General features: G+C 46.8%; 3 protein-coding genes and 1 non-coding gene across 7 annotated transcripts; all 4 read right to left on the bottom strand.

The window, feature by feature from the left end:
• Positions 1 to 13,816: 13,816 nt before the first annotated feature.
• On the bottom strand, positions 13,817 to 86,628 carry LOC142565189 (uncharacterized). 3 transcript variants are annotated; one of them, XM_075676241.1, is made up of 15 exons: positions 86,519 to 86,628; positions 86,332 to 86,433; positions 83,561 to 83,659; positions 78,912 to 79,016; positions 73,248 to 74,225; positions 59,505 to 60,523; positions 57,913 to 58,075; positions 55,472 to 55,669; positions 52,275 to 52,398; positions 48,131 to 48,222; positions 25,475 to 25,665; positions 18,404 to 18,487; positions 17,039 to 17,096; positions 16,814 to 16,929; positions 13,817 to 14,381 (listed from the first exon to the last, which is right to left on the bottom strand). In XM_075676241.1, the coding sequence occupies exons 1-15, from the start codon at positions 86,594 to 86,596 to the stop codon at positions 14,243 to 14,245; spliced, it is 3,546 nt and encodes a 1,181-aa protein (XP_075532356.1). In that variant the 5' UTR covers positions 86,597 to 86,628; the 3' UTR covers positions 13,817 to 14,242. The 3 variants fall into 3 exon arrangements, with proteins under 3 accessions (XP_075532356.1, XP_075532357.1, XP_075532358.1); XM_075676242.1 differs by lacking the exon at positions 18,404 to 18,487; XM_075676243.1 differs by lacking the exons at positions 16,814 to 16,929; positions 17,039 to 17,096; positions 18,404 to 18,487.
• Positions 86,629 to 88,525: 1,897 nt separating this feature from the next.
• Positions 88,526 to 94,919, bottom strand: LOC142568304 (uncharacterized). Its single transcript, XM_075678332.1, has 3 exons — positions 94,686 to 94,919; positions 89,565 to 89,663; positions 88,526 to 88,672 (listed from the first exon to the last, which is right to left on the bottom strand). The coding sequence occupies exons 1-3, from the start codon at positions 94,851 to 94,853 to the stop codon at positions 88,526 to 88,528; spliced, it is 414 nt and encodes a 137-aa protein (XP_075534447.1). The 5' UTR covers positions 94,854 to 94,919.
• A 15,374-nt stretch (positions 94,920 to 110,293) lies between these two features.
• jp (junctophilin) lies at positions 110,294 to 217,402 on the bottom strand. 2 transcript variants are annotated; one of them, XM_075676244.1, is made up of 7 exons: positions 216,842 to 217,400; positions 152,404 to 152,702; positions 145,990 to 146,160; positions 141,816 to 142,150; positions 139,768 to 139,886; positions 117,192 to 118,123; positions 110,294 to 115,533 (listed from the first exon to the last, which is right to left on the bottom strand). In XM_075676244.1, exons 1-7 carry the CDS (start codon positions 217,218 to 217,220, stop codon positions 115,447 to 115,449), a joined length of 2,322 nt encoding a protein of 773 aa, XP_075532359.1. In that variant the 5' UTR covers positions 217,221 to 217,400; the 3' UTR covers positions 110,294 to 115,446. The 2 variants fall into 2 exon arrangements, with proteins under 2 accessions (XP_075532359.1, XP_075532360.1); XM_075676245.1 differs by lacking the exon at positions 145,990 to 146,160 and having other exon boundaries at positions 216,842 to 217,402.
• Positions 201,484 to 201,557, bottom strand: TRNAT-CGU (transfer RNA threonine (anticodon CGU)). The gene has a single exon. It is a non-coding gene; the product is annotated as a tRNA-Thr (tRNA).
• Positions 217,403 to 243,327: the final 25,925 nt, after the last annotated feature.

Here is a 243,327-nt window from a genome sequence, read left to right on the forward strand (position 1 = left end):
CAGACTGGGCGGCTTCGTCGGCGAGGTCAGTACCAGCAATGCCGGTACGTCCAGGTAGCCACTGGAATATAATTTCATGCCCTTTAGCGATAGCTTAATGGTGGTATATTCTTATTTCATATGCCAGCTACTCATGAGTCTTGTGATGTAGGGCAAAATGCAGACTCTGAAGTGCTGTCTTAGAGTGGCAAACTGAAGTGCTGTCTTAGAGTGGCAAAAGATGACCCATTTCCGAGGTGTATCCTGCAGGAGGTATTTTACAGCAGCACGCAGGGCAGCAAGCTCCGCCGCCGTTGTTGTCATGTGTGACAGTTTGAATTTTATTGTAGTTTTCGTAGCCGGAATGACAACGGTACCTGAAAACTGGTAGATGAAACCGAACCATCTGTATAGATGTGTATTCGGTCCCCGTATGTCTCATTCATTAATAGCAGCGTCGTCTGTTTCTGTGCTATTTTCGGGTGATTGGCCTCCTTTACACCCGGAATACTTAAGCGCATCTGAGGCTCTTGAAGACAGCACAACGGGAATGAAGGCTTTGCTGCTGGTGTGTATCCTGATGGAAGACAATCTTTATGGGTGATGATAACTTCAGAAAACGTGGCACGAGGTCTCTGCGATGGCAAGAACGCCAAGTGATGATCGGGGACGCGGGAAAGATGACGGATATGCGTCCTGAGACTATCCACAGCAGCGTATGTTTGGATGGGATGATCTTTGTCGAGCCCGATCGTTGCAGCTGTTGACGCACAGCGAGGAAGTCCTAAATACTTTCACAATGCTTGACCCTGTAAGCTCTCCAATAAGCGAATATCTGACTTGCACGTAAAAAGGTTGTAGCGTAGATACCGTAAGAATAGAGCTCTGTACAACTGAATCATGGAGCGTACAGATGTGCCCCATGTTTTCCCGCACATGAATCTCAGTACCTGGGCAATCGACAACAGTTTTTTTTCTTCAGGTACGTGCAGTGAGGGCTCCAGGAAAGATTTCTATCGGTTATTGCACCCAAGAATCTATGGGTCTTTCCGTAGGTGATAGGGTGTCCATTAATGGAGACTGGGTATGGTGTCATAGGTTTACGTGTGAATGCAACCAATTCCCATTTCTCAGTCAATACAGTCAAGCTTTGTGTTTGAAGGTACGCTGATATCAATGTTGCTGCCCGTTGCAATCGCGCGCGCACCTGAAGGCGAGTAACCACAGAAGTCCAAAGGCAAATCTCATCTGCGTATATCGAGAGGCAGATTGTTTGACGTAAAACTTCAGCAAGTCCAATTGGTGTCACAATGAACAACGTGGGACTCAATACTCCTACCTAAGGCACGCCGCAGTGCGTGTAATGTTCAGCTGTGGCGCCATCTTCTGTTTTCACAAAATAAAAAAAAACGAACAGCGAGTTATGCAGACGGATAACCAACATAGCATGCGGCCACCTGTTCCAATAATCTCCAGGGGGTTGATGATGGCATAATGTGCTACGTTGTCATATGTGCCTTCCACGTCGAGAAAGAGCGCAACTGATATGCGCTTACAGCTTTTCTCATGTTGCACAAACCTTGTGAGGTCAATGACTATCAATTAAGGAATGGCCCCAACGAAAGTCTGCCATGGTAGCGTCTTCATAAACATCCCGTCTTTTGAGCTGTTCAATTCCCTTCAAGACATGCACCAAACAGCCCAGTCTTGGACTAACTACCAGCCATTCTCGTTAGCTCGTCCTATTTAAATACAACGGACTCAATCTCACAAGAGCCACCAGTGCTAGACTCAGTAAGAATACAATGGTGCCATGATTTCTCCTTCAAAGCGACGAAAAGCTTTACATTTCGTATTCTCATTCATTTGGCTTAATTGACAAGCCGTAAAAGGTCTTCATCCGCACCATCATTGTGTTGTTTTACCTTTAGACGTAGCATGATATTTTACTCTAATTTTATTTGTTTTTATTTCCTGCCGTATTCCTCCTCTGGCTGTTTTGTCCCCGAATCCTCAAGGCACGCAGAGTAGCACATGGTTCTGTGTGCACGCCAGCAGAATTTTCATATTTCCTTCAAAAACCTGTATCTCTACTATAGTGGCTAGGTGCTCAACCTGTGCCAGTTGCTGCTGGAAAGGGTCCACGCATGAACTATATAGCAGTGCAGAAAATGCGAATGTTAGGACACATGCCTTCACAACACCAACACGCGGCGCATGATCTGCGGCCTTGAACAGGTGCTTCTCACGCGCTGCGACGATTCACAAGAATCACTGGTGGCGACCGCGTATGCCTTCGAGAGGCAGGTGCACCCTTTGCTCCACCAACTACCTGCGCCCAACCATACTAGCTGCTTCTAACACGTCACAGCAAACCTCTTGCTTGCTGTTTCAGAGATTGCCTCCCGATCGAGCAAGCGAGATGGTGCAGTGAGGCCACAGTTATGAGAAGATTACGAGCGAGTGCGGACGGGACTGGGACTGATGTCACAGCGCTCTCGTAGCTGTTTGTTGTAACTGCATGCACACATGACGACAACAAGCTGTACAGTGCGCTCTAGTACAGTACAACACACCGTGTGCGGTGTGTGCTATGGGACCCGGAGCAAATTTAGCGTGTTAACTGTTCAGGGCCTTACGATTACGCAACCACCAAATACTATACTTTGTGGGCGGTGCCTCACAGGCGGCACTGCACGCGCGTTTGACTAACGACGCGCAGCGACGCGAAGAGCAGACGTTCTCGGCATTTGCCGAGAGCGCGGCTGCCGCTGTTGCTGTAGGCACACAGGCGCGATGGCACCCGGGAGAGTGGAAAGGGAAGAGGGGAGGGGAAATGACATTCTCCAGGAATCGTTTCTGCGCCGCAGACGTGAAGTATGGACCAGGACCGGAGCGCACTCTTTGGCAAGGGCAAACAAAAAAGCCCAAGTCCGGCAGCTTCCGGCGCCGAGAATGACATGGCAGGTTGTTTGTCCAGTAACATTCCTTTCATTATTGTGTCGGTGGTGGATTCTCGCCCCGCCGCCGCTGTTTGCGGCAAATACGGAGCGAAAATGGCACGAAGGAAACGCGGTCCTTCATCTCAAGTGTCTCAAAAAGGAGTGCGGCCGTTTTGTTTGCGGGGAAAAACAATCACCAGGAGGCAACGGGAGGCCGCCGCATGGCAGATCGGAAGCAGATAAGGTCCGCCCATGACGCGCGCCGCGTGAGACCGGGTCCATTCCAATTACCCTCGCGGTAAGACAATGCACGCGCCTCGCCGAGCAGGGCCCTCGCTGTGAAGCACACGGCGACTTCGTTCGACTTTTCCGGCGTCGCCCGCGTGATTCGGAACGACCACGGCAAACCAGCACACATGGATGAAGCCAGGCTCTGCTTTTATTTTTTTCCATTTCCCATCCGCCCACTGAAAAGCCTCGCACGTGAGGCATATTCCACATAAGCCTCCACGTGCGTTATTCTATTTGCTTTGTTTCCTTTTTTTTTTCGTCAGGACTTCCTGCCACGGCGCGAGCTGAAGGAGTGAATGCCTAACTATCCAATGCACGTATAACTGATAGGAACTGATATGATGAGATAGATATATAAACAATAAACTGATAGGAACGCTTCATGGCGATTCTTCGAATCAAAATTTCACAACAGACTAAAACCTCAACCACTGAGATTTCTTTTTTTATGTCATTGCGCTAAGAAAAATGCGAGTGCTACACCAGAACCGATGATTGCTGGTACGATGTTGTGTAAATAGAAAGTAAAACCGATTAAACATTTTATCACATGTCGAGTCATGCAGCCTTATCCAATTACTCAAATCAGATGCCACTATGGGCCAGTGTAAGCATCATGTATACGACTACTCACTGGATGGCGTTCGCATTAGGAGAGTGCCGCGTGTAAACATAATCACATTCCTGCGCAGTTGCGGATTTGCTGCTTGGTGGTCACCCCAAGAATGCGAGAAACTTGCAGCCACGCAACAAGTTTTTAATAAGGTGCCAATAAATGCTATACGTAGTTCTCACTGCCTTTCAGCGATAAAGAAAATCTTGCCGTAAAAACAAAACAAAAATAAAACGAGCACTTTAATCATTATTGTCGTAGTCATCGTTATTCTTGTTGCTCTCTTAACACAGTTGTGCAGTCAAGTTAGGTAACCACGAAACTAGCCCCTTATATCTTATTTCTGCGTCGCTCGTGCTTCAGTTTGATTTACTGTCGTTCTTGTCGCCGCCGTCGTGGATGCAGTTCATCACATTATATTGTCGACTTGCGTTTTTCTGAGCTTCTCTGAAAAGTGACACAATATTTGTTTTCCGTTTCGTTTCGTTTTTCATAAAGGAAATTATTTGGGCAATGCGTTTCACGGAGTATGAGAAACACTGCGAGTTATGTTCCGCGGAGTTGAGATAGAATCCGGGTGTTCTTTCCGTAAACCCGTCCGACATGCTTGTTATCCGTGTCCCTGTTCATACTTTGCCTGATATAAAACAAAATACAGGTCATATTCGCCTCTCGTAAAAACAATTGCACAGTTAACAATTGAAGAAAAGGCAGCCTTTGAAAGTCCTTTGGTCTGCTAAAGATGAAACGGCGGCTGGTTGTTGGAATGTTGAATATTTACACAGCAAGGAGCAAAACTGGCAACTTCAAAAGGAATTTCTCCTCCCCCAAGTTGTGACAACCCTGCAATAAATGTTCACTATGTTGCCTACATCGTCGTTTAGTCATACATTTTTCGTCAGTCAGAAAGTGTTAAACTTTTGTTGCTACCTGGTGCGACGTCCGTTTTTTTTTTTTTTTTTTTTTTTTTTTTACGGTAGTATTTGTTATGACGGTCGATTCCTTCGATAGCGACATACGTCAGCGCACGGATTTCACAGGTTTGGGAAAAACTACAATCCATCATACAATGTGCTCGGAAACGCTGACTGGTTTATTATGTTCACTTATGAGCCTGTAAAATGTCTTCAGCAACGCGGCTTCCTCCACCCAGCTCTGTTACCAGTTACACGTGCGAGACTAGGTGCCACGAGGTTCAATAAGTTATCATGCGAGACGCGCGCGCGGTCACCGTCCAGTGCAAACAGGTAGTACTGGCGACAGCGCGTTTCAAAGCAAAATTACCCTCTATTCCCTCCTCCGGTTACTGGCGGCTCATCGACACCGTCGACTCCATTAAGGCAAAGGCGTTGCAGGAGCAGCCGAAACCTCCGGCTGATTAGGCAAGCGTGCGAATATAGTGGCTTCACCTTTCAACGCGACAGTGTGGCCGGCTAATTTTCGGTCGCCAGGCAGAGCGGTGTATCACGCTTTCCTCCGCTATATCACCGCGAGGAGGGTCGCGAGTATCCGGGAAGCGCGCGGTGTCGCGCGAGGGTGCGATGACAGCCGCGACGGCGCGGCTCCTGCAGCAGCGGGAGAAAGCGGCGGCGCCCAATTAGGCGGCGGCTTCGCGATTCGCGGGCGCCCTGCTCGGAGCAGCACGACGCACCGGCGGCGCCCTAATGCAACGGTTAGCAGCCGACCCCGGGCGGCCCCCGCTCCCTACGGATACAATTTGCGGCAGCGGCCGGGCCGGACCAAGAGCCTCTCATTTTCACGGCAGTTAAAGACGCCTCGTGGCCGCTTGTTGGCAGCTTGTTCCTGCTGTGATCCCCAGCGGCGTCGCCTGTAATCACTCGCTTCCTGCGTCGTTCGTCAACAGCGCTGCGGCATCGAACTAATTGGAAAATTAGAACGCGGTGCGACGGGAGGGCGGGGAGACGCAGCTGAATGCGCAACGCGGCGCTGCCCTTCGCGCCTCGGCGCTACCGCGAGGATCCGGCTCCAAGTCGTGCTCGGCCGCCCAGGAGCCGTGGGTGCGAACTCACCTTCCCTCTCTGCCTCGCCGGTGAGGAGGAGGTGGCGGCATGGCGGCCGCTGCAACGCCTGCGACAGCGCGCGTGTGCGCCCATATGCGCTCCCCTCGCGAGGTGGCCAGGAAATGCGGCGTCACGAAACCATTCGGTGAACCGAACATTGTTTAGCAGGCCTGTTAACTTTCAACTTGCCAGTAACGGCTCCGGAATAAGAGAAAAAAAGTACACACTCAAGTATATTCGTGGTAAACATATTGCCGCTATTACGGAGAATGCGTGCGGCCCACCAAGTGTGGAGATCGCAGGCGGCACGCGGACGGGCTTGTAGATGACGAAGTAGCGTATACGTTTTACAAGACGCTTAGCTGCACTCTTCTGCGGCTCTCCGTGAGGCCGTCAGTCTTTAATGGTGCGACTTCTTTTACCCTCAGGCGCATTTGAACATGTATATGTAATCAACGAAATAAGCGACCGGGGTACGTAATTGCTGCTGGCAAACCAGCCGGATGAAAGCGGACGCGAGGACTGGAGAAGCCAGAGGGCATGTGACCCAAGGATTACAAGAATGGACTGTTTTTAGCGAAAAACCATACGTGTTTCACTTAGTGATATTTAAGTGACGGCGTTTAACATTCCAAAACAACAAATGAGAAACGCTATGGTTAGTAAACGTCTACGCATAAATTTTGACCGCACGTGGTCCTTTAATGCGCGCACACTCAGCGCTCGATACACGAGCGCTCTTGCATTCCGTTCGGGTATGCATATTTATCTGCGTCGCTTATACTGCCATGACGCGAAGTAACATGACGAAGAACAAGTTACTATCTGCCTAGGAGGAATGGCCAAGTCTCCTTGGCGTGTTCCTCTCACCGTGCATGTTTACATGACGCTGCGCGACATCCATTTTATTGAAGTATACACCCCACGGAAGTGATCTTGCGCGCGACGGGCCAAGCCACGCGACGAAGATTGCTGTCGCACCCACTCGTCGCCTACAAGTCGAAATCCTCGCGAGCGACGACTTTGAGCGACGTCTCTCCGGTGTTGCCGGTATCAGGGCAGCAAATACACACCGAAACTTGCGTGACGCATGGTCTAATACTATAGGGTTTTTTTATTGTCTTTTGTTTCTTTTTTTTTTTTGTACAGATCAGCATAAAATATTTCTGAAAGTCTTACAGTAGATTTCCTTATCCTAGCACGTATCAAAATTTAGTCATTTGCTCGTTCCATGCGACAACCGGTAGTACTTGACTGATCTACGTCCTGTTCCGGCTTCGCGCCATTGGCTTGTCGCTCATAGCACTTCCGGGCGACGAGCGACGAATTCTAGATTTCCAGAACCAAGCGATCGCGCGACAAGAACGAGCGATCTGCTCGCGCGATGGCCCACTTCGTCGCTCGAAGGCGTCGCTCGCCGCTGTCACGCACAATATCGCTCGCATGGGTGTTTGGGCTGAACCTCGTAGAGAGCGCGTTATTCGCAGTGCATTGTTTACGCAGAGGCGGTTCTAACACGTGTCCGCAGGGGCCGTGAGCTATGTAGACACCGGCTGAGTTCGTAGCACCTAGGAGAAATTTGCGCGCAGCATGATTTTATTGCTCGCACGCGGGGGCTGCCTGCTTTGAAAGGAAGGTTACCGTGTAGTGGAACAGCGAGAAGTATACAGGGTTCTGACAGATATGTGCTAATGCACGCATAGGTATTACATGCGCAGTTAAATGTCTTTTTAGAGCGCAGCTGCGCCCGTTCCTCCGTCGAGCGTCGGCGTCCTACCTCGCAACCGAGCGAACGAGCACCGCGAAAGATGCACAGCGCAGCAGGGGATGAAAAAGTGGCGAAAAGAACAGAGAGAGCGCGAGGAGATGGCGCCAGAGTAGCGCGCGTCGTCTCTATGGGAACAAAGCGCTGCATGAGAGGAGGTTGTCTGTGGTAGTCGCTGCGAATAGGGCCCACGCGTCACCCTCGCTCTTCCTCACGCAATCTCCTGATAAGCGAAGTAGTCGCGCCACACTTCGCTCCGTTCACAACGTGCCGCACGAGACGGATTGTCCGCGCCAGCCAATATATCGCGAAATGAAAACACGTGTAGAACTGTGCGTTCAAATTTCGCATTACGAAGTATCGTAATTGAAGAATTCCTAACTAACCGCTCTCAGTCAGTCTATCTTAACGGTCATCTGTCTACATCTCTCCCGGTTACTTCAGGCGTCCCACAAGGTTCTGTCCTCGGTCCCCTCCTATTCTTAATATATATTAACGACTTGCCCATGCATGTTTCCTGTAGTATTCGAATTTTCGCAGATGATTGTGTTATTTACCGCACCATTAATAACTGTCACGATCAATACACTCTTCAGACATAGCTTAACAACGTACTAAATTGGTGTAATAACTGGCTAATGTCCCTCAATCCTAGTAAATGTAAACTCATGTCCTTCACTCGTCGTCACAATCCATATCTCTCATTATTTAATTTCTAACACACAGATTGAGCAAGTACAATCATATAAATATCTAGGAGTCACCCTCTCTTCTAATCTATCATGGCAGGTTCATGTCGGTAACAACATTTCAGCATCAAACAAAACACTCGGTTTTCTAAAACGTCACCTTCGTCTTGCCCCATCACATGTTAAATTGCTCGCGTATAAATCACTTATAAGACCCAAATTAGAATATGCATCCCCCATCTGGAGCCCACATCAAGCATATCTAATCACCGCATTGGAGGCTGTGCAGAATCGTGCTGCCCGACTCATTCATTCCTCATACTGATATGACGTCAGTGTTTCATCCTTGAAAGCTACATCCCGACTCTCACCCTCTCTTTTCGTCGTCGCATTGCTAGCCTCACCCTTTATCACAAATTCTTTTATTCTCCTTTCAATCAAGCACCGTATATCGCCGCCGCATCACGCATATCTCACCGCACCAGTCATCCCCTTCAAGTTGCCCGCCCACTATCACGTACTACTACGTTTTCAGCTTCGTTATTTCTTCGAGCATCCACGGACTGGAACGGCCTACCCCATGACATCGTCGCCATCGCTTCAACACCTGCTTTTCAAGAACGCGTAACAGTTCTCCTTCAATGTTAAATCACCATCGCTGTTTGTTTTCCTCACTACAAATGTAATCCCACCCCTTATGTAACACCCCCGAAATGGGGGCCTTTGGGGAATAAATCTGAACTGACGGTGATTTTTTTTTTTCACTTTTCTTTCAAGGCAGGAGGTACGTACCTTTACTGGTCAGTGGCTGCATTCTCCTTTTAACTGATAGATGTTAGTGAGCCCGGAAATTACGCAATGAATAGAACACGTATTACCTGGCATGACAGTTGCGTGTAATTGAATGCATCGCGAGCACGCATTATGCAGAATTTACTACCCAGAAATGCGATAGCACGGCACGGGCGACCATGTTGCCAAGGGCAAGCATGTGCAAGGCGAGCGAAGTGGCAGGATTACTGCGCGTAAGTTTACCGCTTCTTGAAAACGACAGCGCCTCACACACAGGATGAAGAGAGAAGGCACATGCACAAGGCGCTGAATATCCGTGTACCTCCCCTTTTCGTCTTGTGCGTTTCAGGCGCTCTCGTTTTCAAAATGCGGTATCAATTAGCCCGTCACTAAGTGGACTCTGCTACAGAGATTACCACGACTGGCGAGATGTCAAGAAGTTCGTGATTTTTCAGATGATTACTGGAGATGGTTTCGCTGTGTCTGTCGCTGCAAATTGGTGGTAAAGACGTTGAGTGCCATGCCCATTCTTACGAAGCAATTACACGGCAAGTACGAGAGTGCCAAAGTGCGCTTCTGATGTGCGTTGTCAGAAGCGATCGTTTCAAGAGGTAATCACTCATTCAATCTTACGACCATCGTTCAGGATTCGTAACCCAGTTTACCCATGCCGCCGTCCTACCAACGAGTGCTTATTTCCGTTAGCACTGTGTTCGAGCTCAGAGCTAATGGATCCTTTGCCGCCACCTTTCTCAACTGCCTTTTTTTAACACCTCAGCTGCGGTGCTGGGATATAATAAATCGACATACTAAGGAATATAATATTTTTGTCGTAACACACGACGCCCTTGTTCGATCCCTTCATCCCTTTGTGTATTTAAACATTTAATTGCATGAAAAAAAGTGGATCCCCACTTGCACTATTGTCAGAAGAGACGCCCGAGCAAGCGGCCGCCTTATTGCAGCCCCTGTTGCGGAGATACTTGCTACGTGCCTGCGGTAGCCGCTTGAAGTACTATGCACCTAATGACCTTGAGAAAGCGGCACTCAAAGTCTTATCCCTAAACATGGCCTCCAAGGCCGGGAGCAGTGCGCACGTTTTGAGCAAAACAGTGAGCGCGATCTCGGAGGCATTGTCTTAAGCTTCCAATCATTTGCACGCATAAACAATACTCGGGCGCTTAATGTGGAGCAAAATATAGGACTGAAACGTGTTCTGCATAAAATGACGATATTACGGAGCTCATTATAATACTTGTAGCGCCATCGCGGGCTCAGTGAAGAAGGTCGAAATAATATTCAGCAAAATACAAACGCTCGAGGCGTGGTCTTCTTATATTTAGTCTGCATGACCGCATGGCGAAGGTTTCAGGTTTCCAACGTACTGTGCGCTATTCAAGTATCGGCAAATTTTAACGCAGTGGTGGTCTAGCAAACCGAACCGATAGCAAGGGCATAAAAGAGGCAGCGATTCTTGAAATGGCATATATTTACTCCCTTTATTCAATGTGACTGTACTTTCGCTGGAAATAAACCACTACAGTTCAACAGCCAGACAGCTCGGTGAATGCAGAAACAAGATATAATAACGAGAGGGTTTTTCGTTTTCATCAGTACTGCAGTAAATATAGTCATTTTATGACACGTCCAGTACGTGCACATTTTATCTATAGAAGACACATTAAACATCTCGAATGTTACTTACTGCGGGCTTCTTCAAAGACCCGTTAGGCATTTTCTAGAAGCACTACAGAAGTGCACCTTTGCGAAGCTGTAAAGACCAATGCTACCTATCAAGTAAATTACGTTGCAACGAAACATATAGAACAGATATAAATTTTATGGTGGCTGGCACACACACGTATACGGTCATATAAGGAAATATTAGGGCTAATACGTTGTCTATTTTATCAACCGACATCGTGAATTGGTATTGGGGAGGTATGTAGCTCCAGAGGTATGGGGAGGTATGTAGCACGTGGTGAATGAGGCAGCAAAGAAATAATGTGTACGAGTGGTCTGCGTAGTGTACGAAGCCGAGCGGCGTCATCGAATTTTCTCGAACAAAATGTTACACCTTCCGTTACTATTTCACATTTACTCGGACGTTTGCTGCATGCATACAAGGAACAAATATTAGATGAGAACATGATGTGTGGTCCTTTTGGGTCCATCGTGGCAGATAAAGCCAATCAAATTTATCTTTAATTCGTTAAGTGACACCGGCGGAGAGCAGTCATGAATGCCTAGCTTATCTCTGATATCACTCCTATCACATCTCAAATGTGCCGCCCGCGGTATTCACGCCACCTGTGAGCGCTGAACTCTGTTAATGCGATATTGCCGATACGCCATAAACTTTACACATACTGAGAAAATGGATGATTGTCGACGGAAAAAACGTTTGCTCGTGCTGAATTTTGACGACACTCCTTTGACTTAGGCGCACATACACGTCAGATATACGATTTAGTCACGAGACTAACCCACCATGGTAATTTAGTGGATTTATGGCGTTCTCCTGCTGAGAACGAGATTCCGGGTTCCATTCCCGGTCGGAGCGGCCGCATTCCAATGGGACAGCGTGAAAAATGAAAACAGTTGTGTACCGCGCTTTGGATACATTTCAATGTGGTCCGGATGGTCGAAACTCATCCTGGGCATTCCGCAATACGGCATCTCTCAGAACCCCTGTGCTGCTTTGAGACGTGAAGCCGCCGTCGGTCAATAAATACTTTAGGATTGCTATCAGTTCCGTGTAGACAACGTTCAACAACATTCGACTGTACCTTCAAACTCTGCAGAACTTCAAACAATAAATAAACTTCACTACGCGACGCTTAAAGCTAAAGTTCAATGCGAACAACCGCAGAAGCGATGCTTTCGCAGCTCTGCCAGTATGCAGAAAGAATGGTTTCATTGAGTCAGCTCACTCGTCAATTGCAACAGAAATCAGGTGCACCCGGAATAAACGCGTCAACACCAGATTCAAGGGGCTGAGGCACTAAAATAGCAATAAACTGGAAACCTTCGCCGTGGGAGCACGGGGAGTTCGAAGCTCGTCGCATAACTTATCGACAGAGCGGGTCGAGCCGTAAACGACCATCTATCTTCGAACGTAAAGTTTACCCGCCACAGCGTCATTGGAAACACTGAGCCGTGATTCGCGAAAAGGGGGAATGCAAGAGGCGACATCAGCGCAGTTCTGTAGCGGCACGCGCTCCAACACAACGCGAGCCCAGCACTTGCGAAGTCCCGCTGTTCACGTTCGCCGAGACCCAGTCACGTTTAATCAGCAGAAGGACGTCCAGCCTGTCACGTCACCAGGCGCCGGCCCTGCGAGTGGCAGGCAGCTCACGCTCGTAGCTGAAGCTCCGGCCGGCGGGCGAGCGGCCGAGGCAGCAGCCCCACCGCTGTGCCGCGCGAGTGCGCGTGACTGCACGCGAGGGTGCCACGCCGCTCCATGGCTTTTCTCGCAAAGACGACTACCCCTCCGACAGCTCAATTCCACCTTTTGAGGCACGCGAACAGGGAGAGAAACGCCTCTGGCATCGCTACGCTTTGTGCCCACTCAGCCAAGGGGACTTTACAGGATCGAGCAAAAGGCAACACCTTAAAGGACACCGTATATATGGACAGCCGTTTAAGCTGGCCAGAAGCGAACGGCGGCTACAATGCTGAGGGCAACAGTGCTCTCTCGTTCACAGCGTACAGTCCTTCATGCTCGCGCTTTCGGCTTCATGTCGCTTCCTCACACGGATGCTTCTGGTGAATCTCACAAAGATCGCGAAAGTCTAAGGCCCGTTTCCGTGACCTTCAAGAAGTGTATTCGCAGTGGGATGTGAATGTGTGCAACCCGTATATACCTCCCGAATACCTGGGCGATTGTCATACACTAGCCCTACTGGTTCGCACGCGGTAATGTTTTTTCTTTTTTTTTTCTAGATTCAAGCGCCCTAACATAGGTAAAGAAAGATAATGCGTTTATGACAGCCCAGTGGCCCAGATGGGTGTAGGATTATGTAGCGACCACAGACAGTAGGTTGTACGCGGCAGGAAGGCGAGGCTTGTTCGCGTGCGTTGGCACGCGTTGGCTACGTTTTCCTCCAACAAATTACGTACAACACACACACAGACAAGAGCGCCAGAAAAGAGCGAGACTGTTTCCGAGAAAAGATGGACGTTTCCTCCGCGCCGAGAATGCACCGCTCGGCGCGGAGGAGTTGCGCACACTGAGCAAACAGAAAGAGCCGAGCGGGGCGCGTTCTGATGCGCCAACGCAGCGGCGGCACGCGTGGTCGAACATGTCTCGTAAAATTCTGTTTGACAATGTGCCGGGCCTCCCCGGCGGCCATCCATCGCGCGTCGCGCCCGAGAGAAAAAAGAGAGAAAGCTCGTCGCTTACACAGAGCGATCCCGAGAACATGACGTCCGTAAATAGAGCTCCAAAAGGGACCATTGGCCGCTCTTGATGCATGCTCGCGCTGCCGACAAGAAAAGGCCGGGTCGTGTTCCTCAGCCCGCGGCGCCTGTCAGTGTGGGTTCGCGCACAATGGCCGGGGGTGTGAGCCCGCGGGAGTGTCCCGCCCGGGCCCCCATTCTGGCCGCCGAGAAGGAGCGGCGCCGCACAAAGGCAGACCCCGCTGATCACGTCTCTCCCTTGTCGCCGTTTATTATGGCGGCGGCCGCAGCCGGCGCCCGGCCGATAATCACCGAATCGGAAGGGGGCGACAATCTCGCGCGGCCACAGCGGCGGCCAACTTTATTCGCGGCGCAAATTAACTGCATCGCTCTTTTCGGCGCGCCGCCCGCGGCCGGCAAGCCGCGCGGCACGCTCCTTCGAGACGCGGCGCGAGACGCTCGGCCAATCAGACCATCTGGCCACCACCGTCGCAGGAAACGTTCTTCCTGGCGTCGCGCACATTAGCGCGCACAGTCTCTGCGCAACGGTCCAGACGGGTCCGGTCCGCAGACAACGTGGTGATCCGGCGGGTGTCGTGGCAGGCGCGTGATTTTCTACACTCGGAAGCCGCCGCGCGAGAACGTGCGTAGGTCCGAGGCGCGCCGCGTGAAGGGATTTGATGCGGCAGGCAATTGGAGCACGGCGATTTCGGTCGCTGTCTGCCTAATGGGTGCAACGGCACCTTCCATCAGAAGAAGGCCTCGATGGTGGGGCTGTAGCGCCAGTGGATCCGCCGCACCACAGTGTGCACGGCCATCAGCAGGCCCGGAAAGTTTTCGGCGAAGAACTTCTCGGGTTGCTTCATCGCTCGCTGGGCCTCTGAAGACCTGCGCGCAGGTTTTCGCACGAGCCGAGCGTTTAATCATCATTGTCATAATCATAATAATTCAACGACAGGATATGCGAACGAAAGGAGAACATCACGCCTTTTTTACAAGCAATGGCAGTAGTTGGAAGTACGCTTTGGGAGCACTCGAACTAATTTCTTGCTTGTTATACAATAAAGGCCATATCTACTACCAACACTGCGAGAGGTGCACGTTTCTGTTATACACTACTGCAATTCACAATTCAAGCAGTGCATATTTTAGTATCTTAACAAGAACAAGCATGTTAAAGCAGCGATAACGTGCATGCAAATAAAGCTAATACACGCGGAAAAATAAAACCTAACGTACGAAACAAAAGAGGTAGTCAGCCTGACAGGTTACCAAGTGAATGCATTGCATCTTAATGCAAACCGTTTCTAACCAGGTAATCTCAGTTCCCTTTCCCAGTTCAGCTAATCTAAGTTTGACACACTATCAACCGGTATATCTGCCTCGACAAGCGAGTTTAATGCTAATCGCAACGGGTGGATTAGCATTTAACGACCATGGGAACTTGGTTACTACCCTCGAACGTGTGTGGAATAACTCTATTCACTAATTTCCAGTTGCAACAAAAGCGCCAGTATAGCTTCAACGAAGACCAGTGTTTCCTGTACTTACCTTGCGTCACGTCGTATAATATCCCGTTTGAATCTGTTTCACAAATAATGCTAAAGATTTTACATTTCACGACGAATGAACTCTTGGGCTTCAATATTTGTCGCATCGCGTTGACCGCAGTCATAACGTAAAGCTAGTGCGGCATTCAGTCATACTCAGTTATATCATCGATCATTTTTGCCTCGTGTATCCATAGATTAGAACCGCATACTCAAAGTCATCGTAACTATTTACGGCAATAAACAATTTAGTCGCACATTAACTGGTATTGTATAACTATAGGTGATATTTAATAAGACCTTACACACTGCACTAGTATTTCGTTTTATTTACAAAAATAATCATTGCTAACGTTGTTTAGCTGGGAGATTTGTTTCTTCTTTCTTTTTTTCAAGCAAGGATACCCAGCAGTTGTATTAAAAAAATATCAAAAATCCGTTCTCAGAGCGAGTACTGTCCTATACGGCATGTAGTAAGGCTACGGTGAATGATATACTCGAGGAAAGATGACAGTTGATACAATGTGAGGGCAAAGTTTTTGAGAGTCTTTATAATATCGCGTGTCTACGAAATCAGTTAACTATTTAGAACACCTTGAACTTAGCCAATCAATGCCCGGCTGTGTGCCCATTTGGTAGACCGAATACTATACGAATAATTCTGTGGCGTGACAAAGGACCTGTAGGTTTTTCGCTTTTAGGAGAGGGGACATTAGTTTCATGTTCATCCCACAGCGTGTTCTATGACAAGTGCGCTTATAATGACTTGAATGATGGTGCAGCTTCAGTTTGTCCGGATCTGCAGGATAAAGCAAACTGAATGTCCCTTTTCTTATTTTGGAGGCGTATATGCACTGCCTCGGAGTCTGCAATGTGAGCGGATGACTGATTCGCGTCAAACCGAAGAATTAAGTTTTCGGACCTGTTCTCTCTTCTTTTAGTTATTTATAATTACCGTATTTAATAATATTAGAAATTATTACACGCCTCGTATCAGGCATTGGGTCAGAAGGACGTCACAGTAAAAAATAAATACGAACACAGCACGAAAAAAAAAAAAGAAAACCTGTAATGGATAGTCCTGTTCCGTCTTCTCAGGTGTGTTTCTAGAAGAGACGGAAATCGCCTGCTTGAAAAACCGCTATGCTCAAGCAGCTAACTAAAGAGATTCACAAATAGCCTTTTAATTATTTGCTTCAGAGCTCATGTTGCAACTGCGAATTAGTGCAATCATTTTTCCTTAGCAAAAATTCTAATAGCGCTTTTCGGGATATCCGTTCTTATGATGTGCTGCAAAATACAATGGCCTTCCATTTTCCAGGAGCGTCCTTCTAGCAGTTCAATGGAACGACGATGCATTTTTTAGCAGATTTTAGGTATGGGTATTCCGAAAGTGGTCCTGGTATTAGTGTTTTTAGTAAGCACATTTGACTGCACTAATGCTCAGCATTGCTCTCACAAATGCAACATGTGTCATAAAGCTAATTAAACAATAATTAGTGAATCTTAATTTAGCTACCTCGACATTGTGATTTGTCGTGTGCCTATTCATGTAAGCCACATGAACAGGCCAAATTGCGTTACATGCTCCATGCGATTAAAATAATCATAATAATAGTTTCTTCGAACTAAGAAAGACATTCGCTATATTCCTGTTGGTGAATAAGGTCAAGCTCAATAAAGGCAATGCGACAGAATAGTGAAGAAAAAGAAGCCAAGAAAGAAAAAGCTAATAAAAAAATCGCGAAGAATGACGCTTGATATTCTTACATGACATCGTACTCCAGTGTACAGCGCTTGATGAGCTTGAGAAGGCCGAGTGTGTCTTTAGGAATATCACCGTTAGGGAAAGCGTCATTGATGACATCTTGAGGAATTCGCCAAGACTAGGGACAAGAAGGAAAGAAAAGCAAAACAAAAGGAAGTAAATGAATGTGTCTTGACGTACGCACCACTGCTCACCAAAGGGCGGAGGCACCCAGTTATTGCGCTCACCCAGTTATTGAAAGAGCTGCAAGCCAAGTTGAACTGCCGAAGTATGCCTTCTGTGGTCCTGTTGAAGAGAACCACGTTGAACAGTGAATCGAACTTTAGCGAACCATGTGCTTTCTCAAGCGCAAGCTAGTACATGCACGAGGTCAGGTAAATACGCCAGCCATTTCCTTTGGTACCACTGTGAAAACACGTTTCATTACATTCATGTAGACGTTGTCACTCCAAGGTTGTGGTTCTTTTTAAGAAAGAGTCGTTCCTTATGTTGTCCTTAAGAAGGGCAAGAAGTGTCGACCCTTCCTATATTCGTCACCAGCGTCATTATTTGTTAAACATTAGCGTAAGTCAAATCGCCCATTAATAATGGCTGCGTCTTAATTGGCTGTCTGTACAGCCAAAGCGTGCCTCTCTAACTGCAATGCCTTGCCTCAACATGAGTGCTCGAGAAACTCTGCCAACGCCACGGAAGCGTTAACCCTTTCTTGAGGAGGGCAGATAGTTGGACTAGTTGGTTGAAATGCAGGCTGAAAAAGTTTGCGCGGAGACATGAGGACAAGCCGAGAAAAAACAAGGACGAGCGCCAACTCACAGATGAAGTTTATTCCAAACACATGCACGAATAAATAGGAAAACCGAAACAGAATAAAACAAGGCTACCATCTCGAACATCACGTGTTAACCCGTATACCCGATTTAGTTGGCCAAGAACCGAAACTCTGTACCAGAGAAGTGTGCATTTATTAGTGCATGTGTTTGGAATAAACTTCAGTTGTGAGTTAGCGCTCGTCCTTGTTTTTCTCGGCTTGTTCTCGTGTCTCCGCGCAAACGTTTCAGTTAGCTTTCTTGAGGACTGGAGACGTGAGACGCGTCAATGTGTTAGAAGTGGAACAGTTTCATAGATAGCCGTTCATACAAATGAAAAACATGAAATCTCGCGATACAACGATTGTATCAGTCGTGGGACGGGCTATCACAAGGAATCGTTCTCTCACCATTGGCCACGGTCTGTGCATACCAGGAACATTTTATTTTTTGTGTTTAACAAGAACGATGCACTTCTCTTGAAAATATTGGACAGTGACATTGTTTTAGAAACGAAGATAACGCTTAGAAACCAATGCCCGTAAGCATATAGGCAGAAACTAGCAGAGGCGCCGTTTAAGTAATGAACCTCTTGTGGAAGTTTATATCGTTTCATTCACCACTCATGCATTTCGAGAGCTGTTTTTAAGCGTGCTGTGTCAGCTAACCCATTGTATATTCTGTCGATAATTTGCTTCTTTATCTGATCCATGTTGCCGTTATAAGACTAAATATAGTCTCAATAACCATTGCGATGGCCGCGATACATAGAATCAGCAGAATTACCATTCTTGCTTCCGGAGCTCCATTTCAACTGCCACTGCTGACAGAAAAAAGATGCGCTTCCGTGGTCCCCAAAATACTGGATGCCTGGAGAAAGTGACAGACAACTATCTAATATACCATGCAGAACAGACTCACAAAACACGTTCAGTAAAGCAAACCAAAACAAAAAGCAAACATCGTTCAGATGCCTTGAGCAGTCAAGGAGGGAAGCGATCACATGCGTCCCCTTTTGCTGCCGCAAATGTTCGAGTAGGACAGGCCACCATAAATTGCAAGAATAAAACAGCGGCGATTCACTATTTCGGCGCGCGAAGGATACAAAGACGAATCACAGTACTTGCGTGTACTTTATACAGTTTACAGAAGCTATATACAAAGGAAAAGAGCAGGGTAAATTGAGCGCAGTAGCTCGGCCGTGTAGAATTATCTTGTAGATTACAGCTATACAGGAGGTGGATAAGTAAGCGTGGCGCTACTGCGCGTTTCCGTGTGCTTTGCAACAGATATATAGCTGTTCCGTTCCACGTCAGAGCGCGGACCCTTTCGCCTCGAAGATGTCTCCGGTTGCGCACTTGGCAGAAAAGGCAGAAACACGAGTTGCGCCAGCTTCCGCGCGCTGGCCTTTTTTTTGAAAAAGGCGTGTTCTACGTAGGCACACCGGCCGAAGCCCCATGTTGCACTCCTGTACCTTTATCGCTGTTCACGTGTCCTGAATGAGCACTAAATCTGCTTATGAGGCACGCCGTAGTGAGGAACTGCGGATTAAATCTGGCCAACTGGAGTTCTTTCGCGTGTACCTCAATCAAAGTAACGAGCATATTCGTTGTACTCAAACACCCCTCCTCCAAAGCTGAATTTCACCGTTATCTTGGAATTCGCATCACCAGCAAACTCACCTGGTCCGAGCACATCACGAAGATTGCAGCTGATGCATCGAAATCACTTGGGTTCATCAGACGGCACCTCAGCTTCTCCCCTCCCTCTATTCGCAGTCTAGCTTACAAAACTTTTGTCCGAACCAAACTAAGATTTGGCTCCCCAATTTGGAATCCACATCAGGCTTACCTAATCGATAGCCTAGAAGTTATTGAAAACCGTGCAGTTCGATATATTTCATCCGACTACGACACCCACTCCAGTGTTACCAATATAAAATTATCGCTTGACATGGAGCATCTGATGCATAGACGAAAAATCACCCGTTTGTCATTATTTAATAAGCTATACTTATGCTTTCCTTCGCTTCGGGACTCTCTTCTGCTTCCACTTCTCCGAACATCATGCCGTCTCTTCAACTCCATGAGCATTCTACGTCTGCACGGCTCCTCTAACGCATTTAACAAGTCATTCCTGCCTCTTGCAATAGAAGAATGGAATTCATTACCATACCATATTGTAATAGAACGCGATCCATATAAGTTCCGGCAGTTGCTGACTTCCTATTTGAAAACATGATGTGAGAAGTCTTGCCTGCTTTTGTTTGCCTCTGTTTACTTTACTGTTACTGTTCTTATACTTGTTCATGCTTGTTTAAAGGCTTTTTTGTACTTTTTCTTCTGTATATATCCTGCTGATCACTGATTGTGACAATGTTTGACAGTGACCTACGTTGTTGTGTTCGATGTTCCACCCCCCCCCCCCTTATGTAATGCCCCTTCCAGGGGTCTTTAAGGACCACTAAATGATAATGAATGTTGAGTGTTTTTGCATATAGCCCCTACCGAAATGTGGCCGCCGCGGCCAGGATGAACCCGCGATCTCGATCTGAGCAGCGCCATGCGCGACACATGCGCATAGTGAAAGCTAACGTGCGCATTTTGCGGGCGGAAAGATGTAGTTGTTTGGGGCCACGAGTCATTTCCATCGCTCATGGAATACGATAGCGCAAACAAGGAAGGCACCCTTATGTGTTCTTCTCTGATCAATATCGCTTGCCCTTGTTTTGTCGTCGTGAGCATGCTTGCAAAATTCTACACTTATGATGCACGTATCATGACCCTTTATTTAGGGGCATGTAAAATTTTCCCGTCCTGTGGAAATACTTGCTGTTGCGTATGGGCTATAGCCGAGTTCTCTGAGCGCATTTTATTACATGTACAATAATCGAACATTAGGTTTCAATGCTCTTGTTTTATTGACACAAATACAGCCAGTATATATCTTTACCTTAAAACATGAAATTCCCTAACTTGTACCGTCGGTACTTCTCGCGCCCTAAAGACAGGCATTGAAGAAAGAAATGTGTCTATTCTTGGCGAATGCCGCATGTTATGAGCCTGAAGTTAGCGAAATTAATAATATGCGACTGAGAAGCCAAAGCGATTCCTCTGGGCTTGATTTCAATAACTTGCCCACCGCGTTATCTTTCTGCCTATAATAATCTTGAATCCGCCGTAGAAAGTAATAAACATGCGTTCCAGGGCCCCTTTTTGTTGAAGCCTATCTGAAACGACTTTTGAAGATCGCGATCATTCAAGGCTCATCCGAGGCATCATACACTGCTAGGACTGTTGACCCACCGCGGTGGCTCTACGGCTATATGGCGTTGCGCAGCTAAGCACAAGGTCCCGGCCGCGGTGACCGCATTGCGATCGGGGCTAAATGCAAAAACACTCGTGTACTTAGATTTAGGGCTACGTTAAAGAAGCCTACGTGGTCAAAATTCCGGAGCACGCCACTTCCTTCGCCCCTCACAACCAACTGTGTAGTTTCGGGACGTTAAACCCCCTTAATTTTATTCCGAGAATTATGACCGTGCTCTATCGTCTTACTAAGTGTTTGAAGATCATTGTACTACTCCACGTCTTAGCTTAATTCAAGAGCTTTTCAGTTATCTTAGGAAGGCACGAACCACTAAACTTTTCGTCTCACTCGTCATGTAGGTAAGCATTCATTATACTGCGTCCTCTGCCATGCGGTGGCGGTCAGGACGGAAATTGCACAAGCCTGACAGACCACCCGCGGAGCCGCAACATGGAACACTTGAATCGAAATTTCCGTTGCAAAGGTTACCGTCACGTGAACAAGAACGCAACAAGGACGCAACAAGGACCGCTGTTCACCCGTTGCCATTCGATGTACGCAAAAATTGAGCAACGCATCGCGCCTAGCTTTACAACGTGCTTCTTTCCTCCGATCGCTCCCTCTGGCACTTGCAATGTGCTCTCTGTCCTTGCTTCAATCACTAGCGGTTAGCACTGAACATGCGCTCTCCCCGCCCCCCTCACCGCCCCCTCTTATTGACTCCCAGCTTCGGCGCTTTCATATAACGGAAGACCAGAGGTTAATGGGCGTCCACGTATGTCTAACGGGTTGTCTTGCATATTTGCACTTCCCTGTCGCAAGCATGCAGTCCCAGAGACGTTCTGTCGAAGTTGCAACAGTGACGGCGCGCGTATAGTTACGGCGGACGCGCGTACAACACTACAGGAGGCGTCGCCTGACATCCTGTTTCATACGAATGTCAAAGCAGCCAGATGTTTGTCTTGCTCGAGTTCGTTTGGAACTGTTATGAAGTGCCAACGGGAGGAAACTGACTCTAGGAAACTTGGAACGTCGATTGCCTCTTGATAGCGTAGCGTGCGGGGATGAGGCGATGGGCCCTCGTTCTTATAATCTCGCGAAGAATGCACTCATCAGAGTGACGTCAAGCGGAAATGCATTGAATGTCTGGACATATCTTCGCTCCGTGAGAAGGCACGCAGCGCAACGTTGTGTCTCTGGCGCTGCTATATTTACACGGAAAGCTCGCGAGTCTAATCTATACAACCTGCGCTAAACACGGGCTAAGACGTCGTCCCGCTGTAACAGTTGTACCAGGTGCACAGCGCAAAATGTTGCGCCTTTCACGCGAACGCGGAAGCGAAAAAATATGCTCTCAACTTTGTTCGGTTGAAAGGAGGCTGCTGCCTGGTCGAAATATTGTATAGAGTGACGCGTAGGCTCTGTGCATGAACTACCTTAGAAATTCAACACGGCGGCCTGCAGGTCCAGAACACTGCGTGTATAGCGCATATACCGAGAATGCCGTTTCACTGGTGGAGGTGCTTTCGGCCTTTATAGTTTTAGTGGTAATGTTCTAGTTTGTTTGTTTGTTTTCTGGTACTTAGGTAAAACACAGAAAATTAAGTCATGGTGCTACAGCACATGTCTACGGCATTACGCTGAAGCGTTGGCCATTTTAGTCTTCCGTAGTCTCTTATAAGATGCATCTTCAGGTCAACCGCAACGTGCAACAAACCGCACTCAAGCGAAGCAGTTTTCAAGTATATTGTTTTTGCTCTGCAGGGACGTAAGTTGTAAGACAGGTAAAAAGTGGGGAGAAGGTGTATGGGCCTTTGCTTGAATAATATCACGTGAAAATGGCCGAAAACTATTCTGTATTGAAAGCGTAAATCTCTGACAAGTAATAAAACTCCATCCTGTTCTCCTCCTTTGAGCTGATATTTTGAGCCAACGACTTTGAACGTAAGCGGTGTGTTGCGTAGTCAGGCACCGTGTTCGAAAATCCCAGAATAAATCCCTGAATTAATTCTGGGGTTGTAGGTGCCAAAAGTAGGATTCTATTATAAGGCAAGTCATAGTGGGGAACTCCGGATTAATTTTGACCATCAGGGGATATTTAACGTGCCCCCAACGCGCGGGACACTGGCGTTCTTGCATTTCGCCCCCATCGAAATGCGGCCTCCCCGGCCGGGATTTGATACCGCGACCTAGCGCTTAGCAGCGCAAGACCATAGCCGCTAAGCCACCGGGGCGGGTGACTAAATATCCATAATGCCCCTTCAGGTGTGAATTATGATGTACTGCCAATAAATGTGTCAAATTTACACAACTTTATTCCAAGGCACACGACACTCCATTGAAAGAAAGACAAGATGGTAGGATGTTGTTCTGTGCATATTTTAGTGAGTGATCATGATTACATAGTGATTAAATATCTATTTATTGGGCCGTTCTTCCCCTTCTGTTTTGAATGAAAAGAATCGAGTCACTGGCCCGAAGTATGTTTTCGGCCAATTTAATCATTTCGCCTTTGCTTCCGAAACGCTGCACATCGAACTTCCCTTCAAACACGCTTGCGCCTTCAGCAGAGTGGTCTTCTGTAGCAATACGCAGCACATTACAGTTGAATGGAGATCAATTGATTATGAATTGAGTTGACTTCCCCCGAAGCACAATATTTGCTGTTTCTTCTTTGCCACCACAGTACATAACTGTCCAGAACAAATTACGTGCACTAATGTGTACACCGTGCCTGAAGGATATATGAATGCTTTAACGTAGAGCAATTCGCTGACGCGATGCACTAACCCCGAGGGACAAGCTACACATTCGCCGGAGCAGGCATCACAGTACCGGAATGTCTCGCGTTCCTCAGTGTCATTTCAATCGAGCCATCGCCCAGTATAGCACGCCGTCTCAGCATGACAACACAGGTTGTACAGCAAATATCCGGACTGGTTTAATTTCTGGAGAACTATGAAAGATAAAGTAATATTACTCGCTCTATATTTTGACCTATAGCTAGCTCCCTGACGCTGCAGGAAAGTTTTCTCATCTGTATCCCAGCAAATAACCATTTTGGCCAGTTCCTAGATATTTATGCATCTGCTTGAATTGTTACGCCATCTGTACAGAAGTATTTTCTTAGCACCGCCTTGCAGTCTCCAAAGGTGAAAATCACGTGAAGCGAAGGCAGGAGCACAGAGTGTGTCTGGCCGCACTAGGTGTATCAGTAGGGTGGCTGTCGTGATTCGTCGATAACTGGACAGTTGTGACCTGCAGCGAGAGTGTTCCAACACCTAAACCTCTCCCATGGCTACGTCCGTGGCATTAACCGCCGTTTTGGACATTGCGTTTATACGTGTTGAGGGATAAAAGTTTCTTGTGAATGTCCTCGTGTACTCGGAAAGATATTGGTGTGAGGCATTTACTGTTTATCACTGTTTACTTTTTAATATTTTCTTCCTTTTTCCGATGTACCCTCGTACAAAACCAGCTTATCGCTCCACAGCACCTCTAACGACGGCGCACCATAGAATAAGCTTCAAAACCTTGATATAAACTTCAACTTCATGACATTGATATTAACGGGAATCGTAATCTAAATATTCGCGACCTTTCCTAAAGTGACCGTACCTTTCAAACACTGACCAGCGTACTACGGGCTGTCCTCCGAAAGGTGCAGGTCTAACGACAATAAATCTTTAAAAAAAACTGGGCATAGTCCTGAACAGAAATTTCATCATCATTTGCTATTCCCTCATTAAGTCGGCTGATCCGATACCATCTTACACAGAAAGTCAACGACAAAAATTAGGGGAACCGAGGGACTTGACTTTTTCAAAGCCCTATAAAGTTATCAAAAATTGAACAGTCATGCCGTGCACGACACTTCCTCTCTCAGCAAATCATACGTGCACAACATGAACAACAGATTTTACAGGCAAGGCGAGACGCTGACAGACAGACAACACAATGAAAGTACATGAAAAGGTCACTACTTTTTTTAATTAACTGATAAACTATACAGCGAAGACAAGGGTGCGTTAGTCTTCATATTTGTAATAAAGAGGAAAAAAGGAAAGTAAAGAAAAAAAATTTGAAGGCGACTTGTTACCGGTAGGGTGCGGCTCCGTCCCGGCGGCAAGCTGCCTCCTTTTTCTCTATCAGTGCGGCTCGAACCCAGAGCAGTTCAAAGTCCAGGGTGATGAGAAAAACTAAACCTCAACCTGCACGCAGGCTGCAGTGGGACACGAGACCAGCAAGAGCTTTGGTAACACACTCGGTAGCCAAGATCTCGAAAATGGGCGTAGGCATATTTTCACGGGCTCTTCCCGCTCCATCGAGCACACTCTCGCATGAACTCGGGAGCGCGGACCACCTTCCGCGCGACCGTCTACTCGGTAATCAGGGACGGCCCAAGCTGAGACAAGTGCACGTGTTTTCCCCTCAGAATGTCGGCTCGTTACTCTGAAAACTAAGGCTGACCAAGGGCGCATTCCCTGAAGCGTGGGCGCCGTTGCTGAGGTAAAGAGCGGGAGAGAAACGAACTACGTTCGCGTTTACCTTATGGCGCTGCTGGCCGACAGACGGTACTCTGGCTCGAGCGCGAGCAGGTGATGGGCAAGGTCGTCCAGTTCCGTGTTCACGGGCCTAACGAGCACTCGTCCCCGGGCGATGTTGGCCTGGCAGTCGTCGTCGCACTTGCCGAAAGGGTGGGCGCCGGTCAGCATAAAGTAGATCAGCATTCCTGCGACCTTCGTATCACGCGACGCGTGCCAAGCAGGGAGAAGGCAGAAAGAAGTAAGCAGACCATGGTTGGGTAAGAAATAATAAGTTCATACAGAAACACTCGCACTACGTCAAAGTTATAGCTGTTTACATGTAATAAAGTGTGTTGATAGTCAGCATACGTCCTGTGTTCTTTCGCTTGTTCCTATCAGAAGTGATTCTGTTGAAGATGGAAGTTATAGCTACCGGACTGCTTGCGCACTTGAATTGCTGGTTCACAGAAATTAGTAACCTCACAAGCGCTATGGAAGAGGGCGCCGCCCGGAAATGGTGTTTTTCGCTCGTGCTATCTTCAAGCTTCACTGGCGCATCTGTGTCACAAGTGTAGGTCTACGGGCATTTAGATAAGGTTATCGCAACATACAGGAGCCTGAAACCGTTACTATTCTTTTCATTTCTTTTCGAAAGTTGTTCAGTATTTTTCTATGTACCTATGTAACGGTTTCAATTTCAATGTCATGTACCATCGTCAGAAGCCCTGAAGCACTCATTGTTCAGGATAATACCAAGGGCTCGTATAGTTTATTTCCCTGGCAGTTCCTTGTGCGGATGTGTCGCAAACGCACGCGCTCTTATGCTGTTCGCACCTGTACATCACCTCTATCGTTCCAACGAGACGCCGCATGAGGATTTCCCCACTAACATCATTGTGTTTACACGAAAGAGCACTAGTGAGATACAGGGTATGAGATTTCGCTTTCAAGGGCACGTTGCCAGAGAACAATGTCGGCGCTTTCTCAGGGGGGAGCGAGCACTACTCGACAACTTCGATAGCCGCGTGTGTTGGTCCTCGTGTATACACGCGGCAGTTCTTTTCGGACTGGTGATCTTGTGACACAGCTTCACCGATTAAATAAGTAGTGTTTTCTCGGCGTTATCTGTGAGTGAAGGGCTTGTGATCGCGGTGATAATGACATTAGCGCACATATAGTGTATGTGTACGGGCTCGTATTTGATTACGGTCACGGCAACATGTCTGCGCACGTAACCACGTAGGCGCATTGTTACACCCGATATCTTTGTGGCGCTACGCACTTGGCACAGAACCAGATATCTGTTCGGTTACTTAACAAACAGGAAATAGTCAATCGAGGGCGTCCAAAGCAACAACAAAGGCTGCGTGTTCATGTGCCGTGGCTGGAATTACACGACGGGTTTGTGCGTGCATACGCACGTCGAAAGATGGAGAGAAAAAAAAAGGCTGTTCTGAGGAGGGGCAAGTAACTGCGCGAAAGACTCCGACTTTCTCTCTGACGATGATACAGCCAAACAACTTGCAGTGTCATCGCAAAAAGTTGGCTTTTCAAGGACAACACGCTTTTCAAACGCCACGTTTCGAGAGATGCTTCGCATTGCGCTGCACTGACCAACGTGATCGCAAGATCTCAGTGCGAGCGTAAAAAATGCGGGTCGAGTAATACTTGCAACAAATATGCGTGTACTAGGACATGTGTCATGCGAAACTGGAGAAGCGAGTGGATGCGCCGTCAATGCCAGCAACCGGCGTCACTCACGGCTCTGGAATGGCGCGCCTGGCATTCCGCGGGCTCAACCGGTGCGGCGCCTGCCCTACAAGCACCGAGCCGTTTCTGCTTCTGCAGCTGCAGAATCGCCTTTCAAGTCCACGCTCGTCTGGCGTTCAGCGAAATGATGGGTATGTGTGTGCTCACGGAATGCCCACATGCAAGCATCCATCCCGCCGCGTGGGGTTCACATTGCTCTCGAAGCGCCTCTGCGAAGGGACCGCCTTGTAGGGAATACACCTGACGTCAGCAGTTCTAGACTTCCGAGTAGATAAGTATTTGCCAGAGCACACTAAACATCTGAAAGTCGACGAAGCTCGACTGTCGTGCAAACTATCGTGCAACGCGACAGCAGTTGGAGCGCAATAGCTGCGCCCATTGTGAACGATGACTTGGGCAGTCCCTCTGCAGCCCAAGCGATTTGCTCTTAACAGGCATTGTAACCGAGCTTCAGGCGTTGGACGTGCTTGCGCTTTCATCTTTCTCTACTATGGTCGATGCGTGCCCTGGTAGACGCTAGAGGACAAGTGAAAGCTAAGCCACCTTCCCTACAGCTTTCACCCTCGTCCTCTGCGCGGAGGCTGATACCTCATTGCCGGGCTTTCAGAAATGTTCTACGGGTCTCAAAAACAGTGGCACTTTTTGGCTGGTTTTCAATACAGGGTTTTCACTTCACAAACCACAGTATCTGACCTGGCTCACTGTGAACCCCAGCGCGCTGAAGCTCCAAAGGGCCTGCGACGCATCACTTTTCTCCCTCTGTGGGCATCCTTATGTGGCCAGCATTGCAGCGACTTCCAACTGTTACTTTACTACCACACAGACCGGCTTGCCGAGTGTTTGCGTTCGACCACGTTAGTGTGTATCGTTACAGTGTCCGGCGTAGCATTCGACACGGCCGTCTCAGTCAGCACCTGTCTTCAGTGGTATAGCGTCAGTCTCTGATTTCTTTGTGCGATATAGCACTCAAAAACATCTCACAGCGCAGTCTCCAGAGACGTGCCTTCTGGCAATGGAGATATCGCGCATACATCGCAGACTAGTGCAAAACAGGTGGATGGGCACATGGTGGTTTGGCTTCCGTAGCCTGCTTCATTGCAACTTTTGTTCTAATTTCTATAGCGACGGCTAACGCAGATAGGGCAGTGCACAGATGAAGTTCCTCACAGGCACTTTTCCGGGGTAGTAGCTGGAGGGCAGTGGCTGAAGCCATGTACTACGTATGCGACCGATTTATGGCTTATCTTCGAGATTCCTGCTCCAAGTCCCATCGAAGTACAGGTTTTCGTATCACGAGCGAGGAAGAGAGGAAATTAAATTATGTGGTTTTACTTGCCAAAAGCACTTTCTTATTATGAGGCACGCCGTAGCGAGGGACTCCGGAAATTCCGACCACCTGAGGTTCTTTAACGTGCACCTAAATCTAAGTGCACGGGTGTTTCCGCATTTCGCCCCCATCGAAATGCGGCCGCCGTGGCCGGGATTCGATCCCGCGACCTCGTGCTCAGCAGCCCAACACCATAGCCACTAAGCAAACACGGCGGGTAAGGAGGAAGAGAGGAAGCCCACACGCTTATGACTCTCACTGCTTGACGCGGACGTGTTTCTCGGACTGCCAGACCTGTGATGTATAAGAAATATTGCAGGCATTATCGATATTGCTACGCCTGAAGTTTACCAATGCCAGACCGAAAGAATCTGCTGACCCGACCCAATTTAGAGTCACTAGGGTAACCACTAGAACGTAATGAAGAACAAATTAAGGAAGGTTTGGGGGCCATCAGGAGATTTCACATGTTAACATGCCTACAACAGTGCGTAAAGCGATGTGCCACACCTACGAAAAAGCTTCAAGTACAGATACAAAACAGCCTTTGATTCGAACAGCACCGGTTCGCGAGGATACAATTTACCGAACGCCACTGCACCGGTCCCTGTCCTCACTACCAGCGTGGTTTTTCTTCTTTTGTATCGCACATACGTTATTTTAGTAATCTAGGCACAATTAATTGAATATCGCTTCTGGAGCTTTGAAACGTTGCTAGATACATTAGCATGTTAACCACCATGTGCTCTTCTGACTGTACTGTCGGCGAGCTCCACGAATCGAGAGGATGGCTCTGGCGTTGTCGTGATGTTCAAGGTAGTATCACGTCACGTGAGCTCACTGTATCCCTCGTAGGAGGGAGCAGGAAACAAATTTGTCACGAAACACTGATGTTTCATTTTTTGCATCGCGTCGTTAATTACGGCTGATTTATCTACTTAGATGACTACATTAGAAGGAAAACACAGTGACTGCGAGAGATGGAAATTGAAGACTGTGAGCAAAACGACACAAAATGGAGAAACAAGAACATTTGAAGGGCAAATTTGTTTATGCAAACAACTTCAGCATGGTGGTTTACTGTGTTCTTTGTGGTTTTCTTTTTGCTTCAGTTTTGTTGCGAAAATTGAAGCTGTTGTTCCTAGATAAGCCACAACAGGGCATCCTATATACACACTATACAACGGGCCGCGATATGCTACATTCTACGCAGTAGTGCCGCTTCCGCGAGACGTCACCACGGTATGTCTTCGAGGGCAATACCATTTAGTTTATTTCTCGTTAACCGTTTTCCACTAGCCTATGACATGTCACCATTCGACCTCTTGAGGTGGAATGCTTGAAGACGTGGACATTACATGCATGAGAAATTCGAATGTTCACAGAGCTAATCAGCAAAACTTCACTAATTTCACGTTAAGGTAGATGTTGGGTGTGCGCTGTTAAGCAAGGCAATAGCGAAGCCATTTCTGCTCAGTAGAAATCCTGTCAGAATAAATGGAGATAATGATTACGTTATACCGACACGGCAAAAAGTCAGAAAATCGAGTGCAACTATAGTTTCATAACACAGTTTCAATATACCTGTCCCCCAAATGTGCTGCGATATAAAATGGCGCCCGAATTCACAGTTTCCCCGAAAGCGTGCCTCGAGCTTGCACCTCCGGATGAAACTTAACTTGAACGCCAACGGATGTTTTAGCAAATTTTGGTTGCGGATCTTTTGAAACAGTTTTTACCGTCCGAATTTCTTCTACGTGAAAATAACATCATTGTTATCTGTTCCTTTGCTGATTATTTTTATCTAAGCACTGCTGTTTGTCAGTGCAATGAATGTTACCTTCAAGTAGTCCACCTGAAGGAAGCGGAACAGCGAATGTGACTCGGGTGAAGTGCATATTGCGAGTCGCCTAATCAATTAGAATTCATATCGAGAACTCATTTTGCCTGTGTCCAGTGCCTCCTCATTCATAACTCCATCCTTTTAATGCAGCTCTTACATTTATATTCCGTCGTCGCCCTGCTTCTTTGGAGAATCCTAATTCTTTCGCCTTTGCCTCTCATTTTACTATAGTCCTTGTGCCCTGTTTTATTATATAATTTATAATTGGCTGCTAAGTTACGCTTGTGAACTCTTCTGATTGTACATAACATGCACACTTTCGAATCCCTTTTCTATGTTATTGGCCGGTCGCTCTGAGGTTGTCATTGGGCTAAGTCCCACTGCAAGGTGCGGCATTTCTGTTCTAGTTCGGCTGTAACAACCTGGCGAGCATGCGGCGCAGATTCCTATCTTGTTTTGATACGGTATTTCTTCATCCCTGCCTTTATTTTCACTGGTTTGACAATTCGCAGTTCACTTCCCCCCATCTCCCCACTACCACACCCTCATTTTTCTTCGCTACCCTTCAGTGACAAGCAATATGTGACTCGGCTTCACCAAATGTGTGGTCTGCCTCTTACTAGATGCTTTATCTCCATGATAAGCACCTCACAAATTTTGCGTATGTAGAACAATCGCCCGTTTATGTGGCCATATGTGATTCCTTTCGTTCCGTGCTCCATTTTGACGTACGAACTGCAGCATATTAACCGTACAGTGTGCTTTGCCTTACTGCTTATGCACGTTGCTTTTCAGTCTCTCGATCTCCAGCCTTTCTCCACCTATATCGGATGTCATGCTAATATATACAGGGTGTCCCAGCTAACTTTAGCCAGAATTTAAAAATATGCATATGCCACGTAGTTGGACAGAACAAAGGTAATGTTGTTTGCCGTCGCTTGGAGATACCCAAACTATTCTCTTTCATTCTGCCTAATTAGATCATTAGTCTTAATTATTTATCAACTTCTCAAATATGATAATTAAATGAAAAGTGTCAATGAGAAAATTGTAGAGAGACATGAAAAACTCCTAATACAGCTTTCTGTTGCTCAATACGTGCTACATAAAAGTTTTCCCGAGCGTGAAAGCCCGCAAATCACGCAAAGTGTCTGCGAGCTTATGGACAGTTAGGCTAGTTGGATCCGACGCATGCTTTAAATCAGTGCGGACGACGATGGCAACGCTAAAGGAAAGGCACACGACGAGCTCTGTCTAATAAACACAGTTTCTAATTTGTATTACTTTGTTTTCAGCGAAGCCGAATGAACGACCCTACACTAAAAAAAAAAAAAAAAAAAAAAAAACTCAATCTTACACCAGGTGCTCGCAAATGCGAAAATCGTAGTCACAGATACCGCCGTTCCAAAAACTTACGAAGGAAAACCTGCGCTACGCAAGCGTTTTGCGCATGCGGCTGCATGGCTTCTCGTTTTCCGAACGACGGCGATGGATCGAACTGCTTGCGCCATCTGTTCGTCGGGTCGTGAACAGGAACCCGGGGGCTGCTTGCGTGCTACGAACTTGGCAGTGCGAATATTTGCAGTTTTTGTGTGAAAATAATGCGGACCCACAAGAATCGAAATTTAGGCGACGAGTTTCAGCCGTCTTCCTTTCATCTATGAAACAAACAAACGCCTCCAGGAACATTCTTAGCTTAAAAATTGATAGAAAGGTAGCTTGACTGCATACAAGCGAAGCAGTACAGAAAAGGACGCTGAAGAATTTGACGCCGTAGATATCGTTATGAATGGGGCTTTAATACAGGCGACACAAATACAAGAACAAAGGTCTATTGCGATGTTTCTAACATTATTATTATTATTATTATTATTATTATTATTATTATTATTTTATTATTATTATTATTATTATTATTATTATTATTATAAACCGCCATAGTTTAGAATGTGTACCTTTTATTCCTGTTTCTCGCAATATATATATGTGCATATATGTTATACCCGTGGAGGTTATATAAATATATAACCTCCTTGGTTATGCCGTATCTCACCTGCGCCAGTACGAAGACCACCAGATTGTTCCGCGGCAATTTAATAAAATTGATTGATTGATTGATTGATTGATTGATTGATTGATTGATTGATTGATTGATTGATTGATTGATTGATTGATTGACCATTCGTGAAATTATATATCGAGTCCAGCAAACGTTTCTAATCCGTTATATAATCACCGCTTTGCTAACACGGACTTGGACCTTGTTTTAGTACTGTTGGATTATTTACATTGACGTTACTTCGCTGCCGACGTAATTGCGCTGACCTTCTGTTTCTTTTCCAACTCCTTCACGGCATCTTCACCTGCCTTGAACTCCTCAGTTGTACCATGCTTCGTACTCCGCGCAAGATCACCAGAGAACATAGACCTTACCGTGTTTCTGCCTCTCATCACCAACACTCATCCGTACACAGAATACGGAGTCTTTATAACGCTTATTTTCATCATCTCCGTATGTTTACAACTCGTTGTGATTTTTTTCCGAGTTTTGCGTTGTTTCATAGCTTCACACATTGTTCAACTGCCTTTTCTCCTCCTTTTTCTTTTTATTGCGATCGCAATTATGTGGACACACTAGGCGCATTTCTGCCGTCGCCGTGATGTTCCGTATAAAGTGGAAGGGCGATAGCACCGTCGCGGCGCGCTCTACGCTGTATGTGTGAGTGAGAGCGTGCGAGGGGCTCCAATGATCGCGGCTCAATCTCACCCGCGCGAAAGGGAGAGCGGGGACAAAGCGCGCCGTCTTTCGCCGCGCGCGAGGCCCCCAACGTTGCGAGGCCCCCTGGGCGAGGGGAAGGAGGGGGGCGGCGTTCTACTCCGGCTGCAACTACGTATGTGGCAGTTGCGTGCGGTCGCGCGGCCGTATCTCGAGAGCGATCTGCGCTGGGGCAGAGTATACCTGCTTCGACGGCTCGTAGCTTCGTACGTGCTGTTTGTTCTCGGCGCTGAGATTGAGTTGTAGCGATACACAGCACGAAGATCACTTCGTTCGCTGCTGCTGCCGCGCTTGATAGATAGATAGATAGATAGATAGATAGATAGATAGATAGATAGATAGATAGATAGATAGATAGATAGATAGATAGATAGATAGATAGATACTGTCAAAATCGCAAATGTTCGTTAAGAAATGCTTCGCATCCATTACTAGTGAAAGCCCACTTGTGCAGTCGTATTATCTAATTTCAGGTATAAAGTCGATCGAAATAACCATATGAAAATACATCGTTCCTATGGGGCGTTGACCGGGAAAAGAAAAATACGACGACGCATAAGCACTTGTCAATGCGAACGCATTAATGTCTATTGGAATGGCGCTGAGTAACCCTTTGAGTTCTGCGATGCGAGAAATGTACCGTAACGGCAGGTGCAACCCGAGCCAGCGAGCAGCACGCGATGCCAAAGCCGCATGCCATCGATGCGGCGATGCTCTCTCCCGTCACGCAACACCTGGCTACAGCCGTTCTTGTTGCACGACAACGCTAAGTCCAGGATAACCTGGCCAAATACCCCATTCCTGATCTACCCAAGGCCCCATATTCACCTGAGCTATCGACGTGTGATTTCTTTTTGCTTTTCCCTGTCAAACTGCCACTGAAAGGGATGCGCCACGGAGATACGGCAGCAACTCAAACAGCTGTGACTAATGAGGTGAAGTACATCCCGGATAAAGATATCTCTGCTTTCTTTCTTGACGTCCAGCAACGGTGCCAGCGGTGCGTAGATGAGTCATTAATTTGTAGAGCCCTTGAAAGAGAGACGAGATGTTCCAGCACCGGAGCGTAAACTCAATTGATCTTTTATTTATTCGGTTCACAGCCAACTAAGATCCTGCCCCGCCTGCGGCATCGCCTGACCTCGTCGTCTTCCTAGGGCGATCGCGTCGATATCGCTGGCGCTACACGTTTATAAATAGAATGATTTTTTGAAGAGTTGAAGTTATTAAACTTTTCCAAGAAAAGTTGCATCATGACGTCACGACGCATCCACCTCCTGCTTACCAAAACTGAAATTGATTTGCATAATCTAGTATTGTGGTAAATTAGGGTGCTATGAAAATTTTTTATAGGGTCCAGAGGGCTTGGACCATCCTTTAACGCAACAAAATATACACAAAAAAAGAAAAAGAAAATTACAAGAAAATTTGACGACGACAATTGTTAGCAGATGAGTGTGAAAGTAAAGTTAAAGAAAACAACAAGGACAGATTCCGTGATTCGGGATTCCCCCCAAATCACTGCTTTCTTAGCAAACATTGGTGTGGTTCGTGAGAAGTATCCATAGTTCTTAAGAACACATTTATAATAACTACCTGTGTTAACCCGCAAAATATACCGTTATTGCTCCTCTTGAAACTTGCATAATAACACGTGAAAAAAAAAATTCAACAAGTCTTGCGTATCGCGTTCCGCTCTGTGTGGTCTTCCTACCACGCGTCTCCGTACGTAGCACATTTGGTGACGCGGTTGGATGAGACGCTTTTAAGAACTTGCAGTCAGGCCTTTCCTGCGCGCGAGTCGTTCAAACAAACGTGGGAGGCGATGCCTAAGGAGCGTTCTTCTCCTTGGAACTAGGATGATCTGATGACGCCATGAACGACCTTGAAAACAACGCCGTTGACCCCCAAAGTCCGCATACGTCACACTCTGAAGTCAGAACGACGATTCCCCAACGCTGACTGCATGCTTGTCCTGTCACGATTACTGGCGCAGCTACAGTTTTGTCCCACGTGGCGTGACAAGACAGAGGGAAGCACATCTACGTCTTACGTTTACGACCACCCGCGAACCGCGTACACGGGACTTGGGTGAGCGTTTGTGAGAGGAGTTGCATTGGACCCTGCATTTCAGACGGCCGTGTCGGAAGACTGGTAATTGACCCGGTTCAAGTTCGATTCCCGGCCAATGAGTGCGCGGACAACCAAACTAAAGGGGCTGCTGATCTTTTAGCTAAAAGAGCTGAAACACTAGTTGTTGTCAGGTTGTCCAAAATTATCAAAGCTTCCAGAGATGCTAATAAGCTGCTATAACTGAGTAAGCAAGCGACAGTTGAGCGTATAAGCTGGCCAGTAGTGAAATTCTGTATCATGGCTGCATCTCGCGACTAGCATGGAAAGTACCGGAATTTGGTCCTCCTATAGCGTAAGATCTTTCCTCTTAGCGTAAGAGGAAATATTTTTATTTAAGATCGTGCAGTGGAGCTTTAACGCCTATAAGAAATGTACGCCACACGTATTCTCCTTCCTCCGCGGTTGTTTCAACCTGCTCTTTTCATTTTTCCTTCCAATTTCAGCCCCATTAACTGCACTGAAACCGAAATAATATATGAACATTCCGTAAACAATCAATGCGGCAGTACCGCTCAAAGGAAAAAAAAAAGAGAAGAATCAGACATAATTCTGCGCACTTCTGAGAACTGCTGTTGATGATGTACAGTATGGTCAACTCTTAGAGGGAACACGCGAGCGCGTGGCCGGCGGCGCGGGTGGCGCTCACTGGCGGCAAGATTTGCAAACGCGGCGGCGCCTGCGTACGGAGTCGTAAAGGCGGCGCGTGCGCCACTTCGACTGCTATACTTCTGCGCCCCTGCACTAGGCAAGCGCTGGAGAGCGCTTCCTTTTTTTTTTTTTGCGCGATGCGATTTGTCTAGCTGCCCCTCTGCCTGCTGCTCGGCGGGTAATCGGCATGCAGGAAAAAAGAAATGGTTTTGTTTGTTGCTGCAGTCTAACGCCGGTTTTAGCCAGACTCGGGTTCTTGCTCGTTGAAGCAACGTCCGTAGAAGCTCCATAGTTCAGATATTTGCGATCTCAGTTGGACATACAGATTTATGTATTTTTTGCTGTTGCAACATGCAACACGTGCGCACAATGAAATAAGTTGTGCGAAACTGTGGAATTCTGCGAAATAGATAACGAAGCCTCTCACTTCCGCAACCTTGTGGCAATGCTCACGGATAAGCTAGTCATATGTTTTTCGCATACTGCTCTCAGCAACTGGCCACTTTTGTTAAAAGACAAGGTAATGGAAGCACGATGCAGCTAGCCATACCAAGCTTGCCCTTCCAACCACAAAATGTCAGCCTATTCAAGAAGCGGGAGGCAGAGCTGGTATCAGTTGCTTCACACAAACAAAAAAAAAACGGAAGGGTTAGCGCTAGAGGTGTGCAGTGACACGACGGCGCTCCATTCAAATAGGATGAACGATGTCTTTTTTAAGTCAGTCCAGCTTCGTTTGAGATTTTATGTTTTGTTGTTTAATTTTTTTGCCTGTCTTAAGCATAGAATCATGTCAAGCAGGGGAGCAATGAAGCAACACAATACCAGCAAAAGCAGCCCTGCTCTCCACGCGTCTTCGCATGCGTGTCAGCACAAGTCAGCGCAACGTGGGATTCCGAAACTTCTCCACAAGTGCAATATGGCGCAACGAGAATAAACAGCGGCCTCGGAACGTCGGAATCACTGCTTGAGGGTCGTGGACACTGTAGTTGCTGGTAGGATCGGCAATATGTCTGAAAGCAGCGTCAACGCGAGAAATGCAACTTGTAGCAAGTGTAAGGATTGGGGCTCAATCCCATCGCTCGTAGTCAGTTGTCAAGTTTGGAGTGGGGCATGAATTAGATGGTAGCTGGCCCATGCCGTCGTCCAACTTATCCACGCTGAGGACGTTGTTGAAGGGAAGGACTGCTTCTCATCGAGAACGAGGAATATGGGTTTATTTACAGTATCTACACAAGGAAGTTGCAGTTCATCAGTCTAGCATGACTGCGAGAGAGGGTGCACTGAGCAGCCGCACAACAGCGGTTTATAAATACTCGGTCCTCCCTCGATCCCAAGGTGAGGGAAACGTTCGACGAGGCACCGTAGGCGGGAGGGCGTACACACACATATTTCCGCACAGGTTCACGGTCCCCAACCGAGGTCAGATGATCTTCGCAGAACTCGGTGCTTACGTCAATAAAGGCGCATTTTATTCCCCGAGTTGAGCCCCGCAGCGCGACCGCCGGTTGCCCAGTGTCTTGCGTCTTGAGCGGCGCGTGGGAAGGGGCCTCGAACTACGTTCCCTCGGGGACTCCCTCGTTCACAGCAGACCAGGTTGGCGGTGGCGGGTTCAGGCACAAAGCCTGCTTCGTCGCACTCATCTTGGCTCCAGCGACGGAGAGTCGAGGACGCGCGTGTTGTTCTCCACACGCAGTCGACTTAGTGACGCCGTGGCCAGAGGTTTGCGGTGGGGTTCCAAGAAACGTTGACGCCCGCTGTCGCAATAGGCTAGCAAAACTTGCACATCAGCGGGCCGTTCTTAACACAAGATAGAAATTTCTGGTTCAGACGTGTTTAAGATGCCCATTGGAAGTTTCCGCATTATTCCGGTGGTTGCATTCGAAGAAATTTTTCTTCATTTCTAGACGTAAAAAAATATTTTAACATATCTATTGCACGGTGCTGCTGCTTTGTAGCATTCATACTCAGCAGCCCATATGGCATTAAAAAACGAGAGGAATGTTTTTTTGTGTTTCATAGTGTAGGAGACTAATCATTTCATACATGATACGGTCGACACCTGGTGCCGAGCTGTTGCCACAATTGACAAATGCCTGAAGTCCAGCTATACTAAACAGACGATTGTATGCCTCATTTCGCGGACATTTGCGTTCGAGGTGCTGTCGCTCTGCACGTTCTTTGAACCTCAGGGGAGTTTCCGTGTAGTTCGATGTGCTTGAGATTTGTTCAAAGTGTTCGCCAAGAAAATCTGCTTTATCTTCCAGGCTGTCATCTTGTGTATTTACCATGGGCAGAGGGCGTGACTGCCAGCCTTTAATTTATTTACCCTGTTCCACACTTTTTTTTATCCACCTAAGAATTTATATTAGATGTATGTATACTTTACGCAACTGTCTCTTCTTGTACGGTGACGTGTTCTTCGGCCTCGTGACTTAATTTGTTTAAAACTGATGAGATTTTCGGATGTTGGATAATTACTAAGCAATCCCCAAGCTCTGTTTTGATTTTTGCGTGCGCTCTGACATTCGTCGTTCTACCAGGGGATGCGACATTGGTTATCTAGTCCGTCAGTTTGCTTAATACATTTTGTAGAAGAGTCAATAATGAAACTTGTTAAAGATATCGCAGCATCGTCTATACTAAAATCCGCATTGTCTTCTCGGCTTAGGTATGTAATCCCTCGATATACTTCACGAGGGTTGCAATGTGGGCTTGTTATAGTTCCCAGTTGGCTGAGTCGACTTTCCATCTTGGAAAATGCGCACAGTAAACATCCGGTTTTGTTTGATTCAGAACTATCGGGAAGTGGTTACTTCCATAGGGATTCCTAATAACTTTACACTCGAGGTGTTGCATAAGTGCACTCGACACTATGCTTCAGTCTATAGAGGAGTATGTTTGTGTGTAACACAGTAGTACGTTGGTTCATTCTTATTGAAGAAATATGCACCTGAAGAAAAACATTTTTATTAGGCGCCCTAGCGCATCGCAACGAGAGCCGCCCCATAGGAGGCTATGAGCGTTTACATAACCAACGATTATATATGTCTCAGGAAGTTCATTGTTGAATTTCTAAAATTCAGTTTTATAAGGTTGATAACTAGGAGGGATGTGTATAGAACAGATGGTGATTACCTTACTGAAAAGCACCGCTCGGACGGCAACTGCCTCCAGGGGCGTTCGAATTTAAACTGCTGACAGGCTACACCCTTGTCAACTATAATAGCCACACCGCCAGACGAGGCGATAGTGTGGTCGCGGTCTTTGTGGAAAATTGCATAATTTCTGAGGAAGTTTGTGATGATTCCAGCTATGTCTCTTGAACACACAGCACCTTTGGAGTAAATTTGCGAAGAAGTAATTTACCGTCATCAAGGTTGTGGATAGGTACCCTGACGTTCTACTGAAATATTTGTGTATCCATATTAGGAAAGGTAATTATGCTGCGTGTTTGGGTTACTCAAAAGACTAGCGCAAATAACAGGGACACAGACAGAGAAGACGACAGGACGAGCGCCTGTCGTCTTCTCTGTCTGTGTCCCTGTTATTTGCGCTAGTCTTGATTAATGATGACACGCCAACTAGCCCAGCTTTCTGCCTTGATAGTGTTTTGGTTGCCGTGGCTTAGCATACAGGGCCCTTACCGGGTCCCGTAACGTGGGTTTTGTCTTTCCTGCCGCGGTCCTGAGGCTCACCGCGGTCCTGAGGCTCTGGCGGCGCCATCGGACTAGGAATAATGTCCACTGCCTCTTGCAAGGCTCTGGACGCTCGCTCTTGGGTGCAGTGTTTGCCGTGAGGGCGTCGCCTCGACAGACAAGACTTTGGGGCCCAACAACCCGGAGGTCCTTCAGGGACGGCGAAGCAGCGCTGGCTGCTGTCGCCAAGGGGCTCGTGGCACATGCCGCGGCCATTCTCTTTGTCTGAAGGGCAGATGCGGGAGTCTGCTGCGGCGTTGCCCCCTTACGCGCCGCATTATAGCATACCGTGCGATATGAACGAATGAAACACATTTCCACGCTTCTTGAAACGAGATTTTCTCTAACTTTCAGTGCAACTGTATCTTTCTTTTTTTCTGCGTAGGACATCATCGGCAATATGTGGCCTGACCACCGTCGCAGTTCGCACAGTGGAGCGTGCCAGTGCAGTTTTCGGGAGCGTGTTCTTGTTCACCCCATTTTGCACAAGTGATCCGGCCTCGGCAGCTTTGCCAGCCGTGGGCAAATCTTTGACATTTGAAATATATACGTGGATTTGGGATCTACTGTCTTCCTCAGGTAAGACAATACATGCCGTAAGAGCGTTACACGCCCCTGCGGGGCCGCAGTAAGCGATGTCTCTGGCTACGTAGAGTTGTTTCTTCGAGGGATACATTCTGGATCCGAAAAGTGCTTTTACAAAAGCCCTTGGCGAGTTTTTTTTTTTTCAGGATATGGTCTGAAGCTCCCGTTCATGTGAGATTATTGGCCACTGACTTCTGCTATGTGGCTGCTGGTGTTGGTGTGCTTGACCTACGCTTGCAATTTAGGCAAGTTTGAACTGACTACGCAATGTAATTATTTAATGAGAAGCTGTGCTCGATATAAACATACCTTGTTTCTATAACAGTCTTTGAAAGATACCAAAGTCCTTGCGGCGTATCTTAAACACGAGAGAATCCGCGAGCACTCTAATGCTGTCAGCAGTCCATCGACTATGCGTAAAACTTTAAGCGACTGCAGACCTTTCAAGCAGCACATTGCATTAAAGGGACAAAAAAAAGGAACACTAAATCAGTTTAGAATTAATTACCTTGTCGGAAAAGGCTTGATTAAAAGCTAAGAAAATAAATTCCAAAGCTTGCTTTTTTGGTTTTCTTGCGGAAGTCGCAGCTCCGGTACGTTTGTGTTACGTCACGGGAGTCTAGATACTTTCACGCATTTCGCCCATTTCTGTAGGGAGAAGGGTCTCAAAACTAAGTTGAGCCTTTTTTTCCTCTAAAATCCACTATGATCTTTTTGAATGCACAAGATGTTAATTAGTCCAGAGCAGATGCTGTCCAAAAACCAAGACGTCACAGGCAGCTAGTGCGGAAGCTTACAAGATGGCATCATCAGCACTTCATCTTTCGTTTTTAAGCCTTTACTGGTTCACAACAAACCGCGTGTGGGACGACTGACGTTTTCAGTGTCCTGTACGTGTAACTCAGAAATACATCTAACCCAAGAACACTGAGAAAAATGTTTGATGTATGTCAGGGGCGTACCAAGGGGGGGGGGGAGGGTCTTACGGGGCTTCAGCCCCCACCCCCCGAAATTTTTTCTTGCTGTCTTGCACCGCCGACCAAAACAACCCTGGCGCCGGAAATCATTCTGGATTTTGTCCAGAATATCTTTTTTACGCTCGAAAAAACATTTTGGCACGAACATTGCGAACTCGGGCTGGATTTCGCGGCAACTCCCATGCACCTGGAGTCCCATAACGCAAGAAGCGCCATCCAAGCACAAAGTTTCATGGGCGTTTTGATGGCGAGCGGTCTGAATCTGAGGAGCGCTTGGATTTCAATTGCGAAACTTTATGGGTATAACATTCTCATAAACATTTGATACCAGAAGGGCACTGAATTTTCTAAAATCGCACATGGGGCCACACAACGAGACAAGCCCAATCAACACACTATCATACAAGTGGGCAAAGCACGCAGCGAAGTCCTATGAGACGAAGCGTTGTGACGGTTCATTTGCGCCGTCATGTAGCAGAAAAGAATATCAACACGTTTTTCATCTGCGCCAAAGCATCGATGTCAAGGCTGTAAAGCCAGCCAAGGTAACTACTTTCTTATTTATTTTTCTACTTTGACAATTTTATCCGCGAGGACACATTAAGCTTCTTCAATTTTCTTGCTCTCGCTACCAGCAGGCTACCAGAGCCAGCTAGAACGCATGCGTTTTTTCTCTTGTTGCCCCGACCATCGTGCGGCGCACTTTGGTGCGCGTTCGTTTTTCTCGGGCCGATTGGACTTTGGCCTGCCAGAGTTTTGGACACTTTCTGGCTAGCAGACGAGAAAAATAAACAATGGTCGCTCACCGCCATCACTGTGGGGACTCTATGGATTGCAAAGCATCCGCTTGAGAACATCAGCTTCACTTTGATGTTATTGCAACCTCTCCGGAACGTCTTTTATCTCGCCGGTGTAGGGTACCGAGCAGTATATGCGTATGGCTCTCTGTGGACCAAGCGTCTCACGTTTTCTTCAATATTCCTTGGGTAACCACATTAGGTGCCCAAAGTAGGCATTCGATTGTGGTCAACATACTTTCCTTCGGGTTTTTTTTTTTCATTTCGGTGCCCCCGCCCCACAGAAGAAAGAAAGACATTGTTGCGGAGCGCGAATTGTTGCATGGCGAAAGTTCGATTTTCTTACTTCTTTTTCGGAAAGTAATGTGCCACGGGACCCTAATACTCTTATTATATTACTGCGATAGCAATTATATAGACACTTCAGGCGCATTCCTGCCGTGGCCGTCACCGTCATGTTCTGTGTAAACTCCAAGAGCTGAAATCGAAAGTGTTACGGCAGCCCGTTTGGCCGGAAAAATACGTGTTGAATAAACGCGAAAAGGCTGCATGATTTCAAGGGCTGAACGACTACTAACATAAGTAAGAATATCGGAGTGCAAGGTTAAGGTCCCTATGCTGGAAAATGATACCTTCTATGCCCGTCACCGACCAGAGTTCCTGTGCCTGCCGAATTTGCTTCAATTCCGCTACAAGCTAACTTTCAAGCAAGCGTGAGAACACGAAATAATGACGTCATGCACCATGCCAAGCTGGAAAGGCTGCGACCATCCTCAAACGGCCCGTCGGGAAATTTACCAAGAGAGGCTGTACACAATCTTTCTTCCCATAAACCTGACAAAGCGGAACTCTGTTCTGAGCCTTGGTCTAACCTTCAGCACAGGGCCCACACGAGATACGAAGTAGCTGATTTGTGCTGTTGAAAAGGCTCTAAGCCAAGTCGACTACAGTAGACGCGACGCAGCTCGCACGCGTGTTGTAACGTGCCTTCAAGGCTCCATACCCTTCTTCAAACTCCGCGCTGTCGCTAGAGGAACATGAGGCTATCGACCGGCTTCGAAGCAATCCTGACATCGTCATTCTTCCGGCTGACAAAGGAAACGCAGCTGTTTTGCCTGATAGTGGTGATTACATAAAAAGAAATGGTGGCACTGGTTAGTGACGCCAATACCTATAGTAACCTGACGCGTGATCCAACAGTAAAACTGCAAAGGGACTTCCAGAAGCTTTTAGCTCACGACTTCCATTTGGCCCCATCCCAGCATAAGTCACTCTATTACCGGCTACTTTGTTACAACGGATAAGCTCCTGCACTTCATGGCCTACCAAAGATACACAAGCAAGGCGTTCTTATGCGGCCCATTGTCAAATACACTCGCTCACCTCTGCACTAGCTTTCCGGTTTCTGACACCGGATCATGCCGCCACTCATTGGAAAAAGCGGCACTCAAGTACGCAATTTAGGCGACTTTATTGAACAGGTACGGCATGTTGTTCCTGCTCATGATGACGTCATGGTCTCATTTCAAGTTAAGTCACTATTCACAAGCCTTCCAGTAGAACTGGTTGTAAAGGTTTGCACCGCTGCCCTCGAAGCTGGCGGGTCGCTGCCCGATAGGTCTCCGATTGATGTTTCAGACCTGCCCCGTCTCTTTAAGTTCTTTTTGTCGAATATATACTTCCTCTTACAACATAATTTTTACCTGCAAACGCATGCTACGGCTATGGGTGCATCTATATCAGTTTCTGCTGCGAATCTGGTCATGGAGGACGTCGGGCGTTTGCTTCTTTTACCCCTACTCCAAAGGTTTTCTTGGGATATGTAGATGATCAATTGCTTCTGCATAATTCACAAGGATACTCTCGCTGGCTTTACTTCTTGTCTTAACAGTGTGGAACAGGCGATTCAGTTTACTGTGGAGCAAGAAGTATACGGTGTTAGGGTTGGCGTCTGACACGGCGTGGCGACAGGTCATTCTCCCTACCCCCTGAGCCGGAGCCCACGGGCGACCTCATCCCCTTCACCTTCTCTCATGGTCGTGGCATCGTGTGTGCTTACCTCATACCCTGCACCTACTCTTTGCTGGACCCCACGGCGCCGGAGAGGTCATTCACCCGACCTTCTCCCCGGATTCGTCGAAAAGAGGATCGACTTCTCCCTCCCGTGCTCGGTATTGCAGGAGGAGGGGCCCTCTCTCCGTGCCTGTCACGTGTCATCGGCGGAAGCAAGATCCCGCCCACACTTGTAGAGAGCCTATTTAAGGGGCTCCGAAATGTACTTTGAGACTTCATACTTGAGACTTCATACTTCATGCTTTTCTTATTTTCTTTCAACTACCTTTGAATAAACCGTGCAAGTTTCGCACTAGCAAATCGTCTCGCCCCTGCTTGGTCGCCATGATCTACCGGATGCCTGCAGCCCGCCGACAACGCCATGCTACCCAATAAGTAATGTCGGTCGAGCTTCGATAGGCAGGCGCCGCTACTTCTCGGCAGCAGTACGGTACGCTACCATGGAGTACGCAACAACGGTTGTCTACCATTTCTTGATGTTATTATCAAGCGCGGTGACTCTGGCCTTTCTTTCAACGTCTACAGGAAGCCCACACACACAGGCCGGAACCTGAATTTCAAGTCGGTACATCCGCTTTCACACAGAATGTCTGTTTCTGCTACTCTGTTCCAGCGAGCAAAAACCGTTTGTACAAGACAGGAGAGCTGCACGCGTGATATTGGGAGCATCTGTCAAGACTTAAGAACCTGTGTCTACCCTCCGTCCCTTTCGTCCACGGTAAGGAAAGGAGTGTCACTCCCAGAAAGACAGCGTTCTACGTAGTCTCCGAAGAAATGAACTGCCATTCCATATGTCCTTGGCACAAATGAGACCATCGCTAGTATCATGCGCAGGTATTACGTCAAAATTGCACATGTACCAACCCGCAAACTAAGAAAAGTTTTAGTAAACGTAAAAAATATATTTACACGGGGAAATTCCCTCGGTGTAGCCTACGCCATAACGTGCGAGAACTGTGATTACCAGAATATCGGCCAGATAGGTGACTTCAAGAAACATGTGAAACAGCATGGGTATGACGTCAAGAAACGGCACGTGGCCTCGACTGCCCTTGCTGAACATATGGAATATACAGGCCACAATATTTACTGGGCAAGTGCACGTGTCCTGGCCAAGGCAAAGAAGCTCACGTCACGCCTGCATCGAGAATGCTTGCGCATACGGACCCCGACGCACACGCTGAATAGGCATGACGGGACACTTCCGACGGTGTACACTCGCTGCTTGCGTCACGTACTGAAACGTACTTAAATACGTTGTATATCTGTTATCGGTTTCATTGTGGACAAGGCTCCCGCATGGGGAGCCGAAACATCATTAAATCTTCAGTTGTTTTGGTCGGTGCATCTTTTGGCACTTATTGATAAAACTTCAAGGGCGATAACGTCATCACCACGCGCCGCAAGCTGTACGTGCGAGCGAAAGCGTAGGGGAGAGGTGAGACAGGTGAGCCGTCGATGGTGAATCAGTCTTGTGTGCGCAAGGGAGAAAAGCGGGGAAGAAGTGCGCCGCCTTTCGTCGCGGTCGTGCGCAATGCATCGAGGAGAATAGAGGAAGGGGGGGGGGGGGCTCAGGATTCTGTGATCTGTGATTGTGCAACATGCTTATTTCCCTTGTTTGATGCATTATATACAGTGGCTTTTGTTTAGATACGTAGATTTATCGGACACTGATGCGTATATATAGATATCTCGTTGCGAGCTTTTGTGTATGCATGCAATGAACTTTGTTTCTAGTTACACTTTGTTGCCCTTTATCAAGCTGTATGTTCGCATTTCTAATGTATATTTTGCAGAACTCATGCTTTTTATATATGCTCTCTGTTGAGACTAATTTTGGTGCAATTACTCACAATACGCGACCCGGGACAGCTGCTCCTGCGCAATACATTGGAACGAAGGACAGCGCCATTGAGATTTTTCCCTGGCCGTTGCATAGGTAGAAAAATGTAAAGGAGGTTCTTGCATTAGAAAATTTAATTGAAGTATTTGTCCTCAACCTGTTCATTTTATGGCTTCACATTTTTCCTGTGAGTAGCATGCACACCTTTGCTGGTTTTGAATTAATATATTCCAAATCTCTTGTGATATTTTCTTTTAAATAGACAAAAAAGGTGGAAGTACTGATATCAGTTATTTCTAGCACAATTTTTTGGGACATACGAATATATTCTTTTATGAAAAAGTACATATTTTACATGTCTTGACAGTACGTAGCGCTCAAGAATCAGTTTGCAGCATCTTTGGCAATGGCACTGCAGTTATCGTTGATGTATTTGACCCCTCGACAAATTCTATAAGGAGCAGGCTGAGCTGAAATGACTTGTGACTGCATGACATGGCTAGGCTTTGGTAAAAGAAAGTATGGTACGACATCGGCGATATTTCATTAATTCGTTCAATTAGAGCTGGGTGCACTCGGCGGTGGTGGCGACGGCGAAATACATGAGCAACGAATGTCGCGGGAACGAAACCGTCCCCATATAGGGCGAGGTGCGTCGCGGTGGTGTGATCCTTTTCATTGGAAAAAGTGTGACGTGTACGAGCACCGAGGTTACAAGCTATTAGGTAGAGTTTGCACATCACTGGGAAGGAAACTTCACCAATGTTTGACGGACTTTACCACTTTTAGATATCCTAACAGCTTCGCTTATCTTTGATCAATGATACTGATGAAAGATTTTTATCTTCCGGAATTCAGTCACTATACTATGTCACAACAAAATTAGTTATTTATTCAGAGTTGTATAATGAACATTCACTCAATAAGGACCTGCGGAACAGCTGGTTCGGCGTCCGCGTATGTCTGCTTACCGCGTGCTCAGCGCATTCTCCCACGCGCAGGCACATCGATAAAAAAACCATTGTGCTAGTGTAAATATATCTTTATTATTTAAAATATTATTACTTAGCAAGCAGTAACTTATCACGCACAGCTTATTCACTTGCGGATGTTTCGAAAAAAATAACTCCCACCTGTTCATGTGTGGACGCGTTTCTTTGGCGACGGCAACCAACGAATGGCAACCGGTAAACATCTAACTGCTGAAATGAAGCTGTTTCCAGTGGGCATGCTCGCTCTCTGTACTTGTCATAACGGGGAGTACGGCGACATCTAACTCATAAAGAACGCCGTGTGAGCCCCTGTTAGGTGAACTTCTCTGTACCACGATTATTGCGAGGTGGCATAATATAAAGGCTAGCTATACAATTATGAAAATGGGTATGTCGACAGTGCTGCTTTAAGTATGCCTTTCGCCTGGTTTGCAGAATTTAAAGCATGCACTAGCAGCAAGGGATTTTCTACATACATCAGTATATATCTTAGAGATATTACAATAGACAACTAGCAACGATAAAGTAACAGTGAAAAATACGCTAAACCAGGCGCTATCATTTCTATTCAAACATACGGTGCAACGCCAAATTTATATTAAACGAAAACCACATTATTGGGCTGATATTTTTCTTACAGCTTCTTACACTTCAAGTTGTCACATCGCTCAGCCCCACGCTGCCATTCGCACTCTTCTGGCTAAGGCACACCTGTGAGCAAAAGTACACGGACCAGCGATCGCGCGATAAAACTCAATTTCTCCTCTAACTGAGAATGCAACTTGAAATTAAAGAGTGCAGTCCAAACTTGGCATTGCGAATTTTCTAGTACATTCGTCATCTTCTGTTTATGCGAGTTAATTACGAAGAAATTCTGTATTTTCGGCGGCACTGTGGTCCGTGATAGTTCTGATCACGGGTGTATATGGTTGTGTCCATTTGGTAGAGCGAACGCCTTCATTAGGTGGCTGTCCGGGGTTCAACTCTCGGACCCAGAATAATCTTTTTTTTTATCTACAATTTTTTGCCTCTCCGAGAAACCGAGTGAACTTCCTTTCCAGCTTCCTGGCTTAATATAGGCCGAAGTCAAATTTTTATTTACATTATATATAGTTAATTGTTCGAACCTAAGTTAAAGTAACATACTCCGAGAATCTGCCGTTATAACGACACAGGTTACCAACACTGAGCAAACCAAAAATAAAAGAAAAGCTCGTACTTGCATATCCGAAGCTGTCGAGAAGATCTGAGCTGCAAGCTCCTTTGTCATGGCTATAATGAGTTCTCTTGGACGCCAGCTGAGGTCTGTAACTGAAGCAATATATGAAATTAATGTTTTGTGCTACTCGTACAAAGCACGAGCGCAGCATGCACGATAATTTGTCTCGATTAGGGTTTGTAATGAGTCTTCTGAGTCACGTGTTAAGCATGTTCTTTCCATGCGAACCAAACGTGAAGCAATGAATGGCTTGTTTCTGCTGCTCGAGTTATAAATTATAGCTGAAGTAGTTTAACACGAGATTTAGATGCATGCACCGGAACGCCCTGCGAAATCCCAATAGTCACTTCTTTGCGTAATTATACATCTATCAGCGTATAGTACTTCCCAGGGGCGTCTGTCAATATAGCCAGTGTCGGCGGGACGGCCACTAAGCATTGTTTTTCTTTTCTTTTTCTTTTTATTAGCGAAGCTTTCCTTGCGAACCCTTCTGGACTTTCCTGACCGTGGCTGCTGGATGCTGCTGTGTTGCCGAATAGCCCACAATTAAAAAACAAAGATTGAATTGCGTGCCCGACAGTGGGATGGAATCTCTGGCCCCTAGCACAACCTCCCGATGCTGTAACCATTAGGCAACAATCGCACGTACACCCCTCAACGCCAACTAGCTGTTTGAGATGATCGTCGCGTGTATCTCATTGCATAGCACGGGTTTGCGGGAGCCCATGCGTGCGCCTCAGTTTCCTTCACTCCAAAGACGAAGTAACGAACTGGACAAATTTGCAGCATTTGATTAACGGCTTCATAAAAGATTCGTTTTACATAGATTTCAAGATGTGCGTTGGATCTGCATAATTTTTCAAGTTCCTTGCGCAATCGTTTCACGTGGTTTGAAAGCACCATTGTACGCTCGTACAGGCTAACATAAGTGACACGGATCAATGCAGCGTGGACCCCCGTAAACATACGACTGTGGCTCGGCCAACTAATACTGGTTTTGTTTTGTTGACCGCATGCCTCTTTTCCTCTAATGAGTAGAATTTGGTTGACGCGATTCTGCATAATACGTTTTTCGAAATAATGCGATTTTTTATGCGAAATCGTCAAACGGCCCATTAAGCGAGAAAGTCGGCGTCCGTCGTATTTAGCAGCAAAACGGCACTTAAACTCGCATTGCCATTGGCTGCGACGCCACGTCACAAGCCCCTCGACGGAGTTCCCATTCGCTCCCATTTACATAGACTGAGCAGAGCGGGCGAAAGGGTACGCCTGCTGCCGCGCTAGCACGCCAGGTGTTGCGTGAGGGGAGAGGGCATCGCCGCCGCGCCACGTTACCCTTGCTCTCGGCACGAGCGCTCCTCGACGGAGCAGAGCCAACGCCTCCTGGCAACAGGCATGTGCACTCTGATTGATGACGTCATGCTACTTGGACCGAAATTTCCACTGTCAAGCCCGGCACGATGAAAGTGGTGACGTCGAAGTCACCACGGCTTACTCAGAAGTATCCCCATCATATTCTATGGTAGACGGGCAGGGAGAGGCTTTCTGCAGTTGATCTCACCCTCACTGCTCTCTGCGCATGCGCCGCGTTGTATTATAAGGCGCTGTTAACCTATTTGAGGGGTCTAAGAAACTGTAGAGCTTGTCTCCGGCATGGTGTAGTGGTTAGGATACCTGGCTCTCACCCAGGAGGCCTGGTGCCGTAAAGATTTTTTTCTGCGCTTATTTCTATTGCTTTATTATTATCATTATTATCATCATTATCATTATTATCATTAGTACGCATCGACGGGGTGCCAGGTCAGGTCAGGCAGACGGCGCGCGAAACACTGTCTCACCCCTCCCTTTCGCAGCAGACCTCGCGCCTCCGTCGCTATAGCAACGCGGTGCATGCGCGGAGAGCAGTGGGGAAGGGGGAGGGGGGTGAGATCAAATGCAAAAAAAAAAAAACAAGAAACTCTCCCCAGTCGGGCAAGGCAGCATAACGTTAAAGTGCTGCTTGCTGGGCCAGTTAGTTCATGCTGGCACTTGGGAAAGCCAGCGAAAAAATTGAGACGCAAACACGACAGAAAGACGAGAACCACAACCTGGGTTTGCGTCTCCATTTTTTGCTGGCTTTCTCAGGTGTCAGCATAACGTCATGGACTGAAGTGCACAGGTCTTGTGATATCTAGGAGGCGTTGGCAGAGCGGGCTAAAGGGAACACCTGCTGCCGAGTGTTGCGTGAAGGGAGAGGGCATCGCCGCATCGATGGCATGCGGCTTTGGCACCACAGGCTGCTCGCTGGCTCGGGTTGCACGTGCCGTTACGGTACATTTCTCGCATCGCAAAACTCAAAGGGTCACTCAGCGCCATTCAAATAGACATTAATGCGTTCGCATTCATAAGTGCTTATGCGTCATCGGATTTTTATTTTCCCGGTCATCGTCCCATAGGAACGATGTATTTTCATATGGTTATTTCGATCGACTTTATACCTGAAATTAGATAACACGACTGCACAAGTGGGCTTTTACTAGTAATGGATGCGAAGCATGTCTTAACGAACATTTGCGACTTTGACAGTATCTATCTATCTATCTATCTATCTATCTATCTATCTATCTATCTATCTATCTATCTATCTATCTATCTATCTATCTATCTATCTATCTATCTATCTATCTATCTATCTATCTATCTATCTATCTATCTATCTATCTATCTATCTATCTATCTATCTATCTATCTATCTATCTATCTATCTATCTATCTATCTATCTATCTATCTATCTATCTATCTATCTATCTATCTATCTATCTATCTATCTATCTATCTATCTATCTATCTATCTATCTATCTATCTATCTATCTATCTATCTATCTATCTATCTATCTATCTATCTATCTATCTATCTATCTATCTACCTACCTACCTACCTACCTACCTATCTACCTACCTACCTATCACGCATGTCATGAATGTCATGAAATACGTGTCATGTAGGTCATGAAACAACCGCCTACGTCTTGATGCTCTCGCGTTCGTTTCGCTAACTTGGTAGGTTCCGCGCACAGTGCTTCACATAACATCGATTCCCACAGGGCGTGGCATCTGCCGGATTTTTCTAAAACTGATAGCTTTATATTCCAGTGGACTAACTTAAACAACATTCCAACTAATGTTTTAAGCCCCAGACACAGTGCATGAAAAACGCACGCGGCGCGCCGGCGTTGAAACTGAACAGTGCGGCCACACCTACTGGCGGCGCGCCGCTGCTCAGTTGAGTAAGGAAACAGCGGACTCTTTTTTTCAACTTCCAGAAGAACTTCTTTGCTCACATTAAAAAGAGGAAAGTTCAGCGTGAAGTGACGAGCTATTTCAACACTGTCGAATAAAATCCGTTGGCTGTGGTTTGTGTGGCATCGAGGGATGCTGATCCGCATAACGTGTTTTGCGGAGCAGTATCACTAGACGCCACACGAACCTTTGCTATTTTGTCATCAAGTACGCTTATTTTCATACATTTAGGAGCTTGCTCTGGATAATACGATTTTCGGATGGTACATTTTATTTTCCGGTTTGCGTGAAAATTGTTTCGACGAGATTTCACTGTATTTTTTGGCTTGCTTTACACACATGAAAAATAATTTTTTTGTTCTATGTTTAGGGCGCTGCTCTTAAAACAGTCTTAGGGTATAAACCAACACGTAGACAGCGATGTAAGCAGTGGTAACGCAAATAAGTAGCTGTGTCGGCGAGGAATGTTGTGCGATCGCCATAAAAGGGCGCTCTTCGCAATTTGATGCCTTGAGAGTTGATGGCAAAAAAAAAAAAAAGCAGGAGCCTGAGCAGATAGCTCTTCATACGACTAATGAGGATGAATGCGTATACGAGCTTCATTCCGTCGGCATAACATTGCTTGCGGTAGCTCGACACATTGCTCAAAAGCACTGCCAAGCAGCATAAACAAAATATGAAGTAGCAGCCTGAGCAGATAGCTCTTCTTACGACTAATGAGGACGAATGCGTATACGAGCTTCATTCCGTCGGCATAACATTGCTTGCGGTAGCTTGACACATTGCTCAAAAGCACTGCCAAGCAGCATAAACAAAATATGAAGTAGCAGAAAAGATGAAAAAGGAAAAGCTTGTTCACATACTTTTCCTCGGCGACCCGTACAGACTGGAACTGACGACACCGAGGGGAATGCTTGGCAACACTCCAGGGGGCGCTAGGTCTGAGAGCAGCAAGGTTCCTTTAGGTGAAACTAGAATATTTGAGGGCTGCAAAAATTGCGAGAGTAAGTGTCAAACTTACATCGAAAACATGTCAAGAATGCTGAATTTCACGAGAAGTTCAACTATGAAGAACAAAAAAAAGCATGGCTTCGTAAAATTAAATAAGCATTTTTTCGAATATATTTCAATGCTTTTGAATGGATAGTACCAAATTCTTACACAGGGTTCTGCTGCAAGTATATAACAAAAATGCCATGCTAAATTTTTTTTTCTACATTGTTAAAAAATTAAATTATGGACTTTTAGGTGCCAAAACCACCATGTAACGCCGTATAGTAGGAGACACCGGAATAATTTTAACCTCCTGGGGCTCTTTAACGTGCGCCTAGTTCTAAGTACATGAGCGTGTTTTCAAAATTCAGCCGCCGCGGCCTGCATTCATCCTGCGACCTCGAGCTCAGCAGCGGTATGCCATAACCACCGGGCTACTACGGTGGGTAGCTTTACAAGGTCCTACCATTCTTGAAATGCGCGTGCTTCTTTAAGTGATGGCCAAGCTGCTTCTTGATTTATCTCGCTCCAAATTGCGGGAGGCACAGTAACCAAATAAAGTGTTTCCCATATGCGACTATAAATAAAAACAAGCAGCTGAAGTCCTTGAGAGACGAGGACAAGGAAAGGGATGCACACGTAGCCCTCCCTTCCCCTTGTCTTCTTCGGCTTAGCGCTTCAGTTGCGTATTACGTCATCGGTCCAGCATTTCTTTAAACGCTACTGGGCATCGCTTGATGGAACAGTTCATGTTCAGAACTTTATCATACATCATTAAGAGCATCCGCTAGTGTAAACAACGATGACGTCTTTACTAGCTGACGCAAGAACTGAGGCCGGAACCAGAGGAGAGGCCAATTACTGTTGAATACCAGGGTATACCATCAAGCCTCCTAGCTATTATTGTCTTTCCAAAAATAAAAATAATAAAATACATTCTCGTGATTTCATGCTATTTCCCGCAATGATGGCGTGCAGGAGTAAAAAAGGAGGCTTAGTTAGCTCCAACGTTACATAATCCTCGCTATGGTGTTACGAAAATATGGCAGCATTCATTTATATGGTAACCTGCTACGGCGCCTTCGGAATGCAGCGCCACCACGAATTCGTCACGATCGTAACAAATAGTTCGACAGTAACTTACCGAATGAAAAGAGTGTTTAAACCCTTCGTTCTTATCGGGAACGGTCATACTATCGTCGATCGATTTTACTAACGCCCGTTTCTCGTCTGGATACGCAGTCATTCAATACATTCGTGCATGTGGCCATTCGACATGTTCAGTGGAGCCCCCAAAGAAAAAAAAATTAAATTATGGGGTTTTGCCTGCCAAAACCACTTTCTGATTATGAGGCACGCCGTAGTGGAGGTCTCCGGAAATTTCTACCACCTGAGGTTCTTTAACGTGCACCTAAATCTAAGTACACGGGTGTTTTTGCATTTCGCCCCCATCGAAATGCGGCCGCCGTGGCCAGGATTCGATCCCGCGACCTTGTGCTTAGCAGCCCAACACCATAGCCACTGAGCAACCACGGCGGGTAAGAAAAAAAATAATTCTGAGAAGCCTGCGCGACACTTAGCAGCTATACATTACAGACAGCGAACCACTATTATGCCGCTGGTTGCAGTGATGAAACCTCTGCGAATAAGCATTCAAGTGTCCGTCCTGAGTGGTGGTGATGATGACGGGCTCGTTCACACTGAGATGGCGTCGAGGCTACAATGCGGTGAGGGAAAGCGCCGCACTTCTCGTATCACCTAAGGGACTTCAACCTGACCTACCGGATCTAAGAGAGGTACGTGCGAAATGAAAGGCCGTTTAGGGATTTTTGCAGGCCATTTTCATCTCGAGTGGTGGCTTGGGTTTTGGAGGCATGGCGACGGCGGGTAATTGTGGTTGCCGGGTAAGTAGATAGCACATACAAGTGTCTGCACCAGTTGGTCACTTTGACGGTAAAGCCAGACAGCTACGCTGTCCGCCTGAGTCAATTTCCTCTCCCACCCCTGTAGCAACGCACGCAACCCTTAAACTGAGTCATCGCGGAAAGTCAAATCTAACCATCACCGGCATTCTTCTGCGCATGTCAACTAGGACAAGACGGCTAGTTTGTGGTTACTCTCCACAGAGACAATCCGGTGGTATTAAGTGCTGCGATATAAGCCTCGCTAAAAGCTAACGACGTATAAAGAAAACGGTTCTCTGAATAAAAAGGTGCGCACCTGTTGTAGGCAATCCTGCAGGAGTTCGGAAAGTATATGACGAGCAGCTCGTTGTTTCGGGAACAATCGTAACAATGTAACGCGGAGAAAAGTCCGTAATGCGCGGGACAAGGAGAATGGCAGCTGACCAAGAGAGTTTTCTGTTACGGACATTCAGCGCGGCGGACAAGGTTGGCGCGAGACGCGGCGTTAAGAGCCGTTAGCTGCGGACTAGCGTATGCGCTGTCACGGTTGGCGTCTGACACCACGTGGCGACAGGTCATTCACCCTACCCCCTGAGCCGGAGCCCACAGGCGACCTCATCCCCTTCCCCTCCTCTCATGGTCGTGGCATCGTGTGTGCTTACCTCATACCCTGCACCTACTCTTTGCCGGACCCCACGGCGCCGGAGAGGTCATTCACCCGACCTTCTCCCCGGATTCGTCGAAAAGAGGATCGACTTCTCCTTCCCGTGCTCGGTATTGCAGGAGGAGGGGCCCCCTCTCCGTGCCTGTCACGTGTCATCGGCGGAAGCAAGATCCCGCCCACACTTGTAGAGAGCCTATTTAAGGGGCTCCGAAATGTACTTTGAGAGACTTCATACTTGAGACTTTATACTTCATGCTTTTCTTATTTTCTTTCAACTACCTTTGAATAAACAGTGCAAGTTTCGCACTAGCAAATCGTCTCGCCCCTGCTTGGTCGCCATGATCTACCGGATGCCTGCAGCCCGCCGACAACGCCATGCTACCCAATAAGTAATGTCGGTCGAGCTTCGATAGGCAGGCGCCGCTACTTCTCGGCAGCAGTACGGTACGCTACCCTGGAGTGCGCAACAGCGCATAAGCGCAGCACTCGCGACGCTCACCTTGAGACGACCGTGCACGATGGGCTCCTTTCTAGTATGGAGGAAGGCGAGGGCATCCAGCAGTTGCCCCATGGCTGTCCTGCCCCACTTCACCAGGGGGAACTTGTGCTCGCGAAGCATTGCCATGTACTGTTCCAAGTTTCTGTCCTGCGGGTGCCACAGCACGTAGACAAGCGCTGAAGAGCTCTTCCATGTTACCTGAAAAGAGCCGGCCACGGGTCAAGTTTGAAAGCGGTGCAATAGACGCTTGCGCGCGCAATCCGAACACGAGCAACATAAACATCATCAACAGAAAAAAAGAAAGCCTTGGAAAGAAATCGTAATAGGGGAGTTAGGTTTTATTTCCTTAAACCCCTATGTTAGGGCTATTACGTAAGCGACAGAGTTGCGCGTTTGTTTTATGTAGTAGAAATTCTGTTAGCCTTTGCCGGAACATCGATGGCCAACAGATAGATGCAACTCAGTTCGGTTTCAATAATAATGATCTATCCAACAGCAGGGGGAAAATGCTTGTTATGGGGCGCATAAGATTGACCTAGTATGTGCCCATTTGTATTTCCGCGTCGAGGGCAAACCCATTTTCGGGGAACTTTTTTTGGAAGCGCATACCTGCGTTGCAACGAGACTAAAGCCTAGTGTTCTATAGAGCGTAAACGCTCCCGCGCGCATAGGCGTCTGTGCGTGTGTGTGCACCAGTGCGGCGCCTTTTCTTCTTCCGACTCAAGCAACGTCTGACTCGCGTCAACATCAAGACGGCCGCGCCAGGCCGCGAGCACGGACATGTGACCGTTCCCGTTCTACAGTGCCCATTGCCAGCGACACTGAGCCTTCGCCAATTCGCTATTGGTTGCGAGCTGCTTGTCGAACTGATCACACTGTATCTAGCAATGTAATTAAGCATGTTGTTCGTTACATCGCCTCGTCTCTGCCTCGGCCTTCTGCGCTGATCGACCTGATCAAGATCAAGGCCGCTGCGATTCCAGAGCCCCTCTGCAACAGCGGGCACCATGCGTTTAAAGCGAATAGCTTTCCTTGGCGCTCTCGCACATTTCCGTGGTGATCGGTGGTGGTCGGCCTTCCATCGTAGATAAAATGGCGCCGGTGCAGAGGGCGCGTGTTCTCGCGCAACCGAGTTTCGGGGCAGCGTTGACTCCTATTACAGTTCTTTGAGGCGCACTTGTTGCCGCAATAGAGCTTTGGGGCGTCTGAAGGTTTAGTTGCTGTGGTGGAGTGTTCAGGAAGGACAGCCCTCCTCTTCTAACACTGTCCCATGCTACTGTGGAGGGTTCTGGCGGCGGAAAAGGAGCATGGCAGTCGCCTTCCACACCGGCGCTCGCACCCCTGGGGACATGACACATATGACGAGGCAGCTTACATGTACAGCTCCCTATACTACCGCTTCATATCGTTTGGTTAATGGCGCTGTCTTTACGCAATTGCACAATCAAACAACAAAAGCTACCTAAATATCATCACTGCAATCACTATACGCCTCCAAGCTAACCATTCCTTTAAACATTGAATAGCTTCCTAGACGCGTTTAGCTATTCGCTCACATTGACAATCATCGTCTATAGTTTCTGCGCAATTCTTTCCTAATTTATTTTTGATATCATAATGTGACACGTATATTTGCCGCTTGAGCTGGTAACCAATAGTACTGAAGGACATAAGAAATATCTGAAAGAAATCCGGCAGGATGCATCTCACGATGACTGTCGATGTTAATGAGATTAGCGTTCAAGCAATGTAGCGACACACCATATTTCCATCGCCGAAACACGTCATGCATTGGCCGTGCGTTGCAGCTGGGCTTCTCCCTCGGGATTCCCTCTGGACACGCTACGCTACTAGCGGTGCGCGCGCGATGTACCTCTGACTTAGTAGTCCCCGTCCTTTTGCGCGGCCTGCGAGATTGCAGTAAGGTGTAAAACTAGGCGAGTTGGTTGATGTTCACTATAACTTACAAAACATTGTTCCTGGCAGGAGCGCCATCATTATAACGGCAGCGCAAATGGGACGGCGACACACAGAAGAGAAGCACACAGGAAAATCACTGAAAGCTACGAAATTGCACTGGTGGCCCGCCAGTGCGTGCTAGCGTTGAGAATTATTCCCTTGCTACCCGCGGACATTCATGGCGCAGAGCTAAAGCGTCCGGCTTCTGTGCTAGAGGAACCGTGTGACGCGGGTCCGAATCCGCGCAGTTCCGAATAAATTTTAAATCATTTCTTTTTTGCATTGAAGAACGGCGTAAAGATGCAAGAACAGACAGACAGATTGGATGAAGTAGGCTACGGATGCTAATCGTAATTAGAAGTGGTTTGCAATTCAAGGTCTAACTGAATGTCTGTGCCTTTCTGGCAACAGAAAAATCATATGCCGCAGAAGGTGCGCCTGAAGAATAACATAATAGGAAGAGTGCACCTGCCTGTACGTACGTGGGATTCATTGATATTTCCATGGTACAGATCGAGTCTTCTGAAGTTGCGGACGCGGCCGAGGGCGCTCACGTAGTCCTCTGAGCGAAACTTTATCTTCTTCAGGAGCACCTCTCTTCCGTTCTTGGCGATGCCTAGATGTACGGATGTACGTTCATTGGTTCTGTGGGAAGAAGCAGTGAACAGTAATCACCATGGCTAGCCGGCCGACCAACCAGATAACTGCCGGAGCAACAGGCTAATACATTATTCACGATTAACTTTGTGACCACCCCTTGGGTTGAATGCACGTCAATCACACATGCAAAGAGAGCTCTCATGACATTCTGCGTCTGCTCGACTCGCCGGCAGCGCTCAAGCAACCATGCATATTTGTAAGAGAAAATGAGAGTGACCGCATGTATTACTGCCTGGAAGCCTGCTCAGATATTGTAATAACGGTAATAGAGAGCTTAGAGCGCTATAACCTGGAATTTTTGTTTTGTATACGACCTATCGTATAGTGTCAAAAGCCTTCAGCTGCACTATTAATTTTTTGGCAACAAGAATGTTTGTCTAGAGCGAAATGCAATTGTCTAATGCTTTAAGGTGTTATGACCTAATAAAAATGTAACTTTGAAAAGGTAGCCATAAACCATGTTAAAAACTGCTTTCCCGCACTACAGCTCTCAAATCACCATAACAGACAGTTTTAGAATAGCGTTTGTCGCCTTACGTACGTTAAACGTAAGCATCTTTGCGGGACGTTATGGTGCGCATCCTTTCAAGTCTTTTAGTTTACCGTACGAAAACGCAAACGTATGGATGGATGGATGGATGGATGGATGGATATTATGAGCGTCCCCTTTGGAACGGGGCGGTGGGTTGCGCCACCAAGCTCTTGCTATTATACTGCCTGATATCCTACCTAGGTTAAACAAGAAAAAAAAAACACTATGAACTCTCACAACTAAATTTTCTGATCCCTTATATATTGCGAACTTTCTTTTGTACGTCTCCGTTTTTTGTCGTTTCCCTACTTTTCTTCCACCAATCCTCCAATCGCCTCTTACTTAAAGACGTAAAGAAGACGTCTGGGCGCCGTCTGGTGCCTCGTGCCAAACGATACATTAGACGATACATTAGCGACCATCGTGCTGAAAGCGGACGCGTCGGGTTAGGCCTACAGGCGCCAGAATCGTAGAACAATCTCAGAAAATGGACGCGCTATAGGGTCATAATTAACCTTTCAGGTGAGTATATAGAGAAAGCGAAAGCTAATTTTAATAGTTACTGGCGAGCAACGCGAGTGAGAGCGTCGCCATCACGAGCATTCACGCTGAAGCGGGAGCCGTGCCGCCATGTTCGACAATGCTATTTTTTAGCGTTCGTAAACATTACGAACGTTAAACTCGCAAAATAACGTACGTTATTATAGCGCACGTAAACCACAGAAACCCAATAACTTTAGGAGCATGCGCAGTGAGTACAATTCTATTTCTTTACGTACGTAATGCGCGTGCGTTTGGTTGCAAACACTATTCTAAAACTGATAAGTCGTCGGGGCCGTTGGCTCTTGTGTAAGGGCTCGCAGTTAAACGACGGCGTCTCACCTTGCCCCCGCGAGGAAGTTGTTTTTCTCCTCGCTGTAGAAGAACCCGTTGACGGCGACCAGCGAGCTGAGCGGTGAGTTGGCCACCTCAGAGAAAGCTTTCCTCCACCGCTGGCTCTCTGACAGCCAGATGGAGCCCAGGTTTGCCTGATCGTCGTACGCAATTTCCCTCGTGGCGACGAAAGCGAAGCTGCCAGACCACGCTCCGTCCGCTTTCAAGCACTCCTGGTTCTCGGTCTCTTCGCCCGACTTCGGTTCTTTGCTGTCCTTCTTGGTGTACAAATCCACAGCGTCGCTGTCGACAGTGAAAAGGGGTTGCATCTCGATGCGCGGGTCTAAGCTGGCGTTGGCTTTGTAAACTGGTTTTTGCAATAGTGAATTAATGGCTCTCAGCATTGTTTCAACGAGAGTCATAGCGGCCAATGCGATGTCCGGACAGTCATTTGAGGGCGTCATTTGTCGGGACCGCATTATTTCGCAAAAAAGGTGCTCTTGTAAATTGTGCAACCTCTGGCAGGCCAGCTTACGTTTTGTCTGACCGGGTGCAAAAACAGGGCGCTTCGGCTCGTCCAGCTCGGGGAGCGTTTCGCGGTTTTCTCCCGCAATCAGCGTGGCGCGCACCTCCTCCTTGGGAGTCGCATCATCGTTACTGGGTGGTTTTTCACAGCGTAATGCGGAATTTGTTTCCGCCTCCATCGGCACTGGCCGAATCTCAGCAGCTTGCGAGGCACGACACAGTTCGCAGGTTTCCTCAGCGACGGACTTGCCAAAGCTGTTGGGCTCGAGATACGCAAGCTTGTGCTTGGCTGCTGCCTTTGCTTTGGGGCTGTTCAGCGCGGGGTCACTTTGCACGCGGCGGAGGGATGGGCTTTCACCGCCAGGAACCGTTACGCAGGGTTGAGACGAACAGCTGTCTTCGAATGACATTGGTGCGCCGCATAAAGAGCCATGCTCACGCTTTTTTCGAGGGCTTCGCATCCCATCGCCAGTGAACTTGAATCTAGGCTGCAACGCTTCATCCTAGAAAGAAACAAAATAGCGGACGACTAAACAGCTACGAACTCTGTCCTCTAAAGCCGGATTCACATGACGGTCTGGATTACGGGAAAGAGCATAACGTTGTTGAGTTGCAGCAATTACGCCGCTAGCAGCTCGTCTGCAGCGTCCTTGTGTTCGGTGGAGTTCGACGGCACTAAGCAACGTCATACTCGTCCGTGGAGTTAACCCTAACTTCCAAAATTGTTCTGAAATCTACAAATTAAAGTAGCTCAACGATGATGTACTTTAGTTCTCACTAAAATCCTGCAGAAAATAAAATAAAATAAAAAATGACGAAATCAATATTATGTTTGTGGCTCCGGAGACTGAACAGGTTAGATTGATTGTGTGAGTGTCTGTAGGCATGAGGAGTAGTGAAGTAATCTCACTGGAAGAAATCCTAAGACCAGCACCACTTTTGAAATATGCGGCCTTAAAATGTCCTAGGAAATACATCGGCGTTTCCAGTGAACCGTTTACCAAGAGCGTGCCTCTAACAGTTCAGGACGTTCTTAACTGAAACGCCGAGGCATACTTAGAAGATTTTGGTAAAGGATATCTCGAAAGGGGGTGCAAGTCTTAGAATTCATGCTAAGCAGACACGAGTTTTCTATACTCTTCAGCTTCAATTTCGCAATAACAACATGTACACTAAAGTTAATTTTCAATAAATTAATTGGCACATTTCATCTAGCGAAATTACTAACATTTTCATGCTGGTAATGTCCGCCAAGCCATGTAGCCTATCTGCAAAAACATCAAGGACTTATATATGAACGAACGAAGAAAAACCTACATAGACATCCACCAAGAAAATAGAAAAGCTGAGGATCAAGTGGAAGCGTAACGTTTGTCGTTACAATGAAACAAAGCACTTTGGGGACACAATAAATAGGAGGTGGTGCGAGATAAGTTTGAAAAGGATCACTTGTGCCACCGGAAGCGTTTGCAAACGCCGCTCTCTATTTAAAGTCAGAGATCCTATACGTGCTTGCAAGTTAACCAGCTAACGAGAGATTCGTTTCAATCTCAAATTTTATATAGCTATTCCTCGTTGGTTTGCGTGGAGTCACGCATTCGCTGCTGCCGCGACCGTCCACTCGAATAGACAAATAATAAATTACTCTTTGGAAAAGAACCACGACAAAATACGGCACCAGTGTTGAATGCGTTGAAGATTTTTTCTGAAGATTGATGGTGCTCGGAAGCTGCGCGGACCTCACGGTAAATTGTACGGCCGTCGGCAAAGAAACTTATCTTGATGAATGTCACATGGCAAGTCGTTGGTGACAATTAAAATAATAACGAGCCTTAAACATTCCCCTGCAGGCCCTCGGAGTCCACGTGACTTAATGTAGACAAATGGTCACCCACGACAGTGATTTTCTTGAGGAATGCTTGCAAGGTTTTTACAGCGAAGCTGTCTACGGCTCGGATCTGGCGGATCGCGTCCGCGCGTATAGACGAATAACTTTAAGCATGAACTGCTTTTAGCTTCCGTTGTCGGCAAGCTTTAAATGACGTTGAGCCAAAAGCCAGTGCCGTTATCCTGGCACTCAAAAGAAAACATCCGGACAAGTTGCGAGAACAAAACGAGAACAACGGGGGCAATCAGTCAAGACTGCATTACATATGCTAGTTTCTTTCCAAACAAGTTACAAAAATATTGATTCCGAATTCTTCCAAATGTTCGTTCAGAATATCGCTCACGCTGTAACTTCTGGTACGCTGAAGTTTCATTTGTCATTTCCAATAGCGAGGTTCAAAAGGCAGATACAAAGCACTATACACTTGATTGCCATCTTTTGGCGCTGAGACAGAGTTGCCTGTGCTCTTTTCAACGACAGCTGCCCGTGAGGTCAGCAGCGCGCCCAGTGCGCCGGCAGCGCCGGTAACGTCCTAGCCGATAGCGTCCGACGCACCGCGAATAGCCGTTTGACCGAAACGATGCTTGCAATGGGGTTCTTGTCTGTGACAGGAAAACTATTGCGTCCATATGGACCAGTGCACAGTAGGGCGTGGTGTGGTGTGATGTGGTGGCTAGTATCAAGATTGTGGCTCGCATCATCTCCAACCAATCTGCTTTGCCGGTGGCTATTTCATGCTTACATCTACTCTCAATTACGGGAGAGCAAGCACTTTCTTTTTATACGTGGGCTGATTCCGAAGACAGTGCAATACGCAATAGCGCGCCGACCCGCGGCGGAGGTGAAGCCGGCATTAAGCACTCCTCGTACGTAGCCCGATCCCGAAGATGGTGCAATACCGGGCCGACCCGCGGCTGAGATGAAGCAGGCGTTAAGCACTCCCCATACGTAGCCCGATCTTGAAGATGGGGCAATACCGGGCTGACCGGCGGCGTAGGTGAAGCAGGCGTTAAGCACTCCCCATACGTGCGCCGATCCCGAAGATAGGGCAATACTGGGCCGACCCACGGCGCAGATGAAGCAGGCGTTAAGCACTCCCCATACGCAGCCCGATCCCGAAGATAGTGCAATACCGGGCCGACCCGCGGCTGAGATGAAGCAGGAGTTAAGCACTCCCCATACGTAGCCCGATCCCGAAGACAGTGCAATACCGGGCCGACCCGCAGCGGAGGTGAAGCAGGAGAGATGGAGACTTGTTTGGAAAGAGGAAAAATTGGGATGAAGTGCAGCGCAGTAACTGTCTCTCCGGGGAGGACACCAACCGCGCTGCACAAGGGGGAATGGGAGTTAAAAAGGTTGGTGGCAGGCGTTAAGCACTCTCGATACGTGCGCCGATCCAAAAGATGGTGCAATACCGGGCCAATCCGCGGCGGAGATGCAGTTCGCCATTAAGGGGCCCACATACACAGCTTCGCTGGTCATCCTTCCCAAAGTGGAAGGGCACTGAGATTTTTTTTATTCCACGACGTTGTTAAGAAATTTAAGTGTAGAGATGATAAGTCAGCTATTAGGTGTCAATGGGCAACATCAACGCATTGAGGAAATAATAGGATCAGTTGGAATGCCGCCGTCCACATTCTGAAGTAATTTGTGGGTGAATTGATTTATCCCGTTCGCGTAAGAACCTTTCCTAAACCCGTGCTCATTTGCTGCTCATCCTTGCAAATGACTCTTAGCGTATCTAAATATAAGTTATATTTAACTGAAAACAAACCAATTCTTTATTTACGTATACTCTCTCAAAATTGCTCCTGTAATAGAGGAATGCTCTATATCGAGGCATTTATTTGTCACTGCATATATTGTGGACTTATTATATCGAATAAAATATTGGCCTGGGAATTGCGCATTCCATCGGGCTGTCTGCAACGAAACTTTGAGATCCACCCGCTACACGGGAGCTTGCGTGCTTAACATTTGTCCGTTTTAAACTCGAATTTGCAGCTTGTATACGCAGTCACTTACCCTGGCCAATCCACTCCTAGACCCCGAACTTATTCAAAACCGTTCGGCACACTCTAAAAATGTTTACACTCTTAAGGGTGTTTTCTTGTCGCACTGGTAACACCCGTAAGGGTAATTCACACGGGCGAATGGCAGTGGTCGCACGACCAAGTTGGTCGCAAAGCGACCAGTCACAAATATTCGCAAATAGTCGCTTTTCTCAAAAATACGACTATTATGGGCCAGTCGCTCGCTGCTCGTTATTTCAGTCGCGCGACCATGATCGCAAAAGCTGCTAAACCAATTAGCGGCACGCCGAAGGTTATGTCAGCATGTGTTCTCATCCGGCATCCTCCTGCGTCGCACCAAATACAAAGTCCGCGCCACCATGGCCGACTGCACGAATGTAATTGGTGTCTTGCCTCGTGATGCTCGGGCACAGCAGTTCCAGCAACGTGCCGAATGTACGCGGTAGGATTCGCAGGAAGTTAAACAGCAGCAAACGAAAGCACAAAAATTATGCGCCGATACCGACACCCCAACGCGAACTAGAAACTACAACTCACTCTCGACATTACTCCTCGTCATGTGCCCGGAGTTCGGGCAGGAGGCGATTTGCGTGGCCAGACACTTATCGCGAACGGCGGCATGGGCGCACCCACTAGCGTCGCTTTTCCATCGGAGGCTTCCGCGTTGCCACAGCTGACACCACGCACGGCACATCAGCACAATGACGACCGTCTTCCTCTTCGCTCTAATCAAAATCCATGGCTGCTGCCTGAACGCGGAACCAGCGAAGCGCGCGGAACCAGCGAAGCGCGCGGGAACTGCGTAGATCCCTAGCGTTCTCGCTGAGAACGATAATATTCGGGATTGCGACTTGCAGGTCGCACTCGCCCGGGCTTGCCGGCGTGAGCATTGGTCGCCTTCAGCCGCTTTTTGCTCGTCGGTCGCAAATGGTGACGCGACCTCCTCAAATCACCGGTGTGATTAAGCCTTTACGGTTAGGGCCTTACAAAAATTTATAGAGGCCGACAACGAAGCTCTAACTAGACCTGCGATGACAAAAGAGGTAGTTGAAAACTATGTAATCATTCTGACAGCCTTGGGCGCACAGAAATATCCGATAAGAGAATTTCACAGAGAGAGGTATGAAACTCTGCTGTCGGATATTTCTGTGCGCCCAAGGCTGTCAGAATGATTTCATTGTTCTCGACTACGTCTCCTGTCATCGCACGTCTAGTTAGAGCTCCGTTGTTGTCGTCTATAGACCGTTTTATCAGCGAGGAGGAGAGTAGACTCGAACCAGCACGCCGCGCCGCTCTTCTCGCACTGGTATGTGCTGATTCCTTCTTCTCCCAGCGGCATCTTGGAAAGGTAGCGGTTCAAATGCGAATTAGTGCGATCCTAACGTGCTTTGTAAGAGACTTCTGCGATGTCAGATGACAGACTCAAGGTCGACGGGCTACCACTCTGCTGTATTGGGCTGCAAAAATAACTTTCGGAAGCAAGCGTGAAGGGCATCTTCAGCCGCGGCGACTTCATGGACACCTACGCTGCGATAGCAGAGAAGCGTCCGCTTTGCATTGCCAGCATGAACAGAAAGGACTTGATGCCATCGCGTGCATTGTTGGAAGGTTTTGTTCCTAGTGAGCGCTCGGCCGGCGACCAACTCGGAACTCGGTACCCATAGGCGCCGACTACGGGGGGGGGGGGGGGGGGAGGGTTGGAGGGCGGGGCTCCGAGGCCCGAGCCCCCTCCGGAGTTTTCCGGGGGGGGAGTGCGCCCCCCCAAGCCTACCACCCCACCTAACGCGTCATTTCCAGAGTTTTGTCACCCACATCATTTGAGGTTTTTGACTTGTCTCGACCTTCTCACTTAAAATTTTACTGTGGCTAGTAGCTTACTGCATCATTGTTGGTGCGGACGTGCGCGAATTTCAATTCATACTTTATTTCTGCAAATCCTCGCAATAGGAGCACAAGCGCATTAGAAGTACCAGCTGCGGCTGCCTCATCCGTATTTTCTCACTTCAACATTGCTTTAAGTTTCCGCACTAAACACCCTGCACATAAACAATACATTTAACTATATACACAGCAGAAAGTTTATTATATTTTTAAAGAGAAGGAAGTAGGCCAATTAACAATTATTTCTAAAGGTATGCATAGTTTATACCTAGAAAATGAATATGCATGTTGCTGTATGTTCACCTCGCTTCAAAATGCTCTGCGTGCTTTTTTTACCCTGAAAAAGAAAAAAAAACATCTAGAATTTTGTAGCTCCTTCGGCAATCTTTTATCAACAGCATGTGAAATGCACGTGGCTCATATGTCTCAATATCGCTTCTCTTTCCAATAAGCAATGCTAACGGCTCATTAAAAAACACTTCTAATAATTTACACCACTTAGTAGGGATGGAAACATCGTCATTTTCATGTAGAGGTCATAAATATATACAGGGTGTCCCAATTAACTATCCTGCACCAAGATTTTTAAAAAAAGCAATACGTTACTCGAAGAAAATCTAGCGCATATTGTTTCCAGTACAGTGGAGTAGCTGCCAGTAATTTTTTTTCGTTAAAGAGATTTAATTAGGTAATTGTAATTCTCTAACTGGACACATACTATCATAATTATCAAAGTGTCAATGAGGCATTTGTAGACACAGCCAAGGGACATCTGATTGTCGTATTTTTCAGTGACGTACTAATTGAGTACTAATTTTTTCCGACTGATAAATAGACCCTGCGAAATATGGTGAATACCAGGTGACTGCGCTCCCACCCGCATCATAAGATTACGCCCTCGAACAGGCTCCTTTTGAGTTAGCCAGAACGAATTGAAGGAAATAAAGAAAAAGAGTCACCACCCAAGCATTCCATAGAGATGGTTAACTAGCGAGGCTGAAACGTGCGTCCTCGTTGTTTATCACTGGATTAATCTCGACGGTTCATTAAACGACGGCTTGGTAGGCTGGCGGATCCTCGGTACGCAGCTGCATCTTGCGCTCGCCCCCACGAGCCTTTTATTGTGCCCGGGCTGCAGCATCGGAACGGCGTAGACGAGCTCGTTCCCGGTTCTGCTCGCGGCGTTGCTGATCGAAAGCTGCCTGCTCCTCAGGAGTACGTATGACGCGCCGCCTACCTGTGTCGGAGCTGGTGAGAAACTGCTGCGCGCCCACTTGGCTGCGACGCAGAGCAACGACGTCACTACTGCCGCAGCCAATCGCGCACCTCTCTTTCGCTTTTTTTTTCATGCATTCGCATGGGGTTGCGCCGGTGAACTTTTCGGCGTACAGGCGACAAACGGACGGACAGACGCATGCATCGGCTAGCCATATACAGCTTCGCTGTAAAACATCGTGATCGAGCTACTGCCTTATCTGCCGCGCGTCGGCCGAAGTAACACGTCGCGTTTGGTGTTAGTTGTAAACAAGCTGTGATAGCTGTTGTCTTAGCGTAGATAAAGTGCACGGATGGTTGTTGCTTTTTTTTGCCACAAAGCCTATCAGCACAAAAGCGAATTGACAGCATGCGGCGCTCGGTAACGATGTTATCGCCTTTGGACTTTATACGAAACACGAGGGCGACGGTGACGGCAGGAAGGCGCTTGGAGTATCCATATAATTGAAATAATATAATAAGAGTATCCGGCAGCTGAAGCGTCCCGTGGCCCATTACTTTCCGCAAAGGAAGAAGTAACAAAATTGAACTTTCACCATGCAACAATTCGCTGCGCCGCAACAATGTATTTTTTTTTCCTTTTGTGGAGCGGGGGCAAAACCCAAGGAAGATATGTTGGCCACAATTGAATGCCTACATTGCGTACCTAATGTGGCTACCGAAGGAATATCGAAAAAAACGTGAGACGCTTGGTCCACAGAGAACCATACGCATATTGCTCGGTATCCTACACCGGCGAGCCAAGACTTTCCGGCGAGGTTGCCCTCAAGCGAACGCGGTGCAATCCGTTGAGTCCCCACAGTGATGGCGGCGAGCGACCATTGTTTCTTTTTGTCGTTTGCTAGCCAGAAAGCGTCTAGAACACTGCCAGGCGAAAATCAACTCGGCCAGAGCAAACCTAACACGCACCGAAGTGCGCCGCGCGGCGGTCAGGGCAACACGAGAAAAACGTATGCGCTCTGGCTGGCTCTGGCAGCCCGCGGGTAGGGCAGCAAGACCAAAAAAATTGAAGACTCTCAATGTGTCCTCGCGAATAAAAGTCAAAGTAGGAAAAATAAATAAGAACGTAGTTACCTTGGCTGGCTTTAGTGTCTTAACATGGGTGCTTTGGCGTAGGTAAAAAAAAAATTGATATTTTTTATGTGACATGACGACACAAATGAACCACCACAATGATTCGTCTCATCGGACCTCGCTGCGTGCTTTGTCAACTTGTCTAATAGTGTGTTGATTTGGCTTGTCCCGTTGTATGTTTCAATGCAAGACATTAGAAAAGTCGATGCACCTTTGGCGTCAAATGTTTATAACAGCATTAGACCCACAAAGTTCCGCAATTGAAAATCTAAAGCACTACTTTGGAAATGTCAATGCACCTTTCACATCAAAAGTTGATGAGATTTATACCCATTAAGTTTCGGAATCGATATCCATGCGCTCCGTAGATTCCGCGGCCTCCGCGAGATGCCGCGCGCGGTGAGCCCGTTTGTCATCACAACGCCATTGAAACTTTGTGGTCGGATGGGGCTGCTTGTGTTATGTGACTCCCGGTGCATGGTCGTTGCCACGAAACCCAGCCCGAGTTTGCAATTTTCGCGGTGAAATGTCTGTCTTTTCCAGCATGGAAAAGACATTCTAGACAAAATGCAGAATGACTTCCGGCGCCGGGGGTTGCTTTGGTCGGCTGTGCATTGACAGCACGAAAAAATTTCGGGGGGGGGGGGGGCGCTGAAGCCCCATAAGCCCCCCCCCCCTCCTGGCTACGCCCCTGGTCCTGCTGTCACGTTTTCCACTTACGTGGTATCAGCAACATGGGGCGCCAGCACACAGTAGCAGCCGAGCACGAAACTGGCTGGATACGATTTTTCATGCGCCATAGATTGGAAGGCACGGGCCTGTATATTAGGTCACCTGACCTCTTTCCACTCGATTTCTTTCTTTGATGTTATGTGAAAGATCGTACTTACATGATTGATACGGACGTCAGATTAGCTCAAGACAAGGATAACGGATGTCTGCCGCAGAATTCGAGCGTCGGTCATCAAGAAAGCCGCTGAATATGTGATAAAGTGGACTAATGCAGTACTGCGTAGCTGCAGGAGACCTATTCGAACACGTCCTCGAGGCAGCAGCTGGTCTTCAACGGCGCTTACGAATTCATAGATAAGGGCACACTGAAATCTGATGTTTTTTTTGTTTTGTTTTTTGTGCAGGCCAAATGGCTCATTTAGAAGTGGTTGTTTACTTTCTTGAACGCACCGGTTTTGCCTCTTCTCAACACGTGGGTCGCTTCCCTGTGCTTATTTCGCTTTTATTTTAAGGCATGAACCTGTTTTTGCAACACGTATACATTCTCATGAAAGCTAGAACCGTCACTTTAATTTGGCTTTGGTCCGAAGCAAGCTTCTGGCGCGAAATATAGTGCGGGCGTACTCTGTCGATGCGGCGCGAGCAAAGCCGGTCTTTTGAAACATGCTATGCATATTACATTGCTTTCCGCGTTTCGTGCATGGCCAGAGTGGGGATTCGGCCACGTTATCAAGGGGCTTTTGTTATTCATTTTTATCAGTCAGCCTTGAAAGACGGATAATAAGTGTAACGTAGGGAGGAAGGAATAGCTGCAAAGCCGCGAAACCTGCTCTTGGCGCTCCTTCTATACCATTATCAAGGTGATGCGCTCTCTCTTCGAGTTCGCCACAGGCAATGCGGTTGCTTTAAATCAGCTTATTTGAGGGTGCTGCTTTATGATGCGGGTGGGAACACAGTCACGTGGTATTTTTCATATTTCGTAAGGTTTGTTTGCTAGTCGGAAAAAATTGCACGCAATTAGTACGTCGCTGAAAACACAGCGGTTAGATGTCATTTGGAGGTACCTTGGTGTGCCGACAAATTACCTATTGACACTTTGATAGTTAGGACAGTACTTTTCGAATTAGATAAATAATTGCAATTGTCGAAATAAATTTCAGGAACGAAAGAATTACTGGCGGCTACTACACTGTACTGGAAACAATATGCACTAGGCTTTCTTCGAGTAACGCAACTGCTCTTTTTTTAAGCCTTGGTGCGTGATAGTTGGGGCACCCTGTATAATAAACTCAGTAACTTAAATGAGGCCAAGGCGGATTCATTCGAAATGAGAATCAACAGCAGTCATGCGCAGGAGCGCATATTCTTAGACTCACAGAAAAAGAAAAAAATGACAGAGAGAGGCTGCAGTTTCGTCGGAAAGGCGAAGCAGTATTGTGATACCGAGAGACGCCAGATTCTTGGTGGTGGGAGAGGACTCAGGCTGTGAAATTGAACTGTCTCCTCTATGAGGTCTTGTAATTTCCCATTTAAGGCCGTCACTTCAGTGAACTATTCTTCGAGGTCACACGAAGTTTCAAGTGCGAGAATATATATGTATATATATAGGTGTGGGGGGGGGGGGTTGAATAGATAAATGGTCGAGCCCCCCTCCCCCGGAAAAATGAAAACTTTCCGCCTGTGTCGGTACCAATGATCAAATTGGGATATGGCAGAAAGGTGCGTATTCGAGTCGGTCATCTATTGCGAATGGATGAAGTTAACTATTTCTTCGTGCACGAATATTAAATTTATTCTGTTCAAAGGTGTTCTAAGATTATCACGCTTGGCAACCGATGTTCTGGCGAAGTTGACCCAGGACGTATTATGAAAACAGTGCGCGCTGACTAAGAAATGAAAGTGTGTTCTTTTCCATTCTGTAACGAAAGCCATGCCTACATTGTGCCGGCCGGTCCTAGTTCACATGGGCCCTCCCGTGCTTCCGAATCTCCCCGGCTAGTTGTCGACAACGCTCATCGCGCGCTGTTTTACTGCAGAAAATGAAGTTGATGTTGCAAAGAGTAGTTGTTCGTCTTTCAGCTCTCTCGAGTATAGGCGAGGTGCCCTTGCACGCACAGGCACCATTCGACACTATTCGAACGCTCCATCTTTCAACGCGTCGCGTGCGTCTGGTTGATCGTGGCATATTCGTGGCCACTATCATAAGCTCATTTTAAACAGCCCTTTCGATGGAGTTATTTTAGAGTTAACGATGTTGTAAAGCTTGATGCCCGGGTGCCAAATAAACAATGTTTAGAAAATCGTACCGCGAAATTTTTAGGAGAACGAAAGCTAGCAAACCGTGTTTCCTGGAAGTTATACCTGGATTGGGATGTACGCTGGTGCGACACACCGCATAAAACGTGGAGATACCTTCGATTGTTGTCGCCTGATCGAGTGATACCTTCATAGAGTTCAAAGTTAGACATACAATAATAACACGCTACATGTATGCGTTACGTATCGACAATGTTCAGACTTGACTCGCCTCCTATTTCGACCGTGGGCAGAGCTGTGGGAGCGCCTTTGGGCACGTCGCCGTTCGATATTGCGGCTATATCGAAGCTGAAAGCTTAGTGACGACACGCTAACAAGTTTTCCAATCCAAGCAATTTGTTGACGCCTCTCGGAAAAGCGCGAAAACTTGCCACTCGTCTTCAACAGCACGTTAGCCGTGCACCCTCCAGCGCGATCCCAGATACCAGCATGGCGATAGACGGAGACGATAGCCGGAGCTGTGATCACAAAATGGCGGCGCCTTCAATAAAACGGTCTATAAATTTTTGTAAGGCCCTAACGGTAAGCACGTTATCAGTGCCGCAAGAAAACACCCTTTTGATGTAGCTGTAAAAATATTTACACCCTTAAGGGTGTTTTACAGTGTACGCTTCATCATCTGTGATTACAGGCAGATCTCGTTTGATATGAAATCAGCCTTATCGCTTCGATACAGCTCAAGGGTAACGCAAGATTATATTGCCTTCTTTCTTTGCTTAACAAAATATATTACGACTATCGCATTACAGTTCTTTTGTGATTTCAAATTATGGATTGTTTCATGCCAAAACCACGGCTTGATTATGAGGCACGCCGTAGTGGCGGACTCCGGAAATTTGGACCACCTGAAGTTCTTTAACATACACGTAAATCTAAGCACACGGGTGCTTTCGCCCCCATCGAAGTACGGGATTCGATCCCGCGACCTAGTGCTTAGCAGCCGAACACCATAGCCGCTAAACAACCGCGGCGGGTTTCACTTATTTCAATTATACTGCAGTCCTATAGTCGCGAACAACCTTCTGTGCCTATGAAGGGTAAGCTACGGGCGCGTGGCTGCTGCATATGTGTTGGCGCTCCAAGTAGTACGGCAGCGTTTGACAGTGGTTTTGGTTGCTCGGAACAGACGCTGTATCAACGCAGCTTCCACGTGCGACGGTTTCGCGTTTGCCCAGACGCGGAAGGGAAAAAGCCGCAAAATAAGTAACCTTTAACACGCAGTGATGTGTTCCGTCTTATTTAACTGTTGCTAATAAGCTGCTTATGTTTCCTCTTCCCCAGCTTAAACTAACGTCGATTAAAACGCGGAACTCTCCAGAAGCGCTCTCACTTGTGCGCACTTTGCTTCTGTAGGTTTCCCTTCATAGCCACAGAAACTTGTCCGCGAGTATAGGACCGAGCAGTTTGGCGTACAACAAGATACAAGAGAACATAATGCAAAACAAAATTCAAAGACATGTGGAAAAAAGAGAAATATACACTCCAGTTTGTTCGTTCGCATAGTTCTCATCTTCACAATCATTTAAGTTTTCTGCGTCTGTTCAGCGAAGCAGAAGCAGCCCTTATGGCTCGGCATTGCCTCGAACCATAAGACATTGGAATGGTCTCCAAGAAAACGTATTTAGGGGCGCGATCACGAAGCTTTCAAGCAGAAATCACACTTTATGTTTATGTATTTGAATATTTATATTGGTTTGTTTACGTTAAAAATTACTGCGTTACGAATCTACCGTGCCACTTTCAGTTTTGTTGGCATTGTATTGCAGTGTGTTTTGTTAGCTTACGTTATTATTGGAAATTAGCCATTGCCTGCTGCTCACTTTTCTTATTTACATCGAAAAAAAATTCTGCATAACTAGTATATGATGTATTTTGTTAGGTATACTGTGGAGGATTCAGGATCGAAAATTCCCCATTACATGTTCCGGCTTTTCCCAGTTCCCCTGCATAACAGCCTCACCCAAATTTCCCATTGGAACAGCGGAGGTACGTGAATGAATGGTTTATACGCAGGAAACGATGACCTACCAGGTGCAGTGGAGGTTCCTCCTTAGGAAGATTGGTTTTCAGAGCGTTGGCGTAGCCTTGCAGCGGGAGGGCTGCCGGGATCACTGTAGGAGCCCTAGACATCACCTCCAAGACGTTGACAGGCTTCATGACGGGGGGTTTCTCCTCCTCCTTTTGCACGTTTAGCGGAACCCTGCGCACTTTCTTAGCCACGCGAGAGTCCTCGGTAAAGGTCACCTGCAGTAGAGCTTGGACGGCGCGTGGTCGCGCTGCCTTCTTGCTGAGCGCCTTGTGGTTTTGCTTCCTCAGGGACTGCGGCGGACTCTTGCGCTTGACGGCGGCGCCTTGCAGCAACGCGAACGGCGCGCTCAAGTCGCTCGCTGGATCAGTGCCCACGGCCCCGCCACCGTCGCATTCCAGTGGCGTGCCGCGAACCTCCAGGTGGAGGCGACTGAACGCCTCGCTGAAGCGCTCCCACATGACGTTGGTCTTGACGCATTCGCCTTCGACCCAGTACGCCAGGACGTCCCTCTTGGCGCGGAACTCGTGGAAGGGCCTCACCAGCTCGTCCAGGTGTTCGCGCACCCAGCAGAGCCCCTCTTCGAGTTCCGCCGCGGGCAGCACCGGCAGCAGCGCCGAGCAGCGGCACTGGAAGTCGCATGACTCCGCGTCGTGGCCGAGAACGTCGCGCGCGAACTCGAGACCGCCAGAGCGCACGAAGGCCTCCGCCATGTCGGCGTGGACGTACTTGCTGTAGTCCGCCTTGTCGTGCATCAGGCACGCGCACAGGTGGAACAGGGGCCCCACGACGGAAGGGTCGCTGCGACTGCGCCGCCCGCACGAGACGAGGGAAGTGAAGACATCGTTTGTGAGCAGCAGCTCCGTGCCGCCTTCCAGGTGGCGCCGAATGAACAGCAGCACCTTGAACAGCGTGTCCCGATAGAAACAGCGGTGGTCGCGCGACGATGCACTCGGGGACTGGAGCAGGGCGATCCTCCTCTGAAAGGCGTACGGTTCGCCAAAGTCGGCTGTATCGTGCTGCTGACGTGTACCACGGGCGATTTCATTATTTGATGCTTTAGAATTCGTAACCCGTCTAATGTATAAGCAGAGGTCTGACACAAGGACAATGGACAAAGTAAAGAGACAGGGCGCAACTAGCAACTCTCACCTCCTACAGACAAGCAAAAAGCAATCGTAGGATACGCTTCAAGATGCCTTGCCGGTAGTTTCCGCCGTTCAGAAGATTGAGAACGCGACATCTTAATATTTGTAGGGCAAATTGATGGATAAAAGTCTAATTTCCAAAACGAATCTGTATTGCGCGTGTTCTATAGCTGGAAGGCGCCTTAATCATTAGTATATTTATGTAAAAAAGAAAACATTACCTTTATCATAAGTACCTTGAACAAAGCGCTCGCTGAAGTAGTAATCGTACAAACATAGCCACACTTGTCTGCTGTAGCCGAGTGCCCGCTCTTGAACTGCGCCTGCGACGCCTAGCGGTAGCTCCTGGCCACCAGATCTGTCGGCCGTAGCTACACCGTGCGCATGCGTGCTTCGAGCACTCGGCGTACTTGCAGCAGGCGCGTGTGTTGCATGTCGTGATCGACCGGCAGAGAAAATGCGCTGTGCAGATTACAGAGGAATGGGAGCGCCTGCGACAGCTTTCCAATTATGCAGATTCTTTCCAAAACTCTTGTTTCTGAAAACACTGCAGTCGTAAAGGAGCCGGGACGCGGTTCGATTTATTTACTTAGCTTTAGCATTTTTAACTGGGCATCAATTTGCAATTTAACATTGCCACAAGTTTCCCGCCGCAGATAAAGCTTCTCGATGCAAGCGACCGTCCCAGCGGTTTGCCTTGACTTTTATCCTTTCATTGATTATTTCATTCATCGTCGCAGCCATAAATACTCGCCCTTACTCCTACATTTGCAAACAGAAACAGCTTTAAACTTAGTTTTTTTTTTCGAGGAGCATTGAAGATTGGGATTCGCTTTTTGCCACTGCTGTCGCTTCGAGGGATTTTCATGCAGGAATAGAATATTTGTCTTGTTTTTAAAGGGTTCGTTGCTCGAAATTTTTATATTGCTATTTGTTTCATTTGTTGTCTTTATGTACATTTTGCTCTTCTGTCATTTGCTTCATTATTTGCTACTGCAGCCCCTCCTACTTGGGCCAACTCATTGACCCGCAGTATTTCAAAATAACAACATAAGTATGTCACATTCCAATTTGACTATTTTTATAACATGGGCTATGTCAGTCAGCAAGGAGTTGGACGATACTTAACTACATTAACAGCAGTATCTTCTTTACAAACGTTACTTCCAACTTGGCCGAAATATGAGCCGAAATATGGCCGCACTATATATGATACTCAGCGGCGCTGTTGTTAAGCGCATCTACCACGTTTAGCAGTGAATGCGAACGTATCTGCACAGCGCATTTCACGTCCGTTTCCCTGTCGCCCCCATGAGTGCGCACAGCGTAGCGCGACAAATACGCTTTGTCACAACTCACATTCGACTCGAGCACATACGGTAAACAAAGCACCCAGCCGCACCCGGCTGCTTGCGAGCGACACAACACGCAGCCCTGCGCCTCGACAAGGTTGCCGGCGTGTGCGCATGCGTGTTCTGGGCCGACAGATCTCGAATCGAGCAGCCGCCACAAGGCATCGCAGGCGCCGGGCGCATTCTAGAGACGGTGCTCGGCGGCCGTATCTCTTCGCGCATTTTAATTTAAGCAACTTAAGTCTCGCTAACACAGATTAAGACACCTAGTCGAACGGGGAATGTGTAAGAAGTTGAATGGCTCTATTTTGCAGCTGGCTATAGCCGGCTGCAAAATAGAAGTTATAAGTTCTCGATTATTACGTTATGATTATGTGCCACAATTGGGCATGCAGCAGTTCCCATATGAAATGAATTAGGTATTGCACAAAATTAACACTATTTCTTTTATAAGTAGCCTATATGTGACAAATCAGTATATTAAAACGAACGCTCCCAATCATTTAAAGTACTTCACAATTTCAATTTCGGTAATGACCAAACAATTTGAGGCTTCACATGAAATCACTATTGCTTTTCATTTAGTTTCATTTATTACTAGCCCATTCCATGACTTTAAAGGGACACTAAACAGATAAATCGGTAGACCTGTATTTTTGAACTGCCCCTTTACAATACCAGAAAGGCCACTCTTGCCATGAGAAGAGGCTGGGCACAAGAGGAATGATGCAAAAACGAGACTAGTGGCGACGCCGCGTTGCAGTTCCCGCAACAGCTCGCTATGACGTCACATATTCTGAGAGCGTCCTGCTCAGGCCCGCTTAAATTTTTCATCAGCAAGGAAGGACTACACTGCATTCTAAAAATGAGAAAAATACTGCACTTGGCACGTTTCGAGAAATCCTACTGTACGAGACAATGGCTCAAATACGAAAAAAACAAAGGAAAATGTCTTGAAATCCGTGACGTCACATTGACTGACCGGCGCTGGTGTTACGGCTCGAAATTCAAATATTAGAAGTTTGGCCTTCATTTTCTGTTCGGGTATATTGTCCTCTTACAACGAAATCAGAGAAAATGGAAGTTATGAAATAATACTTTATCATCTTAACTGATTTAGTGTTTCAGTTTAGTGGGCGCCCTTAACACTAGTACTTACAGTACGCAGAACATTGGGCCCTCATAAGCTCCTTACACTTATGTGATGAAATTATTGGGCTAATGAAATTCGCACAATATGCAAATTTCGTGTGTGAGTCAATGTGAACGTTGCCGTTTGGATGCAGGGTAAAGAAAATTCGCGAAAGTGTTCTTAAAGGTGTGAAATTGAACAGAGATGAAGTTGAAGGCTATGAAAGATGGATTATGTACAACATATTTTATAAGTCACTGTTGCGGTACCTCTAAGAAACGGCCCTGCATGCCTATATTTAGCTCCATTATGACGTTATGCTGCATGACAACCCAGGCGAAAAGAAATTGTGGAAACCTTAGTGTGACCCTGGTATATTCTGAGTCGATAGAGCCAACGTTTCACGAGTAGCCGTTTGTGCTCACGTCTTAGGTATGGTGGGAGATATGGGATTAAATTACTTCTAGAAGCAGACGGTGTACACCATGGTATTGTCAATTCACCAAGTGCTCTATTTAAGTCATCAACCGCCTTTGTGAAACCAGTGAATGTACCAAGAACATGTTTAATTTCCATGCTCCTATGAACTCCTGATGAAGGATACCTAGATTGGTACTTGCGAAAAACCACACTGAGCTTCAGTTATTGCCTTAACTTAGTCAAATAATGAAGCAAAGTGCTTTTGAATAAGCACTGCAAATCTTCGGAAAAGCTGAAGTGAATATAGGACGGTAATTGGTAATGCTGTTTTTGTCCGCCTTTTTGTGTATCACATGTATCACAGTTACTTTTGCTTTTTCAATTGACGTTGGATATATTTTCTAGGGAGAGGATGGCCTATACCTTGCTATGAATGTTGCCAACTTTACGATGCACTCGTCATATCACAGCAACGATTGTCGAATGTACCTATGACTTCTTATACTGACATGTGAGTGAAAAAAAAAAGAATGACTGGATTACGCTGAAAACTGGAATCGTTTAGAGGCATTCCACGTGTTGTGAAATCAGATTATTGTAATCCAAAATAGTTTTTATGATGTTTTTTCGTATGCAATATACTTTTTCTCTGCTTTCGTCTGATCTAAATGCACTGCTGCAAAGTACACTTGTTGTGATCTTACGAATAGACGAAACAACACTTCATAAAAATATGCAATAGTTTTTTTTTAAAGAAAGAGGCTTTCCTCCGGATAAAGTGTAACGTATGTAACCACAGGCCTGCGTCTGTTTTATAGTAACTCAAGGATACCGAAGCCATTCGCTGGTTTACAAAAAACAAATGAGCTTTCGAACGTTTTCTACCTGTGAATAGTGCCTCATATATGTGATTTAACGGTATCATTGCGGCATCTGTGCATGTCAACACAAAAAGAACACGACGCGCTCCTATTAACTTACACAGAAGAGTACAGCTAGATATTGAAAATAATGCTCGTTATGGACCAGCAGGACATTTAGGATTGCCGCATCAGATGGAAAGTTGCGGAAGGTCTCGCCTCCATTCCCAAAGCCCTTTCTGCCTGTGTACAAGATCCGCCATTTAATGGGCCAAGGTTGCTGTACGCAGCTCTATGTCACAGCCAAGTTTCAGTTTGACTAAGACAGATTTCGAGAGACCAAGATATCTGTTTAGTATAAGCTTTAATTTCACCAAATTTATTGCTGACCTTGCAAAAAGTTTTACTCAATCAAAAGATTATGATCGCTTTAAGGCTTTCGCCTAACTGCGCCATTGCGATGCCGAAAGGTGTGCTATGACGAACTGAAAAATGCGTGCGCAACTATTTTGTGCGAGAAAACATGAATCATCTCCGAGAGGCACTGTGTCTTCTGGACACGCTATGGTTCAGAGAAGAACAGAAATAAACGCGATATTGCAAGCCTGAAGAAACTTCTAACTGTTCTGCTAAATTTCTTCCTGACTTTGCTAGCTAACCTAATGAGCTAGTTTTGCTAGCTAGAACAAAATTCCAAGTAGTTTCATTCAACACAAATATAGACTATCATCATGAATACATGTTTTTGTCTTACCGATACATACTGCGCCTTTTCAGCTGCATTCATCTTGCTGAAGAGCACATTTGCGGTTGCATCATGCCGCCGGCAAATTGCTAAGCATGCCGCCGTCGCACCACACTGTGAAGAGTTAACAGGAAGTGAGTGTCAAGTGGTTATTTGGATACTTCAGGCATCAGTTGCATTTATAAATATGTCGGTATTGCAGCCCAGAAAAATATCTGACTCTACTCAGCAGTGTGCTGAGCAACATTCTCGGCTGCCATGAAGAGGCAACCAAGAAAATATGAAATAAACCAGTATCTCTGAACTGGGAACTTAACCTTGAAAAACTCCCTATACTTATATGACAGTGTCGAAAACATTTGACGACTAAGGAATCAACCATGTATAGTTTCTTGGTGTCATTTGAGACCGAACAACGCGAGCGTAAAATAGGAAAGAGATGGAACCAAATGTTATCAACACCAATTGTTAAGACAGCTGTCGTGTGCAAAAGATCATGCTTACTCTTTATGTGCGAGAAACGTAAGGACTTTTTCTTGTTAGTGAAAGTCATTGCTACTGTTTTCAAAAGTTATTTTTCATTTGTCATGTGCGACAGCCTTCAAAACATTGTCACCTTGTGGTGACGGTGAAGAACAGGAAATACCGCCAAAAGTGCGAGTTAGGAATCCAGATCTGTATTGGAGGAGCTTGTGCCCAGAAGGACAAAAATGCTCATATGACAACGACAGTGGCGAGCATGGTCATAGCTCACCGAATCGGGCGGAGTTCGTCCCGTAGTTGTAAATGCCTAAGCCTAAATTCCAGATTAATCATTGGTGCTCGCGTGTTCATTCGAAAATGTAGTACAAAGCTATTCGCGACCCGAGCGCAGTCTGACCAGACACGCTTTGTTCGTTATAAAGCTCGCAAAAATTGAGATATTTTGAGTACAAGTAGTCGCCTTGTCGATCATACACTCAAAATGAACACCACCAAGAAAATAAAACAACGATGCCTGACAATATAGAGAAACATTCTTAGCACCAACTGGGTGATGCGTTTAAGTAATAATACAGTAGTGTCCACTGCCATTAAATTCTGGGATTTTACTTGCCAAAACTACTATATGGTTGAGGCACACCGTCGTGGGGGACTCTGGATTAATTTGAACCCCTTGTGTTCTTTAACGTGCACAGAATGCATGGTACGCATGTATTCATCCATCTATGTTGAAAAAAACTTTGGTATTCATATTAATTTTGTGTACCGTTACACCTAGTTATGCGGCCTCTTATTTCTTATTCCGAAGAGCTTTCTTAAAAAAATCGCCCGTGGCTGATAGTGTAATTAATAGTGATGATAGTGGTGATAATGACATCACTTGCACAACAAATATTAACGTGTAATACACTAAAGAAGTCGCAGTTTCACCCGAAAGGTGTAGCATCGATTGCGATAGCAATTTAGTCGACAGCTATGCGAAGCAAGGATAGTAGTTTTATCTGCAGTATAAACTTTGAAACATTCGCTCACTAACTGAATTAATAAGCGTGGTGTCAGCGCTCACAAGCAAGCATGAACAAATCGCACTCGATGAGCGCGGACACTCGCTGTCAAAACACTTGTGTGAGCAAGCGGGGCAGCAGCACCGAGCGAAGTGGCCTTCGTGGGGTCCATCACTTCAACACAAGAGCGGTGAGAACGCAGCGTGCACAAAGGTATGAGCCGTCTGCAGATGCATTTCAATATAGGGCACACGCGACCGCGCGTGGCTACGAGTGGCCATGCAAGGTACGGGCTTGTTGGCGGAGTCGAAGACCTCCCCCCCTCCTCCCCCTTCCTCCCGTGCTGCCTCCCCGCTTTCCTCCATATATTACGTGCGAGATAGAGCCATGCGCGATCGTCAGTTTCCCTTGAGCCCCCTCGCGAAGTGCGCAGTTGCTGCCGAAGAGCAAGCAGGCCCCTCCCCACTCTCCCTCCCATCCCCCTGGCGGCTTTTCGCGCTACGGAAGACTTCGCGTTTTCTGCCCGCTTCAATCCTTCGCGTGCTTTCATTCTCACATACAGCATAAGATGCACGGCGACGGTGTTATCGCCATTGGACTTTATATAGAACATCACGGCGACGGCAGCGGCGAAAATGCGCCTGGAGTGTTCATATAATTGCTATCGCAATAATAATAAAGTTATGCAGTTTATCCTCTTACTCAAGCGCTTTAGGACACGTTGCAACTTCGGAAGTGAAGCCGGGCAGCAATGAAGTCAGTCCCATTTAGCAGTGATTAAGCAAAATAATTTACCTGAAAGTACATAGCTCGCTGGCCTAACCTCTGCATTCTGAAACCTCGACTCGAAGCTCTTTGACTTCGCCGACTGCAGCGCGACGCCATCTCTCGACTGAAGAAGACATTGGGCTTCAAAAATGCTCCGATTGGTGCATACCCAACACTTCCTATATACTTCGCAAGTCCGGCGCCCAAAATTCTCACGTAACAACCCGCCGGCCGACAGCGCAGCTCCAGCGGCAACGAACTCACTCGGCTTTCAACGCGGTCACTTCGCTTGGCGGTTCGTTGCTGCCGCTGAAAACGCGGTGTCTTCCTTGTGTGTTGTGCTGCGCTTGTGCTGCGTCTGCAGCGATTACCGTGGACAATTGTTCGCATTGTCACGCCTGATGGTACGCACGATGGCGAACAAGTGTTGTGTGCTGCTATGCACCGGAAATTTCGATACTGGGAGAAAGGTTTCTTTTCCCAAAGATGAGGACACGCTAACGAAGTGGTTGCGTGCCATTCCCCGAAAGGATTTCACATCAACTGCATATACTAAGGTAAAATTTTTATCTCAGTCGTATTCATGCAGCTATTTTTCCTCAGCACGCATTTTTCTTTCTTGGTGAATGTAATTCGGCTTCGTGAATTTAGCAAACGATACAAAGCGTTGCGAACTTATCGTATTGGTGACGTCGCTATTTTTAGTATCGCTGTTTTTTCTGTATGCAAGCGAATGTTTTTCTGAAACGCAGAATCTTATCTGCGCAGGTATCGTGTAGCAGTTAGCCAGTTTGCTGGCAAACTGCGCGGCGAACATAATTTCAAGCATCCTTTGCAAGCAAAGGAATGAACTTGCACGTATTTCATAAGAGAGCGCAAAAAAAAAAAGGGAAAGCTCGTATCTTTACTGAGGGCTGAATATTGGCAATTCACTGTCTTGCAAGGTTAAATTGCATCTTTCATGCATTTTGGTTGTTGAAAAAGAGTCACTGCGAATTTGATGTACTTACTGCTTTTTTCTGACTTGTTTGCTTGCGTTATCTGTATTTTGTGCTCCTGACGGCAACTAAAAGCTGTGCCTATTGTATGCAGTCGAGTGCCCTCATATTTTAACTGTATATAAAATGTTTCTTTTCTTCTCAGCTCCCGGAATTGATGCACTCTATGTGAACACTACTATGTCGAGGTATAGTGTCTAAAATTGAACGCATTTGAATATTACTCTGACAAATTGATAACTGGACATGGTGCGTTAAATAATCACTATGCATCTAATTTATATTGCGCATACTTGTGAATGTTTTGGATTAGTTCAGATATTCACTCTCTGTCTGAACAGCCTTGTATGTATGACTTAAACAATGAAGTAATTTGAATTGAATCTGGTATAGAGGAACATTGCATTTCAGGGCACTCATTTTTTGGTGCTTGATTTGCAAATTGTGCCATTGTGAATACTCTTGTTGTACTATGTTGATTATATTGTTAAACCATTGTGAGTAATCAAAATTAACGCTACGCAGTGCGGTTGTGATATGAGTGTACATTAACGAATGGGTTGATTGTTCCGATAGTTAACAATGGCATTGTTAAAAAATACCTCAGAGAACGCCGCCCGGTTTCAGTCAAGTAGCGCACGACGTCTTAATGCTGCAAACAGCCTCTCCAGCTTTCATAATTAAATATCCCAGCCCACTCAGGTATACCCTCCGTGCAAGCGTGAATTGTTTTTTTATCTAATGCTAGTGCAGAACACAACTGAGAGACTGAATTGCTTGTAAAGAGAAAAAAAGAATATGAGACTGGATGGTATCACGCATTCAACGCATGAGTCGCAACGCACCGCGCTCGAGCAGGAGCGAGCCGGCCATCGCGGCGTGACGTAGCCGACGTCATATCACGTGACTCACAGACCTGAAAACCTGCCTAGGAGGTGTTGGCTTACCACGACGAGAAGCTGATTGTGACTGATCAATATATTGAAAAACCACACAGTGACCGACTCTAAGTAAACAGTTTCAAAAATAACCTAATAGAAATAAACAAGAAAGGGAACCGGGAGGCTCGATTTTTGTTAGTCGCAACCATATAAAGCTAGTAGACTACGTAGCCGATGAGAGCATGGCGGAAATTAACTGTAGTTTTTAATGAAATGTACAAATAAGGGGGAATATGAAAAAAGACGAAAACACAACTCGCCACCTGTTGGAGCCGAACCAATAATAATTAAGCCTCTTTTAAAAATTACTTTCATACGTGTAAAATATTTAAAGTTCTCTCTCGTGTTTTTTTTCTTTTCATACATATCTGCCGTCTGTGAATGATTATTAGCTATTACCCACGGACTTGCATACTTATAAATGGACAAAGAAAACGGCAAGTACCCCTGCCACTATTGTTTACCTGGTCCTCGGCAAAGACATGCGCCCCAGCTTGAAGCAAGCGACCGACGACGTCAGTTTGCCCTTCAGCGGCGGCGCACATCATAGGCGTCCTCCCATCCTGCATGTAAACATAATCTGCTGGTGAAACAACGGCCGCGGTAATTGGGACTTAGATTTCAGAGATTTTATAGATCGAGCGGTGGCGCCATCTGACAACGCATAGTGCCTAACATCTTATTTCAATATTATCTTCAAAAAATAAATGAATTAATACGACAGCTCCAGTTTAACTAATGTATTCTGGATGACGGAGTGGTCCCTTTAAGCCTCTATTTTCATACGAATTCTGACTCCGGCTAATAGTCCATGGTACTAAAACATCATCATACCTTAATGAAGTGCTGATCTGCGTAAGCTCAAAGTACCAATCCATAGTACCTATCAGCGCAAAATATTACACGGGGTAAAAATGACTAGAACGTAGACAGAGCGCTGTCTTCCAACTGTTTTTGAGCTTGCTGGTTAATGACCTGAGCAGAAAAACAGCGTGAAAGCCAGTACACGAAGAAGGCGCTAATCCGCACTTTCTTTGCGTCATTTCTCTTTGTGCTGTTTTTTTTTATTTGTCTAGGTTGCCCCCGACATAATGTGGGAATTAATTTACACGTAAGCATGCAGCCCGCTTCATGTAGATATTGCAACAGCGACTTATGAGATGTATTGTCCATAACCCATCGTTCTTCTTCAAGTTGTTCTGTTCATAGGACCAGCTGCCATTTATTTACCTTTTCGGCGGCTGTCTGCCGTTGATTGATTGATTGATTGATTGATTGATTGATTGATTGATTGATTGATTGATTGATTGATTGATTGATTGATTGATTGATTGATTGATTGATTGATTGATTGATTGATTGATTGATTGACCTTTGTGTTGGGGTCATGACACATGTCAGCTTACCGTAAAGGGAGGTACTATCAGCATAAATTCAAACGCGAACAGAAAGAGAGTGATCAGAATACACTATAGCATGCATAATGACATGGAGTGCGATGCGCAGTCACTGCGTAGCGGTTTCCTAAGCATGTTGCAGTCCCAAATGTACGTTTTAAAACCTGAAATAACCGAGTGCTAAAAATGCGGGCGAAGCTAGAAATGCAACAACGCACTCTTTTTTGTTTTCAGTTTGTTCGCATTTAAATACATGCTGATAGTACATGTCTCGTGCTTTTCCTTCACGCCCTAACATATGTTCTCTCAGCTTTGTTCACCAATGTTTTAACCTAACCGCCTCTTACCTATTTACACATTTTGCATGTAATCTCCCTGTGGCTTCCTTTAAATCACCATGCCTCCCGGATCATTGTGCCTGCGTCGTCTATTTGAAGCTGAAAGGTATTACACGTGCATTAAAACACCCTCAATCGCTTCCCTGGCTTGCATAAAGCAGGGAAAAGTACCGCCTTTATTGTGAGACTTTTGCCTGTAGCATCTTGTCCTCAAGCATCCAGCACAAGCCTCAAAAAAGTAAAGCGCTCCAACTGCCTAAAACTACTCTTCGTGCTGAAACTTAATGATTAATAATGCTTTACGGCACAATGGCATCTAGGCCAGACTGCCATGGACTTTTCATGCTGAAACTTGTTTAGCACGATAAAGAGCTCACTTATGTGAAAAATACCATGGTTTTATAATACTGAAATACTAGTACACCTTTCATGCGTGTGCTTGTTGCAAATGCCTTTGTTTCAGCATGATGCGTGGTTACATGTGCAAACCAATAAAAACTGGTCCCTGGGTAGCGGCATTTTCGGCTATATACTTGCGTGATACGGTTACATAGTGTACGGTAGTAAGACGCTAGTCTGTAGCGGCGATCGTGTCATGATCGACACGTCTCGAAGCACACGCTTTTGTTCCTACATGTATATTCCGATATCTGGACAAGTACTAGCTTGGTCCTCGCAAAAGCCGCGACTCTTTCCACTGTGGCGAAACGAAGCCTAACCAAAAATCGTGTCTGAACCGGAATTTCGGCCCGAACTAAACCAGAACCGGAACTAATATTCTTGGAACGCGCGCGAACCGCAACCAAACCTGAACGGCAAAAAAAAAAAAAAAAGAAACGGTTACCAGTTCAGGCACGAAACGATTCAAGCACATAGGGCGAGATGGGTTTTCAACAGATTCATGATTGTTCAGAATAAGTAGTCATTCGGTCGGTGCACCTCATTAGCAGGTTATTGGGACTCACGGAGTGCACTGTATGCGCCGGTACCGATATACGACCGCTTTATCAGAGACCTTTGCGCATCTGAACTCGGCCATTACAGTTCTCAGCGGCCGAAACGTGTCAGTGGTTCTGCGGAATCACCGTTTCTGTTGAATCTCCCAATCGATTCCCTGTCTATTAAACCTCCCAATCCGGACGTTAGGCTTATAGGCGACTTACTTTTAGAGAGTCAGCAGCACACAAGTTTGTGGTGCTCCCTATATACAGATTACAAGCCCGCTTTCTCTATGTTCGTTTGTGGATTCTTTGAAAATTGACCCTAAACACGCCGAAGACCGGACTGAAGCCGGAAGAAGGACGCGGTAAAGCATGAATTATATGCTCTAAACAGCTGATGCTTTGGAAAAAAAAAATGTCAGAAATCTGATCCTATTGCATTATCATGATTTCGAACCGCTCTGTCTCTTGATGGTAGCGTTCGCGCTGAGTAAATACTATAACGAACACACGTCCTTGCCATATCGAACCATAGCGCGGAGGCTTGACAAAACATTACCCTGCTTTTCTGTTCGATGTCTATCGAGGAACGGCCTAAGAGGAATGCTACACAGTAGTCCCACCCAATTTCAGCGGCGGCATGGAGCAGAGTCTTGTTGTTCTGAAAAGAGGAAAAGACAAAGAATCAGAATGATATTTAAGTGTACTAAAGCTGTCGGAAATTATTATAATATTTACAAGCTCACCTTGTCCACTATTGAGCTCTCTGTGCGGCCTAGTTTGTCAAGCTTCATCCAGAGTTCGTTGAATAAGACAGTATTCATCTTCTGTATCGCCAGATGAATCGCGTTGTATCCTTCCTAGGGCAACGGAATTGCGCAAATACACGCAAAAGACTATTATGTATCTTGCTGCACATAGTGCTCAATTATCGAAAAGAAAAGTGTTTGTAGTGAAACCAATGTACAGTCATGAACAGACGATTCGAGATCAATAGTGCCACAATTTTTTTTCTTCATAGCCTGGACATGCCAGCTGAAATGAAGTGGTGCACTCTATACATGCGTGTGTTCGACCAATGGAATATATTGAATTACACGTTGCAAAGCTATCCTAGCAGAATTTTTTTAATGCTGTAGTTTTTAAACTTTCGCTCTCGACTGTACAGCATTCATTACTGCTGTCTTGAGCTCGTGAGTGGTGCGCTGCTGCCTGGGCGTGACATTCTCTATATTTATTTATTTATTTATTTATTTATTTATTTATTTATTTATTTATTTATTTATTTATTTGTTTGTTTATTCATGGTATTCTACTCGAAGCACGGCAGGTTTGAGGGTGGCTTTGCTTAGCACAGGATCCCAAATGGTCAAGTCCCCAGTGTTTGAGCAGGCTTTATCTTCTCGTCTCGCAACGATAACAATCGGAGCTGTGAAGGACTGGCCGCCTGCGATACGGCCTCGATTTGTGTGCCTCATGACATTGAGGGCTCCCTTGTCGTAAAGCGCGGGGCACGGATAACGTACCGCTGACCTAAACAATCAAAAGCAACGTGAACGAGCGCCTTCGTTCACAGCGCACACGCACACCGCGCAGAGCAGTGCTCCAGTGCTCTTCACGGTCGTGGCGGCCACTTAGCTGGCAAAAAAAAAAAAAAGAAATATTTCGTCCAGCGAAAACACACCGCAACGACAAAAGGTCCAGCAGAAATGTGGCGCAGTGACCACTAGCGCACGTGAAGAATCAAAAACACGCACTTTAAGAAGACAGGCGGTGAAGGAGGAAACAATTTTATGGCGTTCATTATTCGGTCAGGTGTCTTATTATAAATCACGGACTTCTTTATATCAGCAAAGAAATTAACATTTAAAGAAACATTTTCTGACGTGCTCTTGTAAAAGGATAATCACTATAAGTATATATAGCGGTCTTAAGACAAGAAAGGCACAAACGCAGTGGTGGGCCTTTCTACTATATCTGAATCGACTAATGTGTCAGGTTACCTCCACTTAACGCAAATGTAAAAAAAAAATTGTCCTGTTCTGCGCCTATATTTTTTTCTTGCGTCTGTAAATCAACCTAGTAGGACAAATGCTCGACACGTCTACGCATAACTAAAGAAGTAATAGTTATCTTGGCATCAGTATTTCTTTGAAATCCATGACTGTAAACTGATGCGTTGTCTAGTTTGCCAACAACTTCTTTTTTCTGTCTACTGAGTGCTCTAAAATTTCCAGAAGTACAGGCGTGATCCTTTCTTTGTCATGAGTCTACAAGAACCGAAGAGGTCGTCTCAAATTTTATCGCTCATTCGAGTACCAGATCGAAAAAAACAGCATTGTAGTCGTTCATCAACCCTGTATGGCATCGCGATTTCCTAAACAACAAATTTTCAGGACCGAAGGGCGGTAAATGTTCGGTAACTTCTGAACATCTATCCTTTTCAATTGATTGCTTTCGTACAGCACAAAGAGCATGTGAACTCGATATTCGCGGATCGATGGGGTATAGTTACAGTAACATGGTAGAGCACTACGTCACGACACTAACACAGGCATTTTTTTTCGTTTCTGTTGCGTTTTAACTTGAGTTACATATGTTCACGTTAAAGCAAAATTCGATCAAGCTGAGCTTTACATCATCGTAGCCGAACTGACCAGATCATCTCAGAACGTACCACTTTTACCACAAAACTTAGCTTCCCTAACCGTTTGTGCAGGTGCAAATATTTGGTGAAGATATGCGCGCTGAACTTAGTTTATGCAGGCGATCAGCCTAAATGCCTGGTTGGCGATGCTTGCCTGGTTGACGATGGTTGCGTCAGCGTTCCCCTGCAGTAGCTTCAAAGCAATGTCCGTGTGGCCTTGACTTATGGCGAGAATTACAGGCGTGCTTCCGTCCTTTAAGTAAACAGAGAAGGTAACGCCGTTACGACATGATGCAAGCTGACCTGTCACGGTAAATTTATAGAACAGATTGTGAGCCTCATACAGTTCTCCAAGAAATTATTATGCGAAGAGGCATGACATATTATTAATTTGATGCTAAAATTCAATTAAAGACGTTGATTAAGGCAAGTGAAAATGGGTCATGGTGACGCGAGATTACATACGATTTTTAATGAACCGAGACACATCCGTCTCATGCAATTATATTTTAGTCATGGAATGGGTTTTCAAAACAAGAAATGAATGAAAAGGGACAATCTGACCATACATGGTGGCCTTCAGCACACTGTGCGCTATGTCATGGCGGGCTGAGAAATATTGCAAATCCGTATAACTGAGGCTCAAAGGGGTTAGCGTGCATGTATTCTTTTTTGGCTTTGCCCCGAAGATGGGTACCCTCCGCAGTGGTACACAGCAGGCGGAATGTGCGGCGTTTCATTATTTTCCGTAAACATACATAAGAAGGAAGGATTGCAATGTCTACCGCTCATTGCGTTGACCCGTGAATAAGAGAGCAAAAGACGTCTCGTAGTTGCACGCATGTTGCGTTTAAGGTTTCACCAGCTAGTAAGCACGGTTGCCTGCGCCGGTGACGTATACCTCCAGCAACCATGCAGTCAAGAGACGATCATAAAGACAATGTCAATAAGCACTTCAGAAGACAGCCAATCAGTAACCTCTTATGCTGACAGCACTTTCGCATTTGCTGCTATGCGAAGTAGTTCGGACACCTAAAAAGAGGTTACCCCTCCGCTTGCCCTGGTACAAAGCGCGTCTCTCCATGTACCCACCCGTGCCTTTGATTGGTGGCTGCATACTGTGGTATGAGAAAAATGAGACTCACCCTGGCGGTGACATTTACATCGTTTCCAGCATTGAGTAGCGCTTCTACTGATGGATGGTGCCCGCAGTAGGCTGCAGCAAGTAATGGCGATCTCTTGTACTGAAAAGTAGAAAGATCGTATCGCGTCCAAAATAGAACAAAAGAAGCCGATTCAAAGAAGTGGCTTGTTGCAATGCTACAGTAATTTACACACACAAAAGGCTTCGCGAATTACTCACTACTGACGTTACGCCGATAATGCGCAAAAACATGCCACTTACAAAAGCGACTATTACGGCTGTGACCTATGCGTCGCACTCGTGAAGTGAAAGTTTTTCGCAGATGTAGACGAGTGCCGGGTTAGCATTCCTAGGTCGCAGGGAGGGAGCTTATGGTTACAGTTCCAATTTCGATTGACCTGTTTTAACGTATACGTAATAAAGTCACTAATATTTACTATTGTCTCTTGTATTTATTCATAAGCTTTGCGCCAATATCTGTGTATTGGTCTGGTCTGTACACGGAAACTGAGAAACATACATGCGCAACGCTGCGGCGCACATCCGGTTTCTTTCGCCCCGAATTTGTCGCCTTTCCTGCGCGTGCCTTACGCCCACGACGAACGAGTGGCGGAGCTTATGGCTTTCAATTTCTCTCAAATCAACCTCAACAACAAAGTTGGAGCGAGTTGTGCGCTTTTAGGATTGAATCATACATTTCAGCACCCTTGGATGCGGTGCGTCGTTGCCTCAGATGTTCAAGTTTATTGAGAAAAAGTAGCCATCAGTAAATCACAGATAATAAATTATGCATCGTTATCCGATACCTTGTTACAATACACACACGCCCGAAAAGAAAGGAACAGGGTCAACAATCACAAAACTTCCATTATTTCCTTATTATTTGTGCATATTATTTGCTTGTTGTTGTTTCTTTTCTATGCCTGCGTTCGAGCACCCTCTACTGATGATAACAATCGGCGTGATCACTACACAAAGGGTGTGCTAAAGACGGTGTGAGCAAATATAGATCTATAGCCTTGACGAGAACGCGTTGCAAAAAAAAAGTGGAGCATGTATTGACTAAACTTTCAATAGAATTTGTTGAAAATGATTAAGCACTGATCACTCATCAACATGGTTTCGACGAATATTCTGGGCCTGTATTGACAAAAAAAAACGGCTTCTTACGCTAGAACTGTTGGTAAGAGCAGATGCGAACCAAGCGTGACGTCGGAAATATAGGCGAAGGTGGCCAGCCAAAGGAAAATACGTACGAAGAAGAAAAGCTTCGTGAATTCGGCCCCTGAACTGCAAGGTATTCTTACTGAAGTAACGGATTACCTTGAAGTATGCGTAGGAGTACGTTTACCTAGGTCGATTAATCACCGGGAACCATGATCATGAGAAGGAAATTCGTAGAAGAATAAAAATGGGTTGTATCGCATACGGCAGAGATTGTCAACTCCTGCTGGACAACTGGTATAACTCCGAGAAGAAACGATTAAACACGCTCATCAGAAAAAGTATTTGAAAAATACTAGGCATTCCGTTACGTGCGAGAGCACGGACCTCCTTATGCAACTAGGAGTGCACAACACATTGGACGAGATAATCGAGGCTCAGGAGTCAGCCCAACTATCGACTGGAAGCTTACCATTATGACTGAAAAGGAAGGTGTACCATCAGTGCATTTTACCAGTGCTGACATATGGGGCAGAGACTTGGAGACTGACAAAGAAGCTTGAAACAAGGACCGCGAAGCGATGGAACGAAGATTGATAGGCGTAACGTTAATAGACAGAAAGAGAGCGGTTTGGATAAGAGAGCAAACGGGTATAGACGATATTCTAATTGACATCAAGAGAAAAAAATGGAGCTGGGCAGGTCGTGTAATACGCCGGTTAGATAACTGTCGAACCGTTAGGGTTACAGAATGGGTACCAAGAGAAGGGAAACGCAGTCGTGGACGGCAGAAGACTAGGTGGAGTGATGAAATTAGGAAATTCGTGGGCCCTAGTTGGAATCGGTTGGCGCAGGACAGGGGTTATTGGAGATCGCAGGGAGAGGCCTTCGTCCTACAGTGGACATAAAACAGGCTGATGATGATGATGATGATGATGATGATGATGATGATGACGACGACGACGACGACGACGATGATGATGATGATGGTGATGGTGGTGGTGATGATGATGATGACCACGACGACGATGTACATGCAAGGAGACAAGTCGATATTTTTCTCAATTTTAGACAAGGTTCTAACAAAAATCTCCACCTGGTGTTATTAAGCAGCCTCACGAACAATCTGCGCGTGTGCAGTGGATAAAAGCTTACTTGTCGCAAAGAAAGCAGCTTTTATTTTTAGTTCTTTTTTGTTCAGACGGCGTGACAAGCTGAAGAAGGACGTAGGTTCAGGTGTTCCCCCGGAATCTGTAATAGCACCATTACTGTTTTCTGTTTATATTAGTGACATGAACGGTGATTTTTCGTAGCAATTTGTAATGTGATTAAGAAAATGGCACCGTCCTATACTCAAAATACTAGTCCCTTAATGACAGAACGAAACTAAACGGACACTTAAATTAACAATAATTGTTGTTGGCGTGCATAGCGGGAAACAATATGAACACTAGCAAGAAAAAAGAAGGTTTTATGCAAACGACGCGGGAAAAAGCACCACTTAAACCTAATTACGACATTATATATCTTATATACACGTATGTACTTTTGTAGTGAAATAAAACAATCGACTTTAGTCTACATTCGTCCTACACCACTCACTGAGTATTGAAATACAGACGTAAACTATATCTATATACGTCACAAATAGCATAAAGTGGATGTTTCATGTTGATAACAGTTGCGATAAGTGAAGAAATAAACTTTGCATGCTACGGTGAAACTTTAATGAAACGGCTCTAAGCAGAATCTTATCGCGTACAAAACAATTGTGTTGCTGGAATAGGCAAGACCGGTATGGCAGCCATACACACAATAAAAGATAAGCAAAAGTGAGCGCATTCGAAATAAGGCACTTAAGCTTACTGTATAGTCATTCCACCGTGTGCACTGATAATTTAACTTAGGAGAAAGGCCGGAGAACTGACTGCGCGACCGTGAGGCCAAAAATTTATCAGCTTCAGATTCTTAATGTATTACGTGACTATTTCAAGTCGAAAATTTCAAACTATTTATCTCTCAGCACGTCACAGTCACGTACTAAGTACGCCAAGTACATCAAATCTTTAATGAACTGAGCATTTAAAAACATCCCTTTTTTTTCAGAAATGTGGATAAGTAGAACAAGCAGAATAATAAATGTACTTGTGTAATAAAATTTTAAGTTTCTCTGTTAAATATGCTATTGTAGCTGGGTGAGGTGACTCAAAGCACGTAGTAACGCGGAAGTTTGCTTCATGTAATATTTCGGCTATGAATGAGCCAGTGTGCTTACTCCCATTTCGCCCCTTTTTTTCGCTTTTGTATCTATGCTAAAATTTTAATTACAAATATATGGAATTATTTTTGTTCTTGTAACCAGAATGAATGGCTTATTGTACCCAACCACAGCAACTCCTGTTCTGGCATGTATGCTGACAGTATGAATGAATGAATGAATGAATGAATGAATGAATGAATGAATGAATGAATGAATGAATGAATGAATGAGCAGTTGCCACGATGATGGCCAGAAGTGCACGGTAATATCGTAAGGGAAACTTTATGAACACGGCCCGAAATATCCCCCTGTTTTTCTTTCGACTAAGTGTAGACGAAGGCGATTCTGGCAACATGGTACAAGCAGTTCGCTACGCCATCAAAGAAGTGGTATAGAAAACATGAACCGTGCTCTGTTCTTGCAGCCACAAAGTTTTCTAGCTTTCAACACCGAGTTCTCAAGCGCGAATGTATCATAAACGCATGTGACATCACTGTTAACTTGTGGCACATGACATAGCGAGTCCTACGTTTTGCACTTTCGAGGCGTATGATTGAAGCAGTAAAGCGGCTGAAGGCGCTGGCATCTAGAACGAGATGGCGTAGGCTTGAATCTCATAGGACACATACAAGACGTGAAGTATTTGATACACATCTGCGAATCGGGTCCCACCTCGGTCAACAAGCTACACGTGTACACGTTCGAACTTGGAAGATGATTGAAATGTAGACAAACAAAAAAAGGCAGAAAAAAATTACCGTATTTACTGGACTATAGTCCGCAGAATATACAAGTTTAAACGTTGAAGTTTGCGGGATGCGGTTTATCTATGGTTGAAAACTATAAATGATCCAATTTTTAAGGTCGGAAGCACGCTTGAAAAAAAAAAAGAAAATTCACACTGAGCCTACAAAGGTCTTCCGTGCTAAAACACGGCGAAATCAACTGCGTAATTAATCGTCGATGCGCACGAGCAATATTTTCCAGCCTATACTGGCAGCTAATGATATGCAAGCGAATGTTGCTTGTGATATGTAAAGTGGCTGCTTTTGAGTGCTTCGACTTGTGAGCGCATGCGTGAAACCTCGTTGCGAAACGCGCCGCCCACGTCTGCAATACGCAGCTTCACAAATGCGCAAAACACAAGAACACTTGCTATGGCACTGAAAAGACATAGAGCCTTCACGACATCGTTCAAGCTCAGCGTAGTCGCGTGTACGCAAGAACTAAAGTTCTGACTAGAAGATTCTGAAGACATTGACGAGGCGTTCGTTGAATGCGACATGCTTAACTTGTTTTGCTCTGACAGCACGGACGAGAGTGATCTTGACGGGTTTTAGGTTTGACTACTATATGCAGTCTATATGCAGTCTGCTAGTTGACAATAAAATGTTTGCTTCTCTACTGTATACCGATTCGTCCCTGCCGACTATACAGCAGGTGCGGTCTATAGCACGGAAAATACGGTATATCAGCACTGCCAGTTCCTTCTTACGACTATGTATGTTAGTTCTTGAACGACCCAACAGATACAGGTCTTTAGCGAACGTGGGAAAATGACCCTATTCAATGCGCTCGAGCAGTTGGCATGAGCTCCAAGAACATGCCAAACTAGCGCCTCCATTCTGACAATCGTGCCTATGAGGTAAAAAAAAAGAACACAAAGAGAACAACAACCCTGTAGAGAAAAGCACGCACCAGTTCTTTGAGCAGAGCCGACTTGCAACGATCGTTGGCGCCCTGAAACACGAAACCTTGCAGGGCCTCCAAGGCGTGACAGACGGTCGAGTCCCACTTGGGTTCCTCCTCGTCGGCCTTCCAGCGCGATCGCTTCTTGGCGCGGTCGAGCTGCTTCTTGCGGACCATGGTCGTGGAAAGAAGTCGCTTCCGGAGGACACGTTTCTGCTATGTGGCACACGTGCTCCTCCACGAGGCGCGTGGCCGCTGTTCTCGGCGCCATAGCATTGCGCGTGGCAGCTTTTGAGCTTCTTCTTCTTTTCGCCGACAGCGCTTTAGACACCGTCGATCGTGAAAAAATAGCTTGTGAATCGCTACGGGCCCGTGCATCATAGTCCTTTGCGCGAACAGAGTTGGTAAAACGAGGAAGAAAAGTCAAGCGACGAAATTGAAGTAGGCGCAATGATTGAAGTGAATTGAAGCTGGTCACGTCGCCTGATGCCATTTTTTGATGGATAATTGATAGAGATATTATTTTCAAGAAAGACAGAGGTCAGCCTGCGCTGGTGCGTTCTAGCCTGTTACGCTGCACTGGGAAAGAGAGAAAAGAGCAAACTTATAGAGATTAATGATGATGAGAACAAGGGAAGGAGTGAATGCGTGTGTACATCAAACAACAGCCCTACTAAATCAGCTAAAGCTGCTACTAAAGCTCAATTAGTGGCATGCACTAATCCCAACAACGCTTGCGTTGTCTACGTCGCACTTTTAGTGTTAGGTAGCGCGCCAAGAACGCGCCGACAGTGACTACCGTCCCAACGCTGGCTAGGAAACGTTCAGGGCGTCTGTCGCTCCTGCGCGTAAGCTGGTCAATCAAAAAAAAAAAAACCCCCCGAGGACACCTGAGCACTTCTTATTACTTGTGAATGCGAAAGCATTAACGTCGAATTTAAAGCCGCTGAGTAGTCCTTCGAGTTTTGCACCGCGAGTAATGTACCATAGCGGTGCGTGCTGCCAGAGCCAACAAGCAGCAGCCTGCGGTGCCAACGCCGCATGCCACTGATATCCTGCGCTACGAGAGCCAGACGTCACGTCACTGCGACGCGACGCCATCACCGCGACGCCACGTCACTGGGCGATAGTGCGCCAGGTGTTAAAACACCTGGCGTGCTATTGCTCAGTAGATGTTCTGATTCGCCCGCTCTGCTCTGTCGAGGCGCGATCGTGACGTGGCGTCGCAGCCAGTGGGAATTTCGGTACCTTTTCGCTACTATAGACGCCGCCGGCATTCTCGCCCAATGGGCAATTTGATGCTTTCGCATCAATAACTGTTTCAGACGCCTGGCAGCGTTCGTATTCAACTGGCCTAAAGCGGCAACCACCTGCACGCGATGTTCAAGCGACAGCGACGAGCGCGTCGCGGCGTGGAGCAACCATGTGAATGCGACATAGCAAGAAAAAAAGTTGACAGATATCCATTGTTGTGCGAATAAACGCTATCGGGCACTAGTAAACAAATCTCAAACGTACCAAGAGGTCAACGTTTGACCTAGATCTAGCTTCAATATGATATCATCCCCAGTATATAGCTGTCCCATGCCGCTAGCGTAAAATGTCGTGGCGCCATCTGGTGAGCAAAATTTAAAGCACTTTCGCAGCTCTCGGTGGCATCTCAGGCCTAACAGCGTCAAAACAAACAACCGATCACAATAATAACGACAAGAGAGCGTCGATAGTTTGTCCTCAGTTTGAGATGAGACGAAGCGATGACTGATTTTACTACTTATTTTTTGCTGTCACGGCAGAGAGCAAATTGCAAGAGTGAATTCAGATCGAAGGGGGCGGACCAGGGCAGACTGGTTGGTGCCATGTTGTTGCGCAATCGCTGTTACCAGCGGATGTCGCCGCGCTGACTTCCAGGCGTCAAGCGATATTTTCTGGCTGGCCAAAAACTGCCGACGCGACAGACGGCAGCGAGGGATCGCCCTCCTTGACGGCAAAACGTGTCGCTCGTCGCCGTCGCTGGTCGCTGTCGCTCAAAAACCGCAAGCAAATGTCGATAAGATGCCTGGCTTTGCGTAACCTTGAGGTGTATACATAATTTATCATCTGGGTCGAATACATGCAGACGTCTGTCTGTGGTTGTTAGCGTGAGCATTGTACACTATCGTAACGTCATGCGTGAGCGACGGGAGTGATGAGTTGACACCTGATCGTGAGAAGGCAATCAGTTCTGCATCAAAGGCATAGAAGGCTGATCTTGCCTCGCTGTTGGCAAGTTCATTGCAGACACCACCAGATTGCCGAGACAACCGTCGAAACATGAAGATGGCCACCAGCGTGAATTTCTGCAATCTCTGGCTCCATTTCTTGCGCGTGCAATCTATCACCTGCAAAGCTGGCTTGGAATCACATCTCAATGTAACTTCTGTTGAGGTTAGCCAGCTAAGGCCTCATTGTGGTCTTTATAGAGCGCAGCTTTTAGGCGCCCGTTCCTGCGGTAAGCGTCGGCGTCGGCGAAACCGAGCGAACGAGCACAGCGAAAGGTGAAAGAACGAACGCGGAGCGCAGCGGCGGATGAAAGACGCGAGGAGGAAAGCGGAGGAGGAGGGTATGGCCAAAGCGTGAGCAGAAAAGCGTAGGGCGGCGACGATAGCTACGACGTGGCGCCAGAGTAGCACGAGTCGTCTGGGAGGTCTGTGTGCGGCGTCTGCTGTGAATCGCTACCACGCGTCACCCACGCGCTGCCTCTGGCGATCTCCAGATTAGCGAGGCAGCGGCGCCACACTTCGCTCCGCTTGCAACGTGTCGCACGAGACAGATTGTCCGCGCCAGCCAATAGAGCGCGAAATGAAAACACGTATAGTGCTGCGCTCAAATTTCGCATTAAGGGGTATCGTAAAGCGTCGGCAAATTTTTTTTCTTTTTCTTATATTTCAAACAGAATCTTATTACATATTTCTCTGGTCGTTTAAGAGCACTTCGGGAGTGCTACTAAGTTCGCGAAGGATAGCTTTAACGTTGCCTTACGAGAATAAGCGGGACTACTAGTGATAATATAATAATAATACTACCTTTATTTAGATCAACAAGATTAGGATCACATGAAAAAAAATTTGTGTATCAACAGCTTGACCAGTTCTTCTCCAAAATAACAATACAACTCAGTACTCAGTACTCAATACTCAGCCTTTATTATCCTCCCTGGAGGCCACTTATGGTAGGCGTAACGCTTAGTTGCGTTGCCAGAGCACTCGGAAATGACAAGTAGGGTATGTCATTATAAAACATTAGTTTGCGGCAGGTGGCGCACGTCTTGTCTTTATACCCGAGTTATATTATTCTATGTGAAGAGAGAAACGGCTGCGCTCACATCAGGCTACGCATGTTCGGTTTTTCGGGTGGACCACCTTCTGGAACCGGCCCGAAACGATCACCACCGTCTCCAAGAAGTGGTCCGGCGCCTGTGGAGACCAGCTGTAGGTCAGTCGGACCATATTTCGGCGTTTTACGGCCGATTTTCCACATTCAGAACGTGGCGAGCTGCTAACCCTAACTTCAGTTAGGGGAGCAGCGCCGGCGCCGGCGGGCGAGCGCGCACTCGACCATGGCAGCCTCAAAAACTCCGGCTGCGACATCGAACCCGCGACTTATTACAACGTCGCGAATTGAAGAACAGATGGATTTCACTGCATCTCAGGTGGGTGATGCAACACCGCACCACGATTGCAATAAGGCAGCTACGATCAACAACAAAATGCAAACCGCTACCGTGGTCGACGAAACGACAGCAGAAGCCGGATGGGAGCGCGTTCTTTCCCTGAAAGAAAAGAAAGAGCTCGCTCAGGAGCGACGCTCCGCGCAAGGAAGCGCACTGCCATCAGGTCCGATTACCAACTCATCCAAACCCATGGCGCATTGCGGGCGCACACGACTCAAGCGTCTTCCGCCGCTACCGAAGAGTGACCTGAAGGTGGTCATCAGACCACACCAAGGGCTACCACTCAAGAATGTTACCAGTCAGGCACTAACAAGAGCCGTCATGGAGGCGTGCCAGTACAGAACCACCGACAACAATTTTATTCTAAGGATCAAGTCTAAGGTCTAAAGATATCCTAAGGTCGGGAAGCTGACATGACAGACAAAATTAAACAGATATACGTAGGAACTGTTCCGACCTGGCAATCCACCAAACCCGTTTACGAAGGTCAGGACCAACCGGAACTGGACGCCCCCATAACCTTTGAAGAGGTTTACGCAGCGGCACACTCCTTAATTCAGGAAAAACACGACCCCAGGGGTAGATCAGGTCACGAACGCAATGATTCGCAATCTAAGTGACGACACGCTAAAGAGCTTGACCAAATTTTTTAACGACATGATCTGGACAGAGGACGGCGTCCTTCCAAAAGAATGGAAGGAAGCTAAATTTATTTTAATTCCTAAACCAGGTAAGCCTCGCAACATCAACAACCTTCGACCCATCTCAATAACGTCCTGCGCGGGGAAACTCTTTGAAAAGGTTGTGCAGGTCCAGCTCCCGAACCACATTGAGCTAAACAACATGTTCCCCTCCAACATGTTCGGTTTCCGACCCCACGTGTCGGCGCAGGACGTTTTTCTACTACTAAAGCACGAGGTCCTACACGCCAACAGGGGGTCGGACGATAAATTTGTACTGGCATTGGACATCAAAAAGGCCTTCGACAGCATCTCCCACCACACTATTCTGGAGGGACTGGAAGCGGTGAACTGCGGAACGCGAATTTATAACTACGTGCGCTCGTTCCTCAGCGACCGCACGGCCACAATCGGATTAGGCTCCACGAGGTCCGACACCTTCAACTGTCCCGGCAGAGGCACCCCACAGGGAGCTATACCCTCTCCACTGCTATTTAATGTAGGGATGAGAAAGCTAGCCCTGGAGCTAGATAAACACCCGAATCTCGGCTGTGCGATATATGCCGATGACATCACGTTCTGGGCTCACCAGGGGTCCTACGGGGACAAGCAAGAAACTCTTCAAAAGGCCATAGACGCAGTCGTGGAATACGCGAGGGCGGCGGACATGGCATGCGCACCCGAAAAATCGGAATTCATTCGGGTGTGTGCATGCGAAATACGCAAGAAAGAAGGACTGGGTGCCACTCACTCTGACTCTCGACGGGGCGCCAATTCGTGAAGTGGAGACACTGAGAATATTGGGCATGTGGATACAGCAGAACGCTGGAACATCCCACACCCTTCAAAAACTAAAGGCGGTCACAGGAAACGTGGCCAGAATGATACGGAGAGTGGCAAGAAGCAGAGACGGCCTAACTGAGGGAGAGACCATTAGCCTGATTCACGCATTCGTAATTAGCCGAATCACATACGCCCTTCCGTATCAGGCCTTGACAAACCAAGAGAATATACAGGCAAACACAACAATAAGAAAAGCCTTCAAAGCCGCCTTTGCAATGGTCTTCCCGAATGCGCTAGCACAGAGAGATTCGAGGGACTGGACCTGCACAATACTTTTGACGAGTACGCAGTCACGACGTTATATGCTCAGAAAGAACGACTTTGTTCTTCAACTCAGGGCAGGGAAGTATTGGGGAAAGCCTGGGGTCTCAGGCTTTCCCCTGAGACCCCAGTATTGCGGAGAGGAAACGGCACAGATAGACTGCAACGTTCGATCGCACATCGCGGTGGCCCCAATTCCCAAAAACATGCACCCCAAGTACCATCCCGGACGACGCAGAGCAAGGGTAAAGACTCTTCACAAACGTTTTGGCATGGCACCGGGGGTGTATTGTACGAATGCCAGTCGAGCCAGCTCAGTCACTTTCACCATAGTCTCTACATGCAACAATAACATAACAACGGCATCCTTCAAAACCGCCTCGGCATGCGTGGCAGAGGCTGCAGTCATCGCCTTGCCATTCAGGACGCCGAGCGCCAAACCAATTCGGCTGTCATATTATCCGACTCGCAAGCGGCTTGCCGCCTGTTTCTGCATGGAACGGCACTCAAATCAATAAACACTTTAGGCACTCAACTAGAAGGACACCACACTATCGTATGGCGTCCGGCACACGAGCGACTGGCAGGAAACGCGAGGGCAGACCGTATTGCTCGAGGATTAAACGTCCGAGCAACGGCATGGCCTAGCGACGACCTTCCACCGAATTCTCGTGACATCCTCCTACAGCAAAGGCAGGAGCGGAGACGTTTTGGATATCCTCACTCCGATTTAAACAGCCAACAGGAGAGGGACTGGCGTCGTATTCAGGCGAATACATACCCCAACCTACACCACCTACACAGAATACACCCCACGAGGTTCACTGACGAGTGCCCATGGTGCACAGACACACCCACACTAAAACACATCACATGGGAGTGCCCCAGGAGGCCTCCGCACATAGACAGCCCCATATAACACCAACATCCACTAATGAGGAATAGGCAGTGGGAAGCATAGCTTGCGGGCGAGGGTCGGGAGAGCCAGTTGGCTGAGCTGATTGTCTCGTTTCGCGCAGCGTATGATTTCGCATTCTGTGTACGAGGACACATGACTAGCGGTATAAGTCAGTGCTACACAAACACTGAGGCAGACACAAGCGGATCACATAGCATGATCCCGCGCTTTAACACAGTAGAAAATGACATAGTTTCGGTGTCTGCGCAGGCGACTGCACGACGTGGGAACAAGCAGACGAAACAGAAGTCCATCTCTCTTGCTGCGGTGCGAAGTAAAACAAAAACATGCAGACATTCGGTTTGTGTGTTTTATTATTTCTCTAAACTGTAATTCGTCTACTCAAGCAAGATATTACACAAATAACAGATGTTGCCTTGAATAATTCTCGAAGTGATGTGTCACCACGAGCGACGTCACAGCACAAACACGTGTACGTAGGCGTACTAGCTCATGTACGTCATCCTCCGGCTTGGAGCGCGGTGACCGCGAGGAGGAGGGAACCTGGCGTTCGGTTTGAAATTTCAGATCTTTCTGCGGCGCTTAGCGATGTAATGCTTTGCATGACACGAGCGTTATCGCGCATTGTATGCTCTGCGCTTGTCAGCTCAATATGGCCAGACCTGGCAAGGGGTCCTTTAAAGGGCCCCTGAAACGGTTCGGTCAAATTTTGTAGACGCGTAGGGTGCAGCTACAGTTAATCATTCCACCAGAATTTGTGTAAAGTAAGAGAGCTGCGGACGATTACAAGTTACCCTCCTCCATAGCCATGCATTTTCTCCTCAACTTGTTCCCCGAGTGATCGGGACTAAGCTCCGCCTTCACTGGCTATGCGCCATGATGGCTCGTCCTGTCGTATACTTCCGGTTCTCTAGGAGCGAGCGCGCGAAGCCTCTCCAACCTCTCCGCCAGCTGCTTGGCAATCGACCCCAAGCGAGATCTACCGAAGCAGCGTGCGTTGCGAGCATTCTGTTGCAGCGCCGAACGTGTCTGGTATTCCGGTAACCACAGGCGAGCTGGGCATTTCGACGGAACGATGTAGGCATAAACTCAAACTGGTGAAGGAACTTTAGCGTAGACGTACGTGAGCGGCCTGATCGATCTACACGGTACAGCTACTTGGTGGCGCAGAGCTTAACCAGCCGAACAAAGAGCTAATATTGCTCTAACCAAGAGTAAAACATTTTAAACATTTACAAAAACAACATGTTTTCGATTGCAATCCTGCGAAATATTTACACCAGCACCGAAGAAGAATACACTTCGTTACTGCTACTGTCCTTGGTTGAGCAGTGTGCCACCAGGTGGCTGCGCCGTGCAGACCATTTACATTGGCGCTTCTGCTCGTCCCGTGAAACGGCACGATCAAACAGCCAGGCCTTGTCCCCTTGCGCTTGCGTTTACCCGAATACCGCACTCGCGAAACGCTATTGTGGTAGTAATCGTCCGGCGTAAAGTGACGGCCGCAAACGCGCAAATCCTGGCGCCGATCGGATAGCAACAGTCCAATGCGCTATAGCCCCTCCACTAGCCTGCTGCCTTGCAGAGGGGCACGATGTCGCAGATTGACATATTGCCAGTCGCTACGTTCGCAGCCCACAACGCAACAAAGGCGAATCATGGTGCTCGCGAAAAGACTGAGACCGACACTGAAAATTTAGCCGAAATTTAGGCTGAAAATTTAGCCGAGCAGTGTGGTGCGATCGGCAGCGATGTACACTTTTAAAACCTCATAATAAATTACACGGTTTACGCGGAGCACTTAGATGGGTCAATTAATAACCAAAAAGAACTACAATAACTATTCAGTACGTTTGTAGAAAATTGACAGAATCGTTCCAGGGTCCCTTTAAAGGGCAAACCGGCGATTTTTCGATGTCCACGAATATCGATGAAATTTGCTGGGTACGTTCCTATGAACACTTCCGTCATGTCCTCAAAAAAGCAGGTTTGAGAGTTGCACAGATTTTTTTTACAAATGAATTTAATTACTTGCCTCGAACACACTACCTTACCTCCTCCTCAGTTACAGGCCACATTGTGTATGACGTCAGGAGTGTTCCATGCAGATCATGCCGGGATCATGCAGACGACAGCGACGAAAGCGTCAAGGAGTCGACGATCGTGAGCTAGTGCATGGCGTGTGAAGTTGCTGTCGTGGGAAGTCGCGTTCCCTATAGATGGGCAAGAGTTGGCAGGCAAGTGGCGTTGCAATGTTGGCCGTACGAACTTCTGCCCTCGCTATCCGCACACATGGTTTGAGCCGATGCCGATCGCGTTCAGCGGAGGTCAAGCCTGCAGTGTGTCACAGTCGCGTAGTTCATCTCCTGGTTCAACTCCTGGCGGACTTGAGCGACTGACCTCGCTAAGTAAGCCATCAGGATGAAGAAAACGCCTTCTGTAGTTCATTGTTAAACATGCATATTTGAAATAAACCATTCCTAATTTCGTACGGTACACACACAAAAATCAAGAATCGACGACACGGAGCAGTATCGACATCAGTACGTTGCCACTTTCGACAGAAAGCTGCCAGCCGCACTCACAGGCACTTCCCTGAGTAAAATGCGACTAGGAACATGGGTGTATTTTTACGTATTGTCATGCAGACTCGTTATTTAGCTTTCGAGGTTCATTGTTTGCCTCGTATCCCAAATGAGCAGCAAGCGCAGGCCCCTTTGATACAGCAGCGTACATAAACAGCCGCCTCGTTCAGCTGCCAACGGTGTTTATACTTGGAACCACGTGTTCTCTAAATGAACGATCATACGCGCAAAGTCCTCATCTGTGTCTCCTTTACGGAACAGATTGTGTAAATGAAGATAATATGAAGAATGATAAGGAGACAGCATAACAATGCTCCCATACTACGGTCTCCGCTCGCTGTTTTCGAAGTTGCGTGGTCGCTCTTATCAGCGCGATTCAGAGTGATGCAACGGCGCTTACATGCACAAAATCTGCCTGTTTTGATATGTTCTGACATTAACTGATGTCACCGATGAGCGGCTAGTATTATATCTCAAGCGAACAAGTGGGGACCTGCCAATGTAAACAATTGCACCGGTCGCTGCTTCAGACTGTCAGAGGCATTCTTGCGGGATACAAATGCGGAAAGTCGTACTCTACATCTTACAGCGAGCATGCGAAGCGCTTCCCTGAGAAGGGGTAAAACACTTAGAATAGCAAGCAGCGCGTATAAAATCAGTGGTTATGGATATACCCTTGGTCTTCATGTTGCAGCATGATATGTAGCACATGGGCGCTGGCTCTCGTGGTGGCGGGTCGAATGCGAACGGAGATTCGTGGCTGTTGAATTCGTCAGAATCATAACTGTCAATACTTGACTGATCCAGAAAGCTGGTGCAGCCGGCTTTGTCACCCGAAGGTCCAGCGCGGTCTCGAATCAGCTGAACGTCTGCTCTTCGCTGGCTTCGTTCGACCAGCGGGCGAGACCGGAGTGCCTTGCGGGCCTTCCTCGCTGGGGACACGCGTGATGTCACACGAAGAGGTTCGCTCGGCTGCTTGGTTAGGTTCCAGTCTTGTTTTTGCACTTCTTGTTTATTTAAAAAACTTTTCGAATTTGCGAAACAACTATACTATCAGAGGCGTGACAAGGGGGGTCTCGGGAACCTAAATATTCCATTACCTTGACACGGTAAAAAACCACCGGAGTTGCCCTTTAATGCGAAATTTGAGCGCAGCTCGATACGTGTTTTCGTTTCGCGATATATTCAGGCAAACAATTTGAGACCGAAATCACCACACCGACTGGCAGTGGGCCAGTGCCATCAGCACATTCGCATAGGGAGGGGCAGTATGGGAACGCTTGCACGATGAGCGGCATCGGAGTCAACTGTGGAAGAAGACGACGACGAAGGCGCGACCAGTGGCACGAGCGCATTCTCGCGGTTACGCCCAGCAGGAGCGCCGACGCTCAACCCGGGAACGGGCGCAGAGCTGCGCTCTTAAAACTCAACTTGTCGTGCACAATTCGCCGTACATCCGCAGCGACTCCTCTGCCATGGACTGAAAGTTTGTCCGTTCTCATTGAATTTAGCACCGTATATTTGGCTATTACATGGGGATTGTTAGGAGCAAGACTGATTGTTGAGCTAGCTTACTCATACTGTACTGCTGAAGACCAATGAGAGCTAATTCAAAGAAAACAAGAAAACATGTAAACAGGACAAAGACTCGTTTTCGGTGGCCGCGTGAGCTTCATGCAGCACACAAGGCTGATTGGTGCGTGCGTCGGGGGTATGAAGTACGCGTACGACGTGACGAGCAACTCCAATTTTTTTATTCTAACCTGTGTTCCAGTTCACACCTATACACGCGGAGTGCCTAGAGTGTTTCGCAGTGGTTGTATTAAAAGACTATAGAGGGTGTCTCACACCAACCTGAGCCAAGAATTTAAAAATGAAAGGCGCGTCGGAAGCGGCTTGAACCGAATGCATACTATACGCAATAGCCTATAGTAACTCAGACAATTTTTTGTTTTCCCCATAACTCAAAAATTAATTAAGTTTGATTACCGAACTTTCTAATTATTGGATGAGGACCCCAAGTATGATACGCAGATTCGTTGATGACCTTCAGAAACCACCGATCGAGTTGTTTCCTTTACGATACGTCTCACGTAGTCCTTTTTTCCGGGTTGCAGAGAAAGCCCGCGAAATTATGAAATAAGTCGCAGAACGCAGCGCTTGCGCACTGGTATTGTGCTGCTCTCAAGCGTGCGTTCGGTGAACAAGGTCGGCTGCCTCGTGACTGGCGACGAAGAAGCGGCAGGGCGTTCTTTATCTCATCGGCAGCGCTCGGCCAGCAGCATGCACTTTCGCCGTTATCCGACGGGAGCCGACCTTGTTCACCGAACACACGATTGAGAGCAGCAGGATACCACTGCGCAAGCGCTCCTTCACGTGGCTTGTTTTCATATTTCGCGGGCTTTCTTTGCAACCCGGAAAATATGACTGCGTGAGCCGTATCGTAAAGGAAACAACTCGATCGGTGGTTTCTGAAGGTGCTCTAGAAATCTTCTATCATACTTGGGGTCCTCAACCAATAATTAGAAAGTTGGGTAATTACACTTCATTAATAAGTGAGTTCTGGGGAAAAAAAATGTCTGGGTTACTATAGGCTATTGCGAATAGTATGCGTTCGGTTCATTTCGCTTCCGACGCGCCTGTCATTTTTAAATTCTTGGCTCAAGTTATGTGGGACACCCTGTGTAACAAACGATTTGTTACCCTGTGGAGGAATCACTGTGCGAACACTGCCCTAAAGGGGGCCAAATTCACAGAAGCTTTAGTTATTAAGAGCTGTTCGCCATTGGTCAGCCGCCTTCGCACATAATATGTCAATCATCACTATTTAGCGGCACTTGCTCTTACGAACAGTTCAATCGTAACAAATACTTTGTGAACGCTGACACTGATCTTGTAAAGAACATTAATGTTACAATAAACTTATACGGTTTGAAAAGGACTTCGCCTTTCTATGCGACTCAACAGACTAGAAGAAGATTAAATGGTGCCACTAAAACAATGAAATGTAAGAGCAAATCTATACCATAGGTAATTGCGCTCTTTGGTCTTCAGTGCCTTTGCGTCATAAAACCTCGTCAATCACGAGAGAGAGAGAGAAAGGACAGGAAAGGCAGGGAGGTCAACCAGAAGAGCACCCGGTTTGCTACCCTACACTGGGGGTGGGGAAAGGGGACTAGAAAGAGGAAGAAGGGAGAGAGTAAGCACTGAGTGCTTGTGGGAGGGACACTATAGACAGGAACACTATAAACTGTCTATTAAGCCTGTGCACTTCCAGTATTGCACTATAGTACACGAATCGCTTTTCGTGCCGGTGACGAGTGTGGCCACGGCCCGAATATCTTTGACTCGGAGAACGGTCTTGAGTCAAGTCGGCGTAAAGTTTCCCACAGAGAGAGGGGTTGTACATCGTAGCGAATATCTAGATTTCCAAGCATGTTAAACCAATTTGAACAGAGCAACAAACAATTGTACATGCCGGTATATGAGCACAAGTTTCAATATTACAGCGGCGTTATCCATATTGTACTTGCTCTTACAGTGGTCGCTTACTATTGTCTTGTCGGATAGAGTGTGTTACGTGTTAGTTGATTTATATTCAGTTTCTTATATTTCGAAGTTTTTTATTTTGCGTGTGTGACTTTATCGTGCGCGATTATACGTTGCAAACATTTTAAATATCTTTGCTGTTTCCACTGTCTTAATCACTTCATTCTCGGTATTACCGCTGCTTGGGCTCTTTATGTTATTTATAGCTATTACATATTCGTGTGATTAGCTAACCTGCTTTTTTTTTGCATACGTCTTTTGTTTATGTATTCTCAGGAGGACTTTCTGACAATTTTTTTTCATGGAACTTCTTTTTGTAACACTTCCGCAACCCGCCATGGTTGCTTAGGGGCTATTCATGGTGTTGGGCTGCCAAGCACGAGATCGCGAGATCAAAGCCTGGCCACGGCGGCCGCATCTCGATGGGGGCGAAATGCAAATACACTGCTGTACCTAGATTCAGGTGCACGCAGTGCCACCCCAGGTGGTACAAATTATTCCGGAGTGTCCCACTACGGCGTGCCTCATAATCAGATCGTAGTTTTGGCACGCGAAATTCCATATATCTTTATTTTTTGTGAAACAAATGTGCAAGGGATCTTAATCTCAATTATACCTAACCTCTTCCCTCTTTATTCTTCTCTACTTCTGGGCAAAATTGATTTCTGAACTTCCAGTAGATGGCAGTTCTTGCGGAAATCAGTTGACTTTTCTTTGTTGGGCGAGCTCTTAAGGTCCTTCGTGTTTCCGTTCTTCTTTGTACACAACTCCACTTCATTACTTGCAGTGTAAAAACGTGTCTGCAGCTTTGATACGTTGTATAGTGCGATTGCGCACGATATTTATTTATCCTGTTCAGCCTTTTCGTCGGTGTTGCTGGTCGCCAAGGGTAACATTACCGGAAACGGAAACCCATGAAGCAGCTTCCAGCATTCTTTCCTATAGTGCAAATCAACCATTGCGTAAAATAAATTAATTATATTGCTATGAATGTGGACGGTTTCTTATAAGAATCTGATCTTTATATCTGAAGATGTCCGAGGCGCCTACCAAAATGCCGTCCACAACACTTTTCCTGTTGCCCCGGACGACTTAGACGTTGGCCACCAATTTCGAAACATCACAAATTGTGAGCCACTACGCTATTGGCCTATGCGGATGGTAGTAGCGCGAAACAGGGTGTACCGTCCTCTCCCGCATTTATGCGAGTGTTAAAAAAAATCGACAGATGGTAGCATGATATGTACTGCGGACAGTGGCGCTCAGGAGGCGCTGTTGCGGGAACAGCGCTTTCTTTCATGACATTTATGCACATGTAATTCTTCAATCATGCTATTCATACTAAAATCCGTAATTCTTCCATGGTAACGATTTGTTGGAACTGCTGTAATTCTTGTTTTATTACGTTTACTTTGTAAAGGAGGTCCCATTGCAGTCTTTGACTTCGGGACCTCCTTCTCTATATTAACATCTCGTAATCTTTCTAATCATCTCAATAAAAACCTATTCTTATTCTGTAGCAACAGCACCACCAACATAGTTGTAACGCTGCAACTCATAGCGCTTTGGTCTTGTTAATCTGAAAGAATTTCTCTTATTCCCTACGGTTCTCGACCCAGCCCTCTTTAACGATATACTGTGAGCTCCAGAGCAAAGTGCACATGAATTGGTTAAAACATCAATTGAATTATGGGCCAAACCCACGATCTGATTATGAGGCACGCCGTAGTGGGGGACTCCAGAATAATGTGGAGTACTTAGGGTTCTTTAACGTGCTCGTAAAACTAAGTAGACGGATGTTTCTGCATTTCGCCTCCATCTAATGTGGCCGCCGTGGCCTGGATTTGATCCCGCGACCTGGTGCTTAGCAGCGGCACATGAATGGATATGGTGACGACAATTCTTACTTGTGGTTAAAAACTCGCGCGCACGCGAATGCTCGCAGGAGTACTGCGAGCTTCATACATCGTGTTCCCGCGTTGACAAGGGTTGGAAATTTTAGCAACGCAATTCTGCTTTCACGAAGAGCCATTTTCACTGTCACACACGACGGAGATGTTATTCTCCACGTGGCCCGTGCTGGGCGAGGTCACGGAATACGTCTCTCGCGGCGTCAGCACTATGCACTCCTTTAAAACAAGACTGGCTCGTCTGTGAAACAAGGGTCAACCGACGTGAAACAAGGGTCAAACAGAGTACACCCTAACGTCGACTTACCACTCGTTTATGTATTGAGCACGCACATCCCGCCAGCACTAACAAAATTGAGCGGTTCATTCCAGCGCACGTTGGACGCATAAAAGACCTGGAGCTGCACACATATCGACGTTGCGGGTTGCTGCACAAAGTATTATTTATTACAGTGCGAACAAATCAAACACGGACAAAGCAGAGCATGAACAGCGTTCGTGTTCGCCTCTCTTCTTTGTCCGCGTTTGATTTGTTCGCACTGCAGTAATAATGCAGATGTACCGACCCGCCCAGCTAGCCATCGTACTGCACAAACCCTGCCACCACTCTGAGAAATCCATGCTAGTTCTGGTACTCGCGTTTCTTTTCCACAAAGGCCTACAAAATTTTTGCATTACGCTACACCAGAGCCATACTCTTTCATTTCTAATGTAAAGCGCTTGTCAAAATTTTCCACCTTGCGTGAGTTACCGGTGCTGACGTCGGGTGTTGAACTGATGCCCCTGTAGAACTTTCACCGGTACTATGTCCCACAGGTATGATGGGACTTGTACTTCGTTAGCTACGTTAAATTTCTTAGTGTCTGGAAGGGTATACAAGCACTGCAACAAGGCCCGGCGACAGTGCTCGTAACTCGCCTGGTGGCTTCAGAGCTTTTGACAAAGGCTGTGCGTTAAAAGCCATTCGTCAAAAGCCATTAGAAAGCTTCGCTTGCCTGCTGTGTTGAAGTTGCCCATTGAAAGCTTGAATTTTAAAATTGACTCTTGAACATACAGGCAAGAGAGTGCACATAAACTTCGTTGATGCTGTGTAGTCCATGGCGCTCACTGCCACATTTCTATAAATGCCATTCTACGCATGCAAATTCAAACACGCGGAAATGATGTCACTATAAAAGAATTTATTTCAGAATGTGTTCACGTCACATCGCTGTGTCTTGAAGGCAAAGAACAGGTGGTCACGAACGGCAACAAAGAATAACTGCAAGAGGCATAGGCACAACCGCTTCTCACAAAATATCAGAACACAACATTATAAGTAAAGGGAAGAAGTTCGTTCAACTTTGATAAATAGCTGGCTTTAAAAATGAAGAAAAAAAAAGACGGAAGAAGAACGAAAGACTAGGAAATTCAAATAGTTTGTGCATTGCAAAACAAGTTTTCCGATTTATTTTATCGTCGGGCTCGGCCTTCAGAAAGAGCATAGTACAGTTCGAGGAACATAGAAAACAAACAGCTGTCGTACTCCCGTTATACCAGACACGAACTGACGTCCTCGCGAAGGTGGGGCGATCGAACGGAAGTTCCTTCGCATTCGATTACCACACTCGGCGGTCACCGAAAGTCTATACGTCACAGGGCTTGGTTCCGTACAGCCTGGAGTAACGAGGTTTACAATCGCTCACGCGAAAGTGGCCGCCGTCCAGGTAGAGAAAGAAAAAAAAAATACGAGACGCACGATGTTGTTATACCACAGCGCGATGGAGCCACGTTTTAGGAAACCTCACGGCACCGCCCAAAAGGAGCACAAGAAAGAGAAAGGAGGAAATGCTCGTGCGCGCACACGGAGTAGACCGTCCAACCAAGCATGCAGTTATCTTAGCTCTTAGCTGTCGTTGCCAGATGCAGCTGGCACACGAATTAGGTGACACTGGCGACCAGTGAAAACTCTCCGGGTGACACGAGTGTGAGATGGGTAGCTCAAAAAAAAAAAAAACTGCCGCGTGGATGGTCGGCGGAATCCGTGTCATTTACAGTGCAAGGGAATCGGGCGGGAAAAAAAACGTGCGTGCTGGAATATCTGCACGCGATGGTGCTAGGCTAAAACCTGTGTTTTAATCGCGTCGCTCCATCCACTTTACATCAATAGAGCGAGTGGCGAAGAGGCGATCGCCTGCACAAAAATACATGCGCACAAAGTACTTGCGACGACGCCTGCAAAACGAACGGCACATGATCCCGAATAGGAGACGCTGGGCCAAGCCAGTGGCAAAGCTGCAAAAAATTGCCAGTTCACATTTATTTCTGGGTAATTAAATTGTCGCGTACGGGTTCTGATGTTGAACGCCCGTCGGTACAACCACGTAAATTCTTTGGATCCAAGCAAGTAAATAAGGCAGTTTCGCGTAAATAACAAACGACACAGTTAAAATAAAGAAACTGTGTAACTTTCGTCTTAAAATAACATAACATCTTGAAGAATGAGAATCAAGTATAGTTTGGGCAACAATAATGGCTGCTTTCTTTTACTGTGGGCACACGAAAGGTTAACGCTCAGAGCCGCACGCCTAGAAAATCGTCAAAGCTTCTAACGTATAAATTTCTCCCAACAGTTGTTATCAGCGTTTGGCATACAACAGGTAATGAAAAGCTTCCGAGATAATTTGAAACATTAACTGGTTTGTAACATAATTAAGTGTCATTACCAAGGCTTACAACTTCGTCTGCCGTGTAAATTCGCCAGTCACTGGTTCTCGTGTAATTAATTCTACCGTCCCTTTTAAAGGTTAACATCCAATACCAACGAGTATTGCCTTCGAAACATAGCATTTGGAGTTGAAGCAAACAGTTCTTCGTGCATCCGTGAGTGGTTTATCAGTAATGAGTTGGCTGAGTACACAATAAATGATTAGCGACTTAAAGTATACGTCATTGGTTCTTCAACGATACTAATTGTTAGGTAATCGTGATAATCGTAATCCTCCGTGAGACAATCTATCTTATAAGCAAGATCTTAAGGCTCACTGCGATCGCGAAATCTCACCTGTATTGTAACTCGGTCTCCGAAGACTCAGCCGCCCATATGCCTCGAAAAACTTCCTAGTTATATTTTTATGTATCGGGAATCTCGTGTGACTTAATCCGCTTTCCAGTCACTTCTTGCATGCACAAGCAGCGTTGACCATCTCCAGCAACTAAGGTGCGGCCGAGAAGCCGAATGACTAGATGACAGGCACAAGTTCTTGTGCTCATATGACCGAGTGATCCGAACAAGACTAGACGATGTTCCCTCTGCGTCTACCGAGAACCTACGCGGCAAGATGAAACCGCATTCTTTCTTCACTACACAAGAAATCTCTATCGTATACTCCCTACCTTTTCACAACACACAACTTCCGGCAGGGTAAGATGCACCGCGCGTACGCGGCGAGAACAAAATGGTTTAATAAGAAAGCAAAATTTCGACAACCAGAAGAGAAAGAAAGCAAGATTTACAAACAAACCGTGACATGCGTCCTGTCAATCCACGGCAGTGGAGAATATTGATTCCCAAAGTAAGTGGCAAAAAACAGAGGACATGAACAATGTAAGCATTGATCATGGTTCCGAAACACAGAAAGAAGAACGGTAAAAAAAAAAAAATACTCCCAGGATTCCTATGTAATCGAGCTTATGCCAGAAAGCAGAATTAAGCACAAATGAAGGACGGGCGCAGAAATAGGTAAATCCCAAGTCGAACTAACGCTACAGCATCGCTACCACTAGAAATCGAGGCACTAATGGTGCTGCAGTACATGCTGTCACGAAAGCTGCTTTGCGCAGCGCCACCACGTAGCACTGTAGCGTTGTCGAGGTTCCCGGAAAGAAGACTGCGAACATCGTGCTTCATCGGTGTGCGCGCATGAAAGGCCAGCCACTGCGCAGGCCGAAGAAAAATAGGATTTAAAAAAATGACAGCAACCAGAGGGCACCAAAATACTCCTTTTGAACAGATCCACTTCTGGCTGCGCGCTGCGTGCGAACGATGACTTGCGACAGGCTCCTCTAGCGAGCGAAGTGCCCCACCACGTCCCGCCTTTCTGATTGCTTTTCAACAAGCGACTCGAACACGTCGGCCGCACTAGCGGATATGTTGCCACACGGCAGTGGCCCGGCCCAAGGAGCACGGCGCCCTAGAAGATCGTGGCCCCTTACGGCGGGGCGACACACAGCGTCGTCAGGCTACGCATCGAGATTTTATGCACTGCTCTTCAACCGTAGCTACCTCTCTTGATACCAATGCCGTGCGTGCCGGTACACAACAAAAACGTCGTCTCTAGCGAACGTGCCGGAAAGGTACAACCGTCAAGCTGCTTCTGTCCTTTCAACTTCGCCGACCCCAGCGGCCTTAGTCGAAATCCAGCCGACTTGATGCGACAACAACGCGTTCCCAACAAACAGCGCAGTTCTTCCGAGTGAAACGTGGCGACAGGCAAGAACAAACGGCAGCCTTTCACCGTACAACGCCGCACCGCAAGAAAGCGTCTCGTGCGCGTGCTTCTATATAGAGAAAACGAGCACCTAATTGGAAGCGCGTAAACAGGTGTGCTTCCGAACCAAACCTGTTCGGTTGTGCGAAACACGGCCCACCGTGCTGTGCATCCTAGCGATGCGCTACAGCTAACGCTGGAGTAGGGCACTAGTGTGCCCGTCTGAAACCATCACAATGTTTGTGAATGCGCTTTGCTTGAGCTATAACATGCAAAAGTCTAACCTGAAAGAAACAGGAAAAGAAACGGATAGAGAGAGGCCCGTAGAAAGGGCACACAGCACAACTAAGAACAACCACAGATTGTTTTTTTTATATATATATATGTATATATATCAATGCTAGGTCTACATTTTGCGTGCACTTGTGTTTGCACGTTTTAAAAATGCGTATCACCCGGGGCAAAACATCACCTCGTGTTCGTATGCTCGTGACCTTCTAAAGGTACGCTTCTCATTCACTCGCTTGACACGTGATCACCTGAAAGATGTACTCTAAGATAAATATAGTGCACAGCACGAACAGAAGCCACTAGCCGGTTTCTTCGCGCAGGCAGGTGTGTGTATGTACGAAGAAAAAAATGCATGATTCACGTCAAGTTTTGTAGTAGGGCTCTGAGACATGACGATGAAACGTGTGCCTGGCCGCTGGCGCGGTGCGGGCTAGTAGTATGAAACACCAAATGCAATATTTACTGACAATAGGCTTAGTCGAGGGCTTGACCAAGTGCAAGCGAAAAACTGAAAAAAAAAAAACGACATGGCGTCCGCTCGCTATTAGATCTGCTGTAAAAATATGAGACCGGTGCCTGCAGTAGGTTACAGGTGATGGTGCGATTGTGCATTAAGACGTTGTATTCGTACACCATGTGTTACAAGGAAGAAGAGCGAAAAATGCACGTTATGGGAAGAAAGGAACGGCGACAGTTGGCAGGGGGGTTTCGCGCCTTCCGAGACCTGAAATTGTCCTTTGATTTTACAGTCGTTACCCGCCTGCTGCACTCTCCTTCGCCCACCACACCGCCTAAGCGAGAAATTGAGAGGTGACAGTGCTTAGACGAGAACAGGACGCAGCCGCGCCTGGTGGGAATTGCAAACGGCTCCGGCAAACGAGGGTACACCCGGGGCACGATACCGCGTACTGCAGATCGGCCACCTGAGACAAAGCGAACAAGGGCAAGCACCGCGCATGGAGCTACGAGGCGATTCTGGAAAGAACGTGGCAACAAGCTGCTTCATGTATACAACCTGACGGCTCGGCCGAAGGAGGCGGGGAACATTTCTCTCTCTCTTTTTTGGGGGGAGGGGGGCGTCTCGCGTCTCCTCGCCCCCCAAAAGCACCCCTCCTCGACGATTCTGCGGCGCCGGCCGTACGGGAGAGCCCGCTCGGTTTCCGCAGGCAATTGGTGCGGCACAACCGGGAGTGGACGCGCGTCGTTCGAGGCTGCGCGTATACGAACCGGCGCTCTCGCTGCCGTGCACGCCGCTGGGTGGAACCGCGAGAGAATTGAGCAGAAAGCTGACAAGTGCATGACAGTGAGGTACGTTGCAGAGAGGGGAGAGATTATGTGTCGTCGTCGTCAACCAGCCAGTAACACGAACAACCACCGCCGGCCGCCGCAGGCCCGTGCCGCAGCTGACAAGGCGAAGTCCATGCACCCGGTGCAGGTCACGGAGCAGGAGTCCGGGGCAGGGGGACTGACGGGCGCCGCCGGCACACGGGCCACGCGACCGGCGCGCCGGAGACACACACGGGGTCCGAGTCCAGCTGCTCCCAAAGGGAACGGCTACGTCAGCAGCTTGAAAAACATGATGGCCAGGCTGATGTTTATGAACAGCACGAGCATCACCAGTTGCTGCCTCGAGAACCAATCCTGTAAAAGCGGCGGCGAACAAAAGAAACCCGCAAGGCGGTTGGTGAGACGCTCCAAGAACTACATCACAGGCGCTTCATAACCGAAGGCATCTTATACACCGGGTGTGTCAAGGCAACATTCGAGACCAGCGCCCATATTCACAAAACTTCTGTTAGCGTTTCCTCCTTGATAGGTGTTCAGGCGCGCGCCAGTTATGGTAGCGATCGAGGTGATAATGAGATGGTCGACCGTGGGTGGCACTTACGTGAGATAAGTTTTGTGAATACGGCCCCTGCTTGATATCATATACACAAGAGGTCGTCTCGCGTCCCATTATTTTGGACGTGTTAAGAAAAAAGAAAAGGGAAGCGCACATTCGCTTGCCAGTTTTCGAATCAACGATGAGAGCAGGGAAGCGGAACTCAAGAGCACATTTCTTAGTTAAAATCACCTAATCAGCGATTTTTACCATGCATATCGTATCTCTTCTGCAAAAAACAATTGTTCTCATTTAAGATGTTTGGAGTGCGAGGTCACACAAACATGAAAATCTCATTTCGCTTTAAAGCATTCTTTATTACTGTGGCTGCACAGACAGCAGAGCGTGCACCGATCAAGCCGAAAAGCCGCTTATGTGTGAGCACCTACAAAATAAGAGAGCGCTGTTTGTCCCCTTCTGTGCACCTAGGCTTCCTTTTTTTTTTTTTTTGCAAAAAACGGCCAAGTAACGAACAATACTGAATGAGAAGGTGAAATCAGAGTAAAATAATGAAAGTTAAATAACGAGCAGTCAGACGATGCAGCAATGTTTATGGTCCAGCCACGCTGGTTTACTGCACCGGGTTACGTTTTTTTCGTAATATTTTTATTTCTCGTTTGTCCGCAAGTTTCCGAAGGACTTAAATATGTTCCATTGAAAAGTTACTCAGAGAAAACTTAATAGTGAATGTAAACTGTCATTCGATAATTTAGCGAAGTGGCGACATCACCAAAGTGATACTACATGAACAGCTTTTCTTTTTTTCATTTTACCGCGACACTAATGCGGCCGGATATTGAGAACCTGTTTCGCGTTATCTTGCAGCCGAAGCTGAACACGATTCAGCCTAAGACTCCTATAGACGCTGCCGAGCGGAGCAATACCACTCGCACCAAGAGACAGAAGGAGAGAGAAAAAACACAGGGTAAGTTGGGGTGCGGACACGAGGCTGGGGACGCACCTTGACGACAGCGAGAGTAGGCGACGCGATAAATAACTCACGCACGTCATACGGCGCAGGGCGTAACGAGGTAGCAGGACATGGCGGCCTGTTTACCAGGTGTCAGACGCTGTACACGCACTCTCAGGCGGCGTACATTGCTGAAGCACAGACAGCCACGTCCCAGTGCACGCAACGCGAGATGCGGCATCCATGGAAGCCGGATCAAACTAGGCGCATTCAGTAAGATCTCCCAGTAACTATCTGCACGGGGGCAGATTTCAAGACACGTCACGTTTGTACCCTTTAGAATGATTATCACACGTATATATCACGTGAAAATTGGCGCTGAGTGCTTTTGAAGGGCATCCGCAAGTCTGAAAGGCGGCAAGCGAAAGCCGCACGCGTTTCGGCAAACTCGGGCAGAGAAAACTGGCGGTGCTTCGTGCGTTCGCATTTACGTACGGGCGGACGCACCTTGACGTCGGAATTGAAGAGGTAGAGCAGCGGGTTGGTGCGCAGCCTGTGCGCCTGCTCCTGCATCCTGCGCAGCTCGTCCCTGCGCTGGGAGCTGAGGACGGACACCTCCTCGCGCGACATGAAGGGTGGCGCGGCAGCCGCGGCGTCGGCGATGTTGGGAAGACTCTTCTTGCGCGTCAGCGCCTCGGCGGGCGCCGGCGCGGCCAGCCGGCGCCGTGGCGCAGCCACGTACAGGCTGGCCGCCCGGTGGTGGCTGCCCTCGTCCGGTGGCATGTTGGGCAGCGTCGAGCGCCGGCCGCCGCCGCCTCCGCCCGGCACTCGCGTCGGCGACGAGTCGCCGTCCATGGACTCGGAGACGCCGGAGTCCGGCGTACAGTCGGCGCCGCCGTAGATGGCCGTCAGCGGCGGCAGCTGCTGGTCAGCTTTGTGGTGCGGCGGCGTGCGGGACGGTGGCCGCTCGCGCCGGTACTGCTCGAAGTGGTCATTCATCGCCTGCTGGAAGGAGTAGCCGTCGCGCTGTGTCTGCCGGCCGTGCAGCGAGCCGTGTGGCGTGCGCGGCGGTGGCTCCGGCGCGCCGGGCACCTGCGGCATGGTGTCTTCGACGCGCTGCGGCAACTGCTGCGGCAGCGACACGGGCTGCGCGTGCTGCACGGGCGCCTGCGGCGGCGGCTGCAGCGGCGGCGCCGGCTTGGCGTTGGCCACGGGCGGCGTGCCCTGGCGCGACCCGGCGGGCTTGTTGCTCTGCTGCTGGTGGGCCTTGGTGAGCGCGTTGAGGAGCTGCTGCTGAGCTGCGTCCAGCTGCGGCGCCGTCAGTTCCTGGGCGCGTGTCGGCTGGAACAGCGAGCGCCTGCGCTGCGGCGTCGCGCCGCCGGCACTCACGCGGAGCTTGGCCAAGTCCGGAACCTCTGCTAGCTTCTTTAGCAGGTCCACTGCGAGCACAAGCAGCCGCCATTGCGCCGACAGTCACGAACAGCAGAAGCGGGCAAGGAAAGCGTAATTTTGATCTATAGGTGACACCTCATGCAAAAGAGGCGTCACATAATGAGCTCGCGCTCCTGACACCGAATTCGCAGTTCGTAAGGGCTGCGCCTGCATGCCATTGGCCGGCCGTCTTGGCAATAACACGTCCAACATCACGAGACTTAGCTGACCCCTGCTCTTACGAAAAAAGGTATACGAGAGAGATAAGTCATAAGGGAAAGGTAGGGGGTCATTCGCTAGTTTAGCGAAGTAGTAGGAATGACGTTGCTCTTACGAAGAGTTCTATAGTATCGTGCTTCATAGGTAGGTATGGTTAAATGGGCATGAACTGGACAAGTTTGACTCCGGCTACCCCATTTCACTTGTATGAAAAATATAAATTTGGTTTAAGGAATGAATAAATGAACATCAATAAAGAATAGCAGAATAATTAGAAAATTACACTTCAGCACGCGCAAACACATATACTAAAAAAGAAGAAAAGATGAGGGGGAGGGTTGGAAGAACAACGAACATGAGCCATTGTGCCTAAAATGGTCCCTGTATTTTGACCACATCTTCGTACTAATAGAGAAGTATTTCAGTTAAGTGACAGCTGTTCTTTCAAGTCCAGCAACTCCACAGTCTAAGTAACGTCCCCTATAGTGACAATGGATGGTTGCCCAGCGCCATAAGTTTGTAGCTGACTTTGCTGCGAATATGGAGACAGTCCAGCAAATCGAGAACTACGTTCTCGTCCGCCACTCCACACGCACACGACGCGTAGTTTGCAAGATGACTTTTTAAAAAATGTACCGCCCTTCCACTACTGTCAAGAGGGGTGCAAGCGAAGCTCGGGATCCGCGGCTCTTCGTTGTCGTAGCACCTCGGCTTCGCGCTCCCTTACAGAGCAGTCGGAACGTCAACGAGGAGCCCTTTCTCGAGCGAGGTCCCGGCGGCGTTCACGAAACGCCGCCTGCTCTTCGGCCGAACGCACGACGCGCGGCCCGCTCCCGCTGCCTTTCCTTCAACGCAGCCTGCTCTTCGGCATAACGAAGCAAACGCGGCCTCCCCATCTGACTGCCGGGCCTGAACTGGCGGGAAACTGCGGTCGCGAGGCGAACGAACACGCGATCACACGCTTTCCCTCTTCCGGACGGAGGGGACGCCTGTGACTGGCTCACACCTTGCGCTGCGTCTACTTCTTCGCGCTTATAAAACACCGCTATAAAACGCGCGTATGATGAGCCGACAGTAGCTGAATCGGTTAGCGTGGTGGTCTTGCAACCCGTAGGTCGTTGTTTCGAAACCGCAGCCCGACAAGCATTTCTTTTACTTTCGTACGGCAACACTGACACGAGTGAGGCAATACAAGCTTCGCCTGAAAAAGGAACTGCTTAGGGCGTGCAACACGAAGGCGAAAGCGGTGAAACAGGGCTTCTGCACTTCCCATGTACGCATATTTCCGTCGATGGATCTGTACACTATATAAAATTGAACTTCTGGCCTCTTCATAGAACCATGCCACAGGTGATCTTCTGGCTAAGTTTCCGTATTATATATTAACGTCGTGACTGAACAACGGAACTGAGCTTTATTCTCTACGTCCATTCCCTCACCCCTGTAAACCTGCGCGAATAGCCACTGAACCTGGAGATTGACTACTCGCTTCCAGAATCTGTGCTACACAAAGTCCAGTGTAAGATCTTTTTCGTGAAGATGCATGGTCCCTCTCCTCTGTCTGCATTGATATGACCAGTAACAAAGATGCAAAAATATTGGCTATAGCGCATCGAATCGTATTCAATCGTAATAATGATGAACTTTCCTAAACTTAAAATTTCTTCGCATTCGGTGTCCTACCGATTTTAATGACGCCGATATTTGATTTCCTTTTGCCAAAACATTTGCCATTTCCACCCAGAGAAGTTATTGAAGAAGCCCTGCTTTCGATAAAGAAACGTTTGCTTTTCTTTTCTTTTTATAGGCTTTTTTTTTATTTGTATTTTTGCGCAGTCGTGTAGTACGCGAGGGGCGTCTCGAATCCATCGGGGGTACAAGTCAGCAAAAACAACAACAGTTGCGCGGCTTAGTTGCGTAACAGACAAAACAATTTGCATAAACGTTCAGTTAGCTTCGTTACTTAGCCTTAATTCATGTGCACCCGCGCAGCAACCCAATTTTAGTGGGGATATTCGATGCAGCACTCGTGTGTAGAGCCCGAGGCAGGTGCGTTTAGCAGCAGGCTGCCCGCATCTCTATGATCCTAAAGATTCATACTTACGGAATATATATGACAAGAAGGCGATGCTAACCATGATTGACTAAAACAAGTTGCATTGGCGCAGATTTGTTTACGGTGTAAGTGTTTAGCTCAACATCTGTGTTGCGAGGAGTTCATTATCGATCGTAAACAGCACGAATAAGAACACATCATTATATAGATATAATCTAAAATGTGCATCTCCCTCATTCCTCCCCTACCCCGCTTTATTTTATCAGCAAGTTCATAATCCCCCCAGTCAAGCATGTACCCACGATTTTTTTTCGGGAAAGGGGGGTAAGCCAAAGTAACTTTTCTGTGCAAATGAGGAAGGGGGGGGGGGGGGGTAGATTTACTAGTGTAAATGTGAATAATGCCCTCCGTTCGCCATAAAAACGCGTAAACCCGCAAAAGAGAAATTAAATAAGGTGTATCTTACAGGTATACGCCTGTGAGACAGACCTCTATTTTACTTTACAAACAAGGAACCACATCAAATGGACTCGCGCAGGAAGAACAATGCCAAGATCTAGTAAACAAGCGAAAGAATAAATATTTGTAGTAGCGTTTCTTATAATTAGATCTGGAAGAAATACAAAGAACTATATATTTGCGGTACAATCACAGTTCTTTTGGAACCCTCATTTACTGTTCTACCAAGTGCCAAAACCGACTCATATTGTTATTTGGGAAGTTGCGTAACGATGCGTGGCGGCCAGTCCCGTACAACTGCGTAGAGCGCGCAGGACACTGCGGTTCTAGACGTACTGCGCCCACCGCGGAAGGTTAGAAAAGCACCCACGTAAGCATACGTCAGGCGGTTAGACTGATAACGGCAGAAGCGTCATTCAAAACACACAGAATCCTTCTCCACTTCTGGTGGCGATTTCTCTACTTCCTTTTTAAATAAAAAGATGTTGATCAATAAATAGTTTCACTAGCAACGATTAAATTTGCTAATTTTCCTTTTTCCTTCCTGTTCCACTATTGTCTCGGCTCTCACCCTTAGTAGATCGCTTAATTTCTCAACTCCTTGCGACTCTTGCTTCCAGTTGCAAATTTCGCAAGAAAAGTGCTGTACAATTAGGGAAAACCCAGACGAGGTAACGGGTGACAGTAATATTGCCTATGAGTTTAAGGGTTATTGCAGGGTTTGATGATGGATGCTGTTTCGCATGATTTTATTTTCCACCTTATCTAACCTATATAACGGGTTCCGAGGATATGCCAGCGTCGTGGCGAGCCGTCACTCGAGATAATAATGAAGCAAAAGGAAAAGTTAAGCGCAACTGGCATTGTCTCCGGCCGCAACTCGTTTCACGAGCATACAGACCAGCTGACTACGAACTGAATCCCGTTCCTGGTCCCTGGGCCAGTGTAAACAAAGAAGGTTAAAATTAAATTATGGGGCTTTACGTGCCAAATACAGTTCCTGATTATGAGGCACGCCGTAGTGGAGGACTCCGGAAATTTAGACCACCTGGGGTTCCTTAACGTGCACCTAAATCTAAGTACACGGGTGTTTTCGCATTTCACTCACATCGAAATGCGGCCGCCGTGGCCTGGATACGATCCCGCGACCTCGTGATCAGCAGCGCAACACCATAGCCACCGAGCAACCACGGCGGGTAAAGAAGGTTGAACTAACGAAGCAACAGTGATGCGCGTGAACGGTGCAATAGATGGTGACAACTAAACGCATCTCGACTTAATCGCGCAGGCACCGAGTCGATGAGAAATCTGGCCTTCACACCCCAGGAGATGCCGACAACTATCGCCATCCAAAAGGAGTGAAAAAGGCAGCAGAATGTTGACCGCCGAATGGCTGTCAAGTCTCAAGATTGATTTGGCGGCGCTTTAGGAATGTGTGTGAGCCTTCAGGAGTGGTGGCGCGGGTAGGGGATGGGGTGGGTATGCCGCTTAATTTCAGAGGGGGGGGGGCGCCCCTCCCCCTTCTTGGTACGTGCCTGGCCCCAGTAGTTTAGTTATACTTTTCATTTGTAGGTGACACCGTACACGGGCTTTAGAACACAACGATATGCTTTCTATATGTAACATTTGCTTAAGGACGCAGACACGAATTTCCGAGTAATATTGAGCTGTTTGTAATACGGGGTTTATTTTCGCGAATGAACAGCTTGAACGAAGAAGCGCGAGTGGTTTACAGTACACTCGCCTGTCGAATTCGTGAGAAATTTAACGCCGTACAGTGGGGTTAACAGAGCGAACTAACAGCTAATGCGTCTATTCGTATTATACTTATTGCCTTCGCTATCTCTTGCAACCAACAAGTTGCTTGGGTGGTAGCAGTGTTATGACGTAAAACTGGATAAAAAAAATTGTACCTGAAGCGATGTTTCTGAGTGCATTTTACAATTATTTATGGTATACACCGATACTGCAATCGTATGCTGACAGCTTATGTCGTTTCTAATTTTTTAGCACTGTTGCAGTTAGTCGCATCGCAGTGTCAGATATGGAAAGCCAGTCGAAGCTGAAGGCTTCCTTTGTTCGTCGTTCTTTACTGTATTGACTTGCAACAGAAACTGCTGTTTTGAGCTCTCTCCCCCTCTCTCTGTTTTGTTTTTCTTTCCTTTTTTTCTTTCTTTGTCACTGCAGACGACTGAACCGACTCGTTAGGTGGTCCGTGATTTTCTTCTTTCGTGAGAAGCTACATCATTGGATTTTTTTTCTTTCTTTTGCTCTCTTCCCGTAATTTGCATCTAAAATATTTTGATATTTCATTGGTTAATAAACGCCTTGAATTTTAACTGTTCCTATATATTAGTATCTTTAGCTAGATGAGCAGTTTGGAATTTCAGATACGTATATGAGTGAAGATCGATTAAATACACATGTGTCTCATTTCTGTGGACATCGTAAACTGGTGCTGGGCATTCGGCAGGTGGTTACCACTAGGCTGTGGGCTGTACTCGTCAAGGAGACAATGGTTTGAAGTTTATTTTATTTTCCTTTCTTTCTTGCAGAGAGAAGAAACCAGAGCTAAATGCCCTGTGGCCTGAAAGAGGCTCTTGCTCTTGCATGCTTCACACCCTCGAGTTGTTTCATACTCGGGACAAGTTATCCAGGTTCTTTTTATACGGCGCAACGGCGCCATTGCGTCTTCATGCAGTTATTTTTTCATTGTCAGCGACTTCCTGCTAACTTTTCCATAGACTAAACGATACCGCAGCAACGCCGGTTTCTAAGACGCAGGCGCTGACAAGTCGAATGATCTAGCTTAAGAACATATTTCTTTTTTTTTCGTTTCTTTTTTTTTCATTATGAGGGATGAAAAAGAAAACGAAATGCTGGGACCCTTCCGAATAGGTACAGGCACTTTGCCAAGAAGCCGTGGTCTTCGCCGCAAACAGCGGCGCTGCCTTCCAGATTCTGGAGAAGCTGACAATGAAAACATGACTATTGAGGGAAAACAGTGTTTCTTCATGACACTTATCCACGATTATTCCTCAACTCTATAGAAATGACAGGCTCTGAGCACAAAAACAAAAATGTGACATTAAAGTTGAAGCAAGTTGACAAATAACATGGGAACATTCGAAATACAGTCCCATGCCGTTGAACATTGTCGACCTGAAGCCCTATAATTCTCTCAATTCTTTCTCATGGTACTAACAAGCAGAAGTGGAGTTCAATTTCTTAGCGAAGTTTTGTTCTGTATTGCATGTTAGTTTGTTTTATGGAGAGCCGGGGGGGGGGCGCAGTCTGAATATGGCGAACGACAAAGTTGTGGAATGTGCGACGCATAAGCAGAAGGCTCGTAGGTTTATCAGTAACAAAGGCAGTCTATATGAAACAGAACACCTGAGTCAGAGTGCTTAAAGCACTAGTTTTTCAGAACGAAGTTAGGTCAGCAATGCCGAGGCCTGCTTGACAGCAGGCGAGAGAAAGGTAAGGGCTAGAAATGGAAGTTTCCTAACGGTAATACACACAGACAGATCACTCCACACTAGGTTGCCATTTCTCGGCCTCTTGAATGATTCACCTGAACCGTCATGTTCAAACCGAGGGTGCCAGTAAAAATCTTAAACTCATTTCTTCTTCTCAATTGCCTTTCCGTGTAAAGTTTTCGTTGCGTTTAACATTTATGCCTCGCGATAGATAGTTTGCTACCAACGACCTTGAACCACAGCACGATCCAAAAGTTCTTGCAAAATATTCAAGTCGAAAGGACGCCTGCACAGAATGCAATCTACCGTAGCCAAAAATAATTCACGCTACTACAGTGACATAAGTTTTAAGATGACCGCTATAACTGCAAACGCCCTAAACTAGGAGCATGCGAGCGCAGTAACGGCTCGGACGACTTGCTGAGAGCTGGGCACACTCGAAGCAGCCCAGCTAGCCACGAGATCGACGAGAAGTCAGCGCAAAGCCGGTGTGGCCGCGGCGAGCAGGCGAGATGCAGCGTGCTCGACGAGCGATTGCGGCTGGGCGCTGTTACGCGGCATATTCCGAGCCGAGAAGCTGAGCAGAGGTCGATTGCTGATCGTTTGCCGCAGGGCAGGCATACGCTCGCGGAGGCGCGCTACCGCAAAATGCGGTCAAGTGCAGAGAAAACTCACCCAGCGCCGGTGAAGAGTCACCTCAATTCCGAGTGTCGCGCGCGCGGGGCCGACCGCTTTGGGCCACTCTCGATTTAGCTGTGGAGCAAGGTGGCGCGGCCAGAGGCGCGCGTCCCGAAGAAAGGGGAGCCATTCCGCCCCCGAGAGAACTCGTGCCAACATTCCCCCGGCGGCGCAGCGGCCACTTCAGGCGACGCGGCGGGTGCTTGTCGCGTGTAAAAACGCTCGCGTGCAGCAGCAGCAGAAGCGGCAGCGCAGGTCTCTTGCCGCGCGCCCGCTCCGCTACGGAGGGTTTTCATTGTATGATCCAATAAGCATAGGGCGCAGGTGCGCGTACGTTCGTACGTCCGTGTGTTTGTGTCTGTCTGTGCGCGCGTGTGTGTATGTGTTTGTACGTGTGTTTGTACGGGTGCGAGTGCGCACGTGTGTCAGTGCGCGCGCGCCGGTACGTGTGTTTTGTACGTGTGTGAGTGCGTATGTGCGTGTATTGCGTGCGTGTGCATTGCGTGCTTATTTTCGTGGCCAAGCGCTTTGCGGCAGTAATGTGTACGCGTCGCGATCCTCACCGCGTCAAATTTCCGTCCTTCACCGGAGAGCTCAGGATAATGGAAGCCACATGAGCCAAGCATTCTTGGACGGAGATATGCCAGACTTCACTCCGGAGCCAGATTATGCAGTTTGAATTATGACAATCTGTCCGCAAACAAATAATTTTCCGGGGCAGGTTACGATGATAGTCAACTGGCATTCAGTGAACTAAACCTCGAATGCGCGTACAGGAAATTCATATCCGGTCGTGGTTTCCAGGATTGCTGCATCTTGCGTTTCAGACAGCTGCGGCAAGGTCGTAATTTTCGGCGTTTGTTTCATGCAAGCACAGGCTAAAGAAAACATCCCCATTTCACAGGTTCGTGCATCCACATTTCACAAAGACGCTGACGACGACAACGGCGGTGGCATAACAGTGACAACGCACGACAGTGACGACGACGTTATGATGACGAAAGCGGCACGATGATGATAACGATGAGGGCACAACGAGCATGGCCGCAAGGACGACGATGACGACAGCGACACGATGACGGGAAATCTTATACTCGTTGCTACAACATACTGCGCGACAGACGGGACACAAAGAAAGGAAACAAATTGGTGCTGTTCTGTTTGTTTCTTTGCGTCCAGTCTATCGCGCAGTTCGTAGCAATGAATTCGTAACAACTCACCCAGCTGTCAACTGTAATCTCCGTATCTCTCTTAGCTTGACGATGAGAACGATTTCGAGAGCGCACATTGGACGTTGCACTATAGCGTTACGCTCAGGTGCTGTTCCGTAGGACACTACTGTTTTGAACAGTAAAACGAAACAGAAAATAAAAAAGGAACGGGAAATGCAAGCTTGAGATAAGAGGCAGCGGAACCGTGGTTGTAACCTGTGGCTTCATGACAGCAGATTCCAGTTTCAAGTCGGTAAGTATAGTTCAATGGAAACGTAGCAGCCTGATGAGCCATCGCATATAGTTCGCAAGGTATAGGCAACAAGCCTGCAACCGAATCAAGTGAGCGCACGTATGTGACAGTCGCAGCACGCGGCGTCCACTGTCGCGCTCGACCTGAGTGGACGGACGGGCAAACAACTATAGCCGTGCAGTAAAGCGTGCCGCAGGATGTCACCGCGCAATTTATGCCCCGAACGGAGACGAACAAAAGTCGTTGTTTGTCGTGTACAGCCTCGATAGCCGAGGTATTCGGCAGTGAGCTTTTCCGCGAGCAGTGGGAGGAGGCGGCTGCGTTGGAGACGCGAAACGCACGAGGAGGACTCTCGTTCGGATTTACGATCACGATAATAAAGGTTCAAGCCGAAAGACGCGTTTCGCGGAGCCACCCCGGCGCCGGCGCGACAAACATTCGATATTTCACCCCTGCCTTGACGGGGCAAACTTTGCCGAAGAAGCGCGCCTGCCCGCGCTCTCCCTCCACCCGCTGCAGGCGAAGGTGATCCCCAGAGCACCGCTGCTGGGTCGGCCGCTGGCAACATCGACAGAACCAGGGGCGCCCAGCCGCGGCGAGCAAACACCTTGCGTCACACCGAGAAGACCGGGCACAACGAGTCCTTGGCGTCGCGCGAAGAAGCCGGCGAAGCAGTGGCCCCGCTCTTCTAACATAATGCGGGGCCCGTGACGTCACAATGTGCGTGGAATATAACCTTTATGAAGCGGTCGGAAACAAGTGGGTGTGCCTTAGAAACGTCATGACATCATCCTTATCCTTTACTCGTTCGCGTTGTTTCATAGCGAATTAAGTGCATTTCGTAACAACGGCGAGCATCAGTGTTTGGTTAATTGTTGTACAATATGTTGTACAATGGTTGTTGTTGAACAATAAGACTAGATTTAATAAAAACCTTGAACGAAGAAAGGTCGGCAGAGTATTAATAGACGCCTACAAAGCCCTTAAAGTTACAATTAATTTCTAGTTTTGGGAAGTTCCCATAGTCCTGGTGAAAAGGAGTCCCCAGTTCACTGAGTAATGAAGTCTAGGAATAAGGGGCATGAACAACCAACGCGCCTAGCGGCCGCGATGTCACCAAAAGCACGCTTTCTATCGGAAAGTCCTGTTTCTAGCGCGTAAGTTATCACAAAGGCCACTAATTAAAAGAAAATCCGGAAAAGTATAGAGAGGGCAAGAGAGAGAGACGAATATGAGAGAACTATAGGGAGGTAAACCAAGGCTGTGCCCAATTCGCTACCCTACAGTTGAGGAATAGTAAAGGTGGACAGATAAATAAGAAAAAGTAAAGATAACAATAATAATAAAAACACAGTCGATCAGTCTGAAAAAAAAACTTAAGTTCACTGTCAGCAACAAGCGTTCGTACAGGCCAGTCGCCATCAAGAAGTGCAATAAGACTTTTGCGGCCTTGAGCATGTTGGAGTGCATAAGTCAAGGTTCCAGGATCTTTTCCTCTAAGATCGGTTTGTCTTTCAAGTGGCTGAGACTAGTTTGCGGAGCACATCGTTGAGCGTCGTAGGATGGGTACTGGCACAGAATAGATTCTACAAGCATAAAACCACATCGATACATAAGTTTCACTGCCCGAAAGACCGTCCCAAATTGCATGCCACGTTTCAAGCATACATACCTATGGAAACTCAAAATTAGGAGGCATTTTTTTTTACGCACAGGAAGAAAAAAACTATTTAAAAAGAAGCTCCGGTGTTGATTGGGATGTTCAAGTGTTTTAGAAACACGCCGCAGTGGCTCAGTCGAAATGGCGTCGCGATGCTGAGCACAAGGGCGTGGGTTCGATACCCAGCCGTCAAAGATTCCCAGGTGGTCAAGTTTATTCCGGAACCCTCCACTACGGCATCCACTTCATAACCCACTGTGTAGTTTCGGGACGTCAAACCGCACTTTTCAAATTTAAGGGTTTTAGAATGTTGAAAGACTGCTTTTGTAACAACATGTCTCGAATCGACCAAAAAGATGTTCCAAAATTGCTGTCCTCATATAGCGCCAAGTGCCAGTCATAGCACTGACTTGAACACAGCCCAGGGATATAACCAGTTTTCAAGTCGGTTTTTAGTACTGACTAGTGGGTCACACCGCGCCAAACGCACGAGCCGAAGACTTGACACTCTCTGATTCCTCTTTAAAAAATTATCGGCACTTATTGGGCCTAAAGAAATGCATTAACAAAATATTTTGAGTGAGAAAAAAGTTGTCTTTGAATTCTGTCCTAAAAGGAAAACATGGCGTACACAGTAAAAAAAAAAGACAAAGAAGAATTCTTAAATTCTAATTCAAGGAAAGCGGATATTTCGAGTCAGTATCTTAGAAAAATTGAACTTTACTATGCACTCTCTTTTGGTGGACACGACTTCATTTTTAGGATATTAATAATGCAAGCAGAAAGACGAATTTGGGGCAAATTTTGATATTTTCTAAAAACATTAAGATTTTTTCGTAGTTGCTTTGTCAAGTATTCGTCGCAGTCTTGAGTCAGCTAAAATATTTTGGCTAGTAACAATTAGGAAATGGAGAAAAATGGTTCCAAATTTATAACAGTTTCATTAGTGTCACGTTTTCCGTTGTGAATTCCTCCTTGAGGTGAACAACCTGAAGATATGAAGAGTTCTGTGTTTCACAGAAGGGCACCTAAACATTTCAGTCAAAATGTTTAATGAGAGTAATTTCAGCGTTTTAGGCTTGAAAAACAATATGAAGTTTAGTCCCTACTCCGAATGGCGCCGTTGAGCAGCCAGCCGTGCGTCTTCACAACAATACGCACCTCGAGGAGGCGGGAAAGTTTGTGCACTGACCGCGTCTTCTCGCAAAAAGGCGTTGCAAAAGTGCTGGAGACTGGTGTGATACCGTTTATTCAACAACGTTCAACTCCTCTGTCGATGAATACGAAGTCAGCCCCACACAATTCACGGAGTGTGACTATTAGTGGAAGGAGTGGAATAGTCGCGTACCTGTGACTTACACAGCTCTTTCGTAGCATGGCACTGGTTTGATCTTGAATGCAGTTAGCATTCTTTGGGAACTTGACCCACTTTCCGGTTTGTCCGCTTGTATTTAACCTCTTTTCCGTCAACTTGGACAGCTGGGGAATTAGCGATGTTAAGCCCTTGTAGCCCATGCTCCTCGTAGTCGAAGAAGGAGATACTTTAATGGTTGACTTCCCATTAGAAGGTGCCAAATGATACAGAAAAGAAAATTTACCGATGATTACGATACTACGTAATGCGAACTTTGAGCGCCGCTCCTTAGGTGTTTTGAATTCCACCGGTTGCATCGCTCATTGCTTAGAAAGAAAGCGTGAACACGGGAACGCGTGGCTCACGCGCAGCGCATTCTTCAACGGCGGCGGCGCAGGCGAAGCAGCGCATGCCAGCGCTTCGTCTCCATATATGGTATCGGTGGACGCGCTCGCCGCATGCCTTAGTAATGACGTCATCGGCGACCGTGTGACGGTGCACGCAACTATAGGACCATCTCGTAGCGGGTCGCCGCCGTGGAGCCCGTCTCGCGCGGCACTACGCTTTCCTCTTCGCCCTGTCGCCATCCTCTCCTCCTCCGCTTTCCTCCTCGCGCTCTCTTCGCTATCGGCGGCTTTCATCCCCCGCTGCGCTTACATTTCTCCGCAAAGTTCGGGAATTTATATCTCGAAACTGGTGTCATCTTGAAAAATTCGTTCCAAGCGGATCCGCCTTGCGAACTCCACGGCTATAATTTGTAAATTGCAATATGGACCATAATGTAATTAGCTGAAAGCTTAATTAGTAAAGTTTTATTAATTGGTCGATTTTGCATCGCAATTTGTTGTGCAAGTATTGTCCGCCGCTTCGAGTAGACCAGCTCATGAACTAGAATTCTAATATCTGCCACAGGCAACTTTTAAATATTTTTGAAAGTGTTCGCTGAAACACCCTGTATATATATATATATATATATATATTGCAATATGCTTTGCTCTAAGGGTAAAATTCACTGGCTATGGTGTTGGGCTGCTGAGCACGAGGTCGCGGGATCAAATCCCGGCCACGGCGGCCGCATTTCGATGGGGGCGAAATGCGAAAACACCCGTGTACTTAGATTTAGGCGCACGGTAAAGAACCCCAGGTGGTCGAAATTTCCGGAGTCCTCCACTACGGCGTGCCTCATAATCAGAAAGTGGTTTTGGCACGTAAAACCCCATAATTTAATTTTTTAAGGGTAAAATTCAATAAAGCTCAGGCAAGCAAACTTTTTTTTCGCAAAAAAATATGTTGTGAATGCACAACACGTACGTTTGGCATGAATTGACTATGGTACGTCACGAACGTAAACGCCCCCTCCCCCCCCCCCCCTTTTTTTAAGCGAAGCTTTAATTTGCGGCAAACCTCGCCGGGTTTCGCGACCGTGGGTGCTGCAGCCTGGCTGTTCCCTAGGCGAAGAGGCCAACCAATCACAACGGAGTATTCGCACCGCGCGCGCTGCTGGATTCCATGCACCGACGCCAGATGGCGCTCGCTCCCGCGCATCCGCGGCAGTGGCACTGCATTAGCTTCGCTACAATGCCTGGAAAAAGCATTCCGTATCACTCTGTGCGGACATTCAATAAACACAAGCTCATGTTTCGGCTCTTTGTGATTTCACACAAAGTTTTGCTGTATGTAGATTCGGAGTCGTTGGATCTGCTGCACTTTTTAACCGCCACTCGGTTTCTCCATGTAAATGAAAAAACGCAACCATCTCCTGATATTTCACGTGGTAAAAACTGCTTTTGTTTGCATAAACGTAGAGATTAAGATGACGTCATGTGGCTGGTTGCCATACTGGCGCTGCATCCAAGATTTTTTGGTCACGTGGCAGTACTCGCAACGTACTTACGCGGTTATTTTTCATAATCTGCGACAACACAACTGTTCGTATCAAATTAGCACCAATTTTCTCGAAATATGAGGGCAAGAGTACGATTAAACCGCCTTCACACACTTGCGCATGCATCTGACATCGTATCAAGGGTGAATATGTTACGTAATCGATTCCTAGTTGTATTTGAAAAGGATTGAAGGCAATGCGCAATATAATGTACAAGAGGTCATAGGAGGCTATACCGGGTGTTTCAGCGAACACTTTCACATTTTCTTTTTTAATTGCCTGTGGCAGGTAGCATAACTCTAGTGTGTGAGCTGGTCTACTCCGAAAGGCGGACATTACTTGCTCCAAAATTGAAATGTATAATCGACTTAGTAACAAAAATTCACTAATTCAGTTTTTTAGCTAATTACATTATGGCACATATTGCTATTGACGAAGTATAGCCGGGGAGTTCGCAAGGAGGATCCGCTCAGAACGAATTCTCAGGATGACACCAGTTCCGAGATAATAATTCCCGAACTTTCCGGACAAATGCGTAGGCGTTGCAGTTACTTTTGTGTTTCATTGCATAAAACGCTATTTTGTTCAGAAACTAAGGAAACTAAGTTCAGTATACTAAGTATATTAAGAAACTAAGTTCAGAAACTGAGCATATCTCGTAAATGGTGTCATCCATACAGTTCTCTTCAAGTGGATAGGCTTTGCAGTCTCACCCGCTAGAATTTCTAAATTGCAGTACGTGCCATAGGGTAATTAGTTAAACCGTGGATTTTTGTTAATTAGTCGATTATGCGTTTCATTTTGTGTGTGTGTGTGCATGTCCACCTCTTCGAGTACACCAGCTCATCTACTACAGTTGGGCTACCCGCCACAGGCAGTTTTTTTTTACTATTATTTGAAAGTGTTCGCTGAAACAGCCGGTGTAAGCCTGCTGGAACCCAGCAGCGCGCATATGGGCCATGTGCGAGCGGTTGCGACGAGTCGCGGCCAAATTCTACGACGAAGTGAACGCGGCGAGTTCACTGCCGGGTTGCGCTGCCTCGATTCCGGCGCTTGCCGCATTGCGTTTTCGCCAACCCCGTCCACACTGGAACGTGGCAGCCGGAAAAGCAAGCCTGCGACATCGTGCTTAGCAGCGAAGCGCTACGTGGTCGCTGACCAGGGTTAAATTAGTTAGAAATCTAACAGGGTTAGATTTTCTCTCGACGTTTTCGCAGAACAAGGCCAAAGTCGCTTCCTTCCATATATCGTAAAAAAAAAGGGGGGGGGGGGGGGGGTGTCCGCATAGAGCCATTACAATCGGCCTCTTTGCGAGCGCCGTATTTTTCAGCTCGTCATTTCCCCTTGAATTTTATTCTACGCATGTTACACGCCTTCTTCGACACTTTATTCAAATGCTTCGCTAGATGGCATCTTATAGCGAACTTCGAACAGTCCAAGTGCCATTAATAAAATCAGTGTCAGTCACGTAAGTCATGTTGTCGGGCATGTACCGCATATGTGAGAGCAGCAGATTCTTCAAATGCGAACGAACATAAGTTGTTTGGGCAAAATGTCAAAGTTTATTAAAATGATGAACCTTAAAGAGCTAGCGTGCGTAGCCCAATGTGCGTCACCAATATACAGTGCGCTCCTTTTTCTTCTTTTTCTTTCTTCGAGCACTTTTTATTACGTCCAAAAAAGTTTGCGCGAATTACGTCACTAAGAATGAATTATCTGCCCAGGCCGGCATCATTTGCAAGAAAAACAAAGCAATTCATTTACCAATTGAATTAATTACAATAATTAATTTAGTAGCTACAAAATCTGCGGCACATCCTATATTGACAAGGTCTAGGCAATCGTCATAAATATCTACTGACGTGTTTCTGATAGAGGTGGGCCAATGTAAACTTTTTCGAATGCGAATAGTAAGTATCCAATATAGAATCGAATTATCGAATAGTCATACGCAGACACATGCATTTACAGCAAGAATATTTATTTTTGTGTAATTAGGTAGCGCTCCTGTACTCAACAGCGCAAGAAAGGACAGCTAACGATAAGGAACAAATGTGTTTTTAAACGCATGACCACTAATTGTAATAAAAAACTGCTCGAGTATCCTTACAACAAATTTAGAGCCTCGTTGCAAACAAGCCTTCCAAAACAGGATGGCTGCTGTATGAATAGCTTTCCAAAACGCCAAATAAATAGTTGCCGAAAGAAATACCGGAAGTTGTAAAAAAAAATGTTCCTGAAGGACTTGTGTGCAGTAGACGCATGTAATAGACGCCATTGGAAAGAAAATATCAAAGATTGTAGCGTAAAAGATGGAACTGCTACATGGCTAGACTGCCAAAAACACTAAATGACAGACTACAAGAAAAATGGCCGGCTGTCATATAGGCTTTCGCCGCGAAGTCCAAAACAAAGCTTGCATTACCCATTTTGTTTCTGCATTGCTTCGAAACATTTCGCTATTCATTCCTGATAATTAGCGATACTTTGTTTAGCAGATGCAGAACAGTAACCAGACTTTAAGATTCGTTTTTGCGAAATATTTGGTCGGTTAGTTTTGAGATATTCGAAAATGCCGAAATAGTTTCTTTTAGTTTCTCTTCGAATACGAATAGTTGGTGTGCAGTATTCGATTCACATTCGAAACTTGGAATATTTGCCTGCCCCTAGTTCTCACATTTCAGAATGGCCATATAGGCTCAAATGACTGGCGTCAAATTATTCGTTCAATTTACATGATTACGCATGCGGCGCCGCGAAGGGTGGCCATCTGCCCACAGTTCTCTGATGTGACGCACCGTTTCCAGAATGCGAGCTGTGCCATGTGCGCAAGTCTATAGGATATCTGCTGTGTCACTAGTTAATATATATATATATAGGCAGGCAAGCTCATTGGTCAACTTCTGTCGCTCCTCCTCATATTGTGTCTGTGTGTGTGTGTGTGTGTGTGTGTGTGTGTGTGTGTATATATATATATATATATATATATATATATATATATATATATATATATATATGATATATATATATATATATATATATATATATATATGAGCTTGCGTGCCTCGACAGCCAACCGTTGTCAGAGGACGTCATTTTAGGTCCTTGGCGTGACGTTCAATTGTTTTCGTTTCTCTTGCAAATTATGTCCACCGGGGCAGATAATTCATCTCTAAAGGCGTGATTCGAGTAAATTGTTTAGGGCTTTAACAAAAAGGCTCAAAATAAAATAAAAGAAGTGACTCTATAAGCAGCCACGCGACGAATAATTCAGGTATTCAATATGCCAGCGATGTATTTGAATGCCGTTGAAGCGACTCACTTAACTGATTTGCCAGAGCATGGAAGTAGACCAGTCATCCTTTTACAAACAATACTTTAAAAACTGGTGGTCGACACTCTTCTACCGCGCAGAGATAGGGATAGTTAAAGGAGTGCTGGCATGACATTTTCGACTTGCCATTTGTTGCTTTGAATGAAGGTCGTAACCTTCTAAACCATAGAAAAAAACATTGGCGAGTGCCAGAGTGCCCTGAATAATTTACTACAAAATTTTTTTTTCATATGGAAGAATATGCCTCGAGGCATAAATAACAACAGAAAGTTAAATAAAAGTATCCAACTATTCATTGTGCAAGAACTGCAACAGTGTCGCTTCAAACCTTTTGTGCATCACCCAGCGGTCATAGTCTTTCGTAAATTCTTAAGTCTAGTTGGTTGGTTGGTTGGTTAGTTTGGGGTTAATGGCACAAAGGCAACTAAGCGCATGCTGCGCCAGACACAAGACAAAATGAAATGCAACGTTAGAGTAGGTAAACCTGTATTACATTATAGTTGGTGTAAATCACCCGTTTTTTCTTAAAAGTCGGACAGGTTAGCAAATGGCACTAGGAGGTCATCTTCTAGTAATAGGGCAGGGTGTAATGGAGTGTGAAAATTATATAGGCTGTGTAAAAACCTCCGTCTCAGTGTGTCGATGTGTGGACATGTTATTAGGATGTATATGACTGTGAGAGGTACAAAGCATTTCTCGCAGGTTGGCGGGTTTTCTTTTCGGAGGAGGAAATTGTGCGTCAAATGTGTGTGTCCAATTCGAAGTCGACACAAGATCACCTCGCAGAACCGTTGCTGGTGACTGCATGATTTCCACTCGCCGATTACAGGTTTAATAAGATGTAGCTTGTTTTCTGTACAATGGTCCCATTCGTGTTGCCACTTGGACGTTAAGGCCTTCCTAATGGCACGGATACTATCTTTATATGGAAGTGTTGTGTTTATTATGTATTTGTGCGCTGCCATTGATGCGCATCTATCCGCTGCTTCGTTGCCCGGTATACCAACATTGCTTCATCATCATCATCATCAGCCTGGTTACGCCCACTGCAGGGCAAAGGCCTCTCCCATACTTCTCCAACAACCCCGATCATGTACTAATTGTGGCCATGCCGTCCCTGCAAACTTCTTAATCTCATCCGCCCACCTAACTTTCTGCCGCCCCCTGCTACGCTTCCCTTCCCTTGGGATCCAGTCCGTAACCCTTAATGACCATCGGTTATCTTCCCTCCTCATTACATGTCCTGCCCATACCCATTTCTTTTTCTTGATTTCAACTAAGATGTCATTAACTCGCGTTTGTTCCCTCACCCAATCTGCTCTTTTCTTATCCCTTAACGTTACACCTATCATTCTTCTTTCCATAGCTCGTTGTGTCGTCCTCAATTTGAGTAGAACCCTTTTCGTAAGCCTCCAGGTTTCTGCCCCGTAGGTGAGTACTGGTAAGACACAGCTATTATATACTTTTCTCTTGAGGGATAACGGCAACCTGCTGTTCATGATTTGGGAATGCCTGCCAAACGCACTCCAGCCCATTCTTATTCTTCTGATTATTTCCGTCTCATGATCCGGATCCGCCGTCACTACCTGCCCTAAGTAGATGTATTCCCTTACGACTTCCAGTGCCTCGCTGCCTATTGTAAATCGCTGTTCTCTCCCGAGATTATTAAGCATTACTTTAGTTTTCTGCAAATTAATTTTCAGACCCACCCTTCTGCTTTGCCTCTCCAGGTCAGTGAGCATGCATTGCAATTGGTCTCCTGAGTTACTAAGCAAGGCAATATCATCAGCGAATCGCAAGTTACTAAGGTATTCTCCATTAACTTTTATTCCCAATTCTTCCCAATCCAGGTCTCTGAATACCTCCTGTAAACACGCTGTGAATAGCATTGGAGATATCGTATCTCCCTGCCTGACGCCTTTCTTTATTGAGATTTTGTTGCTTGCTTTATGGAGGACTACGGTGGCTGTGGAGCCGCTATAGATATCTTCCAGTATTTTTACATATGGCTCATCTACACCCTGATTCCGTAATGCCTCCATGACTGCTGAGGTTTCGACTGAATCAAACGCTTTCTCGTAATCAATGAAAGCTATATATAAGGGTTGGTTATATTCTGCACATTTCTCTACCAACATTGCTTGGTACCCAGCAAAACCTAATTGACCTGCCGTATTTGTTTATTGTTATCATGTTTAAGATATTCCCTATCAGGGGTTCACATTCGGATTTCATGTGAAGAGCCTTGAGCGTGCTTAATGAATCAGTGTATATGATTGTGTTCTCGTGTTTTTCAGCGATGATCTTTTTAACCACAGTCCATAATGCATAGACTTCAGCTGTGTAGACAGAGGCGTGCTGTGGCAAACGAATACTTCTTTCCCAATGTTCTGTTACGGCCCCCACACCCACGTGTTCTTTTATTCTAGAGCCATCAGTGTAAAATTCCGTGTAATTTTGGTATTTGTCCTGTAGAAAGCGGAATTCTTGTATAATGTGTTCGTGTCTTAAGTCTGGTCGCCCGCGTTCCAGGACACATCCAAAGCAGGGGTCGAGCATCCGACGTTGACACACAGGAGACGAGTACATGGCGCCACTATACTGTAACACTTGCTTATACGACGCAGGTTCGATTTCCGTGCCCTGGAGGTGGATGCGTCATGACGTCACGATACACGTGCTCCGCTCCGTTGCTGCGATTGCTGCGGATGCCACACGCGAGCGCAGGCAGAAGAAGCTCGTGCCGCACTCCAGTATTTTTTTTTTATTATTGGAAACAGCACCATACATAAAACCTTACTGCTCAGCAAAATATTCTTGTGTAATGACGCCGTGATAACGTCTATGTATGGCATTTCGAGACAGCTTTAGTAGATCGTTAAAGTATAAGTGTTTCCCTACCTTCATATTTGCCATGTCGGACCATTCTGTGTGCGAGAAGCACTTGGCAAAGCTACTACAACCTAGAAAATATATGTGACTAGTCGTTTAAGCGAGGCCTACGCAAAAGAAGAAGAAAGACGAGGAAGAAGTCTATTTGCCGTCGGCCCACCGTAAACAACAACACATTGGCAATGTTCCTCGGAACACGAAACAAAACGAGCAAGGAATAGAGGAGTTGCAGACCCAAACGAGATTAGGTGGGGGTGAGGCATCGCTAACAGACCAGCGATTGAACGATCCCGCACTGTGTTGCGTGTTTTTCAAGAGCAAGCAACGTTCTTTTATATCATAGTACGAAAAGATGTCGCGAACGTAACACAAAAGGACAAGGTAAAAGAAAAAGAAGTGATTGGCGTCACTATGTTCATGTTTGATGCCGACAAACTGCCGGTCAATCCAATCCTATCAATACTTGCCGGCACGGATGTCGTCTGCTCGTCTCCTTGTCTGCTACCCTAATCGCTTGCTAGAAAAAGATGTCACAATGAAAAAAAAAATTACGCCTCTCTTCAGCTGCTGTGTAAGGTGACAATACTTTAACGTATTTGCGCGAAGAGAGCAATCGAGTCTTTTCATATCTCTGCTAACTATGAATCAAAAGAGAGTAACATAATGTACGTCAACAAGGAAAGCAGTCGTTCCTATTGAAGTTGTGAGGCAAACTATCTTATATTACAGCAGCCTTACACCCTTTGCTCAGATTGATTAGGAATATACCGTGCACTACACATTTTCCTTCGCTACTAGCCCAAATAGCAAATCTACCGTGAAAATTCAAGAGAAAGGTGTCTTTATAGGGAGATGTAGCGGTTATAAAAGGCATAGCCCAGATATACCTAATATTTACTGAGAACGATTTGTTTCAAGCTAATGTGAAACTGCACTGAGAAATAAGCACTGCGAAGGTGATCTTCAGTATCAGCAGTGTACGCTAATTGCCCCTTACAGCACGCAAACTCTTTCGGTCAGTTTGAAATGCGCGGAGCCGCCCAGAAAATTGCTGTTGTCCGCTTATAGTATAACCGTAACTGTGAAAGGCTGTACAGCTTTCCTTTTGTTCAAATCTGTTTTCGAACAGCACAAGCACAGCTTAAAATTAACTTGTTGAATAAAGTTAATCCCACAATACCAAAAAAAAAATCACAAGTACAACATATTCAGAACTTCTTGCAAACGCGGCACAAGTGGCATGCTAATAAAACAAATAAATCTCTTGGACTCTTCCTGTACGCTGAAAAACACAAATATGTTGTGAATCAAACGCACGTGATATCACAAGAGATCTCACCGGCAGTGGCTCTAAAAGGCTTCTGTCTTGTTGAAAAAAATAACACCTATACGCATATCACCAGTGCACAAAAAGTTTACCAATGCATTGTTGACGACTCGGTTAGGGCTCGTAAGAGACTTCTCGGCATATACCTCGGAATTTCCTCGCTGGAATGTCTTTTCTGCTAACATTTTGGAGTTGAGACCTGACTTATGCTATCGCTTGCACTGTGCGCCAAATATTGGAGCTTCGTCACCGTTCTCGCATCGCGCGACAACCAATGTGCGCGTGTTTGCGGTGGTAAGCATAACAAGGGAGCTCTCACGGCGTTCTGCTGCTTCGCGAATACACTTACGCGGTTACATAGGTTTGTGTTGCGCAAACATTCGCTCAAAAGGGAGTCGTTCACTCATACCACAGCACAGTTCGTAGGTTAGAGAGATTCGTATGAACACACGCTGGCTAATGTTGCAGCGAACACATTAATGAAGACGACCGGCCAGCGACAACCAGTTCTTGTGAGCAAAAAGCTTTGCGAGTTTCGGCCTAGACTCCGGACTGGTGCTCATTCTTGGTGCACGCTAGTTCACACTGATCAGGTCGTGGCGTACTATAGTGTGTACAGACAAGGCTAGCGAGGGCTTAGCAGCATTTGAAGCATATAGCGATCTATCGTGGCATTTCAATTAGAAGTCAAATTGTGGTTGTTTTGTTCTACTAGACTTCGTACTTAATCTATTGCTCATCTGAACGCATGAAGCTATCAACGACCTCACGAACGTTAGATGCTGATAGGAAAAACGCCAGCGTCTAACGGACTGGCATCGCAAGACACTGTCGACACCACTTACCTGGTGTGTAAAGCTCCGGAGCGAACTGCTTGGAAACGCTGCGTGCCACCTCTGCATCGTCCTTGGCATGCAGGGCTGCAACATCTGCCTGCTCAGCCTTGCCCCTTGCCGTTGCCGTCCTGCAGAGAAGTCGACAGGCGTCAATGCAGAGTGGAAATTGGGCCGTTATACACAAAGTACCAGGAGCAAAGGAATTCGTACGTGCCGAGGCAATGCCTCGTCGAGAACGGCCTAGATCGGGACCAAACAAAAACTAAGCGTCTGCAAGTGTTCGTCAGACTTTCCCTTTCTTGTGACCAATCTCACTCGGTCGCGTCTTCTCCTGAAAACACGCTAAATGGTATAGCTTCAGCAGAGTAGAACGTGTTGCTGGGCGAGTTGGTTGCGATCTAATGAATACATTGTTGCACCAAAAATGAAAATAAAGATTTAGGAGGGAGAGTATATCTGTCGTTTCATACTCTCCCTCCTACGTCTTTATTTACCGTTTTGGCACAACTATGTATTCATTATTGGTATAGCTTCAATATGGCGAACACGCGAGGGCAAGCGTAGCAAGAGCTCTTATTAACGTTCCAGCTCCGCTGATGCGGAACCCAATTAAAGCTGGGCGGGTTTGTATTTAAGCGAATCTTCCTTAGCCAACCCTCCCGGAGTTGTATGACCGTGGATGCTGCTGCCTTGCCGAATAGGCGAGTGCCTCGCGTCGCGTATCCCGTCCGCGCGAGAACATATGCGCGAGCACCAGCAGTTTACATTAGGCCACCGACGGAAGGGGAAAACTGGAAAAGAAAAAGTCGTGAGCGACGACATAGTTGTACAGTCATGCGCTTAAGCATGACTGTGCATGATTAAGCAGACATTAAGCATCATTTTTTCACATAGGACGAACGTAATGGCAGTTTGAACAACGGAACCAATTCCGTCAATTTTTTTGGCATGGGTGCATCTATCGCTCTTTGCCATGTCTCGTAAAGTTAGAACTAGAAATTAGCAGGACCGCAACTTCGGACCAAGCGCGAGTTTCGACCAGCGCTTGTGTTGGTCAAGACACAGAAGAAGAAAAGAACTCCTTTTTCGAGACGTTGGAGCAGGAGTGAGGCTCACCGCTTGTTCGTTTCCACTTCTCTCAAGTCCCCATATCCGATATATATCTCCTGTGTTTTATCCTGCATTTGCATAAAGCCCATAACTGTGTGCTGCAGTCAAGCGACGCTGGTTTCCAGTAAAGCACCTCCATCCACGCACCACCGCGCGCGAGAACGCGTATGGGGGGCTTTAGTTTCCGGCTGCCATAGTCAGGGATAGGCACGGGAAAGTACCCGGTCGCCTGCTCCACCACGTGATTGTATCTTTTGTGCTGTTTATCCAGCATTCCCTCACTGAAATTCCGCAAGACGACGTACTGCAGTGAGCAGGTATGCAAGCAGTGCGTCTACGTTGACAAATTACTACCTTTTCTGTTTGTTTCTATGTATACGCGCCGCCCCGCCTGTGATATGCATGTTTCACCGAAGTATATTCGACCGAAATCAGACAGTTTGGGAGATACTAGAAGTAACTAGTGGCGTGCACATCAACCAAATAGGCCTTTTTTTTCTTTAACAGAGCTTAACATTTCAGAGACGCGTTCCGACTCATTCATCAGGGGTGACTTAGTGAAGCCGCAGGTACTTTCTACGGATTTGACGTGCGAACCTGGCTGCGGTTTTCGCGGAACGTGACCCTGTGCAAGATACTGTAGGATTCCAATGACCATTGGGTTCTGCTGGGTTCTGACATTGGTCTCCCATCAATAAGCTTAGCGTTTTGGTGTTTACTTCCTTAGCCTATTCGCAAGCGTTCCACAACGTGCCGTAGGCGCGCCGGAACTCTCGGTGACTGGGACTTGCCCTGCACCGAGCACCCAACGCGCGCATCTGCAAGGGACTTGATCTCAAAATATGAGCGGCTAACGCCCCCCAACTCCTCCTCCTGGCGCACTTCCGACGTCACTGCTTAATACCGCTCGACTTTCGTCGCGACGCACACTGCAGCCCCCGACTCACCTGGAGATGGCGATGTCGGCTTTCTGCAGCGCGATCTGCGAGGCCCGCAGCGCTGCCGCGACGGCGGCCTCCACTCGCTCGCGGAACTTGGCCGAGCGCAGCAAGAACAGGTGCTTCTTCTTGCCCGACGTGACCAGCAGGTTGTTCTTGTACTTGCCCTCTTCCCGGGCGCCGTCCTTGAAGGTGGTGACGCCGTAGCCATACTTCTTGTTGTTGTACCACTCGCCCTCGTACTTGAGGCCGTCCGAGCGCTCGGCGATGCCGTAGCCCGAGCGTCGGTCGTTCTTCCACTCGCCCATGTACGTCTCCATGACGTTCTGGTCTGTCATGTCCTCCTGCGAAGCACACCCCACCCGGAACCCTGACGACGCGCTGACAGCCACGCGGGGCTGCAGCAACGTCTCTCGAATTCACACTTTCGACGTAAGCGGCGTGCACACATCAGAACCCTTGGTTGTGCCAAGGTTAGAACACCTTTGAAATGAATGCAGCCGCTGTCACAGCATGATGGAAGTTGGAGACTCCAATTGGGTGACCACATAAATTAAAGACAATTCGGCTAGCACTTGCCAATTTTAAACAGCAAGGAATTATCTCAAGATGAACACGTGTTTTCAGTTAGCTCAGAAGCGATACACCCAACTTAGTAGGGTTAACCTACGACCTCTATGTTGCCGATACTGCGCACTAATTTATAGTTAATACAAAAGTAGCTACAGAAGCTAAAGCATCTACAAAAGCTAAAGATATAAATTATAGCTACTATATTTCAACATTCTTTAGTTAAATTTTTGTTGAAACTGTTCCAATCCCATGTAGATAACAGAGACATACGCTTGAAAATATCTCAGCAAAATGCACCAACCAATTATTCGAAGCGAGAGAAAAAAAAATAAAAAGACCACTTAAATATGCGTATCTTGAAACATTTTCTTCGACACTTTGTTCCGCGCGGTAGGCAGAACGAATGAAGCATAGCACATAGCAGTTTATTTGATAATGCAACTCACTGCACGGTCACAAAAGAAATGTTATGCGTTGTAGTGTACTACACGTATTCGCCTGAAGAGAAATTCAGGGGGATTGTGGGATGTATTACGGTGAGTACTCGGAATAATCTGCGAGCTGTGCTCCGTAAAAATGAGCAACATGTATCACACAATAAAGAAAAGGCGGAAAAGAGGGCATAAATGGAATCAGTAACCGAAAAGCACTTGCTCAGAACTAGTAGAAAAAGCAAGATAAGCAAACAAATAACACCCCAGCAAAAATAATTGCATAAATTCAAATACCCGATGGTTGCACCGCAAACACGTAGCCTTCTGATTTGTCTGCGCAACCGTGTTTGAGTTTTAAATTAGGACCTTAGTGTTTTAGTGAGGTGCTACACGTAGACTAGTTCTTTCTGGCATAAATTGACATTCTGTCAAATTTCATCAAGGATAAATAGATTTATTTTCGAGGCCACGTTCAGAAAACTGCAGGCAAACTTCACGGAAAGCGGGCGGCGATGTTCATGTTAACGTACGTCGGTTAACAGTGAGATACCACCTAATTTTTCGAATTTTTAAGCGTTCGGCAAATCGACCGAGGTTTGTATTGAAAGAACATCGGTGCTGCGTGTTAATTAGAAGGCAAGGATTTCGCGGCTTCGTCGCGTGACACTTGACAACAGTGTGCTTGTGATCGACCGCGTACGCAAAAAGCGCGCCGCTGTGTAACTGCTGGGGAGAGTGCGCTGATGATGCGGACTGGCTGCGTCCTTTAGACGAGGCGCAGCTATGAGAACCATACCTAGTCGCGAAATACTAATTGCTGCTTCGTGAAGTGCGAACAGCCGTTCGCTGCTTGCGCTACTCTTTTTACCGCGGGTCGTTACGCGGCCAGCGATGGCGGTGCTTCAATATCGCGTTGTGAACATTCGCTATCAACCATAGTCAACACGTTACCTATGGTGACCTTCGTATCACAGCTCACCGCGAAGCGCTGCCGAAATAAGCGAACACAGACTGATAGACGGACTAGAAATTGCTGAACGTGTTCGGACTTTCATCAATTTCCAACCGCGAGAGTGAATGCTGAGCCACTTGAGCGGGCTAGCGGGGCGAGACAGGATGGATGACTTTCGCTCTACTGTACCTTCTTCAGTCCCGTATTCTCCTGTAAAGTCTCGTGATTGGTCTCATAAGTGACGCCGTGTAAACCTAGATTCTGTGTTCATTGAGCGCATTGAAAGCAAGAGAAGACTCTGCCGCACTTGTTAAGCGATGCTTTCGCGTAGTATACTAGTTACCCTTGGTATCTGCATAAGTACTCTTGCTGCATCTAACCCGCCTATGCTCCACCTTCGTGTCGAGTATGATTGAGAAGAACGTACAGGAGCCAGGATTGCGCTGCTTTTCTTTTTTTTTTTGTGAGATTTTAGTTCAGTCAAGCAGAGCAAGAACCTCAGCTATCCTGTGTTTCGGAGAGTCTTAACACGCAACATTTGAAACAAAATAGCTGTATTCTTCAGTTATAAGCGACTCGCTGTGTCAAAGCCTCGTTTCTCGACGGTCTGCGTCTCCCACGTGGCCTCGAAAACATTAAAACATTAAAAAAGCAACATTAATCCAGAGTTATCGCTTGAAAAGAAGTTGGCATTACTCGTCAAAAAAGAGCTAGCATAGCAGCTATACAATACATTTGACATGTTAAGGTTGTAAAAAATAATACCTAATGAAATGCGAACCAAAAGTTATTTCATTCGGACATCCTTTCGAATGGTAGCAAAATTATTTTAATTAACCAACGCTTGTTCGAAAAAAACACACGCAAAAATACGTTAGTAACGCATGCCACACTGACATTAATAAAATGATGTAACTGTAATCAAAGCTGAATGCCAGTGAAACTTTTTTTCTTTGGGTAATTGAGGAACATGCCTTGATGTATCAGTACACCAACAGCGCAGTCAAGACCCGGTGTAACGAAACAGAAAATAATGGTCTAATTATTCTGTCCGTAATCTAGCCGCGCTTGTTATCATGAAAGCCAATACCAAATATACCACCAACGGAAAAAATGAAGGCGGTGTAAAACTTAAAAGAAAAAATTAAATCCTGCCCGGCAGACAAAACAAACATGCACAGAGCAAACAAACAAATAACCTACAGAACATTCCACCAAACATTCTAACGTGCATGCAGTGTTATGCATTGTTTAGGTTGTTTAAGTTGTATGTAGACCATGTCGCTGAAAACGAAATGTAGGATCAACACTGCAACAGTTGCCAATGACATTTGTTTTGCAGGACCCCTAACGGTTAGGAAGGACTTCAGAAGCATCAAAGTTGCTTGCGAAATACAGGAAAGATGTCGCAAACATGTACTCGGCACATGTTGATCCACACAATTTCCTGTGACGATCACGACTAAGTAGCACGAGAAGAGGTATAACTTGAAATTTGTTAGGTTAGGAAAAGGAAGATTTGAACAGAAGTAAATTTTCTTGCATAATTAACCTTAACGCTTTTCTTTTCAATCATTCCGTGAGGGCGCATAAAAATGAGTAGCGCTTCGCAATTCCGATAATTTTCTTTCTTCCTTATCCCCCCCTCCCCGTTTCGTGGTAGCAAATGCACCGCACATTCCGCCAGCACACGCCGGCGTGCAGCTTTCTCCGCTATGCTTTACAGTCCCGCAGCAAAGCCAACCTGCAAGCAGCTTTTCAGCGGCGTGTTTTGCCAGACTTTCGCTAGATGGCGCTAGAGTGCCAGAAACGCACGCCGTCCGCCGTTTTTTTGGCGCCATCTGACGTTGGTTATGGCAAACGTGGAAAACGCAGAACGAAAGAAGCAAATGACAGCGTTGACCAAGAGGATAAATCAAAACGAAAAGAAAGCGCTTCAAAGATGACAAGAAAAAAAATTTCAAAAAGCGGTAAAAACATGGAACATGCTCGCAGCTTTTACAGGCTGTAGCACGGAAGCTTGTCTCGGGCAAGCAATAAGCAGCCACTGCAGTTAGCCCGTTCTGATATTTATATTTTTCCTAGCAGCCGTTGCGACGGCATCGAGCCCGCAGGCAGTGCTCGTTATACCGGGTTTCGACTATTGTGCGTCTAGCTGCGCACGCGAAAAAAAAAAAAAAAAGAAACATGCAGAGTAATGGAAAAACAATGAAAAGGCACAAACTTGTGACACGAAGGAGGCGTTTGAATCGGTGTGCGCTTCTGTGAGCCCAGACTGGGCAGACTCTGAGCTGGCCGAGCTCATATTTGAGCCCGACGAACGCAGCGACGAGCCCGAGCTCACACCCCGCTTATCGATGTCGCCTGTGCTGTGCTGCTTCTTGATTCGGAGGCCCTGGAAGCAAAGTGCTCAAACAGTGAGTTCCCAGTGTCCCAAACAAACGGCGGGTCCACGCCATGCACCGGCACGCGTGTCCTAATACCGCGCCGCTGTGAATGCAACGGTTTGCCGGAGGAAGCCCCCACTTTTCGCCTATCCAGTTTGAGCTGAAAGCAGTACGAACTTCGGCACACATGGCCACATGCACGGCTCACACAGTAGGGATAGTTGCAGGAGTCATTAATTAATTCACTGGGTCGTAACTGAGAGTTCTTGTAGGGCAAGGGCACGTTACGTGGCCTTAAACTGACTAGAACTCTTGTAAAAAGTAAATGTAACTTCTCTGCGTGTGGAGTAATGTTCAAACGAGTAGCTTGCCACCAATATATTAACCCAAGAGGTAGATAAAAAGATTATCGTCAGCAGAAGTCAGGCACTAAAGCTACGCGCATGTCGATGCATAGTATTAGCGATAGTAAGCAATTAATTTTCGAAAGAAGAAAGAAAAAAAAACGTTGAGAAGTATTTTTCTGCGGGCCATGGCTAATGACAATCAAAATATATATCTCTTAGGATATATATATATATATATATATATATATATATATATATATATATATATATATATATATATATATAAACTTCACTTCAATGGAATTCGTTCATGTATTTGCGATGAAACTTAGTTGTACGGTTGCACAGCCCCTGCCAATAACCTGGTAATGTTGTTTATGCTGCAAGCAGAAAAACAGCAACAAAAGAAAAATAACACCAGAAGCTTTGTCGCGGCTGCTAGTGCAACCAAATTAACGCGGCAAGCTGGGCGAGTTGGTGATTGAACATGTTCCTATGGGTGGGCAGCGCAACCCGAACGAAAGACGAGAGGAAGTACACAATACGAGCGCTCGTATTGTGTACTTCCTCTCGCCTTTCGTCCGGGTTGCGCTGCCCACCCATAGGAGCAAGTGCAACCAAGTTATATCGAAAGCGATCCGCTAGGTTTACGACAAAGAATGGCGCCCATAGCGTGGCAACAGGAACAGACATACTGCGAGTGCGACTTGCGTTCCGAATGGGCCTGCCGCCTGTGGGTGGTACTTTACCGCTTGTTTCACGCTGCCAATACGGGTTCCCCTCAGAAAAAAAAAAAAAAATATACGACTACCTGGAACATTTTAGAGTGACATTTTATGTGCGACGTCAGGCAGCTGGCAGTGAAAAGTTGACACAGAAACGTCCGTCCGTTTCCGTACCAACTCTGGCTTCATAATAAATTATAAGTTGAAAGTTGCGAAAACACCGTCGTAAGCAGAAAGTAATCAGTACTTTTTTGTCACAGTTCTTTTTTTTTTCGTTGGTGTTGCACGACATGATGGTCCTTTCTTTTTTTACTCATACAAGTACGCGAGAGTGACTTTTCGTAGCAGTCTGTTTTAACTATGTTTTTATGGTTTGATAATTATTTTTCTGCTAATGCGTTTAGCCCTCAGACCTAGAACTCTTTCGCTATACTGTGTTTACTCTTATTTACTCTGGTGTCCTAGTCTATACAATTTTGAGTTCGTCATCCTTAATTTGTATTCGTTTATCCAAAACTCGGCATATGCAAAAAAAAAAAATAAGAAAAAAAGAAAAGAAAAACCATTCAGAGATTATCTGGGCATAATCAAATTTTTGTACGATCTAAAAAGCGATAGTTATTTTCGTGTGATACTGCAATATGAAATGTGGAAACGACCTCTGCCAAAAGCTAGTGCCATCAGAATTGTCTTCATTCGCCTACGAGAAGCTGAGGGTGTTTCACCTAATAAGGGGAACGTTTAAGGTGTAGCCAGCTTTCGGTAGTAAAGCAAGATGTTAATTCTATCGGCATGAAATGCGGGGAATAATGGCCCTTCGGTAAAAAACGGCGGGTGTCAGGTCGTTCTTGCTTCATTTAAAACAGGTGTGACAGAGAGTCACTGCTACCCATCTTTCCCATTTATTTATTTATTTATTTATTTATTTATTTATTTATTTATTTATTTATTTATTTATTTCTCTTTTTTTTGTGTGCGAAAGACAACATTTCAGCAGACCTTGATGTTGTACAAACTTACTTCAATTCGCCCATGGCTTGGCTCGATAAACTCCTGCTCCAGGGTGTGACGTCGGGTCGAGACCAACCCAGCACTTTTTCTTTTCTTTCTTTTTACCGGTAGTGGACACGCATCCTGTCTATCGCCATAAAGTGAAAAGTTGCAGTAGACCAGTAATCCGGTCGTGATGCGGAGAACAATATTTGATCCGTTATACATGTGCTCGTACCGCACACCGTGCTGGCATTTGACTCCTTTGGTTGCATTCACAAAGATTTACTAAGTGTATATCCAAGGCCAGCGCCTTAGCTAATATGCCGTTTGCTGTCACAATTGTCCGGCACCCGCTCTTACAAGGTGCGCTTGCTTACGAACGGTTTCGCGAATCATAGCACTATACGCTATTAAGTTGCGGTGTTCATGATCTCTCGCGTGTTTTGCGGTCCTGTGCCTTTGTCTTCATTACTTTCAAAACTTATTATTTTCTCATTTCAAGGCGGAGGCCGCTGTAGGCTGTTGGGACCAGAGTTACCGGCCAGAGGGAGATGGATAGGGAGATAGAGATGCCCGCTTTCTTTTTAGCTCGCATTTCTTACTTGCAAGTTTGCAAGTGTTCAGAAATTTCTTGTTAGTTCCCGCATAGTTGCAATGTTCAAAGAAAAATACCGCGATAAGGCGAAGCACAATGGTAGAAAATACACAGAACTGCCTCAGTTCGTAATGTTATCGCTTCCTTCGCGTTCTGCTTTGGCATCGTGATTTCAACAATTCACTCGTTCAATCTGCAGCACTACCTTTCGTCAATGCTTTCAGTGTGCTAGGTAAAGTGGCATCTCAAGCAGCAAGTGACCAGACGCCCTAAGTTCTAACGGGGCAAGCTCCGCTTTTTTCAGGTGTGGTCCTACACTTCTGAAGGCATTTTGTATTGCCCCGTGCCAGCGACCTATACGAAGCTGACATGAAGAAAACGAAACAAGCGCCGACCAAGGTGAAGAAATGATTAAGAACTTGACGTTTAGGCCCCAACATGGCCATCCATATTCACAATGCATCACAAGGAATCACAGGACTCCCGTGTGGGAACCGAAACGACAAATTTTTGACAATTTTTGTTCCTCTTGGTCGGCATCTCTTTCGTTTAATTTCTTCATGATTCTACGTGACCTGGCGAGATTACGTCAGATGTTTGACTTCATCAAGCTGAAATGCAGCTTGGTGTATTCAAGATAGGGGAGATGGGGAGCTGCAGTTGTGACGTTTCGGAACCTAGGCACTGATGCTGGATCCCCTCCCTTTCGAAATCAAATGTCAAGTGATGTCGACTAATGTTGCCAGTACAGGAGAAGCGTATGCAAGAATCTTCTGGTTATCCTAGCCAAGAAGACGAAGGATGTGTGCGAAATATTCTTGCGTCACGTCGGAAGTACACCTGAAGCTTAAATCATAAAGCGTATTGTTCGTCAAATTTTTTTTTGTCATTAGCCAGCCGCCTTCGCTAATCATATGTTAGTTACCACAATTAGTCTGTGCCTGTTCTTACGAAACACTAGAGTACGAAATGTCTTGTGATAAAGGCCTCAGATTTGGCCAATACGCACAAGCACAACTTTTTATATACTTTCCTCGAAGGGCGAACCAGACCCTGTTTAACCCAGAAAATAAGAAGCAGAACTGGTCATTGACACCGAACTCGAAATCACAACTTCGCTCTCTCACGCCTTAAACATAAAGAGCATTTCTTTAGTTTTTTTCGTGCGAGAAGTAATGACATAAGGTAAGATACAGTTTAATCAAGAGCATTACATCTTTCCACTACTGCGAGAAGGCTATTGCGTTGAATAAGCAAATTAGCAGAGGTTTCCTGACCCAGTGCACGATGCAATTGTTTGTAACTTTATGCCTTCCATCCTCTTCCGTGACCACTCCATCTTCACGACGGTTTCACAGTCTCAGAAACCTGGTCATTTTACTCGAGCAAAGAAATTTGCACGTGCGTGTGCACGAATGCCTCTGGCAATCATCGTTTTGTTGAACGTTCGAACGTTTCGTTCAGATAACTCTTTCAGTGATTTCTACGTTTCTGCTTGGTTTGGTTCAAGCAGTTGAAGGTCGACGAGACTTCACCTAATTAATTATTTGATATTAGATGCCGTTTGCTTCAAAACAAGTGTTGAACGCATTGAACGCAACAGATCTGTGCACGGGCGGAGTATATACGACTCAAATAGACGCGTAGGTTGCTGAATCGTGTCACTAGAAAATCTTTGTTAAAATTTGCGTATCTGCCGTGGTCCCTGCACTTATCGTCACAATGCACTTATCTTTTTCTTTGCGCAACTTCCGTAAGTGCCACGAGCGACATTTATTGATGAACAAACGCTACAGATGCAAGCGTTCCAGCAAGAGTGTAGTCTAGTGAGCAGCGATCTTCGTGTGGCGTGACAGAAACGTTCAAATTGTGAAAATTCAGATAAATTCACGAGGCACTGCAACCATGTAAACATTAGATAGATAAAACAGCTGCGTTTGTCAAACGCATAGAGATAACGAACGTGTGGTTACACGTGTTTTTAAAGGTGTGAAGTTCTCAGTACCTAAAGCGTAACGCGCAAGAAAGAATTCAGTCATTTTCTGCACCTATACGGTACATCCTTGAGCTGATTTGTGCCTTTCAAATAAATGATAAAACTCGTACCCTTCTTAGTCCATGTTATGTAAAAAAAAAAAAATACCAGTGACATTTCCGCATTATGTTCGAGAATTTATTCAGAAAGAGCTTTCTACTTGCATAAGAAAGTGAATGCCTTCCGTCGAGTGTTATTATTACGTTTATAACGCCTACAACAGCTTCTTTTTCTGTAATATAGACGCATAAAAATAACGGGTGAACTTCTTTATTGCCTTTCGTAACACCAATTTGATACTTTTAAACTTAACTTTGTTTATATTTGTTTTGTTTATGTTTTCACCCGCCTGCTTGGACCTGTAGAAGGTTTGCAGCACTGAATAAATAAACAAATAAAAAATATTCTACGTCGTATATGTGTACGATGGCGTGCTAAGGAACGTTTCTCTGCCGGATATGGTAATGGCGAAAGGAAGATGTGTGCGTGTGCTACTGGCACACTTTTGCTCCATCACATAAATCATGCAAGTTTCACTACAGAGCAGAATTTACCGAAATACCAGTTACTACGCTGCAGTTGTTGCCAACATGCAGCGCAGGCAAGCACATGTATGTGGCTGTGTGCATTGGTGGCAAATACACATAACAAATATGAAGCAACAAAAATTCAAAAAAGAAAGATAGAAATCGGTTATTTGGATCTTGTGTAGCAAACAAATGGCTGCAGTACTTCAGGAAGAACCTCGAGATATGGCATATAAGACATTAGCCACTGAAAGAACTGCTTCAACTACGCGCCCCTGAATGCAGCGTTTTCTTCGCTCTGATTTCAATGCGCCTAAACGTGTCACGGATCCACAGAACCAGAAACTTATGTTAAACTGTGCTGCGGCTATTTATTTATTTTATTTTTTTGTAAGCACGAGCATGTGTTGTGGAAATGGTGCTCGTGTGCCTGCATATATACGACAAACTTCACAACGCCGTGACGCCGTGACGATGATTCTGGTGCTATGACATCTTTGTACCTTGGGAAATTCCGCCAGGCATGTGTGATCGCAAAAACGTTAAATTGAAAGTTACCTAAACTCTGCGTCACCGAAACCGTCTGGAATTGTAAGAACTGGAGCGCGTGACAACCTATAAAGGCCTGAATCTCCGAGGTAGTGTCTCACGTAGTGGAGGATAGCAACCTGGCCAGCGCCCATGCGCTGACGGATCGCCGCAGCCAGCAGTGCAATAGCCTATCTAGACCATGGCATAGACTGTCCTTCCTGCTTTTGGTTTGCTGCCCTTGAATGCTCGAATTTTGCGACAACTGATCAGAGATCGAGGGAGTAGGAGAATTCAACGCCTTCATCTCTCTCATAGCAATACGCGCAGACATCCACGACGGGCAATTACCAAGTATAAATGAATGGCTTAATGAACGAACTGCTCGTTTCGCTGGCCCCATTGCTGACGTACGCGCCCAGCCCCATATCGCGTAGCGAGAAAGAGCCCGAGCCGGCGCGCAAAGTGGGGCCCTTCGCCGACGCCGTGGGAGGCACGCACCTGGAGGATGGACTTTTTAAAGTTGGACGACTTCTCGACCAGCGACCGACGACGCTGTGGAGGCTCGTCGCTTCGCGCCTTGAGCACGAAGCCGCCGCGGCAGTCGTCGATCTTGCGGTCCCTCTCGGAGGCCGGGTCCACGGGGTGGCTGCTGCTGTCCAGCGACGTCTGCGAGGTGCGAACCTCGACTTTGCCACCGGAGCCCGGATTCCGGTTGTGCGCCGCCAGTCCGAAGGGGGCGCTCGACCGGACGCCGTAGCCATGCCGCGTGCCGCGCAGCCACTGGCCCTGGTAGGTGCCTGCGTGCGCCCGGCGCGAAATAACATGTATGACACGTGAACAGGTGGCCAGCTGTAGCGGGGTCGCCGGTTCGGCCGCGTCGCCGCGCCTATCTTCCGCTCGTACATACGCACGCGCTCTCTCCGCTGCCTCTGGCATTTCGTGCACCGAGTCGACACTATAAAGACACCTTGAGAATCAAACAGTTATTGAAAAAAAAAAATAATGGCAAGCACGGTGTGCATAATATTCCTGCCAAGATGTTCGTTTCTACTCGTTGATTAAAGCGAAAGTAAAACACACACACGCACACACCAAATATTCCAGAATTGCAGCTCACGGATTTAATATATTTTTTCTCCTCGCGCAGGGGCTGCATTGTGCAGGCTGTTTTAATGAAACACGTCCGTGAAATGCAAGCATCGTTTCAATATGCTCAGCTGTTTTCTGCGCTTTGTTTAGCTTTCTTGTGAGATAACGCAAGAACTTTCTTCCGCCAAAAAAAAGAAAGAAAAGAAAGGAGAGTACTTAAATACTCTGCCTTAAGTTGTATCTCAACAATCCTAAGCAGATAATTTTTCAGCGATTGAAAATGCCGACTTACGTTTAGTGGCGACAATCTGACCTTGACTTGTGCCAAAATGAGCCGGCGTAATTCAACAGCTAAGTCGACCTCGGAAAGACGTGCGCACACTGATTCATGGTAACTATTCCCACCATGCGGATTCGAAGATAAACCACTCATGCAGAAAGCGGTGATGGCAAATTAATTACTCCGTCTGAAAAACTACAAAAGTTTTCTGTGAGGGAGGGAAACATAAAATATTTTAAGGTGCAGAGTTTTGTTCATTTGATTTACAGGTGTAAGAGAAAAAAATAACGGTTTGATGGCCTTTTCTATGCTAAGGTGAGGCCAAATTTAAACGTAGGATATGAATTTCACTCGACCGAGTTAGCTACCGCCGGCTTGGCTAATCATAATCTACCGCGTGGCTTTGGCTCCTGGTACTTTTGGAACCGTTTTTCTTTTTTTTTTCAAAATAGCTAGTTTTGCATGATATCATCCCTGGGGTCAGAACAGAGCAATATCAACTAACTAAATGTATCGTTCACCTCGAGTACATGAATGTAGGCGATTTTTATATCCAAGAACGTCCGAGATATCTGGTCAGCCATACAGCTGAAGGTGGTTGAGTTTGACTGTCGAGGTTGGGTACCATTACAAGCGAGTCAGGGTCCATATAACCGCTACAAAGCACCGAGTTACCATAACTAACTTCTTACTGCAGTGTGCAAAAAATATTTGGTTAACAGGCCGGTAATATCACCACTGATGATTAAAAGAATAATTGCGATCCGTGTGCTAACACGCCTTGCTTTGAAGTCCCGCGCCCGCTCTTCCTCGTTGTCTCGCGTGCTTGTCGCGCGCAATCGACTGATTTCACCTCGTGTAGTTGGTTTCCCTCCTGCCGCCCGATTCTTGGCCTATCCCTCTTAGCGGGTGCGAGCCATGACAGAAGTTCACTATCATCATCATAGTTGGTTTTGTATTGGACGTGCGGCGGAAACTGTGTGTAACCGAAAAGCTCGGATCCTGATAAGTGTAAGTGGATGGTGTTTGCGAACAAGAAAAGAGCACTACGTGACCTTCGGTACTGGTGTAGTGCCCGCGTATCTTCAAGAGACGTAAGCGGCGAGGACGAGAGAGAAACCGCTCACTTGCCTTCTGGCTCAGAGTGGCTTGGGAGCCCTTTAAAGGTTGAATCTTATTGGAGGAATCTTCTACTGACATCTACCGTCATGCGAAAGGCGAGACCACCTATCTTGTTTGTTTATATAAAACGCAGCGTCACCGAAATAAAAAAAACTACATTTAATAATTCGTGCAATAATTTCTTTTACTCGGCAATTTTTTTCGGAGCCACTTCTACAATGTCACTAAATCTTTCTAAAACAACGCTAAGAACAAATTAAATCATGGGGTTTCACGTCCCGAAACAGCACAGTGGGTCATGACTCATGAGGGACGCCGTACTGGAGATCTCCGGGTTATTTTGGCAAAAGAGGGAGGGGGGTCTTTAACGCGTGGACACAAACTACGATATAGACGAACGTTCTTCTTCTTCGTCATCGTCGTCGTTGTTGTTTATTTCGCCCCTTTCGTAATGCAGCCGATAATGGAATCGGCGACGTCGCGCTCAGCAGTACAGACACCAGTGAGCCACGGCGGCGGGTGTAAAACAGCGTAAAAAGACACATGCAGTAATGTCCAGGAATCTAGAAAATCAAGCGCTTCTGGAGGCTACATCTATCTCAGATTCTTTTTCCGTCATCCTAAGGAGGAAAAGGAGAAGTAGAAGAGAATAAAATAAGACGAAATATGGCAAGGACTACTTTGGGTGCCTCGACATAAGAGATTATTCGTGAAGGAAATGGCTGACAAACTCGCGAGAGCGACCCTCAATGGCCCTGTACTATCATTACTTCCTACATGAGCTTGCCTAACTACTGCTAGACTCGGGAGATGTGCAATTATTCAATAATTTTTTAGCCCAGCTGTAGCCATCTTTTCCCCGAATATCGGCACCTCCTATTCCCTTGGCACAAAAATTTCTTTCACACCAGAAAAGCTGAAGTAACATTTACCCGATTACGTCATCGAATATTAGTCTTAAACATTTATCGTCACAGGGCTCGTATGGCACCCTCCCCTCTGTGCCCAATCTGTGGAGAATATGAAACTATAGATAATTTTGTTCTTATTCTTCCGCCATATTTCTTCTTTAAGAAAAAACATTTTAGAATCAACTTGGTTAAATTTTTTCTATTCTGAATATTGTTTCTCTAGGAGCCTCCTCTCTTGGAAACTACCACAGGGATGCTTGCTCAGCCGTGGAGGAATTTATCGTTGTTTCAGGAAAATCTTAAGTTTTTAATTCAGTTCCTCCTGAAATTTTTACCAGATTTAGTATCAACAATAATTTCCTCATACCGTCCAAATCTTGGCCAATTCCCCGCAGTAGGAATGCGCCATCATGAAAGGAAAACCAAACCAAACCAAACAACGACTAAAATAGCGCCGCGTAAAAATTGTGCCGCAGGAAGCGAGGTTCGATTTCATAAAGACCGAATCGTAACGGTCGGTCAGAAAGAAACAGCATCCCCGCCTTCAATCGGACACGTGCCCGAACACCGCTGGGCAGGGCACGAGAATAGAGACCCCGGTTCAGGCCCCTATGTACACTCGGTAAAGCAAGCGCCAACCTCGCTCTCAACCGCTTGATCAACATCACTTGCGGAGTTGGTGGCGGTCTGTGATCTGAACGAAACTGGGAAAGGAGGAGCAGAGAGCCGCCGGCTGGTTGCGGACTCGAAGCCGCGGACGGCGAGGCCCCTTGCTGCCGCATAGCAAAGAGAGGAGCGCCGGTACCATGTATAGACCCTTCCCCTTCCTCTGGTTTTTCTTTTCTCTTTTATTACGTATGTCCCAATGTTTGCGACGTCGCTCACTGCTGAAAGCTAGTCACGCCATGTTCACGGCGCGTTTATCAGCGACGGGAATGCGACGTGCTGCGCGTTGAGCTCAATTCGACCGCGCTGCACATTGTGGCGAGAGGGACAGAGACATTCGGCGTTGGCGTGTTTACTGACGAGCGTGAGCAAACGAGCAGATGGAGGCAAAAGCGGTGGGAAGAGAAACCAGCGCGAGTTCTTTTTCAGGAAATCTGCGCCCACTCAAGCGTGGCAACAACCGAAAAAACTGTGTACATCGTCGCTGGGGAGACGATGACAACACGAAGGACGCCCAGCTCTGCACGCGACTTGGCCAAGTCCATTCTCTGGCCACTTTTCATGGTGCTGCCTCGGACGGGTCACGTAAAATTTTTTATTTTCGCTTTTATTCTGCCGCGCGCTTCCTAAGGGCGTACGCTGGCGGGACGTCGAGCGAACGCCCGAGGGTGCACCACGACCGCAGACCACAAGGCTGTCGCGACTGGGAAGCCGAGAGGAGTGGAGTGCACGCAGAGGGTGCGGGGGAAGTGTCGCCGATGTGGAGCAGTCGAGGCAAGCGGCTCCCGCGTGTCGCCCAGCCGAGCGAGCTATCGATTCGCCTCCCAGGGAGAGACGCCGCGGCCGGTTGAATGGTGTGAGCGGAACCACGCCGCCAGAAAGCGCTGCCCCATTTCCGCGTATACGCGCCGGGGCGACACGAGAACGCCGCGTTCGCGCGCCGCGGGTCGCCAAACGCGTCGTGGCCATGTCGTTTGCGCTGCGATCGCGGTCGAGAAAAAAAAAAAAAAAAAAAAAAAGAGAGAGAGAGAGAGAGAGAAACGAAAAAAAAAAAGAAAGGAAGAAGACGGCGGCTCGAGTATTTTACGACGATTCCTCTGCACTTAATTGGTCGTCTCAGCAACGGCAAATTTCGTGTGCATATAATTACGTGCGCCACGTTGCACGTTTTACCGGCAAGTCGTTCCTCGCTCGATGAGTGCCGGCTTCTAAACGAGCCCATAGCCACCGTGGCTCAGGAAACGACACAGGAATTAAACGCGTTTGATGCAAGGGGAAATCGATTTTGCGCTTTTCATCAAAACTGGAACGAACGTGAAGGAAAGTGCAGCACTTAGCACCACGACCTCTTAGCACTCGTCTAGATCGTATAAATAGTACCGGCAATGTGCTGGCGCCATCTGCTGGAGGTCGCTGGGTCAGGCCGATTTGTGTCGGGAGCAAGTGCGGCTCGAGTGGCAGGCAGCCGTTAGCCGCCTTGTTCAATGTGAAGCGAAGATGGCTGATTCAATGAACGCCGGGCCACGAGACGCGATAAGGCCCGCCATCGCTTTCCATCTTGGAAGATTGCTGAGGCTCGCCTGGCACAATTCGGAGTTGCTGCTCCAAGGGAGCCGCGAAAGCCAATTGCACGAGAAACGGCGGCCAACCCATGTGGCGGCACATGTGATAACCTACTTGCGTCACGAAAAATGCTTACAGCGCACTAATGAAGACGAAACACAAACGCGAAACGCACAGAATGGCTCGTTGGTTTGGGGTTTTGTGTTTCGTTTCGCTTCGCGCTGTAACGATGTTTCTTAATGCCAGTAACCAACTCGCCCTGATTTCAGCATTAACAGCTACATACATTGCAGTTCACTGCGCTTGTTCAAAAACCAGCCTAGAACCAGCCAATCATGATTGTGAACGTAGTAACGAACATAACAGACACTACCACCCGATCAATACCAAATGGCTCTTACGAAAGAAAACCTTCGCGAATTCGGCCCTAAAGGCGAGCGTCAGATGACGTGAACGCATTGCTTAGTACGCTGCTCCCGTGCTCTGTAATATGTGCTGAGGGCTGATCGAAAAGTCGCAGCAAACCACCATTGTTGTTTCGCCACTGCCTCCTTCGCCAATGCCTCCGCCCTGTTGTCAGACTAGACGCCGCACGTAACAGTTGCGTCACGTCAGGGAGGAGCTTTGCGCCGATCCTCACTCTCTTGCATGCGTAATCTTGCGGACGACAATTAAAATTTGGAGTCGGATATCTTGGAGCACAGACATGCTAGAATTCTTCCAACTGATACTGTGTAGAAACACGACTGCCTCTAAGTTTTGAATACAAACATGCCCACTTACTGCAGTCAACAAAAAGTTAATTATTCAATTTTAGGTTAATTGGGCTGCTGACAGCGATGATTATAATCTCACTTTGCGTCCCCCTAGCCACATAACTTATTTGCACAGGTGGTCTTCGCATGCCTCCCTGTGCCTAACTTAAAAAAAAAAACATATGTAAATATGTTCTTTTTTTTGTAAGTGTGCTCCTGCTTTCCGAACTACCGGTGCGCACGTAGTTCGCAAAGAAGGAGCACACTTACAAAAATTAAAAAGCATACAACATTGTACGCATGCAACCCATACAACTTTGGTAGAAATTATATCAGAAGCCAACAAACAATGACACCAAGGACAAGATAGGGGGAATTACTTGTACTTATTAACTCCAATTAAAGAAATGATAAATTAATGGCAATGAAAGTGGATGACAAAACAACTTGCCGCAGGTGGGGAAGGAATCCACGTTTTCGCATTACGCGTGCGATGCTGTAACCAATGCCAAGACGTGGGATCGTTCCCCACCTCAGGGAAGTTGTCCTTTCATCTAGTTTCATTGTCATTAATTCATGATTTCTTTAATTCAATTAGCAAGTACAAGTAATTTCCCCTATGTTCTCTTTGGTGTCTTTGTTCGTTGGCTTCTGATGATATAATTAATAAAAATCGGGCCCCTCGGCTAACCCCGTTTCTTCTGGATCAATATATATATATATATATATATATATATATATATATATATATATATATATATATATATATATATATATATATATAAGCTTTGAATTTACAAAGCTTTCTTTATTAAGTGTTCTTTACATGGGCCGGCCGGCTCCGCTAATAGCAACTTCGGTATCAGGATTGGCGGAAATTTTTTCTTATGACAAATTCTAGCGTAAAGGATTTTCATGAAAACAGGCATATGAGGTCACAGGTGACGCTTTCGAGTCAATCCCCTAACATCGTCCTCTTCGAAATGTTTTTTTTTTTCGTCTTTATTTCCTTCTCTTGCGACGCAGACGCTGCTCGGAAACGCTTATATTCTGTTAAAGCGGAGACAGAGAAAACACGAATCGCAGTTCGTTAGGTGTAAGCTTACCGGAAACACCGCGGCGATTGCATTAGGCACGGCGGCACATCTAACGCGCAGAAAGGGGGGGGGGGGGGGAAGCAGCTATAGCACGGTAAGTTCGCCGGTCGGGCTCGGGCCCGAGCCCGACCGGCGGGGGGCTCGAGGCCTGAGCGACGACAGGAGTCTGGGCGGCGGGTACCGGCTGCATAGTGCCCGCAGGACGAAGGCTGCAGCCCCTGCCGTCGTGGTGGGGCCTAAATTTAGCCGTCGGTTTATTCTTCTCATGAGAAAAGCGGACGCCTCGGCTGCTTTGCTATAGGGGTAAGGTTCAAAAGAGCGCGAGCTAGGCAGGCTTCATCGCCATGAAACCCTGCAAGTATAGAAGAAAACATTTCATAAATTAGACGCTCTTACCTCGCCGTCTAGTGTCCGTGACAAACTCGCGCCGTATATATATATCCGTGAAACGCGGGAGACAGCGCTTGTTGTCTTGGGTGTCACTTCACGTACAGGCGTCGCCCGCTATTCGGCGCAGCTGACGAAGCGACGTGGTGTAGAACCCACCGCCAATTTATTTATATATTTTTTTTTCACGAACAAAAGCCTTCCTGTCGGCACCAGGTTGTGCTTCATGGCAGTACGTCAAGGCCACGACATAAGCGGCAATAATATGCAGCGCACAAGATGGTAAGCTAAAAATGGGTCGATACCATCGCTTGTATAGGTGAAAGCGTTTAATCATTTTAAGCAGTTCGAACGGCGTTACTGCTTTATCTGCGACTTCGTCATCTTTTCCATTTTTTTTCGTGCACTAGCCACAGTGAATTCAAGCGGTATTGAAATCACGAAGACGTTCGCACTGAATAATAGTTCGCATCAATTATCTCCGTTTCACGCCTCAAACGGCTACGCGGGTTGTCGTACATTGGAAGGCTCCGAATTAATTGCGTTAAAGATGTTTCTCGATCGTATGCCGTCCACTGTGGCCATGTTGGGAAAGGGTGTAATGCAAAAATCACTTGTGCACTTATACTCAGATGCGTGTTAGTGAGCCTCATTGTGATCGTTTCTGAGAGGATGCTAGGAGCGCAAGTACTGTAAGGACATATGTGGAGAAGAAGAAAGAACAGGGTCGAGACAGAGCGCTGTCTAGACTGTTCTTCCGTCTTATTCCCCGCGCACATACACTGCAATCATCCTTTTAGAAATAGCATACCAACAAGCCCAAATTGTCGCGACTGTAGACTTATGTCGTCTGTGTTATTAAAACGAAGCATTCTTTGTACGGAAGGTGAGACCTGTTTTGATAGCTGCAGCTCGGTGCTTTAGAAATGGTGAGACCACTTCTGTGCAGTTAGACAGTGCTCTGACGCAAGCAAAAAAAAAAAAAAAAGCTATTTTGAGCGCGAAATTGACGCATGCACAAAGGTTAAACAGAAATGGAATGTCATTAATAAGTTCCTAAATCGAGGCAGTTTTCTATCGTCAAGGCTATCACTATCGAAAACAGGGTCGTACAAAACTCCGAAGAAATTAGTAATGTGTTTTCTAAGTTTTTTTTTTCCTCCTCCGAAATCAACTTGTGTCCTACAGCGCCACAGCTAGAAAGACAGCTACAACCTTGCTTCCTACGGCCTTGTACAGCTGAAGGAGTGTTAACTATCATTAACAATTTAAAAGATACAGGCGCTGGCCTAGACAACATGCACTCAATAGGTATGAAATTGGTCAAGTATATCGTAGCTAAAGCTATCTGCCATATAGTCAACCTCATTTTTGCCACAGGAATATTTCCCAACCAACTGCAAATAGCTAAAGTAATTCATATACTAAAGAAGGGCGACCCCACATTGTTAGAGAATTATAGACCGATTTCTGTACTTTCGTTTCTGAGCAAAATAGTTGAAAAAAAATTGAAATTCGCATTCCTGGCTATTATACTAAATTTAATATACTCTCTTTGTTACAGTTCGGTTTTCGCGCGGGTCTTCGACAGGACACGCAGTTATTAACTTTATTTACTGGATTAGAACACAGTTGAACAAGGAATTAATAGCAGGTTCAGTCTTTATTGCTTAAAAAGAAGCCTTTGGCTTTTAACCATCAAATTTTGTTTTCTAAGTTAGAAAGCTCTGGCATTACTGGGCCGCGTTTGGTAGTTTTAAGAATTATCCTTCAAACGGATGTCAAACTGTTTTCATTAATGGCGCCTTTTCCCAACAAAGGTTCATCACCAAAGGAGTACCCTAGGGATCAATTCTCGGTTCGCTCTTAGTTTTGACATTTATTAATGATCCACCAAATTATTTATATAATTCCAAAAGTTTTATTTACACCAATGATACCAGAATTGTAACATCTGCCATAAACCCCATTCAATTTTTAGATAAAATAAACTACACTGTACGCCAGCTGGAAAAGTGGTGTCATAAAAATTATATAAGCATACACCCTGCTAAGTCTCACTTTATAGTTTTCCATTCTCCTCAAAGATCTATGACAGCTACTTTACACATACGGATAAGCAACGTTGAAATTAAGGAAGTAGTTGTACTAAGTTCCTAGGAGTCATTGTAGATTCCGATCTAAAATTTCACGCTCACGTTGATTCAGTTAAGAAAAATGGCTTCGGCATAAGATCTTTAATTAGAACTCGTTCAGCTTTTAGCATTAGTACGCTTCTGTCACTTTACCACGCTTTCATCCAAACACACACAATAAATATTGTACTACTACTTGGGGAAATACATATTATGCTCACGTCTCGCTTTGTATCCAAAAACGGGCTCTGAAAATTATAACATTTGCATCCCTTCTTTCATCATCTAAGCCCCTATTTCTAAAATTGGGTGTACTTCCTGTTGTTTCCGCATATGAAGCTAGTCTGATAGTCCTGTTGTATAAAGTCATCGACCGTCAAGTTTCCCTCGACGCTTTTTGCAATTATCGATTCACTAAAAAAAAATCCAAGTAGGTTTGCTTTGCCAAATAACTTTCTCCTACCAAAAGTCGCTACAAACCACGGCGAACAAACTGCCAGTTTCAGTGCAATTTCCATTTGGAACAATCTAAAACCCGATTTAAAAATATTGCCGCTGAGCCGTTTCAGGTCGTCTTTGAAAACGTATTTGCTTTCGTCACTTTAATTAGTCTATTAATCAGTTTTGCGTTGTCTCTATTGATGTTCTTCTATGTTATTTTTAATCTTTTATTATATTTTTGTCAATTGATTCCTGTGATACTGAAATTATTTTATCCGATTCTGAGAGGAGGCCCTCCCACAGTTCTTACTTTTGGGCCTCCTCCTGGAAATGCATCCCCTTCATATGTGTATTGTATGTTGCATTTACGGTAATAAACTTCAAACTTAAAGAAACTTGAAAACTACACAGTGAAGAGGAACAGGCAACGTGAGGAGGAGATTTGGCGGAGAGAAAAAGAACTGGAGAGATGATGATGGGAGAGGGGTGACAGGTAGATGAGGAACGGTTGTGTAGGGCACGGCGCCGGTTGAATGGCTGCGTCAGTGATTATGTCATCCCCGCAGCGACGGATGCACAGCTGCGCTCAGTTGCGGCAGAAGAGACGCGTCTCAACATAGCGTGGGCTACCGCGGCTATGGCTGGGGCGTTTTGTAACACCACAGAGATGGCTTCAAATGGAGCAGCCCGTCGATCAGCGAAAAAGTGGCACAGCACGTGCAGCTGCCAAAAATACGAGGGGTCACATTCACAGAGCTGTTCATTCGTGAGCGCTCTTTGCCATTGACCGGTCGCCTTCGCAAGTAATATGCCCCCAGTATCAGGATTGGCTGAACTTTTCCTTTGCGAACAAATTTAGCGTAAGACATTTTTTCTCAATACGGGCCGAGAATAAAGAGTTTTAGATTTTTAGCAGTCACGCAAGCGGCCTGCGTACGCAAGAACTACGGGCGACGGTACTGCGCATGCGCAGACCTCTATAGGTCTGGGTCTGGGCATGCGCAGTACCGTCGCCCCTAGTTCTTGCGTACGCAGGCCGCTTGCCTCCCCTAATCTAAAACTCTAATATCAACGCCAAGACTGAGCAGCCGAGGCGGTCGGCAAACGAGCAGCTTCACTTATTTTTACAATTACCTTCAATGATTCCTGCACAAGTTTTTGTTCTTTTTGTTTTTTTTTCTTTCCCACTCTCTCTCCGCCTTAAGCCTTTCTTTCCCCCTCCCCGGCCACGGGACAGTTCAGGACGTGTATTCACAAAAACCTCTTACGCTAGAATTGTTTATGAGAGAAAATTCCATCCAACCCTGATGTACATATCATTAGCGAAGGCGGCCGGCCAATGGCGAATAGCACTTACGAACAAGAAGCTTTGTGAATTCGATTACACGTGCCCACGTGAAGGTGAAAAAAGTTACGCTGCCAGGGGTTTTTACTTCCCATATTCCCTCTACAATAAACACTATGCCGCTACTAATCAGCGAGTTGTCTGCAATGCTTTGTAAGAACTGGTGCCAGCCAGTCGTGGTTAAGAAATGTGCGGATTAAGAAAGGCGTCTGCCAATAATAGAAATTTCTTGTTCGTGGACCCAATAATTTCTTGAAACTGAGTGGCCTACGGTATAATGCCATGAAGATGATTTAAGTCGATGTCTTGGTCTATCATGGAGCGGGAATTCTAGAAGAGTTGATACGCGTATTCGACAACAAAGTTACAATCCCACTGCGCAATTTCAGCGCAGCCAATTTTTCGTAAAAAGTGTTTTTCGTAGACGTCTCGATGAGTCACGCAAAAGTGCGCTTTGATAGCATTAAAAATTTATTGAAAAACAGCCGCATTATTGGGCGTAATTAACGCATGTAAAAAAGAAAACGTTTTGTTTATAAGAGCGTTTTTTATCAGTAGTCGCTGTGTATAATATGTGTTATTATCGTTGTTCCCATTGTCGCTTTGAGAGTTTCTTGTCATGTCGTTGTGTCGGTTTGACTGCAATGTGATAACGTCGTCGCGTGTGTATTAACCGTTCTTCTGCTCTTTCTCCTACAAAATTATGCGCAAAAGTACCGAAACTATATGTGTAACTACACCGCCAGTTCAAGAGCCGAGGAGTATCCGATGTCGTATTTTGGTGCCAAACTCCCATTCATCATGTCATCAAAGAAAAAAAAATTATTAAGAGGATACATATTTGTGAACCTAGCCTTGTAAGTTGTGCACTTCCCGCCTTGAATGGCGCGATGTGTACATGCTCGCCTTTCGCGCGAGCAGTCGGTAGGGAAGAGGACTTGCCAGCGCAATTTTTAACCTCCAGCGCAATAAAAACACACAAAATCGTTCTTATTTTCTATGCTGAAGATATAGTGATGATTATTGTTTTTATACGGTAGTGCTTTGTGTATAGGAAGAATTTATTCCGAATAGATGTCAGAAACAGGCGAAGACTTGCGACATAGAACAACCTCCAATAAGTTTGACAAATTACCCATGGCTATTCAGTAGCGCCGCTCGTAATGCGGTAGCATTACTGCGAGAGATGCCTACTGCTAGCGATTTTTTGGACGCACTGCACAACGCGAAATCGTCCGAAGAATGCGATTCGCCCTGTGGCCACAGGCTGCCCACCAGGTCTGAGCAATAGTCGCTTGAAAACATTACATCCAACACGGAAGCGGTCGCAAGTGAACCTGCGCAGAGTTGCACACCTGTACCGTGTTGTTGTTGTTGTTGTTGTTGTTGATGATGATGATGATGATGATGATGATGATGATGATGATGATTTATTGGCATCCCCTTTGAAAGGTGGTAGTGACAAATAGTCCTTTAGCCTGCTTGAGTTACTCAGGTATACATGGTTTTCAATCTAGCATTTTTGTAAGCATCTCTTTAATCTTTATCTCGTCCTCGAAACTTCTCTATCTACCTTGTACCGCTACTTACGCCTTTAACAAATCCGCTTGTATCAATCTCTCCGCTGCTTTTCTTTTTACCACTATTCTAAACGTCTCTTGCTTATATTGACGGCTGACCGGTTGGTGCTTCCGTTATGCTTGAGTTACTTGACATGCTTGAGTTACTCAGGTATACATGGTTTTCATTCTAGCATTTTTGTAAGCATCTCTTTAATCTTTATCTCGTCCTCAAAACTTCTGTATCTACCTTGCACCGCTACTCACGCCTTTAACAGATCCGGTTGTATCAATCTCTTCGCTGCTTTTTTTAACCACTATTCTAAACGTCTCTTGCTTACATTGACTGCTGACCGGTTGATGCTTCCGTCCCCTTTAAATCCAAGCGCTTCCAGAAGGTGCACAATACGTAGGGGACTCGTGGTATTTGCCTTCAGAACACCTCCTGCCACTCGCCTTGCTTACTATCATTGTCTTAAAGGCCCAGCAGCCGTTTCGTCTCAGCTAGCAAAAGCAGTACGTGCCTCTGCATAGCACGCCTTGCGAGCCATTGTGCCCGGGGTATCACTTTTGAATAACAGTACTTGCACCAACCTCGAGTAACGAAGCTGTGCGATTCCGATTACAAATTATCTCCTGAACTGTCACTTGTAAATAAAAAAAAGTTGACAGTCACTTCTGCATACGCTAAAGAGGATGAAAGCGACAGCATGCGCGCTCACGACAGATTCATTAAATTACTTGACATTCTCACTCAGCAGAATCGAGCATGTATTACGTTGGTGAATGGGCTGTTGCTAAATGGAATGAGGTTAATCATTCCTTAATTTTTCGAAAAGAAGCACTATGTAAGCTGCATGACGGTCACCAAGGCATCTCACGATGCCGTAGTATAGCTAAAGGTTCCATCTGGTGGCCAGGACTTAGCACTGAAATAGCGTCTTTTGTGAAACAGTGTGGTGTTTGCGCAATGCATGCCCCTGAGAGGATGGAACCAATGATGGCATCGCCAACACCCTCTTATCCGTGGGAAAGAGTCCGTGCAGATCTGTGTCAAATTAATGGACAACCGTATCTTGTCGTAGTAGATCATCTTTCACGCTACCCAGAAGTAGCCATTCTTCCGTCTACACAGTCTGCCACTGTGATACACAGACTAAAAAGCATTTTCGCTAAACATGGTATTCCTGAATGTATGGTGACCGATAATGGTTCCCAGTTTGTGAGCACAGAGTTCGAGCAATTTGCCTAATCATATGATTTCCGTCATGTTACCTCGAGTCCGAGGCACCCCCAGGGAAACGGAGAAGTGGAGCGTATGGTACAGACGGTTAAGCATCTCATATTGAAATCGAATGACCCTTACTTGGACTTACTAGCTTATAGAGCAACGCCTAGTGTCTTAGGAGTCAGCCCAGCGGAGATCCTAATGAATAGAAGACTCAGGACTCGAGTCCCAATGCTGCCTCAGCACCGTACTCCGGGACAGTGCTCCCCGAAAAGCGCGGTGGATAATGATCGGAAGGTCAGGAAGAGGCAGAGCCGCTACTTTGACCGACGTCACCGATCTAAACATATCCCCATGCTGGAAACAGGCGATGTGGTGTGGGTGACTGACCTCCGTACAAAAGGTACCGTGCTCGGAGCAACGCCACAACCACGTTCGTACCGTATTCAGACGGAGAACGGGGTCGAAGTTCAACGAAGTAGGCGGATGCTTAACCGTCTCCCGAAAGATGAGATAAACAGTGGAAGTTACGAGTTTCCAGATTGTCAGGAACAGCCCAGCAGTGTTCCACTGAATACTGGAACAGGCGACAAAAGGAACGAATCCTGGGTGCCCCTGACTCAAAAGGAAACAGACGCTAACAATTCCCAGACTAAGACTGTGACCACTATTAGGTCCGGTAGAGTAGTTCGAAAACCCACCAGGCTGGGCGTAGGCGAGTGATGTATGAAGCGATCTTGTTTTTGTGGTCCTTTGTTGGTGTGTATCCAACCTGTCGGCCCCCATGTATACTTGTATAAATGCTTGAAAAGGGGTATGTATTGGAATCAGTTATATGTTCTGTTATGTACGCGCGACGCCACATGAGAGAGACAGCGCCAACAGCGTCTCTGTCTGCACGGTGGATCACGTGATGCGCGGAGCCTATATAAGAGGCGCTCGCTGAATAAAAGGGGCTCCTCGATCACCCGAAAGACAGCGCCCTGACTGCGTTCTTGGGACACGGGCTCTCATCGCGACAAAAGAGAACATATTGAAAAAGTCGACATGCATAAAAGAGATCGAGGGTCCTCAATAAAATGGAAGGTCTAACAATGGAAAGAAGAAAATATTACAAATAATGCGAAAAAGATCTTGCAATTATGCAACATTGCATCATCTTTAATGCACCCCAATTTCAGCCCATACGTACCATGTACGTCGGCCTTGTCTTCTTTCCCGTCGACTTTTTCTCATGGGTTACCCCGCGGCATCACATACCTCAAATGCGTGCAGGCCTGTTTCGTGTGCATTTGTTCGGTGTACCTATTTCCATCTTATCTACCTCCATCCCTCATTCTAGGGTAGCAAACCGAATTGTCTGTTCAGTTTAACCTCCCTGCCTTTCTCCTTTCTTTCGTTTCCCTATTACTATCCTCGTTACGAACAGGGCTTTAGATAATTGTGCCAAATAAAAATGCCGGGTTTGGCTTAAGAGAGGCACCTTAGACTCATTCGAAGACATGACGGCCCCATAATGACAAGCAGCCAACTGCTGAGAATACAACAGTTGCCTCACTCAAAAGTAGGGTGTCACTGCTTATATCACAAATTTCTGCACAGGATTGCTTGTTTGCTGTTACTTCCGGGGCATCGCGCGTTACTTCCCGGGCATTAAGCATTAAGAGCATTAAGGAGGTCAACGAAACAATGTGCGCAGAGAGAGAGAGAGAGAGAGAGAGAGAGAGAGAGAGAGAGAGAGAGAGAGAGAGAGATATATGAAGAGGAAAGGCAGGGAGGTCAACCAGATATCAGTCTCCGGTTTGCTACCCTAGACTGGGGTTGGAAGCAAAGGGTTAGAAAGAGGACAGAGATGAAAGCGTTTAAAAAAAGAAAAAAAAAGGAAATGCAGAAGCAATCAACGTTGTAGCAAAGTTGTCTCGCGAACAGAAAAGAAAAACAAGAAAAGAGCGTCGGCCGTCACAACGGGGAGAATGTGGAGAAATCGAAAACGTTCGATATTGTTTTTCACTCAGCGTCGCTTACCGTTAATGGAGCCTGGCATGTCGGAAAAGTTTGCTTCCGGTCGTTCTCTGTATACGAGTATTTGTCACGGACACTCGTCGCCACAGCGTACATACAGTCCATGTCCGACGAGCCTCACGACGGACTTCACCTTCGCCGGAGCGCTGCAAAGACGTGGAATTTCTCGGCGTCGCCAACTCTGCTGTATGGAGTGCAGCGAAGATTGCCAAGGGTCGGCGAGAGCTGGCACAGAGAAAGCAGCTCAAGTGGATCCGAAAACATTCGAAATACAACGCGAGAAGACGCCACAGGAGCGTCAACAGGGAAGCCTCAGTGTGTCTTTATCCCTCGGCAGCTTAGCCGGAAACCTGAGGAGTGCGCGACGAAGCTGAGCTTTCCCAAACACTTTCCCGTGTAGCGAAAATGGCATTGGAGCACGTTCACGTCTGTCTTCATACACATGTCGGGAATCGTGCTTAGCGGCATGGTCTGGGCTTGTAGAGTGCGTATTCTACGTTGTTTATTTAGAAGCGATGCAGCAGAGGGCCACATTATCCGACAATAAGTCGACTTTTCCAGCGTTCTTCTTCTCAACTTACGAGCTGTAAGCAATGGAGGCGAGTCTTTTCGAATAATATGACCAAAAACAACATTCAGTCATTTTCTCTCTCTCGTCGTCGTCGGACATCTGAAGAAGTAAATGATTCGCCGTTGGGTTCCCAACCGTGCTCACTCATTTCAAATGTAATATAATATTACATTTGGGTTAACATTACATTGTAATATTACAATGTGATATTACATTCACAATGGAATGATCCTGTAATGTTCAACTGTTCGCATGCAATGTTCGCCAACCGCCCTCGTGAATGCACAGTTGTGAGCCTGAGCATGCAGTGTGAGTATTTTTCATGCAGAAAAAAGTAAACGACAAGAAAATCGGCGCTCTTTTTCTTCTTTGCATATTACTTCATCCAAAACGTTTTAAGGAACTCGTCGTTAGTGTTCCAGAGTCCAAGCGAAGCTTTCTGCTGGGGTGGCATGCCCCGCCGTCGATTATTATAACCTACCCTCACTAAGAGTGGGTAACATAATATGTTTGTCGTAACTGTTGCACAGTTCATACAGGCGCCAAGCGCGGGCTTCGCAGCGGCGCCGCTATGTGGCGCCACGTGTCCAGAGGGAAGCGCGAGAGCTGAGCTCCATTGCATACACTACTCATACATGATGCGATTCGGTAGAGCGGCGCGTGTCTACATTGCTTCGATGCTAATCGCATTAACGTCGCCGTTCATCGTGAGATGGGTTCTGCCGTTTTTTTTTTTTTGCTTTGTATCTTTAACATTTCTTTCAGCGGAAAATGTTGAGACTATGCATAGCAAATTCTAATGTCCAAAGAGGCACAGCGGGTGGAACGCAACGTCATGAAAGCTTAAGGCGTACTGAACCATAATGGTTTATTGCAGACGCCCGGTTGGCCCAGCGAATTCGTTCCGCGCGAGCCGGCACCAGGTTATCCCTTTTGACGTTAACGACGGAATTTCCTACGCAAAACACGAAAGTTCAAGGGGACTAAACTGACAGAAGTCTACAATAGTATAATAAAGGTCGCAAGTACCAAACTAGCGCGAATGTTCTAGCGCTTAAGAAAATCTGCTTACTGTTCTATGGTTCTCGCGCGTTTCTGAAAGCAGTACTAAAACACAAAAAAGGAAACGGGAGCGAAAATAACATTAGCAAGCCTAAAATATCTAGAATTGAAAGAAATCCCGCAGAAGCCAGCTCACGGATGAGTGTCGACGTTAATCCGATTAGGATTGAAGCAGTGTGGCGACACACCGTACTGCCAGCGCAGAAACGCGTCATGCACTGCACTGTATGAGGCGTGTAAGTCCGCGCATGGCGCGTGTGTGAAAATTAATTCAGACAAGAGTGTCTGAATATGTATTCACTATAACGCGGTTTCGATTTCGCCTGCAGCACTGGATGAATTTAATGATTTTGTTTTTGTTACTGAAGAGCCGCACATACCTAGTGTCGCATACCTTGTAACAGAAGTTGGATCGACGGTTGGTTCCGAACTCGGTTCCCTTAGCACAGTAGCCCGATGCTCTATCCATTAGACAAGGGGTCTCCAAACTTTTTGGCCAGAGGGCCGGATTGACAACCAGGGGCGGTGTCGAGGGCCGGATGATAAATAATTAAGTATTCGTGAAAATAAATTCGCAAACATAAGTAACAGTGCTTGGGTTTGAAAGTATTGTTGCAATTGATCGACGTGCTTTTCTGTAATCTTTTCTATTTCAATTTGTTGCCTTCACCTGCTGGGATAACGTCTAGATAAAGAGCAAAATAACTATATTGAAATCAGAATTTCGCTTTCGCCACAATGTCTCCGTGGTGGTATTGATGGAAAATAATATAAAACATTCGTGGTAGCGAACGCTTGCTCACAATTCCGGTAGCATGCACTTTTTTTTTGCTTGTTCACACTCATTAGATCTGTACCAAACAGATATATACAAAACGTTTAAGTGTTATAAGAAACGTTACCATTCCCTATATACCAGGAGCCCTTTGTTTTGCTGATGTGTTACCGCAGCTCCGTTGTTTCCACGAATTCGTGTTGCATTTCTGTGCACAGTGTTTACGTTTATGTAGTGTAGAAGCGTAGGCTATTTGGTGTCGCATTGTCAGGAATAAAATAGCGCAATACGAAGTAAGACGGCGCTCTTGTTATTTCGTCTTGCTCTCTCTCATGTGTATTACGTTTTAAGAGTTGCCAGATAATGTTACTCCAGTAGAAGTGTAAGCCGACACTGCAGCATGTGGCGATTGCGGCGACGCGGAAACGATTCGCCATGTTCTTTGCCAATGCCCGCAGTACAGTGTGCAGAGCCAATCGCTTTCCGTCGTGCTGAACCAGTCGGACGACCGGCCTGTGTCGGATTAAAGAATTCTGAAACATCGACGCGACTTAACATCACATCAGAAGGCCGTGCAAGCGCTCCTGCGCTTCTTGAGATCGACCGGCCTGTGTGAACGCCTATGATTGGAACGCCTTTTCTGTTACCTGATTGCTTTTTTTTTCTTCTTTTTTTCATTTTCGACTACGGGTTTGAAAAGCCGCCTCATCTTTTTTTTCTTTCTATTACCTGTGATCACAACTTATGCGGCCTTAACTGCTAGATTTTGTGGTATGATTTATATAAACACTAATAACGGCCCTTCTGGATAAAATTACTCCTTGAGATGAGAGTTACTACAAAAGTTATCTTTCGGTGCGCACAAGAATTTCGGATGGCACGCGGAGGTTATTTTCTTGCATGGTTGAAACGAATGACCTGGCTAAAAAATAATAAGTTACTCGACAATCATTCGACTAAATATTAAAGCACCAAAAAATAATCCTTTAACCACAGATTTTCAAGCGGGATTAAAAAAAATATCTGAGGCAGCTGGTCACAAGCTATATACGTGGGAACTCCTTGTGTGACCACATTGCACAGTTGTGACAAAGAACACATTGAGCACAAAGGGCTAGAGCGCGCAGGAACCTCAAAATATTTACGGAGAACGGGTGATGAATCGAAATGGCACATACGGCAATCACAACGTGCGACACTACTGAAACAAATCACGAAGCGCTATATGCATGAGATCGAAAAAAATATTTAAGGTAATTACAGAGGCTTTCAATTTTCGACTGACAAAGGCGCTGCCGCTCACTGCAGTGTACTATATAGGAGGCACAGTACTATTAGAGTGGCACCAACAGGAACGAATACGAATTGCAACATGATAAAGTCGAATCAGGTGATTATATCTAATGTGATAATCACGTCAATAAAATGTCGAGTAGAATTCTCACGAAAAATATTCAAGAGGGAAAAAATATTCACTTACGCACATGCTCGCAGATTTGTAACATTACCATATTTACGAATGGCAGAGCATCTGACGACAGAAAAATGCCGCACGGGGCACTGAGCAAACTGCACCGTATTTGCATGAAAATTGCAACCCGTTGTCGAGACATAGGATGGGGGCTAATGTGAGTCATGTACCTCATGCTTCGACTTTATTATTTCAATGAAATGTGGCGGCAAGCGTGATGAACCAATAATAAGCGGACTACTCAAGTGTTCATCAGAACAGCTGTATCTTGCGTTCCAATCTTTTTCATGATAGGGAATGTTTGCTTGCAAAGGTAGGTACTGAAAAAATAGACATGTATCCGTGGGCAAATTTCTTTAAGTATGGGAACCGTTCACAGCATAGTAGTTTACAGGTAATTATTAGCTTTTCTTCTTTGTACTTGTCCCTTAGATGCCGTGTGCCTGCAATTAAATTACTTATAATTAGATAAAACATAGCAGTGCGTCCAGATCACAGTTAAATGGATTTTAAACATTCGTAGTTTCTTTCTTCTGTTTTCAAGATGAAAGAATCACTCACAAAATTGTGTTTGCAGATCGCCGATGATTCTTGTCGCAAATAGGGAAGGAAATTCCGCATTAATTTCCGCGCAATTCCTCGAACAGCAGCGGGAACGCTCCCACTTTCGATTTTGCGGCCACTTGCCAGAAACTGCAGTTTTTCCCTGAAGCCTTTTACCCCTTGTACAGGTCACGTACATACATGCACGTAGGTCCATGTAAAACGATCTCTCCTTGCAGCTTCACATTGAGCTTATTCATGTACTACGTAAAGTTGACGCAGAAATACAATTTCTAGAGCCAGTCGTACTGGTCTACGGTAATGGCTAGAGGCGATCGATCTCCTGTGGAAATGATCTTTTTCTTCTCTAAGGTTAAAGAAACGCGACAAAACTTGTCCGCAGCTCAGAAATCGCACTGCCGTGTGATAAAAACTCAGCTTCCCGCGCCTTCAGAAATTTATGGAACTAACGGTGATTGATTCCCTGCGAAATGATAACATCGACAGCTGAAACAAGAGTTTTTCAGGACACAGGACGTGTCTCCGTATTTCCCACAGAAAGTCTGCTCGTGAAATATTCAGTGCAATGACATTGGCCTTGAAAATCGGCCCACTTTAGCAGCTTTTATTATTGCCCCGTTTTTTTTTTCGTATTTTCCCCATCAGTTGTGACAGATTTTAATTAGGCCCCATACAATCCTAGGGCAGACACAGACTTTCCGAATTATTTAAAGATGTCCTCCCTTGTTACCATACCATGCATGCTGTGTACTGACGAAAGGATCCTTTCGCAAGACTTTCGCAGGCGAAAGTCTTGCGACAGCTCTCTGCGCCCAAGGCTCCTGCGCAGACTCACGAAAACTTCGAGGTGTCTGCGGACGTTGTGGCTGGGATCGACCAATCGAAGCACCACGTGATACTCACGCGACGGTGACGCCGGGTCCCAGCTTCCAAAAAAAAAAAAAAGAAGAAGAAGCGCGACAGCGCAAAGTTCTTCGATAAGGCTCCGCTCTCAGTGCGAGTACATTGCGGAGAGAAACGGCCCGCCTGCGACCGTCCCTCGACAGTTTCACGACTACCGCCGGCCGCGGGCCGGTCGTGAAGCCTCCACGGGACGGATCCGGAACGCGGGCAGTAGTTTGGAGACCCCAGCATTAGACTGTGGACTACGCAATGACCCAAGTTGGCGGGAAAACGCTTAGAGACATAGGCAGATAGGTGGACAAACGCTGGAAAGTGCGTGAAGTGTCCTAATAATACTAATCGCATTAAATGATCCAGATTTCGTTCCATTTTCAAAGGGGCTCGCGGCAGAGGACGTTTTTGGTCTCCCTTCGCTGCGCAGGGGGCATAGTGATCTTTAGGTCTGGGCACAAGTTCACCCGTTAATAGTTCTTTTTTTTATAAACCTGTGTTGATAAAGTTGCTACAATATCACTCGACCTTGACTCACTACGCCGACGCGAAGGATATTGTTTAGTATTGCTGCAGCAGTATACAAGAAAAGGAAAAAAAAAACTTCCAGCATTTAGGCGTGGGAATACGGTATATAGCGGAATAAACCAAGCAACAACGCTTGGTCATGGCGATTGCGCATTAATTAGTTGTGGATTTTTGCAGTTTTGAATGACAGCAGGATAACTATTCGTAGCTGGTTAATTCCACACAAAACAGATCAAGCTTTAAAATGAGTCGCCTTTGACTTTTGAAAAATTATGGTTCGTTATCATGGATGGTGCGAGGAGCTTATTTCGAAAGTATCTTGCGAGAGAAAAAAAATGTTCGCCATGAGAGTGACATTTTAATTCCACTGTGCCAGAATTGGCGGGCACTGAGTTTAGATATTCATTCTCCGCAGGGGATGTTCCTTTTATTTCTCTTCAGTTCTTTTGGCGGATCAAAACGTTAATTATGTATTTGATTTGAGATTTAATTTTTCATATTTCCGTCTATTTTGCTTAACAACGGCTTGTGGCTACCTTAAATATGAATATATGGTGAATAATGTTTCGGCACGCTGAACAAGTCCGAAGTGAACTCGAGAAATAGTTCTTAAGTTGAAAAAAAAAATTACATTTGTTAATAAAAAAACCCTCTTGACAAATGCAATGTAAAGATACAGGAGATTATTTACGTATCTGACAACACGTCGGAGCAATATTTATCATGAAAGTTTTCATGATAGTCACTTTTGTAGTAATGCAGAAAACATTCTTGAATTTCTTTATATATGTAATATCGAGATCTCGGAATTAAAATTGATATTGAAATTATTCGCATTAAGAACGGCAGATAATTCATTTCATAGCTGCACATATTGAAGCTCGTTTAAGAAAAGTTGACCGCAGTATTTGTTGTTCCAAGCGATCAAGTGAACATTGAAGTCAGCTCATCTCTCCCACCTCAGCACTGCTCAACACTTCAGCTTCCCTGCATTACATTATGCGATGCAGTGAAGATGCAGAACAAAGCAACGTTCGGGAATAAAAAATCCGAACCCGTATTCACAAAGTTCTTACGCTAGAACTATTCCTAAGAACAGGTGCCAGACAATCGTCACATAAAAATATTATTAGCAAATGTTTCCGGCCAATGCCAAACAACTCTTACGAACGAAAAGCCACGTGAATTGATTTTGGTCCGGAACTTATTCTGTCAAAGCGTCTCAAAAACTTCCAGTGTTTTAATACCAGGAACGTTATATCAATTTTAAAAGTATTTCTAAGTTCACCATTTTTTTAAATACATCAACTAGTGTTTTCGCACAGTACTGCTAATTTTAGATAATTAAGTCTGTAAGCAGGAGTGGAAAATACAGGGATCACTTATGGTGTAACAAGTTCCACCTGACGCCCTGCGACACATGTTTTTGTACCACGTAGCAGCTTCCAGTAAAAATAAGTGTTCGTAATTAAACTTTTAGACAAAAGTATCGCTTCATTATGCTATCCAGCAAGTGCATCATCTCTTGAGTTTCTTTGCTGACCACTTTGTACGCAATTGGTGATCGACAAGCGTCAACGACGAAATTATTTGAGTGTCAGAGGTCGAATTTGCAAAGCTTTGCGCTCGTAGAATTTTTTTTGTCAGCCTCCTTCGCTATAGCGGGTATGCACTCGCGTCATCTAGGCCACCATATTTTTGTGCAGCCAGCAGGGTGAAAACCTGCGCTTGATCTCCAGCAGCATAGTGCATTGCTGTGAAGAACAATACTTTCGATATCCAGTTCAGTCACGGCGTACACGTTTGTGGACGCGACTTATTTTTTGCCATTTCTGTGCAGTAGTTGCAAGCAAGAGACAAAGAACATTAAGCTTTCAGTGAATTGCACATTAAGCCTTCCTAACGTACACCCATTTTCCTTCCGAGTGCAATGTGTCACTTCAGACGAAGGCTTTGGTGAAGACACTGCTGTGTTCGATGGTCGTTCCAAGTGGGATAGCAATTGCGAGAAATCTTCTTTTTTCTTTGTTACAATGCTTGCACCCAGTAATTAACCTGCGCATGTAATTCGAGCGGGTGATTCAATATATTTAAGGAATAAACGTAGTATGACTGACTGTACAATGCATGAATACTTAATTACTATGTATTTATGATGGGCCACTATATAAAATGCAGAGAGTCATTCTCCCACCTTGACTAGCTTTCTGTCGAGTCTCCAGCACCTTGGCATAAAATTGTGTAAATTTCACACATTTTTCGACATTCGATCGTAATTCGTGAATGAGGGGGATATATTTCTAGTACGTTCAATATGACGATTGGCTGGCACTCAATTGCTCTTACGAAGAGCTCAAGCGCAAGAACTTCTTGCGAATACGGGCCCCTATATATTTTTCACACACATTCTCAGTGGAATCTTGTTTTTCTGTGAACTATAAAATTAAAGTTATACTCGCGCGGTGAAAAGTTATTTCGCGCAAAATATTGCGGTAGTACGCTTCTCAGCTACTGTAATGAGCTGTGCTTCTTTCTGCAAAAATTGGAGATATTGTAGCGTTCAACAGTTGCTAAGTTTCACGTAGAATCACCCAGCTTGTATTCATAGTGAAAACCTTATCGCATGCTATGAAAAAGAAAGACGCAGAAAATATTGGCCCTCTGGAAGGGTGCTATGCTCGTGTTATATATTTGCTGGTTTGTCCTATAGCGGTGGAAAATCGTTATTTGTGATTAGCGAGGGCAGATCTGTGGATATTGCGCGGTTACTACTGCAGAAGAGAAGCACTTCCCGCACAGCCCACAGGGTAATACTTGTTCTAAGGAATGAAAAATAGCACAAAAAGAGAATCGAAATTATCAGATCAGCAGCGAAAGAGCGAAAAAGCGAGAAACAAGAATTTAGTGGCAAATAATTTTAAAACAATCCAGTAAGGACGAAAAGGTGTTTTTTTTTTTCGATAATTATAATGGTGCCTTATAGGACGATAGCGCTATAATCACTGACAAACAATTTTATTTACTAAAGTTCGCAAATTAAGTTTATTTATTTGCTACGGTAACGTGTCGCAACTGTGGTATTGAAGCCGATCAGCGCTGAAGGCGTGTTACGCTTAGCACGAATCCAAGGACTACACCACAAGTTCCAAGATCTTCGTCACGAAAACATGCCACTGGACGCACGGGTGTTATACTCTATTTTCTCTCGCAGCGCGCAACGAAGACTTTCTGGGAAAATAATAAGTGGAGCGCCAGCAGATATACGTACATCACTCGCACAGTTCGCATATTCGCAGCAGCCTTCGCCGTTGCAGTAGGAGGAGCAGAAGTGCCCTTGGCAATTTTCAGTCATCGTTTCTGCACAGTCATGTGCCTTAACAACGAAGCTCGAAAGTCACTTAAATGAACGCAATACAGAGATGCCTCACATCAGCACCTTTCGCGAGGCAACCGAGAAACAAAGGTGCTGACTGTACAGCGGCGCCCAAGATTCCCAAGTAAAACATCCCCGCAGTCAGTAGCCAGACGGCGATGCGCTGTTCATGAAGCGCATATTTATCTTGGCTCCGGTAAGCAGAACTACAAGGCATGAAGAAAAAGAAAGAATATTAGCAGGTCTGTGCTTTTCTGCGAACCTCGCTCACAGGCGAGCTTACGTGTGATGAAGAAATGTGCCTTTCAGAGGAACAGAATCCGCGAGTCGAGAATGTTTACACTTGTAAAGACTAGTCAACTCAGACGATCGATACCAGACGGCGCCGTGTATGCCGCTACCTCCCGACCAGCAGTTCACCGATGCTACATGCGCTCGCGCTGGCGGCGGTGTAAAGCCGCTCTTACATAAAGCGCGTGCTGGGCCCGTAAAGCACGCCAAGGCTTTCTGTACAGGCAGGTGGCTATCTTTGAGAGCTCTTCGAAGCTCTCTGAATGCCGGGTCTCTCAGGGCCTTAGCGAGACGACTCACTATGCGCTTTCACATGCTTCGGTCTAGGACAAGCCTTTCTCGGTCAAGTTTCCATATAGGAAGCCAGACATTTAAAAAAAAAGGCGGAGGGGGGTCGCAGTGAATGTTGCAGTGAATGACCAACATCCGACGCTGGCGCAGCCCAAGCCTAGTGCCGAACAGGCACACACAAGTGGGCAGACCACCGCGCTAATCAGCCGGCGTTTGCCCCGTGGCCACGCAGGCACCTGATGGCTCGGACAGGCGCGGGCTCGTGTTATGCCACGGGGGCACGCGTGATGTATCGCTCGGTTACCAAGCGAGCGGCCAAGAGAAGCTTTGAAAATAAGCGCGCGCAGAGTTCGAGCCTCCTTCGCGCCCGGACGCTCGAAGGACCCGGGAACAAGCGGATGAGAGGAGGGTCGTCGAAAAGGAGAGCGCCGTCCTCGCTATGCGGCCTGCTTTGGCTCCCGGCCGGAGCCCGAAATAGCGGCCGCGGGTTGGGGCCCCGCAAGCCGGCGGCGGCTTCGGCGCGTGGGCCGCGCCGCCGAGGGCGGCCTGCTTAGGCGCGCTCACCTTCGGCCGCCGAAATGCGCCTCCTTCCCAGGAGCCAACAAAGAATCCGAGCAGCCCACTTGGCAGCCCGCGATCTGCCGAGTGGAAAATTGGGAAGCGGGCCGCCGCCCGACCAGCGCGGATGACCCGCGAATGTCGCACCTCTCCCTTCCGGCGGGCCACCCGCGGGCCATCCAGCTCGGGGCGCGCGCGCGCACCCCGCGTGGGCGGCGAACGTGGCTCCGCATTTCCGTTCGATCACCTTGCGGTCACTGGTGCGCCACTTTGCCTGTGAGTGTGACCATGGCCACGAAGGCTCTACCCGTTCCTGTGCATTTGCATGTACCGAAAGGTGTCGCCCGTGATCCTCCTCTTCAGGCATCTGCGGTGAATCCCGTCGAGTCTTTACGTCTTCTCTTTTCCGTTTTTCTTTCGAAGAAACGTAATGTCGCCATCGTATCTAGCTACTGCAGCAGGAAGGCGCAGGCAACTATTAGAAATAAAGGTAGAGCAGTGATGTTTCAACAAGAGCAAGCGCCGATCAAGCCACTAGCGGATGGCCCGCACATACACATCCACGAAACAAGTGAAATGCAAGTATACAGAATAGATTTGTCTCAGTCAATATGACAGCAATCTTAAAAAGGGGGGCATCGAACACTGATAGCCCAGAACGCTGACACTGAGAACACCGACATATTAGTTGATGCACCAGGGACAAACAGCCCTTACGAACGAAATGCATTGAGAATCCGGCCACTTTTCTTTCGCGAGAGCTGTTCGCCATTGGCCAGCCACCTTCGCTATTTAATATGTCCAACGCGATGATTGGCTGGCACATATGTTCTTAGGCCAGTTCTAGTATAGAAGAACTTTTTATTTCTACCTGCACACGGGCCGCATTCACAAAGCTTTTCGTTCGTAAGTGCTGTTTGAACATTAGTCGGCCTCCTTCGCTAATATGTTCGACTTTACGATCGGCTAGCAAGAGGTCGTAATGATAGGGTGTGGGAATATTCGGAAGATTCGAATAAGGAATCGAACATTGTTCTATTGGATTCGGTCTTCAAATCGAATGGTCACGATTCGTAAATACGGATATTTTTCGAACAGTTTTCGAATATTTCGACTGTACGCAGCCAAGCACAATATTGGAGCAAAGCTATAATAAATATCATCACCGCTGGCATAGCGAATCCATAAAACATGAGAACTTATGTAGTGGAGCAGGGTATACGTCGCTCAAAAAGCCAGACATTACCAGCTATACAGCGATCGTTCACATTCTGCCAAGAGACCCGTGTACGCGAACAAACTGCTTATTTGTTCCTAATTATTTATTTATGCTTTTAAGAAATGCCGCTTCATACCATGCCAGAAACATATTGACAGAAACTTGCCAGCGTTATGAATACTGAATTGTGAACGTCGTTTTATATTAATTGTGAACATTATATATTATATAATTATATTATATTAATTTATATAATATATACTATATATTATTTTTATTGTATTAATTTATATTATATTATATATATTGTGCGTGCGCGCGCGCGTGTGTGTGCGTGTGTGTGTGTGTTTTCGTTCGCAACCCGTCTCCTACTGAGCGGTCGTCTTCGCTAATAGTATGTCCGGCCAAGTCCAAGGTATGTCACAATTGGCTGGCACCTGCCATATGAGTAGTTCAAGCGTAAGAACCTCTTCGTTGTTCGTACGATCATTTGCCAGCAAAGCTTAACGCTGGACTTATTAGCGAAGGCAGTTGGCCAATGGCCAACAGAACTTACGAGCAAAAAGCTTTGTGAATAAATTCACAAAGCTTTTCATTCGTAAATGTTCTTTACCATTGGCCGGTCGCCTTCGTTAATGATATGTCCAGCATCCAGTATGTCCAGATTGGCTAGAAATTTCTCTTACAACCGATTCTAGCACAAAAGCTTTTCGTAAAGCCGGGCCCAGGTGTATTTCACGGCATCGGTATAGTTCTTTCTTCACGAGTGTTTTGAGCAAGCTTGAGATGAATCGCCATATTACGTTAAAAAATAACAAAAAGAAAGATCTTAAAGCAGGCTGTTCGCGTTCCGTCGCTTGCACAATAGAAGAATTATGTCGAATGTCGTGGCCTTGAATTTCTTCTCGGTGAAAAATATTCACGGCCCCCCATTCTGGAAAACAAGCAAAATGCTACAAAAAACAAGCCGCACACACTCCCGTGTGGTCGTCGTTCGCGGTGCGCGCAACGCGTTTCCAACTGGCGACTCTGCGACGACAGCAGCTGTCAGATACGGTTGTTTACGCACAGCTGAAAAGCACAGATACGCGACAGCGACATCAGCGACGGTAGCGGTAAACAAGCTGGCACCCATAATCCACACGTGTCGCGGTTTCGGCGACCGTGAATTGGAAATCGGAGAGCCGGAGCGACGTCGCTGGCTCTGCAGGTGGCGTGTGCGGTGCGCGTACAGCACTGGCGCATGCAGCCGAAAATGTTCGTATTTGTCTCGTTTATTACAGAGAGCGAGGGAGCACGCCTCGAAATCTCCGCTTTTCAAATATTCACGCGTTCGGGAGGCTCGGCGCGTAAACAACTCCGTGCGACGCGCCACCGCTTTCTACCAATACTTGAACCAGTCAGTCAGTCGCAGATGCAGCGCCAAGGTCAACGAGCTGCGCGCCCGCAGGCACGCTCGACTGTTATACACCAACTGATCAGCGAAAGGGATTACGCCTCCAGCCGCGATAAACATGCAAGCGTGGCGACGCGTCGCGTTGCCGCACTAACAATTGTCACCTTTAGTTATGACTATACGTAGCTATACGCCGCAGATACTTTTGTGTAAAGCTGCTCGTTCGTTGCGCGGAACGATATATTTGGCAGAACGCTAATGAGGCTGATAGAAACGCAGAGTATAAAAAGAGAAGACACAAGTGGAGCGTAACGAAGCGGCTCCAGGTCTCGCCATTCGGCAACGCCTGGGTGTTCCTAAATGTGATTTTTTATGCATTCTATACAACGCAAAATGTTTTGATGGCCTGCAATTCCACACACATCACAAAAGATATATCGGGACAGGCAGCGCATCATCCCACTATAGAGAAAGAGGGAAACCAGAATCATAACTGCTCCTTGGCTGTGATGTCAAGATGCGGCTCCCCGTTTGTCCTTCTCAGCATGGCGAAAGAGTGTGCTTCTCACACTTTCTCTCGGTCCCAAGTGAATCAGCCTTCCAGTTTCATGAGCAAGTGCCGCTGAGTGAAGCTTCTCGACCGCGGTGCGCTAGCGGAAATGAGCGCCTAACTGCTGGACACGAGGTCGCAGATACGATTGGCGACCGTGGCAACCGCACTGCAACGACTGCAGTGTATCGAGAACTCGCGTACACATTAGAGAACCCTAGATGATCAAAATTAATATGACGCACGCCCATACCTATACCGTCTATCATGCCGTCTACAGCGTCATGGCGTCTATATCGCAGTGTCCACAGCGTCGAAGTCTGGCATGTAAAACCTCATTTATTATCATAAAATCACAACAATACCGGAAAAACATATAATCACAAACGGCATTATTACGGTACTTTAGCCATTATTCGCCCCTTTTTGATCTAGTTTATTTTTCTGTCTCAGGACTTTAGTGTGTACCTATTGCCAGTTTGCACTTAGATAACAGCCACTATTCTTTTTATTTTTCACCAGCTCTGCGTGAGCTTGTGCAGTTTAATGCTATTCCGGGACGAAAATTGCACAGCTACGAAAGAAACACGAAGTCCAAAGGAACGGAAAGGAGAAAGAAAAATGAAATGAGATCGGTCATCACTGTAGGCATAATATAATCTTTTGTGAATCTCTTTGTTTACGCGCACGAGTGCGCAGGGGAGCGCATTCGAAGAAAATCTGGTTACCTCCAAAAAGGAGTTCACGGTGATTAATGCACTGCGCGCGCTATCACTTGTGCGCAGCAACTTTTCATTTCGTTACAGCCGACTTGAGAGCTATAAAATGATATAGCCGTTGCGATTCAACATCCGTAGCACAGGAAAATTTGCTCGTCGACGAACAAACAGCCGCCCAAACTAAAGGGAAAAGAGCTCTAAGCGCCGCGGCGTTGAGGCACGTGCTGCGACCACAGCGGTGGAAACTTGGCGCGCAACGCGCCAGTGCTGCGCGTAGAGATTATCTGCAAACAACAGAAGCGAATCGCCAGAAAGAAAAAAATGAAGAAAGAAGAACTATCGGCGTAGTAGAAGAGAGCCGAGACGAGAGAAGATTGGCGGGCGGAGAGAGAGAGGCGCGCAGCGAGTGCAGAGCCAGCCGGCGCGGCCTTGTGAGGAGAGGCGAGCCGCAGAGAGTCGTCCGGGAAAATAAACGAGCAGCAGCGGATGCGTGAGAGAGGCGCTGGGTATCCGGCGCGCAGGGGATGCGGCATTCGCTGGCCCTCGGACCCGCGGAGCGAGTGAGCGCCACTGGCCGAGAAACCGAGCCTGCAGGGCGGAGAGGAGGACAGCGCGCTCCGCAGAAGAAGCACACACGCGCACACCCGGGGCCGGAAGTAATATGGAACAGCTCGGCCGGTCTCGCTACAATGTATGACGCCGGCGCAGACGCCGGGCGCGCCCATTTATCCTTCATTCATCGCCATTCTTCTTTTCCCTTTCGCCCTAATCACGATGCGCACGCCGCGGACGGACCTGCTCTTCCCGCGCGTGGTTCGAGGAACGCCATCAGTCCTGCAGCGACGATATCCCGCGGGTCCGGCCACCGGACACCAGCGGCGGCCCATTTTGTGCGCGGCCGATTCATACGTAGGCCGAACGACTTGGCTCCGCAGAAATATTCTCTCCCCTTCCTATCATAAGAAGTCAACCTAGAAGAAGAAGCCTTCCTAGAAATTCCGCGGAAGAGGCCAGTGGAGAAGAAAATGAGAAGAGCGCCACGCGCCCGTATCGTTTCGCAGAACGGAGAACGCGAACAGCTAGAGCAGCAAGAACAACGACGCACTGCAACGCGCCGCAGTGCGCGGCTGCCGATTCGTGGTGTGGGCGCGTGTGTAATAAGCCCCTTCTTTGTCGAAGTGAAATTGGTTTGCATGCGTTTGCTTTTTTTCACGGCAGAGACAGCGAAACGAAATGGAGAAACAGAATAGCAAAAAAAAAAAAAGTGACGTCATTGTTTCTGCGGTTTGACTTGCGTCGTCAACGGGAAATTCAGCTAAAGTAACTCGTTACAAGTGAACATGGCATGGCAGCCTTTCCGAGAATGTCGTATTTACTCTGTTTATTGTAACAGCCATTCGCGCGAGAAAGTTATTCCAGATGTTTGTACTTTCGGATGTGAGAAGCGTTAAACTCGGGGGCCGCAATCACGAAGCTTTTCTTTAGAAGTGTCCCCTGCCGTTGGCCGCCTCCCTCCGCTAATATACCTTGTGTCCCAGCCCACGTTAGCCAAGCTGTTCAACGAAAAAAAAAAAAAAAAAGGATTACAGAAACACGGTGCAAGATACAATGATAAGGCCTATGGTGTATGGTGTATGGACTATGGTATTTTTTCATCCGTTTTTTTTTCTTCGTTGAATATCTTGGCTAATGTTAGCTGGGACACCCTATTTGTCCAACAACACGATTCACTGGTGCTTTCTCATACGTGCACATCTGGCATAAGAACTTCTTTGCGAATACGGACCCAGATCCGAACCGACTACGCGTACACCCCGGCTTGGTTATTAAAGTCTGGACGATGCGCTTCCCCGGTCTGTGCATACTGTGGTGATATGGCCGACATCGAACGTTTCATTTGGCTATTCCCGCATTTCTACACAGAACGAAAAGCGATGGTCGACAGCCTGCAAAAGAGTGGTCTTTCGCACAGGACCTTTGAAGACGTCGTTCTTCCCGGAGGGCCCGCGGCTTTTAGGAAGAGAGTGAAACGACTGCTGATTGCCTTCGTGCGGGACACGGGGCTCTACGACACCTGGTGACCCACATAGTGACAATCACAGGAGGCTCGGGCGGAACAATCGCCGGCTATGTAGGCCAAGGTAACCCCGCCTGCTGCAACACTACCACCACCACCACCATCTATAGTTTTACGTGCCAGAAGCACGTTCTGATTATGAGACACGCCGTAGTGGGGGACTCCGGATTAATTTTGACTACCTGGAGTTCTTTAACGCGCACCCAATACACGAGCGTTCTTTTTTTTTTTTATTTCACCTCCCATCGAAATGCGGCCGCGGCCGGGATTTGAAAGGATGACCATTTCTCGGCAGATCAGCTTGTATTATTGCAGTGGACGAAGCGCCATGCATCAAGCACTTGGCTTCCCATGCAGTGCGCAACAAAGCGGCACCACACTGCAGTGCTTACGGGAGCATTGCGGACGAATATTATCCGTCTTTACTTTATCTTGTGGTGCCAAACAGCCTCGCACACAAGCGAAGAATATCGCTGAATGGTTATTTGCAATAAGCTTTGAGATGCCAGGACCACTACACAGTCGGCATATGCCGCGATATGCGCAACCACGAAAGCTCTGCAGCGCAACATCTGAGCAAGTAACCGGCCCCTCACTCTCTCTATTTCTCAACTTCCCCACCCATACTATAGAAATATGCCAAGGCCCGGTAATTCCGTAACGACAGATTTAACAAATCGCATAACCATGCTTCCCATCCTCTGACATAGTTTCTACTGCGAAAAAAATGTATTCTCTCTCTCTCTCTCTCAGCGAGATATTCTACTATGGAGATTCGTGTAGGAAACACTGTCTACAACGCTCCACACATGGCTCCTGATGTCATAAACGACGACGAACGGCCGGTTGGGCGAGCTGGTGGTTTTCCATAATGTTTAAAAACAGCACTAACGACATTGGACACAGAAAAGAGGATGGGTCACCCCACGCGGTGCTTACTTACAACAGCGTTTATAGGAAAAGGACGATTGTTTTTTTAAGCCTTCATTGAAACGTAATAAATGACGTTTCAATGAAGCAGGAAAAAAAACACGGGCAGATTTCACGAAGATTTTCTTTCGTGAGTGCGCTTCGCCGTTGGCCAGCCGCCTTCCCAAATAATATGTGCAACAGGATTGGTTTAAATGTTCCCTTACGAGCAATTCTAGCATAAACGCTTCTTGGGACAATGGTCCCAGGGGCCGAATTCACAAAGCTTTTCACTCCTAAGTGCTCTTTGCCATTGTCTTTCCACCTTCGCTAATAATATCTCCAGCTTCGGGATTGGCTGAAATTTGCTGTTACGAACAATTCTAGCGCAAGAGCTTTTTGTGAATACGGGCCCAGTTTCATAAGTATGAAGCTTTGCTGAAGGGCTCACATGTATGAAGTTTGTCGAAATAACCATTGAAACAGACTAGTTGGTTCACCAAGACGAATGGCTCAGCTAGAACAAGACAAGGTCACGAAGAATAACGTTGTTGCCATTAAAAACCAGAGCCTGTATTCACGAAAAGATGTTACGCTATAATTGTTCGTAAAAGTATTTCTCAGCCAATCCTGATGCTGGACATATTAGCGAAGGCAGCCAGCCAATGGCAAATAGCACTTACGAACGACGGCCTGTATTCACAAAAGCCCTTACGCTAGTTATTCCTAAGAGGAAATTCCATCCAATTTTGATGCTGGACATATAAGCGAAAGCGTTAGGCCTATTGCAGGTAGCATTTACAAAAGAAAAGCTTAGTGAATTCATCCCCGGTGGCTCGAGAAGACCACATAAAGAAAGCGAAGGACATCTAAAATGCTTATTTGTCTTAGTTGCAAAGGTAATGGAGGCTCCCGGCATGAGCTGTGCATTCAAAGAAAGTTATAGAGGGTAAAACTTGATCTCCATGGTAAAAGCAACGCAAAAAAAAAACGACAACAAGAGAGAGAAATACACAGGACAGGCGCTGGACTAACAACTGAGGCCAGCGCCTGACCTGTGTAATTCTATGTTTTGTGTTGCCGTTATGTTTACACTGCTTTTACGATGCATAATAAAGTCACTTCATTGCGCGATAGACATGAACGTTGGTGGCCACCGTTGGTAGTATTTGGCCTTTGGGGACTGGAAACTCATCTACAAAATGCCCAGCCGGCTTCAAAAGAGTGTGGCAAGCTTTCAGACTGTCAATGTATGTCTAGAGGTGGCAATTCAGCAGTGCGACCCCACCCTCTGAGAGATACAGAAAATAGTGCAGCATATTTCTTTCTTCAGAAATTGGAGCAAAGCAAACGAAAGCTTCCCCAAAAAGAAACTGATTAAAAATTACGCAAATCCAACGCACTTCTTGGAATCTATGTGAAGCAAAGCATTCGTAAAGCGGTTAATCCCCCCAATGCTATAAGTTATCCCATTTTATTCCTGCGTCCTTGACGTAAAGGAAACGGGCATGCGCACATGTGCTCTCGCGCTCCCGTGTTGCGCAGTGTGACACACGCGGAAACCATCTCAAGTAGATATATATAGTTGGCCGTTGGTGCGATAGAAGTACACGTACGTTTAATCCAGTTGTGTCGGCAAAGACAGGCTGACTCGTTTCGGGAATCGCACTCTGTTTTTCTCTGGCCAAAACCGGAAATAAATAAATAAGTACAAAAAAAAAACATTGTAGACTAATGGTTAGAACATCACGCTGCTGTGCTGGTGGACAAAGGTTCCACCATCGGGCGCGCATTTTTTTTTTTTTTTTTAAGTGTATGAGCTATTTAGCAACACAGCGGCAGCAGCCACGGTCGGGAATGTCCGGGAGGGTTCGCAAGGAGAGCTTCGCTTTAGATTCTTACCTGCGGTACAGTATTTGTCTGAGCCTTTCAATACGCTTAATTTCGTGCCACACTTGGAAACGAGCGCCGTCTCCGATGCGGAGTGCGCATTCTGAAAATCGTGACATTTCTTTCTTAACGCTTCGAATTTCGCAGCGGCGACGTTGCCACGGGGCAACCGGCGCGACGTAATAATAGCGCCGCCTCGGAGGATTTACGCATTTATAAGAACTTGGCGCCCCGCGAACAGTGCGGCTCGAGGGGCCTGAATAATACGCGCGTGCTCAAGAAAGGTGGCTGCACACGGAGGAGGCTCGAACGCGCAGAAAAGCAAAACGGTCCGGACCCCCTGGGGGATTTCTCGCACCCGAACGGAGCCGCGGACGTCCACGGAACAGCAGTTACGACACGCAATCGGCAGTTTCGCCCGAGGGCCGCGAGCACTCGACGGGCGAAGCCTGCAGGATACTCGTCGTTGATCTCAATTATTAAGCTCGCCTATTCGTGAGCTCTCACTTACGCCGCTGAAAAGCCTCATGATGGACAAAATGTCGATTGTTGGGCACGTGTGGACACCTGTGACTGTAAAGAAAAAAAAAAGGAAAATGAATACTATAGAAGAAAGTGATACGCCCGTGAACTCATCTGAAGTGATGCGTCCCTTCAAGTCGTCTGGGGTCGAATTCACTAAGCTTTTCGTTCGTAATTTCTCATTGCTATTGGCCGGCCGCCTTCGCTAATAACATGTTCAGCATCATGATTGGATCGCATTGCTCGTATACGAAGAATTATAGTGTGAGAACCTCTCGTGAATTCAGGTCCTGTAATGCGGTCACGTTGGAGTAACTCACGGCTAGTTCGTCTCTGTATATGGAGGACTCGTGTGACAGAACTATTACAGACGTCTTCGGCATCACGGAGTAAAAAGGCTTCAAAGCAAAGGGTGTACGTTCTGTTTCAAGATCTTAATAAGTATTTATGTGCGCCGCAGTACACACGCACGCACGCACGCACGCACACACGCACATACACACACGCACACACACTGAAGAGTTTGTTGTAATGCAGATATCTGTCTCCCCGCCATTTTCGCATAGTCCAAATGTAGGGTAACCAGGCACGTCTTTGATTAACCTACCTTCCTTTCCCTCTTCGTTATTCTCTCTCTCTGCCTAAGTATCCCGGACACAACGAGCAAGATGCCATTCATGCTATTCTATCGCAGCAATAAAAGAAAGAGAGAGAGAGAGAGAAACGACCAACGCTGATGAGGAAAAGTACTGAGAGCCCCTTACATTAGGTGTTTAGTCGATCGAGTGTAGCGTTCGAAGTAACCAGCGGGCTGTACCGCGAATAATAATAATAATAATATTTGGGGTTTTACGTGCCAAAACCACTTTCTGATTATGAGGCACGCCGTAGTGGAGGACTCCGGAAATTTCGACCACCTGGGGTTCTTTAACATGCACCTAAATCTAAGCACACGGGTGTTTTCGCATTTCGCCCCCATCGAAATGCGGCCGCCGTGGCCGGGATTCGATCCCGCGACCTCGTGCTCAGCAGCCCAACACCATAGCCACTGAGCAACCACGGCGGGTCGGGCTGTACCGCGAAAGAGTGGGGCAGTCTTGTTTAATTTCGACCTATTGTTCTCAAAAGTACAGGTCAATTATGTACACGAGTATTTAGCGTTATTAAGTAACTGCTTTCATTTTTTTTTCGCATGTCCACAGGCTAATGCTGAAAGGTGTTCATTTGCATAGGAATCAAACTTGATTTAGGCCTACTTGGGGCGCGTAAGTTTTGCCGGTGCGCCGTTCGATCAACGGATTGGTGCGTTTCGCCCAGTGCAGCATGTAATAGACCCGTTCACAGCACTATTAAAGAAGAGTTTAGGCGTCAACGTTTAGCGTTTCTTCCGTTACCAAACCGTCCATCAATTCGTGATTGAGTGAGCTCATGAAAGCGGCAAGTTCCTTTGCTTCGTAAATGATAAAAGTACTCCTTTGTGAGCCATATCAGATGATAACAAAATACACAAACGGCAGCAATTTCCCTAGGCTGTATCTTGTTGTATTGATATCTATATTACATTTATGTGGTACCTTGTATATACACGAATGATGCAGTTTAAGAGTATCTATAGTGTTAAACCGAAATGCAAAGAGTCGATGCGCACGGTTAGGTCGTCTGAGAGATTTTGCCTAAGATCGGATCGCCGCGCTGTATCGTTTTAGAATAGCAGGAAATGCGGCTCACATTGTCGCGAACGAGGCGTGTGGATAGAGAGAAAGAGAAATCTTTGTCACGAAGACGTATACTCACACGGATGCAACGGCGCTATTTTTCTATAGGGTCACTAAACGTGTCTCTCCATTCCGTCTGCGCGCAGGATAGAAAACAGCAGTTTGTTTCAATAACGGTTAACGCGAAGACGCTGCAGCACGAACAAATCGTGCTACCGTTCGTCTGTCAGGCCGCGCGCGCGCACGAGCAGAGCGGTCTTTCCGGCAAGTGGGAACAACAGGTGGCTCCCCTATGAGCGGCAAAAAAAAAAAGGGGGACATAACGGAAAGGCCGCAGTTCACTTGCGCGTACACCGTCGCGGGAGGTGCCGCGTCCTTCTAGCGGCAGAGATACGGGCGCATGCGCGGCCGCGCGCCGTGGACGGAGTGTATGGCCGGCGCGGCCATAATCGCGGGGCCTCCCAGCCTGCATCAATATTTATACGCCGCGGCGCGCCTCGTCACGAGCGGCGAGCACGCACGGGCGTCTCGTGAGGCTCGGGCTCCGCTCGTGCGTGCCGCGCACGCCCACCCCGCCGAACATCACGCGCCGGACACTCGGCGGCCGCACGGACTCGGCGGGCTCGTCCGATGTTTTACGAGGCAGTGGTGCCGCTGGAGGGCGGTAATCGGAAGTGGCCGCCGTGGATCCTAAGGCCGAGCGCATTCGCTACGTGCCAGATTTTTACCACTGCTGGGGCCCGAGTCCGGCCCGCAGGGCACCGAGCGTGTGCCAATGCGTTTTAATTCTTTTGCTTAATGTAATTAGTTAGTTGCGTTACGCTACCGCGAGTGCCTTGCGCGGCCACCACTCTCGTATCCTCCAAAGGGTACGAAGTTAGCGGCATGAATTTGTTGCGTTGTACGCGGCTGACGTTCAAGGCCGTCGTCGACGGACTCGGCGGTCGCTCAACGGCTATAAAGGCTGCCCAGCGCGAGGTCGCCTGTTGCACTCGCTGGTCACGTCGACGGCGTTCCGACGAAGGCGAACGGATGTCAACGCACGTTAAGCAACCCCGAGTAATGGAAATCAATGTTGCCGTCCAACACTAGTGGTATAGACACAGCTTCCCAATTTTTAGATTATGTTGCGGTGAATATAATATTCGTACACACGTGGTGGCCACAACAGTACTGCATTAAAGAGCGCTTGTCGTCCTCCGGGACGTTTTTGAAGTTCCCGCCTTTCTCTCCAAGTGAACTTTTTTTTTTTAACTTGTGGCAGTTAGAACATAAAACAGTTTCAGCTCGAGCAGTCAAAAGTTATCTGGTTCAAGGTAGCGGTCTTCTCGACCTAAGCGACACATCACTGGGAACCCCACTAGCTGGGAACAGCTAAGTTGGCGTGGGACTATTTGGACAAAGCTAAGGTTATACTGGGACACTTAGGCTGGCAGTTGGGTGCGCAGTAGGAACCTGGGGCAGCTTGCACGAACATTTAATAATGAAAATAATAATGAATTTAAGATCGCATTCTAGTGCGGACTAGAAGTTCTCTAAAGATCACTTGCGAACGCGTTCTTAAATTTATTATTATTTTCGTTATTAAATGCTCGTGTAAGCCGCCTCTGGCCTCACCGAATTAATACTTGCAATAAATCTTAATCTTGCATCAATAACTACTTTCCATTAAAAACAAAAAAGATAAATAACAAACTTCCTTGCATTAACCAGGATATCCTGCACCTGTCACGCCGTGTTGGTAGACTACGTAAATCAAGGCATTCTAATCCTGGTTCGCGTTCCTTTTGAAAAAAAAAAAAACCAAGGAGGAACTTCGTACTCGCACTAAATATGCTAAAGATTTATATTTTTCAGTGGAGCTCCCTCTGCTACTAAAATCATATCCCCGCAGGTTCTGGACATCAATTTTACCTAGTGAAACGTGCAGTACCGTTTTCAAGATTAACGACGCTATTACTAACGACCCCACCGTAGTTTGGAATGCTTTTACATCGTACTTCCAATCTGTTTTCACCCTCGAAAATCATGTAGTTCCAAAGTTTAGTTACGATGCACAAACTGATAAATTAGGCGATATTGTAATAAGTTCCGATGGTGTCTTAAACCTAATCTTGAATCTCGACACTAAAGGGTGCACCGGTTCAGATGGTATCTCGAATTCTTTCCTTGTAAGACACTCCCTATGGACTGCTCAGTACCTTACTGTAATCTTCCAGAAATCGTTAGACTCTAGTGAAGTACCAAGTGGAAAACAGCCAAAGTCCTGCCTTTGTATAAATCAGGTGATAAACAACTTCTCTCTAACTACAGGCCGATATCTCTTACACCCCAGTCATACAAGAAGTTAGAGCACAATAGTCACAAACATATAATCGAATTCCTTAACTCTAATGATGTTCTAACATCTTCCCAGCATGGTTTCCGTTGTGTTTATAGCAGTGTAACGCAATTAGTCGATTTTGTTCATGATTACTGATCATGATCATGATTACCTAGGCATAGGTAATTAAGTGGATGTCATCTTTATGGACTTCTCTAAAGCTTTTGACTCTGTGATTCATTCTAAACTACTGGTAAAATTAAACGCCATATTCAATAATCCCTGTCTTGTTTCTTGGATAGCGAGTTTTCTTCGCGGTCGCTCACAATTTGTTTCCTTTAACTCAGTGGACTCAATTCCTGTCGACGTTACGTCAGGCGTTCATCAGGGATCCGTATTAGGCCCTTTATTATTTCTAATATGCATCAATGATTTACTTCATAGCACCTCAACTAAAATCAGACTTTATGCAGATGACCGCGTATTATACGAATACATTGATGACCACCACCGTCTTGCCCAATCCCTTATGTCTTTCTGCGCTTGGTACAAAACGTGGCAAATGAACATCAACTGCAGCAAAACAGCCGTGATGTTATTTTCCAAGAGACAGAACCCCCTCTCGTTCGATTATTCTCTGGATGGCATCCAACTTAAAAGAGTGCTCAATATAAATAGTTAGGTTTTATTCCAGCCGAACATCTTTCGCGATCTAAACATATTGAATATGTAAAGGGGAAAGCACTAAAAAAAAATAGGTTATTTGCGCCGCACTTTAGCTAAGACCCTCCGCCATACTAAACTTCTATTGTATAAAACGCTAATTCGCCATGTTCTAGATAATGCATCTGTCGTTTGGTCCCCTACAAACAATGTGAAATAAGCTCGCTCAGTAACGTTCAACGAAAATCTATCCGTTTAATTTGCCAAAATTACAGCCGCACTTTCTCACCAACACAGGCTCAACAATCTTTGAACATGGAGCCATTACTTTCACGTTATCACATTGAAGCCTTAAAACTTTTATATGCAACTAATAACTCCACCTCTGGTCTTTCTGATTGTAACTATATCACATTTACTAACGCAAGTTGTACCCGTAGCTCACACGCCTTGAACGTAACACTTACCTATGCCCGTACTAACACTTTCAAGTAGTTTTTTTCCACGTACAATAGAGGTTTGGAATTCTCTATCCGGTAGCATTCGTTTACTATCACTAAAAGTATTCATAGCTACCACTGGTAAGCACTTCGCTAACAAGTAAAGCGCTTCTTTTTGATCATTCATCTTCTTGTGTTTCATCATCATCATCTTCTTCTTCTTCTTCTTCTTCTTCTTCTTCTTCTTCTTCTTCTTCTTCTTCTTCTTCATCTTCATCTTCATCATCATCATCATCATCAGTCTGGTTACGCCCACTGTAGGGCAAAGGCCTCTCCCATACGTCACCAACAACGTGTTTGTCTTAATGCGTAATGTATAGTAATGTATGTTCCCACTCCTGCTATAGCCCTATTTTAGGCTGCAGTATATTGTAAATAAAAAAATAAACAATAATGCGCAAGTGCAGACAGTATTTTGAGGGTACTGAAAGCCACACGCTCCCGTGTTCACCGATGTAGATACCAAAATAGTACAAGTTACTTCCCCGCCAGCACCTCTTGTTGTCAGTGTGCGGGTGAATAACTACGACCGAGAAGATGCACCACGAAATGCTGAATGGCCAGGTCAATTCCTTCGCACAGGGTACTACTCAACCGTGAAAAAAAAATCACATCAGGGAGAGAAGTTTTATTAAAAGAAAGCGCCTGAGCAGGACAAAAGACGGGGACATGGATACAAAGCATAAGGAAGATATTGAGTTAAGGACGAGGTGATTTGCGCTTGCTCGTGTAGACGTTCCCTCTGAGGATCACTTGCCACTGAATTCTTGGCCCATCACTGACTATGCAGCCCAATAGCTACCGCCAGACGTCGCGCAACATGTGCGGAGCTGGTTGCTCGACAACTCAAGGCAAGTTTGGCTCGACCTTACGTACGCGAGCGGCGATTCGCTAAGGCACAAAATCTCGTCCTCGCTTTAGTCTTTTTTTTTTTTTCATCAAGCTTTATCTTGCATGACAACGCATGATTTTTAGTGGTGGAAAAGGCGAAATTCAAAACAACACAGCACAAGCCGAACCAAAGTAGGATACATAACAAAAAGAAATGGACCCACAGTGTCGAACGCGAAAACATATTCGCGTTCTTATGTGCCAATTTCGCGTCATTGTTGAACACACAGCGGAACCATCACCGGCAGGGGCTTTCCATTTTATATTGTTTTATGTTACTCGCAGCGATGCTGTTTTTAACGCTCGCCAGTTGTTTTTTCACAGCCAATCACTACCTCTCAGAAGCTGGCGCACTCACCATTGTCCTGCTGCGCGCCTTTCAGTTGGGCGTTACATGGGAGCCTGCTCGGCCCCAAGGTTTTGATATGCAGATGGAGGCAAGCAAGCCCGTGTCTTTCATAATAAATGGGCAGATGATCAGTTCCCAGGGTCATTTGCGTCTGTCTGAGGATGGGAATTGCCTTTGTTACGAAACATCTACTTCACGGTAATGACGTGGCAGGTTCTCAGCCAGCAGATGCATTATGCAATGATGTGTTTAGATTCCCTGTTCTCACGCTTTCTTGTTTTATTTTTCCAATCGTGACTTCTTTACATAATTGACCTTCTACAAACAAGAAATTTCATGTGTCAATCCATGTAAATAACGAACCTGGCGTTTATTAGAGCTCCGACACGTGATAGCGTCACTATAGCTTATTTTTTATATTACGGTTGCAGTACTTGCACAACGAGAGTGGAAAAACATGTCAGGCACGACAAAATCAATCACTTTTCAAGAAAAACACGGATGTTGCGATCCAATGGAAGCCGTAATTTTGCTTTTTGATGCGCAGTATTCAGCAAAATTGCTGTGCTGTTGCGTAATCAAGCGCTGTGCGACAGCCTCAGCATTTATTCAGCTAAATCGTGCTGAAATGCGCGAGTTATATCTATAACGAGATAGAAACGCCTCATTCGTTGGACGTCGATCATAGTATACGGGATGATTTGGTGGTAAGCAAAATTTAGTTTAGGAAGAGCCTTATGCATAGCTGTCGTTCTATCTTTGTACCGGAGCAAAGCTGCATCAGCTAATCTGTGCGCACAATTTTTGTGTACAATTTCTGATACCTAGTCTGCGCCAACAATTTCTAAAGCTTGAAAAAAAAGCAACCGCAAAGAAAGTGACCATCATAGCTGTGAGCTTTTGCCGGGACTGCGGCTGCGTGGCTCTCTTTGAAGATACGGAAATTTTAGCGAGACACATCTCACAGCTCACGAGGGAAATTATACAAGCTGATTTCATCAGAAAACTGGGTAGTGTGTGCGTTAGTGATCTTTCTATCGCGCTGACCCTTAGTGAAGCCATGTATTTCAACTGACTGCCTTTCATTTTCTGCGCATGCCCCCTCTTGTATATATACACATGATGTGGCAACGCAATAAAATATTGTTGGAAGTCAGCGCAGTGTATGTCGTCTCTCGCAGTTCTTGTCCTTCGCGCTGTACGTCGTAGTTATCATCTTAGCTATTAAGGGTTCATCAGGCAAGTTAGTTGTTATTTTGATTGCATTAAATGCGCAGGAATATGCAAATTCAAACATCCATGTCTCTTACACAGAGTCTGATCGGTTGCGCGGTTGTCATGAGAACTTCGCACAACGACTCTGCGTCTGTCCACTCTTTAGCGCGGTAGGGCAAGTGCCGTGACGTGGCAGACAGACTGGACAAATGTCCACTCTCAGGTCAGTATATATGTTCCGAGTCACCTAATGATACCAAACGTCGTCCGCGCAGAACTATGTAAATGCACTGCTTCAGTTCTACGCGTCCGTGCGATAGCCAGTAACAACACTGCTTGTTACCCCTGGGTTGTGGTTGTATACGCGTGTTCTTTCTGCTTCTCTCTTTTCTCTTGCAGCCCATAACCCCCTTACCCCCGTGCAGGGAAGCCAACCAAAATCATATGTGGTCACTCTCCCTGCATTTCTACACCTATTCACTTTTTGTCTCCGATTGGTAAAAAGGGCTCACATCCACGCTGGGTGTCTTGCCTCCTAGGTGCGATATTTAGAGATAAAGAGAGGGAATGCAAGGAAGGGACGGGTCGACAAACTTGTACTTGTGTGCATCGCGGATAAAGCTCAGAAGTCGGTGCGCGGCTGTAAAAGAATTTAAAAGCTGTTTTTTCTTCGAACGTTCCTCTATAAATGAATTGTGTGCTAGCGATTAGATACATTTTTTTCACACGTTTCGACAGGAAGTGCGTGGAAGACGTAGAACTAGGACGCTTCTTACTTAAAATCGCTAATTAACGAGGGCACTGTTTGATTACTTTGACCACACGGCACTGACCGCAGTCTCCTGTAGAGGACAGTTATTTCGGAAACAAATCCCGGAGGTGGGCCGTTTTACCACTGAAGAAAATCTTTCGCTTTCAGGAAAAGTGCTAAACAAGATATGCGGCATCCAGTTGTCAATTTCTTCTTCTTCTTTGATACGGTAACTAGATGGCTTTATTTAGGAGTACCCATCGTGGTTTCTCAGTGGCTATGGTGTTGGGCTGCTGAGCACGAGGTCGCGGGATTGAATCCCGGCCACGGCGGCCGCATTTCGATGGAGGCGAAATGCGAAAACACCCGTGTACTTCGATTTAGGTGCACGTTAAAGAACCCCAGGTGGTCGAAATTTCCGGAGTCCTCCACTACGGCGTGTCTCATAATTAGAAAGTGGTTTTGGCACGTAAAACCCCATAATTTAATTAATTTTATTTAGGAGTGAAACTAGACAAGAAACGGCGCTCATAAAGCTCGACGCTAGTGTTCGTAGGGCCCACAGATAAATTTATTCTTGTGTTTCTTCTTTGCGGCTTTCTATACGTATGCCTGTGAAGTATTTTTTTCAAATACTACTTGCAATCCAGCGTTCTTCATGCCCATTTGGTCTTATCTGTCTTGTTTCACGGCGCTGGTATATAGGCACTCTAATTCGGTAACCAACTAGCCCGCCTTTCAGCCTTAATTATAGCCTTCTTGAATGGAGCACACCCTTGAGGGGAGAGGCCAACTTTTGTAGATGTTCGCACACAACTGATCGAAGCTTTCTCGAGCAGTATTACTGAATATAACGCAAATAATCGCGTTTGTTGTCGAAGATGTTTCGAAGCACAGTGCTTTGAACGTAAAGAATGTAAAAATTGCACTCCTTGGAAACGACTCAATAAGGACTCCGCTGAACCAATGTAAAAACCTCGTCGATACGAGATTTTGAATGCACCGGGCATATGCAAAATGACTCTCGCATTTCCTATTTCCCATCTCTACGTGTCCACTTGCGTCGTGCTGCTCTACCACCTTATTACATGACGCAACTCGCTGTTACTATCAGTGGCCTAAGGGTCCAGGTGGTTCATATCCCTCGCTGGCTGCATCAGACTGTTCAGCCATTGCGAGCCTGAATCCTCTACGGCGCGGTAATAAATGCCTCCTTGCGCAGCTTGACTCTATACAGCGCTTTCATAACCGCGGTATTCCTCGTCCCTGCTCTTCTCCCTCACTCGGCGCCCATTGTCCCTAAATGAGCTCTTTTATTAATCCAGCCTCCACCGACGGACACCGGCGGCAGCCGCAAAATATCGCAGTCTGGCGTTCGCGCCCCTGCTGCGATTTTGAGAAACACAGCAAAGCTAAACGCACAAAACGATTCGCGCCGTTCTGTCGCTATGCCCGAAAGTAGGCGCACAGCCCCGCTCTCGCCTCAACCCTTCTCCGCACCTGCATCCGTCTGGTCGCGCATTGGAAAGCGTCATTAACGAAATGAGCGCGCAGGGAGCTCGCTCAGTTTTTTTTTTTTTTCTATCGCTCTCTCTCTCTCTCTCTTCTACCTCATCACCGCTGGAGCTGCAGCGAAGCCTGGCCCCGCCGGGCTGCCGATCGAAGGGACGCGATGCCGAGAGCGACCCACGCCAGCAGTGACGGATAAGCGGCCCCGGCACTCGAACCTCGAGTCGATGTGGCCCACAGCTGAGTGGTTCGGTCAACTCTGACGTTGTCTCGTCCGTGCACAGTGGCCTCTAGGGCACTTGGCGACACGCCATCGAACTTTGCGTCACCCTTTACGAACGCGGAGAAACCAAAGCCGTCGTGGGCGAAGCGATGGGCTGCGGAACAAAGGAAACGGATTTTCTTCGCGTAGCTGCTGACACTGAGAAATAGTTTTGAAGCGCAGATGCGGCCACACTTGGCATCCAAGCCGCACATACGGGAGCGTTGTACCTTGAACCCAGCAGATGCTGCGAGATGTCGCACTTTATTGTTCCGCAACCTACTGAAACAACGCTGTGGACTCGAACCGTGTCGCTCCTATATACCTAAACTGAAGGAGCAGAAGACGGGAATAAGTGGTTACTAAGGGTTTACCCCGGCATAACTACCTCGCTCAAGGCAGAGCAAGGGCATAAACACAGCTCAAGGCCTGAACCACTTGGCATCAAATAGAACGTAGGGTGGAAGAGGGAGCAACACAAGATTATAAGCAATTAACCAAATGAGTTCCAGGAAAACCAGCGGCGAAGAAAGAGATTCACAAAAGTCGGTCGCCTTTTCATGGAACAGAGGTGTTTCTCAGAGAATGAGTGAGGGGCAGGTTTACAGGAAGTACTTTCTGGCCTTGCCGCGAATATCTGGCGGACGGCTGACGTTTGACCAGGGTCAGCATTAGCGGGAAGGGAAGAGAATGGGTGAAAACAGAACGAAGAGACCGGCAGGAGTGTATATTGCATTGCGTACTCTTAGGCGTCAGCTACAAGTCGAGCTTCTTTAAAAACATACGTAAGTAATGTAGCTATTCTGCTTTACCAAGTCGTAGGCCGCAATAACACCGAAAAACAAGCAAACACTACAGTCGTACCAAACCCTTAATGCGTGCATTACAAAAAGAACGCTCGCTGCTACAGCAGCAATAACGTAACAGCTGTACCACTGGAATTGTTAAGAGATCTTAGTAGCACGGTCGAACGATTTTGTTACGATCATAGTGCTTATATGTACAAGCTCCGGCATCTTCTGCATGCGTAACGGGTACGTTCATTATAAGAGTGTGCGCGAAGAAGTTTCCCGTTACCTCGAAACTGCTGGGGCCCCGGTTTCGAAGGAAGCACCTCAAAGTTTGCTCACGAGAAATGTAGCAACAGTGCCACCGGGTCGTTAGATGCAATCTGTCCGTCCCAACCAGAGCACTCGAATACGACCACGTCTCACCTTTGCTTTTGTTTGTTTTGTTTGCTTGTTTCGATAAATTAGCCGATTCAGTGAGTAATATAAACTCCATTCTTGGCGAAAAATATTTCTCATAATGTCGATGCCAGTTAAAATTTTCCTTAAGGTGGAGGAAACCTAGGTGCGATAACATATAAATTTGCCAAAAGAGTCGGTGCTTTTTAGAACAGGACGCGGGTAAATGAAGGCACTGACTTTGAGAGCAGCGAAATTATGCGCGTACTCACTAAGCACTTAGTTTGGCCGAAGGGACAAAAAAATAGTCGACGAAAATAACCGGAGCTCTTACACTTATTCTCTTTAGGAAGACTAGATTACTAAGACAAAAATTAGGAGTAAGCTGGCCACAAGCATCACCTCTTTATTTAAAACACACGAGCAACAACAGAAATACAAAGCTACCCGAGTTTGCGTAAGCCGCCTAAGACTATGCCCTACATATAGTGAAGAAATTCTGCATTAAATAGTCTTCGACAACGTGGTCTGACGACGTAGCGAAAATATTTATTCTGTACGTAGTGAATCCTGAAATAAAATTCAGGCTTTCTGTTAACTTGTTGAGAGGCATGGAAAATAGGTTTAATCAACTTCGGCTACACGTGTGACCTTCCCCAATTCTTACATAAAGTAGGGGGCACTCCATCATCATCATGTGCTTGTGGGGAAGCAGATGAGGACAACTCGCATATGCACTTAACTTGTCTGCTTTATGAACAGCAAACGAAAGAACTGTGTGTCAAGTTTAGTGCGATGGGGAGTCATTTAGTGCAACAGGGAGTCAGGGACTATTCTTGGGCCGTGGCCTTCTCCAGACATTTCAAAGAGAACATTTTATGTGCGATGCGGATTTTTTTTTTTCGTGCAATCAAGCCTCAACATACTGGCAGTGTGCATGAATTTGAACTTTCACTTTTATTTTACTTTATTCTTTACTTTGTACTGAGTCTGTATGTGTTTGGCTTTTATTTTTATTCACATTTTCAACTTCGCGCTGAAGTGTAACATCAGGTAATCCACTACTTTCTTTTGGTTTTCGTTCTTTCCATGTTCATCAGAATGTTTTTTTTTTAAAGTAATGTTCATCCCTCACAGCCTATATACGAGTTAAATACAAGATAATAGTAGCAGGACGCACGAGCCTCTCCCCTTTATCCCCCCCCCCCCTCGTTAAATATATCTACTATCACCTACATAGCCATATGTGTGACTTATGAATGACCTGTGCCTAGATTGGCGAACGTTGCATTTCTTCAGCTATCAGTAACCTGCCGCAAAGACTGTAGCCCATTTCCTGAAGGTGTGATTTCGTTTATGAGTCAAACGTGATCCTCGAGCATTTAGATTCCACAGAGATTGATAACAAAGAAATCTAACGAAGAGATGAGAGTGCTATTTAGAAACGTCCATTCCTACATACACATTAGAAAATGGAAATTAAAGAAGAAAAAACAGAAAAATTCATCTCCTCTGTCACGTAGCACTGTACGGAGAGAACACGGAAACATAGAAAAAAAAAAGTAATAAACGCAATATTTTCAGTCCCACTCACCGTTCCATTCCACTACACCTTTAATCCCCTGAGGAAAACAGGCGATTTCTTCAGTGTAGAAGCCCTTCGTGTCGGCCCACTTTCCATCCTCTACCATGGTACTATGCAATGAAGGTGAGTTGTAAAATATAGCATCGGGTAACCCGTTAACAACTGTTGTATTGCCTTTCTCGCTTGTAACAAAAATTAATTTAATATCTTGACATCGAAAGATCATAAATAACTTCACCTATCTATCACATCATGAGAAACCAACAACCAAACACACCAAGGACAACATAGGGAAAATTACTTGTACTTACTAATCGAATTACAGAAATGATAAATTAATGGCAATGAATGTGGCTGAAGAAACAACTTGCCGCAGGTAGGGCATTGATCCCACGTCTTCGCATTACGCGTGCGATGCTCTAACCAACTGAGCTACCGCGGCGCCGTTTCCCTATCCACTTTCTTCAGCATTTATGCATTACTACTAGAACTAACCTTGGGAGTGTTAGCCAGCGCCACCACTCATAAAACTTGGCGGCGGATGTGGAACACCCTTTCTGCCGCAGGCGTCACGAGTACGTGGTATTTCAGGCTGAAGGCAACTGGTCAATAAACCCACACATGCAGCCCTGAAGGCATCGATGTTGCCGGATTCGAGACCCTTGTTATGTAAGAACGAGAAGAAAGGGGGTTAACCGAGAAGCCAGATTTTTATTGATCATATCATGAGAAGCCAACAACAAAAGACACGAAGGACAACATAAGGGAAATTACTTGTACTTGCTAATTGAATTAAAGAAATGGTAAATTAATGGCAATGGAAGTGAATGAAAAAACAACTTGCCGCAGTTGGTGAACGATCCCACGTCTTCCCATTAGGCGTGCAATGCTCTGCGAGCGTAACGCAGAGCATCATCGCAGAGCATCGTCGCGACGTGTTGTCTCCGTTGCAGCCGAGCGCGCTCGCAGTAGTTTCTCTACGGCTCCGAAACGGGTCGATCACGGGTCATACGTACTCCTGAGGAGCAGGCAGCTTTCGATCAGAAACGCCGCGAGCAGAACTGGGAACGAGCTCGTCTAGGCCGTGTCGATGCTGCAGCCCGAGCCCAACAGACTCGTGCAGCCGAATGCTAGCAGCAACTGCGTACCGAGGATACGGCAGCCTACCAAGCCGTCGTTTAATGAACAGTCGGGATTAACCCAGTGATAAACACCGGGGCCGTACGTTCCAGGTTCGCTGGTTAACCATCTGTACGGAGTGCTTGGGTGGCCATTTCTTTTTTTACAGCGAAGCTGTCTAGCTGTGTATGGCTAGGATCTCGCGGATTGCGTCCACGCGTAGACCGACAATTTTTCGTACGTGGGCCGATCCCGAAGATAGTGCAATACCGGTCCAACTCGCGGCGGAGGTGAAGCAGGCGTTAAGCACTCCCCATACGTGAGCCAATCCCGAAGGTAGTGCAATGACGGGCCGACCCGCCGCGGAGGTGAAGGAGACGTTAAGCATTCCCCTGGGCCGATCCCGAAGATATCGAATACCGAGCTGAACCACGGTGGAGGTGCAGTTCGCCATTAAGGTGCCCACATACACAGCTTCTCTGGTCATCCTTATTCACAGAGTGAAAGGGCACTCAGTTTTACATAAGCTTTCATTATTTCCAGCGTTTTCCAGAACGAACATCATTGTGGTCACAGCTATTAGCGTTACCGGTCACCGCTTGGCCGTGCCGGAGCGCCAACAGGTTAAGAGGTTAAAATCAGGCCGGTGAAGTAGGGCATCCATGAGTCAGGCGTGAAGAGGTCCCATCGTAAACCGCAGCCACGCGGCTTCACTCATCGCATGACCGCTGCCTCAGCAGGAGGCGGGCGAGAGAAGCGGCGGCGTGACGAGCCAGGTTCGGACCGCGATTTCCCAGAGCCGCGGAAACGGGGCCTCGCCCAGACGCCATAAAGCACTCGGCACACCGAGAGCCCCCCTCCCCGCGTGGCGTCGTCATTTTCGCCGGGCCGCGCGCTTTTGAGTCAGTCCAAGGTGACGCAGCCAGCCAGCCAGCCAGGCGCGTTGTTCGTCGCCTGCACCGGCGCCCCCACCGTGGGGCACGCGGAGAAGCCGCGGCTCCCAGCGGCGGCCCGTGCAACCTCGCCCCGTGCGACGGGGCTAGCTCCCACGTGCTTGCGCGCTGTCTCGGCCGGTAAAAATAACGCGACCGGCCGACGCCTACAAGTGCACACGCGTTCACGTGCAGCGCTGTCAGGACGAGCGGTTCGGACGCGACTTTATCGCTGCCGTGGCTGCAGGGCGAGCCGTCCCCGAAGGGAGAGGGAGAGGCTTAGCCAGAATTGCGCACGCTAGGCCTGCCCGCACTGGGGGAAAGGAAATACGGAAAGGAAGAGTAGGGCAAGAAACGCAGTAAATGTACACGCATGGGCGTTCAGTAGGCGACCACATAGTCCAGCAGACATCACGAAGCGCAACAGCGTTCTGTTCGCTTTTCCTGCGTTCAGGGGCCGAATTCACAAAGGTTTTCTTTCGTAAGTGCTCTTCATTATTGGCCAGCCGCCTTCGCTAATACTATGAACATCATCATTGGCTAAAACTTTCTCTTACGAACGATTCTAGCGTGAGAGCTTTTTTGTTAATACGGACCAGGTCTTCCGTGGCTACAGTCTCAACCTTTTTTTTTTCTTCGTTCTTCCGTAGCAAGCGCGCCAATGCCCGCTAAGCGGTCGTAGACCACGTGCCTGATTGGGCTGCACGAAATATCAGCACAAATCACGGGCGAGTGCGAAGGTTATTTTTCACGAATTGAAACTAGTATTTGTTTTGTTCTTGCTGTCATTGTTCCTTGCACTTTGCCTATTTATTTACGAGGTATGTGCCGGTATTCACACAAAACTCTTACGCTAGAATAGTTCGTAAGATCAAATTCCAGCTAATCCTCATGCTGGACATATTAGCGGAGGCAAGCGGCCAATGGCAGTGGTTTCTAACGGTGTTGTGTAATAGCACTCCATCGCGAATCAACGGATTGCTCTCGATTTGACCAAGCTTCATTCTTGGTAGCTTTGAAGCTATATGAATACCTCTGATATGAAAGTTTGCAAAATTTTCATTGATTGGTTGACTGATTTTATTTATTTATTTATTTATTTATTTATTTATTTATTGAAGTGAGGCATTACCTTCATGAACTTTGTATCTCAACTAGCAATACACGCTGACGGACGTATTACCAAAGTATTCAATTTTTTTTTCGTTAAGATCAGAAGTCCTGAGGGCCAGTGGGAGCCGAAAACGGAGCATTCGCAGGAAGATTGCCGTGCTCTACTAATTGAGCTACAATAGCGACTATCCCTCTATCCAGTTTCCTGAATATTTTTGTATGCGTACTAGATCTAACCCTGAGAGTTTTGCTTCCCTAGTAACTTTAATCCTTAAGGCTCGACTACAACGTGGTGGCGGTGGTGAGTTGCGCTGTGTTACTTTCGGACGTTAAACCCAATAAATTGATCAAACCAAATAAGGAGATATTTCTATAAAGTATAGTTAAGATTACATCTTTAGAACTTGACTCATAATATCACTACACAAGCAAACCCACAATACGCTTCGCCAAGGACACTACGCCGACGCGGGAAGAAAGTTATTCGCAAGTTGACGAAGCAGCGCTGTACTGACTGCCGTGATGGTGAAGGCTGCCTCTCCTAATTAAGCAAAAACACATTAAGTGTCATGTACTTTTAATGGTCATGTAATAAAAAGGGACCTGCACCGTGTTTAGAGGGCAGGTGCACAAAACGGCAAGAGGAAAGAGAAACCTCAGTCGACGACTGTAAAAGGACAAGGCGCGGTTCATTACGCAGAATCTTATGAAACGATCGACAAACAACACAGCGAGACGTATACCCGTTCTTCTGGTAGAGAGCAGGGGTGCCTAGTGCGCCGCCATGTAAAAAAACCGACTGAGCTTCGAAGCTTTGCGGACGATGAAGCAATTCTATGAAAACGTTAATGGAGACAGCCTTTATGCGCTACTTTAGACGGTGGGATTGTGGATTCCATGCAAGGACACTAGTCCACCGTGCAGCAAGGGTTGAAGGAGAAAGCCAAGGAGAGAAGAGGCAAGAGGAAGAAGGAGAAGAGAGCGCGGGCTTGCACAGTTGTAGTGTGTACCATGGGCATTGCGCAACGCGGACTGTCTCACTCGCTAGAGCCCGGGGCCAAGTTAGATTGCGAGATAATGAGCGGGAAGCGCATCTGGCGACGTTCCGGTCTCTCATTTTCACGCTCTCGTAGTGTGTTTGCGGTGGGCGGCGGAGTCGACGAACAAATGTGCGTCGCTCGCAGTGACACGCCCGCAGTGATCGGTGCCAAGCCGTGGCTAGGTAAGGGTATGCGCGCATGGCCGATGTGGTAGGGTGACGACAGCAAGTCGGAACAGGGGAATAGACGCGGAGCAGTAGGGATACGGAGTAACCTTCAATTAGCTGACGCTGTCAGCTGCAATTTATGGGGACAACAGCGAGCCTCGCAGTTTTTTTTCTAATGTTTCTTTTTTCATTCACATATGGTTATTGTAGCATACCCCGATGCCTTGTTTTGTTTTGTTTTTCCAATATGTTTAAAATGATGCTTCCTGTCTTGTACAGCTCTCCGTCCGAAAGGCAATCATAGTACCTGCAAAATGACTGCATATTGCATAGCAGCTTCATCGACGCAAACGTACACTCAGAATACGGCACTTATTAGTGACCAGTAAAGCAAACGCGGAGCTCATCACGATCTTACGTCCTCCGTCGCTTCCAACTGCAATACCATGGAATTTTCCCATCACCGACGGACATAAATGTTGTGAGGCTTCGAAAAAAGGAAACCTGTATTAAACTGCGCTATATCTTGCTGTATATGTGTATTTTTACATCAATCATTATGTGGATTCGTGTCCGCCAAGAAACTAAACTGACTTCTGGCACGTTAGCCATTGAGCTGGCACAGCGGGTCAACCGGGGTCGGTCGAGGATAAGGCTGTTCTTTTTAGATTGCACTTTCGCTTACATCTTTCATTTGTTCTACATCATATCTTTTTTCTACAAACGAGGTCAACGATCGCAAATAATGACGATCGCAGGAAAATATAGAAAATGTTCCGAACGAAAGAAATACAACTCGGGAATTCAATGGACACCAAAGGTAGAAAGAAAAATAACTGAAAAGCTCCAAGTTGAAGACTTGAATTGAAGATTCTGACGCGCCTTAATGAAACAGCATGAATCAGAAAGGAAAATAAATGTTAGCTGAGATTTACAAAAATCAGACACATACGGAGGTTTGAGTTCTTTACTGTTCGCTAAATTTCAGTTATTAGAATTGATCATAACTATTAACCTGTAATAGCGGTTGCATCGAACCGAAAACAGAAAAATGCTTACTTTTGTTAGGAAGAGTTGCGCGTATGAAAGGACGAACACAGGAAAAAACTAGGCAGACGGAAAGAGCGAGGAAGGGGATGGTGGCGTACCACTAAAAATGAGAATTCACTCATAATCGGCGCCGTAGTTGCTTAGTGGCTGCGGTGTTGGGCTGCTAAGCAAGAGTTCGCGGGATAGAATCCCGATCACGGCGGCCGCATTGCGATGGGGGCAAAATGTGAAAACACCCGTTTACTTAAATTTAGATGCACGTTAAAGAACCCCTGGTGATCAAAATTATTCCGGAGTCCCCGACTACGGCGTGCCTCATAATCAAATCGTGGTTTGTGCACGTAAAACCCCATAATCTAATATTTTTTACCCACAATCATCATCACCGCCATCATCATCTCTGACATAGATGCGCTCAAAACGATAGTCAAAGCAGAATAAACGATAAGAAAAGAGAAAAACAAAGCACGGGAACATAATTTCTGAAGTTCACGTACAAAAAATATATGTTGTTGTCGTCATCGTGGTTGTTGTTGAAGACGGCTATGTTGCCGCTGAAGGCACGCGGATTACGTCTAAACGAGCTTAATGGCAAGTCACGTTTTGTGCTTACAGTGCAAAGCAGAAGTGGAGCGAAAATCCACCATTTAGGTTCTGATATTTATAAGCCTGCATATTAGAACATATAGCTTCCTTCCTTGCTTCAGTTTGTGAGTGTTTATGTTTGTGAGTTAGAGTGTCTCTCTTTGAACATTTAAGGCACAAAGGCGACCGCAAATTCAGCTGCAGGGCGTCGTGATGGACCGCCGTGTAGCACATGTCAGGCGTGCTCCTAGGATGAAGTCCAAACGCCGCGAACTCGGGTGACAGAAGAAGTTTGCCCGGTTTAATCTCGCGTCGCCTTATATAGGCTTCGAAGCACAGCACCACCTTATTATCTCGATCCTCTTCTTGTATACACATCCAAGCACGACGTAGTAGGATCAATGACATACGCAGTTCTCGCCGATCGCCTCGGGTCTCTCACGTGGCGCCGAGCATGAGATATGAGAGAGAGAAATCGGTTGGTTTCCTGGAGCGCCGAGTAGCAAAATAAACCGCCATTTTCCTGGAATATGCTAAACATAACAAGGACAATTACAGTGCACCTGAAGAGTAGTAAATTCCATGCTGATTAAGAGGAAGCACGTGAGCACAGAGTAAAAACAAGACAAGGAGCAAGACAAGTACCCTCCCTGCTTCCTTACTTCCAGCGCTCCTTTTCCTCTCAACAATTGCAGCACTTATAATTTACAGGGACCCAAAAAGTAAATTATTGAAGCAGATATTTGTTCCGCTATACGCGCGTTGTCCTGGTTCCAGTAGCCTATAAAAATAAGCACGTTTTTTGTGGCTGCAGTGATTTATTCTTCAGAAGGAGGCCGCTCACCAATCAGTCTGCACTTAATCCCGTCCTGAGTCCCAACCCATTCTACTCTAAACTTTCTAGTCTCCTCACGCCATCCAATTCTCTGCCATCATCGACTTCGTTTTCCTTCCCATGACACCCATATTATGTTACCCTTACTAATAGATGCTTTCTCTAATAATGAGTTGTCTGCTATGCTAGAAGTCCTTGAACGCGACAAAGAAAAGCGAGAGCTCTAGTGTCAAAAAGCACTGAATATCTTGCGTTTCACTTGTGATATGTACAACAATCATCTACGAACGAGAAGCAAGACGGAAGTGTGCACCACTAAACGCTCAACCAAGTAGTGCCAATTCTATTTATAAGCCGCTTCACGGCAAATTTTTGAAACAGAGGACTGCGCCGGATCCAATCTTTGGCTCCCTAGTGAGGAGCAGAGGGGAGAAACTGAGGAAACACATCAATGCCTTCATTCTTAAAGCTTGCGCAGCTACCAGCTTCACGTGAATGACTAACGTATAGACTATATGTGACCAGATGAGCGTAACCAAGAAGAAACCACAACACGCACAGGACAGGGACATGGAATTAAACAGTACCTATGAGCCTTACGGCGCACCACACACAACGCTGTAAGCTTGCATGTTTGTAAAGTCTTTCGTCGCAGGTAATCACTGCATGTTTACCGCCACGAGTGCACAATGAATACGACCCTCAAATGCATGGCGCGCTCTCGTAGTCGCAATGCATGGAGCAAGGAAACACACTACGGTAAAATAGGCTCGTTGATTTTTTTTTCCTTTACATGAATTTAGCAGTGCAGCCGGAGAAGAAAGTTGAGGAAAGGTAAGCCAAACCCGAGTCCTTTAAAGGGCCGCGAGCGCGCAATATGTGCGAACAGCACCTGTCTCTGTGTAGCCTACCTTTTCGTTTGCCTACCGTTATTAAATAACAATGTCAATATATTGGCACAATTTGACCCTTTTTACCGCGTTATTTTCTTAAAGTGTGTTCATAATTGTGTTCCATTGTATCCCCCATTTATCTCTTCGGGCATCCATTGGCTTCCACATTGTAGCGATTCGAGTTCAAGTTGAAGTTCATTTATTTACCACATACATGGAGTTTCACCTAAGTGGTTGGGACTAGGGGGAAAAAAGCTGCATGAGAAAAAAAGACAGCCATGAAATGAATTCGCTAACTGCGCTAGATTTTATACTTATTGACTGACAGTAATGCACGTATGCGAACTGGCATAAGATTAAGTGAGTGGCCAATTTTTACTTTGCTCTGGCTCAACATGAACAGTTTGGTAGTGTTTGGCACCACTAGGAGCCTACCGACACAGACAGTTTGATCAGCTGGTCAAGCATAAAAACAACATCTAAAATAAATATATTCAACGATATGAGTTGTGCTCTCGATAAAGAATGTGAAACCCGAAAGCAGGCTCACCCGAAGGAATAAAAGCGCAAAGATTCAGGACGCTGCAATAAATGCTTCGCGACTATAAATATGGTATCCTTTCGTAGTTGGATAAATTGAGAATAAATATTTGGATAAATAAACAGTGACATAATATTACAAACTCAAAAAACAGGTGAGTACGGCACCGGGTGCACAAAATAATTCTAACAATTAAATATAAGAAAATCAGAAGGGTTCAGCAGACGTGGGAACTCAGCGCCCTCGAAGCCCCTCCGAAGCGTGCTTTCCTGCACCAAACATAAGGTAGAGAGGAAGCCCAACGCGCAAAGCCTGAGGACAGTGCTTTCGTTCAGCGATATGGAATTCACGTATGACAACTTCCACAACACGCGTATAGCTGAGGCATGTCGAAGGTGTTATACGGATTTACAGTGAAGTTCATAGCCCTCATTTACAGCGGAACCCGTAGCCACCAGGCAGTCCCCGACACCTTTGTTCGTTCGCCCGAAGACGTAGCAAAAACTACACCCCGTGACAGCGTCTTTTGCGTTGGCCGACTTCTAGAAGGACTTAGGCGGCATTAGTTGCATCAAGATGTCGAGTTTCAAGGCGCCACCAGCTCGGCCCGTCATCGACTCTTTCGATGCAGACAAGGTCTAACCTAGGAAAGGGGCTCCCTATTCGCCTCCCTGATGTAATGAGCAAGAATGCGTAAACACTCAGGGCTGACGCGTACAGGCACCGATTTATATGCTCCTAAATTTCGCGACATGCAAGAGGGATACCAGACTGCGCCGAATCAGGCGAAAACCTGGGCGCAGCCGGGCAGGCGCCGTTCGTGCCGGCCAACAAAAGCTCCGTTCACGTAAGCGCGCGCGCGGCGAGGCCCCGGCCATCAATTCCCAGCCGCCTCGCGGCCCGATCGGCTCCTCTCCTGCGGTGCCGGCTCCGGCGCGTACCTCACCTAGCTTCCTCCCCTTTTCGCGCGGCCCCTTGCTTTCCAAGGTCAAGAACACGTGTTCTGACCGCGGTGCTCTAGGGCGGCACGTTGACAAATCACCGGCAGCTCCCTCGGAGCGACAGCAATGGTGTCGCATTAGCGCCGAAGAGAGAGCGACGTTGCGCGAAAACCATCTTTCGCGCTTTCGCGCTCTACTTGCGAGCCGGAATCTCTTTCCCCTCGCTGCTGGGACGCGCCTAAATAAGGCTGACGACAGGGCCGTCGGCTGCAGACACAGGTCCTCGCGGCCCCGCGCAATCATCGGGCCGTTCCTTCACGTGCCGCGCCGTACGGCGCGTTCCGGGACAGTGCGGCAAGCTACTTTTCATTTATTTTTTTGTTACGCGGCAGCGAGAGCTCCGGCTCGTTTGTCATTGTCAGAGGCAGCAGCGCACGGAGACTGCATGCCAAGACGCCGCGCGGGCTCTCACGGCCGCCTCGCTGAATCGGCGCGCTGGCCCTGATTTCCTGTTTCAGTCAATGCCCCAATTTCTTGACTCGGGTCGAGCAAGAGAACGGGAAAAGAAAACAACCGGGCGAAGGTCTTGGGGAAAACTTAGCGACCGTATCGAGTGGATGCGCATCCCCAGACAGAAAAAAATATTGATCCCCTGTGCCGACTAAGATTGCCCGTTACTCTCGCTGCTCCCTATTCTCCCGTCGTTTTACTCTATCCGACAACAGGAACCTACTACTTAGCTCTTCTTTTTTGTCTTTGTTCGGAAGTTTCTCCCACGTTTCCTTATTGTCATTCTTGCTTGTATTACTGCATCTCTTGTCACTCTCAGATATTCTTTGTCACATTTTACCTTTTACATCGTCGTGCTCTACGTTTCAAACTTTTGATGTGTTTTGTCAGTGTTCACTTGTTCTTTTTTCTTATTTGTTTTTTTTTCCTTTCTGTTTGCTTGCTTCACAATTTGAACTGTAGGCAGAAATTGTTGGGAATTTCGTGCATGAGAACATATATCTCTAGCGTTTAAATGAAGAACGACGCAAGTTGCTTTACTTCTTCACAACATACTAAACATGAAGCTAGATAATCAGCGCTCACTTTTGTAGAATATATTGTGTATCTATATACCACGTGCAATAGGTAAGCGCGGATGCACTGGAGTCTCTTAGAGAAAAGCTTGAACGAAATCGAAAACAAAACCTTATGCTTATCGAGATCGTCTTTGTTGGCGTGGTAGTCAAGACTAATGAACCATGCCCCTGCAAAAAAAAAAGGCTAATATATATAAAAAGAAACACGGTTACGACTGTCTAATCGAATATGATTTCCATTTTTCGATGTCATTTAAATAAAAACCAAGCGTTAGATTATTATGTGCGAAGAAAGAAGAGCCGTCATGTATCGCTCTGTATTTAGACTGACATTTTGCTGAAAAAAATCACGCTTTTCACGCCGATAATTAATAGGCCTAAGAGAAGGGAAAGGACAGAATTCAGCCAGAGGGGTTACGAATTGCTGCGCTCTAAGACGACACTGCAAGCACGGCTTTATAGACAAGCCTCTTTCACAGGCGGGTTGAGGTGAAGGGCCCCGAGTCAAATTAGATTAAAATGCAACCTTAGTTGCAGCACGAACACCAGCCAGACAACACTGCATTAGTTTTGCGTCAAAAAGTGCAAATCAGCAATGCGAAGGAGGCCGTGGGCCCTGCGGCCTGGCTGTTCCTATGCCGAATAGGCCAACCAATCACAGCGGAGCACGCGCGCCACTGGGTTCCTAGCAGCATCACCTGATGGCGCTTGCCTTCGCGCGACCACGGCAGCGGCGATGCTGGCCGTGCCGGACGAAAAAAAAAAGGAACCAGAAAGCTCGCCTTCGCGCATACGCGGCTGCGTTGTAATAAGGAAGTAAACGCTTCTTGCGCATACAATGGATTCGAATTGCGCTACCTACAGTCAACCGCAAAAGTTTACGGAACGCAGAATATGCCAAGAAGCTGAATTCTCGCGAAGCATGGTCACACAGCCTCGAATTAAATGTCCCAGCCTGTAGTAGCCTTCGCCACCTACACAGCGATTCATTAAATACGAAGTGTCATGCCTTAACAGTGCAGGAATTCACATTTGAAGGGGAAACCGCATCCCGTAAGCTTTTGCTGTTGACTGTACGTACACGCATGCTGCCTGTGAAACCGTGGTGCGTTCAAGGCATCCCTGGTACTGGATAGTAGTCCAACTCCTCTTAAAAAAAAACAAAAAACGTTCGGTGTAATTTGCGTGCGCCCGCACTGTGTGTGTGCGTGCGTGCACTCGTGTTTCGACACTTCATGCGTCACAAAAATCGTCGCTGCATATAAATTTCAACTGGAGGTCTGCTGCAGTTTCTTTTTTCTGATTTACGGAGATCTGCAGAGGTGACGTGGAATGCGACTGTCTGTCCTTTTGACGGCCTGCGATGCAGTGGAGCAGGGAGGCCTTCTTCCAGCCTCGCTCATGTTATGTCACTTAGACAAAACGCGGCTGCTTATAGAGTTGCTCTTCAAGATTAGAGCACGGACGCGGATAAGTCTTTTCTGCCCATAAAGTACATACTCACACTTGTGTGCGGATAGCGTCAATCTGTCTGTAGGTAAATCACAAAGCGCTGCACTGTAAAGCTGGTGTGCTGCGCCTGATATTAAGTTTCAGGACGTTACCTGCCACAAGAAGAAGCGAACATTGATTTAAAAGATCAAAACCGTTCAGTTTTTAACACTGCTTTCATTGCAACCTCAATCCTATTTTTCACTTAATACTTAGCAACGTAAATTCTAACAGAATGGTGTATAGGCAGGTATCTCGAGCTTGAATTCATAATAAATATGAAGAATATAGTCTCACCGGCTTCAGACTCGGACGATCGCACTTATTTTTTGGAGGCTGGCACTCATATTCTGAAATGCAGATATGTCAAACAATTTTACAATAACTGCGACACATAAAACTACGTGGTTTGACGTGCGTGCTAAATTTTCGTTTACCAGAACGTATCACTGGATTAAAAGAACTGTAGCAAGATAAACGTAATCTACAAACGTCTTTGACCCGAAAAAAAGCTTTCTTGCAGCCTTAAGTGGACGAACGAAATTTATTGACCTCTAGAAAGGCGCGACGCGCATTGCGGAAAGGGTCGTTTTTTTGTTTGTTTGTTTTTCTTTACTTTTAAACTGCCGAAGTTCTGCGGCAGCTTGTTCGTCGCATAAAAAGCCATAGGACGTTGACCGCTTTGGTTTTCAGCTCTGCACTTACCAATTATCTAGCTCGGGGTCTTTCGGCTCTCAGGACCACCGTACGTCTACCGCGTGCGTGCTAACTTTTATTTCCGTTTCGTTCTGCAGGTTGGTTTTAGAAGGATGCAATTCTTGCATATCAGTGCCCTAAAATAACACATAGTGCTGTTTTCCGTCTGGCTACATATTGTAGGCATCTGATAGGAAATATCTGCCTTCAAATTATAAACTGCATACACTATGAGGGCCAGTCGCTTCAGTTGGCATAAAGAAGCTGCGAGCCCGTTAGTCATCAAATATGCATGTGCCTCTCTCTGGTTACGCACTGGTGACATCAGTGACAAGCCACGTTTTGTGCCGTCAAAAGCGGGAATTCCTTGTTTGTCTTCGTTCCTTAATCGAGGGTGGTTTCTGCAGCCATCACACATGACTATCGGCACAGTAAAGCAACCTGGAGGTAACATCTCAGGAGAGAAAGCTTAATGGTACGTGGAGAGGTTAGCCTGGCATTCCACTGCAGTTGAGGTGGTCAGGGATGAAAGAAATGGAGTGGGATTTTAAAAAAAAACATATACAAAGCATGCGAGTCATTGATACTGCCTTTTTTTATCCGCAAGCAAAGAACTTAGAACCGCAAACGGAAGCACGTTGGAGCCCAGTACTACAAATTTGACTATAGCTGAAGTTACGGTTAATTATTGCGCTGACTGCTGCGAAGCAGAAGGAAGAAATCGAACCAGGTAAGTAGCTTCAATAACATTATCCTGACGCGAAATGCACGTTTTACACGTCGTCCATATCTAAAGAAATGTGCATAATTTAGTATACCACAGGAAAAATCTGCATATTCATACACTCAAGATTCAAGCACTGCACATGAATTTCGCCACGTGTTTACCTCGACTCGGAAAGTGAATACCTCAAGATTTAATGTAGTCGTTTCACATTAGTCTCACACGTACCCGGGGAGCCTCTACAGAGCAGGAAAAACTTTCAGAAACCATAATCAATAGAAAAATAGCAGCACCAGGAACCATTATGGCGCGCACTATAATTTCGCCAAGTACTTGAGAAAATAACAGTGAACAACGAGCCGAAAAGACAGAGGCGAGAGCCGGTTCCCTCTTCCTTGTGGCTCATTATTCGCTGTTTCATTATACGCTTTTGCAGCGATCACGCCAACTTCCCAATAAGATAAATGCCACACTCTCCAATCTCCAAGCTAATAAAGTCACAACCAACTGCGCAGCTGTCACTCAGATAAACACAGCCGCTGTCCGAAACAGTCTCCCGCGATACAGAAACCCCTCACGCGCACTCTAAGGAGGTTCTCCGAACAGCTCCAGCTTACAGGAGCGTCACTACAGTGCAACCTGTGTTTTGAAGCACGACATGCCGTACGGGCAATATGAACGCGTACGCGGACAAACTTAACGTGAACGCCAAATAATGCGAGCACTACGTCGTATACGCGCCATACGCCTTGCAGGGCAAGCCGAGGTTTTCCTTGCCTCGCTTCGAACGCGCCGACTTTCTTTGTGCCGGCGGCGCGGCACTGTAAATAGCGCGGCTCGGTATACACGCGACGGCAAAGGAAGCGGAGCGAAGCTTTCTACTTGATTGTTCGAGCAGACCCGGGGCGCGCCAGGTGAGCGCCGCTTCGTGTCAGAGGGCGCGGTTCGACTCTCGGGCCAACACTCGTCCCCGGCGCTCACTTTCCCAAGTGCAGGTTAACCGGTCTTTCCCGCACACCAGCAACGAGAAAGAAAAGCTCGCCCTGTTCGGGATAGCTGACGTGAAGCGCTTGTCTTACAGTTTCGTACGACGTCATATCCGTTATAAAAGATGTGTGTTAAGCGACCGTTGATTTCACCCCGCGATGCACTGTGTTTGCGTAGTCCTTGTTCTTCTCACGTCAGTGTTTCGCACGCTTGCCTTTTCTTACCATAAAACCTATGCAGTCGAAATGCCTGCGCATTTAAAAGGTGTCACTCGTCGGGGACGCGATGTTAGAATGGCAACGGTGAGCTTACGCTGTATTTCACTTCGGCGCGCGCAATGTGATAATATTTATTGTCTCATCTTTGCTTCACTGAGCAGTAACGTGCAAGCAGCGAGTAGGAGACTCAAGCGAATTTCCACTGACAGGGCCACAGGGCAGCCGCAACATGGCGCAATATACCTTTCTGTCGTGTACTGCCAGTAATTTCGTTATGTCACGCTGCACACGTCACTTTTCTTTTGAGATACGATGACGCACTTCTGAAGAAAAAGGAAATAAATGTTTCTAGGGTGCAATGGAAGGAATTCGTTCAGTAGAATAGCAGTCACTCTGATGCGAATATGTTCATGACATGTTCGTGAGCATAAAACACGTTTAATAAAATGAGCATAAAAGAAGTCTCGTAGCAATCACGTACTTGACCCTTTGCAAGTATAACAAGATTGGCGCTCTCTGTGATGCATTTATACGCAATTCGCATACAAAAAGAAAAAGTGATAACGCCCTACTGTTTGTAAACTACACGTTCACTTTTCGAGCTAGAGGCGTGCGCGCCGTTATCGTGTTAAAAAAGTGTTTTACAATTCCACTCGTGCTGGTCTGTTTCAAGGTGTTTCCGAGTTCATGTCTAAACAGGTTGTTGCCTTTATATTGCATGCGGTTCAAAACAGATGAGCGTTGCGTTTTCGTCCTCGATACTTGAGATCGGAGCACTCTAGTCTCTCCTTCGCTATGCACTTTCACACATGCGGCGGACCGTTTACTTCATCATGCTGAGAAATACCCATGCATGGAACCACGGCCAAGCGCACAAACGTGGCCATTGATGTGTCTCTGGCGGTGTCTGTTCATTGAAATGGACCGCTCGCATCCTGCACCGTTGCCATTCGAGGAACGTCGGCCAAGCACCAACGAAAATCGTGAACCTCGCTCCTGATCAGGGCAGAAAAGATTCCCGCTTCGATGGGGCGTGGGGAGTGGCCGAAGGAACACATTGCCAAAGAGCACGGCCGCTATTTGGTGTGTGTGTGTGTATTATATATAGCCTGACGCTGACTTGCGGGCCGTGCCCTTAGCGCACGCGGTGTGCTGGGTGGCCCTAAAGCCAGGGAGACCGAGAGGCCAGGGATGTGGCCAGCAGGGCGTCTCGGTCGCCATGGTTACAGGCCGCGACGCCAGGTACGGTCACCGGAGTTAGCGCGAAAATAGTTGGCGGCGGCGCCCAAGGTCGGGGCGGACTGACCTCCGTCGGCGTACGTCTCGGAGCCGTAGCCGTCCTGGAGGCCGTTGGCCCAGGTGCCCTCGTACTTGGCGCCGGAGATGAGCGACTGGCGCACGCCGTAGCGGCCCTTGAAGCCCTGCGTCCACTCGCCGCGGTAGCGCCAGCGGCCGCGCGTCTCGACGCCCAAGCCGTGCCGCTTCCCGTTCTGCCACTGACCCTCGTAGCCGCTGCCCGAGGGCCACGTGTAGACGCCAGACACCTCGAAGCCGTAGTGCCACGAGCCACAGTACTCGCCCTGGCCCTTGGGGCCCGTGCAGACGCCGTGGCCGTGCGCCTTGCCGTCCTCCCAGCCGCCGCAGTAGGTGCCGCCATCGTCGAAGTCGAAGCGGCCGCCGCTCATCCTCTAGCAGGGCACGGCCGTCGCCACCGGCGACATCTCCCCGGTCGTGCTCCCACTGGTTCGGGGTCGTTCGAAGGACAGATCGGGCGGCTTCGCAGTCTTCGCGGCCGCCCCCCCCTGCGAGACGCGCGCCGATCCCCGCTCCGCCGCGCGAGGCGCCAGCGCCTCTCTCGGAACACGCCCTCGTGCGGTCAGCGACGACGGCGCCGAGCGCCGCCGCTCGGCGCGCGCCGCCAACGCCGCTTCCCCCGGCGCGCGATCCAGTGTGCAAATGCTGTTTACTCTGCGCGACAACTCTGCTCTGCAGTGAAGCCCAGTGTCGACTACACATCGGCGGGGTTTAGGTACTCGGCTGAAAAACATAATTAGCAGCGTTTGTAATTCTGCTCTGTGCTTAGGATGCATTAACTAGCGAAGGAAAATCTAGCAAAGGAAAATTTAGAGGCTGCGCATTAACGTCGATAACCGCCACGAGAAGATTTGCGTGATTGCTAAGCATCAAGTGTGGGTCACTACCAAGAGTTTATTTCAATTGCTCCTTATCACTTTTTTTGCGGTTAGGTATTGATAACACTTGTGCATCTAAAATCTGAAAAGTTTTTTTCACTCACTGTCTTCTGTGTAGCCTAAGGTCCGTATGGAAATCTCATCAAATAAATAAGTTTCCTACGAAGCATAAAAATCGCTCAAGAAGGTGCGAAAGTTGGGAAGTGCAGCTAGATTGAAGGAGTTTTCTTTCAAACTAATGCTGAATCGTGGCTTTGTCTTAATATTAATGTCAGACGACTAAACAACACATACAATGCCAGTGCCTAAGTAGTTAAACATGTTTGTAAAATGTGCGCGGTAATACCTATAAAAAAGTTGACAGTCACTTTAGCATACGCTAATGAGGATGAATGCGAAATAATAACAATTAAGGGGTTTTACGTGCCAAAACCACTTTCTGATAATGAGGCACGCCGTAGTGGAGGACTCCGGAAATTTCGACCACCTGGGGTTCTTTAACGTGCACCTAAATCTAAGTACACGGGTGTTTTCGCATTTCGCCCCCGTCGAAATGCGGCCGCCGTGGTCGGGATTCGATCCCGCGACCTCGTGCTCAGCAGCCTAACACCATAGCCACTGAGCAACCGCGGCGGGTATGAATGCGAAAGGCTGCGCGCTCCCGAGAAATTTATTAAATTACTTTGACATTCTCATTCAAGTGCGTTGTTACTTCCCATTTCTTGTTTTTCTCTTTACTTGTTCTCTTTTTCGGTTGCCTAGACATCGCCACTGGTTCTGCGTGGTTAATGGTACGTTAGAAAGGTCGTGACAAGTATATGAAGGCCATTAAGACACATACGCAAGTTCACTGAATGAATTTTCTTTATTTTTAACACTTCGATCTACGAGGGTAGCTACATGGACTTGTATATATGGTGCCTTCTACTTTCTAGTAGTGCAGGCAGAATGAGAAGGACAAGGAAAGGCAAATAGACAAACACCACAGAGCTAACTTTCAACGTAATTATTTCCAGTTATTGCAGGAGTACTTATACTCCTCCGAGCGTCATAAGACACGTGTACATTGCTGGGCAAATATGAACAAAACCGAGAAAAACCACACGCAGACACTTTTGTTGTCACAGTGATTATTTAGAAGGGTGCCCGTTCAACGAGAACAGAGATAATCGAGCTCTTTTATTGATAAAAAAATTGATGGCTTACTGGCGCATGAGCTTGAATTTTGGTGCCATAACTCCGGACGGTCGTCGGATTTTTCGACTCATAAGCCATCTAAGGCGTTCGCCTTCAATGAGCACTTCTTCCGGACTTTCGGAGCACACAACTGACAAAATGAGTCGTCCCTTGAAGGAAATCTACTTCGAAGTTGTGTACTGTGTTGCACTAATGTAAGCGCGAAAATTTCCTTTAAATATCACACTTGTAACAATCAAAGATGGGATGTAAAGTCGCGTATAACGCCGCAACGCATAAAGGTAGTCCTTGTTGGTTAAAAGCGAGCGTGCAAGATGCAAACGATCGGCGACATGAGCACGTGTGTTTACATGTCCTTCTGAGCATGCTTACTGGCGACCACGCTGCCAAGACTTGCAACGGTGCACGCGGCCGACTGCCTTTAATTGTCAAGAGCGCGCAGGTGAGTGCCAGTTCTGCGTTTGGTTTCTGTTATTTGACGATTCAATGTACTCGAGAGCTCATGCTAAAAGGGCAGGCACTTGTATGGATTCACGAAGCTTTCGGTCGCCCAGACGTTTCATAGAATGCATTGTAAGTATGTACGGGTCCAATCATAACAATGAATGAGTCGATAGCTTTTGTCTAACTCAGTCATAAACTTCCGAAATAGCTATCTTCATAACACAGTCACAAAATCGAACACTAGATGATAGATATTCGGGCCGCTGGCAAGCGCATTCAACGTATACGGAGATCAAACTCGCTCTTCTGTTTTCTTTTTCTTTATTATTATTTTTTTTCTTTTTTTGGCCTGATTCGACCCAGCCTAGTTATTGGCTGCGCATCATGCTCTATACGTCACTGCCTGCGTCATCGCGGGCAGTGACACAGGGCACCGCGTTAAAAATTGGAATAAATTCTGGGGTTTTACGTGCCAAAACCGCTAGTTGATTATGAGGCACACCGCAGGGGGGGGGGGGGGGGGGGACTCTGGGTTAATTTTGACCACCAGAGGATCTGTAACGTGCCCCCAATGCACGGGACTCTGGCGCTTTTGTATTTCGCCCCCATCGAAATGGAGGCCGGATTTGATCCCGTGATCAAGTACTTAGAAGCGCAACACCGTAGCCGCTAAGTCACCGCGGCGGGTCAAAGCGTTGTTATCAAGCGGCCGAGCTCCACTCCGATGTCCCTAATTTCTGATTTTACTTTTACCATTTAGAAGAAGTTAATTGTTATAATTTTACCATCAGCTGACCGTGAATGGTGAGTGAAGAGCGGCATAGAATCGAGTGGAAGGCATCGTTACATATCGCGGCCCTATATACTTCGGATAGCTTTGACACTAACGACGCAGCTTTCTCTTTTTTTTATTCATTTGGTTGACAACATATCCAACAAGGTATTGTTCAAGAACTGAACGCACTCAAGATGTACTCGCACAAATTTTGCAAGAAGTGAAGTTCTCCCAATGTACAATTTTTGTGAACAGAGTGGGAAAAATGTTTTAGATGCGACGCGTGTCACACGTGTATAAATTTTTTATATATGCACTAACAATCACGCCCAAGTACTCATGATCAAATGTCTTTCCTAACACTTTATCGATGTCATACGTGGCAAAAAATTAAAAAAATGTTCTCGTTAACATCACCCAAACAACTTTATCAAGACTTTTTTTTATTAGATGAAAAATGGTAGGATAGACCTAGCTCTTTGGGGCCGGTTATCCCAAAGTCTCAAGCAGAGAAAAAAAAAAGGGGGGGAGGAGGAAACGGGATGAAAATAACAGCAAACGCTGCACAACCTTTACAGAAGTCACAAGCACACAGGCAATGTCATCACGGCATCAACACCATAAGCACGGTCTTGTTACTTGACACACTTACTACATCATATTGGGAGAACCCCACACAGCCCTTGCCTTATAAATGTGACCTCCAAACTTGGCAATTCGGTTCTGCAGAAATCCGAAAGGTATAGGGAGTTTCATTAAAGATAAAAGCTGTTATTCGCCTGCCAGGACCTTAACGGAAACCCATACGCGTTTGTCAGAAAGAAAGCATCGCAAATTCAAGAAAAAAATTGACAGTCACTTAAGTATCCTTACGTGATTTGAATTCCAAAGCGTTATGACTTCTCTAATTAATTGGTTACGTCCACAATACGTGGCGTCATACATTGTCACGTAACCTTCACAACTCTACCCTAATCCACCTTAACCCACCTTTCCCTAATTTGTAACAACATTACTCAACTGTAATTCACCTTAATTCACTTTAATTCTCCTTAATCCACTTTCCTCCCTATTGTTCTAATTTGCACCAACCTTCATCCACCTTAAACCCCTTTAGTGCACCTTAATCCACATTAATCCAACATAATTCACTTTGCTCTAATTTGCACCAACCTTAATCCACTTCTATTCACCTTTATTCACTTTACTTCACCTAAATTCACTTTACGCCACCTTAAGTCACCTTACTCTAACTTGTTCGAACTTTAATTCACTTCACTCGAATTCACCTTAATTTTCTTTAATTCACATGAATTACCCATAATTACTACTAATTATAGTTGTTATACTGTTTACTATCTTTTGCTTACTACTGACGCCATACAATACGCTAACGCTGATGACGTCACTGAGGATGACGATTTTTGGTATCATCGCCGGATCACGCCGGATTTTCTGCCTGATGGGACATGTAATGCTTTCGAATTAATGTTCGTCCTGGTCAGGGGGGATTAAACCCGGGATCAACGCCTTTCCGGGGCGGACGCTTTGCCATCTTATAGCTAACCGGGAGGCTAGGAGGTTGCGGCGCGAGGGAAAATTAATCGACAACTCAAAGTACAGAGACCCTGAATATAGCACATGAGGCCTGCGGAAACCTGCTTATGAAAGGAAAAAAAATTACGCATATACTTCACAAGCGGAACGCGTAGCACAGATAAATTTAATCTACCCCGATCGAAACCAAGCAGCCTCTGAAAGTTCGTTGTTCTGTATAATCTGGGCCTGCATTCACGAAAGCCTCCCTTATCTAAGATCGGCTCCTCATCAGCCGGCGTTCGGGGTCTTCCACTCATAAATGTGATCGTCATAAAAACGAGGCAACCACTGCTTGGCAATGGGCAGTCGCGGACAGCACTTATGTAAGAGAATTTTTTTGTGAATACGGGCCCTAATCTGTTTTTGTTGTTATAGATTAACGCGACTACAAATATAACGCGATGGAGATTTCTATGGAGTCAGGAAACATAAATGTTATTACGATTGATTGATTGATTGATTGATTGATTGATTGATTGATTGATTGATTGATTGATTGATTTTGAGAATTTGACTGGCACAAGGGCTAGATATGACCCAAGAACACCAGGGCCATGATGATATTACAATAACAGCGTGATTCAACGATGCGCAACAAAACCGTAGCTGCAGTTTTAGAATAAGGCGCTATCTGTTACAGTAATATGTGCGGGACCATATTGCACAAACGTCGAACGCTCGTCGGATGCCACGCGGGCACGCCATGGAAACGGATCACCCATCCGGCTATGCTATGCAAACAGGGCCGCGACGCACTCCCCAGATGGCCCACACGAGCACGCAAACGCGTCGTGGGAGCTGCGTTTGCGCAGGTACGTCCGAGCGGACGCCCATCGGCGCAGCGAATCAGGTCGTTGGACCTAAATCTTGGGTAAATATTCTTGATAGGGGGACCAGGCTGACCGCCTTGCGCTGCCGTCACCCTTTCCACTTCGTTCTCATATCGCTATGTTGACTTTCGATCTGATACCTCGCCGATCCTCGCCTGTTTTCAGCGTACTCGACAGTATTCGCCTCCGATCGACGACAGGTTGTCTTTTCTGTAATGCTCAGTCGCCTCGTTGTTGAGCTCGCCGAAATTTGAAGGGCGAGAAAAAGGAGCGCAAGTTGGGTGGCGGGGAAAGGAACCTCATGTCGTGCGATAGGAACATGACTCCGAGTATAACGCGATATGTCTTTTCAGTGTGCTAATTATGAGAAAAAGCTTATCCTGTAATTCCTTGTAAAAGTTTTCTTGCGCTTGGACTGTTCGTAAGAGCAGCTGCCAACCAATAGTAATGTATTACGGTGGCGGCCGGCCAGTAGCAAACAGCCCTTAAGAACGAAAAGCTTTATACGGTATTTGTTTGTTTGTTTGTTTGTTTGTTTGTTTGTTTGTTTGTTTGTTAGATAATCACCCTGGAAAATGCGAAATTTCGCATCTGCGTCAACAGCTAGGTCATTAGCAAACATTTTAGAAAACAGTGGGAGCCTCAGCTATGGCCTGCGGCACTCCAGATGTAACCAGTGTTTGTTCAGGTGAATACTCATCGCAATGGACAAATTGTAACTTGTTTTACAGTTAATCTTTTATCCGATTTGTGATACCCAATGACAGAACGATTTATAGTTTATAATATAGTCTAGCATTCGATGTTCTATCAACTACTTTGATAATCCCGGAAATGGCATGTTTCTCGCTCCACGCTTGTCACTGGTGGTGGAAGATCACGGATTGTTTTTATTTTGGGAGCTGTCGCCGACCGCCCTTTTCTGAGGCTATACTGATTAGTGAAGAAGATTAATTGCTAAAACAACATTTTGCATGCAAGTGAGCTGGTTGATAGTTTGGGGAAACCGTAGCATCGTCCACTCTTTGGTGAATTTCCCATTCAATGTATATTTCACCACTGTCTTATAAATAATACAGTTTTAGCTATTCATTAAACTTAGTATATCCTCTTAAGACTGTGCGTCGAATGAAACCCGGTCCACTAACGCTACATTAGGGTACAATAGACATCAGACATTGTACGAGGGCTTCTAATAAATACCACTTGAAATAAACTGGCATAAAGAACAAACAAAACACCGCTTTTGTTAATTTCCGTGCATTTGCAGAAGATAGGCGTCGGTAAACGACAAGTATACACCCGTAGGGTCTGTCTGCATGCTTTCGTCTACTCGTGTGATTTTCTGCTAGGCACATGAACTAAAGATACCTTAAAAACCTCAGACAACCAGTTTACCTGGGTGATCAAGGTACAAGAACAATGACTTCGGCAAATTATTTTCCTTTGACCAACAGGTGTCGTCCTCTAGCACATAAGGCTCGAGTTTTGTCTACATGAACATATTTTGCATGCTCGCCTGAGTCACAGGGCACAGTCACAATAGGTGATGAGCACCCACCGTAGGCGCGGAAATCGGGCACTTCGCACACGGCCCAAGGTTCCCACTTGTCGATCTCCAAGCCCAGGCGACGGCAGGTGCGAGGGTGAACCCAGGTCGAAGCCTCCAGGTACACGCTTCCGTCAACCGGAAAAGATTATGGGGAAGGATGCAGACACACAGGGGTATCATTCTGCGTTTTTAACGCGAAACTTTCTTTGCATCTTCCTACCCATTTTGCGGGTGCTGGCTGACACTGTCTTGCCGATTATACAACTTGTGAATTATTAGAAACCAACTAGTGAATGTGAAAGACCGGCTTGACAGCAAGGATCATCCGGGCGTGGTGTACAAGGTATGGTGTGCTGACTGCAAGTGCAGTTACATCGGCAGCATCGTCGAAACCGGTAAATTCACTAGAATAATCAACGAGCACCAAGGGACGTCTCCAATAACAAAAAAGCGCCAAACGGCCTCGCCGAAAACGTCAATAATTACGCTCTCAGCATCGATTGGGATAATGCGGCCACCATAGCCAAGAAATATAGCCAGGTGATCCGGCTTTTGATGGGGTCTTTATTGATCTAAACGACAGCCGACACTATCAACAGGACAGTTTGAAACATACCTGCCATCTACTCCCGCTCATTGCAAAGTATCATAGGAAACAAACAAGGAAATGCTCTTCAGCCTTAGTGTGACCAAGGAACCCGCACACGCTCCGAAACGTCTCGGTGTTCTTTCACCTTGACTTGGTCAGTGACCGCATCTTCATCATCTTCTTATCTGACCAGAATATTTTTCTTCTAACCTTTCACTACAAGTTATCTTTTAGTCCACTTTTATTTCCATTATCCTTATTAGTTCGACATTTCAATTAAACATAAGAATTAATTTCCCCTATTCTTTATCTGGTTTAATTTCTAATTTTCGTGTGATTCCTTTTTTTTTCATTTCCAGTCCACGATTCTACATGTGCGACGGAGTCGATGTGATACCAAGCGAATCTGATTATATATCTTCGAGTGGGAGTCTCTAAGGCGTTAAGCGATCCTTAGCACGTATAAGTAAAGGTCTTGGGCCTAATCAGTCAAAACGACAGTATCAAATTCTTCGTACCGTGTAAAATCATGCACAGCTTCAGTGCTCCTGTACTTGGAGTTTTTCGACCTCTATGTACAGCACGGTTCACAGTCAACAATCATCGCTTCATGTGCATATTTCGCAAGTGCTACCGGTCGTGTGCCTTGGTAAATGTTTGTATTCACAATGAATCAATCAATCCCGTAATACTGTCGAATTCTGAAATGGCGGCATTTTGAGCCAGGTCGGTTGGTTGGTTACGGTGTTTGTTACAGGTGGTGTTAGCCTGACATCTGGGCCGGCAATGGCTCCGCCTGTTCGTCTCTTTCGTTGTTCAGGGATCTGTTACAATATGCCCATGATTTAGGTGTCGCGTAGATATGCGAGTAGAAGGCATGGAATCTCCTTGCGAAGTATCCTCGGTCCTTCAGGGAATATGACCTGTCTACACACGCGTTTCGAAATCTTGTTTGCAGGTTGTCAAGTAAAGTTTTTCGCTCGATAGTGAAGCGCCAGCAGGACCAAATGAGGTGTTCCACGTCACTAATTTCCTGGCATTCTGTGCGTATCGGAGAGGCACCTCATTCACTTTTGAACGCCGATGCTGGAGTGCAACCCTATCCTGTTCTTATTCTATAAATTGGAGTGGTCTCCGATCAGGTAAGCCCCTTCGCTACACACGGCTCATGTGCCGGGATCGAAAGTGAGCGGAAGTGGCTCCGAATTAAGTCTTTTGGGAAACATGGTTGATCGGTGCTCCAACCATTGGTGGCCTCGAGAGCGCTTCTTTAGCTAAAGCGTGCGCTCTTTCATTCCCAGTGATACCAACATGGGAAGGTATCCGCTGGAACACATCACGTTTCTTGCTTCTCAAATCCTTGAATAAATCCTGTGAACTTCGACAGAATTTGTTAGGAGGACCACAACGGGAGATTTGTTGGAGTGCAGGTCTCGAGTCCGTTAAAACTAGGGTGTTCTGTGCAGGGCACCGTTCGATCCTGCGTTGCGCAGGATCGAACGACCAATCAGAGAGGCCGTAGCAACCCTCTGGGCCAATCATAGCTGACAAGATGGCGAATTTGACAATGTCAAGAAAAACATCCGTGGATGCGGTCGCCATCTTTGCTCAACAGAGGTGTGCCCTTTAGATCGTGAAGAACGAGAACTGGTAGTAGAGCCCACGCGCACTTATGCTGCTTTGCGCTGTCAGTGAGAACTATCGCCGTTGCTTCTGCAATGGCGGTAAGACGGCGTCGAAAATTTTTTGATGCAAGCGCTAATTCGATCGCACAAGTAGGGGTGAGGTGAACATGGCCTTACAGTGCTTGTGTAGTATCCCATTAATCAACTTGAAACCAGCTTCGATCGTGACATAAAAAGCCAGTTAGTTGGAATCCATCTCATTTGCGAGACAGGCACACGTTCTCCCCGGGAAACATCAGCAAGGAAAGCGTGTTGTCCTGGAAAGGTGTATGGTGAAATTTGTATACAGATAGCGTTCGGGTACTAGGAGTGGGTCGAATTATTTTACACAAATTCGTGCTTGTTTTTTTTTCTTTTACCCGTTCTTGCGAACACAAAGCGACGTGTTCTCTGAAATGTTCCAAATCGCGTACTGTTTGCACCTCCTACGCGCAGTCGAAATGCTCCTCTTCGTCCCTCTTCCATTTTTAAGTCCCTTTTAATCGTGTTCAATGTATAAATTACCAGTTTCACCGCGCGGAGGCTTGCGTTGTTTCATAGCTAACTTGCTATCGCACATTTTCATCCTAAAAAAGTAAATAACTTTTTACACTGCCATACAAAGCTTTTCGCGCGTTAGAGCAGTTTAAAAACTTTAAGTCTGGAGTTTTACTTGCCAAAACTACGATACGATTATAAGGCACGCCTTCGCGGGGGACTCGTCGTGATGGGCCGCCGTGTGACGCGCGCCTGGCGTGCTCCAAGGGTGCAGCCCAAACGGGTGACAGAAGAGCCCCGTTTTCTTTTGGCGTCGCCTTACATATATATTTCTCAGCACAACGTCGCATGATCATCTCGCGACTCGCCCTGTATATACATAAAGTACAGCATCGCATGATCAATGGCAGACTTATATAACTGTCGCCGCTCGCCGTGTCTCTAATGTAGCGTGGCGCGTGAAATATGAAAGCTCAATCGCAACGCAAACTCTAGATTAATTTTGACCACCTGGGGTTCTTTAACCCGAACCTAAATCCAGGTGCACGAGCTTTTTTACATTTAACCCCCGTGGACATGCTGCCGCAGAGATCGAACCTGCGACCTCTAACTCAGCACCGCAACGCCATAGCCACCAAGCTACCGCAGCGCGCGTTGGGGTAGTTAATCGTTGGCAGATGACATCCCTATTATCTCGTCACCTACAAGGATTTCACAATTCCGGTCCCTGAGGAGCGCTCTCGCTTACGAATTTCAGCGTAAATCCGAACCCTATATATGGGGCTTAGGATCTATTTGAGTCTGGCCTGCGCGTTCGCTGTCAAGACCGGCTGGCACAGTTTTGGACGAGCATTGGTCTCCTGCGCAAACACCTCTGCCAATATTGGGCGAGAAGCTTATAACGCTAGGACTTTCAACTGCTGTTACATAAATATAAAAGAACGAAAAAAAAATATTTAATGTAATTCTACCTTTACGCGTAAAGTGGTACTGTGATAAAAATGATATCGTCTGAAGCAATCTGGCAATCCTACTGCGCTGTCGCTTACAGTGGTCTTGCTTGTTTAATGGAACTCATTAAAAGTTAGCATTTCGCAGCGAACTAAAAAAAAATAAGGAAGCAGAGATGTATGCTTACAATTGGTGATGTCGAGTGCGCATTGATTTGCCATTTTAACATTGTCTTGCAGGGACGCCACTTTTTTTTTTATATCCAGTGCAAGGTTCGCTGCGAATTAAGTGTCACGACACTTTTACCAAAGTCGGCGGAAGGCCAGCGAAACATGCACGAAGTGCTGCGAAGAATTGGCGAAACACAGATTGATTATTATTATTATTATTATTATTATTATTATTGTGATGATGATGATGATGATGATGATGATGATGATGATGATGATGATGATGATGATGATGATGATGATGATGGTGGTGGTGGTGGTGGTGGTGGTGGTGGTGGTGGTGGTGGTGGTGGTGGTGGTGGCAACTTTATTGTACCGCCGGATAAGGAGGCCCCTACTCCCCGTCCCCAAGGCCCCCGTCCCCGGCACACAGGCCTTGGGGACGGGGGCCGGAACCTCCGCGATTAGAAGCAAGCAAAGAGGCCTTGACTCTTCGCGGCTTCTTCCGCCAGGCGGATGGCGTGTTGCTGTGGAGTAGGGTCCTCGCTCCGCAGCAGGGCTTCCCAGACCTCTCTACAATTTATGTTCGCTTTAGCGCCTGGTGAGCTAGCGCATTCCCAGATTATGTGATCGAGGGTCCCTCTCGCCCCACAGTGTTTGCACTCATCGTTTTCTCTATCATGCCTAACATGGTATGCCAAGACCGGGTTTACGAAGTTCCCAGCTTGCAGGCGCCGCCATGCGACTGCCTCTCTGTTGTTTAGACTTTTATACGGTGGTGGCACCAGTCTCCTGCGTAGCCAATAATTTTCGACAATCTCCGTATAATTTTGCAGACGCTCGTCCATGTTCCGGCAGTCGGGCGGTTCCACAGCCACCCGGGGTCCAAATTAGGCTAATTTTTCTGTTCAGCCGTCTACTGGCCAGAACCCTTGCCGCTTCCGGCGAGATCCTACCCTTTCCAAAATTCCATATGGCCATTTTGCTATCGCTAATTATGAAATTTGCTTCCGTTCCCACGCAAGCGAGCGCTACCGCAACTTCTTCAGCCGTTTCCGAATTGCAGCTTCTAATGGTGGCGGCCGATACGGGGGCACCTCGGCCGTCGACCACCGAGGCAACCGCCGCACCTGACTTGCCACTTGCCGCGTCCACGTACGCAACCGACTTACTGTCCATTGAATCAAAGCGTTTGATTAGTGCTTCTGCTCTCTTTTCGCTCCTCTCCGTGTTGAATATGGGATGCATGTTACGAGGGAGGGGGGGAATGATTATATTTTCTCGGCAGTCCAGCGAGATGTTTGTCTTGCCTCGCAGTCCCCTATCTGTTTGCAGGCCTACCATTTCGAGGATAGCTCTGCCCCTGGTCGTTCGGCTTAATCTTTCGAGCTGCGAAATTCTGACAGCCTCCGCTATTTCGTCCCAGGTAATCTGCACTCCCATAGAGAGGAGCTTCTCCGTGGAGGTGGTAATTGGTAAGCCTAAGGCCCTTTTTATGCACCGTCGAATGAGCGAGTCGAGTTTCCTCCTCTCCTCTGACCTGATGTTTAAGAAAGGCGTGGCATAGCAGACGCGGCTTATTACGTATGCTTGGGTTAGCTTAAGCAAGCATCTTTCCTTCAGGCCTCGTCCTTTCAGCGCGACCCTTCTAAATATGCCAAGTGCTTGTGTGGCAAATCCCTCTAGATTTATGATTGTCCCATCATTATATCCGTTTTCCTGTATGAAAAGTCCTAAGATTGTGATTTGGTTTACCCTTGGGTCTGGTTTCCCCTCTACTTTAATGTAAAATTCCCAGCTACGCTTGCACCGGAGCGACTTCGGGTTGTAGACGAATAACTCCGATTTTTGCGGAGAGCACGAGAGACCCCTACTGGCCGCATAGTCCACGTCAGTGTACGCCGCCGCATGCAGGCGCTCCTCGATGCTCGCATCGCTCCCCTGGTTGGCCCAGAGGGTGATGTAATCCGCATACATACTGAAATTTAGCCCCTGTATGCTTCTCAGAGCTTCGGGGAGGCCCCTCATCGCCAGGCACGCATATGAGGGTGCAGACGCGGAATTTATGGACAAACTAATCACCATGTACATTGGTGATACGCATAGCACATCCCTCCCGGAGTACGACGGAGCTCCAAATGAGGAGCTCGACGCACCCATCACGGAGGCGGAGGTTAGGGCAGTAATATTGGGACTAAAAACCAAATCAGCCCCGGGCCCTGACGGGATAACTAACAAAATTCGAAGAAATCTGGACGATGCCTCCATCAGCGCTCTGACGGAGTACATGCAAGAAATTTGGACTAAAGGCCACCTGCCACGCCTGTGGAAGATTGCAAACGTGATCCTAATTCCAAAGCCGGGCAAACCGCCTAAACTAGAAAATCTAAGACCCATTCCCCTACCTTATGCATGAGGAAATTGATGGAGCGCGTAGTTCAGACCAGACTGACGCACTTTATGGAGCAGAACGACCTGTGGCCGCACGAGATCATCGGCTTCCGACCGGGCTTGTGCACGCAGGACGTGCTGCTCCGACTAAAACATGACATAATCGACTCACGTTCTAGAGACGCCAAGGTAATCCTCGGCCTGGACTTGACAAAGGCTTTTGATAATGTTAAACACGAAGCGATACTCCACGGTCTCCAAGAAATCGGTGTAGGCGCGCGAACATTCGAAACACAGATTGTTTTGCTGAGTGGCGTCATTCAACGGAGACGCCATTGAATGACAGTGTACGCTTCTTTCGAGTAAAAAGAGACGTTCTGCGCATTTCGTGGAGGGCAACATATGATAAGTTCGCGGCATAAGTACCGTTTCATTGCCATAAAATCAAGCCAAATCGTTCACAGCGACGTGCCGCCGCGTAAACATTTCAATGCGCGCGCCCCCTGCCGGCCGCCTATCCACGCTGCTACCTGCTCGATCTCGCCGTGCATTGTTATGTGATAAAATGTACGTTCTTCCATTGGAAGAATTTATTAATTCTGTTGTAACATATATGCTACTTGGTAGCGCGAATATATCTGCGCTTCGTATAGCTTTGGGATGTTTAGGTGCATAATTTTGTACGCTTACTCAGAACACAAGTTACTCACCAGGTCAGTCGCTGCCCCAAAAAAAGTACTTCTACAACTACCCATACGATAGTTCTACGGTCGTTCGATACGGTCGTTCTGAAGAAGAAAAAAAAAATGCGCCGATACCCTTACCGCACAGCCACCATTGGACATGGACGGTCATTGGCATATCTTGGTAAGTTCGCCCGCCACTCCCAAATGTCTGTATGCGATGCATCCAGCGCCGCGCATCAGAACGACGTCGAAAAAATCGCCTTATCTGGGACGTTACTCACGTGACATTTTTCACTCAATCAACCAGCTAACATCGTGACTATCTCGGAAAGCATTCGAACGTTACAATGTTTTCCAATTGCAAGTCTGCCGTACACAGGCTGCATCGCGCTATCCGTCACTGTCTTTTTTTACAGCGCAAGCATTGCTATATCGAGAACCAGATAAATTGGTTCTTCAAAAAAAAAAAAAAAAAGCAAGCGTCATGTTTCGCCATCTTGACGAAAGCAGGAAAACGATTTTTTGCAAACATTCCGTCCTGGTACGAATTTAAAAGCGACCTATTTAGAGTCAAGGAGGCGACGGATAAAAGCGGCCGTGCAGTCGTCATGCGTGAAACAGTGTGATTCATGCATGTCCAGAATAACATTCCACGATTCGAAGCAGAAGATGTTTCAGAAAAGACTTTCAATTTCTTTAAATGCCTGTGGCCGACGGCACAATTCTAGTCCATGTACCTTATGACACATATTGCACCTAACAAATACTAGCGGGTGAGACTGCAAGGCATATCCACTTGAATAGAATGGTGTGGATGACGCCATTTACGAGATATGTGCCGTCAAACTTGAGGTAGAAATTCACTGTCGTTCCACTTACTTTCTTACAAAACGTCGTTTTATGCATTGAAGTGGATCCGCCTTGCGAACTCCCCGGTGGGACTTAATAAATTGCAATATGTGCCATAAGACAATTTGTTAAAAACTTAGTTAACTTTTGTATATTAGTCCACTATGTACGTCAATTTTTTGTGCAAGTAATGTCCACCTCTTCGAGTAACCAGCACATGGACTAGAATTGTGCTATCTACCACACGCAAATAAAAAAAAACATGTTTGAAAGTATTCGCTGAAACACTTGGTATATGGGGTCCGCGAATTTTAATACGAACTTGAAGGAAAGTGAGAACTTGTTCGTCTTGGAAATTCGTTTTAACAGCTGCGGAATTACCAGCTGCATTGTGTGTGAAGCTGCTTCTTGTGGCTCCAGGATAGTGTTGTCATCTAATTACCAGCCTGCAGAGGCACACCGAAGACCTCCTCAATTTCTATGTTGGCAACTTTGCAGCTTTCCACGTTATACCGACTCTGGCGTAGCTGCTTAAGTTCACACAAACCCCATTTCGTTCTCGTGTAGTTGTTTGCATCACTGTTTGCGCCATGGAGGAAAGATATTACAGCGAAGCTGTATATGGCTAGCCGATTCGTCTGTCCGTCCGTCCGTCCGCCTGTCGGTCGCCTGTATGCCGAAAACTCCTCTGGTGCAACCCCATGCGCATGCGCAAAAAAAAGAAAGAAAAAGAGAGTGAGAAAAAGGCGCATGATTAGCCAACACCACCTAGATAGCACCAGGCCTGTTTACTCTGATCTATGACGTCACGCTTCCTGGCCCGAAATTTCCATTGACAAGGCTGGCGTGATGAAAGCCGGGACGTCAATATCACTGCTGCCTACTCGTGAGCATTCCCATTAGATTCTATGGCAGTCGGACCAAGTAACATGATTAAACAAATTAAATTATGGGGTTTTACGTGCCAAAACCACTTCCTGATTATGAGGCACGCCGTAGTGGAGGACTCCGGAGATTTCGACCACCTGGGGTTCTTTAACGTGCACCTAAATCTAAGTACACAGGCGTTTTCGCCCCCATCGAAATGCGGCCGCCGTGGCCGGGATTCGATCCCGCGACCTCGTGCTCAGCAGCCCAACACGATAGCCACTGAGCAACCACGGCGGGTAAGTAACATGATGTCATGGATCGGACTGAAAAGGCCTTGCGCTAAGTGGTTATGGATTGCCTGCGCCAGTAGTGGCGTGGTTCCTCTCCATTGCAGCCGAGCGCGCGCGCAGCAGTTTCTCTCCAGCTCCGAAATGGGTAGGCCACGCGTCATACGTATTCCTTAGGATCAGGCAGCTTTCGGCCATCAACGCCGCGAGCAGAACCGTGCTACGGCCGAAACGTTAAAACATTAAACATGCAATTTTCGCTAGTGTGCCCCTTCGTTTCTTCAACTATATATACAGGGTCCTGAATATTTGGGTGCGTGTGTTCAAAAAAAAAAAAAAGATTGTGCACTCACCGCTACACTGTTCTTGCTCAATATTTGCAGAACGATCGCATTTTGTTGTCTGCTTCGTTTAGTAGAACACTTGGCACGATTAGTCGCCTGTCTTTAAGACAAAAATTAGAAACTGTTTTCGCCTATGGAAAAAATGGCGTCTGAAAAGCCGGCCCGGGCACAGACTTGTGTCGCCACCTGCCGGCAGGAGCAGGAAGGAGCTGCTGTCGCGTAAACGGCCGATTTCAAGATGTCGTTTCGTCTGCGAAGCAGCTCCTTCCTGCTGCTGACCGTAGCTGAGCTTTGTACAGAGGCACCGACGATCGAGAAAACTCTGGAAATGCACACTCGGCAGTATAACCGACAAGTGCTCACGCCGCAGTGCGCCATCGAAGGACTGTGTTCTGACGGCCTCCAAGAGACCATCAGGGCCATTGTGTGCGAAGAACTGCGCAAGGTCTTGCCTCCGTGGCAGCCTCAAGTGGCCTCGATCGCCGACATCGTGAAAGAAGAGGTTCAGCGATCGCTTGGAGTTCCTTGAGGTGCAACCACAATTGCCCCAGCCGGAAGCGATGACCTACGCCGCCGTCGCACGCCGTCAAGGTCCCCCTCCGCGACCGCGCCAGGGCCTTGTAACGCCGCAATTCCGCCGTCCGTCGCCGCCAGCACGCCCACGCGTCACGCAGCTACGCGAGGAAGACCGACATTTGGCGAGCCCCCGACCACCACCCGCTCTGCTATCACTGCGGAGAAGCCGGCCATGTGTACCGCCGATGCCCATACCGCGAACTGAGAGGGTTCGCCGTCAACGCGCCGCGTCCACAGCCTGGGGAGCACCCACGTGACCTCGCCGCTACTCAGTAGAGCCCTCGACGACCGTCCCGTTCGTCGTCACCAGGCTGCTACCTGTAGCCGCAACAACGACCACACACTGACCCAGCCTGGGGCCGGTCCGTCAGCCCATATCCGGAAAACTAAAAGCATCAACCGATGGAGGTGCAGTTGCTGTTTGTCGAACTGACAAGGATCCTCCGCCGCCGACGAAGACGCCGAAGAGACAACCTCGACGACACACCGCCGTCCCGACGAAGTCTGGAAGCAAATAATACGCCGATGAAAGACGACCTGACGACGCCACGTACCAGCGACAGGTCAATGCGACGCAGCCGTGATCCGAACTGTAACGCAAGACAAAGAACCACCGACCTCGACGTGCTTCTCGACTGCAACGCAGTCACATCCTTAGCAGACACAGGAGCCGATTACTCCGTCATGAGTGGACCCATCGCGGCCCAGTTGAAGAAAGTTAAGACTGCATGGGAAGGCCCTCAAATTCGGACAGCTGGAGGACACCTCATAACGCAGACTGGAATCTGTACGGCAAGAATTACCGTTCATGATCGGACGTACCCTGCCACCTTCGTTATCATCCAACAGTGTTCACGAGACGTTATTCTCGGCATGGACTTCCTGAACCAACACGGCGCAATCATCGACCTGAAGTCGCAATCGTTAACGCTGCCGCAAGATCAAACGATACCATCGGAGAGCTCTCGTAGTCGCCACGCCTTGAGTGTGCTCGAAGATCAAGTGATCATGCCGCCTCGCTCCAGCATTGTTATTTCCGTCAGCACCGAAACACCCGCTCACTTAGAAGGCGTCATCGAGATGTGACCAACGTCTACTGTTCGACCGTGAAATTCGCGTCGCAAGAGGGACCGCTTGACTCCGCGCGGGGAAAGCGGAAGTGATGCTAACCAACTTCAGCCAGGAGTTCAAGCAGATCAGCAACGGCACGACAACCGCGTACATCGAGGAATCTGGAAACCAGCAATGCCTTTGTCCTCCGGATTCTGCCGCATTTATCCCGACGACCATAGTTCCCGAAGCAGACTTCGAAATAAATTCAAGTCTTCCCATGAGTAAGCAGCAACAGCTCTGGAGTCTTCTCCGACGATACAAAGACTGCTTTTCGACGTCATCGAGGATTCGACAAACACGCAGTCGCAAAGCATCGCTACAAAGACTGCTTTTCGACGTCATCGAGGATTCGACAAACACGCAGTCGCAAAGCATCACATAATAACCGAAGAGTGCGCTCGACCACTCCGCCAGAGCCCTTACTGAATTTCTACGCGAGAACGTGAAGCTATATTAGGCAACAAGTCGACGAAATGCTGCGCGACGACATTGTCCAGCCGTCGAACAGCCCGTGGGCATCTCCTGTAGTCTTGGTGAAGAAAAAAGGACGGAGCCCTACGTTTCTGCGTCGATTATCGTCGACTGAACAAGATAACGAAGAGGGACGTATACCCCTTTCCACTGATATCGGATCGGCTCTGCAACGCTAAATATACTTATCGTCGATGGACCTCAAGTCTGGCTACTGGCAAATAGAAGTCGACGAGAGAGATCACGAAAAGACCGCCTTATCAGGCCAGACGGCCTCTACGAGTTCAAGGTTATGCCATTCGGACTATGCTCGGCGCCTGCAACGTTTCAATGCGCAATTGACACGGTGTTAGCAGGATTGAAGTGGCAGGCATGTCTTGCTTACTTAGATGGCGTCGTTGTCTTCGCCGAAAATTTCGACGATCACCTTAGGCGGCTTGCGACACTATTAGAAGTCATCAGGGCTCACTCTGAAGCCGGAAAAGTGCCGCTTCGCTTACGATGAGCTTCTTTTTCTAGGCCACGTCATCAGCAATACGCCCGACCCGCATGTGACAGCTGCCATCGCAAAGTTCCCACAGCCCATCGACACGAAGGCAGTGCGCAGATTCCTTGGCATGTGTGCCTAATATAGGCGCTTTGTCAAGGACTTCTCACGCATCGCTGAGCCGCTAACACACCTAACCAAATGTGATGTCGAGTTCAAGTGGGAAACACCGCAGGCCGACGCATTTCGCGAACTCAAACGACGCATGCAGTCAGGGCCGGTACTTGCGCACTTCGACGAGGACGCCGATAGCGAAATCCACACTGACGCCAGTAGCCTAGCTAGGTCTCGGTGCCATGCTAGTCCAGAGGAAGGACGGACTTGAACGGGTGATATGCTAGCCGGCCGCTGTCAAAAGCGGAAGGCAATTATTTTAATGGCTCATACTCGCGGCGTCCGACCGTCCGTCCGTCCGTCCTTGCCTGGAACGGTGCCAGCTATGGCTTCTCCCCCTCACACTCTCTCAGCAATCACGTGATGGCACAGCGGCGCGCGCGGCAACGCTCCTTCGTCAGACGTCTCGTTGCAGAGGGGCCGGGGTATTGACACGTGTACTTGTTTATCGAATGATCGCGTTTCATCGTCTAACAAATATTATCCCTAAGCGCAGGACGCGCTTGCATGTATCGGAAGTTTCTGGAATGTTATTGATGGTTCTACGTGCTGTCTGTTGCCGCCGAACTCTGTGTAATCTGATTGCATGTATGCGCGAAGCAAATGGCGTAGAACTTTCTTCAAAACACGCGGGCACCAGCGACTACTCTGGAATGTTCGGTGGCTCATGTATAAAAAATGACGCGCTTGACCCGCTGATCAGATTTTCGACGATCGCCGAGTGTGTTCGCCGCTATCGTTGTTCTTTGACTGTAGCCTGCTTTTGAGGGAACAAGTCCGCCCAATAAAACGCTAGTTTTGTTAATCACAGTTTTGCTGCCTTCTTCACCGTCACTACTACGTGACAATATATATACATAAGTGAATGGTCATTCACCCGACCTTCACTGAACCGGAGCCCACGTGCACCGGAGGGGTCATTCACCCGACCTTCTCTGAACCGGAGCCCACGTGCACCAGAGGGGTCATTCACCCGACCTTCTCCCCGGATTCGTCAATGAGAGGATCGACCTTTCCTTCCCGTGCTTGGTATTGCTGGAGGAGGGACCCTCTCTCCGTGCCTGTCACGTGTCATCGATGGAAGCAAGATCCCGCCCACACTTGTAGAGAGCTATTTAAGGGGCTCCGAAATGTACTTTGATATACTTCTTACTTGAGACTTCATACTTCATGCTTTTCTTATTTTCTTTCAACTACCTTTGAATAAACCGTGCAAGTTTCGCACTACCAAATCGTCTCGCTCCTGCTTGGTCGCCATGATCTACCGGATGCCTGCAGCCCGCCGACAACGCCACGCTACCCAATAAGTAATGTCGGTGGAGCTTCGTTAGGCAGGCGCCGCTGCTTCTCGGCAGCAGTACGGTCCGCTACCCTGGAGTACGCAACAAACTGGCTGGCAGCGATTGGGATACGGAATCCTGGAGACCCCAACTTGGACGACAACTACGAGATCGTAGCCTCTTCATCCTGGCAACAACGTTCGGAAAGAAGGTGTCCGGATCATGACTGCATATGGTGAGGAGGAGGAAAGAACTTTATTGGGTCCTGAGGAACCCCTTCCCACCCACTCTTGGTTTAGTGGTCGGCAGGGGTCGCGGGCCGCACCCACGTTGGGACGGGAAGCTCGTGAGCCTCCGCCCTTTCGTGAGCCCTCTGGACGGCCCGGAGCTGGGTCTGGTGGTCGTCGCTTCGCAGGGCTTCCATCCAGTCTTCTTTGCTGAACACGGTGAGTGCACGGCTTTTTTTCACTGAGATATCACTTGGCTTTTACGTATTTTTTGGAAAGTACATTGCAGTGATTTTTCTTTAATCCGTTGACGGAAGTTTGAGTACGTCAAGGTTGTATAGAGTGAAGGTTTAGCAGCACTAAGGGCAGCCATGAACTTGAAGGCACTAAAGAAGCCGGAATTGTTGAGCTTGGCCAAAGAGTTGGGCCTCCAAATTGCCGAATCAAAGAGAAAGCCGGAGATCATTGAGGCGATCGAAGCGACCGGGGCAGACGACGAGGAACTGACGGAATGCCTAGAGAGCATTGAAGAGAGAGAGGAAGAGCGTAAGCGCCTAGAGAAAGAGGAAAAAGAAGAGCGTAGGCGCCTAGAGGAAAAGGAAGAGCGTGTTGCCCGCGACGCACTCGAAATGAAGCGCCTAGAGATTGAGCTCTTGAAAGCTCAAAATTCTGAAAGACCTAGCACAGAGGCACGTGAAAGCGAGCGCAGAATGACTGACTTGATGGCACCCTACGCAGTATAGGAGGGGACATAGGTCTTTTTCTGGTGCAGTTTGAGCGCACGTGTGAGAAGGCAAAATTCGCTAGAAACACGTGGCCGCAACGCTTGCTTACGTTACTGCCACGTGAGGTAGCTTATATTATCGCCCGCATGGGGAAAGAAGAAGCAGAGGACTTCGATGAAGTCAAAGCGACCCTGCTTAAAAAGTATATATTATCAGCTGAAGCATTCAGGCGAAAGTTCAGGGAAGTCGAGAAGACCAAAAGTGAGTCATACTCAGATTTTGCATACACCTTGGAGGTAAACCTGAAGGAATGGCTCAGAGAAGAGGGTGCACTCGGCGATGCCGAAAAGACAATGCAGTGCGTTGCTTTAGAACAGTTCTACCGCCGGCTGCCAGTAAACATCAAGTATTGGGTTCAGGATAGGCCAGGCGTAGACACTGTTTCGAGAGCGGCCGATCTCGCTGAGAAGTACGTAACTCGCCGTGCGGACGAAGGCAGCGAAGCTCCTAAGGAGGAGATGAATAAATGCAGACCCGACAAGCCAAAACGATGGTCAAAGTCGAGTCGGTATAAAGCAAAGGAAAGATCAGATTCAGGGAAAAGTAGTGACGAGGACAGCGAAGGAGAAAGGAGTCACCCGAACAGAGGGCAGAAAAGCAAAAGAAAAAGGCTTTCGAGGCCAAGAAACCAGTAGTTTGCTACAACTGCCGGCAAACGGGGCATATCTCCGTGGGATGCAGAAATCCCAAACTAGTGTTGATGTCACTAAGTAGTAACGCAGAGAATCTGAACTTGCTCGAACCGTACATTCGAGACCTCTGGTAAACGGCAAACCGTGTAGAGTGCTTCGCGACTCGGCAGCCACAATGGACGTAGTGCATCCGTCGTACGTAGAGGCAGGCCAGTTCACGGGGGAATGTGCTTCGATAAGGCAAGCCGTAGAGGCCTCCAGTGTTTGTCTCCCGGTGGCCAAAATTCGCATTGAAGGCCCTTTCGGAGTACTGGACACTGAAGCCGCCGTCTCGGCACATCTTCCGCCGCAGTATCCGTATTTGTTTTCTAACAAATCAGAGGATTTGCTACGACGCAAGGGAATCGGGTTTAGTGAGGGAACACTAAACCCGATCACTAACTCGTTCCAAGGCAAAGGAGCTCGCGGCTAAAGCAGTGGATGAAAGTCCAGTGGTGAAAGAAACCGGTTTGACAGCTGATTGGTCAACTAGTACTGAACAGGATAGCCCTATAGGGGAGGAGGCGGAAAGTACGCCAGCTAATGAAAAAACCAGGAAAGCGGCGGAACCTGAAATGTCGCGAGAGGCAGAATGTAGGAGAAAGTTGTTAAACGTAAGCCCTGCCACAGTGATTGTTGAGCAGGAAATGCGTAAAGCACAAAACAATGCTGAGCACTACTATGACAGGACGGCTCGCACGCGACGCTTTGAAGTTGGGGAAAAGCGAATGATCGTGAAACCCTCTTTGAATAACCAATCTGAGGAAATGCCTGTCGACTTTCCAGAGTTAACAGCCGTGACGGAGACAAAAGACATTCACGAGACCATTGATAAGTTAGTGGAACAGGCGGAGTTGAATCCCATTCAGAGGGCCGAACTGAGGGAACTCGTGTTTGAATTTAAAGACGTATTTTCAGACACACCGGGCAGGACGACTGCGATCGTTCACGATATCGAGTTAACCTCGTCGGACCCGGTTCGTTCGAAAGCTTATCGCGTTTCGCCTCGTCAACGGTAAGTCATGACCGCTGAAATAAACAAGATGTTAGAGCTAGGTGTAATCGAGCCAGGAGAGAGTGATTATACCTCGCCTCTTATCTTGGTTGAGGTCCCAGGAAAAGAGCCGCGGCCATGTATCGACTACCGCAGGCTCAATTTAATCACGAAGGACCAGACTTATCCAATACCGCATATCGAGGACAGGCTTGAGAAAGTGAGCAGTGCTAATTTCATTTCTACGCTCGATTTAGTCAGAGGGTATTGGCAGGTTCCGTTGACCGAGAGGGCAAGCAGGCTTGCAGCGTTTATTTCCCCGATGGGAACCTTTCGTCCGAAAGTCCTGAGTTTTGGATTGAAGAATGCGCCATATTGCTTCTCTAGCCTTATGGACCAGGTGCTACGAGGAATGGAGGACGTTGCACTTCCCTATCTCGATGACATAGCTATCTTTTCTTCATCATGGGAAGACCATATGCAACACCTGCGAACCGTGTTGTGTCGGCTACGAGAAGCCAACTTAACTGTTAAGGCTCCGAAATGCCAATTAGGGCGCGCGGAGGTAGCTTATCTAGGTCATGTAATAGGGCAAGGCCATCGTCGGCCTTCCGAGGTTAAACTGATCGCGATAGACAACTTCCCGCAACCACGCACCAAGCGGGACATCAGACCATTCCTTGGCTTGGCGGGTTATTACCAAAGATATATTCCGCGGTATTCCGAGATTGCGAGTCCTTTAACGGATGCTCTCAGAAAAACAGAACCACAAACGGTAAAGTGGGATGACGCAAAAGAAAAGGCTTTTAGTATGCTAAAGAACGCACTAACGAGTCAGCCAGTGTTGAACGCGCCCGACTACTCTAAGCCATTCATTCTTCAGTGTGATGCCAGTGACAGGGGTATGGGGGTGGTGCTCTGTCAAAAGAAAGATGACGAGAACGAACATCCTGTACTGTACGCCAGTAGAAAGCTTTCAGTTCGTGAGGAAGCATACAGTGCATCAGAAAACGAATGCGCCTGCGTAGTTTGGGCGGTACAGAAGCTAGCTTGCTATATCGCTGGCTCAAGATTCACCATAGAGACTGACCACTGTCCCCTCACATGGCTGCAGTCCATGTCTACGAAAAACGGTCGTCTTTTGCGCTGGAGCTTGGCTCTTCAACAGTACACCTTCGATATTCGCTACAAGAAGGGTAAGCTTAACGGCAATGCCGACGGTTTAAGTCGTTGCCCTAGATTATCGAAAGCCTCATGCTCATCCGGGTTTCCGTGGCATATTTTTCGTGCATTCATATGTTTTTCCGAAGTGAAGCCGATTGTTAGCTGATTTTAATAACCACGTCTTAACGCTTTCAAGAAATGGCTGTTTTTAGTGTTAAGGGGGGAAGGACGCGCGTAGGAAATGGGAAGGGTGTAGCGGGTTTTCTTTTTTTTTTTAAAGCCGGGTGTGTCTTGGGGGAGAGTGGCCGTGTGCTCGTTGCTTTGTGGTTGTGGGTCCGGCACTGTTCTGGGGTGATTGCTTGCCCTCGCAGGAGACGAAAAGTTGCGAGACCTGCTGGCAAAGACCAATTTCACCGGACCGGACCAAGGAGAAAAGTCAAGAGCGCCACCAAGGACGGAAGACCACTCCCCGGAATCTACCTGCTACGAACGAAGGGTTCGTGACCTCCACGGGGAATCCTGATACCGACACGCCGATCCCTCGTACAGCGGCTGCTGGCCCCTACACGTCGAGATCTTCCTCCCCCACCGGAGATGCTGTTAGGGTCGGCGTCTGACACCACGTGGCGACTGGTCATTCACCCGACCTTCTCTGAACCGGAGCCCACGTGCACCGGAGGGGTCATTCACGCGACCTTCTCTGAACGGGAGCCCACGTGCACCGGAGGGGTCATTCACCCGACCTTCTGAACCGGAGCCCACGTGCACCGGAGGGGTCATTCACCCGACCTTCTCTGAACCGGAGCCCACGTGCACCGGAGGGGTCATTCACCCGACCTTCTCCCCGGATTCGTCAATGAGAGGATCGACCTTTCCTTCCCGTGCTTGGTATTGCTGGAGGAGGGACCCTCTCTCCGTGCCTGTCACGTGTCATCGATGGAAGCAAGATCCCGCCCACACTTGTAGAGAGCTATTTAAGGGGCTCCGAAATGTACTTTGATATACTTCTTACTTGAGACTTCATACTTCATGCTTTTCTTATTTTCTTTCAACTACCTTTGAATAAACCGTGCAAGTTTCGCACTACCAAATCGTCTCGCTCCTGCTTGGTCGCCATGATCTACCGGATGCCTGCAGCCCGCCGACAACGCCACGCTACCCAATAAGTAATGTCGGTCGAGCTTCGTTAGGCAGGCGCCGCTACTTCTCGGCAGCAGTACGGTACGCTACCCTGGAGTACGCAACAATAGGCAATTGAAAGAGAACGCCTATACTTTCAGGCATGATCAAATTTCTTAAAAATGATGAGTTTATGTACTATACGATGCATTTTGAGGCAAGGTAGACCAGCTTCGACATTTAAATCCGTGGCATTTGTTAGGCGGGAGTACTTGAAATAGGTAAACCTGATCAGACCTGATGTCACGATTTTGCACACATTCGAGGGTGTTAATCAGGTTGACTGTTACGGGTCCCATACTGCGCATGCGTATTATAATTTTGGTCTTACGACGTTGAGTAAGTGCCAGTGATTCGCGGGCACAAATTGTTAACGATATATGCAAGAAATTCTGTCAACCACTGGAACACTAGGGGACTTGCATTTGGCTGCGAAAGTTTTAGTAGAAAGCGTTTATGCGGGACTTTATCGAAAGCCATTTCGAAGTCTGTAAAATAGGGCGTTCACAGAAATATCTGAGTCTAAACTTTTGCTTATGTCATTGAGAAATATAAATATAGAAGGTTCGAAGTTGGAGTGTTGCAGGAAAGGCCTCTTGAAAGTCGCGCTGGTTTGGGTGATAACAGTTCAGGGGTGTTCAGATTACAACTGCAGTGTAAATAACATGTTGCATTATCTTTGAACACGTGAGCGACATGGGGCAGTAGCTGTTACCTGATGCTTTCTTTGGAACTGGAACGATCTTGCCCACTTTTCACTCACGAGCAATGCAACAAATGACA

Source organism: Dermacentor variabilis, chromosome 1, assembly GCF_050947875.1.
Source record: "Dermacentor variabilis isolate Ectoservices chromosome 1, ASM5094787v1, whole genome shotgun sequence".
Taxonomy (NCBI): Eukaryota; Metazoa; Arthropoda; class Arachnida; order Ixodida; family Ixodidae; genus Dermacentor; species Dermacentor variabilis.

Coding starts and splice junctions, on each gene's coding strand:
- LOC142565189 (XM_075676241.1), bottom strand. CDS start 86,596: ATGAATACTGTCTTATTCAACGAACTCTGGATGAAGCTTGACAAACTA. Junction 79,017..83,560: donor ATGTCTTTGCCGAGGACCAG/GTAAACAATAGT, acceptor AACTCTTCACAG/TGTGGTGCGACGGCGGCATG. Junction 55,670..57,912: donor GAAATATCAATGAATCCCAC/GTACGTACAGGC, acceptor GGCTCTTTTCAG/GTAACATGGAAGAGCTCTTC.
- jp (XM_075676244.1), bottom strand. CDS start 217,220: ATGAGCGGCGGCCGCTTCGACTTCGACGATGGCGGCACCTACTGCGGC. Junction 142,151..145,989: donor ACGCCTCCTTCGTGTCACAA/GTTTGTGCCTTT, acceptor TGTGCTTCGCAG/GAGGACATGACAGACCAGAA. Junction 139,887..141,815: donor GCCGACATCGCCATCTCCAG/GTGAGTCGGGGG, acceptor ACTTCTCTGCAG/GACGGCAACGGCAAGGGGCA.
- LOC142568304 (XM_075678332.1), bottom strand. CDS start 94,853: ATGGTCCGCAAGAAGCAGCTCGACCGCGCCAAGAAGCGATCGCGCTGG. Junction 89,664..94,685: donor CGGCTCTGCTCAAAGAACTG/GTGCGTGCTTTT, acceptor TCTACTTTTCAG/TACAAGAGATCGCCATTACT. Junction 88,673..89,564: donor ATGTAAATGTCACCGCCAGG/GTGAGTCTCATT, acceptor GTTTACTTAAAG/GACGGAAGCACGCCTGTAAT.